Source organism: Uranotaenia lowii, chromosome 2 (assembly GCF_029784155.1).
Source record: "Uranotaenia lowii strain MFRU-FL chromosome 2, ASM2978415v1, whole genome shotgun sequence".
Taxonomy (NCBI): domain Eukaryota; kingdom Metazoa; phylum Arthropoda; class Insecta; order Diptera; family Culicidae; genus Uranotaenia; species Uranotaenia lowii.
Genome location: NC_073692.1, coordinates 330378494 through 330666851, shown reverse-complemented (window position 1 = coordinate 330666851; position 288358 = coordinate 330378494). Strand labels below are relative to the sequence as shown.

The 288358-nt window shown below is 35.5% G+C and overlaps 4 protein-coding genes across 14 annotated transcripts; 1 reads left to right on the top strand and 3 right to left on the bottom strand.

Moving 5' to 3' along the window:
* Positions 1 to 38361: 38361 nt before the first annotated feature.
* Positions 38362 to 59674, bottom strand: LOC129747473 (calpain-B-like). Its single transcript, XM_055741715.1, has 5 exons — positions 59410 to 59674; positions 40969 to 41158; positions 40199 to 40885; positions 38729 to 40139; positions 38362 to 38665 (listed from the first exon to the last, which is right to left on the bottom strand). The coding sequence occupies exons 2-5, from the start codon at positions 41080 to 41082 to the stop codon at positions 38595 to 38597; spliced, it is 2283 nt and encodes a 760-aa protein (XP_055597690.1). The 5' UTR covers positions 41083 to 41158; positions 59410 to 59674; the 3' UTR covers positions 38362 to 38594.
* Positions 59675 to 68471: 8797 nt separating this feature from the next.
* On the bottom strand, positions 68472 to 99971 carry LOC129744925 (calpain-B-like). Of its 2 annotated transcripts, XM_055737686.1 has the most exons (6): positions 99549 to 99971; positions 80582 to 82093; positions 69948 to 69992; positions 69423 to 69816; positions 68829 to 69155; positions 68472 to 68760 (listed from the first exon to the last, which is right to left on the bottom strand). In XM_055737686.1, the coding sequence occupies exons 1-6, from the start codon at positions 99678 to 99680 to the stop codon at positions 68675 to 68677; spliced, it is 2496 nt and encodes an 831-aa protein (XP_055593661.1). In that variant the 5' UTR covers positions 99681 to 99971; the 3' UTR covers positions 68472 to 68674. The 2 variants fall into 2 exon arrangements, with proteins under 2 accessions (XP_055593661.1, XP_055593662.1); XM_055737687.1 differs by lacking the exon at positions 69948 to 69992.
* A 30498-nt stretch (positions 99972 to 130469) lies between these two features.
* Positions 130470 to 251425, bottom strand: LOC129741971 (calpain-A-like). 10 transcript variants are annotated; one of them, XM_055733810.1, is made up of 10 exons: positions 239526 to 239674; positions 216987 to 217122; positions 216756 to 216914; positions 171356 to 172027; positions 170430 to 171287; positions 158742 to 158780; positions 158298 to 158439; positions 156512 to 156754; positions 131199 to 131525; positions 130470 to 131135 (listed from the first exon to the last, which is right to left on the bottom strand). In XM_055733810.1, exons 2-10 carry the CDS (start codon positions 216999 to 217001, stop codon positions 131050 to 131052), a joined length of 2541 nt encoding a protein of 846 aa, XP_055589785.1. In that variant the 5' UTR covers positions 217002 to 217122; positions 239526 to 239674; the 3' UTR covers positions 130470 to 131049. The 10 variants fall into 10 exon arrangements, with proteins under 10 accessions (XP_055589785.1, XP_055589788.1, XP_055589786.1 ...); XM_055733813.1 differs by lacking the exon at positions 158742 to 158780 and having other exon boundaries at positions 239526 to 239673; XM_055733811.1 differs by lacking the exon at positions 239526 to 239674 and having other exon boundaries at positions 216987 to 217232.
* Positions 251426 to 263823: 12398 nt separating this feature from the next.
* On the top strand, positions 263824 to 266058 carry LOC129742966 (uncharacterized). The gene has a single exon (XM_055734910.1). It carries the CDS (start codon positions 263824 to 263826, stop codon positions 266056 to 266058), a length of 2235 nt encoding a protein of 744 aa, XP_055590885.1.
* Positions 266059 to 288358: the final 22300 nt, after the last annotated feature.

Here is a 288358-nt window from a genome sequence, read left to right as displayed (position 1 = left end):
GTCATTTGAACTAAAGATCCGTGAAAATATAGAAAATCGTGAATAAGACAGGACTGAACCTTATGGTTTGAATGCAGATATTATTTTGTATCAACATAAAGACCTTAAATTTCGATAGGAGCTTGTTAGGTTCCTTTATCCCCCATGGTTGTCAGCATCTCAAAGCATTGGTGAGCTCTTTCCATTTATTGAATTTGTTTATTTGTGAACATTATATTTCTTTATTCAACAATCCTATCTGTCAAGTAGGATTTTCCATCAAATCGATTAACCCTTCCCTTCCCTGTCTGAAACAGCATCTTTACATCAAGGTTGCCGCAAAAAATTCTGTGATTCGACGAAAAAAAATTCTGACTTTCTGTGATTTTACCCAAAAGTTCTGTGACGGAATTCTGTGATGCTTTTTCCATTAATTTCATTCAAAAGTCATGTCAAATTGCGTCTATGGTACATTTTCCATAAGAAAAATCAATCAACATTACCAATTTTATCATATTTTCCAATTCGAAGATAATTATCCAAAAGTAATATTGACTTAAAAAAATAAATTTCGAAAAAAACGTCAAAATTTTCAAAATTCTGTGAAATCTGTGAATATTCCTAAAATTCTGTGTTCTGTGACACAGATTCTGTGATGAAAATTTGCTCTAAGTTCTGTGAAATTAAAGATTTTTCTGTGATTTCGGCAACCTTGCTTTACATGTAGGGTCGTATGAGTTTTCTGAACCTGAAAAGTTCATCTAGCTGTTCAGACTATCCCTATATGATTACATTGACTTGCCAAGGTGTGCATTGTGGTATACACTGATTCTCAATAACAACACTTGAAATAAGTATTGAATCCAGGTACTTATTTTGGCATCTTGTGTTAGGTTTGATTATTAGTTGTACCTCGTGTGTCAGCCAATGCAAGATGTGTGTAGTCCCTATGCTATGCTATGCTATGCTACATAAAGACCTTACATTTCGATAGGAGCTTGTTTTTGCCAAAATTTTTACATAAGAATTTAGACATATATTGAAAAACAAAACATAACATATAAGGCTTCGTTCCTCAGGCCAATTCAAATGATATAAATACCCAACAAGAACAATGAAAAACAATATCTTTTCTGGTGAAAAAGAGATTCCTTTGGTCAGAAAAATGTAACTTTGCATAAATATTTGCTTTTTGCATAAAATAATGTTATAAAACATGTAAATTGAACACTGAATCATTTGACGTCGAAAGCTAAAACTGGTATGTAGTCGGAAACTAGATAACATAATTAGAAACATTAAGGCCCTAAGAAATTTACTTCAGAATCACTGGTGAAAATTGTACAAACTTGGTATCATTGAGTTACCAAACATTTTGTATTTAATTTTGTTGATTAAAGTTTCGCTTTTAAATGTATAACATTTGAGTTCTGCTTGTAAATGGAGCACGCTTGCGGAGAGGGAGAAATTAGATATCTCTTATTCGCTTCGCAAAATTAGTAAAAGCGATTGTAACTTCGTTTGTCAACTAATGAACGGAAATAAGCGTTGATGATGTCAATCTATATCGAGACTGTCGAAACTAGTCTTACAATTAAATATAAATTTAAAAATATTTTGCTAATTCAGTGAAAAATTTTCAAACATGACAATTTTCCCGGTGAGGTGCCGAAATTCCCGGTTTTTCCCGGTTTCCCGGTGACGCGATGAAATTCCAAAGTTTTACCCGGTATTCCCGGTTTTCCCGGTTCGCTAGCAACCCTGTTCTTTTATTTATCAAGCTTCAAAAAGTTAAAAAAAATAGCTAATTGCGTCGGTGGGGAACCTTCATAACAATAAATGCTCATGCGTTTATGATCTTAGTTTAGTCATGTTCTTTCACGTGGAAAAGGAATTTTTGATGAACCATTAATAAACGCAACCAATTTGCAAATCATAGCTTGTGGGGAATCGTGGGCAAGGTTGCCGAAAAAAAATCTGTGTTTTCGAGAAAAAAATTCTGACTTTCTGTGATTTTACCAAAAAATTTTGTGATAGTTTTCTGTGATGCTATTCTTTAATTTCATTGAAAATTCGTGACAAATTGGGTTTTTTTACATTTTAGTTGAGAATAATCAATTAACATTACCAATCTTATCATACTTTTCAAATTCAAAGTAACAAATCTTAATTTCATATTTTCATATATTTTTCATATTTCATCATATTTTGGAAATTCATTCAAAATTCAAAAAATCTATGAAATCTGTGAATATTTCAAAATTCTGTGTTCTGTGACACAGATTCTGTGAGGAAAATTGGCTCAAAATTCTGTGAAATTACAGATTTTTCTGTGATTTCGGCAACCTTGATCGTGGACCACCTATTTTTTATATTTTTATACACATTCAGAACTTAAAATACGTTTTCCCTATCTGTTAAGTTATCTCATGCAAAATGAAGAGTTATGAAAAATATTTTGTCCATCCAAGGAACTTGGCTAAAAAGTTCGTGAGCCAGGAATTAGGGACTATTCGTTCATACACATCTCTCTTTGTTATTTCATCATTTGAAATAACTTTAAAATAACGAAATGAATTATGAAATTATAGTTTTGGGTCAACTAATAAACTTTGCATGTTATTTGGTCAATTTGGATTTAGTGGCCCACGATTTCCAATCATTTTTCAAAATCCAAAAAATATTGCTTTTTTTAAAACAGTCAGAACTTGAGGAAAATATCTCACTAAAAATAAAAAAAATGTGTTAACAATGTAGAAAACTATACCATTTATTTTTTTCATTTTAGGTTTTATAATAAAGAAATTATTGAACAAAGAAAAAAGAGGACCCATGATTCCCCGCTCTCCAATATAGTTAACGACAATATTCTTGTTTTTTTTATTTCTATCTAAGCTAAAAAAACACTGCATGGCAAAGGCAATGCATTTTATGCTGTAAACGAACTTTTTTTTAAAAGTATTTCAGTCTTATATCAGTTTTTTCCTATTTCATCATCTTATAACAATTTTAAATAAAATGAAAAATTTAGACGTTCAGAAGTTCAATAAAATACTAAATTCGCAACCATTTTCTCTTGATAAATTTAGGCATAAATAAGTGGTCAAAGGAATGACAATTTTTCAAAAAAAAAATAATAATAAGAAATATACTTCTACATTCAATTACGTAGCTCGAAATTATGAAATATATTGGAAACTATGAAATGTAATGATCAACTCATTCAACCTCAACACTTAAAGTAATTCAACAAAAGTTATTTGGTGAATTTTGAAACCGGAAGTTGAAAGTTAAAGCTGTTTGAAATTGAAGGACCGACTTTTTTTCGACCATGGGTTTTCAGTTCATGGGTTCACGGGTTGAGAAAGTTGGGAATATTTCGGGTCATCAAATTGAGCTACTGCTTTATTTGTCAACCGGTGGTGTTCACGAAGGAAACTGGACAACAGTTGGTATGGTAAAAGTTGAATCTTTGAAATTAAAATAAAAAAATCAGTTTGAAATATCACAAAAAATGTATATTTCAACAGGATGCATTAGTTATACTTATAAGAGTGTTCGTGAATATTAAAAACAAAATAAAATTTGTACAATTTTGCGCAACTTTGATTGTGACCTTAAGAGCCATTTTGTACTAAATTGACTCGAGATTTCCTTTTTTTTTTCTTTTTTATTATTCTAGCTCGATTAACCGTTTTTAATTTTTTTTTTTGCTGTTTTGTGATGACTATGAGTATTTTATGGTAATTTCATCGAAAGAAACTCGTTTTTCTAGAATTTAGGAAGCGAGCAGCAGCTTCCATTGTATTCCGATTTCCTGGTGTCATTCTCTATCCAGATTTCGGTAGATCTACAAGAAAATAATTTTCTCAAAAAACCTTAATTATTTCAAACACCAATTTATGGACTTTTTCGCACATCATTTAACTCCGCCTGCCATCCAGCTTCAATATAACTTTTATAACATTTTTTAAACAAACAATCAAACATAGTTTTCACTTCACATACTTACTTTATCCCCCATTTTCTTTCGTGCGCAGTACTCATGAGAATTTGAGTATCATAAAATCATTTACAAATAATAAAATGTTCTTTAAGATTGCACAGCGACCAAGAAATGAATGATTTATTAACACTCTGCAGTTAAAAAATATGAGTTGTACCGTTGTATCATCAAAAAATCTCTGAAATCGCCTGAACCCCTTTAAAGTTCCCTGCTAAATCTGTTTTGCTACGTCTTCATAAAACAAGCCCTATCCACCGTAGCCTTTTGATCTCGTTTTAAATGTCCTTTCCACAAGAAAAGAACGAAAAAAGAAACTACGAATAACATCTCCTAGAGCTTAACAAACCTTAAATAAAATGCAACAGCAGTAAGAAAGTAACTGAAAATGGGTCCATCAATCGACCTAGAGCTAGAGTTGTGGTGACTGACTGTGTGCAACGAAAGAACCGTCGTCGGAAAGGGAAGAAGGTAAAAACAAATGACCTAAAGGTAAAACTACCTGATGCCATTTTTCTTTCCGTGACGTACCGAATGACAAACATACCTACCTTATGTATAAGAAGAGATGGATGGTTTCCATAGTTCTTGTGATCTCTGCTAGTTTGAGTTCCACTAGAAAAGCTCTTCGCCATCGTTCGGTCTAGTACGGCTAAAATGACAAACGGGGCACCGGGAGAAAGGTTACCGGGTGTTATTTTTTCCTTCTTTTGCTCTCTTTCCTTTGCCACTTCCATTGTTGATTGGTCGTTCGAGGAAACCGGTGATGACGCAAATGGGATTTAGTGAGAAGTGCGTGTGAAAATTTGAAATAGTATTAGTTGGTTTTGCTGTGGGGAATAAATTTAGATTTAAAACGCCGGTAGCATCAGCTTGTGCAATTTGAAACATAAACAATCTGATATCGAATTAACAGCTGAATAACAGTAAAGTTGATTCGATGAATTGCATTGAGAGATAAGACAAAAATTTTCAACGAAGAAACGCCTTTTTGATGCGCAAATATGGTTTTAAAAAAAACTTCTCAGGTGATACGTGAATATTTTTGAGCACAAGATGAAAAGATTCTACAATCGCAACTGATGATAGGAATATGATTTTTTCAGTATATTCATCTTAGAAGACCTGTTTGAAATTTAACTATCTGGTGATATGGGGCATTTCAAGAGACGTTAAATCGGGCACTTTCTGCAATATAAATCACCATTGCTTTCTTATTGGATTTACCGGTAAAAATTTATGTCTCCGTCTCGTCAATACTTTGGCCATCCCGAACAGTGTAATACTGGTCACCCGGAATCGTTTTGTAATCAAACTTGCAATAGGTTTCGTTGTCGATGATAACGCACGCCGCTTTTCCACACAGCGGTTGATCATATAATTTTCGAGCTCTTAGTTTGATGAAGGAACTTGCTTTTGACTCCGCTTCGGCTTTTCTGCTTCTTATATGTCTTTAAACCCAAACTAACCTTGGTACGATGGACAGTTCCGAGAGGGGGTCCACGTTTTTGGCCATATCTCGAACTGAGGTAGTTTTCTTGCTAATGTGAGCACGCACGACTTTCCGGTCCAAAGTTTTGTCCACCGGATCCGGTTTCCGCCCAGATTTTTTTTGTGCACGAAGCTACTTTCCGCTCCATACTTCCGAATCGAATTTAGGACCGCTGAAATGCGTACTTTTTCCATTTTTGCCAACTGAGTCAGCGAAATGTTGGGGTCACCATTTGTGCACGATATTTTAGCGCTTTTCCGGGGAAATGCTTCTCATTTTCTCGAAAATTATGAGAAATGGAGTTCACGGTGCACACAGTTTTAAGTTCAACTGTAAAAAACAACACCCAGCAGAAATCAGCTGTTTAAACATCATCCGGAATGAGCAAGGTTGTTTCAAAATCGTGCTTAGACATAATGGGACACCCTATAATGTCATGTCTCATATCTCAGATTTAATATCTCATGACTCCGGACGAATGTCCCAGGTCTCATGTCTCCAGTTTCATGCCTTAGGTCTGAAGTCTCATGTTTCAGGTTCCATGTGTCATGCTTCATGATTCAGGACTCATACCTCGTGTCTAAGGAATCATTTCTCATTTCTCAGATTTAATATCTCAGATCAAATCATTACTCAGATTTTATATCTGATATCTAATGTCTCAGGTCTTAGATCTGATATCTCAAATCTCATTTTTCACAAATTTTCCGCATGTTTAAAAAAAACCCTATTCGTTTTTTAAATATCTTAGATCTCATGTCTCATGATTCAGTCTTCACGTCTCTTGGCTCATGTCTAAGGTCTCAAATTCCACGCATCATGTCACAAGGTCTGATGTATTATATCTCAAGACACATAACTCATGCTTCAGATCTCATGATTCATGACTTAGATCTCATGTCTCAGGTCTCAGGACTCCGGTATCTTGTCTCAGATGTCTCTTATGTCTCATGTTCCTTTTCTTTTTTTATTAGTTGTTAATAATCACATTTACGGATCGCATTACAAGGCACGGCGATCCACCACTTCCCCCCAGTTTGCTACTTTGGGTCCATGGGTGCAATAGGACGACTTATGATACAATGCTACAAGTTAAATTGTATCTCCTGCGCCATAAAGTCCACCTGGGACCATAGACCTTGATTCCCACGTCGGACGGTTCAGCAATATTATTTAATAGTGGGAGGTCTATTAGTGCTAGTGTGCTCTAAGAAAATACTCATTAACGAGAACACTTTCAGCAATACCTCTCCTCATTACGAATTGACGCCTGGACTCTCTTCTAACGACTCAAGAACTGACATCTCCTCGATATGACTCGAGGTTCCCTCAAAAGCCTCTCCTCTAACGACTCAGCTCCTCGCAATGATTCAAGGTTTACACTCTTACCCCTTCTCTGGGCCACTCGAGGTCTGATCTCTCCTCTTGCGACTCGAGATCCGACCTCTAATCATAAAGACTCGGGGTTTAACACACCGGACTCTCCTCCTGTAGACTCGGAGCATGACCTCTCCTCTTCTGACCTGAAGCCTGACTTCTTGTCACCATGATTCGAGGCACGCCAGCTGCGGTCGAGGGCAGCTTATCCTGGACACGCGCCTATCACAGCATACGCGCAGGACTTAACGCAACTACTCGGATGATTCTCAAATGACGTTTGATACACCGACTCAAACGGCTCACCCAGCGTCGAGCGCCATTCTACCTGTGGGAATTTCCAGACCGTGGAATAATCCTTTTTCAACAACCTTCACTACGGAGAAGGTCAAGTCTTATCCCCGCAGCTTTGATCATTGGAAAAATCGCTACTCAGATACTTCCGGAAGGTTCAGCATCCCACGCGCGAACGCGGCGTACTCACGGCCTTGTCCTGGACTCGCGCCTGTCACAGCACACGTTAGGACTTTAAACGCAACGATTCGGTGACGACAACCTACACCGACTTAAGAGGCTCGACCGGCATCGAGAGCCTTTCAATCCTTGGGTATCCCCTGACAGTGATTTTCCTCCGTCCTACAAGATCCGCTGTCTTATCCCCGTAGGAAGTGACACTACTCGGATACTCCCTGACGGTGAGGTATCCTACCCCAGCGAACCCATGACATCCACTACGCAGATGATGATGTCTTATATTTGTAGCTTCAATCATGGGATCGGACACACACTGCCAAAATGCTCCCCCGACGGTGGAGTCATCCTCCACCGCTCGCAGACTGCTGTTGACTTCAGCTTCTTTGCAGGGCAATCATGATCCGGGTGAACCCATCGCTGACCACATGCCAATTAATCCATACACATCTTCTGTATCACGTTATCAACCGTTTTGGCCTGACCCAGAGGCAGCAAGTATGTTTGTACGTGCCGCTTCGAATCTTGGACAAACGAACACTACGTGTTCACCACAGACCGGACAGAGCGGCGAGGCCACGTGTCCGAACCGGTAGTCGTACTTCCTGAAGCATCCGTGTGTCATGTTGGACAACTTATCCCCTTGGCAAGTTCTCGCTCGTTGGGCGTGTCCTTGGTTGTCGTAGCAATAGACATCCTTCTTTATCAAAGCCGAGATAGGCATGACGCCCACCACAACTCAGGCCGCATCGGAAGAAGTGGTCCGGTATCCACTGATACCCAGCAGGTGCAGAAGTGGTTGTACGCTAGTGAGTGTCTACAGGTTACAATGGTCTCCCAGGACTGGCCTTCTGGCCGCCATCCGTACCGCAAGATTAACGTGGTCACGCTCGCCAGTGTCCTCCTCCTGCTACTACGGATTGCCGAGGAATTCAACATGATGTCCCATGTCGTCGCGTGTGTGTGTGAGTTATTTTTGATTACCCAGGTGTTAAATTCGAAGCAGGTATTTTACGAATTGGTACCCAAGGCACGTCGAGTTACCGTGTCTCCCCAGAACTAATCTGGGTCCATGGAACAACCAATGGGTCAGCTCGTATACACTCGTCCGTATATACATAAGCCCTAAACTCCAGCTGGGCCCTTAGACCATAACCCAAACCGGTAACTGCCCTAAGGCAATACTTCGGAAGGGAGGTCTTATTCGCACATATGCGTTACTAGTGCATATTTAAATTAAATATAACCCTGACGGCCGAGGTCATCTTCACGTCGTGGTCCGATCAACTACGCTGATAGTCTAGCGTAGTTCATTTCATAGCTTCGGACTCATTCAGCTTAGTAAAGTTAGGTTATCCAACGTCGATCGCATTTTGCGTCAGTCTCCAACTCCTTTGCAGAGCCGTGATTATCCGGGCGAACCCAGCGTATATTGTATGCCAAGTGTTGATGACATCACACATCTTCTGCAACATGTTGTCGGTTGTCGTGTCTGGTCCGCAGGAGGCGAATATGTTGGTAGGTTCCTCTGGACAATAAAACACCACGTGTTCGAGTGTCTCCTCCGCGTCGCCGCATGTCAGGCAGACCGATACTTCATGAAGCATCCATGACCAGTCAGGAATTGCGCCATGTAGAAAACCACTTCGCCATGCTTTCTCTCCATTCACTCCTTGATGTTTGGAATGGGTCTATGGGTCTACCTTCTTCTTTCTGAACTGTTTCCAGGTGGCCATGGAGATATCCTTGGCTCGTGTTCTTACGTTTTCCGTGCCTCTATTTTCGTAACAATAGGATTCCTCCACCAACAAAACCGAGATGGGCATGACTCCCGCTACAACGCATGGTTCAGCTTCTGCTGGTTACACTGGATGTTAAGGCCAGATTTCCAGGCCGCCCCTTTATATCGAAGGATTGACGACCTACACTACTTCGGATCCCCGAGTTGTTCATCACACCTAAATATTTAAGCTAGCGCTTTGATTCGATAGTGTATGTGTCCCGCCTCGATTTCCTTCGGTAGTCGAAGCTCAAAAACCAACAGCCACTGATTTCAATCAGGACTGAATCCCACTTTGTGCTAAAGGAAAGTGAAAATTTTATTACCAAAATTGCGTAGCTCAACTTAACAGCACATAAGCGCCAACAACTAAAAAGTTGATGTGTTGAAGTCTCTTAAAACACGGACTTTCTTCCCAGGGGTGGGCTTCCAAAGAAGACTAAACAAAATGGTGTTGGCGAAATGAGGGAAGTTTGTGTAGTTTCACGAACTTAGTCGCCGTACAATAGCCGTAGTTCTCCGCAGCATAAAATGACCAAATACAATGCTTCAAAAGAGGTTCACAAAGGTAACTAAAATGCAAACTTACCGATAAAATCGTCCTTGCACCTGCACACAAGCTACCGCCAGAGAACTTCTCGGGCTGGGGTTGGATGCCAAAACGTATAGCTAGGCCGTTAACTCCCGAGATCGTCGTAGACTCGAATCGCAACTTGCGCGGCACGTACTTATTAAGGCAGATTTATTGGGGAAAATACTTGAAGGCAGTAGGATAATAACCGCCTTACTCACATTTACTTGAAACGCAGCTTATTTTACAAACCGACCGAACAACTCCAAGATCAAAATGCTAAGACCTCCAGGTTTTCTTTTTGGTCTCCAAGAAAACTCCATTTTCCATTCTCCCATAGAAAAGCCACCTTTGGTAGCTCATGATGACTGTCAGAATAACGATAAGTTATTCTGTTGTCCTTATGGGTGGAATTTCCATTTTACCGAAATTTCACTTTTCAGCACACAAAGATCCACTCCCAATAAGACTGACATGATACATGTTCAAATTATGCATTGGAGATACTACGGATATTACCACTTTGCCTACTACGGGCCGTTACATATGATCCAACTGTATTTCTGCCTGTTTTCGGTGCTATAGCCTCTGAAGATCTTACTTACTTTACTTACTTAATGATCCCGCGCCGATCCTCCGGTGCATAGGGCCGTGGTAAAAGACCTCCACTGTTGACGATCCGGAGCCAGCGTCTTCACCTGGTCCCAGTCAAGATTCTCGTCGACAGTTCGGATTTCAGCGGCTAGACTTCGCCGCCACGAATTTCTGGGTCTGCCTCTTTTTCGATGACCTTCTGGATTCCAATCTAGCGCCTCTCTGCAAATCTCGTTTTCATCTCTTCGCAGCGTGTGCCCAATCCATCTCCACTTACGTTCCCGAATCTCGATTTCTAGCGCCTTTTGATGACACCGGCGATGTAGTTCCTCATTCGAGATCCAGTTGCCAGGCCACCAAGCGCGGATGATATTCCGCAGGCAGCGGTTTACAAATACTTGCAGTTTTCGCGTCGTTACCGCATATGTGCACCAAGTTTCGCACCCGTACAGCAATACGGATTTGACGTTTGAGTTGAAGATTCGGATTTTTGTTCGTAGAGAGATCTGGCGTGACCGCCAGATGTTTCGGAGACTCGCAAACGCAAATCGGGCCTTTCTGATCCGTGTTTCGATGTCTTTTCTGGTACCACCATCAGGCGTAATCTGGCTACCAAGATACTGGAAGCACTCCACTTTCTCAACTTGTTGCCCAGCTACCAGGAAACAGGAGGGATCTCCTGTGTTGATCTCCATCGACTTGGTCTTTCCGACATTGACTTTGAGACCTGCTGCCTTGGAACTTTCGGTGAGGTCGTCGAGTTTGCTCTGCATATCTGGTTGTGTTTGGGCGAGCAAAACAATATCGTCAGCCAGGTCTAGGTCGTTCAGTTGCTCCATTGTTGAAGGATTCCACGGCAATCCTCGGTTCGGTGCACAGTCAATCGATCCAATCAGAATCTCATCCATTACGATTAGAAAAAGTAGCGGTGATAGAATACATCCTTGTCTCACTCCAGCAGTTACCGGGATTGGTTCGGACAAGACACCGTCGTGCAAGACCTTGCACGAAAATGCCTCATACTGTGCTTCGATGAGATGGACTAGTTTCTCTGGGACCCCTCGTCGCCTTAGAGCCGCCCAGATGTTTTCATGGTTAAGTCGGTCAAATGCTTTTTCGAAATCAACGAACACCAGCAGAAGAGAGTCCTGGAATTCGTTGATTTGTTCCAGTATGATTCGGAGCGTTGTGATGTGGTCCACACATGATCGTCGAGATCGGAATCCAGCTTGTTGCCGTCGGAGTGTGGCGTCTATTTTCTCCTGGATCCTGTTCAGAATCACTTTGCAGAGTACTTTGAGGGTTGTACAGATCAACGTTATGCCTCGCCAGTTACCGCACTCTGTCAGGTCTCCTTTCTTCGGGACCTTTACGAGGATACCCTGCATCCAGTCGGCCGGGAATGTTGCAGTATCCCAGATGTCAGCGAAAAGACGGTGCAACATTTGTGCTGATAGGGCAGGGTCGGCTTTCAGCATTTCAGCAGGGATGCAATCGATCCCAGGTGCTTTGTTGGATTTCATGTTTTTGATTGCCGCTTCTATTTCAGCCAGCGAAGGCGCTTCCGAGTTGACGCCATTTATGCGACTTACTGTTGGCGCTTCGAGCTGCAGATTCTGTTGGCCATCGCTATTCGTGACTCGGAAGAGTTGTTCGAAGTGCTCAGTCCATCGTTTGAGCTGATCTGTTCGATCGGTCAATAACTGACCTGCTCGGTCTTTTAGCGGCATTCTTGCATTAGTCCTTGCACCACTGAGGCGGCGAGAAATGTCATAAAGTAATCGGATATCTCCATTGGCGGCGGCTCTTTCTCCCTCTTCGGCTAGGGAGTTTGTCCAGGCTCTCTTGTCTCGTCTACAAGCTCGTTTAACTGCCTTTTCCAGCTCCGCATATCGTAAGCGGGCGGCTGCTTTGGCTGACCCGGTACATGCCTGCTCAATTCCGACTTTCGCCTTTCTCCGATCATCGACCATCCTCCAAGTTTCATCCGACATCCATTCACTCCTTCTTCCACAAACTTTACCGAGAGTACCATGGCTCGTCGTGATAAAGGCATTCTTGATTCCACACCACTGTTCTTCGACTGTTCCGTCTGTCGGCAGCTCCGAGGCTCGGGATTCTAGCTGTTCAACGTATGCCCTTTTCACCTCTGGATTCTCCAACCGGCGGACGTCGTAACGACACCCGACTTTCTCCTCGCGCCGTTGGATACGTGCAACTCTCAGTCGTATCTCGCCAAGGACGAGGTGATGGTCAGATGCAATGTCTGCGCTTCGCTTGTTGCGGACATCAAGAAGGCTCCTTCTCCATTTTCGGCTGATGCAGATGTGGTCAATTTGATTTTCTGTTCGGCCATCTCGGGATACCCAAGTGACCTTATGTGCTGGTCGATGGGGGAAGAGCGATCCACCGATCACCATGTTGTTGTTGCCACAAAATTCTACAAACAGCTCTCCGTTTTCGCTCATCTGTCCTAGGCCATGGCGCCCCATGATGCGCTCAAGGTCCTGATTGTCGGAGCCAATCTTTGCGTTGAAGTCGCCCAAATGGATTTGAATGTCACCCTTCGGAATTCTCTCAACCACGCTGTTCAGTTGACTGTAAAACTGCTCTTTCTCCTGCAAGTCGGCAACGTCAGTTGGCGCATAACACTGGACCATTGTAAGGTTTCTAACCCGTGTTCTAAATCTGGCTACGATTATTCTTTCGTTTATCGGTTCCCATCTAATGAGGGCCGCGTAGGCCTGCGGGCTTAACAGGAAACCAACTCCTCGTTCCCGAGTAGCATGTTCTCCTCGTATGCCAGAGTAAAGCAGGACTTGCCCGGATTGTGTCTTGTGTTCTCCAGTATTAGGCCAACGGACTTCGCTCAGTCCCAGAATTTCAAGCTTGAGGCGGCTAGCCTCTCTAGCAAGTTGTTCCAGTTTGCCTTGTTGGGCAAGGGTTAAAACATTCCAAGTTCCAATTCGTGTCCGTGTTTTCATGCTAAAAGTCGTCGCCAAAGTTCCAGGTCGGTCATTTCTTTCGGATTCCGTGACAATTTCAAATCGGGAGCAGTAGGTTGTTAGCCTAAAGTCCCTATCCCGCGATGGGGCTGCCATCTTGGACATAGCTGGCGGGAGCCGCATTTCATAAATTCAGCCGCTTGCTACAAGACAGACGCTGTTTGAGCCGCCCCTGACCTGGAGAACAGACGCTCGGTTGTTGTTGCACGCCGCCCCTGACCTGGGGAACAGACGCGTGCGGCCACCTTCTCAGTCTGCATGCGACCAAAGCATCCACCGGGGTTGGGTACCCGATCTCCGCTTAGGTTACTCGCACCCCAGCCGGCACCGCGGGGAGGTAGAGATAGGAGTTGTGAATAAGAGGTGATATGACCACTATGGGGTCTCGTGTTGCACATTATCCACCGTTTACCAGCCAAGATCTTAGCTGGACGATTTCTGTTAAGTAACCCATCGCTAGTAGCACGACGTCTGCGGGCTCAATGTTAGCACCACATCGTACGTAATATTACAAAGAACCGGGCCCAGTATAGACCCTTGTGGTACTCCAGCTGTAACATCCATTTCCTGAAATCCTTCGTTTGTCATGTATTGTAGCTTATGGTTCTGGAAATAGATTTTCACTTATTTGCACAAATTTTTCGGTATCCTCATACTACAACACAAAAATGATCCCCTCTTCTCTTCTTGAGTCTGGCTTTATCAGCCTTTTCGATGACAGTTCGAATGGCGTCGACTGTAGATCGTCCTTTTCGAAAGCCGAATTGAGCGATGTACAGTCGACGCCATTCGAACTGTCACCGAAACGGCTGATAAAGCCAGAGCACAAGATGATAAGAGGTGACTGCTGGAAACCACCTAGACGTTGTTTGCGACAAACCATTTCACAATAAGCCTCTTTAGTTTTTTTTCGTGTAACAATTATGACCAAAAAGCTAGTTTTTTCTAATATAATTTTTCTTTTAAATATCCTTACAAATAATCTGGTATACAAATAAAATAATCGTTGGGCTGCTTGTTTTATTTGCTATTCTCATTAACATAATTTCCACTACAACAGCCAACGCGTCACGCTGGTATTGCTCAACGAAATTCTTTCGCTTCAACTGTTTTGTTTTTATTCTAATCGACCGATTGTCTGCAGCGGAATCGCCCTTAGTATGAAAAAAATATTACTATCACGATTTGCCATCACACTACACCAGCAATACGAGATCACGATGCTATCACCATCATCATTTCGCCCCATTTTACGCCTGCGTTCGACCGAGAGAAAATCTAGTGTATTGAGAAGAAAAAAAATAACAGAAATACAAAAATCACACATACCCAGCTATGTATTGCCCAACGAATGAGACCATCCGATCCGGGGCAAAAAAGGAAATAAAAAAAAACCGCTCCAAATTCATTCCGGGTGACCCATCTGTTTTGGTTCCTTTCGTTATCAATAAACTAATAACAATAAAGATAGAAAAAAAAACCAAAACAAATCTGACAGCGACACAACAGTCAGTTTTCCCTCGTCGAACGAAATTCGATGCTGCTGCTGCCATCTTCCAATGCATTGGGGGTTTTGTGTCAACATATTCGATACCTAGTTGATATTCTAATTTGCGCTTGTTTTCTCTCTACTACTCCGGCTGCTGTCACCTTGCATTTGAAATGCAAAGTTCTGTCGAACAAGAGCTCCCCGGTTGACGTTTTATGTTTATGTGTGCAGTTCTCTGTATTTTTGGGACAAATTTGTTCAACTTGCACCGCGCAAGGGAAAACGCCCTTAAAACGAGAACGAGCAAACCGGTTTTGGGTAGCTTTTTTTGTTTGATGGCACACGTGTGGGTATGCGTGTGTGTTTATATAGCTGCTGTTACGAATGAGCGTGTATGATTCTTTTTTTTTTTTTGTTTACAAATGTAAATGTGAATTATGCAAACTACAAACAGAGTTCAAGAATAATTTTCGTTTCAGTTTGAAGCTGTCAGCTTTCGGTACAGAAACCAGAACTCAAAAATCCGTGTTAGGAATGATTTCGGCAATAAACAGTCGAAAAAAACCAAACGCCCTTTTTATAATTTAGGGGAGCTCAACTTTTAACTGGAGCACATAAGTTTCGAGCTCGATTGAAACCGTTCCATTTCTCCAACTAGTCGACACGACTGACAGCGAATGTCTCAAACAGTTCGATTAGACATTTGTTTTTGTTTTGTTTTGTTATTTTTATTTTCCGAAAGTGCCACCGTTCTCGGTACCTAGACAGCTGGGAAGGCGACCTTTGAAATAGTTTTGCCTTATTTGTCTCTCTCTATTCCCTCTCTCTATGCACGTATGTATAAGTTTGTTTCTTTCCCGAAACCGTTGTTCGTGCCATTTGTTTCTGCAATGAGGAGGGAACCTTTTCGAGGCAGACGAACGAAACGATCGCGTTTATGGTCTCGCAAACGGCGTTATGTAGTCACGCTCTTATCAGAAGTCAATAGCAAGCAGCAACGTGATGGCCAGGCGAAACTTATTGGCTACATACTAGCAGAAATTGCCCCGGTAGTTTGTTCCAATTCTGGTGCTGAAATATTATCAACATTTTTGCCGTTCGGTTACCTTTGTTTTGTAGGTCAGTGGTACGATATAGCGAAAATTTCCAAGACTTCCAATTGATATCGGATTTATTTTGCTATGTTGATTCGAAGGGTTCTGAACATTGAACAAAGCTATTCTTTACAATGCACTTAACAAAGAATTTATTTGAAACAACAGTAGGTATCTACTTACGATGATCTAACAACCGAAGTACACAATATTATAATTATGACAACAGCAATACAATTTTGCACAAAATAATGTTTATATTTGTAGTGTTTAGGGTATTCAAAACAGTGAGAACTTATGAACACTTGTAACAGAGAAACACAGAGTTCAAATGAAGAGTCCCGATTTCATGTAAACCCACAAAACAGACTCTACACCAATAATGAACTTACTTGGAGGTTGAATTATCGGTATAAGATTCTATGCCGGACCGGCATTAACAAGCTTTCTAATAACTGGCATTCTCCTCCCAGCGCAACCGCATTGCATATGTCTGAAAGAAACCAAATTACTCATATACCATATCTGATCACGAGACAAAGCAGGACAAAGCAATCAGCTAGCAAGGATAATGTCGAATGATGTAGCGAGCGTTGTGTGTGTAAGTAAACCGGCAATAGAAAAAAACATTTTTTGTTTCCAACCGACGGCATAAAACCAGCAGCCATGATGAGCTTGGCGTGTGTATGTAAATCGGCCGGCATTAGAAAACAGTTTCTAGTTTCCCATTCCCGCCCCATTCTCCTCTTATTCTCATCCCTTTCAAATCAAATATAAAGAAGGATGAAATAAAATACACCAGTCAATCGACAGACGACCAATGCAGTGCATTTTTTGGTAATCGGCGGTGACAGAAGGACTATTACAATAAACTTTCGTTTACCAATCGACTCAGATGGTTCACTGAGCAAGATATCGGACTGGCAAGCCGAGATGAGATGTTGCAGTGAGTTCGATTCTCTCTCTCTGTATTTTTTAGGGATGAATTATCCAATATATTCGCTCGAAGGTAGTCGGAAGCTCGAGTATTTATGCCAGTAGTGCTTTTTCAACCATATCATCTTTGGTACAGTACACTTTTCAGCGCATTTTCGGCAAAAAGATTTGCTTAATAGGCATTCGATTTTTGCAACCTCTTCTATGGGTGTACACTTATGTCTTTTTGACACGGGTTGGTTTTGTTCCATACCTCAAACATGGCTTTATTTTACACGGTTTTTGTCATTAGAACGATTCTTTTACACGGTTCACACGAATCAACACGGTTTCTGAAAGAAAACATTTTAATTCCCATGTATGAAGAACGGATTTTGTATCATGTAAAAAAAACTTTGATGTACATTATTAAGCCCAAATTTAAAGAGATTCACGGTCTGTTGTAAATCATTAATGAAATCTTTAGTTGTATGCATATGTGTATCGGGTGAAAGGGCTCAGCGAATAGAGATCTAAATGCGTGTAGTACGAATCCACGAGAGACGACAGACATGAGAATTAAGTCGTGAGACAGAAGTAAAATCCTGAGACATGAAAAAATGGGACGTGAAATATGAGATGGTGCGATGTGAGAAGTTTATAGTCAAACATGACGAGATACGTTAAATTTGTGATTTGAGACTTGAGACTCGAGACGTAAGTTGCGAAACGTATGATTTGAGACGTGACGAGATGAGATAAGAAATGTAAATGATAAGACAAAATAGGTTAAATAAGAAACGTGGAAGTTTCTTGTGTGAAAATAATTATAAAACGTAAAGTTTGAAAATAAGAAAGTGATATTTTGAACGGAAGTAGTGGGATTTGATATTGAAACGTAAGATGTAACACACGAAACTACTGACATTATATGTGAGAGTTGACACGTGAAGCATGAATTTCTGAGAGACTTCACAAATCAATAATCATTTGAAATTGTTGTTTTTTTTTCCCGATACAGACCCCGTTCGATTTTGACAACACGCCCGTACATTTTATGTATGTATGTATGTATGTATGTTTGACCCACCAGTGGCTGATAGGTCTTTCGACCCGAGTCGGTACGGGAAGTCTCGATCGCACATTCAAATATTGTTCATGCTTAACTCATCAACAATAAGTGCAGCACAACCAAGGGGTCCGTTACCACTGGCTTGGGACAGGTTTGACTCATCTCACTCCCTTCCAACTGTTCGAAACAAATAAAGAATCCTGAAAAGGTACCTTAGCAGCCTACTCAAGATTTCAAATTTGCCGAGATACTCCGGCTGGCTTGAACCCACAATCCATTGTATATCAGTCTTCCGATTGTTTGATGTCCTGTCCTACCCCCCTCTTATCCCCAATAATAGAGTTAAGCTATTTATAATCAAAAAATTATAACATATTTTTAATCATGATTTACATCTTACCTTATCAGCATCCACATCTCTTTTATACTTACCTCAGCATCTCAATAATGAAAAGAATACCATTATATCATTATACCACTAGAGATTTCAATTTTTTTAGCGGCCCACGCAATGATGTGCGTGAAACTTTCTCATGCCGAGGACCAAGAATCCATCCAACATAATACACTCAAATGCTACTTTCATGTGCATTTGCAATCTACATTTTAAAAAAATAACAAAGCAAGCATAGAAAATAGTTTCCACAAGCAGCAATTTTCAAATAAAACCAGAATATTTCTGTCAGACCAACTTCACCCCACGAAAACAACAATGATCTTCAAAATCTTCCTCCAGGAATCATTCAATAAAATTTGAGCACACATTTCCCGGACCCCCTCGATCACTACTTTAACACTTTGGCCAGGGCGTCGTTTCTTGTCTCAGCCTTCATTGCAGCTTAGCCCAAAAAAACAAAAATCAATAAAAGTGGAGTGATTTTATACTTCTTGCCCTCAACACGTTTCAAAAATTCACTTAATTCTTCACTCATTTGAGAAATTTTGTTCTCTACTAGAAAAGAAGTTTTCTCTGTACGAATGATAATCAAAATATATCGAACATAATTATCGCACTTAACAACTGACTGATTTCCAAACATTATTATTTTTCTTCAAAACTTTCCTCTGTCAGCACCGAAAATAAATTTGTATTTGCAGTTCAGTACACACGTCAACTACCCGAGGACTACAAACACATCTTAAAACAAACACCAAATGCGCACCAGATCCCGTTATTAGCTGGTGATACTCTTTAATTTTTCCTACTAGTTTTCACCTGAATAAGATTTTTTTCTAGAAAATTTTGAAGAGCGCAAAAAAACGCGTTCGTTCCAAAACGATCAACGCCTACTCTCCACAACACGCCCGTACATTTTATGTTGCCAAAATCGAATGTTGCCAAAATCGAACGGTTTTTTTTCGCAACTTATTTTTTAATTATTTTTACAAAATAACTATTATTATTACCAAAAACGATCTTTTTAGTCCATTTCCGACCATTTGTATTATTTTTTTTTTATTTTTTTCATCCTGTTTTTGATGCATTTTGCACCTTTCTTGTTTTGTTTATAATGTTCGTTTTCATTTGACATATTTGCTGTTTTTGTCATTCTCCATCATTTTTTAGTTGTTTTTCATCATTTTCAGTCTTTTGTTTGAATTTGTTTTTAACTTTTTGAGTTTTTCATCTTTTTGTCATTTTTGAGTACTTTATAAATTTATTAAAAAACTTTTGTTTTTATTGTTGCATTTTATCACCATTTCAGAACGTAAATACGTATGTATGGTGTTTGTCTAAATTATATTGGTTCTGTTATTACGAAAACTAAAAGGTAAAGTTGTTTCTAAAAACCGTTCGATTTTGGCACATGTGCCAAATTCGGATGTTGCCAAAATCGAATGTTGCCAAAAACGAACGGGGTCTGTATTTATTTGTAAAAGAAGAAATACCAGATTTTTAACCTTAGAAAGGGAAAATGTTCCTATATGCGTAATTTAAAAAATTCAAAAACTATTGAACTCTGGCTTCTGAGCTCTGAAATACAATCATGCACAGTGAATTACGGATTGAGTAACCGATCCATGAAGTATGGATTCATAATTCGAATGTTAATTTTAATTTCTTAAGCTTGTCTCGAAATAATAAATCAAATTTGATGTTATTGCTGTGCTACTGATTGATGTTCTATTTTTAATTTTTAATTATGCATTTCTTAAAACACCCTTCTTAATTCATTCCGCTGAATCTTATTCAGTTTATTAAACAATCTGAAATTTTATTTCCGTTCTCATATTAAAAATAGCTAATGGAGGTTTTTGTTGTATATCCTTTAAAATTATTCTTTGAGAATGCGCTTCAGAAGCCTGAGTTCTAAATGCCGGATTCTGGATATATTTATTGATATTTTGAATTTTCAGTCTGAATTTTTAGTCCAACTTCAAAATGCATGTTTTTATTAGATTTTTTAATTTGAATAAGACAAGAATAACACAAAAACTTGGTATTTTCGTTTACCAATAAACTGAATAAAATGATGACAGCATAATTTTAATTTTGTGAAATTGTGCTGAATGATAAGAAAATAATTTCGAAACCAAATAAGATAAGTACCTCGAGGTTACGTCGTTTGTCAAAAATATGATGTTGTATATTTGAATTGATGTTTTGAATTTTTACAATTTGTAGTGTGCATTGTAAATATAAAAAACACAAAGAAACTTGAATTTGATAAGAGTTATAATATTTTTTTCAAATATTCATCAATCAAAGACTTGGATTATGATTTTTTTTTAAATTTTCAATAATGGTACCGATAACTCGATTGAAGACAGGTCAAAATAAATAAAGCCATGTTAAAAAATGTCATAGTTCAATTTAATTAAAAACAACGATTGTTCAAAACATCTTTTTCAAAATTTTCTTTTCAGAACTTAGTTGACCTAGAGGTGAATTAGGACTTCAAGAATGAATTGCTGAATTCATATAATCTTTTTTACGTTCTATTAAAATTTCATCTTTATTGTTCACCCCATTAATTCGATATTTTAGTCGGGATTTTCAAAATTACTCCACAATTTAAAATGTTTTTGTTGCATTTCTGCTCTTTTTAAAGTATCGATACAGCATAACGTGTTGTTTTGCAAAAAAGCTCCTGATGCAGATTCGAACATCATCAATTCTGGACTGAATGTTATTTAGTTTTCGAGATGTGGATTCAGCCAAAAATTATTTGATTTACAGGTTCATTTTTTACCAAGAATTTGTAAAAAAAAGTGTACAACGGTAGACAACATTAAATCCATTGATTCATTAACGCTATAAAAGTAACGCATTCAAACTTCCTAGTTATTGAAAGTTTATTTATTTAAAAACATTTATTTCAGTGCACAATACACGTGAGTTAAGAAATAGTTTATGGTCGAGACATTTTTCTACGACATGACATTTCTTTGCACAACGACATTTCCAAGTAAAATTTCGTTTCTGAGAAAAAGTTTCGTCATGATGAAATGAATGAACTTTAGGATTGCTAAAACATCGATAGGCGCATATAGCTCGCAAGGTTTGAATTCGACGATATAGATAACTTTCATAATAAAATCGTTTTCTCGAAAACTTTAAAGGTTTTAACATAAAAATTACTCAAATGTATAGAAATCAGATGTGTGTTTATAAGTATAAAGTTTTTATACACATATTTGTTAAAATATTCGATAACATCAGAATTCTGCATAGTAGGCGCGTATAATCTGTTTCTCTCCTAAACTTAGTAACTACTCAACCTATTTTCACAACCTTGATTGAATTAATAATAGTCCCAAAGTGTTCTGTTCTATTGTTTTTTTATTCAGCTAAAATATTTTGAGTTGGATTTCAATTTAAAAAAATAGAAAAAAAATTCTGGCAGAACGGTTAAAAAATATAACCCAAACCTCGCGTGAGCTTTCATTACGTCGTATGAAAAATCTTAAGAATTTACAGAAAACTGCTGGCAAAGTTATCAAAACAACTTTTAAATTTGTATCTCACATATTGAATGTTATGTACCGGGAAACGCCCTAACATAGAATATGTTGTCCAAACTACAAATATTCTAATTGAAAAAAGTTGAGGCTAGTTCATGCCAGTTTTTGATTTTTTTTTGTTTGTTTACATTTTGTTTCATACGACGTAATGAAAGCTCATGCGAGAAATGTAGGCCAAGTATTGAAAATACCTTTCAAAATATAAACCATTGGATTTATTGAAATCTGTAGACAACAGCAGTACACTTTTTGAACTAATACTTAGCTGAAAAAATTATAAGAAAAATCACAAATAATTTCACCGTGAAAAAGTTGAAATTGTGATCTTTTCAACCAAATGTTAGTTCAAAACATAGGGTTAAAAATTTTGTAACTTTTTAAATAATGCGTCGAAATTCAATATCTGGCTTTTATTTTGAAATACCGGCGTTTTCCCCTGTTGAGATTTCATGTTTTTTTTCGGTTTTATAGCACATGATCAACTTGTTTATTTACTGAAAAAGTATATATTTTATAATATTTGAACGTATAAGTGGGAGAACACTTAAAATATCCGAGAAGCATGTTAAAATGAAAAAAGCTCTTTTTGGAAAAAACCATGATATAAGAATTGAACGTTTTTCTTGGTCTGCATATATCGTTTGGATAAATATACCTGAATCTACTCTAACTAAATTCAAAACAAAGATCTTAAAATCTCTTTGAATTGGTATAAGCCAAAGGGGTTGAAGTGTATGAAATCTAATTTCCAGGAAATACGCTTTTCAATAAAAAAAAAACCAAATATAATATGAAACATGGAGAATGGTTTTATTTTATTTACTCAAAATCGATCATTTTTACACTCATACTCCTTTGGTTCTGTGGGCCTCATTTAATTTTTTTTTAAAAAAGTTCCCGTCACTGAATACAAAAAACAATCACAATTACATTTTTTAAATTACAGACCCTTTCGATTCTGGCAACATCCTAGCAAAAACCGTTCAATTTTGGCAACATCCAAAAAAGACGGTTTTTTGTCAATTTTTAATTTTTTATTTTCATTTCAAATGAATCAAAATTAATGTAAAACGTAATATTAGGATAAAAATTTTCAATTCGGCTTATTTATGATAGTTTTAAACTGTAAAAATATGAATTATTCCATGTTTTACTGTCTAAACTAATATAATTGAGCCAAATCGAAAAATTTTATGCTAATATAAGGTTTTGCATCAATTTTGACTAATTTGAAATAAAAATTCAAAATAAAAAAGTGACAGAAAACTGTTTGATTTTGGCAACATAAAATTTACGGGCGTGTTGACAAAATGAACGGGGTCTGTATTGAAACTGTATCGTTTTTGACACATTACCTGAAAGTTCCATCACACATTTTCCAATGTTTTGCGATTGGGTTGTGGTGGCTACATATCATTTGTATGGAGAGTATTCAAGCAGACTGTAGTTTTAATATTAAGGAGTTTGGATAGGAAAATAGTAAGATCGTTTCGAAATCGTATAAAAATCGTAAAAAAAATCACCGAATCATTCAACGGATTAAAATTATACTTTTACAACAACTTCAACCATTCCTAAATTAGTAGAGTAGAATTCAACTATAACCGATTTATTATTGAAAAATCTCTCAGAAGAACGACTATTTTGAAGCAAAAGTTTTAATTTAAAAAGGTGCAATGATTATAAAATAATCAATTTCGTATTCATTCTATTTCTAGATGGCTTTTCCTATACACTTGTCAAATCGAAATACTGGAAAAAATGACAAAAAATTGGATTGAGTTAAGGTTGAGGTCCGTAAAATGTCAAAAGCTTGTAAACATTACTTTCTGAGAAGAATGAACCGAGGAGGATTTAAATCCCTTGAAAAGATAGACATTAGTTGGGATTGATTATTCATTTCCTATTGCGTATTTTTCTACTATTTTCCAAATAGAGCAAAATTTGTAAAAACATCCAAGTAACAAAAATGACTTATTTAGATGAATCTATACTAGATGTGACCTAGGCGTAATATTTTTTGTCTAACCTGTTTATACATCCTTTGCTACTTTCTTATTTTTAGCTTTAGTTATTAGCTGGCATTCATTTGCAACTGTTTTTATGTCAAATGAAGAGTCAAATTGATTATTTTGAGTTTGTTTGCGGAGTAGTAGCGAAAAATTGTTCCGGAGTAAAGGGTGTATATCCATGTGATGGCAGTTCTGCTTTCAGAATGTTGATAGATCCTTTACTCAAATTGAGCTTTTTATGTAACGGAATATTATTTTCTCAAAAGGTTTTAACCTTTAATTAGTGCAAATGTTGGCCTATCATGAGGTACTGAAAATGGTTTTTGTTTACTTTTGGAGATAGACGTGTTGTTTACTTTTCACGTGTTGGTACAGATATGACTTTTTAAAAATCTGTTGTTTTTTTTTCTTTCAAAACTCCAGAACAATTTGTTTTGGCCCGCCAGCCAATCACATCTCTGAAATTTGGCCCGTCTGTTGAAAATGTTGGCCACCCATGCATTAAAGGGTTATTTCATTCAATCATTTGATATTGCACAATATGGTTTTATTAAGAAGTGTATCAAAAAAAGCAACACTTCGTTTAGTGAATAACTTTTTAATGTATGGATGGAAATTTATGAAATTTTCAGTTAAGCTACTTAGTAATGTAATGAGTACATGTGTAAATTTGTGTGATGTTCTGTCAAGTGATTTTCGAGACAGCGTCCAATGAAGAAGTTTTTCGATTTTAATTTTTGGTCACCACGTGCGCTATCTATAAAGTATACTATGAACCACTCTTTTTTTTTTTTTTTAATCAAGTCTATTTTTGATAACGTTATATGTTTCTTGCAGCTTAACCCTCAAAATTACTTAAAAATTTTAATTTGGTCGAATTTTTGACAAATTTTCCAAATTGTCCTTCTTCGCAGGGCTGGTAGCGGTTTGACAATGAAATAGTAGGGACTTTAGTGACCAAAATTTGAAAAAAAGTGACCAAATAGTGACTTTAAGGACCGAAAAAAGTGACCAAATAGTGACTATGTAGAACGAAAAAATAACTTTGAAGTACAAAAAATGTGACCAGTCAGGCTCGTGCGATGAACCCTTCCGGGGGTGTTTTCAAAATTCAAATTTAGATAAAATTAATAACAATACCAAAAATAAACAATTGAAAAGGAAAGGGTTTTCTTACACCATTTGTCACTCATGTTCAACACAAAAACTAAAAAAAATGACTGATAAACAAAATTTTGGAAACATATTACAATGAATGTTTCAAATTTTCGATAAGTCAAGATAGTAGGAAATAAATTAGTTTCAAAAGAATTTCTTAGCAAATTTAAAATAAAAAAATATCTGAATTCTAAAATAAATGTCAAATCTTGTACAAAACTTAGCATGAATAGATGTTAGGAAAATGATAATAATTGTTAATTTTTATTCATCTAAATTTGGAATTCTTTTCCTCATTTTTAACTGGAAGTTTAGTGAGAAATTCCGCTGTAATTTTTTAATTTGAACAAAAAATATTTAATCACGATTTAAAATGTAAATTACCGATTACTGAATAAGAAATGAATTTTGAACAGAATTTATTCAATGTTTGATGTTTTAATTTAATTTTATAAAAAGAAGAATATATTTATAATTATTTTAAAAGTGCCAGTTATAGAAGCCAGACATAAAACCTTTAATAAAGTAAAATCCTCCATGTTCAACTACACTGACAAAGAAATGTTAGAAAATGAGTAATTATGTGAATGATAAAAACTGATAAACAATTAAAAATAATGAGTTCAAAACTTTTGTTATTAACACTGCGTATTAAAATTTATTTTGAAGTTGCTACTTAGAACAATTTTTCAAACTTTTTAGATTAATTTCAAAATCATGATCGATCCAAAAATATGATTTCATATAAAAAATATTAATAAAAAGTTTTTAAAGTTTCAATCGCAGGTTTTTAAGCTTTGAATTACAAGCTCTGAGTATTTAGTCTCTTTTGATTAAAATATTGGGTCCTGAAAGAACAGAAGGTTGAAATTATGTTTTTTTTTATTTAAAATTTGGAGTTAAAGGCTTATGGTTGAAGAACACGAAAATTTAGAATTTAAAAACAAGGAAACAATTGTTTAAAATATGTCTTAAAAATTTAAAAAGTTTGATTAAAAAAAATCCGGCAAGTTGATTATAAAATTGAAAAAAAACCTGTACAATAAAATTCGGTAGATTTATTTAAAAAATTGAAAAAACAGTATGGAAATAAAAAAGATTAGTTTTTAAAAACATTTCAGGAAGAGTTTTTTCAATAAACATGTTTCATCGTAACCATTTTGGTGCTTATTTTTTCAATTATTGATTTGGTAAATAGTGTCCTCAACTAGAAATTTTGTCAAATTCGGCCATTTAGTTTTGGTAATAAAGAGTTTATTACTAGTAAAATTGATAGATAACTGATTATGGAAAAATGTCATTACAAGTATTTTTGACATCACAGCAGAAAGTGTAAAAAAAAACTTGATTCTATTTAAAGCTCATTAATTCATATAAAACTTTTATTTCTAAATAATATGTTTTTGATTTGAGTTTTTGTAAAAAGAAAGTGCAGAAACTTCTCTAAAGATTTTAAATTATTTTCATTTCAATAACAAACCCACCGTACGAGGAAAGGTGTGCTCTGATATGTCTAACCTCACTCGAAAAGCGGCGCGTCGAACTGCAGCAAGGTTTTATATTCGACACATTGACCAACCGTATTGACTGTGCTTACATTCTACAACGTGTTAACATTTATGTACCAACGAGAACACTTCGACAACGTCAGTTTCTTTCAATTCCTCACCACCGTACTGCCTTTGGCCAAAACCACCCTATTGACAAGTGTTGTGAACTTTTTAATTTAGTGTATAATTTGTTTAATTTTAATATGTGCAAACGTCGTTTTAAAATAGACTTAAGCAGAATTTCCTAGTTTTTAAGTCATCAGTCTGTACGGTAATTAAACCAAAGACGAAATAAATAATAATAAATATAAAAGCTGATAGAAATATTGCATTCATATTCAGATTAGGGGAACCCAAATTAGTTGAAACTACCGTTTAAATTCATTGCACCTAAAAAAATGTAATTTTTGTGGCCTTGTGTAAATTTTTACAACTCTTTTTTTAAGTATTTAGAAGAACAAAAAACACGAAATAAAATTGAGTCTGAAATTGTTTTTTAAAGAATATTTCATATCATCATAACATTTGTTATGACATAAAAGATTTTTTTCATAAAAAAAAATGTTCGTTTCAATCTCAATCTTAGTTACACTTCTTAATAAAAACCCATTCTAACTAAAGACGAGATAGGGTTTTCGTATATCAAGTTTTGAATTCCAATACAAAAGGTTGATTGAACTAAAAACTAGAATCTACAATCAAAGTTAATTTCAATTCACGAACGTCAAATAATGTCGTAGATCGAAATGTCTCAAGCCAAGGGTGATTCATGTCGAAATTCCGCCGGAGGCGAAAAAAATTTCTGACTGACTGATCAAGTAATTTACCGTTACTACCGTCAATATTAACACGCGCAATTCAAATCACTCTTTCATTGGTTTATTATCGGTGAAAAAAGTGACTTTTGGTAATAAAAGTGACCATTTTTCGGAAAATAGTGACTTTAGTGACCAAATGATGAAAAAAGTGACTTTTTAGTGACTGACCCAAAAAAAGTGACCAAGTCACTAAAAAGTGACTCGCTACCAGCCCTGTTCTTCGGCACAAAATCAGCATATTTGACGCATATTTTACTACACCACAGTTTTCGGAAAATGGCATTAAAATTTTCCCCCTTTATTATCTCCGAAACATTCAGGCAATACTTGTCAACGAAAAGATTCTGGCTGTAAACCCGCCAGGCGTTTTGCTGCCTATTGCTAAATTTTTCCATAATATTTTTCCGCTAGTGGTCAAAATATTTTGCGCAAGATTCGATTACCGTATTTTGTTAATTTTAGAAGTGAGTAGCTTTTTTAACTTGTAGAAATGAAGTCAGGTTTGTTTATTAGACAGTTTGACAAATTTGTTAAAATCGGTTCATTGAACGGCTGCTTCTAGTCGTTTAAATTCAGGCGACCCACTGTTTCCGACATTGTGTCTAATTTAAAATGTCCAAGATTTTAGTTGAATTTTTCAATGGTTTTTCAGCATATGTATCGTTCTTCGACAAGGACCAAAGTTCGTCATTTGTTATCTTAATCTCTCATTAAACAAACCATCAACCTGTTCAGCTTGACGTGCGATGCCTTATAAAATAATGAATGTTTTTTATATGAGATCTAACGATTTGATTAAATTGGGTTTTTTGCTGTTATTGGCTAAGTAAGACTATAAAATACCCATTATGTAGATCCCGATTCCAGTTTCAGATTTTAAATTTAGATTCAGATTTTGGAGTTTCAGGTTTAGAAGTCAGATTCCAGACTTTATCAAAAAACGGGATCCATTTCCGGTTTTGGTTCAAATTTCAGTTACCAGATTCAGCTTGAGATTTAATAATCAGATATCAGGTTCCTGATACAGAAACAAATATAGATCATAGCTTCAGAATCCGATTTAGATTAATTTAGGATTCCAGATTTAAGTTTAAGGTATTTACTAGTTTTTATAACAAACTATGATATTGAAGTTTTTTTTAAATTTAGATCCAAATAAAATGTCAGATCGCACACAGCAAAAAAAAAAACAAAGTAAGGAAAGAAACAAGACGATGTTCAATTGAACTATCAAACGTCATCAGACATTAGTCGAAACAACATAAAAACAAACGAAAAATCCTCAGAAAACGGTGACCTTTTTCTTTACCTCGAAACGTGATGACGCCTTTTCCCATCTTTTGCTTGTTCCGCCAGAAAAGTACAGAGAGAGCTCATTAACACCTTGCTTGAAGTACATCGTCAGTAAGTACATTCGGTTTTGACCGAACTAGCAAGCGAAAGGAAATAAAAGCAAACAACAGCAATTTTACCGGACCGATTGCTAGCTGAGCTGAGCTGCGGGGCCAACCAATCGCAAATAGTGAGTGTGGACAAGATTTTGCACTTCATGTGGTTTGCCTGGCCTGAAAATGGTATGGTCCAAACAGAAGAAAAATCTGCTGAAAAAATAATACGGAAGCAACTATACAGCTAAAAGATCAAACAGGGCGTAAAAAATGCGGCTGGCGGCTCACGATATGTGTCACTTCTCGAGAAAACGAGCCCGGTGTGACATTTGACGGACACAGCATGAGAGATGGTGACAAAATAAGCAAAACTAAATTTGAAGCTGCGGGGCAAAACTTAGGAAGGAATAGTATTTTATGTTTTGTCTTAATTTAACATAATTGTAAAACCAATTATGTAAATTAATAAAAAAAATCGCCTGTCTGGAAGCAAACATATAGCATTTGATTGGCCGTTCATCAGAACATTGGAAACTGATTCTATAGCCGTTCAGTATTACCAGTATAATAATTGGTGAATTATTAATCACTTTAATGGAGGTAGTCAAATGAAGTTTGAATCGAATTAAGCTGTGGCTGGATCATTCCTAAAAGTTCCCAAACAGCTTGTGGCATTGCTAGTAGAAGCTGTGTAAATAGAGCTACAATAATGCTCTTACATTTATCAGGATGTTCGGTAGTTTAACATCAATAGAATACCTTTTCAAAAATTTAAGAGAATCAATGGAGTTATTGTTTCCTAGAGCTAAATGCATTTGTGTTATCAGCAGTTGTCAATATTCAGATGCAGCTTTTTTTTGTGTTCGCCTGTTATAATGGTGCTTTGCATGGAGACGAACGGGGAAAATTGAAACGCCTTTTAGTTGTGAGTCCGTAACAGTACAGAACCTAGATCTTCTTCTGGCAGAAATGTTTCACTTGCAGTGAAATCAGCAGGTGTTAATCAATCGCAATAAATTTACCAATTCTAGGGGAATAACGGAGTACTCGAATGAGACTCCGTTCTTTCGCTACTCACCAGCCATGAGTCAGACAGAGCCCAGTGGCTGAACATCGAGGTGAGCTGAAACTTTAGCCTAAAACGTAATTTATTCGAATCCCAAAAAGCGCAACGTTGTTGCATTTCCTTCCGAACAGTGATGATGATGATTCTTCGGAAGCAGCCGGAGGTTTTTTTTCCTCTATACTTAAATGTTATTGTGGTTTCACTATAACAATCTTTCAGGTTCTTCCTCGCTATGGTTCGTTGCGTTGCTGGCGCACACACATTATTTTATTACATCGAGTTGAGGGTACCGTTGTCTTGTATTTTTTTAGGGAAGGGGTGTCCAAAGGTAGATTATTCTAGGTTTAAACTTGAGGAACTTCCTTCTGTTCCCATGTTATCCTTATAGGAATTTTTAAGATATTGATTTTCTCTGTAGCTGAATCAATCTATGTCCTACCTTTAATTTGATTCGTTGGGCTGTCACGGAATCTGTCCCTCAGCACCTCACGGGAAGTCGCTAGCTAGCTAAACGGACCAGAAAAAAAAATCGCCACCGAGGCGAGTTTCTGCTTTGGCTCTGCTGTCTCCTTCTAGCTGCTGGCCACTTTCTCTCCCTCGTTAGACTGTTGTCTGTTGAACTGGTTCCTTCCAATGGGGACCTCAGGCCGGGAGTAAGGAAGATAGCGATATCCCACTGACACACCACACCGAGATAGGCCGTTTCACTCGCTCCCACTTTTACACTCTTTTCTTGCTGCTGCTCTTCTTCGATTTGGGCGAGATGGCGAGAAAATTTTCACACAGCCAATTTTCAACAACCCAACAAAAATTTATTAATTTTTTTTTCGTGAGAGATTGCGTTTCTTGGTGGGTTATCTTCTGCTAATCAGATGGAGGACATCCGAAAACTTTCAACTGAATTAGCACTGCAATGTGAGACACCCACGGGACAAGAAAGCAGATTGTTGGTGGACAATTTTACGCAATACCACACAATTCCGGGGACACTTTCAAGCACTTTTTTATACGTGAGCCCTTTTAATCGCTCTTAGGTTTTCTTCTTGTTCCCAAAACTGGCCCTCCAACTTAAGTGCCGCTGCAAATTTGCCATTCACCTTTAATTTACGAAACGGAAATTCGGAATCGAGCTACAGCTGGATATTCCCCTGAATTTCTAGCGAATTCTTCACACGAGGATCCGTTTTTTCCACCTCCACACAATAAAAGAAAAAAAACACCCGACTCGCGTTACCAAATTCAGCAGCAAATCCCAAATTTCAACATTTTCCTTTACTGCTGCTGCTTCCACTTTTCTCACCTCCGGGGTAACTTCTTTTTTTTCGCTTTTCTTTCACCCAACCAAAGCACACACACGGACCAAACCCGGGGATCAGGAAAATTCACTTCTGCACCAATTTTGGTCCGACGAGAAAGCCAAAAAAGCGGACGAATCCTTACCGCGTTCCGTGTAGAGACCCCCGCGGAAGATTTTCCACCGAAAAACTTTCAAAACCTCACCTTCACTAAACTCGAACGACGACGACGGCGACCACCATCAGAGCAAAAAGAGGAAAATCACACTGCTGCTAGTGCTCTGTGGCTAGCTAGCTGATGGATGGTTTTGGTCGGATTTTCGAGTTGGATCGGTTAACTTGCTGCTGCTGCACTTACTTCTTCTTCACTACTGACTGAATGCTGATGAACACACACCGAGCGAGGACCGAGAGCTTTTCCTTTAACTGCGGCCGCACCACCATTCTTGCACAAACACCAACTAGGTGATGCCATTTGTTACGGGACTTTTTCTTGCAGTTTTCCGATCGGGGGTCTCGCTTTGGCACGCGGGAAGTTGTATATCGGAAATATGCTCGGTGCTGCTCACTCCCGTTAGCTTATAGTGGTGTTGGTGATGCGCTTTTCTTTTGCCAAAGCTGATGTGTTCATCCGCGGAACTTTATTGCACTCACACAGCGAAACGCGAGGTGCTTCGAATAAACAAGGCTGCCAAATTTGCTAAATGAATTAAAAACTTTGTTCAAGTTCAAATTCAAATTGAATTTTGTGATTGTGTGAATAAAACATTCAGTTAATTACACTAGTTTACAGCATTTTTGAACTCAGTAAACTGAAGGTCATTTCTTATGTGAAATCGGGCGCTGAATCCGAAACTGAAATTCAAAAAAATCTCAGTAGAACCGTTTTTGAGTTATGCTCCAATTTTGAAATTTCGGAAAAATTAAAAAAGTTATTGTACTTAAATTGAAATATCTCGGATGGCATAACAGTAATTTGAAATCCCTCTTTTGCATATTGAAGGTGAATAAATTTTCTATCGATCATCTGAACATTGTTTTTGCGTTTGACCAACAGTATTGTTGATATTAGTGACTTTATGAGAAAAAAAATTATAAAAAACGCATTTTTTTAGAGAAAATTTTGCTTCAACGAAAGTTTTAGACTCGATGGTAGCATTTAAAAAATCTCATTTTCTTTTGCGCTTGAATGTCAATTTAAAACAATGATTTCAAGTGGTTATTTATCAAAATCGGTTGAAAATTGAAGAAGTTATGGCTACTTTACCATGATAGTATTTTTTGTAGTTTTTCATAATTTAACGAACCGCAGTACACTTATAATAGTATAGGAAGAATGAAACATGATAAATCTCACTCGCTCCAATTCAAAATTATTTATTAGCTTACCAGAAAGTCACATGCCAAGTTTCAGGAAGATTTGATCATAGGGTGGGGTTGCTTGAGTCTCAAACGTGGATACAATTTTGAGGTATTTTGCCCGGAAGGAACGAAAAATACTGGTTTTTCATCAATAACTTCTTTCATCACTAGCTGATTGTATTTTATGGTTGATTTTCTTAAAGCCTAAGTTGAGACAAATATTTCACCCGAAGACTGTAACTCGATTGGGTTTGAAACAGAAAAGTTATTGCGGTTCAAAGATTGTGTTTTGGTCGAAAATTCTCGTATAAAACGCAATGAGTAAAAAGTACTCATTGCGTTTTGAACAAAATTTGCGGCCTTTGAACTGCAATAACTTTTTTACTTCAAGTCCAATCGTGTTGCAGTCTTGGGATGAAATATTTGTCTCAACTTAGGCTTTAAGAAAATCAACCATAAAAAACAATCGGCTGGTGATGAAAAAAGTTATTGATGAAAAACCAGTATTTTTTGTTCCTGCCGGGCAGAAAACCTTAAAATTGTATTCAAGTTTGAGACTCAAGCAACCCCTGCCTATGGTCAGATCTTCCTGAAACTTGGCATGTGACCTTCTGGTAAGCTAATAAATAATTTTGACTTGGAGCGAGTGAGATTTACCATGTGTTATTCTTCCTATACTATTATAAGTGTACTGCGGTTCGTTAAATTATTAAAAACTGCAAAAATTACAGTTATGGTAAAGTAGCCATAACTTCTTCAATTTTCAACCGATTTTGATAAACAACCACTTGAAATCTTTGTTTTAAATTGACATTTAAGGGCAAAAGAAAATCAGATTTTTTGAATGCTACTATTGAGTCTAAAACTTTTGTTAAAGCAAAATTTTCTCTAAAAAAATGCGTTTTTTATAATTTTTTTTCTCATAAAGTCACTAATATCAACAATACTGTTGGTCAAACGCAAAAACAATGTTCAGATGATCGATAGAAAATTTATTCACCTTCAATATGCAAAAGAGGGATTTCAAATTACTGTTATGCCATCCGAGATATTTCAATCTAAGTACAATAACTTTTTTAATTTTTCCGAAATTTCAAAATTGGAGCATAACTCAAAAACGGTTCTACTGAGATTTTTTTGAATTTCATTTTCGGATTCAGCGCCCGATTTTACATTAAAAATATTGGTCAGTTAATCAAGTTCACGATTTTTTTTAAATTTTGTAAACTAGTGTTATTAATCTGAAGTGAAATCAGTGAAATAAATAGTTACATTGTGAAATGTTGGATACTTTTTGCGGTGAGTTGACTGAAATTGAGAAATAGTGAAATTCTAATAGCCTTCAGAGATTTTTGGGGAAATTATCCATGTATTTTTTTTATAGTTACATTTGAAGTCGAATCAAAAATGTGTTAGGATTTCCAAACTTTGGGAATTGAAACCGAGTTTCCTTTTTTTGGAATTATTTTTAAATGGTTATTATAACAGAATTTTTTAAACACACAACATTGGGGTTAGTCCAACCAATTTCGTATAAAATTGTTATACATATTTACTGCCGCTATTCGCAAGACTGTCCCATTAGACCGCTGCAAGCTTTGTATGGAAATTTCAAATTCTTAAATTTTTACACCTCCCATAACTTTTTTTGATTGTTTTTGCTGCCAGAAATAGCAATAAAATTTTTGGAAGCGATCCATCTAGTCCTGAATTAGCGCAACGAGTTTTAATTTTGTATGGAAATTTGTATGGGAAAACAGAATTTTCCATTCAAAAATCGCCAGAGATGTTCTGAAAGTTCCAAAAAATAAAACTTTGGATGAAAAATGTTCCTTGATTCTTGCAGTACATTTCATGTGAACAAAGCACAAACCTAAATTGTACCCCAGGAAAGATATTCAATGTTTTATAAAATTTTTGTTTTCAGAATTCATTTTTTTAATTATACCGTTTTTGACTGCTTGTTTGAAAGCTGTATAACAATAGGATGGAAATAAAAAATCTCAAAAAACTGCTTTGCATTGCCAGAGATTTTATTGACATATAAAGCCTTTGCAAAAACATTTCATGCAATTATTAACAGCTCTAGCAAGTAAAGTCTGCCGTTTTTGAATACTTTTCAATGGATTCAGATTTTTTATTTTGAAATGGTTATAACTTTTTTCATGAAATTCTTAGCTGCTTGTCATGTAAGCAAAAAATGAAGCTTAAGAATAGTCAAAACTAAAAATTAAAGACCGACTTCATTTCAAGCTTATTTGAATTTTCTGGATGATTTAATGTGCAAAAATTTCTTCTTCCATACAAATTTCCATACAAAATTGAAACGCGTTGCGCTAACTCAGGAATCAACCAAATCATCTCAAATTTTGCACTGATGCTTGGTGACCCAAAAGGCATCGAAAAAACATATGGGAGCAAAAAGTCATTTTTTGCAGCGGTCTACTGTCCCATATGCATTTTCGTCATTTTTCAGTTTATCTCAAAAATCGTTCAAATACAGTTAGTTCTTCAATTTAGACTAAAAACTTTGTTCTCAACAAATATGAAAAAATATCAAGTCATGTCTGTCCCATATGAAATATACACGCAAAGCTGTTCTATATGTCTATTTGTACAGAATGCTTTAAAATTGCTCCTCTAATTTACGTTAGATTTACAATTATTCATACAATGTGTGCGACAAAATAAGCATTCATTAAAATTACGAAAGTTAGAATAGATAAAATGTACAGTAAAGTCAAAAATAACAATTTCCGTAATTTTAACAAGCTAAGTTTAGCCTTATGGGTAAATTCCATCAAACTGTTTTTTTTTATTTCGCATGAGGCTTATTGAAAAACATGTAAAACATAGAAAATAGTCTGCAATAAAGCCATATTTTTGCCATATGTATACACTCAGAGGAAATCTTATTATAATTTTCATAAGATACATCTTATGAACCACTTTTTTGCGTCCAAACTAATTTTTCATAAGAGCCTTATGAAATTCTTTCAATTTTCATACGATGTTCTTATGAAAAATAGAAGAAACGGCATTGTGAAAAAATGATGAACACATTCATTCATAGCATCATTTTTTTTTCATCATCTAACAGTACGAAGCAATCGCCAGTTCATAGTAATGATAGTTTTCCTTCAATGTTAAATGTTATTGTTATCGGAATGGTAAGTTCGATTTGATGTTTTTGGTGTGAACGTTGAATATATTCGTAAACTAAAATACATTATTTGTTTACTTTTCAGCAAGCTGATCGGCAAAAAACGAAAGGTCGAAGTTTAATATGCGGCAAAAAAAAACCTTGATGGAGCCGTCTGTTGATGCGCTGCTGATGGTGACAATGAAGGATTTAATTTTAAACGAATTTGGCAAACAATAAAGTGAATGTTTTCAGCATGAAATATCGAGAATTTTTCTTATTAGAAAGTGATTTACTGTTTCCATAAGAATCTCTTATGAAAAGCAACAACCTCTCATTGAAGTAGGCGTTCATCTTCAGAATTCATTCGCGTCATAAGACAATCTTATAAATTTCATTAATTTTTCTTATGGCGCCACTTCATAAGAGAATCTTATGGCATACATAATAGTATTTTTCTGAGTGTAGACTTTTCTCATTAAATGTTTGCAGCCAAGATGCTTGCTGTTTCTGATTCAGCATTAATTTAATTTTTAGGTATTTATAGTTTTTTCTAAAAAGATAATCGACCGAAAAACTTTCCAAAAATGAAGGTACAGGCTGTCTTATTCGTGGAACTTTGTTATTCATTTTATTTTAGAACTACTCCATTCTTACGATAAACTTACGTTATATAAATCTAAATATGTCATAAACATCATTTCAAACTTATTTTCATTAGTAAACAACCAGTTAAGTGAATAATACAGCGCAGATAGAGAGAGTGAAATGATCAACTGACAAAAGAAAAGCCAAATATGGGACAGCTTTGCGGGTACATTTAATACGCATGCGAAATATACTCGCAAGACTGTCCCATCATTATTATCTCCTCTGCATCAGCAACTTCCAAAGCAAAAAAATATTGGACGAAATTCTACAACAATTGTCTTAATATCTGTGCAAAAAGATATAGAATAGGTAAAGTTTCATCCGAGAAATCCACGAAAGTTTATAAAAATCTTTAAAGCCGATTTTCTCGGTTCGTTTTTTTTGCATATGGGACAGCCTTACTGGCAGCGGCAGTATAATCCTGATTCATTTTCATATTTCTCTTTTTATATCTTGCAAAGAAGTGCCAGACTAAGAAATCCATTACCTAAACGTATGAGCCGTTTCAAATAGAAAATTATTTTAAAAAAATATTACAAGAATAACAAAAATGACAGAAATTACTTACAAAAATACAAAAAATATATAATGTTACAAAAATAACAAAAAAGTCATAAAAGCCAAAAACGATAAAAATACAAAAAAATTAAAAAATGACAAAAACAAACAGAAAAGATAAAAAATACAAAAATGACAAAAATAGATAAATTAAAAAAAAATAAAAAAGACAAAAATGATATAAAAATTATAAAAATGATAAAAACATACAAAAACAATAAAAAGGACAAAAAATGTATAAAATAACTGACAATAATAACGGAAATGAAAAAAAAACTAAATGAGAAATGACAAATTACTTCAAAATTTATAAGACGAGAAAACAAATTAAAAAAAAATTCTAAAATATTACAGAAATCATGAAATTGACATTACTTTAATTATTCGAACCTTTGAATAGAAATAACTAATCAAAGACCGAAAATTTATAACACAATGTTATGCAGTTTTCCATTTTTTTTTAAACTCGATAAATCCCTTTTTTTAGCTGTCATAAAACCTTTTGAGATGTACAATTGGACTGAGAGTTCCTCATAACTTTGTCAATTAATAAAAATGTCTATAAATAATGCTTTTACTTAATATAAAATGTTTTTTGCCGAGCAATTTCTTTAACGTTCAAAATTGCTTGTTACTTGGTTGATTGTCTGGCAACCCGGCTCAGGTCCCGTTGAATAAAAGTTCACAACCACACATATATTTTTTTGTATTCATACACAACAGATGAACAGAGAATGCATGATGAATGCATGATGATGCAAAGAGGAGAACTGCTAGAAAATGATTGAATGAACACACAAAGACGTCATTTATACGGGTTCATTTCCCAATGTTTATTCTTTAAAGACTGAAACTGCTGGGTTATACTTGCCCGTTGGTTTCAAATAATGGATTTAAATTAAAAAAACACTAAAAAAGTTATGAATTTAAAATTTTCCAGAACAAAATTGTAATAACAGTAGGGGAGTTTAGGGCATGATGGCCACACGAGACCAAATTTGCACACCTTCAATTACAGTTACTCTGTACTTTTATTACGTATGAAATAGATGAATTTTCGTTTTGTGAACGCTAGGTTTTCAGAATATAAGATTTTTTTTTCCATGTCATGAAGAAAATTTATTTTTAGAGAGCTCCAAAGCGCTCCCCCAAGAATATAAGCGAACATTTTGAACAAGTGGAATCGCCTTAAGCCAGCTAACAGCCGGTAGAATACAAAGCTAAGTTTGCTTACTTACATACATATTTACTTACTCCTTTACTTACTTACTTACTCATTTTTTTACTTTCTTACCTACTTCTTACCTACTTCTTACCTACATTTTTTGAATTGTGTAGATTACATTTATTTGCAATGTATCGTTTTCGAACAATTTATTCTGTTTCTATACTTATTCTTTGATAAAATAAACCTCAATGTTGAAAATTATAGATGGTTTTCAACAGGAAAACTAAATGAACCTATTTTAAATGTTGTAGTTGTAAAATATCAAAAAGTGAGAATTGTAATTAGAAATAAAAATGTAACAACACATTCTTTTTAAAATGCCTTTATTGGTATAATAAATGATTATCTTGCTGACTTGAAATACGTATTGTATAATGCGAACAGATTTGGCGAAGGTTGTCTACAGTCGGTTACATACAATAATGTATTCATAACAGGTATTGGATATCAACAGTCAATGCCCAAGTGTGTAAAGGAAGCGTATCTTCTTACGGAATCACATTAAGGTTTAATCAAGTTGCGTAGAAATGTTGAAGCGAGCGATGAAATAGGTTTGTTTCAATTTCTCGTTTTCTCCTCGGATCCAAAAATACGTTTAGCGTCATCGGTTATGTTTTGCTGAAGTTTTTCTAGAATAAAAATCAAAATTAGAAAACTCCGAAACTGTTTTTTTTTTCAATTTTGAATCTTACCAATTGCATTGCGACTTTCAACGGCACAGAGAACGAAATCTACCAGGTCCATTTTGTCCCGTTGTTCATCGCGCGCCCTCCGTAGAAGTTCATGCAGCACTCGATTGCTGACGTTGAAGCCGGACGAGTTGAGTGCTCTTTTGAGCTCGGTCCGGTCTAGGTAGCCACTTCGATCGAGATCGTACAGATTGAATACGGCCTGCCACTGCTGCATGTCCCTTATTACGGTTCTAAACTGGTCATAGTTTAGCTGCTGGGCCGAGGAATGGTTCAGCGTTATTCGAGCTATTAAGAGCTTGGAGATTTGGTGAACTAGAGATCGGTTCGGTGTTTTAGGGTTTTTGTTCGGTTTAGTTCGGAAGAATGGCATCCACCAACAGAGGAAGATGTTACGTAGTTGAATGTTTATCGACTGCCACATGGTTGGGCGCTTTTTGGTTTTGTTTGGCGGTGGTGAAAAAAAGAATTTGTTGAGGATGGCACTGAGCGCGAGGTGGTCGATTTCTCCTTTGCGATCAGCCATGTCGAAGAAGTTGCGGACCATATGCTCCCAATCTCCGGTTTCTAGCAAGGGGCCGGAAATGCGATCATCCATCGTTCCGAAGCAAACGGTACAGTCATTTTCTTCAAGGCAGTTACGGAATTCGGAAAATATACGTACTAAGAATTCGCCCTCTTCATGAGGATTCAGAGTAGATGGGATGAGCAGATAGACCCCTGGGTTCAAACGCAATCTGCAGCTGACTTCTCTGGAGTTGATAAAGATTGATTTCTCAACTATGCGATAATCGTTCTTCTTGAAAAATTTCATTGGAATAGGTTTGTGGCGAAGGTCTTCCTCGGTAATCCGGTAGACCACAAAACCAATTGTGAGGCTTGCTAGATCCTCAGCTCTCCGAAACTTTTGCATCAAAGCAATTACAATGGTACACATTCCAGAGCTATCGTCTTGATCCGGCTGATCCAACCGAATAACGTACTGCGGGTTAGTCCAGAAAGTATCAAGGTAATCAATACAGCCCCCGGCCGTTGATTGATTCACCCATTCGCCGTCAATCGTCGATACCTTCCAACCCCGTTGACTGGCTTCCGGATCATCCAAGGGATCAGGCGAAAGGTTACAAATCTCTACCCGGTCAAAGAAGCGCAAAAAATCTTGGAAGCTCATCCAGAATTCGCCATCGTTATCTAGCGTAAGCCCAATACGCTTTCTCTCAGCTTTCGAAATGGCGTCCCATTCTTTCGAACGATCACTCCATGCTCCGTTCCATTCCACACCATCTCCCCAGGGATTCCTCAACCTTATCAACTGACATTTCAAAGGATCAAAAATGTGCGTTTTGGTTATCGAATACGAATGACCCTTCAGAAGGCCTTCCGGTGTATGAGCTTCAGGGATATTTGGATCAGGCTGTAACGAAATCATGAAATCACTGACCCTGATTCAATTGACGACAAGTTTTTACTCACCAGTATATTGCAAGCGAACATCGATCCCCTCTGAAACCCGGTGTGAATAATTTCGAACAGATTCTCTGGTGGAGATTCCTTAGCCCTCAAACGGTAAGACTCCGTAATACCTCCGGTGAAATCCTGCATAGCTTCTCTTGCAGTGCCCCCATTCAAGGCTCCATAAGATCCGTGAAGTTTGGCGTAAGCTTTCTCCAACAATGCGCTCCAAAACTCATTCTTCTGACTAGATCTCATGTACAGCAACTGCCCATCCCGTGTCGGAAGTCGATCGTCGATCACCACATCTACCCACTGACCAAACTGCCAAAAACGGAAGTGGAAAATGCCCGCGTAACTACCATCTTCAAAAGTGTTATCCAGTGGAACGGTTTTCCTAAACAGTCGCTCATTGGCCGTTAAATTCGCCGTAGCCGTAAGAAGCCAACAGTCGTTGAGGTTACCCTGACGAACGTCGAAGCGCGAGACACCATCGACGAAGAACTTTGGCTTCCGACAGATTTCTTTCGGCCGTAGCCACAGGATTGTTTGGTCCGTTGGTTGACCGGAGAGCTTGGAGAGAGAGCTGGGACCGGGTGGAAAATCCGTATCATCGAAAAGTATGCCATCATCGAGACAGCGTTGCCGAAGTCTGTAGAAGTCCTGAGCCGGTGCTGTTTGGTGCGCTGTAAAGGAACGATGAGCGATCTACGCGAAGAAGGTTTTTTTTAAAACATTTGTTAAACAGTACCTATTACTTGATACTTTTATGATTCTAATTGAGTGCTTACTTCATCTTTGGTGAAATCGACCACCATGAACTGGGATGACCGGCGGCTGGAGGTCGAAGATCTGCTACCATCTTCTGAGTCGGCCACACTGCGTCTCAGAGCTTTTTTCATCATCGTGGTTTATTCGGTTGTTTTACTATGCAATGACATCAGATTGATGCATTCCTCTTACGCTGCTTCATTTTTTGCCCTAAAAAGGGAAAGTGAACCATTAAAACAATCGTTGAATATTTATTGTCGTTGAACATGTGCCAATTAGAGCGCTGTGTAAAGAAGCATTGATATCGGTCAGTTTTGATCGGAATTCCAATTGAGTTCTAATCAAACAAAACGAGATGCTTATTAACAAAAAGTGATCATATTCAACATCCTAGTAGGAAGCACTCCTTATATTTCTGTAAATTATAGAATAATGTTTCTTTATTTTCACTAGAAGAGGGATCTATACTCTGAATTCAGATTTTTTTTCCTAATTGAAATCTGGATTTAAGAAATGAAATTTTTAATTGTTAGTTATGAATAGTGCACTTCACTCTGCTAAGTTTATCAACTGACGAAAGTGATTTTGTAATGTTTTTTATTTGTTCTTTTTCAGACACATCGTTTTCTGGATTGAATAACAAGACCTTTGTGAACCCTTTAATGCTAGGATATTTTCAATAATTTTACTAAGTTACTTTTAAATTTTGAGAATTTTTTATGAATTGTCGAACTTTTTTTCTACCGTCTTTTAACAGAAATAGGTTTATTTAGATCGTCATATTCAGTTTTTTTTATCTAATTGTTTGAAACGTTCAGTAAAACTTCAAATTTGTTTTTAACTTTCGAAAAAGATTTTAAATTATAATTTGGAATCTTTATTCTTTATTTAAAAATCCTTGAATTAACCAATTAACCATTAACCAACTCGTACTTTAAGAGTAAGGAGTTCTGAAAATTTATTTTGACAATGCGCACGATTCTTATTGAAAATGAAAAAAACCAAAAAATTATACAAAGTTTTTTTTTGATTCCATGAAATTTAATATTTTTAAGATAAGTATTATTGAACTTAAATACCTAATATACTTGAACATGTTTATATTTAAATTTTATTTTTTTAAACTTTTGATTCTATGATTCGATTAGCACTTTTAATGTTCCGAATTCAAATGCTCAAAAGATTAAGTTTAAAATTAGAATGCCAAATGCACAGTAGTTCTGAATATTGATTTTTATTTAGATTCGAACTCTGGCTTGAAGATTCCGAGTTTGAAATTGAGAGAGGCCGAATTATAAATCTTTATTTCAGAATTCAAGACCTGTTTCCTAACTCTGATCTCTATTTTCAAATGATTCTTAATTTCTGTCGTCAATCTTATTAGGGGAGAGTGGGGTATCATGGGTCACTTTTTTCTTTGTTTCATAACTTCTTTATTATAAAAGATAAAAAGAAAAAAAATAAATGGAAAGTTTTCCTATATTTTTAAGGTATTACTAGGCATTTTTATTTAAATTTTTTACTACAATCATTTTCCGAGTTCTGACTGTTTAAAAAAGGTAAGTTTTTTTTGGATTTTGAAAAACTGTGGGGAAACGTGGGCCACCGAATCCAAATTGACTAGATAACGTGCAAAGTTTATGAGATGTCCCAAAACTGAAATTTCATAATTCATTTTGTTATTTTAAAGCAATTTCAGATGATGAAATGAAAAAGAGAGTTGTATATGATCGAATAATTCCTAAAACCTGGTTCGCGAACGTTTCGGCAAATTCCTTGTATAGGATGGAAAAAATATTTTTCATAACTCTTCATTTGGCATAAGAAAACTCTACAGATAGGGAAAACGCGATGACAGTTGGATTGAGATTTTTACCTAAAAAAATATCTGAGATATACAAAGTGGCCCACTCTCCCCTATGCAGCAATATTTTCCATCTTTTGAGTATATTTGTTTTTGAAAAATTAAATTGAGTCAAACAAAAATTACTATTATTGATGTTTTAAGTCTTCTGTGCTAATTGCCATTCGAAAAATTATTTTGAAGATGTTAAAATATGTTAAAATCATATTGATCAAAGTTACCCCAAAACATAAAATCTGGTTTTGTAGCAAACATTTAGTTATATCCACTAATTATGTCGTTTGAATATTTTGCTATCAATGATCATGCTTTATACTTTTATAGTTATACTTCTTCCCTCAGTAAGTATTTTAAAACTTTTTAGTGCAACAAAAAAGCAGACCCTCTCAAAATATTCGAAAATGTGATGATTAAAAAAGTGATCAATGTTCCCCCAGTTTACGGTACTGATTTACTTCCGGAAGAACTTTTTAACAACTTGAAAGTGGGAATAAAATAGAAACAAGGAACTGCAAAGTCGTTATGAAAAAATCATCACATCAAGTAAAATCATTGCCTTCTCGTGATGTTCATATAGAGAAGCGAGCATGTAGCTCGATTTCCATGCGGTAAGCTCGGGTTCGAGGCTTGGTAAGAACATGTTATTTAAATGTGAGTTATCAAATATGCTTGATTAATTTTAAAGTGCCTTTAATTTATACGAACTTTTTGTCAACTTTAAAGTTCGTTTAGCTACTTAAAATTTGAGCTGAAAAGAAGTTGTATTACAATACTCGATTGAGCTGTACAACAAACCTGATAGAGGAATCAGAGGAATGTTATCCGAACTTTTGGTTGCTTGGGAGTTCCCCTAAATTTTTCTATTATTTCAGAGCAAAACATGTTCGGACCGGGGAACTGAAATGAAGGGAGAAAATTCGTCAATGATCACACAAATTGTGCAGCCAATGATTGAATTTGTGGTAATTTGTGACAGAACTATCTCCACCGGCTACAGCGTGATTTTAAGACCAACCCGAGATCTTTCTGGAAGTACGTCAAGAATCAGGGGAAAGAATCCGGGCTTCCGTTTCAAATGTTTTTGAACGGCCATGCAGGAACACCGATCTTGAAAGATGCAATCACTTTGCTGAGAAATTTTCTAGCGTTCTCACAACTGGGTCCATTTCCTCAGAGCAACTGGATACGGCTGTAGGAAATATCACACCTCTAGACTCTTCCTTAAACGGTATTGCCTTCGATGACGCAGCAATTTTAAAGGCGACAGCGAAGCTTAAAAATTCATCTATCTTCTTGAAACGTTTCATGCATCATTTGCTGACTTCCATAGTCCCATCAGACATATTTTTCGAGCTTCGCTAGACTTCGCAACCTTTCCCTCGCTCTGGAAAGAAGCTTACATGTTCCCTGTTCACAAAAAAGGAAATAAAGAGAGATGTGAACAACTACCGCGGAATATCAGCTCTTTGTTCGATAGCCAAACTGTTCGAATTGGTTGTTCTGGATCCGATTTTCGCGTCCTCAAAACAATACTTTTCCAACGATCAGCAAGGATTTCTGCCGAAACGATCCACGGCAGCAAATTTACTGACTTTTACATCGTCCGTGCAAGATAGCTTCACCATGAAGTCACAAACTGACGTCATCTATACTGATCTGTCTGGTGCTTTCCATAAAGTGAATCACGATATTGCTGTTGCTAAACTCGAACGCTTAGGATTATGTGGATCCCTACTGGACTGGTTTCGAAGCTATTTAACGGGACGAAAGTTATCAGTGCAAACTGGAAATTACTTTTCAAGACAATTCTCCGCTTGTTCAGGTGTGCCCCAGGGAAGCCATTTGGGACCGCTAATTTTTGTCATCTATTTCAAAGATGTTCTTACTCTCTTGGACGGCCCAAAACTTGCGTATACCGACGACCTCAAACTTTTCCGCACCATCAATGGCCAAGACGATATCGATCTAGGTAGTTCAATACCTTCTTTCAGTGGTGTGACACCAACTGTTTGCCTCTGAACCACAGCAAATGTGCGTTCATTTCTTTTTCTCGCGAGCGAAACCCTCTTAACGCAGAGTACACTCTTGGGAACGAAACCATCGCCCGGGTGGACCACATCAACGATCTGGGCGTTATCCTAGACCATCGGCTGGAGTTTAAGACTCATACGAATTACATCGTCGAGTCTTGGCTTCTTATTTTGCGTAACAAAGGAGCTTAAAAATTTGTATCTACTGCCTAAAAAGTCTGTATTGCAGCATAGTTCGCTCAACGCTTGAATATGCATCTGCATCTGAGCACCAAATTTTACCAAAACGGAGATGAACGAATAGAGGCTATCCAGCAGCGTTTCATACGGTATGCCCTGCGACACTTGAACTGGTTAGATCCGTTTCGTTTACCCAGTTACGAAAACCGTTGCCGCCTAATTGATTTAGACACGCTTCAAATTCGTCGTCACGCTGCGCGTGCTTTAGTCGTAGCGGATCTCCTTGCGTCGAGGATTGACTCTCTCATGCTGCTGAAGGCTATTCCTCTCAGTGTGCGACCCCGAGGATTAAGGAACCAAAATCTGCAGCTCTATGTTCCCATCCGGCTGAATAACTACGGAGCCAACAGCGCTCTAATTGGAATTTTGAGAACTTTCAACCGCTTCGCCGAGTATTTCGACTTCGACGTTTCAAGAGCTACTTTCCGAAGAAAAATTTTAATGCTTTCGAGAACTTTGTAGATTTAACTAGTTTTTAACTCATTATTTTATTAAGTTATCATTAGGATAAACATGTGATCCGTTGATGTTAGGAACTACAAAAATGTTCCTTATAATTCTTTTTTGAGGAAATTCGTACTTTCGTGGAAAAGATGAGTGCTTACTATGCCCCGGGTGCTCGTTATGCCCTTATCTCACCTACAAGTATTTTTGACATTACTGCAGAAAGTTAAAAAAAAAAATAGATTTCAATTAACAAATTTGTTAAAACCTGAAAAACGATCAGATTTATGCTTTAAAAATATTTAAAAATCAATTTGGCTTGTTCTTCAAAATTTCGTTAAATGAGGAAAAGTAAACAAATTGAAAATTTCTATAACCTATTTCTATTTGAAGTTGATTGCGCCAGCTGTTAGAAAAATCATCCCATACAAATATGGGCCAGGTTAATACACGCAAAATAATCTACATTTAGGGTCTATGTGAAAACCTACATAATATTTATCCAATTTATTTCCACGTAAATGCTTCCAAAGGAATATATAAGCGCGCTCCTATAAGAATTGGTGCAAAGAATTTGCAAATTAAATGAAATTCCATCGTAAATGATATTTATTTTCATTTTCTTTGAATGAACTCTGCCGCTACATCACTGTAAACTACCACTACACTTATATTGCTGTAAAAAAACTTCAATTTCAAAAGCTCTTGTCAGCGGGTTAATTCAGAATTGTTATTAAATAAAGAAATTTTTTAAAAAACCGTCAAAATAATAAATAAATTGAGGGACCAATAGAGAACTCATTTGTTTACAACGTTTTTAGAAATTTTAGAAGTCAGCTAACTGACAACAATTCTTATCTCATATATAAAAATGGAGGCATTTTCTTTGTTACACTATCACGTATAAACAGACGGAATGAAGTGAAATTTGGTATCCAAAAGTTTTTCGGATTAAAAATGGTTTGTATAATAGTTTCGAGTAGAGATGTACCGAATATTCGGTCGGCCGAATATGCCGAATATTTATTTTTTAAATTTTTACAATCACAGACTCGTCAAATTTTTCAAATCATTTTGGATAATTTATAAAATATCCAAAAGAAGTGTTGAACATCTTAAGTGTGTTCGTATATCTTTCACTGTAGATCGTAAAAGAGAATGCTGACAAGTATCGTTTTATACTTTGATTATCGTTTATTAAAGATTTCCTTGAAATATCCTGGCTTTCCATAAATCCAATAAATAATTCTAGATAAGTCGATTGTGACCGGGATGTCCGAATTTATTCAAATTATTCGCTAAATCAAATAAAAAACTCTTTTTTTTCTTTGACAATTTCAAGATTTTATGTTCAAGATCGAACTTTTTCAAAATGAACATAAATTTTTGTTTGATCCCTAGATGCGATTTTAATACTGCTGCTGTGATTTAATGAAAACTTTAAGATTCAAGTTATTTTCTTTTACTTTCCTATCGTATGTTTTTGGCCTAGATTTTGTTCAAATTTTCATTTTTTTTTAAATAATCGTACTGAATTGCCTGACTATTTGGTTAAAAGCAGGGGTGAGCAACCTTTTGAACTAACGGGCCAATTTAAATTTGAAATTTTGCCGGCGGGCCGCACATAATTTTTTTTGTGATAATTATCAGAGCTTCTCAACATAACATTCAAAAATCACATTCATAACTACAAATTTTTGCGGAAACCAATCTGAAAAAGGAAAGATGAAACGATTTCACGTGCTCATAAACAGTAATTCAACACGGCTTTTTAAATACCCGATATTGAAAACGTACCTCACTAAATCTTTGCCATTTTTAAATTCTCTCAATTTTTTAATAGAACTTCTTGGCAAACATTCGTTCTTACAATATTCTTCTTTAAACCGATGGTACTATTCGTCATCACTTCCATTAAAAAAATTTCTGGAGCTAACCACAGTGATAACTAAGAGTGTGATAAAAATATTTTTAAAGAAATCATTTTCTTCTTAGTGTTGTACTTTTGATCGCTATTTGACTTTCTTTTATGTTTTTCCACAATTAATTCTTGTCCTCAAAGCCTATAGATGTTTTTTCTACAAACGATAAAAAACCCGTTTTTTAAATTGAGTTCTGTATTGGATCATTGCATTCAGATGTTGAGCAAGGTTGAAAAATGTTCAATTTCGCATATTTTTAGGCAACTATTTTCAAAACTACATTCTTGATTTTAGAATTTTAATCCACATTTTTTAATCATTTTTAATCTTATTTAGATATCATTGCGATAGGATTTCTAGAGCAATATCTTGACACTGGTAATGTGGATTGCGAACTATAAGTGAAATAACTCAACTTATCGATGTTTGTGATAAATTTTCTATAAAATTTCTGAAAAAAAGCATCACAGATAATCGTCAAAGATATTTAGAGTGGAATCAGAGAATTTCAGATATCTATTGTTTTTTCAAGAACTAATAATTTTTGTGGGTAACTTTGATGCCGGCTGATTCATGATGATAAACAATCTAAAAATCGTTTACCCAGACTTTATTATTTAATTTTCGTCAATATTCAGAAATAAAAAATATATCTCAAGTTTTGGTTTAATTTTTTTTGCCAGTATTTGAATGCTAACCTTTTTGCCGAATTGGATAGAATAATTTAAAAAAAAAATCTGCGGAGCATATTTTTCATCTTTCAACTTTATTTTGCTTGAAATGGAAATAATGACTTCACTAGACGGGCTTCGAAACTCCTTTGATCATGTGTAGGTTCCTATTAATGGCTGTTCTTTCGACTCACTTTAATGGATTTTGCTCTCAAAGTGGTAGGAGTTAAATAATAAGGAAAAAGTATGCTGAATAGAAAAACATTCCAATATTACGTTATGCCAATAAACAATACTGCATTTAAGTCTAAAACAGAACATAATAAACGCTTAAAATGCCAGAAGTTTTCCTAACTATCCATTGCAGAATAAAGTTAAGGCATAAAAATTTGAAAAAAGCTTCGCGGGCCGCACAAAAGGGCCTCGCGGGCCACATACGGCCCGCGGGCCGCGTGTTGCTCACCCCTGGTTTAAAGTATAGTTTGCTCTAGATTAACACTATTTATACCGGAGGGGGTCAAATGACATTTTTTGAACTTCAAATGACTATAACTCCTATTGTTTTAATTTTTTCGGAAATTTTTCTTCATGACTATTTTTATTTTCAAAGTGCACGTATTTTTGCATCAAAATATTATTTTTTAAGTTTGTAGATTTCGAAATACGTATGTGGTATACCTATTTATACCGCCGAGGGTCAAATGACCCCTAACACATTTTCCGCTAAAACTCTGTTGTTTCTCAACCGATTTTTACAAATTTTATAGTTTTGGAAAGCTTGTAACGTGACTCAAATATTGTTCTCAGACAATATTCAGCTACAATCATGGATTTCGAAGTTATTCGTAGTATAAGAAAAAAAATCCGAAAAACATGCTTAGGGAAAATGGCTGTAAGTCAGTTTATAGGAGTTCGAAAAAAAATTCATTTGGTGCCTGAAAAACCTGAAGTTAGAAGCTATACTTTGCACATATGGAAAAAAAATTAAAAAATTTTTAAGATCATGACCACGAAAAATGTAAAAAAGTGGTGTAAAAAACGTACTTTTTAATAAACCAATCACCAAAGCTGTCCCAGTCACAGTAGAAATTTTTTGAAAAATGTATTGGAAAATTGACGTTATTTGTGACATTTTGGCATCTTTAGATTTATAAAACACGAAACACAGAATTTTTGACAGATATTCAAATGTAGCTGTTTTTAGACTTTTTTATCAATTTACTTTTTCTGAGACTATTCTTACACTTACGATCGGCTTTGCACTGGATTTTCAGTATGTTAACAAAAGATTTAAAGAATAAGTTTATATGCTCAAGAAAGGAAATTTCATACCAATTCTAGTGATGTAATTATATTGGCGGTGCAATGCGTGACAAAAATATGATAAATAAAATAGTGAAGTAGTTTCAGAATTTTGAAAAGTCAGCACCAATTCCTGCTTGGCAGACGGGCGCTGTGGGTGGTAATATTTCACAGCTATTTTGCACACGAAGACGGGCGAAAGGAAACGAAAAAACAAACGAGCATTCGCTCAAATTGTCTGGTTTTACTTTCAGAAATATATTTATCATATTTTTGTCACGAATTGCACCGCCAATATAATTACAACACTAGAATCGGTATGAAATTTCCTTTTTTGTGCATCTAAACTTATTCTTTAAATCTTTTGTTAACATACTGAAAATCCAGTGCAAAGTCGATCGTAAGTGTAAGAATAGTCTCGGAAAAAGTAAATTGATTAAAAAAATCTAAATACAGCTACATTTGAATATCTGTCAAAAATTCTGTGTTTCGTGTTTTATAAATTTAAAGATGCCAAAATGTCACAAATAACGTCAATTTTCCAATTCACTTTTCAAAAAATTTCTACTGTTACTGGGACAGCTTTGGTGATTGGTTCATTAAAAAGTACGTTTTTACACCACTTTTTTACATTTTTTGTGGTCATGATCTTAAAAAAATTTTAATTTTTTTTTCCATATGTGCAACGTATAGCTTCTAACTTCAGGTTTTTCAGGCACCGAATGAATTTTTTTTCGCGCTCCAATAAACTCACTTACAGCCATTTTCCCGAAGCATGTTTTTTTGGATTTTTTTTTTCTTATACTACGAATAACTTCGAAATCCATGATTGTAGCTGAATATTGTCTGAGAACAATATTTGAGTCACGTTACAAGCTTTCCAAAACTATAAAATTTGTAAAAATCGGTTGAGAAACAACAGAGTTTTAGCGGAAAATGTGTTAGAGGTCATTTGACCCCCGGCGGTATAAATAGGTATATAGTTACATACATCCCTCTCCCAGAACCCGAGACAGGATGTATAAACGTGGCGCTCCCAAGCCACGCGCAACCACGCGGTGATCATAATTGCATCGTAGGCAAATATGATCACTTAAATACCGATAGCGAAGGCATGCTCGTTCTCTTTGGTTCCCGACCCGGCAGCAGTAAGTGGTTCAGCAGCAGGAAGTGCAGTTAGCAGTTAGTTTAGTGATAGTGATTAGTGAATAAGCAAGAGGAATGTGAAAATAAAACTTTTTTAAAAACATCCTCGGAGACTCGGTCTCATAATTGGCGCAGCCGACGGAAGCAGCTTTAGTGAATTCTGATGTTAAAAAGTGGATAAAGTCGATTAATAACCGACTTCAAAAGTGATCTCGCGAAGAAAGCATCGGAACAACGCGGATGACCTGTCATCGTTTCGAGTTGAGGATCCCCCCGTCAGGACCACTACAGCAACCTACCGTCACGACAGCAAACCGAGGTAAGTGATTTTTTATTACTTTTCACCTCAAATCAAAAAGATTAGTGTTTATCTTAGTGAAATTTGGCACTACCAGATAGGCCTCTTTTCACTCGAGTACTACCAGATAGGCTCGAAAACTAAGACAATCGTTTATCTTTTTGCGTCCGGAAATTGCACTACCAGATAGACAGTTTTCGCGACAGGGAGTGAGGCGACACATTCTGTGTGCTCCCAGTTAAAACAAAGTGCTAGCGTTTTATTTTTTTTCCCAGAGTACTACCAGATAGGCTCTGAAATTAAGAAAATTGCTAAAATTTTGTTGGTATTGATCTGTACTACCAGATAGGCAGATCTCTACAAAAAGTTAAAATAAACCACATAGTCACCATTTGAAACGCGCATAAGGCGGACTAAGCAAAAAGCTCGCGCTGCTAGTTCACGCCAAGTGTTTATAAAAGGAGACTGAAATAAGATTCCCTCTGCTCGTTCATACTGACTGAGCAAACTAAAGGGGTTACATCAAATAAATTAATGCCAAAAGAAAAAAAGCTAAGCGCTTTGAAAAAGGCAAGACAATTATTCAGTTCGTAAATTATCTTTAGTGATATTTCGGATTCAGAAATTTCGGAAGAATCTGCTGAATTTTCACACGTTCCTATTGAAAATCCCCCCGATTTAGGAGCACTGAAATTAGAACAAACAAAAATGGAAGACCTCGTGGCGCAAATCACGCACCTAACCACTATGGTCAGCCAAATACATTCAACCCAAGACCAACAACAGTTGGCAATAAACGCACTAACAAACAATAATCCAAATTCAGTTAATGAACCAACAGGGAGATTAGAAAATTTATTTGCTATACCAGACCCTATCAAATCAATTCCTAAATACGACGGAAACAGGAAGCAACTTCCAGCTTGGCTGGATAACGCTGAGAGAACACTTAACGTTTTCAAACCGCTGGTCACAACATGCCAGTACGAAATTTATGTTACAGCCGTCATAAATAAAATCGAAGGGAAAGCACGGGACATCATTTGTCTGGCGGGCAACCCGCGAACCTTCGAAGAAACAAGCGAAGTCCTCAGGAACGCATTAGGCGACAAGCAGGAGCTGACCTTTTACAAAAGCCAACTATGGCAAACGAAAATGAAGGATAACATGTCCCTTCATAAATATTACCAAATAATAACTGAAATTGGGCAAAACATAAAAAGTTTGGCCAAACAAAAAACTAAATACAAACTTAATTGGGATGCAATAAGCTCATTTATTGACGAGGACATCCTTGCTGCATTTATTTCTGGCCTTAAAGAACCCTATTTTGGGTATGTGCAGGCCGCAAAACCGGAGAACATTGAGGAAGCTTATGCTTTCGTTTGCAAATTCAAAAGCAGAGAAAGTATTGCACAACAACCCCCATTCCAAAAGAAAAATTTCAAATATCCAGTGAATGACACCAATGATAAGAAACATTTTAATGAACAGAAAAAAACCTTTAATAATCCCCAACCGATGGAGATAGGCTCGGTTAAAAGCAGGTTAACACTCAACCGAACCATAAATAACAACGAAATTAAAAACGAAGAAATAGATGATGAAATAGACGATTTAGACCTAAATTTTTGCTTCGTCCAGACAACAAACATGATAACTTGAATTACCTCCCATATCTCGAAACAAAAGCAAATTTAAAGTTACTCATAGACACTGGGGCTAATAAAAACGTATTACGTCCTGGTTTCATTTCAGATATAGCACAAACAGACAATGTGCAAATAAAGAACATAACAGGCACTCATAATATCAACAAAAAAGGCAGAATAAATCTGCTCGGAAAGAATATCCCACCCCAAACATATTATGAACTAAAATTTCATAATTTTTTTGATGGAATTATTGGATCCGAATTTTTAGCCAAAAACAAAGCTATAATTAATTACAAAAATGAATGTGTTATAATTAATGACACAAAAATTCCTTACAAAAAATATTACCCAGCAAAAAAATTATATAGTCACACTATTGAACTAGAGACTAACGTAGATGGAGACTGGTTTGTCCCATGTTTTCAGAAATTTTACCAAAATTATGTTGTCCAACCCGGCGTGTACAACTCGAACAGGAATACAACTACAGTAAAGGTTCTTTCAACAAAACCTGAAAAACCAGTTATCAAAGACCGAATTAACCTCAAGGTAAACAACTTTGAAACAATCACACCAATCCCATTAAAACAAGGATCTGCAATTAATCAAACAATTCTAGAAAGCATAATTAGAACAGATCACCTCTCACATCTAGAAAAAGAAAAATTATTTGACACAATATTAAAAAATCAAGGTGTCTTACTCAAACCTAATGAGAAATTGACAGCTACATCTTCAGTTAAACATAAAATTGTGACAACCAATGAAGAACCCGTGTACACAAAATCGTATAGATATCCACACGCATTTAAAAAAGACGTTGAAGAACAAATAAAAGAGTTATTAGATAACGGAATTATTGAACATTCTCAGAGTCCATATTCAGCTCCGATCTGGGTTGTTCCTAAAAAACCAGACGCTTCTGGTAAAAGAAAAATAAGAGTCGTAATAGATTATCGTAAACTAAACGATAAAACTATTAGTGACAAGTTTCCAATTCCGCAAATTGAAGACATACTTGATAGTCTCGGAAAATCAGTTTACTTTACAACTCTGGATCTAAAATCCGGATTTCATCAAATCAAAATGGATCCGGAAGATAAAGCAAAAACCGCTTTTTCAACAAGCTTAGGACACTTTATGTTCGCACGTATGCCCTTTGGATTGCGTAATGCACCAGCAACCTTTCAGAAAACTATGAATAACATTCTAAGCAATCTGATCGGAACCGCATGTTTTGTATACATGGATGACATAATTATAACCGGCAAAGATCTGCAAGATCATGTCAAAAATATGTCCAACGTGTTGAAAAGACTGGCTGAATTTAATCTTAAAATCCAACTTGATAAGTGTGAATTCATGAAGAGAGAAACTGAATTTTTAGGGCACATAATTTCAAGTAATGGAATAAAACCTAACCCAGACAAAATAAATAAAATTCTTAACTGGCCATTGCCTAAAAATACAAAAGAAATTAAACAATTTCTAGGTCTCACCGGATATTATAGGCGTTTTATAAAAGACTATTCCAAAATAACTAAGGCAATGACAAAGTATTTGAAAAAAGATCAAAAGGTTAACTTGGAAGACAGTGAATATAAAGCAGCATTTTCTAAATTGAAAATGATAATTTCATCAGATCAAATAATAGCATATCCAGATTTTAAACTTCCCTTTATTCTTACCACAGACGCAAGTAATTATGCGTTAGGAGCGGTCCTATCCCAAATACAAAATAAAGTGGAAAGACCCATAGCATTTGCTAGCAGAACCCTCAATAAATGCGAAACAAATTATAGCACAATTGAAAAAGAGGCACTGGCTATCATTTGGGCGGTCAATAAGTTCAAACCATATCTTTTTGGTAACAAATTTACGTTACTAACAGATCACAAACCCCTTCAATTTATCAAAAATTGCAATAAAAATCAGAAAATCCTAAAATGGAGGATGGAACTAGAAAGCTATGACTACACCCCTATTTACAAACCGGGTAAAACCAACGTTGTCGCAGATGCGTTGAGTAGAAAAATAGAAAATGAAGTCGAGTTAAACTTTAATAACACAAATTCTCCAATTTCAGAAGTCTCCCAAGATACATTTTCAGAAAATTGGTCGAGTCAAGGAGAGGCATCAACCAGCAACCCACCAGAAGAGGAACACAATCAAACCGATGATGGCCAACCAGAAGAAAATCCATCACAATCTAACAATGTTCTTTCTGCAGCAACGGATAACATTTTAGACGACAATGACGAAGATGACGATGACACTGAAACGATTCATTCAGCGCAAACTTCCGACGATCACTTTATTCATTTCACAGAAAGACCAATAAACTTTTATAGAAACCAAATCATATTTAAAAAAGCAAGCTTTACGAGCGACTTAATTTTAAACCCCTTTCCAAAATTTCGAAGAGTGACTATAGCTAGAAAAGAATTTAATCACGACATAATACGTGACTCCATAAAGAAATTTCATGATTACAAGCAAACGGCTATATTAGCACCAGAAAATATTACCCAACTTATCCAAGATGTATACAAGGAACACTTTAATGAACACGGACACTTTGTAATGACTCAAAACTTGGTAGAAGACGTTAACTCGGACGCCCGTCAAGACGCCATTGTGAGCAAAGAACATGACAGAGCCCACAGAGGAGTCACAGAAGTAGAAAGTCAAATTAGAAGAAGTTATTTTTGGCCCAAAATGATTGAAAAAATTAAAATGGTTACAAAAATGTGTAAGATTTGCAATATGCATAAATATGAACGTAAACCTTACAACATAAAAATTTCATCAAGACCCACGACAGACAGACCTTTTGAAAGAGTTCACATGGATATTTTCCAAATTAACAAACAAAATTTTTTGTCTTTAGTTGACGCATTTTCAAAGCATGCGCAATTGATCCCTATGGATAGTAAAAATTTAACAGACGTCAAAAATGCTTTAGCACAATATTTTATGACTTTCGGAACCCCAAGACAAATCATAACTGATCACGAAACTACATTTTGTTCAATTCACTTGAAAAACTATCTCGACAATTTAAACGTTGACCTCAAATATGCATCGTGTTCAGAATCGAATGGACAAGTAGAAAAAACACATTCGACAATGATCGAGATCATAAACACTAATAAACACAAGCACCAACACTTGAACATAACATCAATGGTTCTATTAGCTACAGCACTTTACAACAATTCAATACATTCAGCGACACAATACTCGCCTAACGAGGTCATTTTTAGACAAAATAATATTCAAAACCCTCAACAAATTAACGAAGAATCTACTCAAATTTTCAATAAAATAAAAATTAATTTAGAAAAAATTAAAAACAAACAAGATAAACAGAATAAGAACAGAATTGAACCACCAATCATAGAGGAAGGCAAAAAAGTATTCGTCATTCCTTACATTAGAAAAAAATTAGATCCAAGGGCAAAACCGACAAACGCTCAAGAAATCACAGATAAAACGTTCAAAAATAATAGGCGCGTTAAAAGGCACAAGAAAAACATAAAAAGACTTACATGACATGAAAATCATGTTTTCTAGATTATAAAAGAATAGCCAACCTTTTCTAATATCTTTTATTTTTCAGATGAAATCACTTGCGATCCTACTATTTGTCTCTTCAATCACCGGGTCAACAAAATGTAACTACTTAGGAATTAGAAACCTATCAAACGACCCGATGCTTTTGTTAAAAACCGGAAATTGTAAAATCCAATCAGGGATTGTCAAAATTATACATCCGATTAACATAACCAATTTGGAATCAAACGTATACAATTTTGTAAAAATATCAAGGAAACTAGATACAAACCATCCGATAACAAATTTAGTTATTCAGAAAAGCAGACAGCTAGTAAATAACTTACACCTGTTGAAACCGCTGAAACCAAGAAGAAGCAAACGATGGGACCAGATTGGAACCGCCTGGAAATGGATAGCCGGAACCCCGGATGCACACGATTTGGACATCATCAACAGAACTATGAACGAACTCATAGGACAGAACAACCAGCAAGTCAGGATCAATTCTCTCATTGATTCCCGAATTTCGGAAATAACAGGGACGATCAACAAGCTATTGGAACATGAATCCATGGAAAACAAATTAATAATGGAAGAAATGGATGCTGTAACCCTCCTCCTATACATGGACACAACGAATCAGATTCTAGAGCAACTAGAAAACACAATCCTGAAGACAAAAATTGAACTGCCAAACAGTAAGCTACTATCTCTCCAAGAAATCCTCACAATCGAAGCTATTCTCAACGAACAAGGTATCGAAACGAAATTTCCCGAGGAAGCTCTAAATTATGCTAAGCCAAAAATAGCATCAAAACACGATTTAATGCTATACATACTCGAAGTCCCTAAAATCAAAGGAGACTGTGACATAATCCAACTCATCCCATTAACAGTCAACAATCATGTGATTACCAACATTCCGAATCACATAGTGAAATACAAAGAACAACTATTTCAAACCGAATACCCAGAAAAATTGATTCAACGCGATGTCTTTCTCAATCCCCTGAAAGATAGCTGTACTAATTCAATTATATTTGGAATAGAAGGACAATGCAAATCTGTTTTAGAAGATGCCACAAGAATCTCATTAGTCGACAATAACAAGATTCTGATCAATAACGCAAGAGGCTCCAGATTAGAAACAGATTGTGGGCCACATAATCGTGAGTTGCATGGCAATTTCATGCTTAAAATTTCTAACTGTAGCATTACCATAGATGGGCAGAAATTTTCTTCAGAAGAACGTGTTAGTAATACCGAAGAAATACAAGGAGCCTTTCCAAATCTTACGATGAAGTGGAATACTATTCAGGATCACAACATCTCATTAATCCACAACGAGACGATCCAGAATAGACTGAAGTTAGACTTGATCAAACTTGAACACTCTGGATTCCGAAAATTTTCGCTTACAGCTTTCGGTGGAATATCCACTAGCATAATCATTTTGATAACTCTAACCTTTCTTTGTATCTTTAAGAAAAGAGTAACTATCAAAATAAGGAATAAACCACGGGAAGCAGCAGAAACCAAGAAATCAACAGACGGCTAAGTGTCGAGGACGACACTTTTTCACCCCCCGGAGGAGTTACATACATCCCTCTCCCAGAACCCGAGACAGGATGTATAAACGTGGCGCTCCCAAGCCACGCGCAACCACGCGGTGATCATAATTGCATCGTAGGCAAATATGATCACTTAAATACCGATAGCGAAGGCATGCTCGTTCTCTTTGGTTCCCGACCCGGCAGCAGTAAGTGGTTCAGCAGCAGGAAGTGCAGTTAGCAGTTAGTTTAGTGATAGTGATTAGTGAATAAGCAAGAGGAATGTGAAAATAAAACTTTTTTAAAAACATCCTCGGAGACTCGGTCTCATAATTATATACAAAGTGTCGGTATGTTTAGTGTTAAAGATCATCGTCTTTTAACAACTTTTATGAAGATGTCTAGCTCATATTCGACTTTCATCTAATTCGATATCAAATAATAATTTCAAATTGCTCAGCACCTGTTTCGACGTGTTTTGCCCGGATTTCACAGGAACCTATTCTCTTTGGTGATAAAAGCCATCTTATGTCCCTACAGTTATTGGTGACATTTTTTTTAAGTTAGAGAGACCCCTACTTGAAAAAGATCTTGTAATATATCATCTGATTATAACATCTGGTTGAAAAAAATCAACTCAACAACATGATGGGCTTTAAGATGGAAGAAATTGAAAGAATTAATCGCTCATGTATTTTTATTAAAAACCCAACAGAATACTCGACCGAATACTCATTTGGCCGAATAGTTAAAATGGTCAATATTCGGTATTCGGCCGTTCGCAGAATACCACTGTTCGGTACATCTCTATAGTTTCGAGAATCTCACATTTTATGGGAGGGGGACACCCATACAAAATCAACTTGAAATGGGACACAACCTGAACGATATTAAGATGATTTTCATCAAAATTGATTCACGAGCTCCAAGAAATTTTTAAAAACGTATAAACTTTTTCTAATGATTTATTAAGTTAATGGTAAAATGAAGTTTACCGGTTCAGCTAGTTTCTAATAAAAATTTACAACTATACGCATACGAAAAATGCGCAAAATAAATTCGCTAAGACTTAATGAGATATTAATAATCTACTTTTGTAGAAATAAAAGAGTTACTCCAAGATCACGTAAAATCGATGTGATGCATCAAAAGTTTAGTTTACGTGAAAAATGCCGCAAAATTAATTTCAAAATTATTCTGCATGTAGGTACGCTCCACGATTCGTCTGGCTATCATATCTTAATTATTGCTTCCATACGTGCACTATTCGGTGGGAATACTACGAGTTAGGCAGAAAGATAATCAAAACAAACAGTAATTCTCGAGAGCCGTTATCACTTGTGATAGAATGTGTACCGATGCACTCAAATTGGGATTTGTCATGCATATATCATACGGTTTAACCAAGCTTTTGAATATTGAAATCCAAGTATGATTTTTATAGCGAATCAAATACTTGAGCACTTTTCTTTATCATTGAATGCACGTGTAATATTTACATATTATCTTTTAACCAAACCAAAACAGCTGTTACAACAAACCACATAGCCTAGCCACATTTTAAAACGATAGCACTTTTTCCTTGTTCCAATAACTAGTATCACGTCCCGCAGATTTTATTTTCTACACCACCATATGGAACCGAAAATATCATGCCCAAAATGAAGGTTCTTCCTTATTTAGCTTGCAATAACTGTACCGGGACCGAGGAGAGTTAATCGATTTTCTAGCACCTGAATGATCCTTCCGGCAGGACGCTGAACCTGTTTTTGCAACTTTACCTAAAGCACTTCACTCTGACTTTGACTTAGACGACGATAACAGCTCGCTCGGTTGATGACTCAAATCACACAGGCCGCACTTCGATTGCGCGCAATTATTCCGGACAACTTCTGCCAATAAAGCACTTTTGACTACTGAAGTGTGTCTCTAACCCTAAGGTGACAAGTGACAACAATATGTGGAATGGCAATAAAGCTGGCAAAAAAAAACACCACACGTTTGATTCAACCGAGAGCTGATAATGGACTGAGAGCGTGCTAACTACGCTACGACAAGCGATACTGTTATTGTTGATTCGGTCATGCGGGGCCATCTGCCGGTGTTGTGTTTCTATTATAATATCTCCTACTCCTAGGCTTACCTACTCGAGGACATAGTCGGAAAGCATGAATGAAATTCGTTCGTACCCATATCGATCCAAACTGAGAGGCTTGCATTTTTTAACCTTTTACTTTACTCTCACGCTCTTTTGCTTTTTCTGTCAACAGGTTAGCTAAAAAGTTTATAGGAAGCTTGTTCATAGAAACGAAATCGCAGATGTGGCGTAAGGAAACAGGTTTAAAGTAATACAGGTACCTGAAATAGAAAAAAGGATAATAAAAATTGTTGAGATAGCTTTGATTTTGCTTTGCTTGATTGACTACTCACATCCACCTTAAATCATTGAACTTAAAATGATACAAAAAAAAAATGGTTAAAAATATATAATGTATAATAAGTGTTGTAAATTTTTTCAAACAAATGCATTTAAAATTCCAAGATCGTGGGCGTGGCTCAGTAGAACTAATTTCAAATTGCCAATGGTTGCTTCTCCGTGATTGACCGAGGCCATCAATTTTGTCCAGAGGTCAAAAGAATGGTGCCTGGGATTGACAGCACATTCACAATGAACAAAACTGATGCTCTCTTTTCAAACATCAAAAATGGCGCCGGCCACGTCCGAGTAGTAAAATTATATAGAGGAAAATAAGAGAAAAAAAAATAATAGAAAATAAATTTCTGCTTTAGGGCCGAGGTTATCTCTGCATCTCAACGAAACATTTTTTTGTGGATGGGGGAAAGGATATGATTTGAAGACAATTTGACTAGTGTTATGCGATCCGGGTTAAAAATCCTATTTCTTATGCTCCTGTCATTTCCTACCGTTTTACATTATAGTGAAATTAAACATTACAGTGAAAAACTTATTTCTAAAACACACATATTTCTAGACAAACATATGATACAAATGAGTAGAAGATTTATTGTATTTAAAAAAACTCTTGAAGATTTGAAAGGAACTAACATAAAACAATTTTTCCTAACTTTAAATGCCGATGCAACTCGGCCGAATTTAGCAAATTTAAACATTGTAATCATTACTTTAATTTTAAGTGATACCTGGCACTTTATGGATCATGACCGAGTGTGCCTATTAGGAAATAGCGTGTAGTTATATAAAAATGCCGATGCTTCATTACTTCAAAAAGACTAAACGCAGATTAAACTTGACTGGCACATATAGAATAGCTGCAATCTATATATATAAAAATGAATTTCTGTCTGTCTGTCTGTCTGTCTGTCTGTCTGTCTGTTCCCTATAGACTCGGAAACTACTGAACCGATTTGCGTGAAACTTGCCAGGTGGGGGTGTTGGAGGCAGGGGAAGGTTCCTATTATGGTTTGGGACCCCTCCCTCTCACATTAAGGAAGGGAGGGCCCTCCCAAATAAAAGACATTTTTTTGCATAACTCGAGCACCCATCAAGCAAATGTTAACAAAATTGGCATGGGATGGTATTTGGGTACGAGGAATATTTCTATGAATATTGGGTACCCCTCCTCCTCTCAGTGGGGCGATAGGAAGGGGGGAGGGGGGCTACCTTACAATTTTTCAAATAACTCGAAAACTAATCAAGATATTGGAACCAAATTTGGCACGGGAAGGTATTTGAATACTAAAAATATTTCAATGATTATTTGAGACCCCTCCCTCTTTCCAGTAGAAAGGGGGAGGGGGCCTTTTTTCATATTTTTTACATAACTCAAGAACTAATAAAGCTAATTGAACCATATTTGGCATATGAGTGTATTTGGATACGGGAAATGTTTCTATCATAAATTGAAGCCCCATCTTTTTTAAGCGGAAAGATATAAAGAGGGAAAGGGGAGTTTCCATATAATTTTTTTTTGCATAACTCGAGAATTTATCGAGCAAATGAAACCAAAAAGTATTTGAGTACGAAAAATACTTTTTCTATGTGAAACAATTCCTTTCTTGCCGTAGGATGAAAGAATTGGGAATATAGGAAAGGAAGAGGAGGCTTACATTTAACTTTTTTTTTACAAAATCCGAGAAATGGACAAACCTTAACATGGAAAATCATTTTGGTATGATTCTATGATTATCCGACACACCATCCTCCTTTCAGTGAGTAGGTAGTTCTCAATTTATGCTAACGAAGCCAACAAATGGGAACAAATGTAGCATGGAAATGTACTTCGTTACGAGATATGTTTCTACGATTGTTATAGATCCTTACGCTTAACAGTGTAGAGAGGGAAAGAAAGGAGGAGGCTCCATATAAATTTTGTTATAAAGCTTAAAAACTTATCAACCAATGGAACTATATTTTATATAAGAGTATTTTTGGGAACGAAAAAATTAGGTATGATTATTAAAAATCACGACCTCCATTCAGCATGGGGTGAAGGTAAGGACAGGGGAGGGGCTCTCTTATCAGTTTTTCAGCATAAATCCAGAACATATCAAGGAAAAAAAACCGTATAGTATAAGTTAGATTGTTTGCGCACGATTAATTTGAGACCCTCCAGACAGATTCAAATTATCAGATCTTTAACACAAATATAGAGCAGGATTCAGAATATTTGTTAAAGTTATCTTTGTGTTGCAATTCGAAACTCCATCTGCAGCTCTCATTTTATAGCGGTTGCTTATAAATTATGTTATAATTTGATTAAAATAATGCCAATAAAACAATAAAAATTTGAATAATTTTTGAAAATATCACTTGATTTTGAAAGGTGTAGCAAAGCACACCGGGTCAGCTAGTTTATATATAAATAAAAGCAGTGATGTGATTATACGTAGAATATGCAAAAAACTGAGTAAGACTATTCCAATTCAGTTGGAATAGTTTACAAACGATTTAATACTGCTTCAATTCAGTTTGAGTTCATTTTTAAAAGAGATAATCATAAATTTTATGCAAAAATATGTTGATAGACAGTCCAAGCAATTGACAAGTTTTTCATATCTTAGAATATCTGGTATATAACTATGCTCATTAAAAATAATGAAATCATGATGAAATTTTACCAAAAGAAATTCGACAAAGACATGCACATAATATTAGATTAATTTAACATTTGAATTCCAGCATTAAAAGTTTTAGCAAAATTGCGATGTTTTAGTAAATAAAATCCTGTTATTAAAAATACAGAATATTTTAATAAAGTTTTATATGTGATATCGATAAAAACATGGAGAGAATACTTAGGTTTTATGCTTTGCTACAAGATTATAATTTCTGAATAATTGTTTTCAAAATTCACCGTTATGCTGAGTTTCAAAATTTCTAGAAAGAAGTTGAATGCAAATATTCCAATGATCGCAGCAGCGTAGTTTTGGAGTTTGAAGGTCTTTTTTATTCTTTTTTAGAACTGAGAATATAATCGCTCGAGTTTTTGCCTTCATTCGGTGGTTTTTTCAATTTTTATACTGAAATCTTACTGTGAATTAGATGTCGAATTTGAACCTAATTTATCGTTTTTTCCCTTCATATTGAATTGTGGATAATTTTGGATCTTCATATGAATTTTATTACTGCATTTCTTTTCTCAGTTCTGAATTCCTTTCAAAGCTCCTAATTTTATTTTCAATCTCATAGAATGGATAACTTATCCAGAATTCGGATTCTGAGTACCTACTTACAATTTTGTTCAACTCGGAAAATGAATCCTGACATTGATTTGGCTTTCAAATTCTTATTTATTTATATTAAAGTTTTTGAGCTTTAAAACACTGATCAAATATATTTCCAAGGTGTCTTGAGTTTAAGAGCCGATTAAGACTTACTTGGAGGCATTGAATCATAAGATGCAATCATTTTTTTCTATCAGCTTACGTTTTTGATATTCACGGGTTGACTTTTGGAATTAGGTAAAAATAAATTTAAGAAATATATACAGCAACGGACAATACAACTGCTATTTTTTTACAACCTTTTTAAATTGACGATATACACAATTCTAAACATCCATCCGCCTTAAAATAAAGGTAAGTTAGCTGGAAGATTGACATACAATTACTCCCAGAAATAAGTGTACTCTAAGGTGTTCCAAAATTGCATAATGTCTAGGAATTTTAGGGGCTGAACCTCCAAATTATAGATTAGGTTGTGGAGAACAAACTTTTGTATGGGGCCAACTTAAAAAAAGTTTATAAATAGTCCACTTTTTAAAGATTTGATTTTTAAAATTTTCACAAAATTGTTTAAAGACTACATGTAAAAAATAAAAAAAAATAAACCAAATTTGAATCACAATTTATAATCCGCAAGCTAATTTTTAAAACAAAATGTTTGTCTATACATTTTTTATTCGTCTGATCAAATTGCGTACCTAATTAAAAAAATAGTCATGCTTGTTACATCAAAAGATAAGGATATTTTACACTATTACTTTGCTGAATAAATTATGTTGTTTGTATCATCGTGTGAAGAGCTATTTATGATTTAATCCTTATCCAAACATCACAGTTTAGGATATTTTTTATTTCATCCAAGTTTTACTTAATGAATACATAATTTAAAATCAAAAGATTTGCAAAAACGATTTAGATAATTTAAGAAAATCATTAGAAGGTCATATGTCAAATTTGTGCCGAATCTGACAACGGCAAGGGGCTGCACAAAATTTCAAGTGTGAAAGTAAAAAAAAATAAAAAATATAAAATATTTAAAATTTTGTGAAAATTTTAAGACCCAGAATTTTTATTAAAACCAAATCTTTGACAAGTGTACTTTTTTCAAAAATCGCGTTTGCGGAGCCTCTAAACATGATTATTTAAGTTGGCCCCATACAAAAGTTTGTTCTTCACACACTAATCTATTACTTGGAGGTTGAACCCGCAGATTCCCAAAAATTATGAAATTTTGGGACACCCTCATGCACACCTTAATTTTACCTGTTTTTACCGAAATGTTGTCTTCTCTTTTTGATCAGTTTGTTAAATTAAACAGTTGAGATACTATAGGCAAGGCTGGTAATTTTCAGTCAATTTCGTTCGATCCTGACTAACATTTAGTAGTCAATGTCATCGAAAAAATGACGAGGTCCAACGAATTGAATGCCCAAACTTAAATGTCAGTCAGGAATGAAGATCAATTTTTCATGACATTGTTGTTCTCCACTTGCATCACTCGCAGTTGGTCATAACATTCATTGTATGCTTATGTCGCTGACCAAAAATCAGTATCGCATGACATAGACATGCAAAGCAGTGTCAAAGTTGTGTCTGATACTAATCATTTGCAGCTCTGACCAAGGTTATTAGATCACCAGGTTCTCTGACTTTGTCAGTAAGTTGGCGAGTAGAGCGCGGTGAGTTTCAGTGAGTTTGTTTGTAAACATAGGAAAATTTTTTCGAGATGAGGGCTTTCTTGGTAAACAAGCTCCACGAACTCCATAGTAGCCAAATCAAAATGGCTGAATCGGGAGTTTCTCTTATCGTTTCTCATATCTCTCCTACATATATACACCTTGGCTCTGACTAATAGGCATTATTTATTTAAGGAAAGTAGGCTGTGGGCGAAGAAAGCTGACGAGTTTTTTTTGACAGGAAAATCGGCTGAAATTTGTGATATTTGAAGATGCAAGCTATTATGGTGTTTAAGGTTCGAGAAATAGAACCGATCAGACTCTGGAATGGCACATTAAAAAGAAGACGTTCAAGTTAGCCTCGATTTCTTCGAACAAGCAAAGCCGGTAGATATCACCTGATCAGTCAAGTCCCGTTCATAGAAATTTTTACCGCAGATGAAGCTATCCTTGTGTTCTGAGTCATACGCAAACTTCGTTTCCCTTCGATTTTGTGAGCCCGTTCTGTGTTATATTGATATATTTTTTTTTCTTTATATTCTATGAAGAAACCCAAAATAACCAAAACCCTCTATAATCATATGAAGCGTTTGGCATGGAGCTCCACGCTTCATTTTTCCCTTGTTTCTATATCTTTTGAGTTTTCATCACATGGTTGGCCTGGGCGTAGTAGTATCTGCAATGCATATTCTATGTACCAGATACTATGTTGAAAAGAAAAAATGAGGAACGCAAGTTTTTCATTCTTCAAGATGCATACAAGTATTGGCCATGTTGGTGTTAGAAAAAGAAGACATACTATTGGCATTACTTGAATGTGTAACTCAGTAAATAAAAAAATAATGAAAAGTATTTTTTTCGAGGGTGCCATAATTGAGTGTACACTTATGATATTTATTTGATTCAATCGTACCTAGTAATTTTTTTAAATTTTTTTTCTTGTCGATCTCTATCCAAAAAGATCATCAGCAGCGAATACTGTTTTTACATTCTTTTAAAGATTATCCGTTGCTTTTTTGAGAAGAAATTTAAAAAAAAAATAAAAAGATATAGCATGTTTGCTGTAATTTCGCGAAAGTTACAATTGAAAATTCCGTAGAAATAGACATAGTATTTAAATCAGCCAATACTGTTTCAATAGCTTTGTTCTATATATCAAACGATACCTTTTAAACTTAACTAGCGGTTCAATAGTGAATTTAAAAAAAATTGCTTTTTTTTGCGGAATTTTTAATTCATTATTTTCGCGAAATTACAGCTAAAATGCTATATCTTATTCATATATGTATTTAGAGTTTCATCACAAAAAAATACAAAGGATCAACTTCAAAAGAATGTTAAAACAGTATACGCTGCTGATGTCCTTTTTGAACAGAGATATACAAGTAAAAAAAATTTAAAAAAATAATTTTTCTATGATCGAATCACACAAATACATATAAAGTACAATCAATTGTGGCACCCTCTAAAAATGAATTATTCCTTTTTTTTATTTACCGAGTCATCTGTGTGATTTAACAAACTGATCAAAAAATATTACAATGGTAAATTCTCCTGATCCTGCGAAAGCAATATTTCGGTAAAATTAGGTAAAAATTGGGTGTTCACTCATTTTTGGAAGCCACTATACCTCTTTTCTACCCTCAATGCTTTCTTGTCAAATTACCATCTAAACCGAATTCGTAGCACAATAAAAGTTTGAGTCAAAAAGTGGATTTTTCAATTTCGCCAGAACAAATTGTGTCAAATTTCCATATAAACTTGAGGGTCTTGGAGCGAAACCCTAGAGTCAATTAAAAAAAATTCTGAAATTAGACATTCGGGTCTTTTAGCGGGCCAAGAAACGATTTCAGGCCCTAAGGTTTTGTTTCCAGAACATAATGCTTTTTGGACCATCGTAATGTTTTTTTAACTCTTTAAAAACGATACATTACGATGATGATTAATCTAAAACTACAATTTTACTATGAAAAATTCAGAAAAAATATACACATTTCTAAAAGTTGCATTAGTTAAAATTTAAGATATGAAATTTATGTTCGTTGCGATAAATTTATCTATACTTATATATAAAAAGCAATTTCTGTATGTTTGTTTGTCCTCTGCTTAGCCGTTTTAAAACCTAGAGAGCTGAAATTTGGCATGGATGCTCAGGAATGATGAAAAATGTTTTCGGATTTTCGAATGACCGCTTTCAAAGTGGGTCGTCCATACAAGACAAATATTTTTTTAGCGATATTGGCGTCATTATATATCGGATTGTGATGCAAAATTGCATATGAGTGTTTTGAGAGAAGTCAGGGGTCTACCAAAGAGGTCGTCCTCATTAACTGTTGACTGTTTTTTGCGTTCTTCACGGTATTATGCATCGGAATGAGATGATAATTGGCACATGGGGTCAATGCATTACGATTATCAAAATTTGGCTCAGGGGCCAGCCAAACGGGTCGTCCATATTAGTTGTCCACTATTTTTGCAATATTCAGCAGATTGAGATGAAATTTTGTATTGGGAGTTTTGAGGGACGAGCAATTGATTTCAAGTAGGTATCTAATTTTAAATCAAGGTTCGGTAAAAGGGGTCGTCCATATTAATCGTCTACTTTCTTCGCAATATTGTCGTGATTATGTACCAGACTGAAATGAAAATTTGCAGGACGGGCAATTGATTTCAGGTGTAAAATTTTGGGCAAGGATCAGTTAAAGGGGTCGTCCATATTAATTTTTCAGTATTTTGGCTATAATAACGTTATGATGTAGCGGATCGAAACAAAAATTTAAACAAGAATATTTTACAGGACGAGAAATGCTGTATTAAAAACAGTTGAAGTTTTTATCTGTCCATAGTAATCAATGAATAATCACAACATTTTCAAGCGTATAATTTATGTGCTCTGATAGAGAATATATCGATTTACAACAAATTATTCAGATCATTCAGTCGATCAATTGTTGAGCCGTCCGAAATTATCTGAAATATTGTATTGATCCTATTTTTTTTTTTAAATTATGCTGTTGAAATTGTCTCACAAACATTTCATAAAGAAACCCGATACGAAATATGTCCGATATTTTAAGATATTTAGTATTGATCTGGATTATTTAGAAATGTTAATATGTTTTGTTTGGGCGTGGATCTTTATTAACAGTTGAAGAAATCAAAAGTTTCTGGTAAACGATTAATACAAAATCGATCGAAAAAATCGAGAAAAAACTAAACTTATTTAAGAGACATATTTTATAGCAGAAAATAGTATTGAAAGTTTTTATTCATCATGTGCAAATCCTTTTAAATTTGAGATTTTTTCCTCTATCATGCAATTCGTCTTTTTAAAGCTTTTACCAAAACTTAATATTTTTTTCAGGCTTTTGAACTCCGTTTTTCTTTATGTTTTAGTTATAATAAAAAAAAATCATTCAAGCAAAAACAATGTATTTTATTGTACATTCATAAAATTCCTAATCTACTTCACTGTACAAATCTATTTGAATTAATAAATATTAAAAGAGAGATTTCTGATGGCATGGAAGATTAACACTATAATAGAACACTAAAAGATATAGTGGTGGAGGTGTAAAACTGAAATCAGTTGGTGTGTCTTAGGGATGTACTTCAGGCACATCTTTTGGGTATAAGTAACTTGCGAACTTGTGCAGGCAAAAATTCAGGAATAGATGGTCTTTTGAATCCATTCGTCCAAATTGAACGTCGCGAGATTCGTCCGGTTAACATCCTTGGCACGGAAAATGTCTAAAACAGAGAGTAGGATTATTGAAAGGTTCCGTTTTATTTATGATCAAGATTGAGTTTAAACTCACCGATCATGGTCTTGATCTTAACGGCACAGGTGATGAAATCGTCGAACCATATCTCGCCCTCCTTGGTGCTGTAGCGGTGCATCAGACTGTTGATTATCTTGGCGTTCAGGGTGTAGCCGGCCGATTGGAGCGCTGCCTTCAGCTCGAACGGATTAAGATGTCCACTGTGGTCCTGATCGTACAACTTGAAGACGGCCTTCCACCGGGCTAATTCGGTAAGTAACTTTTGGAACTCTAGCAATCCTAGTTTTCCGGAGTGGTCTTCATCGAGCATGGCCACCATCGCCCGGCAGGTGTCCTTCGAGAAACCGGCACCGGTAGCATCCGCTGTAAGGGGTAAAATAGTGAGGATGTTAGAAATTGTTTATAGGGGTGTAAAGCTCAAATTCAGAATCTAACTACGAAGATCAGATTTAGAGTTTAGAACCAAGATTCAAAACAATTATGAAAACTTTTGATTCGAAATATCCGACGTTTCGACTTTTTTTGGTGGTCTTTTTCAAGGAAGATTGCCTTTGATAATTTTCTTATAAAAGACCGCAAATAAAAGTCGAATCAATTAAGTAACCTCAAATCAGAATTTTCTAAACCTACCCGACAAAAGGGCAGCATTTTCTTTGGAAATAACCGAATCATCGTTGGCCGGATTGTTTGGCGTGGCCGACGACGTTTGACCAATTCCACCGGCAATATTTAGGTACAAATCCTGGACGATTGACAGTAGTCCACAGCAGGCAAGTCCGCCTCCGGGCATCACGCCAATGCTCCCACCTTTTTTGGATGCCGATTCTAGGAGCGGTGCCGTTCGGTAGGTTTGCGTGATGCCTTTGTTGGCGATGGCAATTTCACTTCGGAAGCAATAATCCAGAACCAGCTTCAGCTGCATCCAGTCCACTTCGCCGTCCGGGCCGGCCACATCTAGGAACAGCTTTTCCATGGTGGATCTTTGTTTGTCCGAAAGGGCTGGGTCCGGTGTGTCTCTGGCGACCTAGGTGTGGAAAAAAGTACATAAAAACTGGTTAATCCCTTTTCTGAAACAGTGTGGAAACACGAGTCCAGTCTTGGCTGGTTGTTGTTTAGTATCATAAAACACAGATAAATCACATGTGCGAAACTTACTGTTATTGCTCGCGGCAATTCGTTGTGGTTTCTGTCGGGTGTTACCTTAAAATAAAGATTAGCACACAAACAGAAAAATATATACAGTGAAAATGGCATTAGCAACATTCTACTACGTGCACTACTTGGAGCGGTGCGGATATTAGATACTACAACAAACTTTGAAATACATTATTAAGTAATCTTTCTGCTAACTTTCACACTACCATAAAGCGCATAATTATTTCTAAAAAATTTCAAATCGTGTATAATTTATAATAATTTTAATATAGCCGATCGAGGTACCTGGAACATTCAGATTAATTCGTTTTGGCTCGTAAGACAATTGAGATGAACCGAAAGGAAACTTTGATTTCTAATTTTTTTTTAAAGTTTTTCCATCAAACCGTAATAATAAGTGTATTTGAAAAAAAAAAACAACACTTTGTTTTGTGAATAACTTTTGAATGCATGGATGGAAATTGTTGAAATTTTCAGTGAAGCTACCTAGTAACGTAGTGTGTACGTGTACAAAATTGACAATCTGTCAAGTGGTTTTTGAGATAGCGCCCTATACTAAAGATTATTGACAACATGTTTTGGGCAGGAACGAGAAAAATCCAGAAAAGCCCCTATGGGAGACTCAAAATAGCTGGAAATCAACAATTCGACCAAAGTTCACATGGTAAATCGTTTAGGTAGTCCTATAAGATCCAATAGTGAGCGAAAACTTTAATGAAAGGGAAGATGATTGATTCCATGAAGTGAGAGGTTTTTTCAAGCTGAATCTGAAAGTATGAATAGAGGAAATGGTTCGTCTAGCTGACTTAGGCCTAACTCCATTTCTACATGGTGGAAACTACGGTGGTCAAATCGTGCGCAAAATATTTGGACGGCTTGTGAGGAGATATTTGGAAAAATCTCGTAATGAACAGTAAAACGAACTCTTAAGCGATCATCTGGCAGGTTCCCAATCGTAAAATTTTCGTTGACAAGTCTCGCCTGTATTTCTTGGAGATAAACAAGGAGAAAAAATGGAAAAATTCAATTTATATCTGTGGAAACTGCAAATTACTGAGTGTTACGGATTGACACGATGAATGGCTAAAATTACAAAGAAGACTGCCTCCAAATGCGACCGTTCTCTCTGCATAGCATTTCAATAAGTTTCACAAAATTTATACTCTGTTTAAGTTGGATCTACAATCGTGAAATTACGCAAAAACGGTGGTGGTGTAATAAAAAGTTAAATGTTGTGTTTTTGTACCGAATGAGGACAATCGGCTATATTTTGATATAACCGACCAAATTCAAAACTTTGAGTTATTTTAAAGGTTAAACTTCAGGAAACAGAAAACGTGATGAAAAATAGCCTTGATTTGAAAAATGGAGGGTTCATAGTTCGTTAGTTCGCTGAAAGTTTCCTCAATTCACATCCATGCATACTAAAGTTATTCCCAAAACAAAGTGTTGCATTTTTTTTTCGAATACACTTCTTACGAAACTTTTTTTTTAAATGGGTGTAGCAATTACTGATGTGGCAAAAAATAATATTATTTCAGTTTTAATAAATCTACTGAACGGTATTGAATTCATTATTTTGAGTCATATAAAAGTTAACACTGATCAAAGTTAAAAAAAAAAGTGGGAAAAGTAAGGGAAAAAAGTAAGAATTTTTAATCAATTTCACAACAGTTTTGTTTTTTTTTAAATCTTTTTTTATGAGATGCAGGGATTTGAGTATGATTGATTTAGACGAAGACTTCAGTTAGAATTTCTAAAGCAGATTTTTTTGTTCCAAAAGCTCCTTTTTCCAAAAAAAAAAAAATTTTTTTTGGAATATTATGGCATATTTTCTCATATTTCTCTAACATAAATAAAAAATCAGTTAGTTATTAAGTTAAATGTCTTTTAAATTGACGTTAAAATAAATAGTTTAACGTTCTGATTCAAATCTGATTTAGGTTTTGTTCATAATATTTCACCAGATTTTAACTACCACATTACATCTTGTTTATTTGATTGTTGAAAAAAAAAAATTAGAGATATCAAAAACCTGAACTGGAGCGATTGTCGTTAATTCAAATTGGGTTTCAAGTTTTGCATAGATAGACTAGTTTCATAGATATGACCCTTCAAAGAAATGAAAATTCCATAAAGTAAAAGTATTGGTGGACTAATTTGAGATTTGAAATTCAAAAAAGATTTTAATTTAATAATTTTTTTAAAGAATGTAATGGGTTTTGACTTATGAGTCAAAAAGGAACTTTTTGTTTTGTTTTTATTTGAGCTGTAACCAGGGTCGTAAGAAGAACCGACTCAAGGGGGGGGGGGGGGGGGGGGGGTGGTTTGGAGACTGATTTTTACCTATGATGTTTTGCCCAACAACGTAAAAAAAAAACACTTATATTTGTTACTATTTATATGATTATTCATTTTTAAACTTTCATTAATAGTTTTTGTATTAAAACGTAACTTTAGAAACATGGTCCATAGTCTAAAGGGTGAGAAAACTTTTTTTAATGAAACTTTTAGAAACAAAATATGGAATTAGCTTTCATCGAAAGTTAACATTTAAGAATTTGTTTAAGAGTCTGGTAGGTCGAAGCATAAAATAAATTCTTTTTAAGCTAGCCATCAATTTAAAAAAAACGTATTCTATGCTCAAACCATACGAGCTCACTTCAAATCCCAAGAATTTAACCTTACAAGAAAATAAATAAAAATTTTCAAAAAAAAAAAAAACAGTAAGCGATAGCAAATTTTCGAATCAAATTTACTCGATGCAAACTTGAACTAAATTTATGATTTCTGTTTAAAATTCACCTTTTAAAAACTTCAATATCAATAATGTTAATCAATACACCGAGAAAATAAAGAATTTTGTGCAGATTTTTCAGGTGAAGATCAGATACTTGTTTTTTTTTAACAGGAAATATTTTTCATAAAGAATCAATTCCATAATAAAAATCCTGTGATATTGGGATATTTTGCATAAAACAAAACATAGAAAATTAACTGAAATTCTTCTTTATATCTGTAATTTTCAGCTAAATGTGAGTACAAACTTCTTCTGATTAAAAAAAAAATCTGGAAATTGACAAGCAAATTCTTATGTTCATGTTCTCTTGAATTCCTTTACAATTTAATGTTGATTGAAAAACTCGTTCACTCATTCCTGAGTTTTAAATCTGAATGCTGAACCTGAATTCATAAATTGAACTGTTTCCGAATTTCTATACCATTTCTGAAATGTACGAAAAATACGATTTCCAAATCTTAATTCCAGATCAAAATTATATGAGCCAAGTTTTAGAGCCATCATTCATGAATCTTTATTTAAATTCTGTATTGCTAGTTTAATCTTAATTCATTTGTTCAATTATTTATTTTTAATCTGTATTGTGAATAAGAATTTAAATGTGAATTTCAAATGATGAATCTGAATCTGAGTTTTCAATTTTGGATCGCTTAGAAGCTTTTAATGTTTAAATTTTGTTTAAGAATTAAGTTTGAGAACTTCGATTTAAAATGTAAAATAAAATTCTTCTTTTTTCATATTCGTAAAATAATAATCAAAATATTGAAAATGCAAATGATTTCCGAAAAACATGATTCAAATTTGTTGTGAAATGCAAAACCGAATCAGGAAAGCAGCTTTTCATTCTTAATTTCTTGTGATTATTTATATACTTGTGATTATACTGAAATTCGAATCGGATTCTATTGGAAAAGCCGGGTTTGTTCTCATTCTCATTTTAAATCAAACTTTAAAAAACAAATTGAGTTGTAAAATATTTTTTATTCGTGCGTCCAAAATTTTCGGAGCAAGTTTTAAAAAAAATATAATCAGGGAAGGTTTTTTAAAGTTTTTTTTTTTCATGATTTTTGATAAGCAAGTCCTAGTTTTGATCAAAATTGCCCGATATTGCCTGGATTTTGGTAGAAAATTTTGAAATAAAATACCCGGATTTTGCCTGGTTTTTACATAAAACAGCCAGGATTGGTTCGGCCCGGATACGTGCTGAAAAAATTCTGACAACCTTAGTCTACGAACAAGTGAGAAAAATTTGAAAAACTATAAAAAAAATTTGAACTTGGGATAGGTTTTTGAGGTTTTGGCATTAATTTTTAGTCTAGATTGTTTTTCTTGAATATATTTGCTCTATTATCATAATTTGATTATGGATTTAAAATTTTGAGTGTAGAGTAGAATACCTCGCTTGTTTTTTTGGACCCTCATGGGGGGGCGGTTTAACCCCCAAAACCCCCCCGTTCCTACGGCCACGGCTGTAACCGAGATTGGCTTCCCGTGTTGAAATTTATCTAATCAATCTAACAGGAAAAGAAACGAATTTTAAAAAAAAAAAACTTCTGTACCTATTTTACAAAATTAGTTTGTTGTTTGTAATCAATTTATTTTTAACTTCTGTGCAGTTTATTATAAATAACATTATACTCAGGTTAACGTGAAAAATTAGAGCAATATACTGAGTGAATGTTAATAATAAAATAATGTGAAAAATACTGACAAATATTTTTATTCAATTTTATCAATTTTCAATGTTAACTCCTAGATCTCTAAAATTAGAGATGTACAGGAGACTTTCGGATTCATTGACCCAACAAGTCCACCAACAGAAAGTCGAAACTACGTAAAATGATAAAAGTACTGTAATCGAACAAAAAACGTGCCCAACAGTTCTTAAAACAGTTACTAGAATACAAGTTTTTCAAACAGTGAAATGTTGGCATAAAGACTGTTCCGATTATTATAAATACACTATAAACTAACCGTCATTTCAAAAATTGTGTAGTGTTTAACCAAATTTTGACTGCGTACCTACTGTTGTTTACATCCAAGCGAAGTAAGCGTTATTATTTTTTGTCCTTTTTTGGAAGAAAAAAAGGCGTGGCCTTACTTCCAAGCAAAAAACGGATATGTTATATTATAAAGCATTTATGAGCAGTAAAATCGCATGAAACCCCCACAATATGGGTATTGGGTGAAAGAACTAAACTGAAATAAGTCGAATTTCGCTTTCTGACACCATCGTGAAAGCCAAGGTGGCGGCTTCCGCGGAACTTTAAAATGCTGTAAATGACTAAAAATCGTATGAAACCCTCAAAATATGGGTATTGGGTGAAAGTGCTAAAATAGAAGAAGTCGATTTTCGCTATCTGACGTCATCTTGAAACACTGTTTAAACTCTCTCATGGGTAATGGGTTAAAAGGGCTAAACAAGAAAAAGACGTATTTCGCTACCTGACGCCATCATGAAATCCAAGATGGCGGCTTCCTTTGAACTTTAAAATTGATGGAAATGACTTGAAATCACATGAAAGTCCTTACAATATTGGTATTGGGTGAAACGACTAAATGAGAATAAACCAAATTTTGCTTTCTGACGCCATCTTGAAATCCAAGATGGCAGATTTCGTATAACTCTAAAATGCTGTTAATCACTTAAAATTGCATGAAATCTCCACAATATTGGCATAGGGTAAAAGGGCTAAACTTAAAGCAGTCGAATTTCGCTTTCTGACGCCATCATGAAAGATGGCGGGAGGTTTTAATGCGAATTTTAATCATTTACAACATTTTAAGTTCAGCAGAATCCACCATCTTGAACTTCAAGATGGCGTCAGAAAGTAAAATTCGACTTCTTCTAGTTGAGCCCTTTCAACTTATACCCATGTTATGGGGGTTTCAAGCGATTATCAATAATATAGAGGTTTGAAAAGAAAAGCCGAAGCCGTTAGCTTGGATTTCAAGATAGCGGCAGAATACCAGATTCGACTTCTTCTTGAATAGCCTTCTCATCCAGTACCCATATTGTGAGCTTTCATTTGATTTTCAGTGATTTATAGCATTTTAAACTTAAGCGGATGCCGCCAATTTGACTTCTTCTTGTTTAGCCCTTTAACCCAATATCCATATTATGGGAATTTCAAGCTTTTATCAGTAATATAAAGGTTTGGAAAGAAAAGATTTTAAGATGGTGTCAGATAGCGAAATTCGACTTGAATTTGTTGAGCGTTTTTAACTAATGCCCATATTCCCGGGGTTCATGCGATTTTCAGCATTTTCAATTTGGACGGATGAAACAATCTTGGATGTTAAGATGGCGTTGGAAAACAAAATTCGACTTCTACTCGTCTAGCCCTTTCTCCCAATACCTATATGATGGATGTTTCATGAGATTGTCAGTCATTTAAAGCTTTGAAACAAAAGCGGAAGCCGCCATCTTAGATTAATGATGGCGTCAAGCAACAATTTTTTTTCTGCTACTACAAAACATTTTTCGTATCAGTTTTTTATACGAAACGTTTGTTGGACAATTTTAACACCATGATTTTGAAAAAAAATTATGATCAATACTTAACCAGAAAATATATTGGATCGTGCAACAATTGGTCCGCTCAATCTCCTCTTGCCCCATTGTTGTACATAATTTAGCTGCAAAATTTGTTTGGAAATTTCAAATTTATTAATTCGTTTACCGCCGATAACTTTGTTTGGTTATTTTTACAGCTAAAAATAGCAATAAAAATTTTGGAAGCGATTCATTAAGTCTGAACAACGTGTTTTGAATTAGTAAGGAGGCTCGTACGGAAAAATCGAAATTTTCATTCAAAAACCATCAGAGATGTACTGAAAGTTCAACAAAAAATTTTTTGTATTTTTAAAATATTTCTTGGTTCCGGCAATACATTGCATGTGAACAAAAACTAAACCTACCCCAGAAATGATATTCGTTGCCATACAAAAAATTTTAAATAGGTAAATATTTTTTAATTTTAGTGTTTTGACAGCTAATTTGAAAGTTGGTTAACCGGATGAAAATAAGAATCGCATTATACTGCTTTGCATAGCCAATAAGTGTGATGATTTAAAACTTTCGTAAAAACATGTCATGAAATAATTGAAAACTTAAGAAAGCAAATCCTGCAATTTTACAATACTTGTGAATGGATTACGATTTTTTAATTCGAAATGGTTATAACTTTTTTTCATGAAATACTTTGCTTCTTCTCTGAATAAGTCTGAATAAGTGGATATTTACGTTTAACTAGTTATTTTAGTAATTATTTTTCATTAATTCAAAGACACTTTATATATCCATAAGTTTATATTTTCTGCCGTCAAATCTTAAAAATGAAGTTTTGAAATTATTAAACTCGTTGAAAAAACTTATGTATGTATGAAAGTCGGGCTATTTGCATTGTCTGAAAAGTGTCAAAGTCAACTCAACTGCATTGGCTTTGAGAGACTATTTTTTTATCAGATTTATTTTGAAATCGTTTATCGCGACCATTTACTCAACATTTTATGCAAAGAATCTAAAAGCTGTTCTGAAAAAATTTGTTTCTCTAATTTCGTGACGACAAATCTAAAAGAATTTTATTCCATGTCAACAGCGATCCCCTTGATATTGTTATTAATATTGTCAGAAAATTGTACAGGAGGAAAACTACGACCCTTAATCCCAAAAACTAGAAGTCGATGGTTGGAAGACCCGAAATATTACTTATCTGACGTGCAATTTTCCCAGGAAATCGAATCTGCCGTCGAGTTGCCGTCACTGGAGACATCTATGTGAAGCTTTATTTGGCCCTTATCATCCAGAAAAATAAACAGTCATAGCTTTGTGAAACTTAATTTGATCCAAAACAGTTTTTCAGCCAGAAAACTCTTGGGAAGCATTTCTATGTTATGTGATTGATTCCAGAAGATTGATGAAATGCTATAGAGGTTACATTAATTACAAATAAACCCACTTATATGAAAAAGATATTTAAATCAATTAACTTTTCGAAAAAAAATCTTATACAAAATGTTATATCATGAGCATAAATCAGTTAAACGATCCGAAACTTTGGGCGTGGTTGTGTCCTTTTTCAAGTTTTAAATTGAGATTCATTATGTAAAAATCGATCGACTTACAAGTGAGTCCTAAAACATTTGTTTTATAAAATCGCATATTCTTCATAGGGGTAAAAGGGGGCAAAACAGATCACGTTCTCTAATCTTTTCACCTGTTAATAGCCACTAAAAAATTAAGCATTAAATACCTTTTAGTTCATTCTATGGGATTTTAAAAACATAGCATAACAGAAAAAGGCTCAACACTGGGCAAATTAGGGTAAATAACACGCCACTCAAATGGCTTCGGGTAAATTTAAAGGTGGATTTGAGTTTCTGAGAAAACTTCACGTGTGATAAATGCTATTCCAGACACTCAAACCGGCGGCTTTTTGTTTTTTTGAAGCCGCATTGGAATTGGAAAGTGCATTGGACGGTTTATATGGAAGATATAACCCCCCCCCCCCCTTCCCCTCTTAAGGGGTCGTCTAAAAATTACATTTGAACTAGAAGTTCTCATAATAAGCTTCCGTAACAATTATCAGCCTATTCGACCTCATGGTGTCTGATTTTTAAAATGTGCAACCATTGGAAAAAATCGGACAACATTATGCACGACACAAAATTTGCCTGTGCAACTATTGGGCACAGACAAGCTGTTTTAAATGATTTTTTAAATTTTTATGTCACTTTTTTCAAACACTTGAACTTTAGGATCTTGTTGGCCAATCCTGTATGAGTGCATCGACAAAAAAAATCGAGTGAATTTGGTTGAAATGACTAAAATACAGCACAAACACCCAAATCATGTGCTTAAGTGTGCAACGATTGGCAAATCACCCTAGTTGGCTCTTTCACTCAACAGTCATATTGTAGAGAAAATTTAAACCACTTCTGGTGGTTTGAATTATTTCATTTTATTTAAATTTAAATTAAAAATAACACATATGACTTGTAAAAAATGCGTAAAAATGGGTGTTCCTATTCTAATATATGCAATCTAGCCTGAGCCCAAGGCTGGAAAACAGAAAAAATAAAAAAGCGCACAAATGTCAAATTGGTCTGATTCAATCACCGTACAGTAAGCAGCTATTGAATTTTGTTTCATTAGAATGATCATTATTAAAACTTTTTTTTTTAAGTCTTTGAAAGAGTTTTGCATTGGACAGGTTAAAAAGTTTCACTCAACTGAGCATGCCTCACACGCTCTTTTTTTTAAACTCAAAATTAAGTAGTTTTGGTTCAAAACAGCACTTCGGTGGCTTCCCTCAACTTTGAGTTTGACTGGGCAATAGCAAAACTAAGTTCTGATAGGCATACTCAATACTAAGTTCGGCAGCCGAACTCGAATTTATCCTTTTTTTTCGGGGGTAGCTGATTTTCAGGGAATTAAAGGATGATTAAAATTTGTTGTACCCGGATGTTGCTGTTCCGGTACATATTGCATTGCAATTACAGAGCGGTGGAAAGTTTTGACATTCCCGGTCAAAGAAAACTTCCGGATGTTACTTCTCACGGGAAGTAAACAACATCCGGAAGTTTCCGGACATTCCAAGCCGCTCACCATATGATGACAATGACGGACACAATTTTACGCTGACACGGTGAACATGCATTTCATTATGAAGTTCCTTCATAGTCTTCCGGTAATTGTTCCGGAACGACAAAATTTTGAGACGTGTTCGTTGGTTGCTGTTCCGGTTCGGACTGAACTCGCTAAGTGTTTTCAGTTCAACAAAGAGAGTTCAATTTTTAGTTCATAAGGTCGAACTCAGCTTTGATCCCTCGCCGAAGGAAAAAAAGGGATCAGTTTTGAGTTCGCAGTTCGAACTCCGTTTTGATCCATCGCAAGGAGGAAAAATGGTACTTAACTTTAAGTTCATAGGATCGAACAAGGTTTTGTACCTCGGTCATACTTAATTTTGAGTTAAAAAAAAGAGCGTGCATCTATAAAACAATAGTTCTGTTTTTGTTTGGTTCCGGTACGAGTTTTTACCATAAACGAGTACAACTCTTTTCAAAAAGTGCTCAGTTTTCTGTCGAAAAGTAAAAAAAATGCTGCAAAAATGCTGCAAAAATGCTGCAGCGAATTTCTTTTTGCCTGACCTAGGTCTGAGCATGTCCTGTTTTGACATCTCAATTGAGAACTGTCACCATATTTTAATACGGTTTTAAAATTAACCACTGCGTGCCTTTATAAAACATGAAAAAAAAGCTTGAAAAAAACTTCTTAGTTTATGTTTCATTGGAGTTTTTATAGAGCATTCAGAACTCCTTCTAAACAACTTAATCAGTGTATTTAGTGAAAGCTAAATTACCGTTGAAAACAAATGGTTGAATTAAGAATCAGAGCATTTTTCATGACCATAATTAAACAGTTATAAAACTAGCTGCATATAAAATGCCATAGTAAAACTATAATAAAACTTTCTGTGCAGAAGCTGATGAGTAGTGTTAAAAGAAAAGTAAGAAAACACGCCTACTCTACAAAAACTAATTCTTTGAGAATAAAATATTTAAAAACAATCATTTTATCTTTTATTTAAGAAAGAAAGTGTATTTATCTATTGTTATCGGAATAGTCTATACTTTTCCTTTTCATTATGCATTCAAAAAAGATCTCAACTATTAAAAATTTCGCATGCTTTGGATTCAACTAGTTGGCTTGTCTTTAAATTAATTGTATATCAATTACTACTACAAATACTACTTCAACCTAGCTTAAGCTGTTAACTGCTTGTTGATTACACATTAGCCAGCACATTAATCAAGCACCAAAAATACTTACCCTCGGATCAACTCCACACGTTCCGATGCATTCCTCGTTTTCCTTGAGACAATCCGCACATTCGGAGAATACTCGAATCAAGAATTCACCTTCAACATTCGGATCGAAGGTCGAAGGAACTATCACATACGTTCCTGGATCTAGCCGAATACGACAGGTCACTTCTCTGAGGTTGATGTAGGTCGATCTCGCTACCGATGAGTTCCACATGAAGAAATCTTTCGGGAGAGGTTTCTTGACTAGATCTTTCTCCGTTACCCGGTAGACGATGAACCCAATCGTGAGACAATCGATGCCCTTGTTTCGTTTGGATCGCCGATTCTTTTGCATCAAAGCAACGATGGCCGTCGCTTTGCCTTCCGGATCATCCTTGTCGGCATTCGGGATGTTGACAACGTACTGTGGATTGTGCCAGAAGGTGTTGGGAAAATTCCGACATCCGCCGGCTGTACTTCCTATCACCCATTCACCCTCGAAGGAAGATTGTTTCCAAGGATACTCACCCGTTTGTCGGACGATCGGACAGTCCGGACTCAAGTTGCACATCTCCACTCGGTCGAAGTACTTCTCGAAGTCTTTGTACGATATCCAGAACTCACCGTCGACTTCGAACGTTAGCCCTACTTCTTTTTTGGTTGCTTCCGGTATAAACTTCCACTCCGGAGATTTATCGCTCCAAGCTCCGTTCCACTCGTTGGCATTACCCCAGGGATTGCGCAATCGTAGGAGTGGGATTTTTCCCTTAACATTTGGGGTCTGAATATCCATGAGCTTTGCCATGGTTATTGAATAGGCGTGCCCTCTGATCAACCCTTGAGGCGTCTCCGCCTCCGGTCTATTCGGATCAGGTTCCAGGCTACACGAAAACATTGCGTGATTTCTGAAACCCTTTTCAATGATATCAAACAAATCTTTGGGAGCTTCTTTCATCTCAAACGTCTCGGTTACGCCCCCGGTAAAATCTACCATGGCTTCGCTAGCCGATCCCCCTCGCAGCACCTCATAAGATCCAAACAGCTTAGCATAAGCCTTTTCCAAAAGCGCGCTCCAAAACTCGTCCTGCTCAGTTGATCTCATATAAACCAATCGTCCCTGGAACGTTGGCAATCGATCATCGATCACCACATCGTACCACTGACCAAATCTCCAGAACCGGAAGTGGAAAATCCCGGCATACTGATCCGTAAAGCTATTGTCCATCGGAACCACCCTAGTGAAAAGTGAATCATCCTGGGTCAAGGAAGCGGCCGCTGCCAGCAGCCAACAGTCTCCCAAATCGCCCTGGTTGATATCGAAGCGGGAGAAGCCCTCCTCGAAAAAGACAGGATTTTTGGAGATCTCTCCGGGACGGAGCCATTTCAGGTTACCCCGAACCTTTCCGCTGAAGGTTAGGGAACTGTTGTCGGCGGGGAATTCGGGATCCTCGAACAGCTTCCCAGCTCGCACACAACGGCTGCGTAGTTCGTAGAAGTCTTGGGCCCCAGCTGCCGCGGGATCTGGTTTGTTTTTTGCCTGCAAATGATTGACATAAATTAGGTATCAGTGTTTTTTTTTCTTTTCAGCGTTTGAATATCGTATATACTTCGCAAAGGTAACGCATGATCGGTAGATAATTTGTCCATCAAAACAGTCACGATTGTCAAATTCACGATATGCAGTCATTTTTATTATTGTAGCGTTTGATTGCTTTGTTCGATTTATTTTGAAAGTTAGTCGAAGTTTTGTGATGGATATTTCTTATTCATAGGAATGATGGATGATCAAATGACCTCTCAATAAATCCACTCAACTGTACATTAAATAAGTTAGCCCTTGACTAAATATCAATTCCTCCCCCGTAACTGAAACTTCGAATTTCTTGAAGATTGTAGATATGTAAATTTATCTGCCAAAAGAATTATTCCACTTTAAAATATATACTGTTCCAAAAATTATAAGCACACCTAATGTTAACGATCATTTTGAATCGAATATTTTTTTTCGAATTTTACTGGCTGTGTCCTTTTGTTTACACATTTCTGTACGTGATACAACCAAAAAAACCTTTAAGTTTGTGATTACATTTCAAAATGCGTGGTCTTATTCCGGAGAAGAGAAAAAGTATCGTGAACAAGTGGTGTACTGGGTGTGGAATCTCATAGCGAAAATTGGCCGAAGAAGAGGATGTGAGCGTCGGAGCGAAACGGACAGCTATTAAAAAATATGGTGAACATTGTACATTTGAAGATGAACCGAGGAGTGGTCAAAAATCCTGTAAGTCTTGCTGAAACGTGATGCGTGCTAAAGAGCGAGTTGGGCTCAAGACGTACCGAAAGCAGAAAAAACCTAAAAGGAACCCTAATCAAGCTGCTTCTGTCAAACCAAAAGTCCGGAAACGGTATGATTCATATTTTGCAAAAGTTCTGGGTTCATTATCATGGACGATGAAACGTATATGAAATTTGACTATAAATCTCTTCCTGGGTCACAATACTTTACTGTACGCAAGGACAAGGATATTCTCGAAACGAAGAAGGACATTTTCACCGAAAAAATTGGCAAGAAGGTGATGGTGTGGCAGACAATTTGCGAGTGCGGCAAAATTTCTAGCCCGAACGTCACATCGGAAACAAAGGAACACCCAAAACTAAATCAAGGAATGCCTCCAGAAGCGTTTATTGCCGATGATCAAGCAACTAGATAGACCCACCATATTTTGGCCCGAGGGTAGCGGCTCAAGAATACTACCACTGGGTCACTGGCCCATGTCGTAAGAGGCGACTAAATCCAGCAACCCTCCTCTCGATGATGAGAATAACGGAACTGGATTACCCTACCGGACCTATTGGAAAGAAACAACCAAAGTTGCCCAAGGTGTGCTGCTCATGGGAGCGCTTAAACGACCCCATGCATAAGACCATGCTTATGAGGTGGAAGGCTGGCGGGTTGTAAATGTGTCAGTTGATAACGGTAGCCTGTGGGGCACCGGGACAAACCCTACAGTATTGCAGTCCTTGCTGCACTAAAGCAGGACACTGGCGCAGTCGACCGTATATTTCCCTAGCTACTCGTGGGATTCATAAATGATTCAAAATACTAAAACTAATAATGATAAAGGAAAGAAGGAGGAGTGAACGGCGAAGGGTGCAAGCCCTGATCCGTTCGGTGGCAGGAGTCTACGGCGATGTTCAGCTCGGCAGCTTGCTGTCCAACTGGTAGAAACTGCAGAAGGCTCCATAGCGGAAGAAGGAAGAGATCCTGTCAGCTCTCCAGAGAAAAAGGAATTTCTTATGCCGAAGGCAATGAAGAAAGCGATGACAGAAATGCAGGCTTAGACTAGCTTGGTTTTGAGCAAGCAAAACATTCATAAGGAGGTCAAGGACAAGCTTGTAAAGGCTATGGCTCTTTTTACAGAGGCAAACAAAGCAGTCCTAGATATGGTAAGAGCGCTAAATGGCAGCGTTACTAGCAGAGGAACAGAATCGGAGAAACCCTTTAAGGCGAATGTCAGTCGCCCGAAACGGATTGATGCCTTCGTTCAAACGGTGAGGAATGAGCTCATTACTCCGAGAAGCTCTAAGAGTGTAAAGAGGAAACGAGGGTCGCCAGGTGATCCAAGACCTGGTACCCTAGAGAGAGGGCCCGAGGCCCGATGGTTCGACAGGTCCCTGGCCAACTGAAAGGCAAGAACGACAGACCCAACCAAAGAGCGCCCTCCGAATGGCAAACAGTGACGCGTAAACACCGTAAGGAGAAAGCTACGAAAACAAACCCCAAGCCCAAAAAGCAGCGAAGCCGCGTAAGGGCAAAAGGCGAAGCTATCATAGTCGAGGCGCCAAAGGGTACGTAGGGCGTACGCAGACGTGCTTCGTCAGATGCGGACCGACGACAAGCTTGCTGGACCAGGTGAAAACGTGAGGAAGATCCGTCGTACTCGTTCCTGTGAGATGATCCTCGAGTTGAAACGAAGCTCAGCATCAAAGAGTGCATCCTTAAAGGTGCTAGCGGAGGAAGTTCTAGGCGAGAAGGCGGAGGTACGTGCGCTATGTCACGAAGTAACCATCCGTATCAAAAACCTCGATGAAGGCGAAGATCAGATCTCGTTCCGATTGAGTCCGGGTCCTCCCGAATCCGGAACACAGGTTGCAATTGTGAGGCTTCCAGTGGTAGCAGCCAACGCAGCATTCGAGTGCAGGCGGCTAAAGGTGGGATGGTCAGTTTGTCAGATAACCATCTCCCAGCAACCAGAGGTATGCTTTCGATGCATGGGACTGCAAGGGAGTTGACAGACGAGGATTATGCTGGGGGTGCGGAGAATCCGGTCACATAACGGCTAGCTGCAGTAAGCCGGTGAAGTGTCTTATTTGCACTGGTGACCATGTAACTGGCACCAAAAGGCGCTCTGCTTTGCCTACCAAAAGGCGCTAGCAGCGATACCAAGGGCTTGGAAGTAATCCAAATCAACCTCAACCACTGTCACGAAGCACAACAGCTTCTGCGGCAGATGGCGGTGGAAGAGAAGCTAGACATAGCGTTAGTAGCAGACCCCTATTATAGAGCCCTGAATGGCACAAATTGGGTGACTAATAGTGCCAATCTGGCCGCAATAGGGGTGACAGGAAAGTTCCCATGCAAGAAGTGGTCACATCGGAAGAAGAAAGCTTCGTGATAGCCAAAGTCAATGGGATCTTCTTCTGTAGCTGCTACGCTCCACCGAGGTGGACCTTAGAGAAGTTTAGCACTACGATGGATAGGATAGTCGAGTTGCTCACAGGCCGAAGCCCCGTTATTATCGCGAAGGATTTCAATGCGTGGGCCCAGGAATGGGGAAGCCAGAGGACAGAGTCTACTTGAAGCACTTGCAAGGCTCAATGTGGACCTGGCGAACGTAGGTAATACTAGAACCTACCATAGAGAGGGACGTGAATCCATTATAGATGTCACATTTGCTAGTCCCAGATGGATAAGTAATTGGAGGGTGAGCGACGACTACACTCATAGCGACCACTTTGCGATCCGTTATCGTGTGGGTAAAAGTGCACAGTCAGTCAGAGGAGAGGTAATGACAGATGAACGACGCTGGAGGACAAAACAATTTGACCGGAATGTCTTTGTCGAGGTTTTGTAGTGGGAGCAAAACCTGTCTAATTTGTCGGCGGAAAACCTGACGAAAGTACTCGCATGTGCTTGTGACGTAACAATGACGAGGAGAGCTAATTGTAGAAACCCACATCCACCAGTTTATTGGTGGACTGGAGAAATCGCGATTTTGCGTACCAGCTGCCTTCGCGCTAGACGAAACATGCAGAGAGCACGAACTCAAATGGAGAGAGACGAGCGTAGGCTTCAAAATTGCGAAAAGAAACCTATGCAAGGCAATTTATAAGAGTAAAAAGGCATGTTTAAAAAAACTTTGCCTGGATGCCAATGATCGACCATGGGGCGATGCCTACAGGATAGTCATGGCAAAAAACAAAAGCGGTAGCACACCACCTAAAATGTGCCCCAACAAACTGAGGGAAGTAACGAGAAAGCTGTTCCCTCATCATAATATCAATGGCTGGCCGCAAGTCCCGAACGACTGGGATACGAGCGACGAGGAGTTAATATCGTTGGAAGAACTGCGCGACATCGCCAAATCCCTTCGGCTGGAAAATGCTCCGGGTCCAGATGGTATCCCGAACATTGCAGTTAAGGCCGCGATTATGGAATTTCCCGAAATGTTACGATCGTCACTGCAAATTTGTATAGAGGAAAGTATGTTTCCAGAAATTTGGAAACGGCAGAAGCTGGTTCTGCTGCCCAACCCAGGAAAGCCATTGGGAAACCTATCGGCATACAGGCCAATATGCCTACTGGATTCGGTTGGAAAGGTTCTGGAAAATGTGATCTTGAATCGTATCCAGCAGTACACCGAGGGCGAAGGTGGATTGTCCAACAATCAATCCGGCTTTCGAAAAGGGCGATGCACAGTCGACGCCATTCGAACTGTCATCGAAACGGCTGATGAAGCCAGACTGTTACAGTTGATTTTTAGAACTTTTATCATGGTGTGATTTAAGCAAAAATACAAATAAAAAACCCAACCCTAATCAAAAATAAATCAACTTGTTCGATCAGATTTGGCCCACTGCATCGAACTTATTTTTGAAAAAAACCCGACAGCCCATAGTTCCCGAAAAACGAAAAAAAACTGGTACTGTCATCAATATTTCCGGACGTCAGTTTTGGCAAGGGCAGAAAAAGTGTGGTGCTCGGTCGAGTGCGGAGGCTTTTGGGCCTGCGGGTCTGGAAAAGGTCCGGGGTTTCGGCTCCGCATCCCCACGGAGGACGGAAGCGGCGATCGTGGCACAGATGGCCACTCCATCATCGCCGACTTCGGAGCCAGCACGTCAACAGTTCCCTCAAAAAAGTGCACAACAACAACATGGAACGTCCACACCTCCGGCAGTCAGAGAAATGCTGCACCAGCAGCAAGAAAGCGACTTCAGCAACAAGATCCGACACGGCAAGGTCGTGCGCGGAATCGGTGCGATACCAGCCACACCTCCGGCTGTGTGGAAAGCGCTGCACCAGCAGCAGAACAACATCCGGTACGGCAATTCGGTGCATTGCAACCGATGCCAGCAGCAGATCAACAACACCAGCAGCAGCATGGCCAGGCGGTCGAGCGTCTCGGAGGCAACTACGAGGCAGACAGTGGGACCATGCATGGTTCCCAGAAAGGTGCCAGTCGGACAAGAACCGTGAACCGTGAAGACGAGTGAAGGATTTCAGGAAATGGATGTTAGTTCTGTGGAATATTACGTATGATGGGGTGCTGACATTGAGCCTGCCAGAGGGATTAAAGTTGGTTGGTTTCGCGGACGACGTCGTGCTACTAGCGGCTAGAAGCGGTAGAGAGCTGGATGCACTCCAAAAGTTTGCAGTTGGCTCACCACAAAACCGAGATGGTCCTGATATCAAACCTAATTTCACCGCAGACAGGCAGGATTACAGTTGGATCATGCACTATCGAATCAAAGCGTGAGCTTAAATATTTGGGTGTGATGATTGACGACTGGCACAATAGGGTGGTACAAAACCAAAAACGTCTGTTTTGTGCTAAAAAAATGAATCCGCCAAATTGCCCCAAGGTTTGGCCAATTGGACTTTTTGGGCTTTAACCAAAGCAAAGCTACGAAAATACATAAAACCAGCTGATGACATCGGAAAATTTCCAAAAGATTGACCAAAAGTGATGAAAATGGTGAGTAGTACAATTGTGCAGAAGCTTATGAGTCATGTTTGTGGAAAAGTGCGGAGTCTGGCTTATGATTAAAGATTTTCACCGAACTTGAAAGATTTGACGAGGCTAAGGGATCATACCTAGCTTTCATGCCGACCTAGGAAGCCCCGGCAGACCTAGACCAATGTATTAGGCGGCCACCTCGGTTTTGAGAGCTTCGACAGCTTTGTGCCACCTCGGCCTCTTCATTCTTGTTGTAGTATTATGCGAACCCAATTTTTGTGGAAGAAAATCTTTTTTTTTAAATTTCAGTTTGGATTCATATGTTAAATTTTCTGGGAAATGGCAATTCTGGCGAAAAATGTTCAGAGAAATGGTCCATCCTGGTGAACTTTTTTCTGGGAAATATTTCATTCTGGTAAAAAAAATCTTGGAAATGGTTCATTCTGGGGAAAAATTTTCTGGTAATGTGTGCATTTTGGGAAAAGAAATCTGGGAAAGTGGATTTCTGGTGATTGAAATTCTGGTGATTTTTCATTCTGGGCAATGGTTTTCAGGAAAATGAAGTATAACCGCCCGAAACGTTTGTAATGACGTTTTTTTTGTTAGCTTAGTTATTTCTTCGTTTTTAAGTTTTTAATTTAGGATTTTTTTTTTGTGCACTCAGAAGTAAAGTGAGTAATGGGAAGTAAATTATAAACGCCTGAATACCACAACCCGAGAGGCTATAATCTGCATGGTTAACCAATTATTTTCACCCAAGTGGTTTTCGACTATCCGAATTTGCGGTGGCTGATAAGCAAGCGACCCCCTCTAGAACGCAACACGGTAATCGAATATTTAAGTGCTTGAAAAGTCATTCGCGTTCTTATCACCAAATTTGCGAACGCTCCTTCAAGTAAATGTGTGAATGACGAGGTTTCGCTTATGGTATTCTAAGTAATTCCGTTTGCAAATAAGATTATTTTTTGGTATTTTTTTTTTTAATTTGACGAACTTTAAAATTTCAAGCAAATGTATTTTAGATTTTAATTATTGAAGATAACGCTGTTATTTACAATTGCTTATCACTTTCTATTAATGAAAATCACATACTTATCATAAAAAATTATCACGAATCACCGAATTTGAAACCCACTTCTAGACCACTTCTGTTTTTCGATCATAATTTTCAAGTGGATCCATCAATCACTGTACTATAACATAGTAGCGATTCTGAAATCTTATGATACAGGCGCTGCCTACTCCAGATTCGAGTATGACAAGCACATAAAAAGATGGACACTAACAAAGCCGTACCACTAGCTAGCTGGTTTGGTTTCTGCAGAATCCATTCGTGGCCCTGACAGTGAGGCGCCATGCTTGCTGCTGTCTTGCTCCGTTTTCTGATTTCATATTGCGAAATTATGTTGTGGTGATAAAACGTTTAAATATTCACGTCTAGCCGTATGGCTTCTGTCGATGTCGTCGTTCGCATAAGTAAAGTAGTATTGGCGAGCTGATGTCTACTTGGGACGATACCAAGAAATGATGCATTATTCAGTTCAGTTAAGAAATAAATAAAAAATCCAGTTTATGTTTTCTTTAATTTTTTTAAATGATAACGAGTTTGCCAAATTGAACAGCACCATCAATGGAAAGCATTATCATTGGCCGAAACAGAAAGTATCGTTGCAGAAAAGAGGATACGAAATGGTTCAGCCTTCTAAAAAAAAAAATAAAATCGAAAAACCCCGATAACACTACCGATGTATGTCTCCGATAAAGATTTCTTTATTGCACGTCTATCGAGGTTTCTTTTTTTTTTAATTTTATTAGTGACATTTTACCATCAATATGGCATTCATTTCGTATTGAAGTTTCGATAACGGAACAGTTTGCGTTGGAAATTCGTAGATATTAATTGATTGTTAAAATAAGCTTGAATTCGATTCATCATTTAGCACCTGGGTAAACCCAAACGGCAGTAGAAAGTACATGCATACATCATATTCTTGGAATCGAAATAGTTACTCGAATAGCAGTCCCATATTGTAAAAAGTGCTTTCGGGAAAACGAGGATTTTTCGATTCTAAATATAAATGTTGTGCCAGTTAATCTTGTTAACCCTTTACTGGATAGGAGCCTATATACTGTTCTCGAAGTTTTTTTGTTACATTTTTTTAGCTTTATTCATTACTGTAAAAGATTTCAAACAATTTTAATACACAAAAATAATCAATCAGCAATTATAAAACCTAAAGAAAATTGAAAAAAACTATCTCACTTGAGGGGTGATTTTATGAAATTTCAAAAATGGACTCATAAAAAGAACTTTAATATCTACTGAAACGAAAGAGTGATTTGATCTCATTAAACATAATCAGAGGTACCTATTTTAAAAATTTCATGATTAGAGAAGAGTTGCCGATCTGCAGGAGAATGAGCAGTTTTTCAGTCAATTGAAAGTTGAGAAAATTCACTTAGGCCACTTCAACGCAAAGATTGGCTCTGATAATCAGGACTTTCTTCCTCCATCGACCAGCACATAGGGTTACTTGGGTGTCCCGAAATGGCCGAACAGAAAATCAAATGGACCACATCTGCATCAGTACGCGTCTGTTCTCCATGTCAGAGGCGGCGTGCGGAGCGCAACAACGCCCTGGTGGTGTTCGGAATACATAACAGCAACATCACGACGGTCCTCCTGCGAGATAGTGGGATCAGCTGCGGACCTTGCGGGCCCGTGACCTCAAAAAAAAAAAAAACACAAGCAACGGACAACGAATAACAAATTTCGGATGGAAATCGACAAAGACTCACGCGACGAAAAGGACTAGCGATTGGAAACTTGGAACATGGAACAGCCAATCTCTAAATTTTGTGGGCAGTACCCCCGTGCTCTCCAACTAATTGAAGAGCCGCAAATTCGACATCGTAGCACTGCAGGAGGTATGCTGGAAGAGCTCCACGGCCCGAACGTACCCAGATGGTCGTGCGATCTACCAGAGCTGCGGCAACACACACGAGCTTGAAACAGCTTTTATAGTGATGGGAAAGGTGCAAAAGCGCGTGATCGGGTGAACCAAGGGCCGGTTCTCCAACAGTCAGCATCATCAACGTGAACAGCCCTCATCTCGGAAGTACCGGTGACGACAAAGACGAATTTTACGCGCAGCTGGAGCGTGAATACGACCGTCGTTGCCCAAAACATGATATCAAGATCGTCATCGGGGATTTTAACGCTCAGGTCGGCCAGGAGGAGGAATTCAAACCGACAATTGGATGGTTCAGTGCGCACCAGCTGACCAACGAAAACGGCCTCAGACTAATAGATTTCGCCGCCTCCAAAAAATGGCCGTACGTAGTACCCTTTTCCAGCACCGTCTCTAGCACAAGTACACCTGGAGATCACCGTACCAAACGCAATCACAGATCGACCACGTTTTGATAGACAGCTGGCACTCCTCGGACATCATCGACGTCGGATCCTGTCGAGGCACCAACATCGAGTCAGACCACTATCTGGAGATGGTGAAGATGCGCTCAAAACTCTCCGTAGTGAACAACATACGAAACCGACGCACAGTGCGGTGACCAGTGGACAAAAGTCAAAAATTTTAGTTTATCAAACATTAAATTCAACTTTACCAATCGATTGGAAAGAGGTTGGAGTTTCATGAACGGACATGTTTTTGACATAATTTTACTTCCTACACGCGCAGCATTGGTTAAAAGTCGATACATTAAGAAGGTAAGAAACAATTTTTTTTTCGAAAACCTACACTTTTTTTGAAACTTTTGTTTACCGTTGACAAGTTTCGCAACAAATTCAAACTCTTCGTTCTACAAGTTAAAGATTTAAATTCAAGGCATGTCGTATTGTGTTTTTTGAGTGAGAAAAATTCGTTTTTGGTCTTTACAGCTACCTCTGAATCTACCATTATTTTTGTAAATTTCATCAACAAAAATTGCTCAACTTCAGATAGACAGAAAAAATTCGCGTCACAAGACGTCACTACCATTTTACACTCAAATGCTAGGGAATTTCATCATGAACACCCACTATGCTTGCTAAATTGCGTTTTTTTGCGCTAACAGAGATATGAGCAGTTTACGGAGGGTCATTTTTACGGCACAGGAATGCTTTTTTTTTTCGAAAAAGAACCGCTGTGGTAAAACGAAAACCGAAATCAAGTGAATTTTTCTTCTTCAACTTATCAGTATTATATTTAAAAAAAATATTTTGAATAAGAATGGATTTTGATATGGTTGTGGCTTTAAAATCTCATTGAAAAACTATAAGAAGCTTTGTGGTTTGAATTTTGAAATATTATAGATAAAGCATACATCGGCCAAGTTCCCGTGAATACCATATTCGCTCGAATAGGAAATTGTTCTATTCAGTTATTTTCTATGTGTAACATTATCAGTACTAAACTTAGTCGTTCATGAAAGCAAATATTTGACAGATCCAAAGGATCTTCTATAAAAAAAAGATTGAAAATCTCCAAAATATGGGTTTTTTGAGTCATGGATTTTAAGGCCTAAAAATCAAAATTAAGACAAAACCTTCAAAACACAGTTTTTCTGACGTATTTTCAATAATGGAACATTTAAACAAATCTATATATATAAAACAGGGAGAGAGACAGCCCATACAGAAATGTGCGAACACGCAAAACTCTTCACTGGATCAACCGATTTGCATGCGATTTTTTTGTTGAGTTCGTCTTCACGCGAAGAATAACACAACGGAGAGATAATTTAGAAAATGTTTTTGTGGAATATGAAAATTAATTTTTAGTTTTTATTCGTATTAAATAAAAGTCATGGCACCCAATTTCATTTTTTTTCCATTCGAACCACCCAGAGTAGGAAGGCGCCAAAAGCAATCAAGGCTTACTGATGTGCATCCATCTCTCTATAGGAAGTTTTGGCGCCCATTTTCGTTGTAAGTGTTACTTTTCACGTGGCACCAGTAAAATGGATACTTGGATATGATTTTCCCTATGGGGTTCCGCAACTACAAAGCAAAGCAAAGCCTGTACGAAGAATATTGACCAAATTTGTAATTTTTTGCATCAGAATCAAGACAATTCTAAGATTTTTTTAGATGTTTGTTCGTTCACCATTATTTTTTTTTGGAATGTCATATACTTTTAGCAACTCAAGCAATATGGCTGTAAAATTTCCAATAGACTCAAAACAACTTAATGAGATTGAATTGAAACATTTCATTATCAAATCATTTTTGATGAGTTTTGGTAACACCAATAGAAAGTCATATAACTGGAAAAAGATCACCTTAATTTATTTTTTATTGATTTTATCCAGTTAGTTTGAGAATTGAAGGTTATTAATTTTGTGATCCCAAGTAAATTGAATCATTATCATAAAAACGGATTGGAGGATCAGGAAACATTGGAAAATCCACACTACCTTTCATGCTTAGTGGTTAAACTGAACTTTTGAAAATTTTAGCTATATAGGACTTTATCCTGATATTAGATCCAACTCCCAGTTTCAAAAGTCAGTAAAAAGGATCGTAATCAATAATATCATCAAGTACTAAAAACTTGAAAGATTATAAAAATTAAATTTTAAGTGAAAAGCATGCCACCTAAAATTTCGAACATTTAAGTATGGAGAAAAATCTAAACCAATACACAAAAATACAAAACAAGTTTCGTATCAGATATAAGATCTAAATAAACAATCTTTCAAGCATAAGTAAATTAAAGAATATAAACACTTAAATTTGATCAAAAAAATAAAATCAAGATCAACGAAAATCAAGCTTTTAAATTAACGTTTTAATATAACTGATAATCTAGATTCATAAAGGCAAATTTAGTATATTGATTCAAATTAATAATAAAATTCAGAATTAAATTTAACTGTCTGGATTACAGTTTCTTATCTTACGATCATAAACTATAAATTTAAGTAATTTGTGAATATTTTGAATTTCTATTCCAAATACTCATAATAGATTTGCTTTCATTCAGGGTTTGCCTGTTAAGAGAAAAATAATCTAAATACAAGAAAGTTTAAATTCTTTTTTTTCTAAATTCTTTGATTCTTAGTGCAATTTGCCAATCCCTAACAGAAAATTGAAAAAAAAGATAATGTTGACACAAATTTCGAAGACATTTTCAAACATTGATTTGAAAAGTGTTGCTGTAAAATGAAATAAACAGTAACTTTTTCTGGATTGTTAAATATTTGTCAAACCCAGCTCTGTAAATTCACAATAAGATTCACTTAGTGCATTTAGTACAAAGTCCAAAAAAACAAGACATTTGAAATAATAAATAAAAAAAATAAATTTCATATTCATTGTTCTTTAAATGTTCCGGGTTCATTTTTGAATTTGTCTATTCTGACGACCATGTTTAAAGAAAACTGTAATGTATTTAAATACAGAGGTTAACACAAATCCAAAATACAACTCTGACGACTCCAGCAAAATAGACCCATTTTCTATTGACATCAATCTTCAACATTTTTAAAATACTTTATCAGATAGAAGTATTTGAAAAGGAATGATGACTAAACTAAATTGAAACTTGATAGATTAAGCGTTCTTAAGTTACCGGAACTGATCATTAGCAGAACTTCATTATACGCTACCTCAACAAGAAAATAAGTTCGCTAAACAAAAGTTAGCGAACTTATCAAAGCAAATCGTACGAGAGTTTTTGTGTCACGAACTGCCGGTTTTAAATGTAAATTTATGTATGATATTTCCATTCGATTAGCAGTTTTTTTTAATGAACTTAAAATAATGAAATTCGAATAACGAACCATAGTTCTGGATTTTTTTTTCTGATACAAAGGTATCCACTAGCTTTTATTCACTTAAAAGGAAGGCTGACTAAGGAACAGTGCTAAAATATAAAAAAATACTCAAAAATTACAGGCTTAACAAAGTTTGCCGGGTCAGCTAGTATTTTATAGAATTAAAACTGTTTACGACTTTTGTCCATCGGCTCTATGGGATCACCGCACTGTGCGACGCCCGCCTCGGATAAATATCGTACGAGTGAATCAACCTGAGGTCGCAGCAGACTACGCGCAATCGCTCACAGCAGCGTTGCCGGTAGAGGGCGAACTTGACGAAGCCCCTCTCAAGGACTGTGGGATAGCATCAAGGCAGCCATCAACAGTGTTGCGGAGAACGTCATCGGTTATGTGGAGCGAACTCGACGGAACGACTGGTTCGACGAGGAGTGTACGAGAGTGATGGACGAAGAGAATGCCGCGAGGGCAGCAGTAGTGCAAAGAGGCACCCGTCGAAATGTGGAAAATCACCGACAGCGGAAGAGGCAGCTAGTCCGAATTTTCCAGGAGAAAAAGCGCCGCCTGGAGGAGGAGGAGCTCGAGGAGCTGGAGCAGCTGCATCATTCCCAAGAAACACGAAAGTTCTAGCAGAAACTCAACGCATCCCGCAAAGGCTTCGTGCCGCAAGCCGAAATGTGCCGGGATAAGGACGGGGGCATCCTGACGGACAATCGTGAGGTGATCAAAAGGTGGAAGCAGCACTTCGATGAACACCTGAACGGCGCACATGCAGAAGATCAAGACAGTGGGGGTGTACCAATGTACCTTGTTGGTGTAGCCAACGACGAAGAAGAGCCACTGAAGTTGAGGAAGCCATTCGCCAGCTGAATAGCAACAAGTCAGCTGGGAAGGATAGCATCGCAGAATAACTCATCAAAATGGGCCCGGGCAAGTCGACCGATTGCCTACACCGGTTGATGGTCCGGATCTGGGACACAGAACAGCTACCGGAGGAATGGAAGAAGGGGGTAATATGCCTCATCTACAAGAAGGCGACAAATTGGACTGTGAGAACTACCGAGCGATTACTGTCCTAAATGCCACCTACCAAAATGCTGTCCCGAATCCTATTCCGCCGCCTAACGCCACAAGCAAATAGATTCGTGGGAAGTCATCAGGCTGGCTTCATGAAGGGAAGATCCACGACGGACCAGATCTTCACACTACGGCGAATCCTCCAAAAATGTCGTGAACACCAAGTCCCTACGCACGATGTATTCATCGACTTCAAGGCCACATACGACACGATCGACCGTGACGAGCTATGGAAAATTATGGACGAGAACAGTTTTTCCGGGAAGCTGACCAGACTGATCAAGGCGACGATGGATGGAACGCAGTGCTGTGTGCGGATTTCGGATGAAATATCGAGTTCATTCGAGTCGCACGGGGGCTTCGACAAGACGACGTTCTATCCTGCATGATGTTCAACGTGGCGCTAGAAGATGTTATTTGACGAGCGAGTGGTGGGCGAAATGCGGGGCACGATTTTCAACAGATCCAGTCAACTTATCTGCTTTGCCGATGACATTGATATAGTCGGCAGATCATCTGCGGCGGTTGACGAGATCTATCGAAAACTTAAAACGCGAAGCAGGAAGGATTGGGTTGATGATTAATACGTCCAAGACGAAGTACATTCTGGCCTGTGGATCCGAAACCGAGCGAACCCACTTGTCCAGTAATAACAAGGTCACGATCGACGGCGACGAGCTGGAGATAGTCGAAGACTTTGTCTATCTCGGCTCACTGGTGACTGCAGACAATGACACCAGCCGTGAGATCCGGAGGCGAATGATCAGCGGAAGTCGTGCTTACTATGGACTCCACAAGCAACTGCGGTCGAGAAGACCCCTCGCACGAAGTGTTACCTGTATATGACGCTCATTAGACCGGTTGTTCTCTACGGGCACGAGACATGGATATTGTCTGAGGAGGACCTGCGTACACTCGGAGTATTCGAGCGACGAGTGTTAAGAACCATCTTTGGCGTCGTGCAGGAGCACGGAGCGACTCTACGGCGAACCCAGTATCCAGAAGGTGGTGAAGGCTGGTCGGATACGCTGGGCAGGACACTTTGCGAGAATACCGGACGACTGTCCTGCAAAACAGGTGTTGACTACGAATCCTGTAGGAACGAGACGAGGAGAGGTGCAACGAGCGAGGTGGTTAGATCAAGTGGAGCGTGATCTGGCGAATGTGGGATGCCCGAGAAATTGGAGTATGATTGCCATAGACTGAGTGAGTTTTAGGAATTATGTTCTTCAAGCTATGTCGTAAGACGGAATACTAAGAAATTAATAAAAAAATAACATCTGCATCATCCGAAAATGGAAAAGAAATCATCTGGATGTCCGCTACAAACTTTGCATCTGACCATCAACTCGACCTTGGTGAGATACGCCGCCTTAGTGGTGCAAGAGCTAATGCTAGAATATCGCTGAAAGATCGAGCAGGTTGGCAGATCGCACTTATCATATCAATTGGTGGACTGAGCATCTTGAACAACTCTTTAAGGCTACAAATAGCGCAGCTGGTAGCATAAATTTGATCTGTACAACTTTCAAAGTACTCTGCAAAGTGATCCTGAACAGGATCCAGGAGAAAATCGACGCTACACTCCAACGGCAACAAGCTGGATTCCGATCCAGACGATCATGTGTGGAACACATCACAACGCTACGAATCATGTTGGAACAAATCAACGAATTCCAGGACTCTCTTCTGCTGGTGTTCGTTGATTTTGAAAAAGCATTTGACCGACTGAACCACGAAAACATCTGGGCAGCTCTTAGACGACGAGGAGTCCCAGAGAAACTAGTCCATCTTTTGCGTCGTGTCATTTGCGTGCAAGGTCTTGCACGACGGTGTTTTGTCCGATCCAATCCCGGTAACTGTTGGAGTGAGACAAGGATGTATCTTATCACCATTACTCTTTCTTATCTTAATGGATAGGATCTTGGCTGGATCGATTGACTTTAGACCAAACCGAGGATTGCCGTGGAATACTTCGACAATGGAGCAAGTAAACAACCTTGACCTGACTGACGATATTGTTTTGCTCGCTCCTAGCCGGCGGGTCTCAAATTCAATTTCGGAGAAACCAAATTCATGGAAATCAACACAGAAAATCGTTCCAATATCGTGGTAGCTGGACAACAGGTTGAGAAAGTGGAGTGCTTCCAGTATCTTGGCAGCCAGATTACGCCTGATGGTGGTACCAAGAAAGACATTGAAACCCGGATCAGAAAAGATCGATTTGTGTTTGCGAGCCTCCAAAACATCTGACGTTCACACCAGAACTCTCTAAGAACGAAAATCCGAATCTTCAACTCAAACGTCAAATCTGTATTGTTGTACGGATGCGAAACTTGGTGCACATATGCGGTGACGACGCAAAACTCAAGTTTTTGCGAATCGCTGCCTGTTGTTTATTATCAGCGATTGGTGGCCTAGCAACTGGATCTCAAACGTGGAACTACATCGTCGGTGATATCAAAAGGCGCCAGAAATCGGGATTCGGGAACGTACGTGGAGTAGAATTAGACACACGCTGCGAAGAAATGAAAACGAGATTTGCAGAGAGGCGCTTGAATGGAATTCAGATGGGTATCGAAGAAGAGGCAGGCCCAGAAGCACGTGGCGGCAGAGTCCCGCCGCTGAAATTTGCAAAGTTGACGAAAACCTTAAATACATTAATGAATTTATGGTTCATCAATCCAAAAAAACATACACCTGTTAAACAGCTAATAACTTTTTTGTCTAAAAAGATACGAAGTTATGATATGATATTCGTCAAAGTTATTCAGCGGGAAATTTCTTTGAAGGAATTTATAAATTGGCACAAAAACCATTAGCAGGCTCGGTTCCACAGAAGAAACAAAAATTATGTTGATTTTTCAGTACAAAATGTTCAATTTTCCCTTACAATCCTAAAAGTTCAAATTTACTCATGTAAACTTTACTTAAAAATTCTGCAAAAAACATGGATGAGTTTTGGACCAAAACGAAGCTTTTAAGACTCCAAGGTTTGAGAAATTCAAAAATGACCCCAAATCGACTCAGTCTAATGATACAGTTCAGTCTGGTTTTTCACTCTGATTTTGACTTTGTCATTCAATTAGTTTTGATTTTGCCTCTTTTTTTAAATTCACTTAAAGCTTTGAATAATTTATTGTGTTTTTATATATAACTTTCGCAGATCTTCTTCACATGAACACTGATTTTTTTTTTTACGTTTTCTATCTTTCTATCAGCTCATCTGATTGATTAACACTATACATATGAAATGATTTGTAATCAATATTGATATTGATACCGCTTCTTGTTTAGTATACATTTTTCCATCTGCTCCTAAAGCTAAAATTGAATGAGTGGCAAACACGTTTCTATGGTTGATTTGAACGTAGTTTTTCCCCAATTGCATCAGCAACGCATTAACCAATTTACCCAATCAACCTTTTCGATAACCACTCCGCTGCAGTCGAATTCGCAAAATACTTGTTGCTGCCAATCTATTCAATACCATGATAGATATCCCATTCAACCAATCTTTGTGTCAAATTTCACCCGCACATTCTTCGATTCGCTTAAGCGACTTTTGTCAGAGACAATTAGCGCACGCCATAAAGCACTCGTCCTAGGTTACCCGAAAAATCATTTTTTCGTGATTCACGTACATTCGTCTATAATTAGGAAAGAATAACTTTTATGACACCGGAGGGAGGCCAATCCCCGAAAAACTGTCCACTTTCGACAAAGGCGCTTTGTAGTCTCGTGTATGTTTCTGTCCTGTGTTGCTGCCAAGATTCAGAGCGATGAACCATCACCATCATCATTCATGTTGCCGATCATGCAAGGTGCACAACAAGGAACACCGGAAGGACACAATGCGAAACAACAACACAAAGTAGGTATTTGACTCTCGATTCTTACCCCATCTCGACCGAAGACAATGGGCATAAACTTAGTGCGGGACTGGTGCAACTTCTTGGGGCTACCCGTTCCGGTTGTATCGTTGAAGTCCTTGATGAGGGACTCAATTTTGGTTCGCGTTGGGTCAGGCATTTTCCTTTTTATCTGTTGTTGTTTGTCTCTCTATTCACTCTTGATTTTTCTGAATGGGAGGATGCAATAAATCACTTTATTTCACTTATCACCACTGAAACTTGCGCTAACAGTCTCTATGTTTTGTAAAGAGCTAGCTAGACGGCCTAGCGCCACCTTAAGATGTCCGAACTTTTCTCTAACTAGCGAAGGATTAGCACTCAGCTACCGGAACTCTATCAGGTCTGCTGCTGCTGACCTCGCGAACTTCGACTGAAACCGTCGATGGTTAACTTGAAACTAAACCGGCGAACGAGAATCATCGTTGAGAATTCAGCGAAGATGGTTTTCGGTTTAGGTTGTTCTCTTGTTATACAAAGCTCCACCATGCAGCGAGCGAGATCGCGAGCTCCCCTTTTAAGTTTGTTAACATGGTCTCTTCGTTTGACGAGCATACTCACAGTACTAAAGAATCATTGGACTTTAGGTCCCTGTTTGACAAACGGTTTGAACAGCTATGGAGCCAGCGACCATATGGGGGAATCAAATGTTGTTGCTATATTGATGATGATAAAGGCAATGGGGAAGCCGCACAACCAAAGATTAACCGGCTACTGCGGGAACAAAACAAACAAAGCGTGAAGCGATATAAAAATGGTAAGCGGACTTTGAGCAGGTCTGTAAAATGATGAAATACAGCAAAACAGCTCGGATGGACCGAGATTTTCCTGAGGTGCGAAGATATAATAGTCATCCGAATCTCGTAACTCTTCATTTTTCCTGTAATTCGGAGGAACTCTATTTCAATGGTAATTGAGCAAATTCAGGATTACAACCACGAACGCAACTCGCAAACACTTGGATGTTGGTGTATCTAAACTTATGTAGCATATCCGCTGTCAATTTCAGCGTTCAAATGACAGCTTCTAGTTTTAGTTCTGCTGAAATCAGCATAAACTCGGTGATAAAGCAGGTTAAATTTTTGAATCGATTTACTGAAATATAAATAATAAAAAAAAATTTAATCTGAAGAAAAAAAATTGTGAAATGATTTCCTTGCAAAAGGCCTTTAAAAAAGTTGGGATTGGCTTAAAGCTTCGATTTTAATTTATTGAATTGAATCTCAAACCTGTATGACTTAATGATTTTGAATTACATAAATGATATTGCCGGTATTGGGAAACTACTCTGTAGATATGAGTTTGTAACTTTGTGCAAAGGCCTTCAAAAAGTAAAATTTGTTGGGTTCTTTGAGGAAGAGAAGAAGAAATCTACCCTGCAGTTCTTTTAACGCGCTCTCTCAAAGCCTCGGCGAAAACAAAAATATTCCTGAAAAATACAAAAAAAATTTTAAACACCAAGAACTGGTATTAATTTTTAAGGGATGTAGCTTGGTATAGAAAAATATAAATGACCCATTCCAGCGTAGCGACACAACGTTTGCAAAACATTTTTTTGGTAAATTGTAAGTTAATTTTACGGTGACTGCTCACATTAAAGCAAAGATACCTCTAAGTTCAGTATTTAAAGCGCTACAATTTGAAATAAAAAGTATTTTTATTGATCAAATCGTTTTCAAAATATAAACGAAAGAAGGCGTGACGTCACAACTTGCCACTTTTTTCACTTTTCTTTTTTTTCACTTTTCTGATTTTTTTTCAACTAACCGTACTTTTCTACTCTTCAATACGACCAAATTTTATGAAAATTTCAGAAAAGTATCAGTTTGTTACCTTACAATACAACCAACAAATTGCTGTTTTTGATTTTATGAAATTTTGATTTACAGCGATTTAGTTTCGTGACGTGACAACGTGCCATTTATATTCAATCACGGTTCCGCAAACCGTTGTGACGTCACCAAATTTTATTTTCAGCTATATTAAATGAATGAAACTATTATCTTAAAATGAATAATTTATTAACTTAAGAAAGCTCTGAAACTATACAAATAATGTAATTTGGTGAAGGAATAGAACCATTAATTCCGAAAAATTTAAGTGCATTGAATCCAAAAAGACTCATAAAAACAGAACAGGTTTGCAACACTGTGAACATTAATTTTATTAAAAATTTATTTGTATGAACACATGAATATTATTTTACAAAGTAAAGGAAAAATAATTGATAATTTAAAAAGCCTTCGATCTATTGATGGTTTGTTAATGGACACTAGAGTGACCAAATCAGCCGAATTATGAAAATCTTACAAGTTGCAAGCTTAAATTGATCCAAGACTTAGAACAAAGTCCCATGGTAAATTTGGAGGAATCGGACCACGGAAAGAGATTGCTCATTGACCTTGTAATTTGTCTGGAATTAATAGAAGTTTTGTTCGGAAGGAACATAAAAACCAAGTTTTGCACCATTTTCTTAAGTCTCTATCGGCCGATTTCCTTTCATTATAGTTTTCCACAAATATTTCATCTCAAGACTCCATTTCGATTAGAGCAGGGTGGCCACAACTTTTTCATTTTGAAATTCCCGGTTTTTCCCGGTTTTCCCAGACAAAAATTCCAAGTTTTCCAGATATTGTTTGTCCATTTTCGTTGACATTTAGCAAAATTTTCAAGTTATTTCATTGATTTGGTTGTTTCATAACACTCAAATAATTGAACACTTAGAGGAATTCGATTCTATTTCAAGGTTTTCTTCACATTTATATAAATAATAGAAAAAAGCACCCTATACAAAATCGTTAAGGGGTTTTTAATCCTGTTTACAAATTTTTTGATGTGTTACAGATATAAATTGTGTTACTTAAGCTCACAAAATCCACGTCTCGAGAAATCAAAATTGTTCTGAGGGCGTTCAATTATGTAACTCCCTTGTGAATTCAGTAACAATGCTGTTTTCAGACGTTTTACAGTCAGTAATAAATGCATCTTCAAGTGTAATATAAATTTTTGCCAAACATTTATCATACTGATTCACAAAGGATTGTTTATAATTTCCCATGTTTTTCAAAACACGGGGCAGTTATGAACACTTGTTTTTAGGCATTGTTTGATTATCTAGATTTATCTTTAGTTTTTAAAATATCAATAACCGTCAAGATCTTGGAAATAAACCGTTATACATAACTTTATCAGTTTCTAAAATCTGTGAATATGAGATTGTATGAACAAGACTTCTTGTTCGTTTGTGAATACAAAAATTCCCCGTGACCAATAAAGGGAAAAATTTTAAAGACCACTAATCGTATCTAGACGCAGTGTTAAGATTCCTCTAGAAATATCGCCAACACTAAAAATTTTTACGTAACAAGAATCTTAACAGTGTTTATTATTACTCCATATAAACCTGGGTAATTATGAATAGGTATAAGAAAAAGAATTATTTTTATTCATGATAACTTTAGTTGATCCTACCATTATCCGACGAACTTGTCTTCTGTTTAAGCTAAGTTCTAATAATATATTCTTTAGAATTCATTACTGATTTTTTTATACATTGAAAAGTAAATATTTGCAAAAAAAAAAACAAATTCTATTTTTGAATAGTTATTATAATTGTATTTTATGTAATTCAGTGCTAAAAAGTTAACTTTGGAACACTGAAAAAGTTATCGAAAAGCGATAATTTTCAATCCAAACTATTTTTTGTCTGCAAAAGTACAGTCCAAGATCTACTTCATCACAAATTTTCAGTCATTGGTTATTTACAAGACGCACTTTTTGTAGGTCAATTAATTGATTTTCTAAGGATTTTCAAAAATTTTTTAAAATTGTGTATGCCACTCGTTGCAAAACTCGATTTTTGTCAGCACTCGACGTAATTATCCAACTTGGCAAGCCCGTTGATTCAATTTACGACTCGTGCTAAAAAATAAACATTTTGCAACTCATTGCAATGAATAACTAATAAGAGACCATTCACCAAACATTGTTTTTGCATCTTGAATTCTGACTTAAAAAGTTAAAAATAAAATATGGGAAACAAGTTACAGAGTCTTTATTAAACAGTTTTGGGGATTATTCAACAGCATATCAAAATTTGAGATAAAGACAAAATTCAAAACATTTATTCAATTCAGATTCACCCATTGTTTTTTTTCTATTTTAAACTAAGAAATTTCAGTTTCAAAATTAATGTAGAAAAAAATTGCAAAAGGAATTTTTAAGTATCATATCTAAATTTATTATGATAAAAAAATAAAAATAAAAAAAAAACATTTATTTTTGATTTTCAAAGCGTAGTAAAATTAAATTTTGCAATTTAAATTTATTGATACTCGATTTAAACTACCTAAACTATTAAAAAAAATCTGAACTTCAGCACTCATGGGTTTTCAGTTTAAAATAACATTTTAATACATTGAAATTGCAAATTTTTATAGAAATTTTAAAAAGAACAATGTAATTTTTTGTAGTAGCCGTAAAAATTAAAAAAAAAAAAACATTTCTAAATCCGCTGTTGCATACGACTCCACATTTGGTTTCAATTTTTTTTAAATATTTTTAGCATGATTCAGTACTGTCAAACATTGCAAACTATATTTATAATTTGAATTTCGTACATTTTTTTTAACAGTTAAAATTATTGAAAAAAAGATCTATTTTCTGGCAATAAAAGTATTTCCTTTTAAAAAAAATCTCAACGTTTTCATTTTTTATTCAGTAGTTGATAAACTTTGTTATGCAGAAAAATGTGGATTTGATTTCAGTTAAAAAAGTAACAGTCAACTAGTCAATATATATTTTTATGTTGAGTCAACTTCTAGGGGTAAAACTATGAAAATAACATAACTGTTCCGGTTAATAATAGAGTTATAATGTTTTTTGGAATGTCGGCTTGAAAACAACCCTTGTATGAGGAAAATAAATCTTATAAATTTCTTCAGAATATGCTTAGCTAAAACTGACTTTGAGGATTTATGATAAAACAAGTTGAAAAATGGACAAATAAAATTTCTACAATCAAAAAGACTCAACAGTGTACATAAAATTTCAGAAACTATGAGCTAAGTTATAAAATACAGACCGACAATCCTATATAAAAATAACAGATTTCGAATCTATTTATTATCCCCCATTTTATAAAGGATTAAGATATAACCTAGATATTCTAGATTCAAAGGAACAATGCTTGAATTCTTAAGTTAAAAAAGGAAACTATTTGTGACATCATTGAAGAGCATTAATGAGCTTTCGATATCAAAGATTTAAATTCTATTTACAATTTTTTTTGAAGATTTCAAATTTGTTTTGACTTATGCTTTTAAAAATATATTTGATTCATTTTGATAAAAAAAAAACTATTTCAAAATATCCTTAAATTCACCAGATTGTGAAAAATAAACTTAAAGTTTTCACAAAAATTTCCACAATTCGCGGTTTTCGTGAAAGTTTATCATCGATTCGAAACCTAGGATTTGAGAATCTTTGAAAAGTACTAAAATGTGGCTAAAACATTTCTCAAGTTAACCCTTGAATCTGCATATTTGGATATGTCGCCTTCAAATTAGTCAAATCAGTTCTAAACCCCCCAGGCAACCGGAATAACGTAAATTTGGTTGACATGTGCTATATAAAAGAAATAAACAAAAAAAAAAAATTAATCAATATTATTGCAAAAAAATTGTTATTTTGACATGGAGCTTTTTTAATATTAAAATTCAAGGTTTTTTTTTTCTTTAATGCGTCACTCAAAACACAAATATGTATTTTTTGAGGAAACTACTTTTTAAAACATTTTTAAATTTTTGAAGAATTTATAAAGATAGAGGCTTCTATCGACATAAACACACCCTTATGAAAAAAGGAAATATTTTCACTTTTTTTTTTCTAATTTTTTTTCCAATTTTCGCCACGGATCAGGTTAGAAATCAGTTCATTTGAAATTTTCGCAAATATTCAACGGAATCTTTACATATTCAAGCTTTAAAAAGTGTAATTTATTTTTTTCTGAATAAATTATGACCAGTGATCGAAAAAAGTTAATTTTCCAATTAGTGCGTTTGATAGGAGATGGTTTCCTTTTCAACTAAGCAAAGTTTCGGCGATGTCAAATTATTACTAGGCTGCGAAAAAACACCTTGTCGTGTATAAAGATGATTGTCTTGTGTTTAGCTCTTAAATTAAAAACTATCACTGGGAAATTATAATATTAGCTTCTTTTAACATTTTCAACCAACATTTAACTTTTTCTGGGAATTAACTTTAATTTGTTTGCTTTTATATGATTGATGGTTTTTTTTTAAATAATTGCAATGCGATACAAATTTTAAGAGACTTTTTGAATTTCTGATCTCATTCTTTGAGGCAGTTTCGAACTCTAGCTTCCGGTAAAATAAGTTAGTTTTTTCAATTTAGAGGTAGTTGAAGAGAAATCAGAGAGAAGTTTAAAGATTTCCGAACTTATGATATCCTTCTTACACATTTTTGAACTGTTAAAATCTAAGCAGGAAATTGAATTTTGAATTTTGGGTTGAATCCCTGATTTAGATCCAAAACTGAATTTCGGTTTCCTCTTGTTTATTTTCCCGGTTTTGGCTCTGAATTCCCGGTTTTTTCCCGGTTTTCCCGGTTCGATTTTCAATTCCCGGTTTTCCAGGTTTTCCCGGTTCTGTGGCCACCCTGTTAGAGTTATGGATATTGAGTTTTAAAAATTAGATTCTGAAGGCTCAATTAATCCTAATCCGCTCTTGAGTGCCAATATGACACTATTGGAAGTTTTTCGGCTTGAAACTTCATTCGGGTGCATCAAAATAAAAAATAATCTAAATCTTATTTAAATCTTTAATTTGGCATCATTACTTTTTTATGGACGCATCCTGAAAGCCCAGGAAAAAAAAACTCCCTAATAAGATCTTGAGTGTCAATTTGGTACTCCTCGCCTAAAACCGCGAAATTTCTCTTGTTTATCAACCGATCGCGTCATGTAACTCAAATATGTTTTTCGGACATTATTCACCTACAACACTTCAGTTTTCATGCTTTGGAAAAAAGACTGTAGATCAGCTACGGAATGCTAAAAAAATCCACTTAGTGTCCAAGAAAGCTGAAGTTTGAAGCTATACGTTGTACATAAATACATATATACATTTTTTTTTATCATGTCCACAAAAAAAATGTAAAAAGCGGTGTAAAAACCGTACTTATCAATCAATGAATCGTCTAAATTGTTAAAAAATATCAGATAAATTTTGAATACAGAATAGAAAGTTGACATAATTGGGCACATTTTTGCATTATTTGATTTTCAAAATACAAATAACAGAATTTTCGACGAGCTTTTAAAGATAAATGATTTTCGAACCTTTTGTCAATTTGCAATTTCTCAGATTTTCTAACAGTTAAATTCAACTTTGCACTAGATTCAGGATAGTCAGGAGTGTCAAATTGGCACTCCAAGACCTGTAACGGGAAAATTTTTAGGGACGGACGAGGGTTAGTAAAAAACATGCATTGTCGTTAATCGACGCTCACAACCCCGTTTTTAAAGCTTAAATAACAGTTTTATCAAAACTTTAATCGAAGCGCGATCTTCAGATGAAATATCGTCATAATAAGAGCTTAAATAAAACACCAAAAATAAAATAAAAATCGGTTAATAAAGTCCAAAATAATTGGTGAAAAACTGGTTTCTAATGTTCATCCTGAACAAAATCCACATAGTTCCAAACAAATTTCAGGTTTTTTTCAAGACCCCTTTCCGTAGTCTGATCTGGGCCAAATTTTTCATGTGTTAGTAGATATTTTAATTTGTTTAGTTTTATAATAAATAAGCTTACCCGGTTTGCTTTGCTATCCCTTTCATGGAAAATTTAAGTTATTTAATTTTTTTTTAATTAAAATAAACTTCTTTTTTGATTAAATTATTCAAAAGCGAACTATTTTGCATGGCATCTGAGCTTCTAGATTGTCTTGAACCTCAAGGTAACTTGAAGGTTTAAAGAAGGATCTACCCTTTAAAATAACAAAAAGGAGGGTATTCAATACAAACAATAAACTCTTTAAATTTAAAAAAAATCGCCCCCTTTTGAAGCGGAAGGAGTATTTAGATACTGTTAAATTTTGTACAAAACCAAAAAGTGCCAACCTTTATGAAAACACTAAGACATTCGTTTTGTTGATAAAACGTATGTTACATTTATTGAATATGAAAGTCATTCATTAAAATAAGAAGCGCCAATCAATACAATATATCATTTAACTTTGTAAAACCTTATTTGCGAATTCCATAAATCATCTGATTTTGTTAAAACGCTGATGTTTATCAATTTAAAACCAAATCCCTTGTAAGATTGTTAAAATTTTGTTTTATTTTGTTAAGTTTGAATTATATTTTTATTATATTTATGTTTGAAAGTATTTATATGAATCATTTCCGGTCTTAGAAACGGCTACACACCAAATTTTTCGTTGATCGGTTCAATAGTTTTCGAAAATAGTTCGAAATGTGTCAAAATTTTGTTTATTTTGTATGGGAGCCCCCTTTTTTGAAATTGGAGAGGTTAGAAATTATTATAGAAGACATTCCCAGTCATGAAGACAGCTTCTCACAAACTTTTACGTCAATCGGTTCAGTAGTTTTCGAAATTTGTTTGAACCGTTTTAAATTTTTGGTTATTTTGTATGGGGGCCCCCTTTTTTGAATTAGGAGAGTATTGAAAGTATAATAGAAGCCATTCCCCGTCTTGGAAATGGCTCCACACCAAATTTCACGTGGAGTAGTATCCAAATATTGTTCGAATTGTGTCATATTTTTAGTAAGTTTGTATGAGAGCCCCTCCTCTTCTACGTCGGAGCAGTTTGAATTTATTTTAGAAATCATCTCCGACCCCAAAAACTCTTCCAAACCAAATTGATTAGTTCAGTAATTTTCGTGTCTTTAGGGAACAGACAGACAGACAAACCTTCATTTTTATATATGGTCGGCATTCGACCAGACCGAACTGGACGCCATCAGCATTTTTTCGAGACATATGAACTTTACGGGCAAATATTTTTTATCAAGAGACGAAATCTTTTATGTTTAGGTATGAGCTAGAATCGATAGATTATAATTAAAGGAATTCGTTACAGTCAATCATATTCACGCTTTCAACCTATCTATGAATTTCACAAGATCAAATTTCTGTTAATTCAAAATTTTCTCATGGCGCTCAGTTCGGTCTGGTCGAAGCTTTCATATATAAATTAGAAAGTCTCTTTTACGGGGTTGGATTTGGATTTTCTAGTAAAATTCTTTGAGGTGGAAATTTCTATTAGAGACTCTTTATAATATACCATAAGCAAAGATTTTTTGAATCTTATTGCATTTTAAGGATACTCATTTATTTTTGTTTAACGACAACAAGTTATAGAAGCAATAAGCGGGGGTTTTCATATTTAAATTGATGTATGAGAGCTTGATGTTTTTTCAAGTTCTTTATTTAAATCACAGATAACTACCTATTTATATAATTCATAAACATTCTTTTAAAAAATCTATCAAAATGTCATTTGCATGATAGTTTGTTTATTCTCGAATCAAGTGTTCAATTTTTTAATGATTTTATAAGAGACATTTAAAAAAAAAACGTTTATGCAAAAAAAGGTTTCTTTGTTTCATAAAAAAATTAATACTTCACTTCATTTATTGAAGCGCATTGTAATGCATTGCAATGCATTGTCATGTTAAACTTGTATTAAAAAAATACTATAATAACGTTGAAATTAAAAGTCTCGATCGTTTTCGCAAAAAGCAAATATATTTTCTTGGCGTCACAACGCATTCTTTACCCGGGTTCAACTCACAACGTTCTGCACCGATTTTTATTCTGAAAATTGCATTAAATTTTTCTCAAAACCTTCGAAGAGATCTCCATTTTTTTTTAAATATTTGACGTTTGAATGAATCATGAATTGAAAAACTGTAAAATTTCGTGAAGTCACAACGCTCAAAAATAGATACCTATATCACCGATTCTATAGTGTAAACTAGCAGTGTTAATTCTATGTCTCATGAATTGTTTGAAAAGATGGCTTTTTTAAAATCATTTCACAATATTTTTTTGACATAACTGTTTTTTTTGGCACTGTCAGATCTTCTTAACTGTTATTTCATTGCTCTAGATCCTGAAGCAAGGAGTTTCTCAATTTATTATTATCCAAATGGATTGTTCGACCATTTTATTACATAACCTGCTACTTTTCGTGAAAAATAGCTTGCCACGGTATAACTCTTTTCTTTACCTTATTGAAGCTGGGAACATCGATCATTTTGTACGAAAGTAAATACTGTATAATATCCCTAAACGCCATTTTATACTTCCAAATCAAATTTCTATTCTATGAACCATTTTTGTGAGGCAGGTCAAGAATCCTATTAAAACAAAAACAAAACAAATCAAGCAAATGGAACCAAATTTGGCATGGAAGGGAATTTGAAAACGAGAAATATTCCTATAATTTTTTGGGGCCCCTCCTTTCTTACAGTGGAAGAATATGCATTTTTTTTACGTAACTTGAGAAAAAATCGAGCAAATGAAACCTAATTTGGCTTAGGAAGGCGTTTTGGTACGAGTAATGGTAATAGCACATAGGCTTAGTTGCGACACCTCTCTTTTCCCATAGAGAACATAGAAAGAGAGGAGGGGGTCTCGCATACAATTTTTTGCATATCTTATTTTGATTTTGGATTACTCTTCAGTTGTCAAAATGCCGTCCAAGGTAGAAGAGCAGTGTATTAAAATTTTGCTCGCGCATCGCGAAAATCCGAGCTACTCGCACGCAAACCTGACAAAATCGCTAAAAGTTGCTAAATCAACCGTTACAAATGTAATTAAAGTGTTTGGGAAACGTTTGTCGACAGCCAGGAAGTCTGGATCGGGGGAAATCGAAAACCGGAAGCCGCTGAGACGACAAAGTGAGTTGCCGGTAGTTTCAAGCGAAACCCTTACCTCTCTCTCCGAGATGCCGCAAATAAGCTGGGTGTATCGTCTACAACCGTGCATCGAGCCAAAAAATGAGCCGGACTATCGACTTACAAGAAGGTAATGACTCCAAATCGCGATGATAAACAAAATACGACGGCCAAAGCGCGATCCCGGAGGCTGTACACGACGATGCTGACGAAGTTTGACTGCGTGGTAACGGATGACGAAACCTACGTCAAAGCCGACTACAAGCAGCTTCCGGGACAGGAGTTTTGTACGGCAAAGGAAGGGGAAAGGTAGCAGATATTTTCAAGCACATGAAACTGTTAAAGTTTGCGAAGAAATATCTGGTTTGGCAAGCCATCTGTACCTGTGGCTTGAAAAGCAGCAATTTCATAGCTTCCGGGACTGTCAACCAAGAAATTTACGTGAAAGAGTGTTTGAATAAACGTCTGCTGCCTTTCCTGAAGAAACACGATTGTTTCGTACTGTTTTGGACGGATTTGGCACCTTGCCATTACGGTAAAAAGGCCATGGAGTGGTACGCCACCAACAACGTGCAGGTGGTTCCCAAGGACAAAAACCCTCCCAACACGCCAGAGCTCCGCCTAATTGAGAAATACTGGGCTATTAACTTAAAGAAGACCAAAAAAACTGCAAAGGACGAGCAGCAGTTCATGGCAAACCGGCTTTCTGCGGCGAAGAAGGTGTTCAAGGTGGCTGTACAAAATCTGATGGCAGGGATTAAGCGTAAGGCCCGGCAATTCGGATTTGGAAAAGCGGAAGCCTTACTGAATATTTTTCCTGAATTTTACACTAATTAAACTTGAAAAGAAATTTAATTTGATTTTTTAAATAAACGATTTCACCGATTTATACGCGTTTTCCCTTGACCAAATTTTGGCCGTATCACCCTTTAACAACTACGAGCAACTCCCATTAATAGAACTTTAAAAAAACTACAGACATACTAGCTTTGTATTTCAACAATCACTCTGCGAAATTGCAATGATAAGCGTGGCGTAGTTTCTGAGATAATGCAGTTTGAATGATAAAAGTCCATGAAGTTCGATTTCCATAGAATTACCCTATCTCAGACCACACAATTTTTAGAAAACTCAAACTTTGTTAAATAAAAGTGTGATAATTGATGTATATTGAACAAAACATTTTATCAAAATATATCATCAGAAATCATCGTCAGGATTTTATGTATAAATTTTGCAAAAGTTTTCAATTTTGAGCTTTTTAACTAAAAAAAAGTTCGGAGTAAATTCTAAGCAGAAAAATATTTTTTATGATGTTTAATTTTTTTTTGTACTATTTAAGTCGTTTTGTGCCTTTATATTTTTATTTGTTTCCCAAAAGCTGCATTTTATAGCGTTGAAAAATGAAGTTTATGAAAACATCTAGACTCTAGACAGACAATAATTTAAACCATGGGTGGCCAACATTTTCAACAGGCGGGCCAAATTTTAGATATGAGATTTGCTCGCGGGCCAAACAAGAAATTTTTCTCTAATATTCAAGGAAAAAATCGAACACGCTATTGCAATTAAAAAATTGCTGCATATGGCTGTTTCAAGTAAAGGTTCAACTTAGTAAGAAATTTTCGTTCCATGCATTTTTTTTACGAATTTTTTCAAGTGGTTTAATACTTTTATTATTCATTCCCTAACTGTCAAATTGCCACCCACTTCCAAAGTTTTTAAGTTTAACGGTCTTCCTGAAAAATTTCGTTAGGATTTCGAATTTAAATAAAAAAAATATTGCATGGAATGGAATTATTGAAAAATTGTACCGTTCATAAGCTTTCGGCATTTAAAAGATTATTTACTAAAAGTACTTATAAGCACAGACATCCTGAATTCTTTCGATTTGAATTTAAAAATTTACCCTTTTTTGCACACAGAAATGAATTCAGTGGAATTTGTCATAATATTTAAATTTTTAAGATCACGTTACCAATACTAAGCTTTTTTAATTTGGTTTAATTTTTATTATTATTAAATGTTGTAATAATTTGATGGATATTCGATGTTTTTAAAACAAAATTTTTGAAATTTTATTTTGATTATGATGTTAAAGTGGTTCGAGAATTTTGAAAGTTTAATATGGCTTGTTTTCCTGAAGCCCTCAAAACTCCCCTAAATTAAAGATAGAATCCGTTCGAAAGCTCAACATTTTTCAAAGGTGCAAAAACTTTAAGAGCTAAATTTCACTACTTGGATTCCAATGCAATTAGATTTTTTCTATCAGCTCTTGTTTTCGAGATAACTCCTAAAAATTGGGAAAAATTCAATTTTTGTCATTTTTTCCCATTCCTGCAAAAATACGGTAAATTTGACGGAATTTTAAAAAAAGATTTAAGCTTTTTAAGATTTCGAATCTTTGATATTTTTAAGCATGAATCGAATCGCGTCACAGTCTGCAACAAATTTGTTAAATGAGTTAAAATCTCCAATATAAAATACTTAAATACTTTCTTGAATTATGTTAGAAATAGTTGTAATCTTATCTATTGCAATTTCTAAAAATTGTAAGACTTAACTTTTTAAGCGTATTTCTGAATCGAATATCCAATATTTATAAATTAGTTATCAAATGTCGATTGTACTTAAAACTGATATTTTTTTAATTTTTCACACGATTCATATCACTAAATTGAGAAGTGATAAAAAAAATCTGACAAATGATTTATATTTAAGACGCCACCATCTTTGAAAATCAGTAATTAAAAAATAGGCAGCATAAATGCTGTTCCCCTGTGAATGTATCAAATAATGTGCAATTTTGAAAATTTCAATTTTTTGATTGGAATTGTTATTGATCCTTTATTCAGAGACGGTAACCTTTTTGTAAAATTACATCGTATCAAATAAAGAAGATTCCACCGACTTTCATTTCGAATGAAGTCGATGAAGATTTATGTAATTTTTTTTCAAATGATATGAACCAAGTAAAACATTCGATTCTGAGAACATGGAAATTTCAAACAGAGCCTCGCGGGCCACAAAAAGACAGCCGCGGGCCAAATGTGGCCCGCGGGCCATGGTTTGGCCACCCATGATTTAAACCTTTGTTACTGGATTTGAGCTAATACAAAAAAAAAAAAAAAAACGAGTCGCAGAATACATGTTAGGATTAAAAAAAAACCGAAATATCGTATAGAGTTATAGAAAATGACAATGAATAAGAAATAATAAAAAGTGAACATAAAAATGATTGGAACCGATACCCTGCAGTCGATGCTTGTCTGTTTTTATTCATGACAAAGCATGGCTCGCGGGAGAGTAGGTACATATAGGTAGTAAAAACGCGGTTATTCTCTGAAACCCTGAGAATCGGTGACGTCCGTTGATCTTCCTCGGTCAACAATGTGGCCAGTGTTTTTGTTTTGAATCTGTATCTGGTGGGCACGTCACAGATTCAAGTGAAAACGGCCAGGTCGGGAGGACCGGTTATTCTCTTCCGCTCCATATTTTGACTGACAGTAGACAGTGTAGTGTATTCTGTAAGTCGCTCGCGTGAAATTCGAATCTCGCGGGATTTCCCGCGAGAGTTGTTTGACGCGGCACAGGTTTTTAGCAGTTCTTTTGATGAACCCAGGTCTGTGGGTATCTCGCTGATATAGGTAGAGCGCGCGTCTTCTTTTGTTTCGGCAGTGTGTTTCTGTTAATTTTATTCTAAAATTAATTTATGGTAAAAAACCCAGTTCCTTTGGCTTTGGCTGTGGCATTTTGCCACATTTCGTTTACGGTGGAGGAAAGTAAAACGGATCCATGACTAACGTGTTGGCTAGTGTTAAGTCAAGTTAACTTACCCAAGAAAATATAAACAAAACACTTGCGACATGTTTGGTAAACATTGTTTGCATGGATTGATGAATAGCTTCTAGGAGATAAAATATCTACGTTTTACGAGTAACTAAACTGGTTATGGAGTGATTATTTGCAATTCCTTCTGAGTTGATTGAAGTTACATAAATCCAATTGAACAACTTTTTATATGGAAACATAGACTTGAGGAATACGATAGTATACATGAGCTGAATCCTGATTTTTTAAATTATACATGTGGAACGCAAAATTCGAAACCTGTTTTAACTTAGAATATTGTTTTCGGAATCTCTGATACCTTGTTTTTTATTCCACCAATTTTCCCGAAACCCATTTTGGATTTCGATTCAACAATCTAGGTTTTTCAATTTTAAAATACCATCTCGTAGAAACCAACAGAGTGTAGCCGTCAATGTCATTGAACCAAGTCAAATATGAGTAATGAGTAATCATCTTTAAAGCGTCTAGTAAATGGTCATTAACACAACTATCCGACAAAATTACCATTCTCATAATAATCATCTGTCAATTGTTGACACGATGTCAAGTAAATTGAAAAAAAAAAAACGAAAGCTTGTTTCTTGTAATGTTCACTACGCTTGTTGGCTTCGGGAAGCTAGTGCAATTTGTGAATATTATTTCAGTATGTTTCTATCCATTTCAGCATCTTTGGTAAGATTTAACGTTATTGGAATGCTTAAAAGTTTAATAATTTTCATTTCAATAAACATTGAATTGTTGTTTCAAGTACGATAAAAATCGTCAAAATGCCTAGAAAAATAGTCACGGTCTTCGGTAAAGTTGTTTTTCGAATCTTCAGCTATAATATGGAAAATTTTCAGAGAAGCCGATTTTTTTCTTCTTGAAATATTGAAAAAAAAACGACACTGTGAGCAGAAATTTATATTTTCATGAAACTTCCGAATCATCGCTTTAAAATTCATGACTGAGAAAAATGCTTGAAAGTTATTTAAGTCTGTTTTAATTGGTTAATATACATTCTGAATTCCCTTAGATGTTATTAGTTGTCAAGATTTATTTCAAATTTTGGTTGGGATAAGTTTTCCAAAAAATAGTAGCGGGATAATCCAGATGGATAACGAAACAAGAATCCACAATCTCAAATTTTTCTTTAAAAGCAACAAACTATTTTGCGTACCAAACAAGTTTGAAAGAAATATAAAACCACCGCCAAGAATTCAAACCAAACCATATGCGTAGCATCGGAATTAATTTTCGGCCTACACACGAGCCATGTGTTTCGTATTGTATACAGACGGGGTGACAAGTGTTCGTCCTGCAATTTCAACGATTTAGTTTTATAATTAGACAACGCGCGCCAAATTTCACACGAGTTGTCAATTTGACCAGCCCCGCCATGCCCATGTCAGTGGGCAGGAAAAACCGAACCAAAGGTTTTTCCATTTCCCTGTTTTTCCCCACCGACTCATCCCGTCCCAGATGGGCAAAGGAAATTTCTTTCTGCTTTTCTTAGAAAACTTTTAATGGATATGTGCCGGTAGTAGGTTTGTTGTTTTTTTTTGTTCGATATGCTCTGTTTAAATATATTCGAGATTCACACGGGCCGATAGTTTGTTTGTTGTGTTTTATTGCTGGCAGCATACGGAACATATGTTTATCGGTGATCTGTTACTAGGAGCGGGTAGCATGAATCATTTTTTCTTTATTCGAACGAAACAAATCTTAAATAAAGCTTAAACATTTAAATTAACTAGAGTAAATCAATAATTGCTGGTAGCGAGCAAGTTCTCAGGTTATTTTAATTCATAAACAAGAACACTAACACTTATGCCCCGTTGAGTTCAGTGATAAGCGCGAAGTCTTTGAAGCGTGCAAAACTGGAAGCATTCATTCGCAGTAGAAGTTTCTCAGGTGCTTCCGAAATTAACTGAATTAATGGAATTTGTTTTATGATGTATTTTAATATATTCGTATTTTTAACAAACCATTTTTTTTCAGAAAACAGGCTCTCAGTACTCTTAGAGATATATCTTCCATGATTAGTTATGGGGAATATGGCATTTCAAATATTGAAAATGTATTATTCAACCAAAAAAAAATTGCAGTCTTAGAATTTGATTCTTGATTTACAGTGTGGCAACATGCAAGTGATAAACTTTGTTTATTTCATGAAAAAAATCACAAACCTTTTAAGGGCTTGTAATATATTAACGCGCCAACACCAAATTTTACTTTGGAAGACCGGACTTCCGACTTCCGACACAGAAAAGTGAAGTACTAGATTGTATGGAGTCTGTGTTTTGTTGCCAGTTCACCAGCGACGTTTCTAAAATTTTTTTAAAAAAAATTCACAATAACTTAGTTGGAAAGTCAGTTGCCTCCTGAACCGATGAACACAGTTGTACCGGATAAGTTTTTCAATAACGTTCTGCCAATTGCAACGTTGATATAAAAGTCGCGAATATCATAAAGATGGTAAAACGACTATAATCGAAACAATTAAAAAAAAAATCAAACTAGTTTTTCTTTTTCTTGATTTCAATATTATCTATAAATAACTAAGCATTTGAGTGCAAATGTTTCACCTTGGTATTTGATAACGGCCTGTAGACGCTTTTCGAAGTGTTTGCAAACTGCATGCACGACTTAATTTGGCATTTCATCCCTAATCTTTACCATAAGTTTTAGATGTGTTTAAACTCAAATGCCTAACGTCATCCAACTTCCCTTGCATTAATCCTCTGATATTGAAGTCTAGTGGGCTCAAATCCGGTGACGAGTCCGGCTATTGAGAAGAACTGATGAAACAAAGCCAATTCTGTTTCCACTATTTCTGAACGATCAATGCTTTGTGCACTGATTCCGAATGCTGTTGAAATCAAAAACTGTTTTTTACAAGAAGGATTTTAGCGCAAATTTGCAATGGCTTTTGAAAGAAGTACTTACTTTTTGTTTATTTTAAAGCCGTTTTAAATTAATAGTGATAGTAATTTCCCTTGCGTTGATATTCTTCCCCAAACTATCACAGCTAAGGTATTTTGATATCGGTTGATTGCTTTTTAACGGCTGGTTCATTACGAAAACCTGCTCCATAAACACGGGCATTTTGGTTGTTCGATGTTGTTTCCAGAGTCTTTTCGTCCGAAATCAAATGTTGAGACCTACGTGCGTCTCACGCAGAAATCGTTATCAAACATCAAGGGGAAAATTTGAACTCAAATACTTAGTTTGTTATTTTACTACTTATGATGATAATGAAATCGATTCCGAAGAAAAATAAAACTTGTGTGAGTTTTATAAAAAAATGCAGAGTGCATAAAGCATAAAAATTGGTTTCAAGACACCACGCTTCCAAGTTTCAGTTTCGACAGTTTTCGTTTCGGAAGATAAAATTAGAAAAATCAAATATTTACTTCAGATAAAGTTTAAGACAGGCCCGTGCGAATGACCGGTTCATGGAGGGGCCCGGGGGGATGGGGGCGGTTTTAAACTTCAAATTTAGCTTAAAACAATAAAAATACCACAAATAAACAATAATCAATGGAATGAATGTCTAACATCATTTTCTTACTCATGATTTTCACACAATCTCAAAAAATAATAAATTTTACTGAAATACTAAATCAAAATTTCCAATACAAATCATAATGAAAGTTTCAAATCAATGATATTTTCGGTAAGTCAGTGATAAATTTTTCAAAAAGTTGTTCCTTATGCTGAACTAGCAATTTGCTTCAAAATAATTTTAAAGCAGTCTTGTTTTCAAATTTGAAATAAATATTTCCTAAACACAAATTTAAAAAAAACTGAATTCTAAAATAAATGTCCAGGCTATCAGGTGAAAAATTAACCATGATAAATTTTCAAGAAAGTGTTAAAAATTGCTATTTTTTATGTTTTACATTTCTTTTCTTCACTTTCAACTGAAGGGTTCATTGTAAAATTCGGTTGTAGGGTTTAGAATTTGAAAAAAATATTATGATTTTTTTATTTGGAAAAAAAAAATTAGAAGTTTATGCTTTTAAAACACAAAAATTTAGAACTGAAAAACATACACAAATAAACAAAAAAAAAATCCAAAAATTTAAAAAGCTTGACTATAAAATTTGGTCAATTAGGCTGGAACAAATATCAATTTCTTCTTTTGTCTCCCCCCCCTTCGAAAATTCCAAAAAACCCGAAGGGGGAAATAAATAAAGTTTGTAGTATTCCGTGGAAATTTTGATAAAAAATTCAAGTATCCGATAGATTACAAGACCAAAAAAGAAATTTTGGAAGATGGAAGTTATTTCACCATGTGTATTCTTGATTTTATTGAATTTTTCAATAAAAAATTTCATTATTTTATAGGTTTTGTGCAATGATATAGCATGCAACTTTTTGCATGCAAGATTTTGTGCAATTTATTCCAATTTATTTGTTTTTCGCATTATTTTTTATTGTCCCCCCCCTCGCGATGTTCCAACTCTGAGTGACAAAAGAAGGATTTGAAATTTGTTCCGGCCTTACTGAAAAATTAAAAAAAAGTAGTTACTATAAAATGCGGTAAATTCTTTTGAAAATTAAAACAAAATATGAAGATGAAATAGATTTGTTTTTTTTTTTATATTTCAGAAGGATTTGAGTTTTTCAGTAAACATGTCTCACCATAATAAAAACTTATTTATAGAATTTAATTGATAGCTCAAATCAACAGCATTTTGGTGTTTATGTTTTAATGATTGATTTGGTACATTTTATCGTGCTGAACATTTCGCATTTAGTTTATATGGAGTTTAAAAGTGTGTTAATATTAAGTGAAACCAGTCATTAACTGACTTTATTAACTGATTAATTATCAGGATTTTCGCAGCACTCAAAATTCCTTGAAGCCTAGAAGAAAGTTGATAATTGATTCGAAGCTTTTATTTTAAAATTTTATATTTGTGTTTTCAAGTTTTTTTTTTAAAGCGCAGAATTTTAAATAATTTTAACTTATCCTGAGTTAGTTATTTTAATAACAAAACCTGATACAAAAATTGCATATTTAGATTCAGGTCTTTCAAATTAGCCAACATTACGTTTCAAATTCAATGCACCTCGGAAAATGTAAATTATGTGGCCTTGTGTAATTTATCAAAACCATTTTAAATGTGATGTTGAACATTCAGAACAACAAGAAACACAAAATTAAACTGAGACTGAAGTTGGTTTCTGGTTTCATATCAGCATAAAATTTTTAATGGCAAAAATGATTTTTTTAAATCATTTTTTTTTTGTAATTAGGTAGAGGTAATTAGATTTTAGATTTTTTGCTAATTCGGTTGATCATAGTGGGTCATAAACGCTTGTTACATGGTGTCCAACTTGTCGATATTAAAAATAGGTATTTAATTAATTGATTTTTCAAGTTAAAACGTTTCGTTTCATACTGTTTTAATAAAAATCAATTTTAAAGACGAGGTTACTCAAATTTAAAGTTTCAATACAAAAGGTTAATTGAATTTCAAATCAAAATTTACAATTAAAAATAAGTCGGTAGTGAATTTTGAATAGGGCGAATGCGCCAAATGTTAACAAATGGAGTTATCACCATGGTGATAAAGTGCGTTCGGAAATATACATTTTGATTGTACAACGTCAACTGAAGGATAATAAGTTTTCGAGAAATAAAGAAAACACAATAAAATTTTTGCTGGCAGCTTATGGTGCTGTCAAACTTTGAACGCGTTTTTCTCGAAACATTGATGTTGGCGCATTCGCCGTATGTAAAATTTGAAACCAACATTTCAACTCGTGAACGTCATATAGTGTCGTAAAATGTAATGTCTCAAACTTACACAGTAAATTTTTTTGCCTCGATTTCCAGCAAAAAAAAAATGCTGGAAACGTTCAGCAATCCAAATTTTTGTTGGAAACCAGCAATCGGTTTTATAATTGCTAGATTTTTCAGCATACGGTAGTGTTCTTGTCATTTTTGCTGTAAAATCAGCACTCGGTTTTCAAATTGTTGGTTTTTCCAGTAATTGATCTGATTTTGCAAAACTGTATTTCAGGAGGCGGATGATTTATACTTTGCCACTAAGCTACCACCCGAGAACTGGTATTGATATATTGAAACACAAAACATATGATTCTGGAAATAAATACATATATGTGATAATCGTTTTCTTTATTGAAAGTAGATTACATAACTAATTGAGATTTCGGCGAGTATAAAAACCACGTCGCGGCACAAAAACTCGACTGTTCCACGCGAGGGTAGAAGGAACTCTCCTTGCTAGATATGGTTCACTGTTTCTCTATGTTGAATTGTTCTCTCTCGCTCTAATCGGTATCGCTATCTCCTACACTCGGTCATCCTGCAACGGTTCTGGACTCCAGACCCGATACTGCTTCATGTTGGAGGCCGCCGTCGTCGTCTTCCGAGGGCCTTCACCGCTAACCTTCTCGACATCATATCGATCGATTCCCTTCACTTTCGTCACCTTATACGGCCCTAGGTACTCGGCCGCATACTTTTTGCCAGGTCCAAACTGCGTTCGCTTGATCACCACAATATCGCCTACCTTGTAGCTTGGTGCAGGCTTCGCCCGCAGGTTGTACGAGCGTCGTTGACCTTCTTGCGCCTTCTCGATCGATTCTCTTGCTCGGGCTCTGATGTCGCGTCGCTGATCATCAAACTGTGCCAGCTTGATCTCTTCGAGCAGTTCACCCAATCGGATATCAACTTCTAGCCGCATTTGAACTCCGAACATCGATTCGAATGGGGAAAAGCTGGTACTCTGGTGGAAACTGCTGTTGATCCATCGTTGTATGTTTCCAATATGGCTAATGTCACTTGGTTCACTCGTTCAACTTGGCCGTTTCCTCTTGGTACTCCGGTAGTAACTTCGACTTGATCGATGTTCTGCGATGCGCAATACTCCTTGAAGTCACTTGATGTGAACGCCGCACCTCGGTCACTAATGATTCGTCGAGGATTTCCAAACAGCTCACTCTGCAAACGCAACTTTTGGATCACTTCTTGCGCATTCGTCGTTTTCGTCGGATAGATCCACACAAACTTCGTGAAGGCATCAACAACCACGAAAAGGTACTTGTACTGCTTCTCTGTCACATCCATTGGTCCAAGATGATCGACGTGATAGGTATCGAACGGTACCTCACCTTTCGAAATCGGACTCAGCAATCCTTCGGTTTTGCCTCTTTTTCTCTCCGCAAGAATACACTTCACACAACACTCAATCTGCCTTTCAATCTTCGCACTCAGTTGAGGAATGTGGTAGTCACGCTTGATCACCTCTTCGAGCTTTCGTACACCAAAATGCCCATTCTCGTGTGCTCGTCGAATAGCTTCGGATTGTAGTTCGGCCGGTACCACAGTAACTTCTCGGCCGTCTACCACTTTCATCAGAACATCTCCACTTACGAAGTAATCATCGAACTCTTGAGATTTCAGCAGCTCAAAGATTGCTTGCAATCTTTCGTCCTTCCTCTGCGCACTTTTAATCATTTCCACGAGTGGGTCACTTGCAGCTAGCATCACAGGCGCTCGGCTCAGCGCATCGACATGCTTCATTCGGTCACCAGCACGATGGTCCACTCGGTAGTTGTACTCGTCCAATGCGATCACCCACTTGGCCACTGTCGCGTTCAGCTTCTTCGCGCTCACTGTGTGTTTGAACGCCACGCAATCCGTCACAATTTTGAACGGGATTCCCAGCAGGTACACACGAAACCTCTCAACTGCGCGTATCACTGCCAGTACTTCCAGGTGATAAGCACTGTAGTTCTTTTCACCACTCGTTGTCTGCTTGCTCATGTAGTAGATGGGGTGGAATCTACCGTCGTCGCCTTTCTGGAGGAGCACGGCTCCGTAGCCTTCTTTGGACGCATCTGTGTGAACCTCTGTTTCGGCCTCAGGATCGTAGATTTTCAACACAGGGTCAGACACAAGGCACTCCTTTAGTTGTTCTAAACTTCTGCGTTGGGTGTCGCCAAAAACAAAACGGGCATCTTTCTTCAGCAGTGACGTCAGCGGTCTAGCAATCAGCGCATAACCAGGTATGAATTTCCGGAAATAACTTGTTAGACCCAGAAATCGCTGTAGCTCTTTCACGTTGCACGGCTCTTTGTAGTTTTTCACTGCCTTGATCTTTGCTGGAGACACTTTATAACCACCATCATATAACCACCATCACTTATCACGTAGCCCAAGTACTCGACTTCACTTTTCAGGAACTGCGACTTCTCCCAGTTGAACTGGACTCCGTTGTCAGCTGCTACTGCCAGTATCTCCTTCAGGCGCTCCAGGTTTTCTTCGAAGGTCACAGACGGAATGATGACGTCGTCCACGTAAATCATCATGATGCCTTTCTTGATCTGCTCACGGAAAACATCAGCAACAAATCGGCTGAAACTCGCTGGGCTGATGCTCAAGCCAAACGGGGTTCTTCGGAACTCAAATTGCCCCGTATGTGTTACGAAACTGGTGTACTTCTGGCTCGACTCTTCGACTGGCACGTGGAAAAACGAATTCTTCAAATCCAGGACGGTGAACACTTTAGCACTTTTTAGTCTATCAATTTGATCTTCTATATTTCTCATCGGGAAACAGTCTTTCAAGATCTTTTTATTCAACTGTCTGTAGTCCACACACACTCTCATGGATCCATTTTTCTTCGGAGCCAATGTCACTGGACTCGCATATTCACTAACACTCTCCTTGATGATTCCAGCCTTCAGCCACTCCTCGATGGTTTTCTCCAAGATCTGCTTCTCTTTCGGTGCAAAACACCGAGGGGTGATGTTCACCGGAACATCATCAGACAAAATAATTCGGGTTTGCACTCTGCTTTTCACGTCACTTTTCGGCTTGTAGCTATCGATGATAGCTTTCACTTTTGCAGCATACTTTGGCACCACATCAATGGCAACCTCATTTTTATCACTCTCCAGGGTCATCAGTAACACACACTCGTCGTTTTCTTCTTTCTTCTTTTTAATCACCACTCCACTTTTATTCACTTCCACATTCAGATGATCCAATGCCTCCATGCCCAAGATTGCATCATACGACATGCAACCAGTCGGTACAACGTAGAAGGTCATATTGGCAAACTCGTCACTTCCAATGTTTACATCCACAACAATGGTACCACGCGCTCTTGTTTTTGCCGCACCAAATCCACTGAACGTCATTGGCGAAGCAAACAGCTGTGGCTCTCCAATTTTGCGGTACACACTTTCACACATAACGTTATAGCGGCTTCCAGTATCGAACAGCGCGCGCAACTTTACATGGGCCACACAGATTTCGACAATCGGTACTCGTTCTTCCGTGATCGTGTTCACAGGCTCGGATTGTTTCCCTTTTTTACAGTCTTTCGCTCTATGACCGAACTCACTACACACAAAACATTTCGGCCCACTAGACTTTTTCTCGCAATCGTTCGCATAATGCCCACGACCACCGCAATTATAGCATCGAACGTTGTCATCTGTGTTTGTGGATGTCTCACTTTTTGGTTTCGCACTCCTCTTCTCACTTTTTGCTCCCGCACTCACACTGTTGCCTCTAATGGCATCACGTTGCTGGTTCTTCATTTTCTCGTATTGCTTCACACGCTCTTTCAGCTCGGCAAGTGTGCGTGCCCCGTACAAACACATTTTGTTCACGGGATCGTCGCTCACTCCGCGAACCACGTACTCACACACAGCCTCTTCTTCGATGTGGCCACGTTTAGCGATATTCTTCATGTGGTAGATGTACTGCACTAATGTTTCGTCATTCTTCTTTTTGCGGTTTCGCAAAAGCTCATGAATCTCGGCACTAGTAACTTTGTCCTCAAATTCGTCACTGAGGGCGTCTTTCAATGAAATCCAATCATTGAGTCCGCACGAGCTTTGCACAAACAACTTTGCCGTCCCTTTAAGCAATCGGCGTCCATACACAAACTTTTGTACATCATTCCACCCGAAATTATCGCAGGTTTTTTCGAAATCTTCGAGCCACTCAGCCACATTACGGTCGGTGCTTTCGCCGGAGAACTTTTCGAGGGAGTCACCGATATCATTGAACGTAAATCGGTACGTCGACCTCGGGGTTTCTTCTTCGTCGTTAGACCCCATTTCTACGCGATTTGCAGGCGTATTTTCCCGCTTTGGGGTTGATTGCACCAAATCTTCTTCGTCGGCTATAACACTCCGGTACAATACGTCTTTTTCTTCACACTCAAGCAGCCGTTCGATCAGCTCAACTTTTCTGCCGCTGCTGGCTAGGCTGTTATTTTCACACAATTCGCGTAGAGCCTTCACTGTAAGATTTTGCAAGCTGTCTCTCACAGACATCATGCACTCTCCTCGTCTCACAAACACATAGATCTCACTGTGTGGAGACTTTCTCACGTCTCACAGCACAATCTCGCAAATCTCACAGCTCTCGCAATTCTCGATGCCACACTTTAATTTCTTCAAAAGCGATTGGCAGCCATCTTGGCGTTAATCTAAATCGCTTTTCACAATCGAAAATATGCTATTTCTCGATTAAAGTCACTTCCACTTGGCTCACAAACTCGCGGAAAATCTCGGTTGAGCCCCCATGTGATAATCGTTTTCTTTATTCAAAGTAGATTACATAACTAATTGAGATTTCGGCGAGTATAAAAACCACGTCGCGGCACAAAAACTCGACTGTTCCACGCGAGGGTAGAAGGAACTCTCCTTGCTAGATATGGTTCACTGTTTCTCTATGTTGAATTGTTCTCTCTCGCTCTAATCGGTATCGCTATCTCCTACATATATAATAGAAAAATGGTTGAAAATAATGCTTATCATATGCACAGCCAGTGTTAAATGTTTAATTTTGAATTGAAATACAAATTTGATACCAAATTCAGGCGAATGTTTTGAAAGATGGTTTCCAGCAATCTGAATTGCTGATTTTTTCAATTTGAATTGCTGGTTTCAAGCATTTATGTTTGCTGATTTTTCCAGCAATTCATATGGCTGGAAATTTTGCTGGAAAGTCAGCGGGACAAAAAAAAACAAGCAAATGAAAAATTGCTGTGTAGATTTTGTTTTATGTAAATTCCGCCGGAGGCGAGTTAAATTTCTGACTTGCTTGTTAACACTTATTTTAAACACCTTTTAAGGTCAAATAATTTTCCGATACAACGGTGAAAATTTTACTTGGAAAAAAAGGAAATTGGAAGATATAAAGTTGAATTCGAGTTTATTTTTAACTTTAACACTAGAAGGACCGGCAAATTGAATATACCTATTCGGACCGTGACCAGTCAAAATGACTGGTAAAGAGAAAAATTTTTATATCATAATATTTTTAACTTTTTATTTTGAAATTATTTTGTTATTTATTCGATAACATTTTTGTTATAAAATGGAAATATTTTTTCACCATGGGTGCACGGAATCACCTCATTTCGGCATAGTTGACGAATGCGTGTATGTCATAAAATGAATATTTCAAATATTTATCAAAAAATTAAAACACATTATCAAACTAATTATAAAATCATGTTCGATGGCTATGGGTATTGACCATGGGTGCACGGTTTCACTTCAATTTTGTTTTAGTAGATATTTTATAGCATCCATCGCTCTGAAATTTTTCAACACGTTGCCTTCAAATTATACCTGATATTGTAAGTTTTGAAGCATAGTTTTTGTAGAGCAATTTACCATGGGGCACGGATTCACCGCCATTCATTTAAAATCAATTTTTTTGCATGCTAAAGGTAAAGAATAAAGACTTTTATAGATTCAAATGAAAATTTTTGTTATGTTCATGGTTTTTCACTATGGGTGCACGGATTCACTGAGTTTTAATCAAATATTGGACTTTTTGCAAATTTGCACCCATGTTGAAGTATCTTAGCGCCGATGTGGTCTATCAGATAGGCTGGTGCGAGTCTGGTCTAGGTATGCCAGTTCTATTCCCGGGATTGGCAAGAAAGTTCTTGGGTTCAAACCCCATAAGTTGCCGACAGGTAAGATGTATTTCCTCTTATAATAAGAATGTTCAATAAGAATGGTCAATCAGTTGCCAGCTGGCCAGGTATATACGAGGGTGCCGGAATACCTGTAAGTGAACTTGCATTGGAAATTTGTCGAACCTAATAATCTAAGAATGCATGTGAATACATACTTGGGCAGAAACTGCGGGGAATCCGTACACCCATGGTGGATAACCAACATATAAAAAATATTCAGTGCACTCATGTTGAAATATCATTTAAATTAGTCAGTTTCATAGCTGATGTCTTCAAATTTGAATAAATGAGTACACAATTCATAATTATTTTACTCATTCTAGTTTAGTATAAAACATATTTATCACCTGAAACTACTCGATTACTCGAATGGACATTAGACCGCTGCAAAAAATGACTTTTTGCTCCCTTATGTTTTTTCGATGCCTTCCGGGTCACCAAGCATCAGTGTAAAATTTGAGATGATTTGGTTGATTCCTGAGTTAGCGCAACGCGTTTCAATTTCGTATGAAAATTTGTATGGAAGAAGAAATTTTTGCACATTAAATCATCCAGAAAATTGAAATAAGCTTGAAATGAAATCGGTCTTTAGTTTTTGGTTTTGACTATTCTTAAGCTTCATTTTTTGCTCACATAACAAGCAGCTAAGAATTTCATGAAAAAAAATATAACTATTTCATAATAAACAATCTGAATCCATTGAAAAGTATTCAAAAATGGAAGACTTCACTTGCTAGAGCTGTTCATAATTGCATGAAATGTTTTTGCAAAGGCTTTATAAATAAATAAATTCTCTGGTAATGCAAAACAGTTTTTTGAGATTTTATATTTCCATCCTACTGTTACAAAGCTTTCAAACAAACAGTCAAAAACGATATAATTAAATAAATGAATTTTGAAAACAAAAATTTTATATAACATTGAATATCTTTTCTGGGGTACAATTTAGGTTGGTGCTTTGTTCACATAAAATGTAATGCAAAAATCAAGGAAAATTTTGCATCCAAAGTTATATTTTTTGGTACTTTCAGAACATCTTTGGCGATTTTCGAATGAAAAATTTTGTTTCCCCACACAAATTTCCATACAAAATCAAAACTCGTTGCGCTAATTCAGGACTGGATGGATCGCTTCCAAAATTTTTATTGCTATTTCTAGCAGCAAAACCAACCAAAAAAAGTTATGGGAGGTATAAAAATTTAAGAATTTGAAATTTTCATACAAAGCTTGCAGCGGTCTAATGGACATGTATTAAATCTAACATAACTTTAACAAATCTTGATGAAATTTCGCCAAATTTTGACAGAAAATTCGATTATAGATGAGCAACAAAACAGACCAAAAAATTGAGAGTCAAGTGCTTGAAGCGCCACATAGCGGCCAATCCGAGAACTTTTTTTTTACAAATCTTCATGACTTCGCATCGAAAATCAATAATTTCATAACGAATGCTACACTTCTGCCCACCATAAATTAACTAGGGATCATTTTCTTGAATGTAGATTGCAAATGAAACCTTAAGCAATCGAAAAAAAATTATCTTGTTTGAGTTATAGGGTTGTGAATTTTACCAGTCATTTTGACTGGTCACGGTCCGAGTGTCCATGGCGAAATTTTTCTCGCTTATTAAAAGAGCTAGTGAAATAAAAAATACACAGTTTTGTAGAGATTCAAAATTCATGAAAAGTCGTATTTTTTGCGAATTTTTAAAGTAAAGTATTTGAAAGATATTCAACAAACAAAGTGTTCAACCAGTCATTTTGACTGGTGCGGTCTTTCTAGTGTTAAAGTTCTGTTTCATGAAAAAAATCTAATTTTTATTTTAAAAAATGTTTTGGACAAAATTCCTTTTTATTTTCGACGTATTTTAAACATTATTAGAGTGGAGTACTCAGAACAGTTTTTGTCTGGGCTTACGCAATTATAATGTATAAAACATTTAAGAATTTTATTTTTTTAAACCAAACAGATATCATATGATGAAATTAACATTTTTCTACGTTTGGAACACTTTCTGTTGGCCAAAAGTGTGTAAATTCAGTTAAAAAAAAAAACCTTTGCAAATATATAGTGTTTGACAGTCTGTTTCAGTTTTCGACAAAATAGGTTTAGTTCACAACAGGCAAACAACAATTGAATTTGGACGAACGGACATTAGAATTCTTAAAATCCATCGAACACACTGCACAATAATCTTGTAAGTTGCTTGATCCAGATGGAACAACCAGGCAACTTGTCTTGCAAAGAAACACATTGTAGGGAAAATAAACGGATTCTGATGAACCATCTCACGGTGTCTCTGGGAGAAAACTTTATTTTTCGAAAATTAGCATCGTTAATTTTTGCACCAAAGCTGGGTCTTTCCCCTTTCATTTGAGCCCAAATTTTAAATAATCCATCGGGGGGTCTAGAAGATTTTTTAACCTTTTTAATGTTTTTTTAAAGACCTAATCATACTAATCACTGTGAAAACGCTCGTCTAGCGTTAATCCAACTCTGTCAATAACATGATTTAATAGGAAATTACTCTGGCTACAATTTTGTAGAAGACATCAAAGTGATACAAATTGAGAAAAAAAGAGTTGGAATGTCACAATCAGAGTGATTATTATTATTTCATTTGAAAAATCTAATAAAACTCATCATCACTGATTGTACTAGGACCAGAAATAGTACTCTACGAGCTTAGTTATTGATTGTAAAGTGTTTAAATGTTCAAAACGGTTTATTTATATTGAAAAATCAATCAATTACATAAATTTGGTCAGAATTATATAAAGTGATGAGCATTTTGAACATGTTACATGTGTTGTGTATTTTAAAAACAATTCATTTGATCGAAAAAACTTTTTATGGAGGAAATGAAGGTGTTCAAATGATATGTTATGTAAAAATATTAAAAAAATAATTTATCGTTGATTACAAAAAATACTCTTACATTATCTTAAAATCTCCTTTTTATTTTTGCACACTTTTTTCAGTCATGTATTGAACTATTATTTTTTACTACAGAAGCAAAACCTTTCACAAATTCACCTGGAAAAACCAATTGGAACCTGGTTGGAACCTTTTCATAAGTAGGCATCTCGAAGAATTTGACTTTTTAAATTCGGTTTTAACATAAATTTCTTTGTCCATCAGGACACATATGTCACATTACGTTAAAACCGGTCGCACAGATTGCGTTCTATGGAACTGCTTACTATTAGTTATTTACTTTAAGCGATCTGCATTCAGTAATTCCCAATAACCGTAGAATTTTAACCATAGCTAAGATCAAGGGTTCTACTCCAATACTTGGTTTGAGCTTCGTGAGGATTCTAGAGTGGCTCTTTATACTTCTTAACCATTTGGGCCAACAAAAATCAGGAAAAACTAACAGTCATGAGTTTTAAAGTTGACAATGAGAAATTTCCGAGGCGGTTGTGTAAAATTATTTTTACCATGTCTTTTTGTATTGTAAAAATCTCAAACACTTGTTACCTTGAAAATCTGAAAAAATGCCAAGATAGTCCTTTTCATAACCAACACAACGCTGCTAAAGTTTTGCATATCCGAACTCTAGTTACGTAGCTATCACCAAAATGCGCCCGGATACTAAATGATCATAGCCTTATTTGCTCAATAATGTAGCAATTTGCGTTAAAACAGTAGCAAGTTATTTATTTACCTCAAGCGTTATAAAACATTGGGAACCATGGCAATATAAACATGGCAACGCTGTCGAAAATAAAATTTCACGTGATTCTTCAGCGCTAAACAGCTGAATAACAGTTGAAATTTCATTTATTTTGTAAAAATAGCTCCTGTCGAAATCTAGAGTATATACACTAATATTGATTTTTTTTTAAACCAAATTTCAAGCTCAAATCATAATCTGGTTCTTGCAAACTTGATCCAGTTTGCAAGAGCCAGCTTTGAACCGAAAATTTTCAATCTCTTATTTTTATTTTCAAAAATTTGATTTATTTTAATCAAAAGTTTAGAACGGTTGATTTTTTTATATTTTTTTTTCTTTTTTAAATGACATTCAATTTCGCGAGTACCTTTTGATACTTTTTAAACAACCTTCAACGGTGCGTTCAAAAGCTCAGGACCATGGCTGTGATATATCTCAAAGTAAAGAAAGACGTTGTTAGGCACAAATACATGGTGTGTTTATGTTCTTTCGATAATTTTTGTTTAGATTTGAAGTAAAATTGTATGCTTCCCAGGCGAGTATACATGTAGTATTCGGTAATTCGGCAATTGGCGATTCCCCGTCTGGGAACACTTTAAACACCTAGAGGAAGCTTTCATAAGAGAAAAACTTGTTTGTTTTTAAATACGATTTATAATTTGATCATTTGTTTTCGATGCCAAAGCACAGCTGCAACGACAATAAATATTTGTTCCTGGCAAATGGTAAAACGTTTGCCTTATTTACAGTTGTAGGTATTAGATAAATAACAATAACATAAAAATATTCGTTAAAATCCGATAACAGAACCAGAGGAGAAAACATAAGTCAGATTAAAAGCCGTCGATGTTGTTTCTGTTTTTTTTTTTCAATATAAGTTTGTTTGAACTATTGAAGGGGGGAAAAAGAAAATGCTTGTAACAAACTATCTACGGGATGCTATTTCGAGCACAGACAGAACGGATTGATTTTTGTCATCGATTAGTACATCTAGAGCAGGGAGATTGATTTGTGGCGTTTTTTGCAGACCTTTCTAAGAGTAGAGAGTTTTTTCGACCCATTCATCCATGCTGAACGTGGCCATGTTGGTGCCCTCGGTGTCCCGTTCCCGGAAGATGTCTTAAAATTGAGAAATAAATAATTTAGAAATATAGAAGTCAAACTAATCTACAACTAACTCACCAATCATGGTTTTGATTTTAACGGCACACATGATGAAATCATCGAAGGCTATCGATCCATCTCGGGATCCGTATCGATGGACCAGTCCGTTGAGGATCCGGTTGTTCAAATGGTAGCCAGCCGAATTGAGGGCCTGGCGCAGCTCAAAGGCACTTAGCCGTCCAGTTTGGTCCTGATCGTATAGCTTGAAGACGGCCTTCCACTTGGCGATATCGGTCAGCAGCGTCTGGAACTCATCGAAGCCCAGCTTTCCGGACTGATCGGTGTCCAGCATGGCCACCATGGAGCGGCACACGTCCTTCGAGAATCCGGTGCTACCTTGGTCAACTGTGGAGGTGGAGAAGGAAAAAAAGGGCGAAGATTAGGGTTTATGGTCCTCATAAACAGTTATCTTGTAAGCCATGTTCAGCACTTTTTAAAGAGTAGACCATCTTACCGTTCGATGAAATACTAGTGGATTCTTCAGCTGTAAATATAACCCTTTATACAATTATTGAAAGACCTTCATGAACACTTTTTGTCTGTGCTTAGAATATTACACTTAAAACAGCCAAGTGCTACCTCACAACCATTGAAATATTTTGATGAGAGAAGAAAACTGATTCGGTTTAACAACAACTAAAGACAGTAATTTTGAATTAAACAGGTTTAGGATGTTTCAGAATGTTTCAGAGATACGAAACTTATATTCTCTAACTGTGATAAGATAGACGCCAACCTTAAAGACTGTATTCGAAAAAAAAATGCAACACTTTCGTTTGTGAATATCTTATGAACGAATGTATAAAAATTTAAGAAATTCTTCGTGACACTACCTTGAAATGTAATGTTTACATGTGCAAAATATTGTGGCGATCTATTTAGTGATTTTTGAGAAAGCATCTATTGAATAAATAAATTGACTGAAATTAATGGGTAGGGTCGTGAAAAATCTTGGAAAGTTCCATTGAGAGAGCCCAAAACAGCTGTAAATCAACTATGCGTTCAAAATTCATGTATGTCTTAATGATAACAAAGCTGACCACCGATAAAATAAATAAAATATAGTGGTAAAACCGTGCGAAAAATGGTAGAGCGGGGTGAAATTTTTGAAAAATTTCGTAAAGGAAATCTACACGAACTTTGCACCTAGGGGATCTCCAGTCAGAAATTTTTCATTGAAAAGCCTAGTCTGAATATTCCGGAGGAGAACGAGAACAAAAATTAAAAAAAAAGTCTAGTAGGTACTAAATTTTTCTGACGATCTAGGAAGATACAAATCGATAAGTGGTACTTAACAATTGGCACAATTAACGGCCAAATATACCAAAAACTTCCTACAAAAGCGACCGTTTTTCTCCCATACGACTTTAAAAGGTTTCTGAAAGTTAATACTCTGTTTTGGTTGGATCTGGAAATGTGCCATCAAGCGAAAACTGTGATGGAGTGATAAAAAGAAAATAATTTTGTTTTCTTGCAGAAGATGGACAATCTGCTAAATTCGTCATAACTTCGATAAAATAGAAAATTTTGAGTTATTAAGCTACAGTAAATGAAGAACGTCAACAAAAATAGCTTTGATTTAGAAAACGGCTGTTCATGGTGTGCAAAATAGATGGCGCATACGTTGCCCAAACATTTTAGTCAATATACTTATTCATTAGACGCTATATCTAAAACTATCTGACAGATCATCACAAAATTTCGCACATGTAAACATCACGAAACTAGATAGTATCACTGAAAATTTCATCAATTTTCATCAATCAACTCAAAAGTTAACCACAAATTAAAAAAGTTGCATTTTTTTTTTCGAATACAGTCCTTATTCTATAATACTGTAGAACAGGGGTGAGCAACCTTTTGAAGCAACGGGCCAATTTGAATTTGATATCTTTTCGGCGCGCCGCACTAAAAATAGCATTAGCAATGCAGTAGTTTTTCGATTTTATCACGGTCAAAAAAAGTTTGTACCGTGAATATGGGGAAGCTTGAAATTAAAGTGGAAAAAAGTATTTTTATTGTCTTCAATCTCAGTTTTTATGGAAATTTAACAGTCGTTATCTCTTATGACACATTCCACGCGCTTGTACCGCACAAAAGTGATTTTTATCTATTCGCGTTTCAAAAAATCTCAAACTTGTCTATAATTTTGATAATTCAAATCACACAAAACCAACGGAAAAAAGAGAAAAAAAAATTTACACATTTTTTATATGATTTTGAAAATCTATTTTTTCGTTGAAAAAAGTGGTTATTTTGACAACTTTTACAAAATAATTTATCAAAATATATGGATGAATTTGTTTTGAAATTTTTTTTAATACGTTTTGAAGCCAAAAAACACTGCCTCATTTTGTAGAAAAAAGAATTTGTTTTTATCCAATGTAGTTGTTTTAACAAGCGAACAAAAACACCGCAAATGAGTGAATTCACGTCACAAAAAAGGGAAATTTTTACTTTTACGAGAAAACTTTGACATTCTCTGACATAAAAATGAGACTTTCTTTGAAAATGATTAGACGATTTTGAAACTCTAAATTTTGAAGAAATCGGTTGAAATCTAGCTGAGTTACAACAGCGCGAATGAGTGAATTACTGAATACACGTCATTTGATTTTTTGTAAAATTTTATATGAAAAATATGCTCTGAAAGCCGGTTTTGTTCCTCCAGATGGTCCGATTTTCACAAATCGAGCATAATTTAGTTAGTTTTTTATAAGTTCGTTATTTTCAAATGAAAATACAAAAAGATTGAAGGACAATACTAAAGGCTGTCCAATTAGAATCGAGCACACCACCCTTTCAAATAAACAAATTAAACAAAGAAATCAGCCAAATCTTTATAGGATTTGCAAATCCAAAAAAGTTCACGTTTTTAGAGCGGCTAACCAAGCACAAATAACAACACTAGTATTAACGTGACGTTAAAATACTTAGATATGTCGATTATTACAAGTGTTTTAAAAATCCAAATGACGATTTTAAACACTAAACTGCCAAAGTAAGCAGTTCAATGGCATGTTCATATTATTGAATACCTATATACTATAACATATAAACCATAAAAAAATATCATGAACAAAGACGCTCTATGCTTTTGAACGAAAATTAAGGGCCTGCAAATGGCTTCTGAATGATTTCTAAAAAGCGTGATAAAATCAAAACAATAACCGTGATAAAATCGAGCGTGAATTTGACGAGTATTGATAAAATCGAACCGTGATAAAATCGAAAAACTACTGTAGTTAGTGGAGCTTTACGTCATTTTTAATAACGACGATTTTTTGACGAAAACATAACTGAAAGAAAAAAAATAAAACAAATTCATACGTTTAAAGACATAGGAAAATCCAACCTTTAAAAAAAAAACAAGGTGCATAATATCAGCCGAAATCACGAATATTTATTCTTCTAACAGAAACATAATTTTCTTTCTTTTTTTATACGAAAGGAAAAATTTTGATGGTTTTTCTGTAGTTTGTAAAAGGATTTGAACCATTTTCTAGGAAAAACCCTTTTCAGTACAAACTGTTGTTACAATTCGTCATCACTTCAATTTAAGTTTTAAGAAGCTTAAAGTGAGAAAATATATCTTGGACGTTGAATCTTTATTGAAATTCAAAGACTTGAAATCCTTTTTTCTGTGCACACTTTTAAAAAGTTTTTTCTCAATTCAAATTTTGTCCTTGAAGACCCGGTCTACAAATGGTAAAAAAGTACTTTATAATTTGATGTTCCCTATAAGATCATTGAATAATACAGAAAGCAATTATGTAGAAGGTTGTCAAAATCACAGAAAAATCCTAATTTCTCAGGTTTTTAAGCTAACTTTATCAAAATTACAGTTAACATTCTTTATTCTATAATTTTGTTTTCACTGATTTTATGGATTTTCTTAATTCAATTTAGATAGGGGAGATGAGGGCATAATGGCCACCTTAAGGAAAATGCTTATTTAATCATAGAGAACAGCTGTAATATGTGAATTACATCATTGTTTCGTGTTCAGACACTCAAATAGTCTATTGCCTAATTGGATGAAACTTGAAAAAGTAGATAAAAATGTTTAAAATGCATTTTAAAAATTTTTGCCGAAAGCTGAAAACCAGTCACTGTAGAGGCATAATGAGAAACCCCCCGAGGCAGTATGAGCACCATCAATGAAGGCATAATGAGCGTTTTCTGCCGGGGAATCTAGCAGCGAATTCAACTCGATGAAGTCAACTGAGTGATAGAGCTACAGCTTAACTTGTATCGTCTGACGATTTGGCCTATTGGTTAGATGTTGGAGAGGTAATCAGTAGGCTCGAGTTCGATTCCTGGTGGAGGTGATTTTATTTTTCATTTATCATTCATGATCATGATTGCACTAAACGGGAGGCGTAGATTCATCAAACAAAGCAATAACAAAATAATCTAGGTCTGTTTGTAGAATTCAAAGAATTAACACATGCTCATACATTATGTTTCTGGTGTTTTGTTTGACGGATGTAAATTGTTACTTCCGGATCGCGGTAACAATGAAAGTTCGTTTTCAAATTCGTAACGTTCCCTTTTATTTGTCCGTTCGAAGCTCTACCGGGACACGTTTTAAATTCCTACGATTTCAATATTGATTAAATATAGGAATAATCTTTACAATTCTCAATCTTACGTTTAGTGAACTCTCTATACGTTTCCTTCTGCCTCGATTTCAGCCTTTCGCTTCCTTCTGCCTTGATTTCAGCCTTTCGCTTTCCACTAGTCCTACACCTTAAAGACCTAGGTTAGAGATAAATCAACTTTCTCTATCGATTTCTCACCTTAGTTGGAGTTTAATTGGTCTGGCGATTCCGAACTTAAAACGCTTCGCTGCGTGGTATTGTGACCTAAATCGAACGGTCGCACATTAGGAATAATCATTTTTCATATCTAAGCAAAGCCTACCTGGGTTCAACTTTCCTGCGCAGTTTCACTTCGCACCCTTCCGTACTAATAAGTACTTGCAATTGCCTAGACAGAGATAGATTTTATGTTAGAACTTATGTTGCACAATTCCAATCTAATTCCAGGCCTACCTTAGCACTTTAATTTAGGGTAAGTATTTGAATTTCACAATAACCACTGTGCACTAATTAGCTTCGGATCACCAAACTACAATACTTGAATTCAACAATCTTTGTTTTGTTTACTAATCTATCTCGCTTTTATTTTCCCGCCTATACTCCTGAACTCACTTCTCACCTACACATTCGAACGCATCTTCGAATTCTCCTGCTGTCATTGCGCGAGTGCGTTCAATGGCACTTTCGGTATCGAAAGTCAGTTCAGTGACACTCCCCCCTAGTTTGCTGACTCCGCCTCTGAGTCAGCAAACTCCTTCTTAGCTCTTACGTCTATCACTGCAACCTTTACAGCCGGTCTCTCGTAGACACCTTTCGCCGTCTTTATTGTTACCGTACGCACCTGCCCGTCTCGATTTACCGTTCCGATAACTCGTCCCTTGGGCCAGCAATTCCTTGGCAGCTCCGAGTCGACGATGACCACGATGTCGCCTTCTTTGATCGGTGGTACGTTCTCATGCCACTTAGAACGCCTGGTGATCTCCGGCAGGTACTCCCGCAGCCATCTTTTCCAGAAGTGGTTCGCGATCTGCTGCGATAGATGCCAACCTCGACTCAAAGCGATGGAGTTGACTTCCAGTTCGGTCCATGGTTTGAATCCGTCGGAACTGCCCAGCAGCCAATGGTTCGGTGTGAGCGCTGGTGCGGCATCGTCTTCGATGGGTACGTGGGTAAGCGGCCGTGCGTTGATGATGCCTTCGATCTCGACCAGAGCACTCCTCAGTTCTTCCTCCTTCGGGCGATGGGGTAGCTGCAGTTCCACTAAGGTGCGCTTGACGGACTGCACGAGTCGTTCCCAGCTCCCCCCCATATGGGGAGCTGCCGGTGGATTAAAACACCAAGTGGTGGTCGCCGAAACAAACTCCTGAGCCATCTTGTGCTGGTCGACGTCTTGCAGGGCTTGCTTCAACTCCCGATCGGCTCCGATGAAGTTAGTTCCTCTGTCGCTGTAGAAAACGGAAGGTGTTCCTCGTCGCACAATGAAGTTGCGGATCACCATTATGCACGAGCTTGTTGTTAAAGAGCTAGCTAAATCAAGGTAGACCCCGCGAATAGTGAGACAAGTTAACAGAACCCCCCACCTTTTTTCAACCCTTCTCCCTATAGCCACTTCCATCGGTCCAAAATAGTCGATGCCGGTATGTGTGAACGGTCGAACGAAAGCTGCTAGTCGACACTTTGGTAGGTCAGCCATTGCTGGAGAACGGGGACGGGCTTCCCGCAGCTTGCAGCGTTGACAGTTGGACCTGACCTTCGCGTATACTCTGCGTAGACAACTGATGCAGTATTTCTGGCGAACTTCGTTGATGACTGACTCGTGGTTTTGATGATGAAACTTCTGGTGGTAGCTTTCAACGATGAGATTCGTTATCGGATGATCACGCGGAAGGATTATAGGGTTGGCGATTTCCACTGCTAGAAACTTGCACGCTCCAGTCCTGCCGTGCATGCGCAGCAATCCTTTTTCATCGATGAACGGGTTGAGCTTGTACAGCTGACTTTGCTTGGGAATCGTTGCGTTGCGGTCGTCGCGTCGGAGAATGTTTAGCTCGGTTCGGAAGACGTCTTGCTGTGCTGTGCGGAGAAGGTAGTCCTCAGCTTGGTGTATCTCCTCGCTCGAAAGGATTTCGATGGTGCGGGTGAATTTCTTTGGTCGAAGCTGGCGTAGATACCGAAAAACGTAGGCGGTTGTGTTTACCAATCGTCTCCAGGTTGAGAAATCTTTAACGGGGATGATCTCGCTTTCCGCTTGGAAGTGCGCGTTGACGCACGCTCGCAGCTCTTCCACCGGTTCTGTCAGTTTTTCCGGGGTATCTGGCCATTCTTTTTCTGCTTGCCACAGGAATTCTGGTGCTTTGAACCATCTGCTGTCGTTCGTAAGGGAGGGTTGACACTGCCACTTCGTGCCTTCGTCCGCCACGTTCCACTTCGTTGGGACCCACTTCCAGCTCGATACGCTCGTGAGATCTAGGATTTCGCTGACTCTCGCGGCGACGAATGCGTTGTATTTGCGGTGGTCGGCACGTATCCAGGCGATAACGTTGCGGGAGTCTGACCAAAAAACTCGACGGGCAACCTTGATCGATAGTCCCTGCATGACAAACGCAGCTAATCTGGCTCCAATTACTGCCGCTTGAAGTTCGAGCCTCGGAATCGAGAGATACTTGAGTGGTGCTACACGACTCTTAGCGGTGACGAGACTGCATTCGATGTTGTCGCCTTCCACGAATCGGAGATAGACAGCTGCCGCCGTGCCATTTTCATTAGCGTCGACAAAGGTGTGCAACTGGATCTCGGTGTGATGACCGATCGATGAAGACATCCTGTAGCACCGCGGAATACTGACGTTCTCAACGTCCGGAAGAAGATGCAGCCATTTTCGCCACTTTTCGAAGCACTTATCGTCGATGTTTTCGTCCCAGCCTACTCGGGTCCGCCAGATCTCCTGTAACAGTACCTTGAGAAACATTAGGAAGTGCGCGATGAGACCTAGAGGATCGTAGATGGTCATCAGGGTGCGGAGTACCTCACGTTTCGTAGGGCAACGATTGCCTTCCAGCAGCTCACGTCCTAGCCGATCCCAGTTGATTTTGTAAGTGAAACAGTCGGTCTTAGTGCACGGAGGAAGTAGGCTATGCCTCGTGCCAACAACACGCGTTTTTTCTCCGTCCGCGAAAATTTTGTTTAAATTGAATTTTAAACAAATTAATTAAAGTACCTACATCGAATAGCTACCACTGGATAGTAGGAAGCCAGTGTACTTAATGAAAGTGACTACCGAAGGGCCGTGGACGGTCGTGAAGTAAAATTGTGATGGAATTTTATTTGGAGTCCCAGATTGATGGCTGCTGATGGTCAAATCATATATTATTGTGGTTTTGTGCTGATGAAGAGACAAATAAATGCTCATGAAATTTGTAGTTTTCAGTGATTTTTTCCTCATGTACTAAAGCTAGAATTGTAAAAGTAATACTAACAATCGCTGAACTGGAAGAAAGTAACTAAATGTACAGCTACTGTGAAAAAGTGTTGATAAAAAGTATACGTTAGTTTGATAATCCAAATCGTGTGGGAAATAATTTGATCATTAATTTGGCTTACATTCTTCCGAGTAAGCAGAATGGCATTCCGAGGGCCGAGCCTCTTATTGGAAAGAAATTTCCATGGAAATAAGTTTCTAAGATTTGTTTGTTCTAGTTCTGAGTTTAGAATGAAAAAGGTGGTTTTGGTTGAAGTGATGACGTGACGATTTTGAAATAAATATGTCCGGAAGATATCATCATCCAATGTAAGCAGAAAGCTTATGAGTTCTCCGTGATGTTAAAAAGGTTTGAGGAAGAGGGGGCGGCCTTAGAGCTGCCTGACAGAAGAATGGAACTGTTGTTGGAATGGATCGGTTGCTGCGATTGACAGCAATTTTATGGAAAACAACGGAAGTGCGGTGGTTAGGATGAAAATGTATTACTGAAAATATTCTGTTGCAACCCAATTCAAGATTACCAGAATCAAAACAAACTGGGAGATAACAACGGCGGAAACCTAGCATCTTTTGATAAACTTTGGTGAGATCGTTTCTTTGTGAAAATTTTATGTTTTTACATGATAACGTTTTACTTTTACTTGTTGTTTGCTTGGCCGAAGATTGTTTTTCTAGCACTTCAATTGTTAGATTTGATGATTTTTTTATTTTATAACTAGCTGACCCGTTGTGCTTTGCTACACCTTCCGGAAATAAATGTAATTTGTAAAAATTTATTCAAATTTAGATTTTAGAGAGCATATTTTTAAATCAAACCTCATCATACTTCAGAACCAACAACTTTGAAATGAGAGCTGCAGCTGCAGTTCTGAATTGCAATTCAACGGTGGTATATATTATTTACTGAAACTTGAACTCTAAACTCGTTTTTCAAGATCTGAAATTTGTACTCTGTACCCAAAAAAAACTTTTGGGAGCTCTCCCATCTTTTTCAATTTTGTCCCCCACTGCTTGAAGAAGGTAGGCAAATTTAACAGGCTCGATACCCAAACAGCACTTATCATGGTAATGAAAAATATATTAAATTAGTTATGTATTAAATACAGTGCAAACTTCTTTTTTTTTTAAATTAATTTATTACGGTAAACATATAAATATTTGAAAAAACTATCAGTTGCATCACTAAATAAGTTCTCAGCGTTTTTTTTTATTTTCTCTTTGAAAGTCAAATATTCAAAAATGTAGGCAAAAACAAATTTCTAGGTTTACATTTGTCCCGTATATTGGGGCAAGTGTCAATGCAAAGCTTATTTACAGATGCGTCAGAGTAATGGCTTTAAAATGGATTTAATACGAATTCCTGTTTTTTGTTCTATCAAGTTTCACTGATATATCTGCAGTATTCCTGCAATATAAATTTATGTTTGTTACTCCACTTTTAACGAATGCTGTTCAAAGGGAATGACCTTCATTTACAAAGACATTTAAGAATTTTCAATATCCGCTGCAGTTTCAACATTCGGAATACCCCTTCTGGTCTTTCCATTGAATCTTATTGAATCATTTTGAAGATGAATTTGTTAAAAGTTCGACGTTTGCCCTTGCCCCACCGTGTGTTCTCTTAAAATTTTTGCGTCCAGTTGAATATCAGTTCTAAAGTCTCGCTTTTCAAAAACGAAGCGGATCAAAAGTCTCTTTTATGCAGCCATGTAACACAAAAACACTTTTCATGTTAAGTACGTACTTGAATTGGTATGTAAGCAAAAAGTACGATGGTTTTTTTCAGAATTAATTAAAAAAAAAAGCTCCCATTTTCATTTCTAAATTCGTTTCAGTTGTTTATTCGGGCCGAAGTAACAATTTCTAGAAGAAAACATAATTTTTAATTTTTTTTAACGGAAAAAGTTGAACGTTTAAACATGTTCTAATGTTCCTTGAATGAAAAGTCGAATGATACCTACATTAACACGAACTAAATATGGAAGTATTTTTGCAAATCTTTCAATTGGTTTTGATTCGATTGATAAAATACCAATCCGTGTCACATCTAGGCGTCATTTATTACCACGTGCTGTGTACAAATCAAATAAGCAAGAAAAAACACATCTAGGTTGCATATCGCCCCACGTGTTTGAGAAACAGGCCCCTTATTGTTAAATTTTCCAGCAATCAATGAACAGTGTGCTTCGGTTACTATCCTCTTGCGACGACGTTTGCTCGCCCATGGAGACGAAAAACAAACACCTCAAAGAAAATATGCTTGGTTGAGAAATACGCGCCAAAATATTCCTACTGATCAGTATGCTATGCCTGGGTTACTTTCCTTTGGCGACGTTGGCTCTCGACGCCTCTACCATAGAGACGAAAAACAAACCGCCCAAAGGAAAAAAAAATCTCAAGAAAATGGATGTCATGACTTTAATTTGTTTCGAAAAACTACAAATTTTGTATGGAAGCCTCTCCTTCCTTAAGTCGGATGGAGTTTTGACTATTACAGAAACCATCCCCGGCCTCAAAAACCCTCAGATGCCAATTTTGACGATGATCGGTTCAGTAGTTTCCGAGTCTATAGGGAACAGACAGACAGACAAACATTCATTTTTATATATATAGATTTTAAAATTCTTAAAAAAAAAACTTTTCGAGTTCTAAACCGGACTCGAAAGGTTTTATGTTCTTTTAATATTTTCCGTTTCTCTTTATATTTTCAAGAGCGAGTAAAGGCGCTTTATCCTTGGTCGATGACCAGAAATGATTGTACATTGAAATTCAAAACAATTGAACGAAGAATAATAATTCTTAGAATTTTTAAATCATTATATTTATTACATCCCATTCTATAAAATGTCTCTGTTCTTAATTTTTTTGTGATTTCCATGTACAAAATAAATCATTTCCAACCACTGATGAATGGTCCTTGCAATTAGTGGAGCTACTTTACAAAACGCATGGTTCTTCCATAAAGGAGCATTTTTCTTAGCATGCTTCCAACGATTTGCCCATTCGAAACGTATGGTACTGGTGGTCCACGTTTCTTCCAGTTCCTGTGTTCCAGATGTCTCTGCGTTCTCTGCTCCATGGTAGGCCCAACCACTTTATGTTTTTGATCATTTTAATGTTTTTATGTTAAAATGGTTAATAGCATGAACAAAGACAAGAAGAACAATAATTAACTTTTATTGTTCTTTGGGACTCAGACATAAGTTCTGGCTGTGGAAGTACGATTAGTGATTAGTGATTAGTGATTAGTGAAACAGTCGGTCTTAGTGCACCACCACATTCCCAATACCTTCTCGGTCGCTAGGCTGGATGACAGGTCGAGGCTTTTCTCTGCACAGGAATCTCCACGAAGCGCTGATAGTATGCCAACGGAGTTGGACATCCAATTGCGGATTTCAAACCCGCCTCGATTGTTGATGTCCCAAACGGTCTTCGCCAACTCAATCGCCTCCTCTTCGGTCTCTGTGCTACATAACATGTCGTCGACATACGTACACTGCACTATGGCCGCAGAGGCCGCTGGGAACTGCTCGCTGAAACGTTCCGCGTTCATGTTCTTCACGTACTGTGCACTTGATGGAGAACAGCACGCCCCGAACGTCATCACCTGCATAACGTAAACACTGGGTTCACCTAGCTTTCTCTCCTCTCGCCACAGAAATCGCTGGCTATGCTGGTCTTCGCCTCTAATTCCAACCTGGTGGAACATCTCCCTGATGTCGCCACAAATACCAAATCGATGTTCGCGAAATTTGAAGAGCACGGAAACCAGCGGAGTGGTAAGATCCGGTCCCGTGAGTAGTAAAGAGTTCAGCGAAACTTCATGCGTTGTTGCTGCGGCGTCCCAGACGAGTCGAACTTTTCCTGGCTTATTGGGGTTGATGACCGGAAAAACTGGTAAGTACCAGACACGCTCGTGGTTTTCCTCCAGTTCCTCCTTCGTAAGCTTCCGAACATAGCCCTTGGTGACGTAATCAGCCAGTTTTTGCTGCAGTACTCCCCTCAGCTCCGGGTCTTTCGCCATGCGTCGCTCGAGATTCAAAAAACGCTTCAGCGCCATCGGTTTGCTGTCTGGCAGATGCGTGATATTGTATCTCCAGAGCAGGCCGGTTGTATATCTCTCGCCTTCGAATTTGGTTAGCTCACGTAACAGCTTGAGGGCCCTCTCATCGTCGGCGGAGCGCATCGTCTTAGTGGGTGCTGTTATTCCTAGACTCTCAAGAGAGAAGAAGTCCTTCACCGCGCGATCCAGCTTCCCGTCAGCATCGTCTTGCATCTGGTAGTCACAGGCGTAAACGTGGTAGGTATAGTGCACCATACTATGCGACTCTCCCGTCGGCACTCCTCCGTAGATCGTCCACCCCAGGTTGGTCTTAACTGCAATTGGTTGACCGGATTCGCCCTCTCGACTCTTCCTGACCAACGTCGCGTTAGCGTGTTGCACTCCGATTAGCAGGCGAGGTCGGACATCGGTGTACGAATCTACGGGAATTCCTCGTAGGTAGGGGTTATCTTGTTGAAGCTGCTTCACGTCGAGCGTTTGAGATGGCAGTTGCAGCTCCTCCACTGTCCTTACATCTTTCAGGTGATACCGCTTTCCTTTAAGCCCGGACACATCTAAACTGACGATTTGGCTGTTGTCCTCTGTTCTATATGTTCCTCCAGTCCACTTGAGATCCAAGGGACGAAGTTCTCCTCTTAGGTTCAGCTCATCCGCTAGGTCTTGGTCCGTAAGCGTCAGCGAGGATCCGTCATCCAAGAAGGCGTAGCATTGAATCACTATCCCGTTTCCATGCACCACGACTGGAACATAGCGAAACAGGACAGCGCTGGACCCTGACAGGTGAGTGTTACAGGACCGCTCTTCCCGTTGCGCGTTGTCTCCAGTCTGGATGGGCGTAGACTCTGAGTTTGGTTGCATAGGTGCGGACTCTGGGTTTAGCTGCTTGTGCAGCAATGGGTGATGTTTGCATGAACATCCGTTGACTCCGCAGTTCCTGGACACACATCCTCCTCTGTGGCGCTTCAGGCATTTCCGGCACATCTTGGCTTCGCGTGTGATTGCCCACCGCCCATCGTATGACAACTCCCGAAAGCCTTGGCAGTTCGCAAGAGATGCACAAGATCCCCTACAGACAATGCACGCTGTGGGGTAGGCTCTTCTGGCACCGGCTGATGATGTACTACCTCCTGGCAAATGAGCGTGGTACTCCCCTTGGTGCTCAACGTGAGCATTCACGTATGCCTTAGTTCTCCTGCGTGGCTCCTGATTGTGGGACGATGCTTTGGTCTGGCGCGGCTTCGAAACCAGACAGGCGTCTTCGCCTATTTCGTAGATCCACTTGCCGAAAGTCTTCAGGTTGACCTTCCGAATACTTCTGGAGTGTTTCGCCCACTGTAGTTGCATTGGTCCCGGAAGCTTGGAAACCAGTGAGTTCAGCAACGAAGCATCCTGCTTGAGCTCCTTCCGACCACAGGCGTCGATCGTCACCGTCAGGTTCTGGACGTCTAGCGCGAAATCGACCATCGCGTTCATCGACTCAGGGTCGACCGGTGGAATGGCAAGAACTTTGTCTTTCAGGGATTCGATGATAAACCTCGGCTGTCCAAACTTCAACTTGAGCGCATCCATCGCCCTGTTCACTGTCTTCGGATGGAGAAGAAAACTTCGAACGGCAGCGAACGCATCTCCCTTCAGGCAGTTCCTCAGTCGAATCATGTTTTCGTCGTCTGTGTAGCCACACATCCGGGTCGTGCTCTCAAAAGTGGAGAAAAACATCGGCCATTCCTCGGGATTCCCTGAGAACAATGGCAAGTCCTTAGCGACAACATGGCGAGCGGCGAGCTGATTGCGCGTCAGGTTACAGGTTAATCGGCTACTGGTTGCGTCTTTTCGCTTGCTTTCGCCTTTCTTTGCTGGCGTAGAACGACCCTTCGGATTGAAGCTAGATTCGTTAGTTCCTCCCTTTTCGTCCTCACTAGAGTCATCGCTGCTGTCTGTCACCGATTCCTCCTCGGAATCATCGCTGGAAACCATTTCTCCACCTTCTTCCTCTTCTTCGTCGTCGGAGCACTCTTCTTCTTCATCCGCACTAGGAGATTCCTCTTCTTCTTCTTGGCGCCTTCCACCAGTGGCGCCTAACCAGTTCTGCACCTTGGTATCAGCGTCCACTTCTTCTTCATCAGCGTCTTCTTCGTCCTCCAGGTCGACCAACTCCTCCAGAATGCTGAAGTGTTTCTCCATCAGCTTCCTTTTCTCTTCTAACAGCTTCTGTTCTGCTTCGAGTTTCTGCAATTGCAGCTCCAGATGCGCCTTCGCTGACCTTCTCGATCCCGCTGACTTAACAGATGCTGCTTTGGTTGGTTTCGTGGTTCCCATGGGTTTCCTCGGCAAAGAATCTTCCATCTCTTTCATCGCAGATGGAGTCTTGTTCTTCTTCCCGTCGCTGGTTTTCTCCGGCTTCGACTTTTCGACCTTCTTCGCTGCAGCGGTGTTCCTGGCAACCTTCGTAGCACCCGTCTTCTTCTTTTTCTTCGCCTGGCACTGTGCACAATTCCACTTTTTATTCTCCACACTTTGGTTCACTCCCACACAACTAAAATGGTTCCATCCATCACAATCATCGCACTGAACCATCCGGCTGTTATCGACCGACTTACAGGTTCCACAACTGTGACCGACATTAACGACCGTGTTCGCGGAGGAAGTATTGGCTATAGGGTAGTGTTTTTCGGAAGAGGTTTTCTTTTTGGTTTTTGTCATGCCTGGTTTCGATTTGCCGTTCTCAGTGTTAGGGCCAAGAGCAACGGACTTGAGTTGAGGGGGGGTATCACTTTTCGCCTTAGGGGAACTACTCGCTAAGCTCTTACCTTTTGGGGCAGCAGTGGCTGCGGTGCTGGCTGAATCGGACATTTTCGTAAACGAATTTAAAATGTAAATTGTTACTTCCGGATCGCGGTAACAATGAAAGTTCGTTTTCAAATTCGTAACGTTCCCTTTTATTTGTCCGTTCGAAGCTCTACCGGGACACGTTTTAAATTCCTACGATTTCAATATTGATTAAATATAGGAATAATCTTTACAATTCTCAATCTTACGTTTAGTGAACTCTCTATACGTTTCCTTCTGCCTCGATTTCAGCCTTTCGCTTTCCACTAGTCCTTAAAGACCTAGGTTAGAGATAAATCAACTTTCTCTATCGATTTCTCACCTTAGTTGGAGTTTAATTGGTCTGGCGATTCCGAACTTAAAACGCTTCGCTGCGTGGTATTGTGACCTAAATCGAACGGTCGCACATTAGGAATAATCATTTTTCATATCTAAGCAAAGCCTACCTGGGTTCAACTCAAGGATGGTCTGAATCCACTCGTTCACTCAATCGCGATACACTCTTCAACGATTCACTCAAGCGCTCTTTCGGATCTCGCGAATCTTCGTCTGAACCGAACGCTGGGGGAAAAAGAATAACGTTGATCGAATCTGATTGTGAGTGCTGCTGGTTTTGAACGCTGGGCGCTTGCATACGGGCAGGTTTGAATCATGCAATGATGCAATCATCGACTTTCCTGGCTCCAGATATTCGTTCGCTGATCCGATTCAACTGGTTCAACTGAAAGAAGGAACCGAATCGGCAAATGATTGGCCCGCCGTTCGTTCAGATATCTTTGAATCGCCGCACACAGTATTTAACAAAAAAATCATTGCGGCCAAACGGTACACGGTAGACATTTGAATTCTTCGCAACATGTTCATATTTTTTTATGATCTTTCTTATTTTCAAAGAAAAAACTGATTTTATTGCCAAGGGATATGAAAAATAAGTTAAAACTTTGATGTACCGTAAACTGGGGAAACTTTGATCAGCGGGGTAACTTTGATTAACATGAAATTTTTGCAGATTATCATCATTAACTTAGTATAAAGATAAAATATCTGCAAACTGTTCACTACGTTTGAAAGCCTATGAATTGAGCTACAAATAAGCTAAATTTTGTTTTTATTGGAAGATTTTTTATATAACAAACTGGGGGAGGAAGACTGAAATTTGCTGTATCGTTTTTTTACTTTTCGGCAAAAAGCCAGCAATTGTTGAATATATTTGTAATCGTTCAAGTTTTAACTTTACATAGATGATGAGTTTCGTGTAGCGAGTCATGTAACTCAGTTGTTTTGGTACTAAATTCAAGTCTTCTGAGTTAATTGCTATTCAAAAGTATAAACATCGAAATTGAAAACACCAGCTAGATTATCCAATACCAGTCTGTCAACTCTGTCGTAAATATTAACTTTGAACTATATAAAAATGTTGTTCGATTCATGGGATCTTCCCAAAATCTAAATCTATTATTAGCTATTGTTAAGCTATTTTAGAACAACCATTAATCAAACAATTTTATTTATCAGCTTCAAAAACTTCAACGAAATTTGAGCGACTCAATACTCCTGATCATGCAAGAATGTGCCAGAGCAAAACAAAACCTAATTAAATCATTGTTTTATGCAAAATAAGTGCTTTTCAGCATAAAAAAAATGTTATTGAAAATCACTAATAAGAAAGTAAAAATTTGAAACTTCGCACTGGTCGGTAGAATGATGAGAGAAATTTGACGTTTGAAAGATGTTTTCCTTTTTTTATTCAGTCTTCCTCCCCCAGATTACAAACTATATAGTTATATAATTTCAAAATCTCAAAATATCTCGTTTTTTGAAGGCTCACAAACAAACATCTCTTCTAATAAAATTTAAGCATTTAGGAGCAAATGGGTTAGTTAATGCGAAAGTTCAACTTTTTTCTTGTTGTAAGTTTAGTTTAAGTGTTATTTTTATGGTCATTTGATGATAGTTTTTGAATATTAAAAAAAAAATCGGTCATTTTCCATGAAAAAGCCCGAGAAGAAAAAATGGCTAAAATCCTATCAAATGGTTAAGTTTGAAGAAAAAAATGAACATGGGAACAGAGCGAGGATTTAGGGAATAGCATGAAGATAAAATTTCATTTGTTTTTAAGGTAAAAAAATATTGAGAATTGTTTATATTTTTGCCCCTAAATGTATGCAGCAACATTGTCCATCTTTTGAGTATACAGACCCCGTTCGTTTTTGGCAACATTCGATTTTGGCAACATTCGATTTTGGCAACATCCGATTTTGGCACATGTGCCAAAATCGAACGGTTTTTAGAAGCGACATTACCTTTTAGTTTTCTCTATAACAGGACCAATGTAACTTGGACGAACACCAAAAATACGTTTTTACGTTCAGAAATGGTGATAGAATACAACAACATAAACAAAAGTTTTTAAAACAATTATAAAGTACTCAAAAATTTCAAAAAGATGAAAAATTTAAAAAAAACCAAAAACAAATACAAACAATATATTAAAAACGACAATATCAACTTAAAAATGATAAAAAATGACAAAAACAGCAAATATCACAAAAAAAAAAACAAAGATTATAAACAAAACAAAAATAGTGCAAAATGCATCAAAAACATAAGAAAAAAAACTGTAAAAATTCTAAAAATGGCCGGAAATTGACTTCAAATAACGTTATTGATAATAAAAAGAGTAATTTTGTAAAAATAGGAGAAAAAATTTCAGAAAAAAACCGTTCGATTTTGGCAACATTCGATTTTGGCAACACAAAATTTTCGGGCATGTTCCCAAAAACGAACGGGGTCTGTATTTGTTTCGAGATAAAATTTGAAATCATGTTAAAATACATTTATCAAATTTGGGAACTTTTGTGGTAGTAATAGAGAACACTATCAATTTTTTTTTTAAATTAAGGTTTTAAGTCAATAATCAACTTTCGCAAAGACCGCTAGAAATTTTGACTTTTGAGAGAAAAGTTATTGATGTTTTCTTTTTGAAAATTTTGTCCAAATTTGCAAAAACGGGTGTTTAAAGTTGTTGAATGAGCTGAAATATTCATCGTCAAATATTTAATGACTTCCTTGAGTGATGTGAGGAATAGTTGTAAACAAATCTTTTGGGTCTTTTGCATAATTCAGTTTTTATTTCAAGTGTTGTATCTCTGAAACAAGAACATTCAATGAGATATAATTAATTGATAAAAAAAAATCTTTCCATGTGTTACAATTATACCCAAAACTGACCAATTTTAAAATTTACACACGCCATTTCACCAAAACTAGAGGTGAAAGACTAAATTTGACAAATGTTTTGAATTTTAAGACGCAAATTTTTTCCAAAATCCGTTTTTGAAACAAAGGTACCAAAAATGCTGTTTCCCTGTGTTATTTATTGATATAAAAATGAAGATTAGTTTGGATTAAAATTTGTTCAAATTTGAAACTAATCATGAGTTTTTTTTTCATCACAAAAGGCTAAATTTTGATGAAAAAATAACAACACTATGAAAAAAAATTGGCAAATGTGGTAAATATATGAAAAATGAATGTATGATGAAAACATAACAAACTTGTGATTAAACCATCGCAAAGTTTAGACAAAAAATTTACAAAAAAAAAAATAACAAAAATACTGAAAATTCTATTTAAACTGCGCCACAGAAAACCATCACAGAAGTTTTGGTTCAAATCACAGAATTCGAGAATTTTTATTAGGAAAAACATAGTTATTTTTTTGGAAACCTTGGGCTTGAATAATCAATTGTTTCTTGTCTTAAATCATTCTAGATGGAGCTTTGAACTTTCTTAAAGAATTGAAACATTTTTTTATAATTTTTCATGGATTTTTCAATACATGTTAACAAAAACAGTCGAAAAACGGAAGCATACATAAAAAAGTAATGATAAATACTTAATAATTGGAGATATTATTTTAATAATAAGATGAACAAGATTTATAATCTCTTTTCACCGATAATGAAAATGGATACATTTCTTTTTTCATTACATTTATACCCATCATTTCTTAAGCTGATGTATACACATTTCTTAAAATCGAAAATGGGTAATATTTTGCTTTAAAAACGGTTTTTGATAAAAGTAGTTTCTGAATCATCAATTTCATAATTTAAACAACAAATCAAATGTATTAATGATACTACTCATCATAAAAAAGGATCCACCTAACGCTGACGCTCGAGCTACTTTCAGAAGCGCCCGAACGCAGGCAACCAAACTGTAGCCAAACCAACTTTACGAGCAGAACGAATGATCGGATGCGGTCGAAAGAATTGCAATCATCAATCGCTCGCTGATGATATTCGTCTGCGATTCTTCTGTGCAGAATCATCTTCCAAAGCAATCGCTTGATGATTGGATCATAGGATGGCAGACAGGCAACCCAATCGCCTCCTGAATGAACTAAAGAGGTGTGCCGGAAAGTCCGATTGGTTCGCTCACTGAGTGCCATCGTGTGTATTTTTTTTCGAATGCGTTCGGGGAATGGGTTACCTCAGAGGGTGAGTGAATCATTTTATGTTCGTCGATTTATTCGCCAATCACCATCCTTGGTTCAACTTTCCTGCGCAGTTTCACTTCGCACCCTTCCGTACTAATAAGTACTTGCAATTGCCTAGACAGAGATAGATTTTATGTTAGAACTTATGTTGCACAATTCCAATCTAATTCCAGGCCTACCTTAGCACTGTAATTTAGGGTAAGTATTTGAATTTCACAATAACCACTGTGCACTAATTAGCTTCGGATCACCAAACTACAATACTTGAATTCAACAATCTTTGTTTTGTTTACTAATCTATCTCGCTTTTATTTTCCCGCCTATACTCCTGAACTCACTTCTCACCTACACATTCGAACGCATCTTCGAATTCTCCTGCTGTCATTGCGCGAGTGCGTTCAATGGCACTTTCGGTATCGAAAGTCAGTTCAGTGACAACGGATGATGCTTTGATGCTATTAGCCGTATAATGTAACAATAAAAAAAAATCAATCATGAATGGTATGTACAAAAAAAAATCCCCTCGAACAGGAATCGAACTCGAGTCTACTGATAACCTCTCCGACACCTTACTAATAGGCCAAATCGACAGACGAAACAAGTCAAGCTGTAGCTCTATTATTCAGTTGACTTCATCGAGTTGAATTCGCTGCTAGATTATACGGCAGAAAACGCTCATTATGCCTTCATTGATAGTGCTCTGTTCGCCTCCAGTGAACAAATAAAAGTAAAAACGCGCTTTCAAATTGATTAAAGTGAAAAATCAAAAATTTTATGATGCTGAAAATTGAGAAACTATTTGTAGATCACGTTGTAGTGCGTACATTTCCGATCAAGATGATTTAAAGGTCATAAAAGCTTATTTGGTGGTGCTCAAAAATTATAATATTTTCGTCACTTGAGAACCTAGCTGGTTATTATTTAATATTTCTGTAAAGATGAAAAGGATATTTCTTTTTTGGTGAAAAATTAATACTATAGGTAGTACGAAACAAGTCCTTATGAAAATTTGTTTAAGAAAATACGTAGGGGAGAGTGGGGTATCGTGGGCCATGGGGAAACGTGGGCCACTTTTAATATCTCAGATGTGTGTTGAAATAAAAATCTCGAACCAACTGTCATCGTCGTCACTATGCGTGAGCATATATTTCTATATGTTGTCGACTTAAATACGCATCTTATGCTTCTTTTATTTATCAAGCTAAAAAAAATTAGAAAAAATTACTTTCATAATTAAAAATATAACCGCTAATTGCATCGATGGAGAACCTAATGTTCATAACAAAAATAACCTCATACGCTTATGATCTTGGTTTTGTCTTGATCTTTCACGTGAAAAACGAATTTTTGATGAAACATCAATAAGTCACACAAACGCAACCAATTTGCAAATCATAGCTTGTGGGGAATCGTGGACCACACATCTTTAACCACCTATATTTTTATGTTTTTATACACATTCTGAGCTTAAAATACGTTTTCCCTATCTGTAAAGTTTTCTTATGCCAAATGAAGAGTTATGAAAAATATTTTGTCAATCTATAAAGAAATTTTGCAAAAACTTTCGCGAGCCAGCTTTTGGAATCTATTCGATCATACACAGCTCTCTTTTTTATTTCATCATCTGAAATTTCTTTGAAATAACGAATTGAATTATGAAATCACAGTTTTGGGTCAACTCATAAACTTTGCATGTTAGTTCGTCAATTTGGATTTAGTGGCCCACGATTCCCCACCATTTTTCAAAATCCAAAAATATTGCTTTTTTTAAAACATTCAGAATTTGGGGAAAATAACTTATTAAAAATTAAAAAAAAAATACCTTGTGATACCTTGAAAATGTAGAAAACCATACCATTTTTTATTTTCATTTTATCTTCTATCATAAAGAAGTTATGGAACAACGAAAAAAAGTGGCCAATGATTCCCCACTCTCCCATACCTATGTAGAGAAAAGGAGTGCTTATTATGCCCTGGGTGCTCGTTATGCCCTCATGTCCCCTACCACTAAAAAAGATTTTCTAAAACTAACTTCTGAAAACCTTATGACTTTGGTAATGTTGATTGGTTTTTTTAAAGTAAAAATAATTCAATTTATCGATGTTTGGCACGATTTTCCTACGAAATTTCTGAAAATATCATCACGATTATCGTCACAAACTTTTCGGGTCGAATCACAGAGTGACACACTTTGTCGTGAGAAGGCTTAAACAGTTCAACCAATTTTTTTTTATTCAACTTTCCGTCAATATTCAAGAACAAAAGTTATTAACTTGTTAATGGTCTTCATTTTTGTTCAGAACTAACCCTTTCCAAATTTGATGGACTTATTCATTAAAAAAAATTGCTGAATATTCATCACACAACTTTGTTTTTGCTTGAAACAAAAAAAATCTCACTATCGGACTAACTCACCCGAACCGCTTTCATGGATTGGAACAAAAAAAATTCAAACATAACGTTTTACCAATAAACAAAAAACAAAATGCATTCAAAAGAACACAATAAATGCTTCACCTTCTAGACAAAGTTATCAATCTTTATGTTTGCTGGGCAAATGCAACTACGAACAAGTAAGGTCCAGGGTGGCTAGCAATTTTTCTTTTTGAAATTCCAAAGTTTTTCTCGGTTATTTCCCGGTTAAAATGATGATTTTCCCGGTATATTCGTTTTTATATAAAACCATGGCGAATAAAAAAAATCAATGTAAAGCCCTCGAATTTCTAACAATTGTTTTCCAAAACTTGTTGATTTTTTAATCATGACACATATCTCGACGTCTTTTAACATGTAGTCTTTTCATTATTCATTGTTATGATTCACAATTTCAACAATCTTGTAAAAACAAGTCCAGCTAACACAGTCTTGGAATTATAAATAAAGTGGTAGTTTTGAGCCCCTCTGAAAATTTCAGTTTTTCTAGAGTCTTTATAGAGTTGTTGAAAAAAAATGTGGAGTTGGCATAGAAATATGCAGAAAATACATCGAAACATAAAATCAAATCAGTTTGTCAACTTGAATGGAGATTTGTCTTACAAAACTTTAAATCATCAGATCGCATGAAAATTATTTAGTTATTTTATTAGTGCGGTTGTATTTTTTTGTATAAATCCAAAGACATGTTTGAAAAAAAAAATTATTCAAAACAATGAATCACTTTAGTAGTGCCCTAGTCATTTGAACTAATAATTTGTGAAAATATGAAAATCGTGAATTAGACAAGGCTGAAATTTAATCATTCGAATGTAAGATAGTATTTGGTAACAGGGTAAAGACCTTAGATTTCGGCAAAAGCTTGTATTTGACCCAATTTTTACGTAAGACATATATTCTAGCGTGGGAAACTTTAAGCAAAAGTTTAACTTAGGAAAAGTAAAAAACAAAAAAAGTACGGTATAAGGGTTCGCTCCTCAGGCCAATTCAAACGAAATACACAACAACATTGAGAAACGTCTCGCTTTTTTTTTGCTTTTTGCATAGATTAATTTTATGAAACAAGTATATCGAACATAATTTGACATCGAAAACAAAATCTGGTAGAAGATAACTCGATAACATAAAATATTATTAGGAAACACATTAGGGACCGCGAAGAAATCTATAAGAAACTACTGGACCAAATTGTAAGAAATTGGTATCATTTAGTGACCAAACATTTTGTGTTTGGTTTTGTCGATTAAAATTTCATTTTTAAATTTACAAACATGTCATTTCATTCATTTCTATATTATTGCAATCCAATGTTTTTGCAATAGTTACGTTATTATGCATCGGATTGAGACAAAAATTCATACAGGAAAAATCGATTCCTGATTTCAAACTTTGTAACGGGCGACATAAAAGGGGTCGTCCATTTGAATGGTTTAATATTTTAGAAATAATTGCTTTATTGATGGTGGGATAGACTGAAAACACAAAGTAATTGTGTTACTTTGCATCGGATCGAGACGAAAATTCATGCACGGGAGTTTTACAGGACGAACGATCCATACCTGATTTGAAATTTGGTATCAGACGACAGAAAAGAGAGGTCTTTCATATTGACTGTTGATTGTTTTTGCAATCTTTCCGTTATTGTGCATCCGAACAAAACGAAAATTCGTACACGGGTGTTCTTTTCGATGGTCAATCCATTTCAACCAATCAATCAATTTGAATTTCAGTTTTTGATATTTCATCACATATTAAAAGGTAATTGATTAACTGGTTAATCGCCACGATGTATTGTTTGTTGTTTTCATCGACTTTTTTCGGCGAAAATTAAAACGAAAATACTTGCAAGTTAAGTCGATGAAAACAACAAACATTAAAAGTTAATGCGGGATCAGCTAGTCTCATATGATAAAAAACACTCAACTTTATAATCGCATCATTTATGACTATATATGACGTTTTAAAAAATTCTTGGTTAGTATTTTCTGATTGATTTTAATTTTAAAAAAAACATAGTCACAGAACAGACTTATTGTCGGGAATAGTTTTGTTTAGTTTTTCCTTGAAATTCTAACATTTTCATCCCCTCTCCAGCTCTAGGCTCCTAAAGGCTGTATAAGTCTTTTAGGTAAGAACAATAGTTGATTTTTAAGTCTCAACTTAATTTCAAACTGCGATAGTTGAGTGCAATTGACTCGACAAAATTCTGTTAATTTGCCCTATAGTAGTTTTTCTTTTTGGATCCTGAAAAACATTCATCCGACATAAATGAAAAATGTTTCTGTTTATTCTATTGAATTTAGGAGATATTCAAAACTTCCAAGCGTTGGGCTAAAGGGCCGTACTGCCGCTCATGGCAAGTCCGTCCCATATGCGTTTTTATCAATTTGCAGTTTATCGCTGAAATCACTTTAATTTTATATGTAGTTTCAAGAGCAAACTTTGTTTTCAGTACTTTTCCCGTTTCGCCCGCTTATGCCTTTAAGTCAGTTTGTTTATCACACTACACTAAGTCGATTTAGGATCATTTTTGATTTTCTCAAACCCTGGGATCTTAAAAGCTTCGTTTTGGTTCAAAACTCATCTATAATTTTTTTTGCAAAATTTTTAAGTAACGTTTACATGAGTTGATTTGAACTTTTATGTTTGTATGGGAAAATTGAATATTTTGTACTGAAAAATCAATATTTTTTTTTTTGTGGAACCGTGCTTGTTAACAGTTTTTATGCTAATTTTTAAATTTTCCAAAGGAAATTTGTCGCTGAACAACTTTGTCGAAGACATCAAGTTACGATCTTCGACAAAGTTGTTCAGTGGAAAATTTCCTCATGTAAACGTTATTTAAAAATTTTGCAAAAGATTATGGATGAGTTTTGAACCAAAACGAAGCTTTTTAGACCCCAGGGTTATAGGAATTCAAAAATTACCCCAAATCAACTAAGTCTATTATCACACACCACTTGAAAGCGAACCAAACAAAAATCACGCCTCAAATTCACTTCGGATATTGTGAAGTTTTCGAATATCTCCACACTTACTAAACCTATGGTGTTCCATGAACAACCACCGTCGTTCATTAGGCATTACTATTTTGTTACTTATTGGTTAAACTCAAATATTTTGTACAAGTAAACGCACAAAAACCAGTTGTTAGTATCGAATAGGCGAATAGCAAAATTTGGCGCACAATAAGCAAAAATGAAGCAGTTTTCGACAAAAATACATCATGGAAAATAATATAACAAATTTTGCAACAAATCCCTTCACACATCCCCTATTCAATCGAATCCATTAATCTAGTTGAAAAAAAATGTTGGCACAAACAGCTGAAAAGAAAGATAAACCTACAAAGTTCCTACAAAATAGAAGAAAATAAAAAACAAAATTCTACTAAAACTCTAAAATATAGGAAACGTCTCTCACCGTTCTGGATGGGTACGATTTGACTCTGGAGATTTCCGTTGGTATCTCCCTGGGGTCCGCCACCGTTTGGGGCTGCCGGTCCAAAGACCTCGGCCAGCGGCGTATCCTTGCAGAAGAGCCCACACAGCTGAGCTAGTAGACCTCCACCCGCATCGCCTCCACCCTCGCCGTCGTAATTCGTCGCATTCTGCTGGCTGGCATAGGTCTTATTGAGCCCATTGACCGACGACGATTTGGGCAGATCTACTCACCGGATTTCCGTTGGATTTTTTTGGGTGTTTTTTTTTGTATGATGTTGATTGCACCAAAAATTTTGTGCACATGTTTTCAGGCAAGTTTGGAGATATTATGAGATGATTTTTTCATTGTTTATGATTAAATTTAGGGGGAAAATGATTCAATTCCGGATATTTTGATAATGAAATTTTGTTTAACAATTGATTGTATGATTGTTTTGTTTTTGCGTCGGGAAAGAGAAAAATAGTGAAAAATTTCGATGAGATTCTAGCTTCGCTAACATGTGGTACGGGTTCAGATAATTATAGAAAAGAATATGGTAGAGTAAAAACACAATTTTAGGAATAAATTTCACAAGGTGAGCAGTATTTTTTTCAACTTGGGTCTCATATTAGTTGGGTAGATTCGACAAAAGAGCAACGTAAATAAAACAATAATGACGTTATCAGAACGTCTGTTGTTTTTGTTGCTGGTGATTGTTGAAATATATTTACATACATACGAAACATTTCTTTGAATTTCACAGATTTCCTTTACGAAAATATCTCGAGGAGTATTGCATTGTCTGGACATTTGAAAAGACTCGATCAACGAAGTTATCTTTTAAGCTTTTTTTCTGTGATGCAATTTAAGTCAGGACAGGCTTTATGCAAAATGAAGTAAAATAGATTTGTTTTTCCTTTGTTTTCAGTCGTTCTGAAAAAGACACCTTTAGCTGAACCCCATAAATACTCAAGTGGAACAATTGTGTGTTTACTCTGGTGAAAATTAAGTAATTAAATTAAAACATTGACCACAAAATAACATTGGACGTGTAATTGACATCTTACAACAAGGAAGGAGCGCAGTGTTTCATAAGTACAACTTTTCATTTTCTATTTCAAGAGTTTTTTAAAGTCTGAACTAGTACTGTTCTTTTCTGTTGTGATTCAGTTCATTGAAAAATGTTTTTGCAAAATTTAAGTTTTTAAATTTTGTTTCCATTTGTGATAAAATCAACTTCAATTCTAGATTTCCATTAAAGTTTTCAATAAGAATTTTGGTTGTCGGTTAATTCTATAATATTCGAAAAATCAATTTATGTAAGTTATAATCATGAAACACCATGCAAATTCGATCCGATTAGTACAAATACAAACAAAAGTATTACAAGAATGTCAGTGTAGATCAACAAATTTTAGGGTTAATGTGACTACTCTATTTGGGAATGTTTAGAGTATCTATTTATTAAGTACCTATGCGTTTAGAATGAGGTGAACAATTTTCATATCGGTGCTCTAATATCAAAGGCATTCTGGAAACCGGATCTATACCTATATTTTAACCATTGAGTATTAACGGCTAGATACGGAACTAGATATAAACTCTAGAATTCGAATATTAAAATCAAATGTGCAATAACCCAACGGAAAACAAAAGTAACATAGGAATTGTTCGATTTTTTGTTTAAATAGAAATATTTAGACAAATTCAAAAGTGCTAAGAGTAATCCTAAGTTCCTTAGAAATTATTTCCCGATCCTTCAATTAAACCGATCATCGGTACTCACCGTCACGGAAGGAGTGGTCCAGGATCCGTTTCAGTTCCACCCAATCGACCTCACCGTCAGCGCCGGCAACGTCCAGGAACAGTCGTTCCATGGCCTGGCGCTGGGGCGAAGGTTGCGATGGGCTCGGAACATCCGGAGCGATCTGTATCAAAGAAATTAAAAAATGACAGGGATTAGTTTTGATGTTCCAATAATTTCTTTCGAGCTGATGAAACACAAAACAAAAACACGAAAAAGGTTAGTAGAAATATAATTAGGAATATTGATGAAAAAAATCGAATGGAGAAGGACCAAACCGGTAAAAACCATCATCCAAGACAAGAGAAGGGATCGAAAAGGGGTAAACTATCTAAGAATATTTATGAACAAGGGAACGAGCAAACAACCGCATTCTGTATCGTTTTTAATCCAAAACATTTGCCAAACCTCGTTGAGTAAACTTACGTAATGACCACCGCCTTGATTTATGTCATTAGGATCAACCTGCGTTTTCGATAAGGGAAATAATTTTCCGGAATCAATAATTTTGATTTTGATATGGATTGATGTTTATTTTTTCAGAAGTAATTTGGAATATGATTCGAAATGTTGTATTTCTATGTCTTAATGGTTTCGTGTTGTTGTATCTTTGGACTATGGAATTAATATTATAAAGATAGGCCACCCAGGTTGGTGTCTTTTTTTTAACATAAATTTTCATTTTTTCTTAAATGTATGTACCTGTGTGACTTTAAAACATGTTTGTGTTTAAAGCGTAGCTCTGAACATTTAAAAAATATTAAATTAACCTACTGATGAGGTTATTGTTAATTTTTGGACGTGGCTATTGCTTTTTAATCGAATTGTGTAACGCTTGACGTTTGATTCACTGACATAAATATTCCAAACATTCAAACACCCCATAGGTTATTACGCTAGACGATTCCGTGGGTTGACATGAACATTATTTTCACTTATTTTCGTTAAATTTAATTGAATCTGAAATATCTATTAATTTCTGTAAAAAATATAATCCCCCTTGAAACCGTGTCCAATTTTTTAAAATTTTGATTTGTTTTGTCTCAGACAACTTAGACGCTTCTCAAAAAATGCCTGACTGAAAACAACTCAGAATGTGCGAAAACCTCAACTATTCATTTCTGAATTGTGCCGTCCTAATAAAAATTTAAATTGCCCCAGTTTTGACGTTTTCTGAATTGTATTACTTCGAATCTGAGTCAGGGAGAAATAGAGTGAAGGTTGATCCCATAGATGGCATTCCAATTGCAATGTAACGAATCATACATTTGTATTATGGAATCAAATCTTAGGACTGATAAATTATAGAACTAAGATAAAAAAACACTACTTTTGAAACTAGACACGAATGCCATAATGCTGGTAAAGTGTCAAAAATAAACCTAAAAAAACTACATTTGAATTAAAGTTTTTCAGCATATCGGTGAAATTTATTCTTTGAGAAAGAAAACAATTACAGAATTGAGAATTAAAATGGAAAAATATTTTCAGTAGGTATATTTTTTATTAATTACACTGAAAAATCCTGACCTCGACTCAGCAGCAAGGTTGCCGAAAAAAATTCTGCGTTTTGACGAAAACAAATTCTGATTTTCTGTGATTCTACGCAAAAATTCTGTGACGGTTTTTTGTGATGTATTTTCACTTATTTCATTCAAAAGTCATGTCAAATTGCGTCTTTTTACATTTTACTAAAGAAAAATCAATTAACATTACAAATTTTATCAAATTTTTATCATATATTTCGAATTGAAAGATAATTATCCAAAATTTATATTGACATAAAAACTGAGTTTTGGAAAAACGTCCAAAATCTTAAAATTCTGTGAAATCTGTGAATGTTTCTAAAATTCTGTGTTCTGTGACACAGATTATGTGATGAAAATTGGCTCGAAATTCTGTGGAATTATAGACTTTTCTGTGATTTCGGCAACCTTGCTCAGGAGGCAACTGACTTGCACAAGCCCTTGAAGCCAAAATATGAATGAATGAAATGAACATTGAAATAGAATCAAAATATAGGTGAAGCAATCAAATTTCAATTTTTGAACTTAGATTGGACTTAACTATTCATTTAAAGATTTTTCATTTTTTTTTTCTTAAAAATAGTTTTGAACAGTTGGAAATGTAAACATTATCGAGAAAAAAATTGAAAATTATTTTATACAAAAACTATTGCGGACTTAAATAAACGAAGTATTAAAAATTAAACAAAAGATTTGAGGATTCTATTTTCATAATACTTTCAAAGTTTGAAACAAGAAGAAAAGTTTAAAGTTCAGAGCAGTAAATAAAATTCAATATATTTAATTTTCCTTTACAGAGTACAGTAAACAAGGTTCGAAAACGTATCTGGAATCTAGCTTGATAACTCACGATTTGCCATGTTCCATTGAAGATTTTACTTCACTATTGTGCATACAAACAAAATTTTCTGAAACGTCGCTGGTGAACTGACAGCTGGGCGCAGAATTCCGACAGTCTAGTACTTAATTTTCCTTCGTCGGAAGTCAGTCGGAAGCTGGAAGTCCGAACTTTCGAAGTATAATTTTTGTGCAATAATACTTTAAAGCAACTAAAAGGTGTACCACATCAAATTGCAGTAAAAATGTTGTCAAAAATTACCTAGTTGACCGATGCTTTAAAAACTTGCAGACAATAAATTTCAAACCATTTGTAATCTTTTGGTAATTTTACTTCCAAACCATATTCGTACAATCGTACATTTGGCCGAACTAAACCCAACAAAATTTGGGAAACTTCTGAAAGCAGCTTTTTTATACCGACGCCTAATTTTTCGCTATTTCTTCCTCAAAAATAACTTCTTTAAGACGCTCACTGAGTGTCTGATTCAAAACAGCACAGTATTTTTAATGGGTCTAAGTTCCGGTTCTTTGGAAGAATTTATGTTCTTGAATACAAAAGTGACTTTTTTTTTGGCTTCATACCCGAGCAGACTTTGATGCCCAAATCATTAGCAAAATGAGACCAAAATTAGGTGTCAACAGCAAACTGATAGCATTATTTTGCTGTTGACTATTCTATGATAGCAAAATTAGGCATCATTAAGGTTTCAATCATTTTAATTGAAAGCAAGTCGAGACCAAAATGAGGTAGCAACAACAATCTTCTAGCATAATTTGGTGTACAAATGGATCCAACAGCAAACTAAAGGTTGAGGTATCATATATCGTTTTTAATCAAATCAAATTCCAAAAATCGGAATTGATAATTCACTCTTATCACAAATTGTCATTAATAATTTAAAACACTTCTGCAAGTAGGCTAAAGAATAAATCGAACGGATAGGATAAAAACTCAAAAAAAAATCTCTCCAGACTATGCTTTAAGAAATTTGATTGTACACAAAATTGGTGGTAAATTTTGAAAAGGGCGAATTCGTCAAATTTTAACAAATGGATTTAATAGCTGGATGATTAGGTACGTTTAAAGATCTGCGGTTTGCGAGAAATTAATTAATTTGGTTTTTTTTTACTTTCAGAGTCTAACACGCTACCTACACAAAGGCGCTTATCATACCACTCGGTTTTGAATGTGAAAACTTGTAAGGTTTCGCGAGCACTATTCCTAGAGAAAATTTTAATGAAATTTTGCTATCACGCCTTGAAATTCAAAATTCCCTCAGTTTTAATTTTTCATTATTTACAAAAATAAAAACATCTTTTCGAAGTTTTTTCTGCCATCACTTTAAGGGTAATAATATATTTTGTTAACTTGTTTATATAAAACGTCAGCTTTCAAATTGTTACGTTGGAAAAATCACAAGCCTTTACTGTTTTATGCTCATACTTCTCTATTTTTAGGAGTACAAATTTCCGAAAAGTGAGTGAAATATGACTCGACATGTTGGAGGCGCTTTTTCTTGCACGAAGCCGCAGTTTAAACGCCTTTGTGTAGGCAGCGAATAGAACAAAATTTAATTTGGTTTTTTTTTACTTTCAGAGTCTAACACACTGCCTACACAAAGGCGCTTATCATACCACTCGGTTTTGAATGTGAAAACTTGTAAGGTTTCGCGAGCACTATTCCTAGAGAAAATTTTAATGAAATTTTGCTATCACGCCTTGAAATTCAAAATTGCTCTCATTTTGATTGATTTAAGGTGATACACAGCAAAAATGAGAGCATTAATTTTCTTACGTGGCTAGCAAAGCGATGCCAAATTTTTCTTTCTTGGAGATCCAAATGATGCCTCGTTTTAAGATCGTTTTGAAAGCTTAATGATGCTAAATTTTGCTTTCATTGCACCCATAGAAGAGGTTGCAAAAATCCAATGCCTTTTTAGCAAATCTCTGTGCCGATAATGCTCTGAAATGTGCACTGTGCCGAAGACGGTATGTTTGAAAAACCGTAACTGGCATAAGGACTCGGCTCCCAACCAAAATGATGACCACTACATTCAAGCGAAACAAGAAAAACATTTTATGGGATTTCCTTCCTATTGGATAATTCATCCCAGAAACAAGAAAATAAAAATTAAAACCACAGCGCTGTAGTGAGAATCGAACTCACATCACTACATGTATCGTCTTGCCAGTCCGACATTCTAACCAGTGTACTATTCGGGCTTCATGCAGGATGAGGTATATTTGTCATAGGCTTTCTGTTACCGATCAATCACAAAAAACGTACAACAGCAGCTTTCCGGCGTTTGGCCTCCTTTCAATGCATTGCTTTGCCTTAAGATGGAAACGGGAAAGGGAACGGGAGTGAAGGAACGGGAAACCCATTGAATGAGAACTGTGCTTTGCTTACTGCCTGCTATTACACAGTGTTCTGAATATCACTCATTTTCAATGAATGTTTCTGATTGCCCTTCGCACCTGAACGTACAGCGGTCGGGTTTCGTTATTGATTGCTACTCGACCTACCCGATCATCGATCGTTCAATTCATCGCTAAAATACAGATCACCTCGCTAGATGCTTGCTGTCAAAACAGTGCAGCACCATCATCAAATTGGAATCTCACCAATGCGCAATGCATATGGCGAATCTTGTTGGTCTTCGATCAGGAGTGAATGGATCAGGCAGTGAGTGAGTGATACATGAAGCCGATCATTAGCGTATTTTGTTTGATTTGATATACAGCAAATTAATAAATTTATCTGTTGTTATAACGTTTTTTAACATCAGTATGATTAAAATCAAATTGTAGTTGTGTTTGTGAGGGAAAGATGTTCAATTTCGCCGTGTTTTTCAATTTTTACAAGTTCTTTTATTAAACTGTCGTCCGTCACGTTAAAATTACTGAGAATTTATGGTGTTCCTCACAATTGTTTGATTTTTCTCGTCCTGCAAAAAATAATTTTGATTTTCATATAATTCAGGCAGATACTGAGTGAGCTACATTCAGAATGGATCAGTTTGTATCTCAATCATCTCCGATATGCGATGTTTGCTAAACCGATTATTCTGAATGATGCGACTCGGTTTGCATAGCTGATAGGGGCGCTGATCGAGATTGCATACCAGCCAGGCGAAGCAGTTGCGAGAGGCGCTTTCCCATTATACAATCAGAATGTTTCCAACAGGAAACGCATCCTGAGTGTTTGTTTTGATTGATATTCAGAACACTGCTATTACATACACACGCTACATATACACAGCTGCCAGAGCCGGGCAGCTTGGCCGGTGTTGTTTGCCTGTGAATTGAAGGAATGTTTTTGTTGTTGCTTTTGCTACATACACACGCACAGCTTAGCCGTGTTTGCCGGTTGATTGAATTAGAAGGATGTTTTTGTTGTTGCTTTTGCTACATTCACACGCACAGTGCTCGGTTTGCTGGCTGCCTGGTGTTGGCCGGTATTTATTTCCATCCTTCTTCGGCTTGTGATGCGATGGGGAGGGACGCGAAAACGTTTTTATTTTGTTTCATTCAGACATACGCAATTCGGTTGCGCTGGGAGGTTAATGCCGGTGGGCGCAAATCGAATCAGTGCCGGTCGCGTTATCTTCTTGTACCAATGATGCTATGAAATTGACTACACGCCATTGGCACAGAGGCTGAATTTTGGGTGTGGAAATTATGTGATGCCTTATATTAGCATCATTGTGCTCTCCAAGCTTTCAGAAAACGAGCTGTAGTTAGGGTCTCAGTTTTAGCAAAATTTGGTATCACTTTGCTAACCAAGTATGAAAATTTGTGCTCTCATTTTTGCTGTGTACCACCTTATGTCAAGCAAAATGAAAGCAAATTTGGCTCTCAGGGCGTGATAGCAAAATTTGCTATAATTTTGCCATAAAAGTCTGCTCGGGTATCACTTTAGGGCATCCTCTGAATAGTGAAACAAATAAAAATAAGTCAAAATGGCGCAGAAGACTTCTTTACAGCTTAGTTTGAACTTGCAACTGACCAAAGAATGCAAATCCAGCTGCAGATTGCTTTAGAAGTAACTTTTACAGTAAATCGGGTTTTTGTTAAAAATCCTTATCGGACTATTTCAAATATATCTTAAATTTTACGATGCCTCCAAACATGATAACAATGTAGCTATAAAGACTATTCGAAAATGGTATTTGGGAGAAAAATCGGTCCTGTAGTTTTGCAGATAGACTGTAAATCATTTGTGTTTTTGATCCAGAAGTTAGCAAAATGCTAGTTATACGTATTGAAGACTGTAAAAATTACATTTATGTAAAATTTAATCAGTAGTCTAAAAAATATATCATCTAAAATACAAAAAACGTTGGAAAAAAGTTTTGGTCTAAACTTCGTATGGAGTCGCTCCCTAGTTTCGTGAGCGAAGTATAATGTTTTCGCCTAAAACTGTACTCACACGCTTGTAGGTTCTTACTACTGATTGAAAATCATTCGGACCCCTAAATTTCTTCTTTTGATTCTTAGAACAGTGTGGTAACGTTCAATCACAAAACTCACAGTTGAAGCACGACAACAACTAGTTTTCGAACGTCGCTGTTAAAGAAAAGAATATTTCTATAAGGATTTGCGAAAAATAAATTTGTCTCATTGCTCTTTGATTCGTTCTATTTTTTTTTTCAATTTTCAAAAAACAGAAAAAAAAATTCACTACACACTAGGCTGTCCCAAAATTGCATAATTTCTGGGAATCTGGGAGCTCGACTCCAAATGATAGATTAGGATGTGGAGAACAAACTTTTGTATGGGGCCGACTAAAAAAAATCATGTTTAGAGGTTCCGCAAACGCGATCTTTGAAAAAGTCCACTTTCAAAATATTTGATTTCAAATAAATTCTGGATCTAAAAAATTTCACAATTTTTTTTAATTTTGTTGGTTTAAATACTACACGTAAAAAATGAGAAATGAATAAAATTTGTTTCAAAATTGAAAATAAGCAAACTATTTAAAAAAAAAATTTTTTTTGGTCCTTAAATTTTGTATTCAATTGAGCAACGTATGTACCCAGCGTAAAATATTTTTGATACCAATGCCATCAAAAGATGCAGATTTTTGTGCACTTAAACTTTGCTGAACAAAGCATGTTGTTTGTATTATCGTGTAATGAACTATTCAGGTTTAATCCGTAATAGAAATCACAATTTCGGATATTTTTTATTCAATTTATCAAATTCGTTTTAATAAATACCTACTTTAAAATTAAAACACTTGCAAAAAAGACTTGGATGGTTTGAAAGAATCATCAGAAGGCTCTATGCCAAATTTGAGCTGAATCTTACAACGAGAAGGGGTTACACTGAATCTCAAGTGTGAGAGTATTCAGAGACATTGTGTTCTGAAGAAGATTAAAAAACAATGAGTAAAATGTACTCATTGTGTGTTAAACAACAATTTGCCACCAAAATACAATCTTTGAACAGCCATAACTTTTTTGTTTTAAGTCTAATCGAGTTGCAGTCTTCAAGTGAAATGTGAATCTTAATTTAATTTTTTTATAAAATCAACATAATTAAGCAATCGATTGGTAAAGAACAAAATATTTGATGAAAAACCAGTTTTTTAATCTTCTTCAGAACACAATGTCTCAGAATACTCTCACACTTGAGATTCAGTGTAACCCCTTCTCGTTGTAAGATTCAGCTCAAATTTGGCATATAGCCTCCTGATGATTTCCTTTAACCATCCAAGTTTTGTTTTGCAAGGTTTTTGATTTTCAAGTTGGTATTTGATAAGACAAATTTGATAAATTAAATAAAAAATATCCTAAGTTGTGATTTTTATTACGGATTAAACCGTGAATAGCTCTTTACACGATGATACAAACATGCTTTGTTCAGCAAAGTTTAAGTGCACAAAAATCCGCATCTTTTGATGGCATTGATATCAAAAATATTTCACGCTAGGTACACATTTTGGTCAATTGAATACAAAATTTTGGGACGAAAAAATTTTTTCCTTGAAAATAGCTTGCTTATTTTCAATTTTGATACAAATTTGGTTCATTTAACATTATTTACGTGTAGTATTTAACCCAAACAAAATTAAAAAGATATAAAATATATTAATTTTGTGAAAAATTTTAGGAAGAATTGGTTTAAATTCAAATATTTTGAAAGTGAACTATTTTCAAAGATCGCGTTCGAGGAACCTCTAAACATGTTTTTTTAGTCGGCCCAATACAAAAGTTTGTTCTCCACATCCTAATCTGCCATTTGGAGGGTGAGCCCCCAGATTTCTAGAAACTATGCAATTTTGGGACACCCTAATACACACTCTCAGCTATCTTTGTTCAATTTTTCAAGCAAAAATACTCAATGAGTGATTTTCTACATCGTTGGAAAAGTACTGCAATTTGATGTGGGACCCTTAAAACTCAGTTTATGAATTGTGTTTGAAACCTAATTACACATTCTTGATTCAAGATTCTTGATTTTGTAATTAAAAGTAAAAATATATAATTCATGTGAGAATACCTTAAGCCAGGGTTACATAATTTGGTTCTTTCAGATTGAAAAATATGAAAAAATAGAAATTTTGAATCTGACCCATTTTTGGTTAAGCAGTTATTACTACAGATAGATTCAATTAAACCAAAGAAGAACTTCAAAATTTACCCAAATCAAACTTCCACATCTTTTAGAATATATTCTGTAGCTTGCAATATATCAAAATATCTCAAGATTTGCGGCGGTATGAAGGTAAAACAAACGGGTTAAAAATTATCGTAAAATGGAATGATAAGTTTTTCATCACATATATGTTTTTTAATGGATGCAAAGACCGCTATCGACAGGGTGTTCAATAAGTTCCAATACACTTTTATTGTTGCGATAAACCCGTAGCACAAACATCAAATATTTTTTAAGAGTAAATTTGTACTTTCATTAGACAAACTATTCGTGGCGTCCAATCGCTCATTTTCATTAAGTGTTCATTTTTAATCGGCTTTTTTACATCACAAGTACTGGAACCGACCTTAATCCGTTTTTATAGCTAGATGGTGAATAATAATAAAATTGTGTTTCTGAACTTTTTTCATTCGAAGCTGGCTACAGATATCTTGCTAAAACATATCGACTTGATTTTAAAATATTGAGAAACTGAAATTACTTTCCTAACTATACAATGAAACGAATAAAATCAAAATCGATTAATATTTGCGACCTGAGGAATGCCAACAAACTACAAGTTAAATTTTACCGAACGAATATTTTGCGAACAGCTTTAGAAGGTTAAATATAACATCCTTAACTCTCGAAATCTGACGCTAATTGATGAATTTGTTATATCGAACATGTTATTAGAGTGTCCATTTCCCGGCCATTTTAGCGTTCCCGAGAATCAGGAAGTTTGACGATGCTTTTTCCGGGAATTCCCGGGATCGCGGAAAAAATTGAAAATGAAGCTTGCAACATTTACTGCGTACGAACTCTTATCGATATTGTATTTTAAAATTCTAGGTAGTGGTATTGCAAAACATTTCAAACTATTTAAATGCCTCAAAATTCAATAAGCAAACCCAAGACCCAAAAACTAAGTACTTCAACCGAAAAACTGGTATTATTCTAGTTGCAAAAATTTGAAATAATTAAGAAAGATGTTAGCTAGACTTCAGATTATTCATCAAATATCGTAAATCTCTGATAAGTATCCATATGTTTCACAATTTTTTTTCTTTGCTGATGATTATGCTACTGTCAACAGTATCAGAAACGAAAGTTGCAAAATAGAACATTCAGATTCTTTCTGTATTGTTTCATCATTAAAATTGTATGGTTTTATAGATTCTTCACTTCCTACTTACACTAAGTTTTCGATCGGAAAAACATTTTGTATCCAATTCATTGTATTAACCAGATTTAAGAAAAAATAATTTTTAAGACTAAGTCATCAAGGTACACCCATAGAAGAGGTTGCAAAAATCCAATGCCTTTTTAGCAAATCTCTGTGCCGATAATGCTCTGAAATGTGCACTGTGCCGAAGACGGTATGTTTGAAAAACCGTAACTGGCATAAGGACTCGGCTTCCAACCAAAATGATGACCACTACATTCAAGCGAAACAAGAAAAACATTTTATGGGATTTCCTTCCTATTGGATAATTCATCCCAGAAACTAGAAAATAAAAATTAAAACCACAGCGCTGTAGTGAGAATCGAACTCACATCACCAATTGTATTGTCTTGCAAGTCCGACATTCTAACCAGTGTACTATTCGAGCTTCATGCAGGACGAGGTATATTTGTCATAGGCTTTCTGTTACCGATCAATCACAAAAAACGTACAACGTCGGCTTCCCGGCGTTTGGCCTCCTTTCAATGCATTCCTTTGTCTTAAGATGGAAACGGGAAAGGGAACGGGAGTGAAGGAACGGGAAATCCATTGAATGAGAACTGTGCTTTGCTTACTGCCTGCTATTACATACACACGCTACATATACACAGCTGCTAAAGCCGGGCAGTTTGGCCGGTGTTGTTTGCCGGTAAATTGAAGGAATGTTTTTGTTGTTGCTTTTGCTACATACACACGCACAGCTTAGCCGTGTTTGCCGGTTGATTGAATTAGAAGGATGTTTTTGTTGTTGCTTTTGCTACATTCACACGCACAGTGCTCGGTTCGCTGGCTGCCTGGTGTTGGCCGGTATTTATTTCCATCCTTCTTCGGCTTGTGTTGCGATGGGGAGGGACGCGAAAACGTTTTTATTTTGTTTCATTCAGACATACGCAATTCGGTTGCGCTGGGAGGTTAATGCCGGTGGGCGCAAATCGAATCAGTGCCGGTCGCGTTATCTTCTTGTACCAATGATGCTATGAAATTGACTACACGCCATTGGCACAGAGGCTGAATTTTGGGTGTAGAACTATCATTTTCCTTGCTCAATCTGATTCATTTTTCCAATTTAGATCGTGCAAATTTTTAGTAATTTAGCACTTTTTATTGGTTTCGGGAATTCTCGGGATTTTTTAAGCATTTCCCGGGATAATTCCCGAATTTTTATAATTCCCGGAAATTCCCGACCGGGAAACCCGGGTAGGACACTCTACATGTTATCAAAAGTATTTAAACAAATACAAGAAACCTTTTTTTTGACTCCACATAAAATTGTTATCCTTCGTATATGGCAAAAAATGTCCACAACAAAGAAGTGTGGCGCGAACGAAAAACTTGAGTAAAAAAATGTTTACTTATTGAACACGCTGTGAATGAAAACCTTTTTTTAGAAATTAATAGAATTCATTGGAAAAATAATTTAGTAATATTTTGGGATGATCTGTTTGCCGCAAAAAGGTAATTAACTTTTAAAATTGAAAACCTCATTTAGTGAATTAAAAGCTCTTTTGAAATAATTTTTTGCAGTGCATACAATTAGGAAGCGTGTACCTTTTTGAAAATGCTAAAAGGAAGCAATTACGTCATAGACGCATTAGTGTAAATGAGTTTATATATGAATGTGTAAGTGAACTGGTGGTTTATGTTGATGCTTATAAAACCAATAGAAATGTGAGAATAATTCAAATTTAAGGGACCAACGCATTGTGTTGAATTTTTTTTTTTTCTATGATTGGGATTTAAATTTTTACATAAGGAATTGTATAAGAGAATACAATGCATCTAAGGTTGTAACATCCTGATACAATCTCGTTTTTCAATAATCAATGCGTTCATCCCTTATTTTGGTCAAACTCAGACTTATTTTAGAAAATATCAACTCACCCTATCATCGATGTCACCGACGCCGACCTCTTCATCGTTTTCCTCCATGGTGTTTTTGCTTTCAGAGAACACTCGGATCAAGAACTCTCCCTCCTCGTTGGGCTCGAACGTCGAAGGGACGATCAAATAATCACCCGGTGGCAACTTGAACCGACAGCTAACTTCCCGGAGGTTAATGAAAGCGGGCGAACGAGCTACCGAGGCATTATACTTGAAGAAGTTCATCTTCAGCGGTTTCTGAGCCAGATCCCGCTCCGTTACGCGGTAAACAGCGAAACCGATCGTCAAACAATCAACGCCCATGTTCCTCCGGGAACGTCTGTTTTTCTGCATAAGAGCAATAATGACGGTACATTTGCCCTCATCGTCATCCTCATCGGGATCTTCCAGATGGACCACATACTGTGGGTTGTGCCAGAAAGTTTGTAAATAGTTACGGCAACCTCCGGCGGTGCTTCCCACGGCCCATTCACCCTCAAAGGTGGACATTTCCCAGCGCAGCTTGCCTCGATTGGCTTGTTCCTCGCTGAGCGAGTCCGGGCTCAAGTTACAGATCTCGATACGATCGAAGTAACGGGTGAAGTCCCGATAAGACATCCAGAATTCTCCGTCACTGTCGAAATTAAGGCCAAGTTCTTCCTTTTGATCATCGGGAATGAAGCGCCATTCTGCTGACTGATCACTCCAAGCCCCGTTCCACTCAGCCTCGTTACCCCAAGGATTACGGAGTCGAATCAAGGGAATCTTTCCCGATGTGGTCGGCGTCACAATATCTACCATCTGGATTTTGGTGATGGAATAGGCGTGACCACGAATAAGACCTTCCCTGGTTTCCGCTTCCGTTACATGTGGATCGGGCTAAAAAATAAAATAAAAAGAAATTAGTATTTCGAAGGGTTCAGTGTATAAATAAGAAAAAGTTATACCTCAATACTGCAAGCAAACATGGAGTTCCGCTGGAATCCCTTTTCGCAAATTTGGAACAGATTCGGAGGAGTCTGATCCTTCAGATCGTACATTTCCGTAACACCACCGGTGAAATCTTCCATAGCTTCACAGGTGGTACCACCCTTTAGAGCCTCATAAGATCCATGCAACTTGGCGTAGGCCTTTTCCAGTAAGGCGCTCCAGAATTCATTCTTCTCTGACGATCGCATGTAGATCAGCTCCCCTCGATACGTCGGAAGACGATCGTCGATGACCACATCGACCCAGCGACCGTACTGCCAGAACCGGAAGTGGAAGATACCGGCGTACTCATCCTCAAAGCTGTTATCCTCCGGAACAACCCGCAAGAACATCTTTTGGTCCTGGGTCAAGTTGGCACAAGCCGCCAATAGCCAGCAATCGCCGAGTTCGCCTTGCTGAACATCGAACCGAGAGAATCCTTCGACGAAGAATTCCGGACTATCGCTGATCTCGTGAGGACGGAGCCACTCGTAGTGGCGATCGGGACGGCGAGAAAACATAAGCGACGACGAAACGGCCTGAAACTCGGGATCCTCGAATAGCGTCCCATTCTCGAGGCACTGGTTACGCAGCACGTAGAAGTCCTGGACGTCGGTACGGGTTCGGAATCCGCTACCCTTTTCGCCAAGCTGTTAGGGTGAAAAATCGAAACTGTAAGTGGGGCGTTTGAAAGAAGGTTTTTCATATGTTGAAGCCCAAGTGTTTATAACAATTTTCGGATGACTATTTATTCCAGAATATTTAAATGATTCAACTAGAAAAAAATATCTTATCGTTTTATTTTTACTTTGTCAAAATGAATAACATTTGCCGTTAAAATCCATCCATACACACCGACTGTTTTACCATTTTTGGTAAATTTTATATGACAGAAGCTAACATAGACTTTCCTTCAATATGGTTTTTCGTTACGTCGAATTTAATTTGAATATTGGTTTATCTTGAAGCACAAGTTTAGACAAACAGTACACAGCATCTCAACCAGAGATATTTTTATTTTATCATTTCATTATTTCAAATTATGACAAGACATCAGGTTTCAATAAGGAATGTAATATAATGCCTCCTTAAACCATTCAGAGAAGTTAACTATCTTTAATCTGAAATATTTTTTTGTCAGCTCCATATGCATGTACGTGAGTGGAAACACAGAAAAATCTCATATTTCCGATGCAATATGTGAATACTGGTTCTATTACTTACAATATCATTATTTGTAAAATATAAACATGTGTTACAATAAAAAACCTAGTTGATTAACAAGAAAACAGCATCTAGCATAAATTTGCCTTTTTCCTGTTAATCAACTGTGTTTTTTATTGTGACACATGTTAATATTTTACTGATGATGATATTGTAAGAAATAAAACCAGTTTTCACATATTACGTCGTCATTGATTTTTTTTCCAAATGATCTTAAAACATCATTATTAATTCCATAAATGTCAAATCACCGCCCATTTCTGTGCATTCGCAAGTTATCGGCTGAAAGGGAGACGTGCGTCCTGCCTCAAAAGAGATCGTTTGCTATTTAACTGAGAACACATTCCAGCTGTGTGCGTACAGTGAGGTAGAATGTGAGAGGGATACGATATACTACTGTTAAGATCTAATGGTCGAGAGACTTGATGAACACTCCGGGAGAACGACACAGTAATCCCTGGCTACACATCTCCCCCCTGCAAAAAGGAGACGAAAAAAAAGCATATGCAAAACTCAATGCTTTTGATAATTTATACCCTCTTAATACTAGAATTAATTAAATTAACAAAAAAAAAAAAAAAATACTTGCAACCTTTATCTACATTAACTTCTCTCTAATACATGATGTCCTGAAAGTAAACTCCATTGATTCTATTTTTCAAATAACTTTGAAAAGTTCGACATTTGATTATACGTCCCACAAAAAAAAACAGCTTTATACCTTGATTGCAAAGTTTCCGATATTCAATGGAACGTTTCGTTATGTCTACAAATTCGAAGCTTCAAACCAGATCACATCGCAATTATGTCTATCAACAACTTAAACTTTCATTTCTTAATTTATGTTCAGCAGACATGCCTTCACATCTGGGACCTTTAAATTTGTCAAACAGTGTCAGTATTTCTCTTGGAATTTACAATAACATGTCGAGCTCAAGCCATTGTTCTGATATACATTCCCAGTCGAACCTCTGAATTTTACTCTATTCATCTAGAAAAATTGTTGTTGTAGTGGAACTCAAAGCATTCAATTAGAATTAAAATCTTCTTTTGTTGGACCTACCATCGCATCAATCCGTTTGTTGAAAAATTTACAAATATTATCAAATTGTATACGCAAATTCCTGCTATCCTGATTTAACATATTAATGAACATACGAATTTGCTAAATGTTCCGTATTCAAAGGTCATAATAGTTAACAAGCTGACATTTTGTTTTCGCATAACTAGTAAGCTTTTAAGGATACTTGTATTTTATTTTCTTTTTTTTAATTTTAAATAAATCCTATCAGAAACTGAGCTCCTTTTCATGAAACAGAACTCTCAAGTTTATTTATCCGAGCTTCCATAAAAGGTTATTCACAAGCTTTAATGAACTCTCATCCGTACTCAAAATTTCACTCTTGGACGAGATGTGCTGGAACGACTTAGAACCCCCATTGTGATCATACTTTTCTTATGGAAAATTTATTATCTTTAAGAAAGCTCTAGAATAGGACCTTTAGATCCCATTGTTTAGTTACAATAAACTCATAAAACATTTTTCATGTTGGTCCTCCCTATCCAACATAAGCTCGTAAAGTTAACCTTCAGAACACTTTTCATACGAACACACAATTTCCAAAGTTTTCAAGTTTTCCGGTCTCCCTGAAAAAAATTGTAGATATTTCGAATTAAAATAAAAAACATTATATGGAGTGGCAGGGATGAGAATGTCATCCAAAAGACAGTCGCGATCGTGACAGTCGCATAACATTTTCCAATGACATTCGAAAATGTCGCAATGACATTGACGGTCATTCAAAAAAATGTTAAACGACTAGAGAAAATGTCATTCAGTTTTGCAATGACAGTCGTTCAGAAAAATGTCATCGAATTTTTCTCTCGATAACATTTTTGACTTGTGACAGTCAAAGATTCTGTTGGTCCTCTGACTGTCGGAATGATATTTTTGAATTTTGGATTCCGTGACTGTCATGGAAAAATTTTAAAAATGTCATGGTTTTGACAGTCATGACATTCATTGGCCACGGCCAATCTTTCCGGTACGGAAATCCGGAAATCAAAATGATCAGATTTTAACTTGCGACACATCATTAGAAAGCTCTTGGCCAGTACATGATGGGAATTAATAAGAAAGTGGTTCGGGGCCAAGTATTAAAATTATACTGTAATCTTCATAAACCGACGAATTTATATAATGGTATATAATGTGTATTTCTTATATTTGGTAACATGTATTGTTTATTAGCTAGGAAAAATGTGAAAACGCGCAAGCAGAAACTGCAGCACCCACCCAGCCGACAACTAAGTGAAATTATCATTCTACAGAGTCAGTGTGGCTGTGAGCCCGTGAGTTTTTTGAAAACTTGAACAAGGTGTTACAAATTTTCAAAAACTAATATCAATCATCGTATTTCTTAAAATGAGTAGTACACGAAGGTGTACTTTTGTAGGGGTTTTCTGGGGATCCGTATGATTCCTGACCGTGGAATGAAAAATCGAAGTCAGCAGTCAGTATTTCGAAAATTTGCAAATAATTTATGCTTCTTAACATGATTTTCAATATGATCATACCTAAATATTGTTTTTTGAAAATTGAAACTGAAGAATAAACAGTTGCTGTGCTATTTTAACCGTTTTTGTACGCCATGTTGGAACGGTAAAAAGTTTAACATACAGTACAACAAATAACATTGTAGTCAAAAATATCATTTAACAAAAAAAAAAATTACCACTCAATTTTGATAACTAGTTTAAAATGCTGAAACCTTATACCTAGCCTAACTTAATAATCGAGGTACTTGTGCCGTTAATCATCACTAATTTGTTTTAATTTAGCGTTTAATCTTCCCTAAGACACGGCAACTAATCAATATATGTACACGTTTTGAATATCAATGAACTTCATAACAGTCGAAAAAGGGACATTTTGACATTTTTTTTATTGACATTCACACCATGCATTTCATCGCGACATTCGTAGAACAAACCGAACCAATGACATTAGCTAGGCGGAAATGTTATTGAAGAGAAAAATGACATGACGTTTTGGTTGGCGAATGTCATGACAAAACTCAATGACATTTTTTTCATTTGCGTAACAATTTTTGGATGACTGTCAATGTCATTGAAGTCTCTGAGAAATGTTATGAGAAATGTCATGCGACTGTTACGAGTTTGAATTTTATTTCAATGACATTCTCAAGCCTGTATGCGAAGGATTCAATAGAAAACTCTAGACCTGTACATGATGCAAATGGATAGGAAAATTTTTCGGATTCCGGAACCGGCCAGATTGGCCGTGGCCAGGACCAGATGGCCCCGAACCACTTTTCCTATCAATTCCCATCATGTACAGGAGCTTTCTAATGTCGCAAGTTAAAATCTGATCATTTTGATTTTCCGAATTTCGGAACCGGCCAGATTGTCCAGCCCACAGGCTAAGTCAGCAAGGAATCATTTTGACTGTCTCGACATTCATTTTAATGACATTTCATCAAGATTCCTATGAATGTCACGATTATATTCTGTGACATTCAAAATGTTAAATGTCGCCATAACATTTGCCAATATGAATGTCATCGAAGCAACGACCGACTGTCATCAGCTTAGCGTAACATTTTTTTTCCATGACTATCACAATCTCGATGCAAGTTGTGACATTCATCCCAAATGTTATTTGACATTTTTTCGAAGGAATTTCTTAGCGATGACATTCACAAAATCCAAAAAGGACATGACTGCGACAGTCGTTTTCGTACTGATGAATGTCGCTCTAGGCTTCAGAAAAATGTCAAATGACATTTGGACAGTTATCACCCCTGTGAAGTGGTATTGTTGAAAAATTGTATGGATCTCCTGAACTCTTTTCGAGTAGAATATCAAAATTCACCCTTGTTTGCACACAGAAAAAAAGTGGATTGTTTCATAATATCAAATTTTGATTTGAAATGTGTAAGTGATCCATAAACATTAGATAAATTCTTTAAATTTTCCTCAAAGTACGTTGCCAATACCAAGCTATTTAAGTTTGATTTAATTTTCATAATTATTGAAGTGACTTAAGCAAAACAACAAATTTTAAATAATAACGTACCAGAGTTTCAAGTTTTTGAATAATAAGCAAATGTTGTGAAATTTTGGAGTTTTTTTGATTTTTTTAAATCTACAAGTGCAGTTTTGAATTAGTGTTGAGTGTTTTCTTTGAGGATTACAGGTTTCTTTTACTTGTTGGCTTCCTGATTCGGATTCGGCGAAGATTTCTTGGAATACTCTTTGCTGGAACTGTGCCTGAAAGGGACTGGTTCTACGCCCTCCGGACTGTCCCTGGATCCTATTTTTTGCGACCGGCGGGATGTTTAAGATAAGTGGTATTTCTATATTTCCGGATAATTACTCTGTTAATGATACTAGTTACAGTTAAATTGAAGGTAAACTTGCTCAGTAACAATTTGATTTTCCGACAAAAATTTCATTGTGATACCGATAATGCCAAACAAATTATTTATTTGATCATTTAATTTCTTTTTACTTTGAGTTGTTCTTTGTTTAAAGGTAACAAATTTTATGTTACTTAACCCTTTAACGCATAGTGTTGTTTTAAAACAACACTAACTAAATTCAATTTATCTCTAAAATGCATTAATATTCACGGAACATTCCTTCACTAAAGTTGTGCTAAAGATTACAGGAAATCAGCACAGAATGTTGTAAATATTGATTTGCCAATCACGTGTGAGTTATTTGAGAAGGTTTGCATAAAAGTTGACTTTTTTCACTATTGTTTTAAAACAACATTATGCATTAAAAGGTTAATCAAGATTACCTTAACCTTATTGAGCGTTAACAATCAGATGCAAGATGAACGACCTCATTTCTCTAGCAATCGTACATCAGAGTTCCTTACAATTAAACTTTTTCATATTGCTAAAAGAGTTCATTTTGTTTTATAAGTTATCAGATGTTGTGGAGTAAGTTAATTTTTTTTTAATTTGACTGTTATAAATTGAAACTTTAATCGACCCAAATGTTCAATACTGTAATGGTGCAAGATTTTTTGTTGCTTATACGGATTTCAATAAATCCAAGTAAAGAAAATGGCTTACAAAATTGATTTATGTATGAAGTACTTTGAAGGATTATTTGTTCGAAACATTTCGATGTTGATAATCAATTGTTTGAAAACTCATAACACTGAAATAAAAATAATGGCAATACTTAAAAATTAATTTTCAGAACGTTATGTGAAATTTATAATGAATTACCAACATGAAAACTTAGTAATTGATTCCGGAGTTTGAGTTATATTAACAGTTTTTAATAGGAGAAATCCAGTATTTAAAAATAATAAAATGTTCTGATTGATTAGTAGTTCCTCGAATTGGTAAATCGAAAAAAATATCAGATCTTTTCAAAAGTAGCAAAAATTTGAACATTACTTTGTACATGCAATGAAGCTCAAAAAGAGGCAAGGAGAAGAAAGAATTGAAGAATTTTCAAAATGGTATTAATCACGAAAAATAGTTTGAGAAGTTTTTGTCGGCATATTATGAAAATACATTCAATTAAAAAAAAAAAGGATTTTTTTTCAACCATAAAAGCCTTTTGATAATTCTTTGATTAAACAGGGACCACTGTTAGGGAAAAAAGCTAGTTTGGTAGGGATGAATTGTGGATGGTAATAATTTTCTTTCAATACTTAACTCAAAATATATTTATTCAACGTTTATCGAATGCCTCGTAGAAGTAGGAGTTTCCTTATGAAATGTCTAGGAGCATAGAAGGTGTAGGAAAATACGATCGCACCATTGACCAAAATGGATCCTGATCTTTACCTTTTTCTATCACACACACCCCTTCCTTTGATACTTGAATATAGATTCGCAGACGTACAGACGGTTTCCATAGTTGGTGATACTTACTTATTTCTGGTTCTGACTGTTTCAAAATTATTTTTGGAGTATGCAGGAGCATGAAGTTGCTAGTTGAACCTAAAGAGTATCAAACTTACATTCCTTCCTTTTCCCCATTGACTACTAGGACGTGGCCGGCGCCGTTATTAATCATTTCAAAAAACGGAGAGCATGAGTTTTGTACATTGAGAATGAACTGCTAATCCCAAGCACCATTCTTTTGGACTTTGTGCAAAATTGATGGCCTCGATTAATCACGGAGTAGCAACCATTGGCGACGTGGAACTTGTTCTGCTTAGCCACGCCAGCGATCATGGAATTTGAAATGCGCACGAATTGATAAAAAATAACAAAAATCATCATTTCTTTTGAAGTACGTTATTAAATAGCATTATCATCCCCTGAAACAAATAGCATTTCGAGTTCAATGATTTAAGGTGGATATGAGTAGTCAAACAAGCTAAGCTAAGCTAAGCTAATAAGCAAATGTTGTGAAATTTTGTTGAATATTCGATATTTTTGAATTTTAATTTAATTTATTTTATTAGAGAGGCTTGCTTGGTAGATTCGCCTCTCTACTTTTGAAACAGAATTTTAAAATTTAATTTTGATTATGATGTGAATGTGGTTCGAAGATTTTAAAAGTATGATATGAGGCTGTTTTCCTGAGGCTCTCAAAACTCCCTAAAATAAAAAGTAAAGTCCGTTCCAAAGCTCACAACTTTGGAGACCACTTAAAAAACCAATAGAATGAAATTACCAAAAATAATACGAAAAACGGCCGATTATTTGAAGGAAAGTACGGAGAACACAAAGCAACCAAATTTACATTTTTCCGAGGTGCAAAGACTTAAAGAGAAATTTTTTACTAATTTTAATCCAATGCAATTAGTTTTTTATCTGGTAGCTCTTGTTTTCCAGATAACTCTTGAAGATAGGTTAAAATTCATTAAATAAATTTGTGCACTTTCTTGGCAAACTGTAGACCATTTAAAAGGTTTTGAAAACAGATTTTTTATTCAATGAACAACTTTTAAAAGGACCGCTTATAATTTTGTCTTCTAATAAAAAAGTTACAGTAGTTTCCCAATTCTGCAAAAATACGGTAAACTTAACGGAATTATGAAAAGGATTTAAGTCTTGTTAGGCGAAATTTAAATTCCCTGGCAATATTCTAGTGTAATTATATTGAAAATGTTTGAAACTGATAACTCTCAAACGGAAAAACGGTAGTTAAATAAAAATCTATGTCTTTTAAAATTTTATGGATCAAAACAAAAATTAAGATTGCCATATTATGGTATCAGTCCATTCGTAAGAAAAACTTTATCAAATCTGATTTGAAATCTACCCTCTTATGGTGTTGATGAGGGCTTAGATTCGTGGTTTTAGTTAAAAAATAATTTTTTTTCCTGTATTACGGGTTATTTTAGGATATAGGCGTTTTACAAACATAAATTTCGGCAATCCTGTCATCAACATTCTGCATTTCTTGAGTGCTGATCAACTTCGTTATGGAAATTAAGAATCAAATGATATGGTGGCTTACAGTATTACACTTTCCAAGCTGTGAATTCGCGCCACACCTTTAATTTTTGAAAAAATTTAATCGAGATATATGTATGTATGATCTTAATGCTGTTTTGACTCTTCAGAAGGTGGGGTATTTAAAAAGCAAGCATTACTTTACTTTTAGTTTTTCAAAAAAATAAATAAATAACGCATTTCAAATTATGTGTAATTCTTTGATTTTCAATCTCGTTTCTTCAATTAGAACAAAAAATTTATGTTCAGATGTCATAAATTATCAATATTATCGTGAATTCATATTGAACAAGTAGACGTTGTTGTTAATATATTTACACCAAGGTTTATTTTACGCGGTTTTTTACACAGTTCTTTAATACGGCTTTTTTAGACGGTTTTCTGGAATTAACACGGTGTTTTTTTTACACAGATTTAGATAATGAACACGTTTTTTTTTAGAAAATAAGTCCTTTTTAAAGGAAAACACAATCTTTTTGAAGTTAGGAAAATCTTAGCTCTGAGACTAAGAACGTAATAAATGAGACCTAAGAACTGAGACCTGACACTTGAGACCTGAGACTAGAGATATGAGACTTGAGACCTGATTATGAGCCATGAAACATAAGACATGAGACCTGAGGCATGAGACAAGAACCATAAAACATGAGACCTGAGATATGAGACTTTAGACCTGAGACCTTAGACAAGAGCCATGAGATTCGAGACCTAAGGCATGAAACCTGAGACCCGAGACCAGAGATCATAAGACAAAAGGCATGAGACTTGAGATCTGAGACAAAAGACATGCGACCTGAGACCTGAGACAAGAAACCTGAGACCTGACACTTGAGACCTGTCTCATGTCTCATGTCTCAGGTCTCAGGTCTCAGGTCTCAGGTATCAGGTATCAGGTCTCAGGTCTCAGGTATCAGGTCTCAGGTCTCATGTTTCATGTCTCAGGTCTAATGTCTCATGTTTCATGTCTCATGTGTCATGTGTCATGTCTCAGGTCTCATGTCTCATGTCTCATGTCTCATGTCTCATGTCTCAGGTCTCAGGCCCAATTTCTCATGTCTCATGTTTTACGTTTCAGGTCTCAGGTCTTATGTCCCATGTCTCATGTCTCAGGTCTCATGTATCAGGTCGCAGGTCTCAGGTCTCAGGTCTCAGGTCTCAGGTGTCAAGTCTCAAGTCTCGATTGTCAGGTCTCAGGTATCATGTCGAAAGTCTCAGGTCTCAGGTATCTGTTCTCACATCTCATCTCTCAATTGTCAGATCTCAAGTCGCACCAGTACCAGTTCGCAGGTTTCAGATCTCTGGTCTCATGTCTCAAGTCGAAAGTCTCAAGTCTCAGGTCTCAAGTCTAAGGTCTCAAGTCTCAGGTCTCAAGTCTCAGGTCTCAAGTCTAAGGTCTCAAGTCTTAGGTCTCAGGTCTTAATTGTCATGTAACATGTCTTATTGTTTCAAGTTTCAGAGCTGCAGAAATTTAAAAGTTTTTTTACACGGATTTCCGCAATTAGCACGGTTTTTACACGTTTTTTTTGCACGGTTTTTTACATGGTACGTATATCAGTGTAAAAAAACCTTGGTGTATTTTGAAGAGAATTCAATTTGCAACCTTATTCTTCAATTTGTTTTACTACTCTACTTTATTCTTCTTTACTACTAGTATATTCAGTAATGTCTCTCGAATTATTTTACTTGAGATCTGAAGCAGTTAAGCCTAAATGCACATTAGACTGACCAAAATTGTATAAAAAAAGTATCAATAGGTTTTGGGTTCCTTTTGGGCCCAATTTCAACTGTGCAAAATCTGTAGGCTCAAGGATTTGACATTTGCTGTAGCAAAAAATTCAAAGTTTGAATGGCAATTAGTATTGAAACTGTGGTTATTTTTGTTAAAAAAATCGTGCAAACTCACCATTTTCTTAAACCAATATCTTCAAGCTTTATTGTGGAGTTGAAGATTTACAGGAAAAAAAAATTGTCAAAACTTTAAAATAAATATCGACAAAAAAAACTCAACGATCATCAATTTAAACGGCACCTCTGAATTGTTCTGTAAATCTTCAGCTACACGATGCAGCTTTGAGCTATCGAATTTTATCCGATGAAAAAACTGCGCGATTTTTTGAACAAAAAAAATCACTTTTTCTATACTTATTCCCATACAAACTCTGAAGTTTCTGCTCCAGCCCATGTCAAATCCTAGAGCCACCTTACTTTGTACAATTGTTATTGGATCCAAAGCCGTTTGAATTTTTTTTGGTACAAATTTGACCAGTCTTATTTCCATGTACATATATGAGGGTGTGTCATTTTGCAACATTTTTTGAATTCCAAAAACCGGTTTAAAAAGTATTCTTTTTTTAATCAAAAGGAACGACATGATTTTTGCAGATTTTTGTAATGAAATTAAGAAACTCGGGTTTGATTTGAAATTTTGTATGGAAAAATACGAAATTTGCTCAAATTTAATTCAAATCCAATAATTTTTATGTTTCAATATTGAGTTTATCCAGATAATTGATAAAATAAAATAAAACCTAAAATAGATAAAAATAGATTTAGAGAGCAACTCCAAATATGGTAACCAGAGCAGGTTTCAGATTTTTCCAGTAGCACAGAGTTTAATGAATTTGTTACAGAACTCGATAGATGTATTCTCCCTCGTTGGTGTAGTATTTCTTCAGCGGAATCTGCGGCAGATACCGGGCATGCACCGGACACTGATAGTTATAATTCCGGTAATACTGCTGCTCATCGTACTCCTCCAAGGGATTCTCCACACAATATCTCCCGTAACTTCGATCGTACATGCCATGCTGATAAAAACCGCGATTAACACTGTAACTACGCGGATCCTTAACAACCTCCAACTCTTGGCCAAAGATCTGCGGATCAACGAACACCAAATTCCTATGGATAACCCGCTGAACTAGAGATTCCACTACCGAATTGCTACCGCTGCAACTAGTCATACCCGAATCAATCGCTACCCAAGACTGACTAACTAACTCAGCCATCGACGAACGCACCGGGCTTCCGGATAGAAAGGACTAGGACAAGCACCAGTTGGTTGAACCTTGTAATGACCACCGACTATACCGAGTGTGTGGTTAAGAAGAAATCTGGAATGGGGCTAAAAGCTCCGACTGGCCCCGTACATGGACACTCCATTAGGGAGCACCGCGGGAAGTCTCGTTGTTTCAGTGCTGTTTTCTCTTCTTGTCGGGAACTTGTAGAAAATGCGGTATATAATAAGCACCCCTAATTTTCCGGAACAATCTTTAAGGCTAAGGATTGTTCCTTGAACTTGAACTATGTTGCATTTGAGCAACATAGTCAATAAAATTTGATACAAAAACGCCGTGGATCAAAGTGACGGTGAATAACCCACACCAGGTCAGTTCGAAGTATTGGAAATTCGGCTCGGGTCGAGAACATTTTTAAACATCAAAATAATGCGATGAAAGATGGGTATATTCCCCTCTCTTTCCTGTTGCATACATTATCCCATGATATTAATTTATAATTAAGTTAAAAAGTCATTTTTTGGATTTTTTAATCTGAATTCAAAATGAAATATCGATCTATATAGAAACTAAGCCATCTATACAAATTTAAAAAATAAACTTTGAGTTCAATTATTTTTGTTCATGTAAAATATTAAATCTAATAGAATTTCTTATCGATGATTGTAGTAAGACCAGAAAAAGTATCCTGACAACTTAGTTATCGATTTAAGAGTGTTCAAATATTCAGGATGGTTTATTTACTTAAAAAAATCAATTTTTTTTATAAGTTTTGTCAGGTTTACCTGAAGTTACAGTACTCATGGGGTTCTATAATGAAAAAAGATGGGTTCTACTTTACTTGAAAAATTAGTATTTTATGTTTTGAGCTAAGTTAGTGTGAGGACTTTCATGAACAATTCGTTGGGACTAGGAAACAAATAGAAAATTACCTCTTACAAATAAGCCCATATTCACCTGGATATAAAATGAAAACAAAATGTGGTCAAATTTTAGTTTGCATACAATTTTTAAACGAAAATTTAAGATTGTTTATTTTTGTCAACAGTACACAAACTGAACCTAATGTCTTGTATTGATTTTTTCGATGAACAAGAAAATGAAGTCATCAATTTTGTTTTCAACATTTTTATAGTGTTTCATTTGATTTGATCCTGGGCCTAATTTCATCATTAGTGCAATTTTTTTATTTTATTTAAAAAAAAAATCTTTCATTATTATTTTAATTTTTCTTTTTGGGTCGAATAATTTCGTTTTGGGACATAAATTAAAAAAATTTACAACACAATTTGTTTTTTTATTTGATTTGCCAAATAAAGTGAATAAATTCGGGCAAAATCCGGGTATTTTATTATTTGAGCCAAACGAAAAAAAAATCCTCAATCGAGATTTGAATTCCAGTCCTCCAAGTTTGCTATCCGATATCTTACCACTAGAGATGTACCGAATAGGCGAACGGCCGAATACCGAATATTGACCTTTCCAACTATTCGGCCAAACGAATATTCGGTCGAATATCCTGTTGAGTTTTCAATAGAAATACTTCTATTTCTTCTTCTATTTCTAGTAGAAATCTTCTAATTCTACCTCCTTTATGCCCCTCATGTTTTTAAGTCAATTATTTCCAACCAGAAATTTCAGATCTTTTTTAAGTAGAGGTCTCTTTGATTTTCAAAATGTCACCATTAGCGGAAGGACATTAAATGACTTGTCGGTTCTAGGACGTTTATCAAAAGAGTGATTGGATTCCAGTTAAATCTAGGATAAAACATGTCAAAATTGGTGCCAAGCTTTTTGGAATTGCTTTTTTTTATATCGTATTAGATGAATGTCTAATTTTTGCTAAATGTCATCAAATTAGTTGTCAAAAAGTACGATGATCTTTACCATAAAGCATACAATACTTTCTACGACATGTATCCACACGGTCGAATCTGAACGATTTTTTGAAAAACTTGTAAAAAAAGACAAAATTTGAACAAAAACTAGTTCTTATTCTCAAACATACAAGAGCAAAAAAAAAAATATTACTTGAAATTTTTTATAGAATTACAACAGTAGTGTTCAAATCGTATCCAACGAAAAAAATTACTTTAAAAAATCGGTTTTGTAACACAAAATTTAAAAAATTTCAAAAAGACATTTGAAATATTTCTATTTGATTTAGCAAAAAATCTGAATAAACCCGGGTAAAATCGGGAAAGTTTTAAAAATATGTGGCCATCCCAGTCAGACTTAATTTTTTTCGAATTCCTTATTTTGTTTATGGGCATGCCTGGATAAATCTAGAAAATTAGTAATAGGGTAAGTGAGCCCTATTTTGGCATGGTCCTTTTCTTGGCATGCCAACATGTCTTTTCATGTTTTTCAGGTCCAAATTGAGCTTAAAAAAATTTGAATTTATTTTCATTGCGAAGAGAATAATTTGTTTCACATCTGTGCATACCGAATTTTTTTTATTGTTTGTACTTTAATAAAGAAGTTAATTTTTTTTCGATCTGCATCCGAGGAAATTATGTTGGAAATCACCGTATGAAAATCAGATGAACTCACCTTTCTAGTGCAACTGTTAAATTCACATGCGATTTCAAACACGGACATTCATTTGAAAAATTTGCAATAAATACTCATGCTTACAGTTAAACTCGGCAAAAAATAAAAAAATACTAGAAAGACTAAAGAGTGAATATTTATTTAGGTTTTGAATAAAAATTTAAAACTAATTTTGTTCCTTTTCTTGGCATGCAACTTCAATCGCAATACACTACCAGTGTTGGAAGCTGGAAAAAATACATGTTCATTAAAGAGGTATTTTTGGGCTGATGTTTTCCCTAAAACTTCATTTAAAACTACGCACAAATGTCTTCATACTTATTGGGTTGTATGATAAGACCGTTGCTATCAACTTTAGCTTCGAAATAAGTTGGAGAACATAAGTGATTCGACTAACTAAAAGTCATATCCGAGCATTGAAAATGCAAAAATCGCTATTTGGGAACCATGAATCGAAGGTACATTGGTATGCGTGCGAACAGCATTTGCATTGCAGTCTGCCGAGCAAAAGCCACGTGGTCTCCTACAGAACACAGTGGTTCGAAATATTAAAAAAAAACTAAATTAAATTAAGCATCTGACAAGACTTAAGATGTTTTTCTTATCTAAAAATTGTTAGATCGAAGGCAATTTATGACTTTAGTATATAAAATACATAATTAATTGAGTTTTGGAATCGTTTTCTATTGCTTGGGAACCATATACCTACTCAGATTTAATTTTTTGGATTTTTGTTCTATTTTTTTCATGGAAACAGAAGTTGGAAGTTCAGGAAAATATCGTTTGCTTTCCAATTACTCCTTAAAATATTTGATGTGAGTCGAATTAAAAAAAATGTTTTAGCAAGGTTAACATTCCAACATCTATTTGGCGTGTCAAACCACTGTGCAACGCCCCGGGCATTTGAGATGGCTTTTGCTAGAAGCTCATAATCTCAGCTAACAAATTCAAAAGGGCAAAATTTTAAAATACCATTCAAGCAATTTTTAAATTTCTTACTTTATGGAGCCAAACTCCACAATATGAAGACAGTTGTTTGGAAGTGAAAATAACCCTATGTGTCGCCATCGCATTGCGAAATTTCTGAACTTCTGACTTTTTGAAATGAAAGCTTATTTTGTGCTTCCCTTTCAACCAAATTTCATCAATGTTTTCAAAAGCCTTTTTGTTGTATGAGTGGCGCCCGGTGTTCCATCGTCGCATAGAACTTTACGCTCAGCTGACGTCATTCTGCCAGTCGCCTTATATTCAGAATAGCCAACGATTCTGTTAACTGTCAATTGAGCATTGTTGGTAAAGATCTATTGCACATTGCTGGTGGCCAAGAATCGGATTATAGAAACGGCAAACAATTGGTAGGGCGGCCAAGTAATTGGAGCACCGCAGTGAAAGTACTCATGCATTTTACTCACATTAATGAAAGTTCCATAGAGAAAACATATTTTCGTTGAACTCTAAGCAAGTTAGCAAGTAAATTCTTCAAAGGATGTTATATGGTGCACTCAACAGGAAGGTAGGAATGTCGAAAAAAAGGGTAAACCATGCCTTAGGTGCCAAGGTCGGGTACATTAAACGATAATCGAAGTATAAAGCTATCTACAGTGAAAAATATATGTATACATCCAAAATGTTTTACTGAAATCATAAGTTTTTGATGATTTTGAAGCTTTGCCAACATTTCTTTTGGATATTTTATAAATTATCCAACATCAGTTGAAAAAACTGACAAATCTCTTCTTGTTTAAATTAATAAAAAATAAATATTCGGCCTATTCGGCCTATTCGGCCGAGTACCTAGCTCAACTATTCGGTGAGCCGAATATTCGGCTTAACGGTTTTTTGGCGGTATTCGGCGCTGAATATTCGGCCGACCGAATATTCGGTACAGCTCTACTTACCACAATACCAACTCATAAGTTTATATGCTGTAGCTCTACAGGTGAGATTTTCTTTTTACGAACCGGTCAAAGTAAGAAAGGGATAGACCGATCTTTAATACGATTTCATGTTAGCTGGGTCTAGAACTTGATTTGACGAGCGACTTGAAAATGGTAATAAACGAAAATGAAAGAATAATTGGAAAATTTAATGATTAAAATCCTGAAACCATTATAGTCCAAAATTAAAAATTGAATAAGAAAATCTGAATGTAAAATTCAAAGATTAGTAGAAATCAATATACATACTTGATGATTAAAGTTACTAAAAAGTGGAACCTTAATTGAATGATATAATTATAATTTTTTTCTGAAAATTCAAATAAAGGACTGCAATACATTTACAAAATGCTCTATAATATTTTTTTACATTTGATAAAAACCAATATTTATCCAATCAGGAGGTTTTGCAAAGAATCAAGGACGAAGATTAAAAGAAATTGAGGAGAAATTCAAATCTAGAATACTATTTCAATATTGAGCAAGCAATAATTGATTGATTTAGCTTAAATATTATTTGTTCGATTTTTTCAATCGCCACCTAACCAAAACCTGAGGTGATAGACAAGATCTGACAAATGATTCGAGTTTAGGATTTTATCTTTCAAAATCAGTTAAAAAAGGCACCAAAATGCTGTTTCCCTATTGTATTTGAAACGCAAATATTGAATATCAATTTTATAGATTTGCTATATTATAAACTATTTTTTTCTAAGACTTCAATTAAAAGCTTTATAAAGCCTTGGTTATCTTCGGGAAATACAGGCGATACTTGTCAACGAAAAGTTTCTGGCTGGAAACCTTCCACGTGACCGCTACGATTTTTTTTTCTAAATATCTTCCCAATGTATTTTGTTTATTATACCGGTGGGCAGCTTTTCCAGCTTGTAGAAATGAAGTAAGGCCTGTTTATTAGTCAGCTGGAAAAAAACAGTTCGAAAAATTTATCTTTTTTATCACTTCATGTATTGATATTTTCGGATTGAGCATGAAAAATATTCTCACTTTCCTTAACTTCATGGAATCAATCATATTAACGATTATTAAAACTTTAGCTAACTATTGGATCCTTTAGGACTTCTTGAACGATTGTCTGTGTGAACTTTGGTCAAAAAGTTGATTTCCATTTGTTTTTTGGTATCCCAATGGGACTTTGCCCAAAAAATGAACTTCAGTTTACACGTACACATTACACTACTAGGTAGCTTAACTGAAAATTTAATCAATTTCCATCCATGCATTCAAATCTTATTCACAAAACAAAGTGTTGTTTATTTTTCGGATACTCTCTTTAGCCAATAGATAGAGAAGAAAATAAGAGAAAGCCCAGCAAACATGAAATCGTATCAGAAATAATAACTTAAGTCGTTTACAATAGTGTTGCGAATCGCAATTCCAACTGCATAGTGAAAAGATCATATGAAATGTCGTCTGAAGTTAGTTTAAATCGGATATGATAGAAGGTCCGCCATGTTTGTAAATTTTGAAATGATTTTGCTCCCGCGCGAGCTCCAAGTGAGAAAATCATAGTCATGTTCTCTCTGCAACCAGCAGTGCATCCAGATGGCTAAAAATCAGATGGGAATTGAGTAATATTGACCAATGAGAGAACTGGAAAATATTGCCGCTGGCAACGATTTGAAAGCTATGAGAGCAAAATTTTGCGCTCTTTGCATTCCTCCGATAGGTACGAATAACGTGTCGGATAAGGCCCAATTGGTGTAGCTTTCGTCGCTTAAGAAAGAAATGAAATTTGTGTATGTATATGGGAGAGTGGGGATACTTGATCCCCTTTTCTTATTTTCACCATATCTTTTTGGGAAAATTTAGCAACTCGCCGTCTTTGACATTTTCTGACAGCTTGTAACTTCAATTTTCTATGCTCCAAAAATTAAAACGATACTTTAACCCGTTGATGAACTAGACGCATTTTCGTGGGAGTAAAAAAATTGCTTTTTTTCTGAAGTTAGGGGAGACTTGATCCCCTATTGAAGGAGACTTGATCTTTTATTCAGGAAGCCCTAATCTTTGTATGAAAATCAAACAAAACCCCAAGATAGAACGTTAATTGACTATTTTGGTTATGTTTGTTCTCATTTCACAATTTATAGCAGACATAAGAAGAAAATTCTATAACTTTGTCTCAACGCTAATGACATTGCATACTTAAAGGCGCTATTTTTTATAATTTAGAGAAAATTAATTATTTTTGCTTTTTTCTTCAGACAATTGTTTGATAAATATTAGTTTTAGGATAAATATTAGTAATTTCGTAATCAGCAATCATAACGATCAATTCAGAAGAAGAATATGCCATTTGGAAGGGGGATCAATTGTACCCAACTCTAGGGGATCAATTGTACCCATAATCGACATTTTAGAAAACTTTTTCTGAAAAAAGTTGAGAGTTTTCCATTGCTTTGAAAATATGATATTAAGAAGTTCATTTTACGCTCAAACGATTGATACATTGGAACAAATATTTTTTTCATAATTTTCCCATGTAAGGAACATTTTAAAGTGATGAAAAAAGATCTTCAAGTTACATTTTGTGAAATTTTTCAAACAAAGTTCAATTACTCAAACAATTATTTTGTTAAAATTTTTTAAAGTACAAGCATTATTATTTTGCTCATTTTGGCACATTTTCCTAGAACATTTGATCTTTGTAAGACATTCCAGTTTCGAGATATAGCTAAGGAATCAAGTATCCCCAGGGATCAAGTATCCTCATTCTCCCCTATTGCCTCCACTTTGGTAGGTAAATGCTGTTTTTTCAACTTTCATGCCATCATATCAAAACAGCATAAGAATATAGCTACAAAAATGTTTGCTTGGAGGGATGATAGAAAATAAATTCATGCTTTAGGACCGAGGTTAGCTCTGCATCCTAGCAAAACATTTTTTTGTGGATGTGGGAAAGGACTAATTTGGCTTCCATCTTATTTCTATTTCCTAAAACGCATTTAAAAGAAAACTTATCTATCATTGAAAATTTTGAAATATTGAACATATACAATGTTACTGGAAGCCTTGGTTATAAATCGAATATTTGTAATTAGTTCCGAGGGGAAGTTTCTTTTTGAAAACTTTTCATAACTTTATCAGAAGCCATGAAAGTTATTGTTGCAAACCGTGACATACTTATATTCAACACGTTGCTCAAATTCATTTTTTGGTATTAAACATTGCAGTGAAAGCCTTTTTTTTATAAAAAGAAAGAGTTGAATTGGTGAGTATTATTATATCGATTATCAAGTGATTTTTATTAGTTTTATATATGAATGTCTCAATTTAAAATTCTTTTATTTAATCCTTGGCTTATGAGCTCTGAATTATGAAGAAAGTGAAAAAATATATGTAGAGAGCGTTTGAAGCCAAGTAAAAGATAAGCGGAATCCACCAAATAAAAGTGACACGTCACGGAAAACGAGTTCTGAGAACCAACTTTAGTACGTCAAATTTCAAAATGTTTAGCATCAAATGACAATTTAGGATCAACAGTGGAAAAATTATCGTAGCCTTATTTTCAGGTTCAGAGTACAACCCATGAAAGCTCTTTTATTTTATTTTTTTCAAACTTTCAAATCAAATTTGAAACATTATTTGATGGTTTTAGGATAGAAATCCTGATTTAAACCGATACTTAGATTCAGTTCATCTTTAAAAAACATTTGATTCTAAATAAAACATGAGTATGATAACTAAATTGGCCGGAGATTTTTATACTGCATCAAAGACACGCAACCAATTCATGGATGTTCTTATTTTGTTTTCTACGAAAATCAGAAGATCCAATTTAATCCGCCTAAATAATGCCTGTCTGGACAGTCTCGTGTTTGATAAGAAGGCAAACATTTATCATTCCTAATTCGATTAAAGCTATATGCAACGTTTATGATCCTACTTTATCGGGTTTATCGATAGAAACGTGTGATTCGGATAGATAATGCAAAAAAACTTGAACTTGTGGCTTCCAAACTGCGGAACTGTTTGTTCGGAGAAAGTTCAAAACCAATTATCGCATTTTACTTCCGTTCGGTATTAGTAAACCGATACAATCGACTAACTTCTTATCGTTTCGGAAGATTTCCTCTGTAAGACCCCGCAAGTATCGTACGATAAAATATAGCAGCAAAAGGAATAATTCCTACCGAAAGATGTTTGATGGAACTCACATGTTGAAACCTCCTTATCGATGGTAGCACGTTTCTCACGGTCGATGTAACGCTTTCCAACGTTTCGTGGAAAACATCCGAACTGCAGGATTCATCCTCGAAATTCATCCCCATCAGCGGATCACGGTCGCGTGATTGGTTTTTCCTTGCGAGAGAAACACTTTGATTGCGTATCATTCCACTAAAATGCCTACACCAAAGCTGCCGATTTCGATCATACTGCTAGGCTCCGGTGCCGAAACATTTTGACAACTTTTTTTGATTCCCGAAACTTCAATCCTAATGAGTGAGAAATGATTTCCAACCATATCGTGGCTCAGTTAGTAAGCCAATGTCAATTCAATTTGTAGCTTCCGTCCTCCTAAACAGCTATACAGAGCTTATCATCATATAATATATATGGGCGGGGTTGTTCGGGACAGAAACATTTCACTTGGTCGCATATCGGAGTGAGTAACTTTAGTTAGAGCCATTTGGGGAATGTGGGTTTATTTATACCGATTTAAATTTGCTGTGATTTCATTTAAATTGTTGTTTATTTTGTTGTAACATTGTTAACATTAAATGTGCTTGCTAAATGATTTTTCGAAAACGCATTATCCTAATATTGTTTTGACATCATAAAAAACTGTGTAAATAGCAGCCTGATGTGGTTTTTGAAATATGGTAATGCAATATGTAGTGGTAGGGTAGATAAGGGCATAATGAGCACCCGGGCCATAGTAAGCGATCCTCTTTTCCACGAAAGTACGAACTTTCTCAAATAAATTTTCATGAGAATCAGTTTTGTAGTTCCTATAGTATCAATTTTTCCGAAAAAAAGTAATCTCCTTATTATCATTACAGAAATATAAAGAAAAATTAACTAGGTTCTCAAGTGACGAAAATATTATAATTTTTGAGCACCGGAAAATAAGCTCTTATGATCGTTAAATCATCTTGATCCACATATAAGATACGCACTGCAACATGATGTACACGTTGTTCCTCAATTTTCACCATCATTACATCATTTATTTTACACTATTATCAATTTTTCCAAGGCGTTTTTACCTTAACTTCTTGACTTGGGGTGAAAAGAGCAACATTGATCGGGGCACGATGAGCATTTTCTGCCGTAGAATCTAGCAGCGAACTAAACTCGACGAAGTCAACAGACTTATAGAGCCACAGCTTGACTAGTTTACATCTGACGAGTTAGCCTATTGGTTAGGTGTCAGAGAAGCAATCAAAAGACTCGAGTTCGATTCCTGGTCGAAGTGATTTTTTTCATTTACAATTCATGGTCGATTATTATGATTGTTGCATTAAACAGCTAGTAGCAGATGAAACCAGTCAAGCTGTATCCATACTACTCAGTTGACTTCATCGAGTTGAATTCGCTGCTAGATTCTACGGCAGAAAATGCTCATCGTGCCCCCATTAATGGCACTTACACTGCCCCAGTGTGGGTTCTCATTATGCCCCTACAAAAACTGATTTTCATCTTTTACCAAAAAAAAAAAAAAATTAAAATACATTTTGAAACATTTTTATCGACTTTTTCAAGTCTTAGAGCGTTAGGAAATAGGCTTTTTAGTGTCTGGACACGAAACAATGAAGTAACTCACATATTATAGCTGTTTTCTATGGTTAAATTAACGTTTTTCTTAAGGTGGCCATTATTCCCTTATATCCCCTTCATCAATTACTATCAGTAAACCACAAGCTTAAATAGAATTCACACACGCTTCACTTTCTTCTTAAATTTAAAAATGATGCCGTCCTATTAGGTTAGTGCTTTGCAAAAGTGGAATACTTCTTGCTAAATCATTGCAACAGAATTGTTGCTTGATTTTATTTTTATTGTGTTTCTTGTTTTCCAGTCTTCAATGAATCAGCATCGAATGAATTTCAGGAACTTTCAGAACGTAGTTGTTCTTCGTAATCCTTGCCACCTTTACAGTAAATTACTCATATTAGTCGTTAATCATAATACTCGATAAGGCTTGTGATATAGCTCAGTTGGCAAATTGGTTGCTTCCTTAGCCGATGTCCGTTAGTTCGAGGCCAAGAGTAAACATCGAACACATTTGTACCGGATGAGTTTTTCAATGTCTGTCCGCCAACTACAATGTTGTTATTTATAATGTCACGAATGTCACCAAGATGTTAAAACTAATCGAAACAAAAATAACATGCGATAACCCTCAGTGGCTCTCTAACGCTTAAAAAATCATAAAATTAAACTTGGATTAGTTCTACAGTGACCCGGCCACACTAATTCAACCGAACTGCGATGGATTGTTCACAAATGCACGCATCTAGAAAAAAAAACACTCGCGTGTCCCGTGATCTTCGCGACACTATCAAAACATACTAAACCCGTATGAGGCAGCCAAGTTAGCACAAAATAATCGAACTACTAGTTAGTTTGCGCGCTCCGCCGAAAGCGCGAAATCAAGACTTCAATCGGTCAGAATCCTTCCTCCCAGTTGGAATAGGATGGTGTTCCCGACACAGTTCGAACTGAAGTGAGCGCTCTACTCATTCTTCTGGTTTCACAGGAATCGAGGAAAAGGGCACGGTTGATAGCGCTCCGTGTTATCATATTCGGTGGACGGACTGCTGTTTTCCCTACTCGGCATGGTGGGTGTGGTTCTCATATTATCGTAAGTGCAAATTCGGTCCCGGAGAGATTTATTAAAATGTATGATGGATATGCTTGTTTAGCGTTCTGAATCAACCGAATAATTGATTTTTTCTATCCGTAAAGAGCTTGGTATTTGTTTTTATAACAAAAAATGTGAAAAATGAACTCGTGTGTGTAAATAAAAATTAAACTTTGTTAGAAATATAGAGACGAATGAGTAGAGTAGAGTTCAACGTAATAATCTATTCAGGTTCACAAAAATGTTTGTTGATGTTCGATTTAGACATTGACATAAAGGGTGATACGGTCAAAATTGGGTGAATATCAACTTGACGTATTTCTTTCAAATTTGCATTTAAAAAACCTGAACACACCTCATTTTGAAGGTGTGTGTGTGTGTAGAATGTTGCTCCTATTTTGATTTTGGAATTCACTTTTCAGTTGTCAAAATGCCGTCCAAGGAAGAAGAGCAGCGTATCAAAATTTTGCTCGCGCATCGCAAAAATCCGAGCTACTTGCACGCAAAGCTGGCAAAATCGCTTAAAGTTGTCAAATCAACCTTAACAAATGTAATTAAAGTGTCGTTTGTCAACAGCCAGGAAGTCTGGATCGGGGGGAAATCGAAAACCGGAAGCCGCTGAGACGACAATGAGAGTTGCCGGTAGTTTCAAGTGAAACCCTAACCTCTCTCTCCGAGATGCCGCAAATAAGCTGGGTGTATCGTCTACAACCTTGCATTGAGCCAAAAAATGAGCCGGACTATCGACTTACAAGAAGGTAGTGACTCCAAATCACGATGATAAACAAAATACGACGGCCAAAGCGCGATCCCGGAGGCTCTACACGACGATGCTGACGAAGTTTGACTGCGTGGTAATGGACGACGAAACATACGTCAAAGCCGACTACAAGCAGCTTCTGGGACAGGAGTTTTATACGGCAAAAGGAAGGGTAAAGGTAGCAGATATTTTCAAGCACATGAAACTGTCAAAGTTCCCGAAGAAACATCTGGTTTGCCAAGCCATCTGTACCGGTGGCTTGAAAAGCAGCGTTTTCATAGCTTCCGGGACCGCCAACCAAGAAATTAACGTGAAAGAGTGTTTGAATAAACGTCTGCTGCCTTTCCTGAAGAAACACGGTCGTTCCGTACTGCTTTGGCCGGATTTGGCATCTTGCCATTACGGTATAAATCCATGGAGTGATACGCCGCCAACAACGTGCAGGTGGTTCCCAAGGACAAGAACCCTCCCAACACGCCAGAGCTCCGTCCAATTGATAAATACTGGGCTATTGTCAAGCGGAACCTAAAGAAGACCAAAAAAAAACTGCTAAGGACGAGCAGTTCAAGGCCAGCTGGCTTTCTAAGGCGAAGAAGGTGGACAAGGTGGCTGTACAAAATCTGATGGCAGGGGTTAAACGTAAGGCCCGGCAATTCGGATTTGGAAAAGCGGAAGCCTAACTGAATATTTTTCCTGAATTTTGTACTAATTAAACTTGAAAATGACCGTATCACCCTTTAGATAGAAAATTTTGAAACATTGCTGAAGACAGCAAACAACACTAAAATAACATTGTATGAAATTGGAGTGGTCTAAAACAGATTTATGTTCTGGATTCAAAACTGTTAGAACTTAAATTATTTCTTCACCTATCAAAAAGCCTCGTGCCAAGTTTCCGCTTATTTTTTTTAACTCTAATGGGTCGCTTAACGAGCCTTAAATTTGTATGGAAATTTGACATCATTTGTTCTAGTGAAACTTAAAAATGCACATGCGATGATTACTTCACGAATTCGTAGTTCTTAATCTAGACGTAATGTTAAACATTTCATGCAAAGACAATAAAATGATACGATATACATCACTCCTACCCTCACTTTTCTGTCGTAGCTCGTATCATCTTACAAACTTGAGGCATCCCCTTATAGTTAACTAAATGAGCGGAAATTTGACTTGGGGCCTTTTGGTAGCCCAAGAAAGGATTTTAGCCTGAAGGTTTTGATTCCGAAACAAAAACCTGTTTGTATAAATCTGAATATTCCGGTTTTTTTTTTAAATGTATCCGGGCCCTGCAATACCGGGCAGATTTTTTAGAAATTCGTGGCACGCCGAGCAATCAGATATGTCAGGTAGATTTTGAAAAAATGTCTGGAAAAGTTTGTATGGCGAACTTTATAAGTGACCTTTTTCTTTTGTTTGGTTGCCAGATCGTGATATTGCAGTGTAGGGAATAATACTCATTACTTGATATTAATCATACATTCTATACACTATCAATGCCTGAGGCTATTGTGATGGTGTCGGCGGTACTTCGTTCTATGCTTAACTTCCTGTTTTACAACCATCTTCATGACATTTCTCATTCTGTAATAACAAATTCGAATAATTTCTTTAACGAAAATTTTGAATTTAGGACTGTTTTGTCAAAAAAATAATTTTGATACTCAAATGTCAGGAAATGTCTGGACAAAATGACAAAAGTCTGGAAGTCTGGAAGCTTAAAAAAATGTCGGGAAAAACTCGAAAAAGTCTGGAAGATCCGGACAAAATCTGGAAGGTTGACATCACTGAAGCCAACGTACAGTTCTGCGAATTCAAAATTCAAATAGTTTTCGTTCGGCAGCTGAACACATCGGTATTCGGTATAAAAATTCCAAAAATCGGTATAAATACCGATTTTCTTTTTCGAAGCTTTTGAAACCATTTTTATTTAAAGAATATTGAAAAATTGCTATTACGCTGATATCGTGATTTTATAACATGATATTTTTTGTTTTAAAAACAGCCTACTGCGACTTTATTGTGATATTCACTCTAAACACTATAACATTTAGTATTTTTATGCTACTTAGTTCTTTGTACTGAATACTACACAGGGGTTATCCTACATTCATGGATCCAGATCTTGCCTGGATGTTCTTGTTTCAGAAAAACAACGTTGAGACAAAATTTATTTTTACAATTTTTAAAAACTTATCTTACATCATTCAAAAAAGTCATTAAGTATTTGATAATAGAGATCTTAACTCTTCTTCTTCTTCTTCTTCTTCTACATCAACATGGCCAAAACATGTAGGCATCCTGGAAAATGAGAGACTTGCGTCTATCATTTTTCTTTTCAGCGTATTACCTGTTACATATTACTATGCATTGCAGATATTACTACGGCCAGGCCAACCATGTGATGAAAACCGCGAAAGATACTGGATACAGGGGCGGAATGAAGCGTGGAGATCCCTACCAAACGCTCATATAATATTTTGAATATGGAAGGACCTAAATTTGAATTTATGTCATTTGGGAATATTGATACATTAAATGCTGTTAAGGAATTAGTAAATTACGATACTATTAATTAGAATATAGAATACTACATTTGGGTTTCTGTAACTATTTTGCTTTCGTATCTTTCCGTCTACTCTGTGAATAGTATGAAGGGTTAATGATCAGAAAAATTTTAGTAAACGGTTGAAACACAAAGCAATTAATTATGTATTTCCATTGGCTTTGTGATTGAGAAACTAAGGCAGTTCGTATGTAAAGGCCGAACAACAATTAAAACAAAAATTAAAATAATTTTAGATTAAAATGTTTAAGCTCGGCTAGATCTTTTTGTCGAACACTACTTTTGAATGATTCTATCATGTATTTGTTTAGAAGTAAACTAAAGAAAAGGGAAATAAACTTAGCTTTCATCCGGTATTGAGATTTCATTCGGCTTCTGTTCCATTCGTGCAGCATTCCGAATACCAAAACCGTAACTTCAAACAGCATTTTCGGATACTTTCTCCCTTTCCTTCAAGGGAGTGAGCAAGACGAACGCTGTCAATATTTACTGGTGTGATGAGTAAAAGCTCGCGAAGACAGCTGCTTTTTCGATATTCCACCATTTGATGCAGCGAGACAAAATGATGCACACTCAAGCTTGGACAAAATGGTTGAAAAAAAACACACCCGCGACGACTGATAATGTCATCCATTCTACAGTTTTTTAATATTACTAACTAATTTTTTTTGGGAAACCGCATAAGATACTTTGAATCACTAATTTCCATAGCACGTAAGCACGAAATAACCAGTGAGGCCACCGTTGTTATGATGCAGACTATACTACCAGACGCCATTAATTTGATGAATTTTTCGCATGTTCATTTTCACTTAAATTTCAAGCACCGAGTTGAACTTGGAATTAAGAAGCATTCGAAGTTTAACGAACTGTTCCGCCCGAGGTCTTTCGCGCAACTCTCATTTAGTTTCACTTTAATTAAAATCTAAAAAACTTCAATTTTGTTAAAATTTTCGCGGACGGAGAAAAACACGTGCGGTTCGCGAAAGTTGATAATAGAGATCTTAACTCATTTAAAAAGTTTGTTGACGGCTGCGGAACGATTTAACTTAATTTAGTTTCAAATTTTGTCAATATTCCCGTTTTTTGCAGATTAAGAAAAATAACGGAAAGAAAACTTCCATAACTTTTTTGTTAGAAATCAAAATTATTCTCGGTCTTCAGAAATGTAGATTATCGAGTGAACCCCTTAATTTTCAAAATATTTATAATGTTTTAAATCTTTGCTAGGAAAGGCACAAATTTATTTAAATGGAATTTGACCTGTTTTCAAAACTTATTTCGAAAACATCTGGCATTTTGTTGACTAGTGCTATTTATCAAGACCGTGCGCTTATCTTGGTTCCTCAGTTCTATGCGTACAACTTCAAGATATGATATATTTATGAACTAAATTGCTATAATCTCTAATCTACCATGTTATTTGGTGATCAAAATTCTATCTCAAGAAAGTTGGCATAGAAGGCAAAGATGCTTTCGAATACGCTGAGACTTGTTAGCTAAATAGGCAATAGAATTAAATATATACATTTTTTTTTAAAATTAAAGAAAAATTAAAAATTACAATTTTAGTTAAATTTTGAAAACAATTTTTCTGTCAGAACATTTTTTTTAAATCGGTATGTAATCGGTAAGTTTTGCCGAAAATCGGTATTCTGTATATACCGATTCTTGGTTAAAATTTTAGCCAAAAATCGGTATAAATACCGGAAAATCGCTATGTGTGGCATCGCTGGTACAAGGTAATGTTCACTCGGATTGTCGCGGGTCGGGCAACGAACGCTTTTGTGCATTCGTGTACGGTAAGCTTCGTTCTGTTGTTTCGTTGTTGTGATTTTATTCCTGCGAGCAGAGATGCCAATATGCCTGATTTTTCAGGATTTGCCTGATTCGAGGCTCAGCCTGATAACCTGATAAGCCATTGAATTTCCCTAATTTTTGAAAATATGCCTGATTTTGCCTGATTTTTGCGAATTTGATGAAAAATGAGTAGTAATACACTGGATTAGTTTACCATTGCTGAAGTTAAAAAGTGGAAACGTGGCTGAATGGAAGCAATCGAAAGATTCCTTTTAATATTTATTTAAAAAAGGGAATTAAAGGGAATTTTTAGAATGCTTTGTTTCAGTAAATTTATTCAACCAAATAAGCTCACAACACTTTTAAGAGTGAAAATGTGTAGTGATGACCAAAGAAAAAAAAGATCATCAATTCGAGTGAAATTTTCATTACTTTAACGTAGCCTGATTTTGCTTGATTTTTATTTCACCAGTCCCTGATTTAAAAAAAAAGTTGCATCCTGCCTGCGAAGCATGGAAAACATCAATGCCGAACTGTTCTCTTCGTTTTGTGCGCATTGACGTTATGATTGGGACGAAGATAAAATCAATCTACACATAACAAGTTAAACTCGGAAGAAATCAGCCGAATGATTCTTTCCGAAGCGAGTCTACGCACCTCTGCGAGCAATTGGTTTCACATTTTTTCAATGAAAAAAAAACCGAGATTTCACGTATTGCAAATTCGAAAAATAATTCAGTTTAATTTAATAAAAAAATTAATAAAATAGCATGAAAATACATTTTTATTTTCGTGATTTTTGTTCACAGTACTCGGATCGAAGAATAGAAATTATACTTAGAACTGTCACCACACGATTGTGTTCATGATCACTAACTAAACATCTATTTTGCGAGCTGTATTCACTCTTCATTTCTTTACTCAGAGTTACAAATAACGTCTCATAAAAAGCTCGCCGTTAACTGCACGATTTCAAACCCTTTTTCAACATCTGATATTAGCGCCCTTATTCTGCGCCACGCATGAGGTTACGATTGTCACGTCACCTCGAGTCACCGTGAGATTTGTCACCTTATTCCCGGAGTCGATGCGGGTAAAGTGACAGAGGTTCATTTCCTAGGTGAGTGACTGAGTGACCACGAACGTCAATCCGATCAGTTTGTTTTGATTTTGTTTGTGTTTCGGAATTCAATAATCAAATTCCAGAATAACGGAGGAAAATTCCAGCTCTAAAAAGGTCTCCGCAGTTTTCCACGGCATAAGCAAACAGTTTGAGCGTAAAATAAGTTATTTTCCTACACCGTAGTCACCACAAGGCCGCTGTGGAAAAGCAGTACTAAGCAACCGAGGAAGGAAAGCTTTCAACTTTTTGTACCAATTGTGCTTGCTTTCCATTTTGCAGTGAGGCGGTGCCCATTTCTGAGGCTACGTGTTGTCGGAAAATGTAATCGTAGAGACAATTTCGCACCAACATCCGGAAATGTCCAATCGCCACGGAAAACCGTAAGTACAGTGAAGGAACTTCAGAGCAACATAAACAACAATTCTAAAAGTGTTCGAATTTCCAGCTGGAAACTGCACCGAGCAGCTGCGGAAATCTGCCACAAGCGGAACATGATAGATGGTTTCCAATATGCCGCCCTGCGAAGTAACTGCCCATGATTAAATTTTTAATAATTTTTGTCGGCTACCTTATAGTCATATTATGCACCAAATAGGGTGATGTAAAATCTACAAATAAATTATTTTAAGGTACAAACTTATTGCATAATATATTTGACCGTTTAATTCGCAGTACTGACTCATTTAGGAATTATTTCGAATAACTCAGAATCAGTTTTCAAAATTCATATTTTTCCCTAAAATAATTTTAAAAGCTGAAAAAACGACAAAAATTTTAAATTCGCTTCAATTTTATGCAATTGTTCTTGCTTGCTTGGATGCAAATTTTTGGTTAAATTATTGCCGAGTCGATACCTGAATCGGTACCGACAGTTGTCACCTAAAATCGTCACCCGAATGCGACGATTCTCACCCACGGTGACTACGAGGATAGGGTAAGAACTCACAAAGTTCATCCGAAGTGACGTTCCTCACCTAAACCGACTACTGGAATAGAGTGACTTCGGTGATTCGACTATCATCACGTCACGCGCGGCACAGAATAAGGGCCTAGGTACCGAATTTTGTACAAAATAAATGAGCATCGTCGGTCTTCGAGTGACGCCATTTTTCCAACATTCAACAAATCACCAATTGAAAAAATACAGCGTCAACAATACATTTCAAACTAGTATATGCAAATTTTCATGAAAAAAATTATCAATGGGTTATTTTCTACAGAGTTTTTTCCGCTATGCAGTCGGTATAGGCCTCATGGTTTCGTATGCAGCAGAATGTTGAAGTCAAAAATAATTGAGGCTCTCAGAATCAGAGGAGAATAAGTGCTTAAATCTTCGATTTTTTTGATTAAGTTCACTAATAAATTCTTCTGGTCTTATTTACATCTGGTGCCAATTTCTGAGTTTTTAACATTTCGATTAAATTGAAACTGCTAGATTTAGAAAAATATATAAAAAATTGAGCGCTTGACAACTTAGAAGTGTGTTTTCTCGAAACTATCATTTAGGCATTTATCCCCCTCAGGTTCTGAAGGCCTTAATTATAAAAGGTGCTCATTTTTAGTGACTGTTTTCAGATGTTGAATAATTAACCCTTATTGTTAACTTTAAAGAAGTGAACTGTAATACTAAAATTGAATTTGTGGAAATATTTTCCAAATATTTGACCCTTTTCAGTGTTCCTTTTTGAATTATCCAACTTATAACATTCAAGTTTTACAATTTTATAGACAAATTATCTATCGCTCAGCTCTGAACAAGTTTATCTTTAGTTTGCAAACCGCTATGATATTTTCCAAACAACCGTTTTTGAGATGTTGACAGTATGCTTCAACATGGTCTATGCTCCAAAAATATAAAAAGGAGTAGGAAAAGGGAAGAAAGAAGGTCGATATGAAATTTATTAAACTTTAATAATATGCTTTACTTTATTGGGGTGCGTTTGGGAAATAATGGAGAAAAATTATAAACTTGAAAAATATCAATGTTTGACGGAATATAAAATTCGCTGAATTGAGTCATATTATTTTAGAATATGTAGTTTGAAATGTATAAAACGATCTTTGTTGAATGGTTTGATAAATTATTATCTTCAATATCAAAAATGTCCTTCAGTGATGCCAGAAATCAGCATGTGGTCATCCATTTTATTTTTGGTAAAATGTCGAGTTATAATTTTTTTTACAAAATCTAGGAAAACTCTAAAATCCGACTTCTCAGAAATACCCACAATTCCTTAAAAATCGGTTTTTATTACTTCATTACTTAGAACTTCAATGCCTTGAACACTAAAGCATGATAAATAATTCAACAGTGAATTTCAAACGATCTTTGTGTTTCATTTTGAAAATTTCAATTCTTGATCTCCATTTGAAGTTCAATATTATCATGGCTAAGTTTAAAAATGATTCTTAGCTGTGTTCTAATTTTTAATTTTTTAAATAGCACAGCGTATACGAAAATGAATTTTTTGTTAAAGCAGATATTTCTTTTTCCATATTTTGTGGGTTTAAAACATTTACAACTCTTGATATTTTTCGATAAATTCTTCGTTTTTTTTTTCAACCTGCGGAAGAGGCATTTTACTAAAAACAATTGGAATATATATTTACACGATATTGCAAATAAAACTAAGGACGAATAGCCTTTTCAAGATGGCCATCTCAGTTAAATAGACAGATCAACAGAGAATCTAAATCCAATTAATAATGCTTTAGAGTTGCTTTTTGAAACGGTATTTAATGGGGAACTCTTCATACCTTTTTGAACTTTCTTACGTAAGGCAGTAGTTTGACGATATCGGCCACACTTTTGAAGCACGCCTTTTCTTTCGAGGAAGGTTTTTTACTCGAAGCACCTTTATCCCCGAGTCTTCGTTTAGAGTGTTTGCTTTTCGGGTCACTTCCCTTGGAAACCGCAATTGCCAAGGCAGAAGGTGGCAACTCCAATGCCGTCAGAAAACCCGGAGGAACCCGTTCCTGGGTGCTCACAAGAGTTATAGTACATTTTTCCGGTTCATCGCCTTCCAAACTGACAATCTCCAAAATATCCTCCATTTATTTCCTTCCTTTTCTTATGTTTTAAGAATTATTCCAATTCCAAGGAACTTCACTGATAGAGCTTATCAATTGATAACCGAGCAGTGCATTTCCCAACCTATTCAAACCGTTTTATCTTTCCAACTAAGGAACTAGTATACAAATCAAGTTCCAGTTTAGAACAGCTAATATGAGGGGAAGAAGTTCGTTATTCCTAATAACTAAATTCGGCCCAACACCGTTCGCGTGTCGCTAGTGAGAGCTAATAAAAACTTTTGCTGCTATCCATTTTTGCAATTGTCTGTTGCAAAATAGTTGTGACCGTGAATGAATGTTATTTCTGGGCCAAAAATCCTAACTTGAATAGTATTGAGCTCTACTATGATTAAAGCTGCCTTCTTCGATGCTCACACTTTTAGGTGAGTAAATAATTCTTTATAACAGACATAAAATCAATTGCAAAACTTTGTTGATCTACTTAAAAGTTTACCTGTACACGTCATGATTGACCCCGCTCAATACCGGCCCAGTTTTTCATACTCCGATATAGCATGTGCCACGTCACTAGTTTTAAGGGAAAGGATGATGGTGGGAGTTTTTGTTTTGTTTTTGCAAATTGAGAATGGGGAAGGAGAGAATCAACAATCACAAACTTTTTGCAAGTGTTTCATAATTCAGGCGAGCCCTTTATTTCGTTAGGTTACTATCGGCTCTGGTAGAATATGGTGCTATATTTCTTGATTCAAAGAATATGGGTTTTAATTATAACAACACGTAAAGTTATAATTACTTCATATTACCATTATGGCAAGCTTCGTTGAGTTCCTGAAACGAACAATCTAAGCCTGCGATACTTTTTGTAGGTACTAAGAATAAATGATTTTTTTTTCTGTCACAAGCTTTAATCGACTGCATTGAACGGTTATTTTATCCTATTTGTTTAAATATCAGATATATGGCGTATCCACTCATGCAACTATCTATACATAGGTATATACATTAGGGTGGCAGCCAAATGGGCCATGTTGAATTTCGGAAACCGATCATATTTATTTTGAAGATTGGCTCAAAAAACTGACCTTTCCAAAATTACAGCCGAATCGGATTTCAATAAGGTGTGCCTCAAAGCGCTCAAAGTTTCAAATTTTCGACCCTCAAAAATCACTAAAGGGGGGGTAAGGTCTAACATTTTCAAAAAATCGATATTTTTATTTTTTTATTTTCTTATTGTAAAACATTTCAAGAATGTTGTGTCAAATTTTCAAGTCAATTGAAGCAAAATTGTAGAAGTTATAGGCCTTTATCTCCTCCTATCTAATACTGCAAGAAAGCAAGAGCAGAAACTTCAAACGCGTTTTTCTCGAAAGCACATTTTTAAAGTCCGTGGACATCGTCATTTGAAAACTACTTATCCGATTCTTTTCAAATTTGGAACATATTTTCTACATATAAAATACCAGACCCCAACGTTTTTCTTTTTTGATTTTTTTACTTTGAGGAGATTTTAGAGGTGAAAAATGGCGGATTTTTAAGTGAAAAATCGTAGTTTTTACTTCAAACAGCCACAAAAATTTCATAAAAATATTTCTAAGTTAAATAAAAACGTTGAGGTCCAGAAAAACATCTATTAAAAATATTTTGCTTTGATTTTTTGACTTCAGATGATTCTGTGCTGAGATACAGTGTCCACCGCAAATCCTGTTTTCTAAAAGGCATCCTCGAAAATGCTCCGTCACCGGCTCATTTTTCAATATTTTTCTACGAAAAAATTACTAAATGTTCTTTTAACAATGCTTTGAATAATGCAAAAAAATTGAATACATTTGTTTGAACGATAGCTCCAGAAAAAAATCGTGAAAATGGTGTTTTTTTATACCCGTTAGACCCTACCCCCCCCCTTAAGGGACAGCAAAGAAAATCGAAAAAATAGAATTTTAAGTTTGATGTCAAATGACTTGAAAAGTAATCGCCGAAATCTGGTGTTATCTTGAAAAAAAAATTTTTTTTGGTTAAAAATCGACTTTAGGATTTTAAAAATCACCTAAGCGGGGACCAATTTAAATCCGGAAAATTGAAATTTCAGTTTTGATGCCAAATGACTTAAAAATGCATAAAAAATCTAGATCTGATGTTATCTCGTAAAAGAATTTTGGGCAAAAATAGACAAAAATCGACAGCTGGTTTACCGGAAAACGGCTTAGTCCCAGGAAGTCGATTTTGGCCAAAATTTTGTTTTCGAGATAGCATCAGATTTTTACGTTTGTGTAGAATCATTCAAAGGACACTTTAATCAAATTTGTAGAACAATCGATCTCCAATTGTTTGGTGATTCGCAAGAACAAATCAATGTAAATTACCAAAAGAACTTGAGCATCGTTGAGCGACTCCTAAGAGTTGAACGATTGAGCACAAAATTGGCAAATTGGCATAGACCAAGAAACAATTTTGGCCCCCAAGGTTTGAAATCGAAAACATACTCTTTTTGGACTAGCTTAGTATAAATATTAAGAAAAAGAACAGACACTAAACTGAACTAGGTACATATAATTGCAACCTGAAAGTACACGGTTTGATCAAGCAAATTAATAGTCAAAATACCAATACAAATTTGTCTAAATATAGAAAAAATGAGGGAATTCAGTCGCTTTTTGGTCCCCTTAAAAGGAAAAGGAACAGTACTTTTGAAAGGATTTTTTAAAACGATTTGTATATTATTTGTACACACAAATAACTACTAATACTACTAACATTATGAGGCCTATAAATCCAAGGATGTATAAGTAATTGATCATTTTTGACCTAATAAAAACAAATTATTTGCCATGTCTCAATCTTCAAAAGGTACAAATATTAAATTTTAATATTTTAAACTTGATACTTTTTTGATAGGGTGATTTGCCAATCGTTGCACAGCTAAGCATATGATTTTGGTTTACATGCTGTATTTTATTTAGTCAGTTCAACCGAATTCACTAGATTTTTTTTGTCGATTGCACTTATACAGGATTGGTCAACAAGATCCAAAAGTTCAAGAGTTCGAAAAAAATGACGTAAAAATTGAAAAAATTATTTAAAACAGCTTGTCTGTGCCCAATAGTTGCACAGACAATTTTTTTTGTCGTGCTTAATGCTGTCCGATTTTGCCAATGGATGCACATTTCAAAAACCTTCTTATGGCTCAGCCACCAAATGGTCAAAGAGGCTGATATTTGTTAAGGAAGCTTATTATGATAACCTCTAGTTCAAATGAAATCCAATTTAAAGAATGCCTCTTTTGAAGGGAGTCTTCCATATAAACCAATGCACAACAAGAGAATTCGGACGCAAATTCGAAAGAAAACACGAAGCCGCTGGTTTGAGAGTCTGGAAAAGTGTTTATCACACGTGAAATTTTCTCATAAACTCAAATCTGCCGCTAAATTTAACCGAAGCCGTCTGAGTGAAGTGTTATTTGACCCTATTTGCCGAGTATTGAGGATATATGTCCTACCAAAATAAATTTATGTGTCCATAGAAGAAATTAAAAGGTATTTAAACTTGTTTAAAGTGCCTTTTTACAGGTGAAAGGATAAAAGGATGCGATCTGTTTGGCCCCCTTTACCCCTATGATGAAAATGTGATTTTATAAAAGAATTGCTTTAGAACTCACTTGGATATATACCGATTTTTACATAATTAGTGGTACGAATAAGGTAAGCAATTGTTTCGGTAGCTTTTGCTCAGCTCGAAATCAAGCAAAGTAAAAGCCCAAAGCATTTGCTTAGATTGGTATGAATAAACATTTGCATAGCGGATGTGTACTAAAACTTTAGAACATAACTTTTGCTTTGAAAAGTAGAGCTGTTCAACCAGCAGAATATGTAGATTTCTTAAGGAAATAAAAAGCAAACGACCAGAAAATTGAAAAGTAAATAAATTTGGATGCCTAATTAAGATATAGTATTCAAAATGTTGATTTTAAAAATGATATTAGAAAAAAAGTCACATAAAAAAGAGAGATCAGAAATATGTTCTGAAACCATTACTGAAGCTTTTTTATTTAAAAAAAGATTCCTACATAGAACAGGATGTGTTCCAATTATCGAACACGTAGACATTGCAGGTGATTGTATACATCAAGGGGTATTTCATGTGATAGTATACTTGAAGGGGCAATTCGAATTGAATTTACAAGCAAGGAACAGTTTGTTCGCATGAAAAAAAAAGTTTTACGAATTCAAATCGGATGCTTTCAAATTATATTTCAGATTTATAGGAAAAAAAGTGCTTATTTTGTTAAAACTTGATAAAATCATTCAAATTATTAAAATTTTCTTCCAAGTTCTAGCCGATTGGGACTTTTTCCAATATTCCCGGTTACTTTTTTTAAGTTATGCCCTGAATGAATCCGGGCAATCTGGAATATTCACTATTTGAGTGCTCAATTTCATGCAAGACAAATAATTCATACAAGACCAAAAATATGAAAAAAGTTGGGATTTCACTTCGATTTGGTTTATACATGTTGAAAATTCCTATTTGAATTGTATTGAAGTGTTATATTGCTGATTTGATAAATTTATGACATTATAAAACTATTTTTGATTCGAAAAGTCCGCTACCGAGCATGCTTAGAAAATAAAGCAATTGCTTGAAAATTTGTCGAGCAATTGCTTCAGATTATTGCTTTATTCATACCAAACTAGCTTGTTCTAAAAGTCAAAGCTTCAGACAGAAAAAATAGCTGTCAAAACAAACTTTATTCATAACAACAAAAGCAATTGCTTTAAGCGACTGCTCAATTTAGCTTAGCAAAAGCAATTGCTAGTTTTTTTTCATACCACCTAATGAATATCAACTTATAGTTTAAAAATGGACTCAATCACCCACAAAATTTCAGCTCGTTCGTCTGGTTTATGGAATTTATCTTTTCAAAAAGTTAATTTATTTTGAATATCTTTTCAATGAAAGTGGAATTATTTGTAATGAATGTAACCTCTGTAGCATTTCATCAATCTTCAAGAATCATTCATTTCTCATTGAAATCAAATTAAGTTTCACGAAGTAATGGCTGTATATTTTTCTGAATAAAAAGCGCCAAATAAAGCTTCATTCAAATCAAACGTCTCCGGTCTAGCTTGACGGCAGATTTGAATTTCTGATAAAATTGCACATGATAAGTAATTTTTCGGGTCTTCCAACCTTCGACTTGGAGTTTTTTGGGATATAAGTTTCATACTGTACAATATTTTGACAAGATGATTACCAAAAGTAAGGGGTTCGCTGTTAACATGAAATACAGTTCTTTCAGATTTGTCGTCTCGAAATTTCAGAAACAGGGTTTTAGAACAATCCTTAAATTATTTGCATAAAATGTTGAGTGAATGGTCGGGATAAAAGATTTCAAAATAAATCTGATAAAATAGAAGTCCCTCAAAGCCTAAGTAGTTTAAGTGACTTTGACACTTTTCAGACAAGTTGCAAGACTTTTTAGTACATAGATACATATGTTTTTCAACGGGTTTAATTCGCGATTTCAAAGCTAATTTTTGACAGATTGTGTGCGTGCAAAAATTGTAAACAAACAAGTGGAAATACTAGCTTGTAATAAATCATTATTTTCCCTGATTTGGTTAGGATTTTCCAAAAAATGATTTATACATATTTAAAGAAGAAGGTTCAGAGATTATTATGAGCTATAGGAAAAAATGTGTATATGCCGTGAAACATCGCAAATCAACAACAAAAAAGGTCAATTTTCTACTACTCCAGAAACCTTTCTGAGTATTTCACATATTTTCGAATGAAAACTTAAGCCAATTGCACATTTTCAATTGCAGTTTGTTAAAAGAGAAGTCAATTAATATTCCTTCAAAATTTGGGAAAGACCCAACAATTGAGAAGCTAGAATTTTTCATTCGAAAAAACATAAATTTTTGCTATTTTCTATTAGGTTTCCTTCTGCAGCTACATACAATCAGGCGTAATAATTTTAAAGCTGGAAGGCGGATTTGAATATTTGATGGTGGTTGAAATGAAAAAAAATTTTCCCATGAATTACTACACAATTTAAGTTTACTTTGATGCTATTCAATTTACATCGTTCAATGATTATATCATGTTTTGTACTTTTATCGGACCTTATGATCTGAATTTTTTTGAGAAATTTTATTGAAAATTTAATTTATACAACCACTAGCCGCACAAAATTGCAAATTAAAATTTATCATTTTATACTGTCCTAGGAAAACAAACTCAAATTTTGAAAGGAGTGTTTTTTTCATAATCATTTGGATTTCTGAAAACTTAATTCGAAGCATCTATAACTTATCGTTCACCCGAAATGTTGCTCACGCAACATCGTACTACCCCAGATGGTAGCAGCGCAGCTTCGAAGAAGCGGATAATCTCAAAAATTCAATTTTAATAATTGAAGATAGTAAAAATATATTTATGGAAATATGAAGTGTCTTTGAATAAAGGTTGAATTATTGAAGTGCATAATTAATTATTGAGTGAAAATTCTGAGTGGAAAAAAAATAATTAGAGCACAGAATAAACGTAAATTTCCACTTATTTAGCAGAAAACATGTCATATTAACAGACAATCCGAGTTTTTTTTTCAGTTGCATGTAATCTATGAACGTGTCCAATTTTGTATGGAAATGTATGGAAATTAGATTGATTAGATATTGATTTCACCTAATCTTAAACTTCATTATTTGCCAACATGAGACGAAGCAAAGTATTTCACGAAAACAGCTATAACCATTTCAAAATAAAAAATCGGAATCCATTGAAAAGTATTGCAAAGTTGCAGGATTTGAAAAAAAGGGTACTTCATATTATCTTCTAAATGTTTTAGCAATAATTTCGTTATCATGTATCTAAACAAAACGAAAATTCGTACACGGATGTTCTTTTCCAATTTCTAATTTTAATTTCAGTTTGGTAAAGTTTAAAGTTAAAAGTGAAACGAAGTTCGTACGGGATCAGCTGGTATAAATATCAGGAGAGCTGTGTAGAAGACATGAGTTTTTAATAAAATAAAATAGGTTTCAAAAGGAATTATAGATCTGAATTTGAATTCTGATATTGAAATATGAATGAATATAATTTCCTGAATTTTTTACTTTCAAAACAAAATTTACAAAAACTAAAACTTAGCTGTTAAACATTCAACATATACAACTTTCAATTATGAAAATGGTTTACATTAAATTTGCAATTTTCTAACGACCTTCCAAGCGGAAAGAAATTCAACTGAAGAAGCTTTCCAAAACTCATCTGCTAGAAATCTAAATTCAAATTGAAAAATGCACACTGAAATTTTTGCCAAATTTGTATGCAAAATGTTTTAGAATCTTGCCTATTTGGATTTATCCAGAATTGATTCTTTACAAAATTCAAATTAAAGTATTAAGAAATTGGCTCATCACCCCTTAGTTTGTAATTTATTTTCATATGAATGATAATAAATTTAAAAAATTAATTCTATTAATAATTTGTCGGAATCTTGTTACTCTATTAAAGCGTAATTCTCGAGAAAGATATAGTTACATACATCACTCTCCCAGAACCCGAGACAGGATGTATAAACGTGGCGCTCCCAAGCCACGCGCAACCACGCGGTGATCATAATTGCATCGTAAGCAAATATGATCACTTAAATACCGATAGCGAAGGCATGCTCGTTCTCTTTGGTTCCCGACCCGGCAGCAGTAAGTGGTTCAGCAGCAGGAAGTGCAGTTAGCAGTTAGTTTAGTGAATAAGTAAGAGGAATGTGAAAATAAAACTTTTTTAAAAACATCCTCGGAGACTCGGTCTCATAATTATATATTCATAATCTTTTTCAATAGGTATTTCAATTGCTAATATGACTCGTGAATAATAATTTCCTTTGATTTCGACTTGTTGTCAAATGTGTTTCAAAGAACGAAGAGTCTAGAACGATAAATTATTGTCAGAATTTCTCGTTCTAGACTCTTCGTTCTTCATTGATTGTCGATCTCTAAATAATAATATTGGGTCTTAATTCTTAATCTAAAATATGAACAACATTCTGAATCTGGATACTGATTCTGAATTATAAACGAAAATTATTTCAAATGAACGAACTTATATGAAATTTTAATTTTTCTTCGCTACTAATCTTCATTAATTGAACTGCAACTTGAGAAAAAAAAATCTGAATTCGATTTAAAACCTTAAAGCAACCCATATTGTTCAATTAGAACCCGAAGTAATGTAAGTTCAATTCCATGAATCTTCAAATGAAGTTTCAGAAATAGTCAGTCGAAGTACAGTAATTTGATCATTGGTAAAAATTAACTAATTAAAAATCTCTCTGCTCGTATTCTTAAAACCTAGGTACTATTTCAATTTAATCTTCTATTCGTCTATGATGTTCAATGTGTACATGAAATTATCTTACTGAAGCTTCAACTAATGTAGCAGTAAAAATATTTTTGGTGGATTTTTTTTTTACATTGGGGCATTCTACTACACATATAGCTGCATTTTGTTGAGTTCGTTATTTTCAACTTTATTCAAAAAAATTACATCAAAATGTTTCAAAACGTATAATTTTTACCTTTAAAATTGGTTGATTAGAAATGTTGATTTATCAGCCATTCTATCAATCCGCTATAAGCGCATTTAACCAGATGGCAGTATTTACATATGTAGAAACTTTTTTTCTAAAATGAAACGATGATTTTTTACCCTAACTAATTTCTGTAATCAAACGATTGAATTTCGATTTAATTTTTTTTTATCTAAATCTCAAGCTTTCCCGTTCTAGAGATTCTCACAGGGCTGGTAGCGGTTTGACAATGAAATAGTAGGGACTTTAGTGACCAAAATTTGAAAAAAAGTGACCAAATAGTGACTTTGAGGACCGAAAAAAGTGACTAAATAGTGACTATGTAGAACGAAAAAATAACTTTGAAGTACAAAAAATGTGACCAGTCAGGCCCGTGCGATGGACCCTTCCGGGGGGGTTTTCAAAATTCAAATTTAGATAAAATTAATAACAATACCAAAAATAAACAATTGAAAAGGAAAGGGTTTTCTTACACCATTTGTCACTCCTGTTCAACACAAAAACTAAAAAAATGACTGATAAACAAAATTTTGGAAACATATTACAATGAATGTTTCAAATTTTCGATAAGTCAAGAAAGTAAGAAATAAATTAGTTTCAAAAGAATTTCTTAGCAAATTTAAAATTAAAATAAAACTGAATTCTAAAATAAATGTCCAATCTTGTACAAAACTTACCATGAATAGATGATAGATGTTAGGAAAATGATAATAATTGTTTATTCATCTAAATTTGGAAATCTTTTCCTCATTTTTAACTGGAAGTTTAGTGAGAAATTCCGCTGTAATTTTTTAATTTGAACAAAAAATATTTAATCACGATTTAAAATGTAAATTACCGATTACTGAATAAGAAATGAATTTTGAACCGGATTTATTCAATGTTTGATGTTTTAATTTAATTTTATAAAAAGAAGAATATATTTATAACTATTTTAAAAGTACCAGTTATAGAAGCCAGACATAAAACCTTTAATAAAGTAAAATTCTACATGTTCAACTACACTGACAAAGAAATGTTAGAAAATGAGTAATTATGTGAATGATAAAAACTGATAAAAAATTAAAAATATTCTTTTAAACGAATAGTCACCGTTGATTATTATTTTTATGAAAGTTTAATGGCTTTGGGGGGTTTAAATAAGGGGTAAATATTTCGAAATACAGTTCAAAAAATTAAATAGTTGGCAAAAGTAGGGACGTTTACGGTACTTGCGTGAAAACAATAAGTAGCGCTGCCGATAAAAACGGAATCCGAAACAACCAATAACACATCGCTTGAACTGGTTCAGCAAAAGGGAAGCTTCACCAGAGCCATGCGGTCTAGACTTTTTGTCCGATTGGGAAGCACGTGCTTTACCAATCCATCGGGTTGGATGTATGGGTGAACGTAATTGCGCCTCTCGCTATTACTTCTCTCAGCCATTCAATTGATGTGGGACAAAGGGTCTAGAACGCACCTTTGAAGCTTTCCATAAAATATGCTCTTGGCTCATTTTCAACATCTTTCAATTTTCTTCTATTAAGCATCTGCTTTGTCTATCCGTCATTTAATTTCAATCTTTAATTCTTCTATCAAGAATTTTCGTAGTATCAAGTTCACCGCAATGCCATTAAACTTTCATAAAAATAATAATCAACGGTGACTATTCGTTAAAAAGAATAAAATCATTTGGCTTTGGGGGGTTTAAATAAGGGGTAAATATTTCGAAATACAGTTCAAAAAATTAAATAGTTGGCAAAAGTAGGGACGTTTACGGTACTTGCGTGAAAACAATAAGTAGCGCTGCCGATAAAAACGGGATCCGAAACAACCAATAACACATCGTTTGAACTGGTTCAGCAAAAGGGAAGCTTCACCAGAGCCATGCGGTCTAGACTTTTTGTCCGATTGGGAAGCACGTGCTTTACCAATCCATCGGGTTGGATGTATGGGTGAACGTAATTGCGCCTCTCGCTATTACTTCTCTCAGCCATTCAATTGATGTGGGACAAAGGGTCTAGAACGCACCTTTGAAGCTTTCCATAAAATATGCTCTTGGCTCATTTTCAACATCTTTCAATTTTCTTCTATTAAGCATCTGCTTTGTCTATCCGTCATTTAATTTCAATCTTTAATTCTTCTATCAAGAATTTTCGTAGTATCAAGTTCACCGCAATGCCATTAAACTTTCATAAAAAAAAAATTAAAAATAATGAGTTCAAAACTTTTGTCATTAACACTGCGTTTTAAAATTTATTTTGAAAGTTGCTACTTAGAACAATTTTTTAAACTTTTTAGATTTATTTAAAAATCATGATCGATCCAAAAATATGATTTCATATAAAAAATATTAATAAAAAGTATTTAGAGTTTCAATCGCAGGTTTTTAAGCTTTGAATTACAAGCTCTGAGTATTTTGTCTCTTTTGATTAAAATATTGGGTCCTGAAAGAACAGAAGGTTGAAATTAAGTTTTTTTATTATTTAAAATTTGGAGTTAAAGGCTTATGGTTGAAGAACACGAAAATTTAGAATTTAAAAACAAGGAAATAATTGTTAAAAATATGTCTTAAAAAATTAAAAAGTTTGATTAAAAAAAAAATCCGGCAAGTTGATTATAAAATTGAAAAAAAAACTGTACAATAAAATTCGGTAGATTTATTTAAAAAATTTAAAAAAACAGTATGGAAATAAAAAAGATTAGTTTTTAAAAACATTTCAGGAAGAGTTTTTTCAACAAACATGGTTCATCATAACCATTTTGGTGCTTATTTTTTCAATTATTGATTTGGTAAATAGTGTTCTCAACTAGAAATTTTGTTAAATTCGGCCATTTAGTTTTGGTAATAAAGAGTGTTTCGTCGCAGGATATTTTCGCACAAATAATTTACACGTTATTACTGCATTCATTTTATTCAAATGTCTACACTTCTCGAGGTTTAAAATAATAAGGATTGAGACAATGTAGGGTCATTCACCATTACAGTTTTTCCCGCGGAATTCAGCAACAATATAACAATAAAGGCAAACTAGCAACTTTGAACAATAGGAACGATGGAAACGGTACGAGGGGTTTATCTATAAACAACTTTGCGTTCGCTTTAGAGTGACCAACATTGTTGAGATTCATCAAAGAGTTTATGACTAGTAAAATTGATAGATAACTGATTATGGAAAAATGTCATTACAAGTATTTTTGACATCACAGCAGAAAGTGTAAAAAAAACTTGATTCTATTTAAAGCTCATTAATTCATATAAAACTTTTATTTCTAAATAATATGTTTTTGATTTGAGTTTTTGTAAAAAGAAAGTGCAGAAACTTCTCTAAAGATTTTAAATTATTTTCATTTCAATAACAAACCCACCGTACGAGGAAAGGTGTGCTCTGATATGTCTAACCTCACTCGAAAAGCGGCGCGTCGAACTGCAGCAAGGTTTTATATTCGACACATTGACCAACCGTATTGACTATGCTTACATTCTACAACGTGTTAACATTTATGTACCAACGAGAACACTTCGACAACGTCAGTTTCTTTCAATTCCTCACCACCGTGTTGCCTATGGCCAAAACCACCCTATTGACAAGTGTTGTGAACTTTTTAATTTAGTGTATAATTTGTTTAATTTTAATATGTGCAAACGTCGTTTTAAAATAGGCTTAAGAAGAATTTCCTAGTTTTTAAGTCATCAGTCTGTACGGTAATTAAACCAAAGACGAAATAAATAATAATAAATATAACTGCTAATAGAAATGTTGCATACATATTTAGATTCGGGGAACCCAAATTAGTTGAAATTACCGTTTAAATTCATGGCACCAAAAAAATGTAATTTTTGTGGCCTTGTGTAAATTTTTACAACCCTTTTTTTTAAGTATTTAGAAGAACAAAAAACACGAAATAAAATTGAGTCTGAAATTGTTTTTTAAAGAATATTTCATATCATTATAACATTTGTTATGACATAAAAGTTTTTTTTCATAAAAAAATGGTTCGTTTCAATCTCAATCTTAGTTACACTTCTTAATAAAAACCCATTCTAACTAAAGACGAGATAGGGTTTTTGTAAATCAAGTTTTGAGTTCCAATACAAAAGGTTGATTGAACTAAAAACTAGAATCTACAATCAAAGTTAGTTTCAATTCACGAACGTCAAATAATGTCGTAGATCGAAATGTCTCAAGCCAAGGGTGATTCATGCCGAAATTCCACCGGAGGCGAAAAAAATTTCTGACTGACTGATCAAGTAATTTACCGTTACTACCGTCAATATTAACACGCGCAATTCAAATTACTCTTTCATTGGTTTATTATCGGTGAAAAAAGTGACTTTTGGTGATAAAAGTGACCATTTTTCGGAAAATAGTGACTTTAGTGACCAAATGATGAAAAAAGTGACTTTTTAGTGACTGACCCAAAAAAAGTGACCTAGTCACTAAAAAGTGACTCGCTACCAGCCCTGTTTTCACATCCCCTGAGAATTCGTCTTCATAAATCTACTTACAACTTTCATGTTTTTGATCGACGGCAGCACCCGCTTGGTGTCCGTTTCCTTGCGCTCGAAGATCTCGCTGATGGCATTGCCGATGTACTCGGTGGCCGCCTGGGAGATCGCCTGGCCCGCCTTATCCATCAGCTGCTTGCCGGCCCCACTCAGGAGGCCCTAAAATGTAACGAAACCACCATTTGTATTCATAGACTTGAGTTATCATTCGAACTTTTCGATGTACAATACCTTCAGTTCATCCATGGTTTAACGCTTGACGAAGGGGTTCACGTGCTCTGGATGATCAAGTAGGGTGAGAGGTGGAGGATTCAAATCCTACTTAACGGAAAGGTGGGGGAGTGGGTGGACGAACGGTTGTAATGACCTAGAAATAATCGTTACACAATTGCTTCATTGCGAGATTCCATAATCCAAAGGTGGAGTAATATTGGAACAGCAATTTTTCACTAGCGCCAGGTACGATGTTCAACTGAATCAACGATCTTGCGTGTAGAACTAGCATAGATTTGTAGTGGGTATACGGTTACAAACATACAACGAGTATGTACAATATACATTATGTACCCGCTGATATTTTTATTTAGAATTGCTAATGGAATTATCGTCGCGTCGATCACGGTGCTAATAAATATGCGCGACTACTCTACAGTGAGAATCATCCGGATACAAACAAATCTATTTACCGACAATCGTTTTCTGCTGCTGCTGAATACATGCCGGCTAAACAGGTTCATTCGCCGCAAATTCTCTGGAACGGTGATGATATCAACCGGTTGTAACAACATTAATGTTAAATAAATTTGGATTTCAACGAATTTGTAAAAGTGTATTTTCTTCAAATGAAACAAATTTCTTAGTTCTGAAAAATACTCATATTCGAAGCATAATGTCTGTAAACAAGCTTGTTTTTCATTTGTTTATTCCTTTTTAGAATATTCATATTCAAACGAACCTTGCAGCTAACTTACATCGCTCAAACTTGATTGACTCGTAAGAGCAGATCATCAGAAACAAGAGGTTCTTTTTAAGAAAACAGGAGATTTATACTATAGAAGATATAAGTCTTTCAATACGATCTCAATCTCCCTATAAAACTTAAGGCTCGTAAGTTAAGAGTTAAGTATTTGTTGAAATAAAACGTATTTATTCCAGGTATATTAAAAAAAAAATAATTGAACGGCTTGAAGGCTCACTTCCATGAATCAGCTTTGGTGAATCATATAGATAAATATGAACGACACTCATAAGCACCTCAAGTGCATATTTCTTGCCAAATTTGTTGAAAAATACTATCCAATGAGAAATAAGAATGAAAGTCAGCAAAGGTTTGAAAAAAGGATAAAAAGAAGTTCTTATTACTTTGTAGCATAAATCTGTACAAAGAAATCGTTTTCAAAAAAAATTTACAACTTTTCATTACAGGATTGCATGTTTACAATGAATGAGGCACGATAGTAATTACCTCTTTACATACTGGCATTTATCTCGTATTCCACTCACTTCCGATGCCATTACCGCTATACAAACAAGAGCTCGTTGATGCTCTGTTTACATCGTTAGGTATTATAATGAAAGGCAAGAAAGTATTCAAGCTTCGGAAATTCTAGTCGGATATCTCGTCTAATGAATGAGTTCTTAGCAAGACAAGAATTACAGAAAATTTCCAAACATGTTTAGTTCAATGCTTATAAAATATTGTTTACAAAAAAGCATTGGCGTCTGATTTTCGAAGGTTATGGCAGTATTAGAGAAACATTAGATACATTTTGTTTTTTTTTCTCTAAAACATTTACCAAATATTCCTTATTTTTATTCCATACTCCACATCTTTATTCTTCATCCTATAAATTATATTTTATTTCTGCATATCCTTCATTTCATCTCTATATTCCTTCTCAACTCTATTCTCAGTAGAATCTTTTATTTGCAGAATTTGTTTTTCAAAAATACAAAATTTTATATTCCAAATATCCCTCACCTCAATTCTACATTCCATTCATAGCAAAAACTTTTCAAATCTTAAAATTTTATTTATTTTCTGCAAATTTTTCATCCAATCCGAAAATTTGCTTCACAAAAGCTTTCCCGATCTGTGTTTTCCTGTCGCTCTGTTTTTGTTTACCAGAGCCGGATTAATCCCAAAACATTCTTAGCAACAGCTTTCTCAAACTGTGCTTTTCTTGTCACTCTGCCTCTGTTTACGAGCCCTTCCAACCAGAAGGCCAATTCAAAACAAACAATCAGCGGCAGTAGCCATAAAAATCCAAATCAAAAAACAAAGTCAGCAGCACCCTTAAAAATATTCTTTTCCTAAGCCAATTCTGTCTTTTTCCACCGGAAGGCCAAATCGAAACAATTAATCAGCAGCAGAAGCCTTAAAAATCTGCGCTTCAAAAGTCAATCCTGTCTTTTTTCCACCGGAAGGCCAAATCAAAGTAAACAATCAGCAAAAGCTAACTGAAAATCTGCGCTTTCAAATCCATTCCGTATTTTTCCACCGGATGACCATACCAAAACAAACAATCAGCAACAGTTTTAAAAATCTGTGCTTCCTAAACCATTCCTTTTTTCCTTTGGAAATCAAAACCATAACAAACAATCAGCAACATTAGCCTTCAAAATTTGCACTTCCTAAGCCAATTCCATCTTCTTCCACCGGGAGACCAAATCGAAGCAAACAATCAGTAGAAGCAGTCTTAAAATCTGCGCTTCCAAAGTCAATTCAGTCTTTTTCCACAGGAATACCAAATCAAAGCAAACAATCAGCAAAAGCAGCCTTTAAAATCTGCTCCTTCTAAGCCAATTCCGTCTTTTTCATCCAGAAGGCCTAATCAAAGTAAACAATCAGAAGAAGCTGCCCGAAAATCTGCGCTTCCAAATCCATTCCGTATTTTCCACTTGATGACCAAACCAAAACAAACAATTAGCAGCAATAGTCTTTAAAATCTTTACTTCCCAAGCCAATTCTGTCTTTTTTCAGTGGTCGAATCAGAAACAATTTTGTTCATATCAGCAGCCTTAAAAATCTGTGCTCCCTGTGCCAATCCGTATTTCTACCGGAGGCCAAATCAAAAGCAGCAGCCTTGACAATCTGCGCTCTCTGTCCTCATTCTACCAATCACGCCATTGCACAGTTTTTTTAAACTTGAAAAATGTGATAATGGGCTTTTTGAAGGCTTAAATGTCAAAATAGCTTTATGATATGTTCTACAAAATTCATCATTTTAAAATGTGCATATTTTATTGTATTTTTTTTTGTTATCAGTTCACCTATAAGTGAGATAATTTTTCTATTTTATCACTATCATGTCTTCGAAAAAGTTGTACAGATCATCACATTTAAAAAAACTTTGATGAGGACGTCAAAGCTCTATCTTTTGAAATAACGTGTTTTAATGACATTTTTTTTTAAAACTTTCCTTAAAAATCGAAATATTCGTTCAACTTTGTTCCAAGCCAGTTTTGAGACCAACTTTGTATGAGAGAGTTGTGAGAATTGTAAAACTACACACCTTCATTGAAGGTGTCAAGTCGCTCAGTCAAGTTTTTTTTTTTCAAATATGTCGTTAATTTGTACCAATTCATCATTATATTACATTATTACATTAAATGAGGCTCAATAATGAACTGTTCAGAGCCCTATAGTTAACTAGAAAATAAAAATTTTATATAAGACTTAAATCTAAAGAGCGCAATCAAGTATTTAATGTAGGAGAACATCCTGTAATGGCAAAAATATTTAAAACTTAAAACTAAAAGCTATCCTAAAATTAAACTAATTACTTTTCTGAAGTTTATGGGTAGTTTCTGGGTGATTTATTTTAAGAATTGCATGGTTTTATTGTTCAATATCTCTGAAAGTTGCAAACATACCAACACCAAAATTTTTACATAAGAAAAGGCAAACTTTCAACTTTTATGGACATATAGTTTGTATGCATGAGGTTTTAAAAAAATCGAACAAAACTAAAATTTACTGCAATTGGTGCTTTATGCGAAATGACATCACAAGTAAATCCAAAACTATAAATTTTCAAACGTTTTCATTTCATTTATCATTAAAAAAAAAGTTTGTTGAATCAAAGCAATCGAAAGATTTCTTTTGATTCAACCACGGTGAATGAAAAGTTCATATACCGGTATTTCGATAGCAACTTACTACCTTCTTAAGTGAGCGTTTTCGATTGTTAAGTTTTTAGAAGCGAATGAAGTTGAAAAGTGTTGCATGATATCCCAGTTGACGGTATCAAAGCAAGAAAGAACATGAGCCGTTATTATTATGATTTTTTTTTAAAGATACAACGGCTCACAGACAGGACTTGAACCCCCAATTTCCGCTTGAATACAATGGCGAGCTCCATCGGTCGACTGCAGGATCTTCTATAGGCGATGCCAGGTCAATGTTGACACGTTTTGTAGTTAAGACAAATGTATGGCCGTTTTCAAAAGCTCTCCGAAAGCTTCCTAACTAATCAGAACTTTTAAATGGAGGTCATGGTGTCGCTAGTGTTTGCTTAATAACTCCCGACTCCATGTATATTTCGCATGTGTTCTTTGCCCTGTATTGATCTGTCTGTTGTTTCTCTATCACCACCAGAGATAACAACTGTTTTTCAGAAAAGTCTGGAAGAATTAAAAAAAAAATGTCTGAAAAAGTTTGAATGTTGAAATTTAAATGTGACGATTGAATTTTTTGGTAGACAGGTCACAATATTGCAGTGTAGGAAATAATGCATATGACTTGATAATAATCAAAAATTCTATACCCTATCAATACCTGAGACCATTGTTCTATGCTAAACTCCCTGTTTTACATCCATCTTCGCAGCATTCCTCACTTTACAATTACTAATTCGAATCATTTCCTGCAATTTTATCACGGAAATCTTGCATTTTGACTGTCCCACCTGTCGAAAGACCAAAAAGTCTGAAAGATGTATGTATGTATGTATGTATGTATGGTTCCCCCATCGGTAGCAAGGTCCTGCCTATGTCTGTGTGGCTCGGCCTTCGAATTAATTCTAGGGCTTCCACGGCCGATGGTTCGTCGAAAAAAGGCATCCAACCCTCAGAAACCTACAATGGTTGGCAACCCACTCCGCTTGTAATGGTTTCTTCAGGTTATCCCCAGATGCATTCCTTCTAAAAAATTATAATTATTGGATCTGTAACATAAGGAATAATGTTATACAGTAAAGGATGAAATATAATAATAAGAGCATATAATGGTGTAATCAAATAGTAAAAAAAACAATTGCATATAAAATAATAATTAAATAATGAAAATGTTTATGGAAGAAGATAATATAAACTATATTACGAAATTTTTTACGGTATTTTTTTTTTAAAAGGATACAGTCCTGCGAAGATACAATGATGTATCATTTCGATAACGCCGTTCGAGTTCACATTAACAGTCGTGCCACGAACGATCATCATTCAACACTACTTCTCATAGGGTTGGAGTACCTAAATGTGTGTCTGTGTGTTTCTATGTGTGAAGCGTGTTTTCTTTTCTTGTGTAGTATTATTATGTGTTTTGTGTTTAAATGATGGATTCTTTTTTCTTCTTTGTGTTTTTATTATAATCATTGAACAAGAATTTGATACAAGCAGAGTGACGAAAGGGTAAGTGGCAATTTTTCCCGATGTATTCCCATTTTAGAGCGTCTTGAGAGAATCGATCAACTACCTAATCTTTTTGTACTTTTCTCACTCACTATCTGATTGGGTACTTTCAGAGATTTCACTATCGCTAAACTTATATATCTGGTCCACTTTCTGCACGAATTTATCCCTGTCTTTTGCCAACTCTAACCAAACATCTTGACTTATATCATACCTTCGCATGTCCTGTTCTATTCCTGTATTGTACGTGAAACTCGGCCTACCTTTCTTCTTATTTTCGAACTTCAAATCTTTAGCTAATTTAAGCGGATGATCACTTTCTCTCCGTAAAATGTGACCAAAGTACTTTAACCTACCTGATCTAACCCTTCTGTTAATGGTTTTGCCCCTCAAAATTTTCCTGATATTAAACTTGTCTCCTTGTTTAATCCTGCAATTACTCAAAATCTCCAACAAAATTTGCTTCTCGAACCTTGCCAATTGCAACCTGTTTCTTTTCGTAAGCGTTGCCACCTTGGTTCCATAAAGCATTGAAGGAGCTATAACTGAATTATACATCAATTTTCCTAACTCTCCTGAAGGTTTGTAGGTTTTACAAAAATCTACTATCACTTTGGCTGCTTTCAGTGCATTCTGGCATCTTGGTCTAACGGTCTCAGGCCTATCTAGCTTTGATGTTAAATTAACTCCTAGATAACGAATTGAATTACAAACCTTATATGTACTTCCGTTTATCTCTATTTCCCTACAATGAGTTATACTAGCATCTGGCTCTCTTATAAGAACTTGACTTTTGTCCACATTGATTGCTAAGCCCACTACCTCCAGCTGCTCTTCTAGTGCCTTCATGATTTTAGCTATCTGATCTTTATTGTTTGCTAGAACAAGCAAATCATCTGCAAAAGCAAGTATGAACGGTAATTCGAAATTCCCTCGCCTGATTGTTTTTAACTCGGTAACCCTATTCTCGACCATGCGTAGCACTTTTTGCATAATTAGAATAAACAGGAACGGTGATAGAGGACAACCTTGCTTGATACCCTTTCTCCTAAATGTTTCTTCTGACCATTGATTCTGCCATAATATTCTCGTTTTTTCGTCTTTAATGCATGTCAAAACTCTGTGTGTTAAATGGGAAGGTACTTGAAGTTCTTTTAGTACTCTCTGTAACTCGTTCAACCTAACATTGTCAAAGGCCTTACTAATGTCCAATGCAGTCATCCATAATGGTCTACCACTATTCCAGTACTCCTCCATTGTTCTACGAGCTAGAAATATATTGTCTTCTGTTGATCTTCCTTCTAAAAACGCTGCTTGTCCTAGGTCTATCTCCTGTATAAACTGAGCCAACCGTTTTTTGAGCCATTTTGCGTACGGCTTATAAATTACATTACATAAGCTTATTCTGCGGTAATCATTGGCTGTTTTTGGCTGTCTAATCTTTGGTATGGGTATCTGAATTGATTTCATCATTTCTGACGGCAGTCTGTTTTCCCTCCATATCCTATCCCATATACACATTAGGTCATCTAAAGTTTCCTGATCTACATACTTGATTAATTCCATTCTCATTCCATCACTGCCTGCTGACTTTCCGTTACACTGACTCTTCAATATTACCTCCATTTCCTCTCTGCTTGGTGGCTCGGTTAGCGGACAGGTATCCTCTTCTTCTAAAATCTGTATCGCTGCCCCATTTTCTCCAGTTTTTAAAATATCATTCCAAGTTTTTAAGGGAATATCAATTTTCTTCTGACTTTTCTTCTTTTTGAACCTTTTCAGAAAAGCATAAGTTTTCCTCACCCTAACACCTACATCAAAGTCATTAATTTCCTTGAAAAATTTGGTGATTGATTTTTCTTCATGAGCCCTAACTGCTAACAAAAATTCAGTTTTCCTTTCTCTAGCTCTTAATTTATAAAAAGGTACATCTGAGAACTTATTTGCTAATCTTGTTGCCTGGTTAAGCTTTGCTAGAGCCCTCTTTCTTTTTGGTGTTAAAGGAGGTTTTGCTGATTTTAGCGTCTCCTTTGCTGCTTCCTTAATTCTTCCGGTCACTTCCTCAAAAACTTTATCTAAATCTTTTGAATTAATATCTACTATCCTCTCTCGCCGCTTTAACTCTCTATGGTATATTTCCCTGACTGAGTCGTACTTCAGCGCAGATGGTTCTAAAATTCTTTTCTTAGTATCTTCTTTCTTTTTGAGTGCTTTTCCATTACTATTTCTTACAATTGTCACTAAAAGTTTGTGGTCCGTCTCTAATCTAGTCCAATATCCTTTGATGCATCTAATTCTTAAGTCACTTTCAACCGGTTTCAAGACGTGGTCTATTTGACTGCATTTGTTTTTATTTCTCCAAGTTTCTGTTACATCTATACCTATCGTCGAAGAAATGTTCTTTAACCTGTGTAACTGCAAAAATATTTTGAATGCCTCTCCATTGTCGTTGTTTGATTTGAATCCTAATCTGTCCCCTATGTAGTGCTTTTCTTCTTTTTCTATCTCATCCGATCCTATTTGTGCGTTCCAGTCCCCCACCAATATCATCCTGCCCCTGAATCTTATCATATCTGCTATTGTTCCTATTTTAGCTAAAAACCTCTGTGGTTTATTGTTAGGCCCATGTACGTTAACTATCATTATCACCCTGCCATCGATCTCGAACTCACCACAGATTGCTCCATAGTCAATAACTTTTATTTCTCTTGGCTTAACCTCTGAGCCCTTTCTAACCAAAAACGCTAACCCTCTCGACTTATTCTGAGTTTGTTTTGCAATTCTCCAAGTGTAATTATTGGTTTCTATTTTTTCTCCTGCTGTATTCACTTCCTGTAGTGCGGCTATATCTATCTTGTGTGCCCTCAAAACCTGATCAATCTCTTCCCTTTTGTTTTGCTTACTACAACCACGTACATTCAGAGCCCCTATACGAATAACATTCTGGTTCTCCTGATTACCACTAAACTCTATCTCAATTTCCTTACTTTCTTCAATACAGATTTTACTACCTACCTGTACTACTTGTTGTTGCAATAGCTTTTCTGACTTTTCGACTGCGCAATCTTCGTTAATGTTAACACTGTTTTCTACTATTTCCCCTGACACTCTTATTATACTATCGTAATGGTTGTTGACTAAGTTTCCTGTATATAGCAAACGAATAACCTCCTGGGTCCTACTGTAATCGCCCACATAAATTACTTCCTCATTATCTTGATACACTGCTATCGTCTTATTAAAAATTTCTGAAATTACCACCATTGTTTCGTGACCTAACCATGTCCCATCCCTACGCACGTACTGTAAAAATGCCTCAAAACCTTCTTCTAAGCTCTCTACTAAAAATGGCTCGAATCTTTCTCTATTGCAATGTAAATATTCCGCAACAAGATTTCTGCAAATTTGAATTAACTTTCCATCAACGCGGTGATACTCGCCCTTCAATAGCTGATCCAGTATCGCTCGCAATAAACAATTACCATCGCCTTCTATTTCTTTCACTTCAAGATTATGACCTGAAATGGTTTTGTTATAAATCGTTCTAGCATATGCATTGCCCCTCACGTTTTCTTTCCAGTTCAAAATCATTCTAACCTTACCCTCAAAGCCATGTACCTTTTTTCTTTCTTCTTCTATTTCAACTTCATAACTGTCCTCCTTATCTTGCTCTATATTATAACTGTAAAAACTGAACCCATTATAAAACAACGACACTTCTACTGGATACTTATTGCAACCAAACACCCATACCATCTCATTCACAAAATGTACCGTTATTCTCGTTTCCAATCTTGCCGTCAACCACTCCAATTTAGCACTAATCGACCAGTCTATCTGCTTCTCTATTTCATTCCTCCCTTCTGCTGTGGATTTCCAACGTGCGATCTCCTGCTCCCTCCAAAGAAATGATATGGACGGTTCTAAAACTTTTTGTAAATTTTGCAGCTGATGAGCTACACAATTTACTAAGTTTAGCAAACCATTTTCTATTGGAGCAATTTTCGAATGCCAAAAATCCTCAACTCCATCATCCGCCGCATTAAAATCCACCCATTCATCCATCTTAATCACACTCGCAAACATTCCATCCTTATCATACCACAGCACTATTTTACTTTCCGCTTTCGCGTTATTCTTGCTTTCAAAAATTTCGTCTGGAAAATTCTGCTGCATAACCACTACATTTACGCTCATCAAGTTTGCTAGTTCATTCCATTCATACCCCGTCGGCTCTCCCTGATTGAACACCTGTCGTATGAAAAAACCTTCCAACAGCATTAATCTCTCTTTCAATCTATCCAGCTGGTTCTCGTGCGCTAAACGACAGAGCTGATGTTCCACAGCCTCTCGCAAGTCATTTTCTCTCCCAGTGGACTCTCTTACAATCAATCTCCTATTTCTATAATTGCTCTCTTTCACTGAAAACTCTACACTCATTTTATCCTCCTCTAACCTTCCTATTACCTCACGTCTGACTGGCTCACTGCGTGTAGACATCCGATCCATTCTCTCAATTCCTCTTATTTAGACTCAGCTAATAAATCTATGATTGCCACTTACCTCTTTCCTCCCTCGCACCGGCGCGCGGCGTATGAAAATTTTAATGCTAGAATTAATGCTATTCCCGGAAAAGCCAGCCAAGAACACTTCACAGCACTTTTCTTTGAAATCTATTTCCACTGTATCACCTTCTTTTCGGAAATAGAAAACACTTCGAAGGACTTTTCGAGCCTGATTCAAGAATCGTTGCCCTCCCTCTTAACTCTCTCGCTCTAGCACAATTTTTGGCTCCCCACAATGGCCGACCCACAGCCTGAAAATTGCACCTTGAGCCACACTTCAACTGCGTTTTACAGCCCACCAAATTAACCAACTAAAAAAACTCCAACTTAAGGAACTTTTAATAACTCCCGTCAACTAAACCACTACACTTCTGGAACACCGTTTAATCGCCAATCCAACGAAAACAACCAAAATGAAACGCCTCAAAACTCGGAAGCAACCGCACTCGCACGCCAACCGAAAGAGAGGCCAAGACCAAAAAGTCTGAAAGATCCAGACAAAATCCGGAAAGTTGACATCCCTGATCACCACCCATCAACTCGGGATTTCAACCGAGCACGCACATCGTCGATTGCTTCGGGCTTGCTTGGTCATCTGGGTTATAATTTTGTCACAGTAAATCAAATATTTTTACTTCAAATAACATAGATTACTTTTAATAAATTTTACAGCACTAGTTAAAATCATGTTTTTGGTATTGAAATAAATCAATACAACTGACATCACTGCTTGTGCCTAGCGAAGTATTGCTTGCAAACTAATTGTTGCACCAAAAAATAACTCCCTTACTTTTTTTCAGATTTTGAAAGATGTTTTTATAAGCTCTAAAAAAAATAAATGTGTTTTGACAAGGTGTTATCAACATATTACTTTTTTGATACATTGATTTATGGAACATTTTTTGAACTGTCATAAATCACAGGGGTTATCATAACAAGTGCCCAAATTTTTTTCCTAATTTTAGTTTGGTCGATATATTTACGTAGGGTATTTTTGCAGATATTTTGTATTCTATGTTTTAAATTGCGAAAAATCGTTTATATCCAATTTCCACAGTTGGAATAGTTATGAAAGAAAGAAAAACCTTTTCAAGAAAAGATACATTAAGGACAAGATTTTGCTTGCTGATTTGTTATATGTATGTCCAACAATCTATAGTTGCATAATGTATGGTGACTGGGTGAAATGTTATATTTTGGTGGCTGAAGGCACAATTTCCCCGATAACTTTTGAAGGAGTGAATGGCCAATTTGAATATCTGCATTTTGTAAATTTTTTTAACAGTAAAAACTGACAAAGTAATAAGAGATTGGAATGCTAAACTAAGGTACAATGTTTGGGTAGATCTGAAATCCTGGCGCAAATCGCGCCGAGAAGAATTTTTCAATGGTTTAGGTTGGTAATCGAAAGAAAAGTTTCAAAACAACGATACCGGAAGAGAATTAAAAATGGATTTGGTTGAGGAGTTCTGAGACAAGAATTTAGATTAAAATTTTTGTCATAAAATTTAAAATTCTTATCCAATTTAATTTTTAACGGTGGAAGATTAAAATGGGATTCAGGCGACATCGTATGATAAACGATTTGTAACGCTTTTTTTTCTTTACCGTTCGATTATCCAGTGGTATTCATTCCATACTCTTGCAATCCACCAGTTTTTTTTTTCATTTCTAGCGAAAATTGGCAAAGAATTTTGGAACCGTGGAATGAGTCACACAAACAAATCGCTATATTTTTTGACTCCCGAACTGGTCAAAACTAGGTCAACGCTAATTTGCGTCTTACAGTGCCATACAATCAGAATATTTATTTTTTAAATTTGTGTCAAAGATTCCATTATCTGTTATTATTTTATCCTCATAGTAAGAATAAGCACATAGTAAGAATCCACATCCTCATAGTAAGAATAGGTACAAAATACGTAATAGACATAATACAAATACAAAATTTTACTCTTTGCTCAAAGGGTTCAAATTTTACGCTTTATGGATTGTGCGAAAAAAACGAAAAGGAATGCCAATCCGGGTTTACTTTCGTGTAACGAACGAGTAAAATCGAGACAAAGTGTCTGGGGGTCAGCAATAAAACTCATCACACCAATTGCGCTATAGTACAAAAATTGGAATAAAGCCGGAGTCAACCCACGCTCTGCCTGCAACCAAAATGCTGCAATTGCGCTTCCGATCGAGTGAAAACAACTTCGAACTTGTTCATCCGGTAGCTGAGCTCGATTGCACTTTGAGAATTTATTGTAACGCTTCAAGCTGTTCCACATTAATTCATAACGATCAAATTAATGGGTACTACTTTCTTTGTTGTCCGAAACAGAAAAAGTAGCAGGCGATAACACATTTTTTTGACCACGACATATGCACAATGCACATTAGCGCATTAGCAATTTAATATTATCTTGAAAAGCTCAGAGAACTTTTAAACTGTATTTCATTTTAAATGTTTATGTATAAAAATCAGTTTGTAGAAATCTGTAGTACACAGTAACTTATCGACAGTGAAGACGGGTCCGTTAGAATTTTTGACAAAAATTTAGTAAAACGATTATTCGCAATTTAATTTTTTTAATTTTTAAAGCTTATATTTTGAACGGATAAAACTAAAAACATAACTGTAACGAGAGGATGTACATAAATCCAGTGAATTGGTATTATATTACTTCCAATCAATCAACGGTTGTTAAATTGCACTCAAGTCACGTGCTCGTTCATTGACACTTTAAACGTCGGAACGATAAACAGTCATACTTTGAGCGGTAAATAGTGAGTAGTTTTGACCGTTTTACATTTGGGAACATGGACACTAGGTACTAAAAATCTAGTTGATGAAGCAAGAATTCCAGCGAACATGTCATCTACGTATGTTTATTTTAGTCGAGAATGGCCTTCAGAAGTAGTAGGTATGCTTTTCAGACAGACTCGAATTAGTTTCATTTTAAATAACGCTGGTCCACACAATTCATAGCTCAGAAAGCTCAGCATATATCAGAAAATCAGCTCAGTTGGTTTATACCAATTTTTCTTTCAGATTGTGATCTAAAAAAATCTATGAATATGAACTTAAAAAAAACTGCAATTTTTTGTTATTCGTTACTAAAAAATAGTGAACATTGATCGAGTACTAAGATTACTTGTATGTTAAGTCTCTCAATAAGAAATTTGTAGATAAAATATTGTAATTGTAATCTTTAAGATTCGTTTTTCGGAATGAAGGGCTTGAAATTTTCCTTTTATTTAATTCGTTTTATCAATTTTTTTCAGTTTTTGATCAAACATAACCATCTCACTGCTTGTTCCTGAATACAATGTTGTACGAAAATTTAAGCATACACTGCAGGCCATGACTTTGGGATGACCCCCTTAAAAACATGCGAATTTTGTTCGGCCATCTTATGACGTATTGCATATCTTTTGATCTCATTCGCAAGGTAGCGAGCTGAACCTTCCTCGGATGTGTTTGAAAAAATATATGTTTACATTATATGACTTAAACTTAGTTTAATGTTGGAAAATTTTAAAAAAAATACTGCTCTTGACATTCAAACCCAATCATCTCAGGGTGGAGTTGCATTCGAACATTTATTCCATACTTATTAATTTGTGCAAAAATTTTTTTAATGTATTTTAAAAATCAAACATCTACTTTACTTATCGTCCAAAAGTTTGGGATCACTCCGCAGTATGGTGTATCAGCCAAAAGTTTGGGATCAGTCTTATAAAACATACAAATTTGTTTCTTACGTAAGAAGCCGTAAGCCGTAAGAAGATCTGGCTCATGGGGGGGTTGGGGTTTTTGTGACAAATTTTTCTCATATCAGTTTTACTCGAACAAGTCATACTTAAAGATTATATAAAATGTGTTGGTTCTGTATAATTATTCAACTTTGAGTTATTTTACTGTAATAGTTAGTTTATTTTAAATCCTAACTTTCGAAAGATTCAAATGTAAATAATGAATTTTAAAGGTTTGATTTTAGAGAAGAACTTTTTGTATCTACTGAATGAGCAAACAATCACAACATAATTAAAATTTAAAGTAAGAGATATTTTTTTCGGTTCGAATCAGATTCATTTTCTATTCTTGTTAACTCGATAAAAATGGCTCGAGTGCGGTCGAGTTTTTCCCGTGGTCGCGTTTTGCTCCGTGAATCCTTCAAATACATTTTTAAATTTCATAATTATTACGTTTTAATAAATTGAACATGTAATGACGTTGATCTGTATGGAAAATGCAAATTCCGGTTTTGTGAAAAATGAAGGAATACCAATCAGTGATTCAGAAGGGAAATAAGTGATTTAGAAGGGAAAACAGTGATTCAGAAGGGAAATCATTTATTTGTGGAGCTTATGACCATTATTTTGTGTTTAGCGACTGGGCAAAACTTGACGAGGAAAAAAATGCAAAACCCAGCGCCGAGGTGTTTTTTTTTCTGGCGGCTTGCTTAGGTTTCATGAAAGCAATGCGTGGAAGTTTTTCTGCAACGGAATCATTACGGAGAACCTGATGTTCACCTACTAATTGATTATTGACTCAATTATGCTCGGCATATGTTATTGATTTTTTTTGTAATATGAGTGAACACGAAGATTATTAATGGTTCAATTTGTTGATAAAAAGTGTAGTGCGGTAAAGGTACAGTCTCATTAGAAAGAACCGAAACATTGAATATTCAATGTCTTAAATAAGATCGCAGGCAATATGCAGTTATCTAAGATGGACACGATGAAGTTGTGTCAGAATGTATGATACATTGTCGAAATATTTAAATTGTGTCAGACTATAATCGGTAGTCTATAGTAGAAAGCGGAAGGTGATTGGAATATTGCCAAAAAATACGATGAGAAATAGTAATTGAAATGAGGATCAATACATGAACTAATCTTGAAGGACCATAAGTGATAATGTATAACGGGTTTAATTCACCCGTGTACTCAGCTGATACTACAAAACTTGGTGGCTCCATTTTATTAGTTTATTTAAAAAAACTTTTTATCATGAGAATATTTTTGAGATTTTTATTGTTTTGTTTGCTCAGGTTATTATTATTTAAATAATTTCATTATTACATTTTGATTTTTCTTTCCAATGTACAACAATTAAAAAAACAGCAGTTGGTTTCAAGGTAAGATGGTGAAAAATGGGAAAAAATCTGTAAATTTTTATTGATTATATATATTCAAAATAGCTTAACTCTATTGAAGGGGATCAGCGGGGGGTAGGACAGGGCATCAAACAAACGGAAAACTGATATACAATGGATTGTGGGTTCAAGCCAGCCGGAGTATCTCGGCAAATTTGGAATCATGAGTAGGTTACTCAGGTACTTTTTCAGGATTCCTAGTTTGTTTCGAACAGTTGGAAGGGAGTAAGATGAGTCAAACCTGTCCCAAGCCAGTGGTAACGGACCCTTTGGTTGTGTTGCAAATATTGTTGATGAGTTAAGCATTACCAATATTTGAATGTGCGATCGAGACTTCCCGTACCGACTCGGGTCGAAAGACCTATCAGCCACTGGTGGGTTCAACTACATACATACATACATACATAACTCGATAAAAATACAAAATTTTAGTTAGAAACTATCTTTTTGAATAACTAAGTAGTTTTGAATAATTTATTCAGTCTGTAAAATATAAATCGGCTAAGACGGTGTATGTCTTTTATTTCTATCTTTCTTTTGCAATCTGCATCTTGCGTTCTTCTGAAATTTGAATGCTTAATGAAATTCTCACATTGATATGTTTATCTTGATTACAGAACCCAACTCCGAGCTGAACCTGATTCTGATTTTTTTTATTTGATTTCCGGATCTGAATCCTGCTTTTTGAACCTGAGTTCAAAATCAGAATTCCTAAGTTCCATATAAAATCAGAAGTTTCATAAAACAATTTTTTTTAAATTATGAACCAACAACCGAAATTTGTAACAAAACCTTCACCAGAAATCTCTTAGTTGAATTTTGAATGTTTGCCTTTTAATATGAATCCTTTCTTCAGTTATTTATTTGAAATGTTTTATTAATAAAAATTGCGAATGATGAAACTGTGTCGGATTTTTCAATTCTGGATCACCATTATGAAACTTTCTTAAGCTACAATTCTGCAAAAGAATGAAAAGTTTAAAGTTAAAAGTAATAATAGTTGTAATTTTATTTTTTTTTTCATATGCCGAAATGATGAGTTTCGAATATGGAAAATACCTCAAATGTAAACCCAAGATTCGAATCAGATTTTTTTTCCCAATGATGATACAAACTGAATTTCAATAACAAAAAAACTGAATTACGAATCAGAAATCGGATCAAAGACATTCAATTTTAATATTAATAAGCCAATTTGGCTTCATCTTTATGTAGGAAGTTTTGGTACCCATTTTTATTAGCACTGTACTCTTCACGTGGCACCAGTAAAATGGATACTTAAATGTGATGGGTCGAAAAAAAAAACCTGATTAGCAGGAAAGGACCATATTGCCGAAAATAGTCATTTTTGCTTCAGAATCAAGGCAACTTTAACATTTTTAAGTTGATCTACCCAAAGCTTGCCAGATTTCTCAGATTTGCCCGGATATTGCCAAGAAAAAGCCCGAATTTGCAATATTGAACAAAAAACACTAATTTAACAAAATAATCATGATCGGTTTCTGGAAGCTTAAAATACGATATTTAAGAATCAAACGCCCGGATATTGCTAGGATTTTGATTGAAAAAACCTGAAATTTGCCCGGCCCGGATTATTTTTACGGTCAGATTAGAGAATGTCATATTACCGAAGGAAAATTATAATCAACGATAGACTGTACAAAATTTGACAAACTCCAACATAAGATGCTTGGGAAAAAAAATTAGTTCCAAGAAAAATATGAACCAAGATAAAAAAGAAACAATAAAGGAAAATAAATTTAAAAAAATTTCAGAGCGAAGAATGAAAATTGATAACTTGTACTAATAAACATTGGTTTACACTCAAATGTTGAAAATAAAGAAAAAAAAATCATTAAATTTGCAAAGAAAACTTTTGAGTTTGATTCTGATTTTTCAATTCAGCATCAACGTTAAGAAAAATTAAATTACATATTCCTAAAACAAGATTGATAAGACAAAGCAAGAAAATTCAGAAAAAAATTTGAAAAAAACCATTGCGCAAAATTTCTATTTACAATGTTTAAACATATTCGTTTTACTTTAGAAATTCAAAAGCTAAGAGAGAAAATCATACAAGAAACATAAAAAAATTGAGAAAAAAGTTTGTTTTAATTTCAAAAAGTGATTTAAAGGAATAAATAAAAAATATTATAATTTTCTACATAAATTGAGGGTTTTTAAAAACTCAAGCATTCGCATTTTGACAAATATGAAAAAATGTAAATTGAAATGATGATCAAATAAACTAAAGAAGATAATCAAATGCATTTTATGTAACAGATAACAAGAAATAGAATGTAATATGGAAATTTGCTAAAAAAGTAAAAAAAATATTTGAAGCTATGATCATTTAGTATCCGGACACTCAATTTCGGTGATAGCTACATTACTAGAGATCGTATTTGTAAAACTTTAGCAGCGTTGTGTTGGTTATAAAAAGGATTAGCGCTTGTCTATTTTTGCCAGAGTTAACGTGTGTTTGAGATATTTACGACGCAAAAAGACATGGTAAAAATAATTTTGCACAAATTTGCGCCTTTTGCGCCTCGAAAATTCTTCATTGTCGACTTAAAAACTCATGAATTATTGATTTTTTCTGATTTTTTTTTGGACGAAATGGTTAAGAAGTATAAAGAGCCACTCTAGGATCCATTCGAAGTTCAAACCAAGCATCAGAGTAGAACCCTTGATCTCAAATATGGTAAAAAGTCTATGGTTATTGAGAATAACTGAACGCAGACTCCTTAAGGGGGGGGGGGGGGGGGGGGGGTAGGGTATAACGGGTATAAAAAAACACCATTTTCACGATTTTTTTCTAGAGCTATCGTTCAAACAAATGTATTCAAATTTTTTGCATTATACAAAGCATTATTAAAAGAACATTTAGTATTTTTTTCGTAGAAAAATATTGCAAATGAGCCGGTGACGGAGCATTTTCGAAGATGCCTTTTAGAAAACAGGATTTGCGGTGGACACTGTATCTCAGCACAGAATCATCTGAAGTCAAAAAATCAGAGCAAAATATTTTTAATAGATGTTTTTCTGGACCCCAACGTTTTTATTTAACTTAATAATATTTTTATGAAATTTTTGTGGCTGTTTGAAGTAAAAACTACTTTTTTTCACTTAAAAATCCGCCATTTTTCACCTCTAAAATCTCCCCAAAGTAGAAAAAATCAAAAAAGAAAAACGTTGGGGTCTGGTATTTTATATGTAGAAAATATGTTCCAAATTTGAAAAGAATCGGATAAGTAGTTTTCAAATGGCGATGTCCACGGACTTTAAAAATGTGCTTTCGAGAAAAACGCGTTTGAAGTTTCTGCTCTTGCTTTCTTGCAGTATTAGATAGGATGAGATAAAGGCCTATAACTTCTACAGTTTTGCATCAATTGACTTGAAAATTTGACACAACATTCTTGAAATGTTTACAATAAGAAAATAAAAAAATAAAAAAATCGATTTTTTGAAAGTGTTAGACCCTACCTCCCCCTTAAATAATGCAAAAAATCAATTTCCGGCAGGCAAAAAGTGTTGCCTGACTAGTAGACACCATGTAAATAACTAATAGTGAGCAGTTCAATAGATCGCAATCTGTGCAATCGATTCTTACGCAATGTGATCAAATTCTTCGAGATGCCTACTCAGTTTGTGAAAATGTCATGATTTTGCAAAGGTTTTGCTTCTGTGGTAAAAATAATAGATCGATACATGACTGAAAAAGTGTGCAAAGAGATTTTATGAAAAAGTAAGAGTATTTCTTGAAATTATTGATAATTTTTTTAAAATATTTTTACATTAAATGTCATATCAACACCTTCATTTCCTCCATAGAAAGTTTTTTCGATCAAATGAATAGTTTTTAAAATACACACGTTTGTAACTGCCCGGATTCTTAATGACCCTAGCCTTACTTTTAAAATGATTTTGGAGAAAAAGAGAAAAGCAATTGACCAAAACTGTTTAAAGTGGCAACACATTTCAGCAAAACATTCTTGAGGTTTATCGAAAATGGACATAACAGTGTCTGGGATTCCCTGTAAACAAAGAAAATGATGTGAAACTAAAAAATGATTGTAAGTTCAACCCAGAAAATATTCGCTAGGAATCAAAAAATACAAACTAATTAATTATTACGATAATTTTTGCCCCTGGAGGTAGGCACTACAATAAACATTTCTTCGAATATAAGTAAAGGTAATTACAAAGAAAAGGAATAAGGTACACCGGGGTAAGTGTGGACGGTTTTTCGTATAGCTCAACTTTAAAAGCTCATAAAAAAAATCAGCAGTGGATAAATTTTGATAAGATTACGTTCAATGTGATGCAGAACATATTGTTTACAAACGCTAAAGAGATGAGCTTGATAGAAGCAAAGCGAGAAAAGTTATCACATAAATTGTTATGAACTGCTGGTGTCTTCATTTACCCCACTTTATGGGATAAGAGTGGACGGTAGATTTTCCCTTTGACTTTTCAGGAAATTTTCAACAAATTTGTGTTTTCTTGGTTGAAAACGTTACTTTATGGCTCGAACCGTCCGAAATTTTGGAAAAAGTTAATTATACTATTAGTAAGGCATCTTTCAATGATTATTGTGTGTAATTTATGTTGCAACACAAGAGATCCGATTTTATCGGAAATATTTACTTATTCCAGAACAAACCCAACTTTTCATGATCCGAATGCTAAATATGGCTAAATTGTATTGGATGAAGGAAAGAAAATTGAAAAAATGTGTAAACATCAAGTTTGATTAAAGCCGTCCACACTAACCCCAGGAAGGGTTTGGAGACAAAATTTTAGTTTTTTGTAAATAAACTCTTTTTTCTTAATTTTTAACCGCCGTTTCTTTCCCTAACTGGTTGTTTCGAATGTAAGGATTGTTTCAATGTAGAGTTTTTCGTCAAGAGCCAGCTAGTTTACGAGAAATTTGCAATTGAAAAAGATGCCTATCAACTCGACATCGTAGTTGAAAATAGAAAATCCCCAAAAAGTCGCTGTAATCATCCGCTATTGTCGAAATCGTATCTTTTTCGCAGTTATTGGATAGATTACAAGTAAATTGAACATTCTACATTAAAAGTTTGAAAAAAATAGTTCACAGTATTGTTTTAAAAGCCATCGTCTACATTTACCCCGGTGTACCTTAAACAAAAAATAAAAAAAATCAACTGATCCACGTTCAATATGATGGAAGCAGAAATGAACGTGTTCCTCGATTAATAAGTCTCTGTACATATTCATCCAATTTTGGGAGTATACAGAAATCCAAACTACTTATTTTCATTGATTGATTTTTGTTATGGTCCACTAAGCACAATTTGACAAATATATTACGAAAACAATTCGTAAAATGTTTCATTTCGATTATAATTTTAATGGCATGTTCGGCGGAATGAAAAACTAGAGAGAATTTTATTTTATAGAAATTTGAAAGAAAGGTGGATAGACAGGCATTAGTGCGCCAATAGGAGAAAGTATGGGAATTCTCTTTCTGAGTTTCTCATGTATAGTTAGCTAGTGTAGAGCAAAGGCGGGACAATTTATGGGAGCTTTTCATCAACATGCCTTCTAGCCTAAAATTTCCACACCTATCAAGCTTTCTTCTATTGGCGCACTAATGCCTGTCTATCCACCTTCCTTTCAAATATCTATAAAATAAACTTCTCTCTAGTTTTCCATTCCGCCGAACATGCCTTTAAAATTATAATCATAAAAATTACAGCGATTAAAATCATATAACAATGTTTCACTTCACCCCATTTTACGGTACCAATCCAGCACCATGAACATAAATAATGAATTACCGTCTACTTACATGAACATTATTTTTGTGAAAATTCAAAGGCTCAACAAAGTTTGCCGGGTCAGCTAATTTTTTAATAAAAATATGAAAACTCATGAAGACACTAAAAACGCTGATTTTTATTAATCAAAATTAATAAAAAATTTAATTTATAGTTTAAGTTTCCAAAAAATCGTTTATATAAATTTTGATGAATTTTGCTCAACAATTTGGACGCAAAATACGTAATTATAATTCTAATGAATCAATTCAAATTTTCGTTCAATTTTGCTAATAAAATGAACAAAATCGGGCAACATACGGGAAATCTTGTAAGCTAAGTCTTATCTTATTGAAATTTCATATGCGAGACTCAATTTTTATCAACAAGTGAGAATTTTTTTGAAAAACTGAAGTAGATTTGTGAACTTGGTATAAGATTTCGAGGTTTTGGTTTTAGTTCTTAATCGTATTTCGGAATGTATGAGGCCGCAAGAATTGCTTTTGAAGACTCTAACTTAGCTGTTATTTTATTATATTCCCGCAGCCGCTGAATCGTTTAAATCACAAATACGAATAGCGTTTCTTGTTTTGCTTGGAACAAATTCGCTCGCTATACACATTGCGAATTTCACGATTGGGGTACAACGTGTCGAAAGGGCGTATCAATATTTTATTCGCGATTACCATCAGAATTGAATTATGTTCTAAAATCGATGTTTTCGCATTCGGTGTAATTTAGTGTAATCATTTTTTTTTAATTTTCAAGGAAAATAATGAATATTTCCCTTCGTGAAGTTATCAAAAAAAAAAAAGGAATTACTCGTAGCGAACAAGAACGAAACTGGTCCCATTAGATCATCCGTCGGCACAGCAATAAAAATAACATTCGGCAAGAACCTTCTCAATATCAGTGAGTAATACCTACGAATGTGACCCAGAGAGACGCGTTTATCGTATTTCATAAAGTTAGTACGTCTCGGCTTTATCATCAAATGATATGAAAACGATTTGCTTCTACGGTGGTTGTCAAACAACAGCTGTTAACAACAATCGGACAGGGTCAAATTTGTTTACAAACAATCCCTTATCGGTGTGATTTAAAACGAGTGTTTAAAGCCCAAACACTTTCATACGCATCAATTGAACTAATAACCGGGTATTATGGGGCAGGTTGATGGTCATAAATTCACTTGACCGGCAATCAATAGTGTGGAAGTTACTACGAGAAATAACGATTCTCCCTCATCCGCTTCTGAGCAACTCATTCATTAGCGATTGAGGTGACATCATCTTCAGCTCCAGCACAGATAGGAAAAGGTTCGTCATAGCGTCGAAAAGATCTCTTGGGGGAAAAATATCTATCCGTGGTCCCTCCATGGGAACGCTTTGCACTGCAATGCTACGTCACTACTTTAAAATATACACACCAGTCACTTCACTAGTGCCCTCATAAGAACCGCATCTGCTAAAATTATTCATCATCGAACATCGACACTCCCTCGGATCGATCTCACACTGTAGGAATTTGCTTAAATCCCTTAGGTATTTGGAAGTTGAACATCGTACCTTTTGCTGTTTTTCTTAAACAATCACTGTTCCAATTTTTCAAGAATTCGTATCCAAATTTTACCTTTTTCAAACCAAATTTCACCGAACTAGGGGGTCGAGCACCCGAAAAGGGGTCGAATTTGGACCAATAAAAATTTCGTCTCGGGAAACACGCAGCTCTCACAAACACCACTCACTCGTCACTGACTGGTCGGATGACAGAAAAGTTGCCACTTGGTTCGCTTTCAGGTTCAAACATTATTTTACCCCCCGGGTGATGAGATTGTTGTGAGTGCACAGGAATAAAACAACAATCTCCGCCGGTTTGGTACACGTTCACAGAAAAACCCTCGATGGGTTCCTCTGTTGCTGCTTCTAGCCTAACAAGTTTGCGTGCCATGTGCTTCGTTGCCTTTCGATGTCATATACGCCACCAATACGCGTGGACAAGCATGGTTGAGGCGCTGATGCGCATGACCGTCTGCTGCGTCGTATCGACGCTTGTTGTGAATGAGTGTCGTGGATCAAAATAAAAACATTCGGAGCACACAAAATTATACGAAGTTTGTGTGATGGAATGCACTTTCAAGTGCACTGAAACATAGAATGCCTGCTCGGAGTTTTAACTAGTCGCTACAAGAGACCGCTAGTGGAGAAACTGATGGAATAGAGAAATTTAATTCAAATCGTTTTATTCTGATTTTTACTTTGGACTTCTCTTCAACGTATCTTTCAATTCAATCTAATCAGCGATAAGCACTTGTGATCCAGGAAGACTCAAAATAAAAAAAAAATACAAACGTGATCATAACACCTAGAGAGCTTCCCACGCAGAGATTTCCCTTGCTCGCCAAAGATAAACACAAATCATTCAGCGTTGGACATCTTTAACAGATGCTCCATAGGATTTGCGAGTCAGCAGTTGTGGAGACAACAAAAGCTTGGGCGCGCAAAATTAAAAGTAGGTCGGAAATACCGCACGAAATGGGCAGTTTAAAGTGTGGAAATCTTGGATTGGATTTTCCATTGCACCCACTTTGGGGAGGTATATGTTTGTATTTTCCAAAGAACGGGAAAACGAGAATACACCTACGTAGGGTTTCTTTCAATTTATACTACTTTCAATGACACACAGAGGCCCATACTTACTTTTAAAGGAAATATAAATGACTAAATCTAGTAGATATTGTACAACACTTTTTTTTTTGTTTCGATTATAGTCGTTTTACCATCTTTATGGCATTCGCGACTTCATCAACGTTGGCGGATCGTTATTGAAAAAGTTATCCGGTACAACTGTGTTCGATGTTTACTCTTGAGCTCGAACTCGCGGACATCGGCTCAGGAGACAACAGACTTGCCAACTGAGCTATATCACAAGCCCTCAACAACACTAAAAAATCCATCGATTGGAAGAATGTGCGTAGGCTATAAACCTACAGTCTTCCAAAATTTTCAAGCGATTTCTTCACTAAGACTTAATTTCCCCTAAGTTTTTAAAATATTTAAAAAAAAAACCTTGTGTATTACACGAGAATGGTTTGAAAGTTACTGTTGAATCGACGAGAAGTGTCTCAATCATGTTTAAACAAATATCAATTATCAATTCAACGAAATATCGTTTAAATTTAAGGGAAAGGGGGCGATCTAGGCTTTTATCGTCAATCGAACGTTTAGCTGTGTACATAAACAAATAGTTTTTCAAATGGTTCAATTTTTTCTGTGCATTTTATGATGCCTTCTCTGCATTTATCAACAGAAAATCAGTGGTATCCTTCAACATTAAGTTTTACACATGTTTTAATGTTTTTGTACCTTTTCTGTTGCTCTTCATTTGGTACTGCGATATTTTGGTACATACTGTATGAGTTTATGAATAAACTTAGCGAAAATTGGGGAAATAGAGACTTCCATCGTCAACTGAGTCCTGAGCGGTGTTCTCCATTCGATTCAGCAATGAGCTTTCCACATGATTCAAGGTTTTTTTTGCATCTATTCAATTGCATTTTCGTTTGTTACAATGTTCTTTTCGAAGAAACTGCTTGAGCTTAGAGAAAATCAGGGTGAGTGAGACTCTTCTCGTCAACTTAACGCTAAGCGGTATACATATTTTTGTGCATTTTCTTATGCATTGTTATTTGTTATATTGTTTTTTAATGTTTAAAAAAAATTGCTCAATTTTAGAGGAAATCAGCGTGATTGCGACTATTTTCGTAAGCTGAGCGTTACACCACTCGATTCAACTTCAATTTCCTCATTAAATCACTTGGTTTTTGCATTTTGTATGTAAATTGCTGGATTGTTACTGTAAAATTTACGCACAAATTTATAAAAAGCTAGGGGAAGTCGGGAATACTTAGCCGCTTCTATTCATTTCAGTGCAGAAAAGCGACACGATGATCATTCATGAGGCAAAATGAGCAACTTTTTTTTGTAATTTCTTTATTTGAAACGGAAAGAAATGAGCCACTTGTATGTATGTATGTATGTATGGTTCCCCCATCGGTAGCAAGGTCCTGCCTATGTCTGTGTGGCTCGGCCTTCGAATTAATTCTAGGGCTTCCACGGCCGATGGTTCGTCGAAAAAAGGCATCCAACCCTCAGAAACCTACAATGGTTGGCAACCCACTCCGCTTGTAATGGTTTCTTCAGGTTATCCCCAGATGCATTCCTTCTAAAAAATTATAATTATTGGATCTGTAACATAAGGAATAATGTTATACAGTAAAGGATGAAATATAATAATAAGAGCATATAATGGTGTAATCAAATAGTAAAAAAAACAATTGCATATAAAATAATAATTAAATAATGAAAATGTTTATGGAAGAAGATAATATAAACTATATTACGAAATTTTTTACGGTATTTTTTTTTTTTTTTTTTTTTTAAAAGGATACAGTCCTGCGAAGATACAATGATGTATCATTTCGATAACGCCGTTCGAGTTCACATTAACAGTCGTGCCACGAACGATCATCATTCAACACTACTTCTCATAGGGTTGGAGTACCTAAATGTGTGTCTGTGTGTTTCTATGTGTGAAGCGTGTTTTCTTTTCTTGTGTAGTATTATTATGTGTTTTGTGTTTAAATGATGGATTCTTTTTTCTTCTTTGTGTTTTTATTATAATCATTGAACAAGAATTTGATACAAGCAGAGTGACGAAAGGGTAAGTGGCAATTTTTCCCGATGTATTCCCATTTTAGAGCGTCTTGAGAGAATCGATCAACTACCTAATCTTTTTGTACTTTTCTCACTCACTATCTGATTGGGTACTTTCAGAGATTTCACTATCGCTAAACTTATATATCTGGTCCACTTTCTGCACGAATTTATCCCTGTCTTTTGCCAACTCTAACCAAACATCTTGACTTATATCATACCTTCGCATGTCCTGTTCTATTCCTGTATTGTACGTGAAACTCGGCCTACCTTTCTTCTTATTTTCGAACTTCAAATCTTTAGCTAATTTAAGCGGATGATCACTTTCTCTCCGTAAAATGTGACCAAAGTACTTTAACCTACCTGATCTAACCCTTCTGTTAATGGTTTTGCCCCTCAAAATTTTCCTGATATTAAACTTGTCTCCTTGTTTAATCCTGCAATTACTCAAAATCTCCAACAAAATTTGCTTCTCGAACCTTGCCAATTGCAACCTGTTTCTTTTCGTAAGCGTTGCCACCTTGGTTCCATAAAGCATTGAAGGAGCTATAACTGAATTATACATCAATTTTCCTAACTCTCCTGAAGGTTTGTAGGTTTTACAAAAATCTACTATCACTTTGGCTGCTTTCAGTGCATTCTGGCATCTTGGTCTAACGGTCTCAGGCCTATCTAGCTTTGATGTTAAATTAACTCCTAGATAACGAATTGAATTACAAACCTTATATGTACTTCCGTTTATCTCTATTTCCCTACAATGAGTTATACTAGCATCTGGCTCTCTTATAAGAACTTGACTTTTGTCCACATTGATTGCTAAGCCCACTACCTCCAGCTGCTCTTCTAGTGCCTTCATGATTTTAGCTATCTGATCTTTATTGTTTGCTAGAACAAGCAAATCATCTGCAAAAGCAAGTATGAACGGTATATCGAAATTCCCTCGCCTGATTGTTTTTAACTCGGTAACCCTATTCTCGACCATGCGTAGCACTTTTTGCATAATTAGAATAAACAGGAACGGTGATAGAGGACAACCTTGCTTGATACCCTTTCTCCTAAATGTTTCTTCTGACCATTGATTCTGCCATAATATTCTCGTTTTTTCGTCTTTAATGCATGTCAAAACTCTGTGTGTTAAATGGGAAGGTACTTGAAGTTCTTTTAGTACTCTCTGTAACTCGTTCAACCTAACATTGTCAAAGGCCTTACTAATGTCCAATGCAGTCATCCATAATGGTCTACCACTATTCCAGTACTCCTCCATTGTTCTACGAGCTAGAAATATATTGTCTTCTGTTGATCTTCCTTCTAAAAACGCTGCTTGTCCTAGGTCTATCTCCTGTATAAACTGAGCCAACCGTTTTTTGAGCCATTTTGCGTACGGCTTATAAATTACATTACATAAGCTTATTCTGCGGTAATCATTGGCTGTTTTTGGCTGTCTAATCTTTGGTATGGGTATCTGAATTGATTTCATCATTTCTGACGGCAGTCTGTTTTCCCTCCATATCCTATCCCATATACACATTAGGTCATCTAAAGTTTCCTGATCTACATACTTGATTAATTCCATTCTCATTCCATCACTGCCTGCTGACTTTCCGTTACACTGACTCTTCAATATTACCTCCATTTCCTCTCTGCTTGGTGGCTCGGTTAGCGGACAGGTATCCTCTTCTTCTAAAATCTGTATCGCTGCCCCATTTTCTCCAGTTTTTAAAATATCATTCCAAGTTTTTAAGGGAATATCAATTTTCTTCTGACTTTTCTTCTTTTTGAACCTTTTCAGAAAAGCATAAGTTTTCCTCACCCTAACACCTACATCAAAGTCATTAATTTCCTTGAAAAATTTGGTGATTGATTTTTCTTCATGAGCCCTAACTGCTAACAAAAATTCAGTTTTCCTTTCTCTAGCTCTTAATTTATAAAAAGGTACATCTGAGAACTTATTTGCTAATCTTGTTGCCTGGTTAAGCTTTGCTAGAGCCCTCTTTCTTTTTGGTGTTAAAGGAGGTTTTGCTGATTTTAGCGTCTCCTTTGCTGCTTCCTTAATTCTTCCGGTCACTTCCTCAAAAACTTTATCTAAATCTTTTGAATTAATATCTACTATCCTCTCTCGCCGCTTTAACTCTCTATGGTATATTTCCCTGACTGAGTCGTACTTCAGCGCAGATGGTTCTAAAATTCTTTTCTTAGTATCTTCTTTCTTTTTGAGTGCTTTTCCATTACTATTTCTTACAATTGTCACTAAAAGTTTGTGGTCCGTCTCTAATCTAGTCCAATATCCTTTGATGCATCTAATTCTTAAGTCACTTTCAACCGGTTTCAAGACGTGGTCTATTTGACTGCATTTGTTTTTATTTCTCCAAGTTTCTGTTACATCTATACCTATCGTCGAAGAAATGTTCTTTAACCTGTGTAACTGCAAAAATATTTTGAATGCCTCTCCATTGTCGTTGTTTGATTTGAATCCTAATCTGTCCCCTATGTAGTGCTTTTCTTCTTTTTCTATCTCATCCGATCCTATTTGTGCGTTCCAGTCCCCCACCAATATCATCCTGCCCCTGAATCTTATCATATCTGCTATTGTTCCTATTTTAGCTAAAAACCTCTGTGGTTTATTGTTAGGCCCATGTACGTTAACTATCATTATCACCCTGCCATCGATCTCGAACTCACCACAGATTGCTCCATAGTCAATAACTTTTATTTCTCTTGGCTTAACCTCTGAGCCCTTTCTAACCAAAAACGCTAACCCTCTCGACTTATTCTGAGTTTGTTTTGCAATTCTCCAAGTGTAATTATTGGTTTCTATTTTTTCTCCTGCTGTATTCACTTCCTGTAGTGCGGCTATATCTATCTTGTGTGCCCTCAAAACCTGATCAATCTCTTCCCTTTTGTTTTGCTTACTACAACCACGTACATTCAGAGCCCCTATACGAATAACATTCTGGTTCTCCTGATTACCACTAAACTCTATCTCAATTTCCTTACTTTCTTCAATACAGATTTTACTACCTACCTGTACTACTTGTTGTTGCAATAGCTTTTCTGACTTTTCGACTGCGCAATCTTCGTTAATGTTAACACTGTTTTCTACTATTTCCCCTGACACTCTTATTATACTATCGTAATGGTTGTTGACTAAGTTTCCTGTATATAGCAAACGAATAACCTCCTGGGTCCTACTGTAATCGCCCACATAAATTACTTCCTCATTATCTTGATACACTGCTATCGTCTTATTAAAAATTTCTGAAATTACCACCATTGTTTCGTGACCTAACCATGTCCCATCCCTACGCACGTACTGTAAAAATGCCTCAAAACCTTCTTCTAAGCTCTCTACTAAAAATGGCTCGAATCTTTCTCTATTGCAATGTAAATATTCCGCAACAAGATTTCTGCAAATTTGAATTAACTTTCCATCAACGCGGTGATACTCGCCCTTCAATAGCTGATCCAGTATCGCTCGCAATAAACAATTACCATCGCCTTCTATTTCTTTCACTTCAAGATTATGACCTGAAATGGTTTTGTTATAAATCGTTCTAGCATATGCATTGCCCCTCACGTTTTCTCGGAAAGAAATGAGCCACTTGTCGTAGTAAAAACAAAAATTGGAGTACACCAATATATTCAGCCGACATTTTTACAAAAAAGTATGGTTTATATGACTTTTAAGTAGCCAGGCAGATTCCTACAATCGGAATTATACCTTTACACCTAAAAAAATAGGGAAAATCGGACAAAATGGGACGTTTAGAGTCATTTGATCAGAAATCGGTGTAAACCATTCGATGCCTCGTGTTTTTTTTTTACATAGAGATTAAGGCATTTCCCCACACGTCAAACGAACAGCTGATTTCTCATGTTTACATTTTCTCTGCATATCGTGGTAGGTTAAACATAACAACAACATTACGCATGTTAAATGACCAGATTGTAACGAAATAAAATTTCCAATGCTATTGTAGTGGTTTTGCAAGCGCACCTTGGTTAGGAGAATATAAATTCTTTATTTAATAAATTGTAAATTCATAACAAATTAAGACATGAAGTTATGTTAATGAGTTTAATTAAAGCAGATTTCAAACGAAAGCATTGAACAGCACTTATCATCAAAGATCAAAACGGCGACCGGTTGGTGTTTACATTTTTCAAAACCAAAACAAAAAGGTACCCTACCACAATCTGTCTCAGGAAATACTCTACGGTTGTTTTTGGGTAACTACCTTTTTTAGCTCGGGCTTTGGGAAAAATCATGGAGGAAAACAAACTGTTGAATCAAAAATGCTTATTTAGAAGAGGAGTATTTTTGAAGTGCTTGTCGCGATTAAGGATCGAATAGTTGAATTAGTCTGCCGCCGAAGCTCTCTTTTGATTTTGAACGTGCTTTCGACAGGGTCAATAAATGTTATTTGTTGAATGTTGTGCGTGAAATGCCACCCGGGTTTGGTTTCCCTTCTTGATAAAATAATGTCTATATCAACCTCCATGCTCCTCATCAATGAAAATCTCTCCCCAGAAATCTCTATCCAACGTTGCGTGCGACAAGGCGATCGTTTAAGCACAGACAAACAGAAAGAACACTCTTTTTTCACTCTCCGCAAAACGGCTTCTGAGCTAGGCAATGACACCACCAGGTAGAGCTGCTACAATATACTCTTCTGAACATGATAAAAAAGTTGTTTACACTTCAAAACAAAACGCCAAATTGTCAAAGGTAACCATGATCATTTCTCTTATCGAAATCGGTTGTTCGGCAAGTTCGGCAACAGATGGCTGTTTAATAATTGCTATGCGAAAAATTGACACGATTTTCTTCAGAGTGTCCTGTCTTTTAGGCTGTGGTTTAAGCATGCACATTTTCGTTTTTTACCTTCACTCACTCTTAGAAAAACTTCTCACTATGTATATGCAACCACCAATTGGACCTTGCAGTAGCTTATGCATCTTATGCATTCCTTTTATCAAGAATAAACATTTCAAAGAGAATTACGAGAGTACGAGAAATGTTTCTGAAATGGTTCGGTGCCCCTCCCTCCTTCCAATGGGAAAATAGGAAGTTAGGAGGGGGGCTTCCATAAAATATTTCGCGCAATTCGAGAACTAATCAAGCAAACGGAACCAAATTTGGCATGCGAGGGTATATGGGTAGGCGGCATATTTTAAAGATGGTTTTAAACTCCTCCCTCTTTCCAGTGTGGAAATAGAAAAGGGGGAGGGGCTTCCCATACATTTTTTTTGCAAAAATTCTAGAACTAATCAAGCAAATGGAATCAAATTTGACATGGGGGGTTATTTGGGTACGAGAAAGGTTTCTCTCTTTGTATCTCCCCTCTCTTCGATTTGGGATATACAAAGTGGGGGTCTTCCATACGATTTAATGCATTATTTGATAACTAATTATCCAAATGAATCCAAATTTCACATAGAAAGGTATAAGGCTACGAGTCAAGTTCCTACTATGTTTGAGACCCTTCTGTTCTTCCACCGGAGGATAAGAAGGGGGAGGGGATCTCTTTTTTATGCATTACTCGAGAACTAATCGAACAATAAAATCAAATTTATCATGGAAGTATATTCGAGTACGAGAATTTTTTTTTGTGTGTTTCGAGACCCCCCCCTCTCATGTGTAGTGTACAATTGAGTTAATAAGAAGAATGTTTTGAAATCAAATATTTATCGTGAATAAACAAACGGTTCACGATAAGAATAAATAGCCGCTGAACGGTAAGAGCGGGTCTCTTACCTTCTGACTACTTAAACTAAAACCATCGTGTTTTTCTTATTGGAAAAACTTTATTTATTTTCTAATTCGTTAGTCGGTTGGTTAAGTTTCGGTTGTACACCTCATCATGAACTTGAAGAGGGGAAAGAGGAGGGAGGTTTCCATACAATATTTTTGGATCACTCGAGAACTTATTATTCAAATAAAATAGCAGCTGGTATTTGGATAGATTTTTTTTCCTACGATTTTTAAGGCTTCCTCCACCTTTCACTGATTCGATAGGAAGGGGGAAGGGGAGCTCCCATACATTTTTTTTTAGTAACTCGAGTGCTAATCTAGCAGATGGAAATAAATTTGGAAGAGTATTTAAATACAAAAAATATTTCTAAGATGATTTGGTTTCCCTAACTGAATAGCAAAGTGAAGAAAGGTGTCATACGTTTGTTTTGATAAATTCAAGAGCTATTCAAATATATTTAACAAATTTTTACAGAAGAAAATATAAGAAATCAAAAATACCGTTTCACCTTTCAGTGAACTTTTCCAACGTTATCGAGTACGAGAAATGTTTCTTTTTTTTAAGGAAAGAATCCATACAGTACAGGGACAGGAAAGGGGTAGGTTTTATGGCATAGTTTTTTTTAACTTTTCAGGCCAAAGAACCCATATTTTACCTCAAAGGATTTTGTTTAAGGTTCAAGACCGTTACTTCTGTTAGATGATAAACAGGAAGAAGGAAAGTATGTATAGTTTGAAAACTCAAAAAGCAAATGAAGCCATATGGGAAAAGTGATGATATTTGGTTACGAAAAATATTGTTTTGGCAGTTTGAGGACCCTCCCCATACTGCAGGGGAGAAAGGAAAATATAAACGAGCTCTTAATATCAAATTTAAAACCATTATTGAAAAACAACTTCAGATCAAGTTCTACAAAATTATTTTAGAGAATCTAATCTTCTTTGTATTCCGATAATAATTCGATGTGAAAGTTCTCATTGTAAAGATATCGAACATTTATTCATAGTGAAATTCTGTTTACACAATTTATCGATTTTTAGAAGGGGTAGCAAAGCACACCAAATGAAAATTACCCATTTCTAAATGAACTAAACTTTAGTAGCCTGACACTATACTGACGGTATTCAAACAGTTGGTATTGTATTTTTATATTCTTAAAATTATTTGCGACTTAGTAGAGAATCGTTACATTTTTTAATTTTTAGAAAGCAAGTTAAATTTAATGGTTTTTATGGGAGAAATAATATCGTTGAATAATATATTTTAATTTTTATTTTCTTTATTCAAAAACTCCATACTGTCTTCGGTTTTATCGGTGAAAAGTGATGCCCTTTCTAGAAGGCACATCTTAAGATAATGACATTTTATAGATGGGTAGAAAGTTAGAAGAAATGAAAGATGGTGAAAATGAGCGGGTTGAATTTATTCGTGTTCTGCGAGAACCAAGAGATATTTAAAATTCAATGTTTAATTTTTTTTACCTTCAGTTCATCTCTAGTGGTTTTAATAATGAAAAAATTTGTATTCCCTTACAAATTTGAAATTTTAAATTTTCATACAAAGCTTGCAGCACTCTCAAGTACAATTATTTATCAAAAGGTAAATCAAAAAGTTTCATCCCGTTTCCCAGACCGGCCTATAAATTGATAATCTGTATGCAAACCTAACGGTCCATTAGTCATCCGAAAATGTATATCACAAATTATCAACACAGTATTGTCCGCTTGAGCTTGGTATTTAAAAGCGGTTGTCACCAGGCAGAGTGTTAAAACCGGTTAACAACATTCATTAGGAAGTGTTTGGGTACTCACACTGCTAAACATCCCCTCCGCAATCGGTATCGACACCGATTGGAAGGGTATTTCCTGGGTCTGGGCAGCATCTTCTCCATCGCCACCGCCTCCGTAGGAAGATCCTCCCGGCATGGGCATCATGGCAAGCGGAGGCATTCCAGTGTCACCTCCGGGAACGGGCATTCCCCCGGTAAAACCCATTGTCGGGTAGGGGAGACTTGGTGCGTTTGTCTGTGGTCCCCAGGGAGATGAAGGTGGCTGAATCACTCCCGGGGCAAATCCGTAGGATAGGGATTGCCCGGAGATGGTGGGATTCCAGCTGGAGTAGCCGGAAGATTCCGGCGTTGGCATCTGTACTGAGGCAGGATAAGCCGGTTGGCTCAAGGCTGCCGGATTGACCCATCCGAAGCCGTTGGCATGCCAGTTGCGAGGATAGTTGTAGTTTTCGTTAAAATAGGACATGTTGGCTACTCGGGTGGATAAGTGTTTTCACAAATAAGTCCGTAAATGGAAACGTGAAGGCCTTCGACTATTTTGCGTACCGACGACGGCGACTGACGAACGACGACGACGACAAAACACGCGACGAGACACGCGGTGCGAAATGACCTTCCTCAACCGATCTTGCGTTACAACTGCACTCTGTCAATATCTTCGTCTTGTAAGTCAACAAGAACGAAACCAGTATGCTCAAATCAAATCAGATTTACACTTGAGAGGTACTCGAGTTGACGACATTTGATAAATTACACTTACTACCTAGTTGTCGCCCTTATCAGTAACTCGTGGATACCAGATGTTCGACGTCGCGATGCGTCACCAGCCCGTGTGTTCGAAACCGCACTTTACTTTGATCTCGACCGATTCGAATCGATAACCGGAACGTCCGCCAAGCGATACCGACGAAGACCGACTGTTCTTTAATTTAAGCTTTCCACGAAAATTAGCGAATTTCACGAATGGTTTTCCCCAATATGCTATTTATAAACAGGTTCACGTCTCCTGCTCGTCGTGAGTCGAAATCAAAAATGATTTGTTTACTCTGTGGGTTTGTTTTGCTTTGGAAGACACTGCTGTTTTATGGACTTGTCAACCGTCAAACTGGACACGTTTCACCCTTAAACTGATAACTTTTGACCCTAGATGAGCTCACTAATTTGGCACAATTTGTTTTATCACACTCCAGACAATTTCTTTCAAGGTTACGGCGAACTGCGAACGAGTTTCCGAATTTAAATTGTTTACTAGGCGTCGCGTATCACGAGACTGAACGTCGAATCGCAAAAAACATCGAAAGGGAACCGCCGATGCTGGTGGAATGTCGTTCTCGGATTAACCGAACCGAACCCGAGAACACTCATCGGAGTGCGTTCAGACGCTTTGTTCGGGTTTTCTTCTCAGTTTACTACTAGTAGTTTAAGGAAGACCTCTACATTGAAAGGTATAGGACACATGTGATTACTACTAACTCTAACGACTAGCGAACTGCACTATGGATTTGAAAAGAGTAGGTACCAAATCGGCCAAATAAAAATTCATAAGCTTTTTTGCCGAATTTCTCTTAAAGGGTTTAGTAGGTATATATGGCAAAACCAGAATGTAAACTAACATGTTTTCAAGTCTTTCCGTTTTTTCAAACAATAATATAAATAACAGTTACCCATTATGCAATGTGAAAAAAAGTTGTTTGATGGGAAATCGTTCCCAATATAACATTGATTGGCGATGAGTAACCAGCGTCTTCTACAGGCGTCCATCCATTAGCAAATCAAACTGCGTTTGGTCATTGACGTTGTTTGACGGTTCCAGTTTGGTTTTTTTTTTCTGGTCGCGTGGTGTTCGCTGCCGTTTGAATCGACACACCCACCCACGCGACGTTTTTTTACCTACGAACAGGGATAGTACCCTATCGGTTATGATTTGGCGAGACAAAAAAGTATGCTAAAATACTGGTTTCAGTATCATGTGGTTTCCCCAAAGTATTTTCTTGATATGTGCGGTTCGAAGCATGTATTGCGTAGGACATTAAAGAACTGCGAATAGTTCTGTATTCGAAGTTCTAGAAAACATTTCTGTCTTATAATAAGCATATGGCTGAATGATTAATCCATTTTTTTATCCATAGATCATTGTGCGATATTTTGTAGAATAAATTTTAATTTGTCTTGAAACAGTAGGTATTCGGTTTATCAATTTTATTGGATTAAGTAACTTGATGTTGAATAATAGCGCTGTAATATTTGGATCAATCGAATATGTTCGTGAAAAAATTTATTATAATACGTTAAATTTTGTTTTCATTTCCTTGATATTTTTTTTAAACAGTTAATTCAAATTACACTAGTGAAGGAAGATGCATACATATTATAGTCTTGAAAAATATAGGGACAATTTTCTATGGCTGGACACCGCCTATGGCCGAACAAAATTACATTTTCGAAAACGTATTATCTTAATAATGTTTTAAAACTAGAGAAATAGAGTAAATATTTAGCAGCCTGATAAGGTGTTTAAAATATGGTAATTCAGTCTATAAAGATAAACCAATGACAGGCATCGAAAGCTTTTGTCTAGTACATAAGTCGGCAACCTGCGGCTCGCGAGCCGCATGCGGCTCTTTTCATGTAAAGCTGTGGCTCTTTAGCTCACTATCATATGTTAAATATTTTTTGAATACATATTTTTCATAAGTCCTGAAGGAAAGGTTTTAAGATTGCATCCGTTGTAGGAACAAGTGGAAATGTTACAATTTTTTGCTATTCACTGTTTGCTAAGCATCAGCATAGAGATCAAGATTCAATTTGCAAATGCAAAGAATGAATGTTGTTTTAAATCAAAAAAATTTAAAATCAAATGATTTATTACCAAAACGCTTGAATATTTTTTGATCAATCGAACATAATAGTTGAGCTGTTGCTTACAGGAAAATTAAATTTTATTTTTTACGAAAAAGTAGTTCTTAACAGCCTCTGCTTTGTTTTCAAACAACGTTACCTCATCAAGCATTATATTTGAAGCACTTGCAGCTATTTTTTTGCCCTCTTTGAAAAATGTTCAGTTAAAATGTTCAAAACCGTATTTGAAAAAATCAACCATTTCGAAAAATATTTACAACTTTGGCGCGTAACGACATAAAAATATGGGAAGAGCCACCTCAATCCTATCCTATTCGTTTTAATAAAAAACAATAATAATAATTATAATATATACCTCATAATAGCTCATACACCATGAAAATATGGAACTCCATTCAAATTTAAAACACTATTTTTCTTTGAAAGCAAATCTTTTTTTGAATCACTTCCGTAATTCACATCTTTCGATACTCTTCTTTTAAAATATTTTTTTCTATTGAAAAAACACTTGCAAATTAACTTCAAATTCTACTTTAAATGTGTAATTTTCAGCTGAATTGTGTGAATTATCTAACTCCAATTAAACATTTGAAATTTTGTTACTGAGTTAACAAGAAAATTATATGTCTCCGATCTTTTGCTTTTTGAATTCCACAAAGGAATAGACATTATGATATTTAATCTTGGTTGTCAAACTTATTTACGAGCTGAATCTGAATCTGAATTTTAAATATTAATTCTAAATCTTAAATTTTTCATCTGCCTTCGAAATTTGAATTTTGAAAATATTTCCGAAATTCAAAACGATTTCTGATTCCAAATTCTAGATCAGAATTTTCAATATGAGCCATGCATTGAAATTTATTTCAGAGCCCTCAATCATGAATCTAGAATTTAAATTCTGATTTTTTTGGGTTTGAATCTGGATTCATCAATTCAATGATTTATTTTAAACCCAACTTGTGAAACTGAATTGAAATATGAACATTAAAAGATCTTATTCTGATTGTTCATCTATAGTTCGCTGTTTTGAAGCTTAAATTCTGCATAAAAATTAAGTTTAAGATTTTGTAATCTGAACTTTAGATATAAACTCATGATGAATTCTATTTTCATTTTTTCATATTCGAAATTTGTTATCTGAATAATGAACATGCCTATGATTTAATAAAACCATGATTCGAATTTTTAAAAAAGCAAAATCAAGTTTTAAGCTTTTGAGCTTTTCATGTCCAATTTCTAACGCTGATTCAAACCGAAAATGTAGAAACCTATACTTGATACAGGATCCTTAATATGACAACAGAAATATATACCTATATGATTTTGGAAATATCTAATCAGAACCTCCGAAATGAGTTGATTCTTACTCAAAACTTGATAATCAGAACTGGATTTGTATCACTGAAATAGAAAGTTTTTTGAAAAACTTTGGCAGAATTCTGAACTGAGATTAGTTTTCGAGGGAGCAAAGTTTAGAAGATTAAAATTCGGCTACATAAATTGCAGTTGAATTTAGTCTCATACTTATTTTTTTAAAGGATTAGATAAAACTGGGGAAATGTCATTAAAACGCATGATAATTTTAATAAAATTTATTTCCTTTTATTTTGTTTTTTTAATAAGCTTTTCTTTGCCGAAGACGGTATACATATTTTGCTTGAGTTAATATATTCAATTTTTTTTTGTTTCGATTACAGTCTTTTAACCATTATTCGCGACTTAATCAAATAATTTACTCTAACATTATCCAAACGTTATTTTTGTAAAACTTATGTTAATTGATCATTTATTTATTTTTTTTTTTCAAATTAAAAACAAAAACAATAAATCTTTAATGAGGCTCTTTCAAACTCTAAAAATTTGAAAATTTGATGGTTTTGGCTCTTTCGACTTATAAGGTTGCCGACCACTGGTCTTGTAGTACGGAGAAAATTACCGAGCTCGGTAATTTTTATACCGAAATCCTAACATGTGTAAATCGTTAAACTGTTAGGTAATTTTTTTCGGTAAAAAATAAACGAACATCGGTAAATGAAGAATCGATTTACCGATTTTCGTTCATTTTTTACCGAAGAAATTACCGAACTTTGCATTTGTATTGTGGTCAGTTTTTTTCGGCTTGTAAAATGTGGATTTCACATAAACGTCATCGTTGGTTGGTAATCTTTCGTCTTAAGGAGATATAAAATAACACAACGGAAGTTCAAACGAAGTATAAGGAAAATTAAAAAAAAAAATGCGATTTGTCTATGATCAGAACCATATTGTTGTCCATGACCAGATAAGAAAATATTCCATATAAAACATGATTTCATAATTAAACATGTTTTTGTTGAAAATTTCAATTTTTCATCTCTGTACACCCTCGAATGGTAAGCAGGAAATAAGGATTCAAAAACGAAACTATTTTGGTCCTCTAGGAAACTTTAAATTTATCTGTTCGGTCAAAAACACAAATTTTCTTTCTCATCTATAAATTCCGTTATTCTTTACCTTTATCATGCAGAAAAGTTGATTTTCGATGAATGGCAGTGAAATCGTGCACCCATGGTCAGTGTTCCGAAAATCAATCAAAACAAACACTCAGGATGCGTTTCTTGTTGGAAACATTCTGATTGTATAATGGGATATCGCCTCTCGCAACTGCTTCGCCTGGCTGGTATGCAATCTCGATCAGCGCTCCTATCAGCTATGCAAACCGAGTCGCATCATTCAGAATCATCGGTTTTGCAACCTTCGTCTATCGGAGATGAGTCAGATACAAACTGATCCATTCTGAATGTCGCTCACTCAGTATCTGCCTTACTCATTTGTAATTCAAAATTTTTTTTTCGCAGGACGAGAAAAATCAAACAGTTGTGCGGGACACCATAGATTCTCAGTCATTTTAACGTAACGGATCACAATTTGGAACAATTTAATAAGAGAACTTGATAAAATTTAAAACACGGCGGAAGTGAACATTTTTCCCTCACAAACACCACTGAAATTTAATTTTGTTCATACTGATATTAAAAAACGTTATAAAAAAAAATATTTTGCTATGCTTAAAATCAAACAACATTCGCTACTGATCGGATTCGTGTATCATTCACTCACTGCCTGAACCATTCACTCCTGATCGAAGACCAACATGATTCGCCGTATGCATTGCGCATTGGTGAGATATTTGATGATGGTGCTGCACAGTCTTGACAGCAAGCATCGTGCGAGGTGATCTGTATTTTAGCGATGAATAGAACGATCGAAGATCGGATAGGTCCAGTAGCAATCAATAACAAAACCCGACCGCTTTTCGTTCAGTTGCGAAGTGCAATCAGAAACATTCATTGAAAATGAATGATTTTCGGAACACTGCTCATGGTAAATTTATCTTCTTATAGAAAAAAAGAAGAGAAATTGGAGAACGGTTGAATTCGTGAGTCGGATTACTAAAAACTATACCAAACTCTAAAAAATGTCTCAACATGAATTTTAAATCAACAATATTTATTTATAGTTCCGTTTTATCCATTTTTGAAAAAAAAGTTTCAATCATATCTTGAAATTATATATCGACTTATTTCTTAATATAATACAGTTATTTCCAATCGTATATTTATCTGATAAGATAGTAATTAAAGCAACATCAAAGAAATTGGAGAACGGTTGGCATTGACCGAGTGAATTTTAGGAATTATGTGCATCAAGTTATGTCGTGCGACGAAAAACTGTGAAAACAAAAAAAAATAGACAACATTGTTAAATTCATATATTGATTTGTTTTTCCTAAAAAGTTTTTCAATTGATTAATATTGCATTTCAAATACCTATCATCTGTATTCTGGGCAAGTTGAGAACTATTTCACTTTATTTAATTTACTGCGGCGAATTTGTAGCCATTCCGTGCACCCATGTTGAAATATCATTTAAATTCTTCAGTTTCAAAACGTATGTCTTCAAATATGAATAAACGAATACAAAGTTCATAACTATTTTACTCATACTAGTTTAGAATAAAAGATATTTATAACCTAAAATTACTCAAATTTCTCGAAGGGCGTGAATTAAATCTAACATAACTTTCAAAAAATTCGAAAATTTTTTGCCAAATTTTGACAGAAAGCTTTGATATAGTTGGGCAACAAAATAGACTAATAAATTGGAAGTCAAAGGCCTGAAACGCCACACAGCGGTCAATCCGAGAACTTTTTCTACAAATCTTCATGGCTTCGCTTCGAAAATCAATAATTTTATAACAAATGACACACTTTTGCCCACCATAAATCAACTGGGGATCATTGTTCTGAATGAAGATTGCGAATATAACTAAAAGAAAGCGAAAGAATTATAGCTTATTTGAGTTATAGGGTTGTGAATTTTACCAGTCATTTTGACTGGCCACGGTCCCAGTGTACATGGTGAAATTTATTTCGCTTATTAAAAGAGCTAGTGAAATCAAAAATACGCAGCTTTATAGAGATTCAAAATTCATGGAAAGTCGAATTTTTGCGAATTTTTAGACCGAAGTATTTAAAAGATATTCAACAAACAAAGTTTCAAACCAGTCATTTTGACTGGTGCGGTCTTTCTAGTGTTCAGATGATTCCAAAATGGTATGATGAAAATGGGTCCAGTAGTTTTGCAGATGGAAAGAAAAATGTAAATCGTGTTATTTGCAAATTGTGTTTGTCATCTAGAACATTGCTAAAATCACTCTTAAACACAAGTTACACGTACTGAATGCTGTAAAAATGATAATTTTGTATTATTTTTTCATTAGCTTAATGAAATATCAGCCACAATGCCCTCAATGCAAAAAACATTGGAAAAGGTTTTGGTCACAAATGTGTATGATGTTGATCCAAAATTTCCTGATCGTAATATAGAGATTCCGAAAACTGTATTCACACGCTTGTGGGTCCTAACCTGAAACAGAAAAATTAACCGGACCTCAAACCTTCTTCATTTGCTTCTCAGAACTGCTTAGTAATGTAAAATCAAAAAAAAATATATTTTCTTCAATGGTTGCAGCTCAACTGCAAACTGTTTTCCAACATCCCGTTGAAAGAATTGAGATTTTCCTGAAATTTACGCAAAATATATTTTCATCGTTTGTCTTTGATGGACTCTATTTTTCCAACTTTTAAAACTAACGAAAAATAAAGAAAAACATTGTAAAAAATACACTTTCAGAAAATTTTAAAGCAAAATACGCAATAGGATATTTTCAACAGCGTTTGCAAAGTGATGCAATTTAATGAGGGACACTAGACTGAGCCGATTTGGGGTCATTTTTTGAATTTTTTAAACACAGGGGTCTCAAACACTTTTTTTTTTCGTTTAATACTCATCCATGATTTTTTTGCAGAAATTTTAAGTAATATTTACATTAGTAAATTTTTAAAATTTTGAGGATTGTATGGGAAAATTGAATATTTTATTCTGAAAAATCAACCTAGATTTTATATCTTTTGTGCAACTGGGTCTGCTAATGGTTTGGTGCCAATTTATAAATTTTTTAAAGGAATTTTATTGCTGAACAACGAGGGGGGTTTTGGGGGTTGAACCCCCCCCATGAAAGCCCAAAAATGCCAAGAGAAATTTTTTTGGCTGAACATAAAATTTTAAATTTCCAATCAAATTTTTATGAACAACTTAAATGATTCATGAGTAACAATAGTGTAATTATCTCGACTCCAAAACCTCAAAATCTCATTCCAGGACCACAATTCTAAATCAGTTTTTCAAAAAATTTCTCACTTGTTGAATCCCAATAAAGTTAGACTAAGCTTACTAGATTGTCTGGATTTTGACCAAAATTTCTCTCTCTATTTGCAAAATCAAACGAAAATTTCAATTGAGTCATAAGAATTATGTATCTTGAGTCCAAATATTTTTTTTTAACAAATTTTGCCAAAATAAACATAAACAATTTTTTGGAAACCTCAAATATAATTCTGAATCGGCTGATGTATTTCAATTAAATAAAAACAGTTTTTCCACGTAGGTTTTCCCTGCCCGGATACTTGCGGAAAAAAATCTAGTAAGTATCCAGTTTATTGTTATTGATTTTCAGTTTGCATCATCTTTGGTATAGAATCCTGCTTCGAACCTTGGTGATGCATTTCAATTTAAAATATGATTAATTTTCAAGATTCGAAACTCATAATTCCTGAATATGAAAAGAAAATATAAAAATTTCAAACCATTTTTAAAATTTGGATCTGAAATTTTTATCCTTAATTTTTATGCAAAGTTGAAATATGTGAAATGATTTCATCATTCAAAATGTTGTTTAAATTTACAAGTTCAATTACGAATACATAATTGAAAAAAATCATATTGAAAACCAAAAATTCAGAATCAAATAAAATATTTCTGGTTGAGGGTTCTGATACAAATTTCGCTTTTTGGTTTCAAGTTCATAGGATTTGTTATCTGGAATTTAGATTAAGGTTTTGATTTTGGGTTTAAAATGCAGAATTCAGGCTAGAAAATAAAATCCCAGGTTTGTTTCAAAATACAGCTCAAATTTAAGTTTTATGATAAATTTTAAAATATCAATGTTTAAATTTCATTAAGTATTCGAATTGGAGAAAATGTCACATTGTCACATTGATTATGTTGCATGATCTGATTATGTTGCACGGTTGGATTTTGTCACACGGTCGATTTTGTTGCATGATCGAATTATGTCACATGGTCGATTAAGTTGCATGGTCGGATTATGAAACATGGTCAATTTATGTTGCAAGGTAGATTATGTCACATGGTCCGATTATGTTGCATGGGTGTATTTCGTCACATGGTTTGATTATGTTGCATGATCGAATTATGTCACATGGTCAATTTATGTATGTCACATGGTCCGATTATGTTGCAGGATCGGATTATGTTGCATGATCCGATGATGTCACATGGTCGATTTTGTTGCATGATTATTTTTTTTAAAGACATACACCGTCTTAGCCGATTTAGGCTTTACAGACTGAATAAATGACGTGGACATTTTGTTGCGTGATCGAATTATGTCACACGGTCGATTATGTTGCATGGTCGGATTATGTTGCAGGATCTGATTATGTCACATGGTCCCATTATGTTGCATGATTCGATTATGTTGAATGGTTGTCACATGGTCTGATTATGTTGCATGATCGAATTATGTTGCATGGTCGGATTTTGTCGCATGGTCAGAATATGTTGCATGGTCGAAAATGTTGCATGATCAGATTATGTCACATCTTCGATTAAACTGCATGATCGGATATTGTCACATGGTTGATTATATTGCATAATAAGATTGTGTCACATGGTCTCAGTCTAGTGAGACACTGTTTCAATTTCAAATTTAATTTTTATGTTTCCAAATTTCAAGCTTATTTGTATCACAAAGTTCAATGTTTTTATTGCTCATTGTTTATTGATTTCTGAATTGGTGGCTAACCAATCCCTCCCCTTTTTGGTGTCATACAAATAAGTTCGTTTATTTATATATGAGGTCGAAGGGGTGAAAGTGTATAAAACCTGTTATTGGCGTATATTTTTAGAATAAGTTTTTTTTAAACTTAAATGAATTTATATACAGTTCTGAAAATTTGAGAAAATCATTGAATTTAGTTTGAAATATGAAGAATTTTTTGGCACTATTATCTCAAAATTGATTATTTCCGCACTTATACCTTTGTAGCTTTAAGGGCCTCATATGCAATCAATTAAAAACGGGTAAGAGAATGTTTACTATTAGCTTAAGCTACTGATAGTAAAATCTATTAAAAAAATATTAAAAACAGACACAGATAATAAACAAGATTTTATTTCAAAACCTTGAAGAAATACTTTTAAAACTAAAGATAAAATCTTGAAAGTGTATGGTTCAAATGTTAATTGCACTCCTACAATTTCAACTCCATTCATAAGAAATCATTTGAATAAACACACAATCGATGTAATGTATTACAATTGTAATTGATTTACATAATGTGGTTTACGAAATTTAAACTCTGTTCCTGAAAATTGTTTTTTTACTTCTCAATTGTGATACAAATTCTAGTCTGAGTTTAAGTTTTAGACTTAAAATTCAGATGTTGATTATATTTTTTCTTATTATATCGGAACACATTTTATCTTATTTTTCAATCGAGATGTTCAAAATACAACAAGTTTTGTTAAAGTTAAAGTGTTCCGCTAATCGAAATATTGATACATCACTTACCAAAAATATTGTTTTGGAGGGATCATGAAAATCACCCCAACCGGTGAATCCACCCCTCAAGCCACGGGTACTGCAGCGGTATTTTCCAAACGGAGCTTTTGCCACGATCACGCCGGCAGCAATTGGCCTGAGATAGAAAAACGAAAACAAATCTCAGAATTTGTTGAAATCAAACGCGAAAAAGATGAGTGGGTCATTTAAAGCAACAACGCATGTGATTGTGATAGGACGCCAAACAGTTATTTAAATATTTGACAGGTTGTGAGTACGGCTTTTCGAGAAAAAATGACACTTACATCCGTTGGAAGGAAATCATCTGCTCAACTCCATTGAAATCCCGCACCAATTTCGTAAACGAATATCCATAGTGTATCGGAATCTCACAACTTTCACTGCCGGTCTCACTCAAAGAACTTAACTGCCGCCGAATGGGGGGTGGCCGCAGATGATTGCGATCCAATTCACTGTGATTCATTCTTAAGCCGCCGGAGTATCGAATCACTTAACTTCATCAGCACTGTATCACTACGTTACCACGCATCACATAATTCACCACAGCTACTGGATTTCATAGCACTAAGTAAAATTGAATGATATCGACTATAATAACCTGAAAATGACCAAAAACACCACAAAACCGAACAATGTTGAACGGCTAGACAACCTTACGAATAAATGCTCTCAATCCACCCGCCAACAACCGATGAGATGTACATATTGTATTCGATTGGTAGATCTGACAGAATGAGGAAAAAATTGCGCATATCTGCTCGATTCAGAATAAGTTTGGATGAAGTGACAATGAAATATTAGGCAAAACAAAAATAGGTTTTTTCGCGGGCCCAATAATAAATATGTGTATGCTCTTACGTAGAGCGTCATGCTTGGGTAAGTGGGAAAATTGAAAGGAAAAAAAAAAACAACAAATGCTGTATAAATTGCACATGAGTGATTGAACTAAATGAATCACGAGACAGAAGGTGTTCATAATTGAGTACACTACCGGTTGAACGTTTCGAAAACCCTTCTGATTTACGCATTTTTAACATCCTTTTATATTTCAAATTAATGCTGAAATTTTCAGTCTTTCTTTTCAGATGTTAGAATGGTTTAAGATATTTTTATGATTTCATCAGCTCTGAACAGATTGATTTTCATAAGCGTATTTAAGAATTCTTAAAACTTTATTCATTAATTAATTAATTTATTTATTATTAATTCAACAAACAAATCGAACAAAAAATGTGGTATAACAATTACTACCCTAAACGATTTCATCACTTGCATCTTTTTAATCAAGCAAAGTCTTAAATTTTTCTAAATTTGTTCAAATTCACATAGATTTTACATATTCTACATAAAACTCTCTGGAGCCACCATTGTATTTACTCGACAAAATGATTTGAAGTTTCTGCAAGTCATATCGCCTCAATCAGTAACAGTTTGATAGTTAAAATAAAATAAAATAAGAACGTTATCGGTGAAAGTGATGTCCTTTTGAGTAAGAACGTTTCAATATTTGGAAATCTTATAGACCAGGGATAAGCAAAACGCCTCGAGACATGTTTGTGCGGCCCGCGAAGCTTATCTGAAATTAAATTTATTTCACGATTGTTAATTATCATGAAAAAGTATTCCCTGCTAAATCAAAAATACACGTTACTTGTTTGCAGTTGCATTTGCCCCACTAATCATCCAGACTAAGTGCAAATACCCTAAGTCAGAAGCACATAAGGTGCATGTCAGAGCACATTAAGGTGCAAGTCAGAAGCACAGAAGGTGCAAGTCAGATTTTTTGGTCAGAACTATTCGATACTGGACGGATTGGGTCCAAAGTGTTGGAATTAGTCGGAAAATCACATGTTTGTTTAAGAATTTAAGATTGTGTCAGAATTTGAACCTGAATTGAAGATTGAGTTTGAAACTTGTCAGAATTAAGTCTGAATGGTCAGAAATTAAGTTTGAGTCGGAAATCTTGTCAGAATTAAGTCTGAATCAGTTTGTGTCCGAATTCTTAAGTGAATATTTTCGGAAATCTTTTCTGAAACTTGTCAGAGTGGAGTCTGAGTCTCACAATAAGCTTTGTCAGAAATCTTGTCTGAATATTGTCGGAAATCTCGTCTGAAATATTGTCAGAAATTAAGTCATAGAAATTTGGTCTGAAACTTGTCAGAAATTGAGTCAGTTTACATATCGCTGGAAGAACTATCAGAAATTAGGCCTGAGTAAGAAACAACGTGTCAGTTTAAGAACTTGTCTAAAGGTACAAGTTTGATTTCGTCAGAAATTGGAAGCCTGAGTCAGTTATTAGTAATTCTGTATTGGACGAATCAGGTCCAAGGGTGTCTGATTTGTCAGAAATTGAAGATCGTTCGATATTTCGTCTGAATTTGAAAATAAACTCCTGAACTTCAACAATAAATTCGCCTACGTCAGTATTTGAGTCAGAAATTCGTCAGTTTTGGACAAATTTGGTCCAAATTTGTCAGATATTTTGGAAATTGGAAATAGTTTTCTACATTTGCCCCAATTTGGGTTCAATCGCTGCTTTTTCAGCTCTGAAAGGTCAGAGTGTTTGAATTTAAGTTAGAAGTGGACAAAATTTCCAGTCAGAATGGCGAAAAATGTTCAGTTAAAGTTGCTACAGAAAAGAGAACGGCAAATAGTGCTTCTCATGGACAGTGTCGACCGATTCATACAGAATTACGAACCAGAACGTGATGAGTGTCAGATTAGTTCTAGGCTTGAGGCCTTAGAACCTGTGTTTGATGAGTTTCATGAAGTGCGCAGTAAAATCGAGCTGATCTTTTATGAAAGTGAAGAGAAGAAGGCCAAGGAGCTCTACGGTGACGCCAAAGATGAAGCTGAAGCACAACGAGAGGAAGAAAACGACAGGCTGCTGCTGAGTTTTGAAGACCGTTTCTTCCAGTTGAAGGGTGCACTGTCAAAACTTCAAAACAAACCCGAACGAGCTCCAAACGTAGACGATTCTTCACACAGCCAAGGCCATGCCTCCATGGGATCGAGAGTTAAGCTGCCAGAAATCCGATTGCCTAGCTTCAGTGGAAAACTTCGCGAATGGGTTTCATTCCGCGACAGTTTTCAAAGTTTAATCCACAACAACGGACAACTTGCACCCATGGAGAAGTTCTCCTATCTCAGGTCATCGTTAAGCGGCGAAGCACTTCAAGAAGTCCTCTCTATCGAGCTGTCAGACGTTAACTACAGTGTCGCCTGGGAGATTCTGACAGAACGATACGAGAATAAGAAGCTGATAGTGAAGGCGTACCTGGACGCACTGTTTTCTCTAGAGCCGATCCGGAAAGAAAGTTTCGAGAGCATTAACAATCTCATTAGTGAGTTCGAGAAGAACTTGTTGATGCTGCAGAAGGTTGGCGAGGACACCGATGGTTGGAGCACCATACTAGCCCACATGCTTTGCTCGCGACTGGACTCTGTCACTCTGAGGAATTGGGAAACACAACACAAAAGCAAAGAAGTACCGAAATACGAGGACATGAGGAAGTTTTTGCGCAGCTACTGTTCCGTTCTGCAGTCAGTTGCTCCAGCCAAAGAACCCCGCTACAACGTCACCGATCATCATCAGCCGAGAAGCCAGTCAGTGAGCTACACAACAGTTAAGTCCTCAAACCAGTGTCCATTCTGCAATGAAACATGGCACTCACCATTTCACTGCCAGAGATTCCTTCGGTTGAAGATATCAGAACGTGTTGAAGCCGCCAATCGAAGTCGAGTCTGCAGAAATTGCCTACAGTCTGGTCATTTTGCGACGAACTGCACTCGTAGCAGTTGTCGATTATGTCAACAAAAGCATCACACTATGTTGCATGCTACGCGATCCTCCGTTCCAAATCCGTCGAATCCGAGACTCAGTCAACTGTCAAATGCACAACCTACTAATCAAGAAAGCACCCATATTTATCCACAGCAAGCCTATCAACAGCAAAGACAACCAACCATACCAATAGTTACGGAAACACACACTCACCCACTAAATGCAACACACAATTCACCAAACACAACCACACAAATCAATTCACCTATGCCAAGCACAAGCCAAAGCTACGTAGCACTAACTGTTAAGCCTGCATCGAATACTCTGCTTCCTACCGCTCTTATCAAGATTAAAGACCGCTACGGCAACGCTTTGATAGCTAGAGCCCTGTTAGACTCTTGTTCGCAGCATTGTCTGATGACAGAAGAGTTCTCGAGAAAGCTGAAGATCGAAGAATCACCAACGTTTATGTCAGTCCAGGGTATTGGGTCGTCTGAGTCACTGTCAACGAAGACCATACATGCTGAAGTCTGCCCACGTGCACCAAAAATCTCCAAATTCCAAGAAACCATACAGTTCTTCGTGTTGCCTAAACTTACCCCACATTTACCATCGACATCGTTTGATCCTCCGTCCTTGTCACTCCCAGATTCCGCTTTGCTAGCCGATCCTTACTTCTACGAGTCAAAGCGGATCGATGTTGTCATTGGCGCCGAGTACTACTTGGAATTGTTGAAGAACAAAGGAAGAAAAGTCACGAAGAATGGTCCCACGATTCATAATTCTGTTTTTGGTTGGATTGTGTCAGGTCGAGTAGTCGAATCTCCGCAAAAAGTTTCTCCTTCCTTACCCTGTTCTACAAGCACTAGCAGAAGTAGCTCACGTGGTTCTAGATGCCAAAAACATGTCGGGTTACGGCCATCTACTCCAATGAAGAATTGCTATACGAAAAGTTTTTCCATGAACACACAGTTAGAAATGAAGCGGAACGTTTTGTCGTTGCCCTACCCAAGAATGAGTCGGTTTGCGTCAGATATGCTATGTCAGAATTAATTAGTTTGAGTTGAGAATTCATTGAGAAAAATGTTGAAGAAAGAGAACACAACACGAATATTTGGATTAAACAGAATGCTAGGTAGACGTCGTTGATCCTTCAACAAATCGTGTTCCCTTTAAGTCAAATCGTAGTTAAGAAATCAAACAAAAGTTGAAGCTATTCTCGTATCGTGTTAAGATTCACTGTGCGATACAGTTCGCATGAGAGCATGAAGGCTCCGATGGAATACGTTTTTGATTGAAGTCCGCTTAAGTAATTTTCATCCCAAATCATGTTCTTTGAAGAATCTAAGCCATATAGTGTCAAGTTTTTTCAAATCGCTTGAAGTAGCATATCGATTGAAGAATATTACTATTTTCTATCGTATTAAGATGTGTCCTTCGCATCGCTCGAACTACCCTAGCATATCAGTTAAGTTCGCACTCTAATCCAACTCAAACCATAGAAAGAGTCCGTAACCTTTGAGGGATCAAATATTGAAAGTTTTGAAAGGTCCTATCGATTCAACTACTTTAGTGCCTGAACGACATTCCGTTATCGTTAAGAACGAATCATCCCAACCACCTACTCATAGCCAAAGGGATTTTGCCAATCACATCACCCACTAACCTGTACCGTGTGTAAGGGTGTCATCATTCGAACAGAGGGTTCAGAGGTCATTGGAGCGCGTGCGGAGGCCCAGCGCCTCCGCATCCAGGGAAGTCCCATATTTATTAAACATTCGTTCAAATGTTAAGCACTTCCCTCACACTCAGGTAATTCCATTGGTCGTCACACTGGTCGAACAGTGGCAATCATCGAAGTATATCATCGAACATTTTTGAGGCCAAGTCGAGGTTCATGTGCTGGTCCGATCCGCCGTAAGCATTACTGCAGCTACATGCCGTCAGCTGCAAACCACACACGACACAGGAACCTGCAGTCAGCGTAGCTCCTAGTGCTGCTAATCTAGCTTCTTTCGTCAGCGAACATCGCCCAGGTCTTGAGCAACTCTACACCGCCAGTCCCTGGTTGGGCAGATTTAGTCCTACATGGTTACTCATCACGCCGGTCAGGAGCCCTGCGACCATTAAGAAGTGTGAAGTCAATTCTGCAACGTAGGGACTGCGTCTCACACTTCTCGAATCACCCGACGCAACAGAGAGGGAACTGGATCCATCGACGATAGTCAACTGCGTTCATCACAGCCATCTGGAGGCCATTTACATTCCGGGAACGGCACACCAGCGGGAGGATTCGCCATATCAGCATTGCCATACGACCGACAGATTCGAAGCAACCGAAATCAGCTATCAACTCATCGATCCACTCAGCACCGGGTCTACAAAGATGATGAAAATTGCAATTGCGGCTCGTCGAAAGTACACAAATGATATTTGTCGTACTCACCTGGCAATGCGCACACATTTCGTCTCCATCTAGCAAGTTCCTCCTGGTCACTCCTGGGCAAATCGTGTCATTTCACCACGTCCCGAAGTAATCTGAAAATAGCGACCAGCCAAGCTAGCATCGGGGAACCGACACCCAGTTGGTTTCATTGGTTTACATAACGGGACGAGAAGAGGTGCTAAAAAGAAATCGGAATAACAATCGTCATCACTCATCATGGTCGTTATCGGAAAGAACAAGCCAACAAAAACATGCTCTACAGGGCCGTTTTCGCGAAACTTCGTAGAAGACGATCCATTTGATACTCACCTTGGTAATTTCTGGTTCTTAGAAGTAGCCAATCAGCGGTCAACAGCAGCGAATTTTCAGCGAATTGTTCGAGCATCTTCAGCCCAGCAGAAACAGTTCAGTTTTACCAGCAACAACAAGTCATACGACACTACACTACACAATAATTTAGCCGTCTTCGTACGGTATGTACACACACAAACTCGATAGTATTTAAGAACGAAACAGTTATCGAAACAGAACTACAAAATGAACTAGAAAAGTAATCGCAACAAACTGTAGGTACATGTAAATAAGTACCGTTAGGAGTTTTGTTTTGAAATGATATTTCAAGGCGGGCGGCATGTTTGAGTGTAAACTCACCGTGCGCTCAATAGTAGTGGTACACGCTCGTTTTTAAGTAACCATTTTTGGTTAAAAAAGAACCATTTTTTGGTTTTGGTTGCAGAACTGCCAATATGGTTAATTTTCAACGATTTTTTGCAGCCCGATTTTAACCATTGTCGTAGTTCTCGCTAAAATACCTTGAATTGTTTAAAAAGTAACCATAAAAAAAACTAGTGTTCCTTTTTTCATCGCCATTTTGTTTATTTAAATGTTTGATGTAGAAGCTGTGTACATGTTTGAAAAACATTTCTTTTTCCACAATGTTTGCACTATATCGTAAATTTCTGATTGTAAATCTGGTGAATAGGAAGGAGACTTGGCCGGCGGCTGGATGTGCACCCGCAAGGTCCTACTTAAAGGTAACGATTGTATTTTTAATAATTTTCTTAAAAAAAAAATCCCTTGAAGGTAATTACGAAATTTAAATTTCAGCGGACTGAACCAAGAGCTTCGATACCAGCCTTGTTCCGGTTTCAAATGACCAGAACTATTGACTCCCCGGTTCATTTTTTTAAGCTGAGATAACGGAAGAAAAAATATCGGATCCACCTCTCCGGAAAAACGTCATTGGAATGCTGGTCCACAGCAAGCTTTGAAAACACGGATACATTTTGACTTCTACTTCGTCCTGTGTTGCAGCTGTGTCAGCAAAACTTAAGAAATTTGTTCTCAGGTATGTCGGCCCTCCTTGTAAGAAAACTTTTTGTCGAACCTAACACAAACATTCCCCAACAGCCTTGGAAGAATCGGTAGAAATTAAAGCTGTTTTCCATTGAATGCCAAGGGAACGTTCCAAATCAGTTTAGTTTGAAAAACTTCAGGAAAAAATCACGTGAGCCGAAGGCAAGAAAAGTAAATACTGGAATGAGAAAATTATCATCCCGTGTTATCAACTTCGAATTGCCGGAGGACTTGTGATATTGATAGTCGCCATTCTGCTATGACTCAAGAGGATATCACCAAATGTTTTAGAATATTCTTAAACAATGAAATACTTTCACTCAGTCGCTTCCGGAATAGTCAGGAACATGAAACACGTACTCGTATGACCATAATACTTCAACATGTTTTAAAGAGCTGTGGCGACGGACATCGCGACTAACAGTAAACGGAGGATAGCATTCATTAAAGTAAATTGACGTTATATTTTCATAAATATTATTTTTAATTAAATTTTTGCTTTTCAGCACCAAATCTCGGAGAAGATACAATATCTTCAGGTGAGAACACAATGGAAACCCCAAATTGCCATAACCGATAATTCAATCATACCTAGATGCTACTGCAATCCATTTCCCTAGTTCTGCCAGAATGAATAAAAATTAGAGTTCGAAAGAAGCAAAAAAGTTTCATCATCGGTACCAGGCCCAATTTAGCTGTATCACGTGGCGTCAGTAATTGTCTGATCGAAGAGTGTTTCCTTTTGCTGCCAAAAACAGTGCCCCTTAGGAAAACAGGACTCGAGGAATACCAAGGGGGAAAATCGTCGCTCTAAGAACCCGATTCCAAAACATTTTCTGCAAGCTTATAGCCAGCATGTCGCTTGAAACAACAAAGGCAGCCTTTCTTGCATCACCAGATCTACTTATTGATTGGACCTGATTGGCTTCACCCTGCTGATCTTTCTGGTCAAAAATGTCTACAGCAATATCTATCGAATCTCGTTGACCATCACCCACCATCGCCTCACCAACGCCAACAATTTGTTTGAGCCTGTTGAAATTTCCGTGTTTTAAACATCGCTTTGGAATAGGATCCGAGTGTATGGAACATTTTCACCTGTTGCAGCGATGCCTAACGTGCAGACGAAAATCGGAAATCTATCTGTTAATGGTGGACAAAACCAAAAGCCAACCGAGGACGTGGAAGCAATCTTTGCAGTTTAAGGCAAGTTATAAAATATAATGGCACATAGAGCAACTAAAAAAGATTTAATATTGATGATACTTTTCTAGGCAAGTTAATCGGTTACTGTGTACAAGCTGTTGAAAAAACTGAGAATCTCTACTACTAGTTTGGCGAGGTGGAGAAGCAGCAAGGGCCTTGGTGGATAGCTTCAGCTAGAAATTATTGAACTCGAAGACATCGGTGGAATAACGCCTTTGGATTATAAATTTTTGGAAGAATCAATTGCTTCGATTAAACCAGATTTTTCTAACTAACATTATGATCCTCTTTGTAGGCCCAGTTCAGAACAGGCAACGAATCAAGAGCAAAGTTCACCGATTGCGTTCTCGAGAGTATATACATACAATTTCTTGCATCAGCACATCCACAAGATAGCATGCCGCAGCATAAAGTGTTGCGATCGAATGTTTCAGCTGATTCCACGGAAATACAGGACCAGTGATCCTGGACCACTTGGCCTAAAATTGTCAAACGAAAACATAAATAATCGACTTATGCAAGATGTGCGATGGCTCTAAATTGCTCAAAATATATAAAAGAAAAATATTTTCTCTGCAAACAATTTTTTTTTGGCTTCCTTTTATTTTCTCTTCGAAAATGTCCAAATTGTTAAATTTTTTACGTTATTAACAAATTCGAAACAACCCTCCATCCACTTTTGCCTTTTGGTTCAAAATTAACCGTATTTCAACTTCATCGCAATAATTTTTTGCGGTTAAAAAGTAACCATATTTCCACTTCTCAAGAGAAGTCAAAAAATGACTTCTATGGAAGAAACCAAAAAATCACTTAACGCGGAAAGGTGTGAAAATGGTTACTTTTTAACGATAATTGGTTAATTAATTTCGAGCGTGTAGGGAAAGATATTGACATCTTTTGACGGGAATTTAGACCAACCCGAAAGCAATCTAAAAGAGCTTATGCTCTGTTCAGTACAGGGAGAAATATGCACACAGAGTAAAAATTATGCTCTTTTCTCATTTCATATTCACAAAATGTAGATGTGTGAAATTTTATTGATTTGTATTCTGTTCCACCATTCGCCACTTTTGGTACAACACAAGTGTAGACACAGTCCAAACCAAACCGCCGAGCTATTAAGATCGCCCCCAATAAACACCCAATCAATCGAACCGAAAATAAAGAGTTGTCGTTTTTAAGTTAAAACTAAATCGTCGCGAGCTTTTCTAAATACGGTCCGAAAAGTGTTCTGGTCCCAAAACACAGACCATTTTCTAAGTCAATCGTCGTGCCAGGTATGTCAGGGTCAGGTACTCCCTACAGGCGGCAATCCATAGCCGCTGACCGATGGTGCAGCAGCTGCCTAGGCCTGTTGTTGCCATCAAAAACAAAACCGCTGGAAGTGTAACTATTTGTTTCATCATCATCATCATGTTGTTAAAGTTTCCCGAAATCTTGTAAACTGATAGTTTAAAAAAAAAATAATTTCATATTTTTTTGATTTATCTACCTTTTTTTGAAGGTTCTAATAAACGTGTCTGAAATCATCTACCATGAAGACTACCCTCTTTATGTCATTCGCCACTTATATCAACGATGTAGTTGGAGGACAGTCATTGAAAAACGTATCCGATACAACTGTGATCGATACTCTTGGGGCTCACGGACTCACGGACATCGGCTCAGGAAGCAACTGACTTGCCAACTAAACTACAATATCACAAGCCCCAATTCAGCACCACGAATAAAAGTATATAGTTCAATGCGTGAAATCCATTATAGAAATATAATTTAATCTATTATATTTACGGTTAAATCAACTACACCAGTATAGTTGAATTTACTATATTTATTGAATGCACAATTCAGCATACGATTACAGTTGAATCTATTATATTTATTGTTGAACGCATAAAACCAATCATATAACTATAGCTGAATCTTTTATATGTATTGTAAAACGTAAAATATCAATCAGATAATCTATTATCTGAATAACAAATATGGCAAATCCATAAAATTTTCGAAGAACACAATTTTTGTTTAAATGTTGTTATCTCGAAGATGTCAAAGGTAAAGGCGTTTATTTTTCACCAATGATACGGAATTTTGAATCAAATACAGTGAGCGAAATAAGAATAGCACCACTATGTGTTTTGCTTGTTAAAATATGAATGATTGAAAATTACGAAAATTTTCTTCCACAGTTTGTTCTGAATTGCTTAACGGATAAATCAAGCTAAAGTTTACTTTTTTTGGTCGTAGCAATTGGCGTTGAGGACCAAAAATGTGAAAAAGGGGTGCGAAATAAGAATAGCACCACTTGAGGTTTTCAACAAAAACAAGTTTATTTTTAAATATTTACTGTGTAAAAGTGAATAATAATGCTTCTACGAACTATTTGAATGGATAACTGCATTCCAGAATTCCAAAGGTTTTCACAGGTTTTAAAAGGGGGTTTTAAGAGATGCTCCTCTAGCGTTAAGAAATTTGATATTTGAGCTGTAGTTCTTTACCAAACTACTTACTTTCTTCATTAAATGACGTAAAAAGATGAAACAAACATTCGGGATTAATTTTAAATCATAAAAAATAGATTGGGAATCAAAAACTTTGATTTTGTTCAATAAACCACACTTTTTCCAGTTTCAACTCGTAGATGGCAGCACCATCTTGCAGTTAAAACCAAATTTAGTCTCAATAAAGATTTTCCAGGTTTATTTAGGCCCATATTCATCATTTCGAGGTATTTTCCCATCACAGTTTTGTGGAAGTTCACGCTGCAGAAAGCTTTTCCGGATTTGCAAAAGAATTACCAGCACAAAAATGTACAACTGCCAAAATTCCTGCTCATCTCAACTTCCCATTCAATTGCAAATCATACTAATAATACTGCTAGCCGTCTGGTCCATCAAGCTCCATCGCAAAGTTTAACTTTATTCTGATAATTGGTCCAAAAAAATCACTTTTAGTGACCTTGATGCAATTTTAATTTTTTTTTTCGGATTTAGTGATTTTAGAATTTCCAAAGGGTTCACACTGTACATGTATTTATTTCTTGACCAAAATCAACCAGCACTTCCTAATTAATCCCGGATATTCGAAAATGGGCATGAATTTGGTTAAATAGCAAGAAAATGCTGCCATCTATGACTTAAAACTAGAGAAAAAGTGTTTGACTGTTAAAAAACGTAAGTATTTTTGAATTTGAAGCCTGTTTTTGGTTAAAACTTAGCCTCAAATCTATGTTTCATCATTTTGCATCATACTTAAGATTCATAACTGAAGAAATCAAGCAGTTTGATAAAGTTTTATAGCTCAAATATCAAATTCCTTAACGCTAGAGGAGCATCTCTTAAAACCCCCTTTGAATACCTTTGAAAACCTTTGGAATTCTGGAAAACTACTTAAAATGCAGTTATCTATTCAAATAATTCGTAGAATCATTATTATTCACTTTTACACAGTAAATATTTAAAAATAAACTTGTTTTTGTTGAAAACCTCAAGTGGTGCTATTCTTATTTCGCCCCCCTTTTTCACATTTTTGGTCCTCAACGCCAATTCCTACGACCAAAAAAAGTAAACTTATTTATTTATCCGTTAAGCAATTCAGAACAAACTGTGGAAGAAAATTTTCGTAATTTTCAATCATTCATATTTTAACAAGCAAAACACATAGTGGTGCTATTCTTATTTCGCTCACTGTATTAATGTGGAATGTTCATCCCTTGTCAATTGTACGAAGCGGAAAAGGCAAATGATGTAAAACTTTGCGACTAGTTTTATGTTTTGAACACCATCGTAAAGGTTTCCAAACTAAGGTATTTTTATGCAATGAGCAGGGTTCGGCATTAAAGCGCAAATCCACTAATTGCTAGTTAGTCCGCTAAATTTTGGTTTTCGATTTAGTTTTGCCGCTTAGTTTTGATTGATCTAGCGAATTAAAAAGTTCCGCTTAATTCCGGTTCCGCTAATTGAAGACCACTAACTCCCATATATTTGTATCAACCTCTCAAAATTTTAGTGAAAAGATAGGCTGTTTGTCATTAATTAAGTTAAAGTTAAGGATTCGTTGGAGGAATGCGTACTTGAGTTAAACGTTCACGTTTGATAATGCTCCTGCCAGTTTGTAAAAGGGGGAAACAGGTTAAAGATTTTAAATAAAGATAATGTAAAATAATGCAAAAAACAACAAATTGGAATGATATGCCCCAAAGATAAATTGATGAATTGAGTAATTTTTTAACTAAAATTTAAATGAAAAAAATAAATAGCTTCAATCATCCACATTCTGTTCTTTTGCTTTGAAGTTATTTTAAAATTCTATTTTTTTTTTATTAGTGAACACACAGAGGTGATAAAACTCCCACCTTAATCATTTTGCTCGTAAAACTGTATGAAAATTTGATAAATTTATCGAATATATTGAATGAAATACTCGAAAATTTATTTATTCCACCTTGAAGAGGTGGTAAAATCTAAGAGGGGAAGGTCATGACAAAAGAAGGATTTGATATTTGTTCCGGTCTTAATGTTGGTCAACAGTTAGCGATTTGCCATTTCCGCTTAAAGCGATAACTTTTTTCGCACATTTAGCGTATTAAATTAGCGATTGCTAACTTTGAATGAGTTAGCGATTTAATTAGCGGCGCTATTTTTTTAGTTAGCGATGCCGAAACTGGCAATGAGTTTTGCAATCATATTTTCCTGATCATGTTAGAAGAGAAAAAAAGTGGATCAATTTTTATGAGTTCAGTTGTCATCAACAATAACGAGATAAAAATGATACAATCCAGTGTTCAAGCTGCTCTCTGGAGCCACCATTGAACTACACACTACGAAAAAAATCTGTAAAATCACATCACATGTGAAGTAAATAAAAAGAAGCATCATATATGACGGAATTTTCAGTGCTAGTTGGAAATTACACGCCAGTAAAGTTTTGCAACGTGTAAAATAAAAATTGATGTAAAATTTTGCGACGTGTAAAATAAAAATGATGTAAATTATAAAATCACTGAATATTGGAAGTAAAACTTTCCAATTGGAATTTGTTTTGTTTTATTTATTGCTAATATGATTCAGCAAGGGAATTTTTCTATCTTAGTAAAAATAAAATCCTTCTATATTTAATATAATTCATTTTATTTCACCAATTTTATTAGGAGTCACATTCATTTACTTTTATTTTCTTCCCCGTAGTACCGGATCTAAAGTTGAGTAAAGTGGAGCCGCTTCAAGAACCGCATCCGCGCTTCTCAAAGATCTCCGGGAACCAACAAAAAAGAAAACTCACTCGCGGGGAAACTGCTCAAACGAAATACATTGGTGCACGATTTGACTAACACTTTGTTTACATTTGTCTGTTCCTGGTTCTTGGCAGTCTATAATTTTACATGACATTATCACGTTCAGTGTAGTGTAATATTGATTAAATTCAAATTCAATGTCCTTATAACATTCCATGTCGTGTAATTTTCAGAAACTTCTATTTCAGTGTTGTTTAGAGTTTTGCGCGACCAAAATAAATTGTAAAATTACATCACATATACATAATGTAACGAAAAATAAGCATCACATATGATGGAACTTTCAGTGCGAGTTGATTATTCCACGTCTGTAAACTTCGAAAGACGTGTAAAATTGAAAGACATGTAAAATATTAAAGACGTGTAATTTTCCATTCGCACTGAAAATTCCGTCATATGTGATGCTTCTTTTTATTTACATCATATGTGATGTAAATTTACATCAAATAATCGCGTTCCGTGTCAAGTAATATTTGTGTCATACGAATTCAGTGCTGTTAAGGATTCAACTTTTTTGAATTTGTAAATTTACATTTATAAATCGCGTTACACGTCATGTAATGATAAAGGTTTTCAATTTCAGTGTTGTTAAGGATTCCGATTTTTTTCTGTGTATCTCTATGATAGAACAAAATAACAGTAAAATTGTAGAGGCAATTGTGGGAATTTATGGAAAAACAGTATCTAACTTATCCGAATAATTTCAAAACTCATAATATTCAGATAAAATAGTGACTTGATTTAGTTATGTCACACAGTGGGGCAGGCCCTTACGAATGCTTGGACAAAACCCGTTATAAATTTATATTTTCCAGAAACTAGACATTAAACTAGGCTTGCCAGATACTTTCAGAAAAATGCGGGACATTTAACGAAAAAAAGCGGGACACAGCCGAAAAAAGCAGGACATGTGAGAAACTCTTAAAAAAGCTTAATTGTCTAGCTAAACTTATACGTATATACGTTTTTTTATAAAGCGAGTTTTTGCTCAGTTGTTCTTACACGACTTCTATTTACATGGTTTTTTTGTCATTCGCACCGCGATTTAACACGTAATTTTAGAGGAAATATTTTAAGTCGTAAATGTTAATGGTTATCGAGTAAAAAACCTTTGTGTAATTTGTATGAAAATAAGTTTGTTTGGTAATTTGTGTAAAATTTTGAAAACTCAGGAAAACTTCCATTTGTATATATTTCAGACAAATGAGTAGGTAAACGTTGTGTTAAACATAAGGCAATTTAATTAAGATTCCGGCGAAGAAAATTATCTTTATGATTCTATAATAATTATTTGGAAGCAACTTAAACAATATTCTCTTCATACATTGGTTTAACCTGCTTCAAGAACACTTAACTGAATCAAAATTTTGCTGTAATGCTAAGAGCTTTAGAATTATTCAGTACTGTCTTATATAAATTATGAAAATTGCTGCTTATTTTGAGAAAAAAAAGTATTTGAAAGATTTTCTGCTCATCACAGTATCCAAATGTTGACTAAATTTAATTTTTTTCCAGTGCTAGTCAGTTAACTTTGTACAAGTTTTCCAAGAAAAAAAGTGGGACATTTTTAGAAAAAAGCGGGACAGCGGGACATTCAACAAAAAAGCGGGACATGTCCCGGTTTTGCGGGACGGATGGCAACCCTACATTAAACCAATAACGAAAATTGAAAAATCGTTTGTTATTACAATTCTATAGGTAGAGGAAGTTGGAGTTGAATGATATTGCGATTTATCAGAAAAACTTTTTTTTTCAACACACTCAAAAAAAAATAATCTAAGGAAAACAATATAACTTTGGTATGGAATGGAATTCTTCGTAAAAATATGAAATTTTATTATATTAGGTTGAGGAATTGAAATTTTCAGTAGATTTTGGATTTCTAGTGCAGACGCAAAGTGATAAAAGATCAAGATTTTTCACTATGTTCAGACATCTGGAAATAAGTGGATGATAGTGGTAATATAATCTTATTCGAAAAGGGACTTCTTGTCAGTCAGCTTACTTGTTTTTTTTTTTTGCTGTCGTCGGAAGTCGACCAATAGACCACACTTATCATCCTGCGGGGCCTTAGCACAAGCAATGTGAATCCGAGCGTCGCCAGCGTGGAGGTAAGTGTATATTGATTTCCCCGTCGAAAATTACATTATTCATCAATTAGGTAGTTTCATTCTTATTTAAAAAAAGGACACAGTATTCCACATAGAGGTCCCGGAATTGAGTTTTCTAATGACAATTTAATGAAAGGGCAGTGTACGTGTATGAACAGTGACGGTAATTTAAATAAATTATGTTTGCGATCAAATTAAATTAATTTTTATTTTTTTTTACCGAAAGTAGAGACGAAAAAATATTAATAGAAAAGACTCAAACATAATTTCAATACTGAACACATTCTACGTTGCTTCCATCATCACATCGCGTTGAACTCACTTGAATTTCACGTAAGTTTTACGCGATATTCACCAAGCCAAAATTCCTATTAGGGGAGCGTTTACTAATTTTTTTCGTACAATTTACGTGAAAATCAATTGGATAAAAATTATGTAGTTTTTCACGTAGCCACGACGTGTGGATTATTTTGGGTGTACCCTTAAATTTATTTTCAAAATAGCATTCCTTCGGATTCAGAAATGCGAATTGGATCTATTTGGTGGCTAAAGAGAGATGAAGAATAGACAAGCACGATGCTGTATGTATATTTGACTACCCACACCTCACTTCTGCCGTGAGCGAGATTGTCAAAACGGTGAATATAGTTTTGGCCATTGATAAGTTGATCATAGCACAGAGAACAGACGTACAAGCTAGCCCATGACACTAGAGTAAAATTTCCAACAATCGTTTTGAATCAATTTTTGTTTTTTGGCTGCACCACCAGATGTCTCCAAACGCACCAAAGAGAACTGTCGAAACCAAACTAAGAAAAAAAAAACAAAATTTTGGTCACCTTTGAACAGGTCGCATGAACTATTTGACATGTTTCAAGAAAATTGCAGGTAAAGTTTCGTAACAATATCTTGAAAATTAATCGCGTTTTCCTTCAAGCTAGAAGTGCCAAATTTTGGACAATGGGATGCAAAAGTGATACTTGAAAGTAACCCACTTCAAGATGTCTAGAATCAGTTCTAACGGGTAAGACTGATCGCCAAGAATGTTCCTAATTAACTGGATATAGTCGTTCGTCTTCTGATGATAACCGTTCAAGAAGTGCAAAAATTTATTGTCAAACTGTTAGTTATTTCGACTGCCTCAGTAGTACAAAAATATAGGAATAAATAAAAGTTTATCACCGGTTCTTTTTATACGTTATTACTTATTGACTTTTTTCGGTGAGTGAAACAACTTTTTTTAAATTTTTAAATTAACGTAACGTTTCGGGTTACTCTGGGAGACATCTGATGATGGGTGAAGAAAATTAACCAGAAGCGTTATGTAAATTTAAAAAAAAAGTTGTTTCACTCACCGGAAAAATCAATAAGTAAAAACCGTATTGAAATTTTGTTCAGTCAAGAGTAACTCTTATTGCATTTGTCTAGCAATAAATTGAACCCGTCTATTTTGAAAATCTGATTTGTAAGTTTTGAACGGCGCAATAGATGGCACTGTTTCAAGTCAATTTTCAACGTATTTTTTTGGATGTCAATATTTGAAATTTTACACACTTTTTTGAAGATTTTTGTTCGAGCTTGTACGTCTGTTTTCTGTGATCATAGTTATCTAGATCATTTTTTCGAATATTCATATTCACAAAAAATACACCAAATTAAGATATAGAACAGAAGAACAACTTTTCTGAAGTCATCAAACCTGAAGGATCTCAAATAAAAAAGATATGAGGTTTTGACCATCGATTGGTCTGGTCTGACCCACTGTGTTCTGAGGGGTTTGTTTACAATCCCAACCATCTAGGCGAGTGTTTCAAAACTGAAAATTAAAGGAAATTCTTTTCTTTCCAACAAATCAAACACGTCCGAGTTTTCATCATTATTTATTTATTTATTCAGTTATGATACGGTTTCCCTCTCCTCATCGGTTTTTCTGTGTGTATGTTCGTCGTCTCTCACTTCTTTGCGCACTCAACTGACTCTCTATCCCGATCACTCCCTATTGTGTGTGTAACAACTGTTAAACCTCGATCGCCCTCTTATGCGACTTTTCTTTAGCCTTCCTTTGGGTTTTAAGTTCAGTTTTGTTTGTATTCTATTAGCTTCGTATGTGTGTGTTCTTCAGTTGAGTGTGCTTGTCTTGTATTTGTCTGTTCTCTGCGGGTATTTCTTTTGACACATGCATCTAGCGCTCTTTCACTGTCACTGTCTGCATTCCGCAACCCGTTGTTGGTTGGTTTTTACTTCTTGTTTTTGTATCAGAATGCATTTTGCCATGCTTTGGTTTTTTTCTTTATCTTTTTTTTATACATAAATATCAATAAATAAATAACATTAATATTCTTTTTTGTTTTATACCGTACACTGGTTTGTTTTCTTTTGTTGTGTATTTTTTTATTAGTTGTGATTCATTTTATGACATCTTTTGTATATACATATATCAATTAAAGCATTCACATTGTTTTTCTTCTTCTCATCTCTTTCGACGATCTTTTGGGGGATGGGGTGCCTGTATATGTTGTTTTACTCTTATATCGATCAATGACACATTCGATAATTTTTTGTTCTGCTTTGCCGTTTGACACGGTTTGAATTTAGATCCCCATAATAAGGTTTTGGTTTTCTTGGTTTAACGTTTACGCCTGGATGTTTGTTTTCATTATGAAACAACTGAAAGAGGTGTCTTTTACGTTGTGTGGTAACAGTTTTTTCGCTGTAGCAGCAGTTATCTCTATTGGTTTTCAATAGAAAAAGGTTTTGTGACTGTGTGTGAGTGAATTTTTTTTGCTAAAATCATCAAAACGGCTTCTTATTGGTTGCTGGCGTTTGTTTTTATTTTTCTAAAATTAGCTTCTCTGCTTCCATTTGACAGAACGAGTTGTTCCTTGGTAGGAATTATTCTTTCTTTGTTTATTCGACTCTGATGTGTGTGTGTATAATCTTTTTTTTCAGAAAATGTGGCTCCTCACAGCGGATACTTTTGAAGCACCCCTGATGCTTTGCTCGGCCTGATTTGTTGTTGGTTTGTTTTTTTTATCTCTTTTACTAGTACTACTTTAATAAGGTTAAATTTGTATTACTTGGTAAAAATTCTTTTATGACTTCCATTTTTCTTTTCGGTAACATATGGATTTTACACAAATATGTTTCGCACTGTATGCTTATTATATATAAAAAATACCGCGTCAAAGCTGACCAATATTTGAATTCCCGATGTCAGTGATTTTGTTTTATTTTTTTCTTCGTTTTCTTTAGCTCGAGACTAATTTTAAATCATTTCTGGCAAAATGGAGCCACCTTCAGTTTTCCACTCTAAGAGTTTTACTCGTTCGTTTTTTTGACTCACCTCGACCCCTTTTCGGGTGCTCCATTTGCTACTGGCTTAAAGAACTGATTATCCTGTACAATTCTATCAAAATTAATCTGCAGTTGATTTGTGTTTTGTTTACTTTATTTTGATGTGTATAAATATTTCTTTTAATAATACTTACACATGAAAGATTCCTTTACCTATAGATTTTTTGTAGTGTTTATTTCTTCTATGTGTATAAGCTTGCGTTTCATTTTGCATTGAGTGTGTGTGTGTGTGGGTATGTTGTTGATTTTGGGGTGAGAGTAATGAATAACAAAAAAAAATGTTTTAAAAATGCCTATCGATGATTTCAGTTTGAGAAAAAGATTTACACTTCCTGTAGGCATCGACTACATGAGAAAATTACCTCATGAAAGAACGACGATGATCTTTTCGCTGGTTATTTAGAGTCAGATTTTTACAGCGTACACTGATTGATTAGTTTCTATCAGATTTTCTTTCCTTCTTTTACTTTCTCTGTCATCTGTTGATACAAAAATATTTCTAGAGCGGTTTGTAATACTTGTGTTTTTTAAATGTTCAATTAATCTGTAGGTTTTTCTTCTCCTTTTTTTTTTCGTTTTTAATGGCTTTTATCCATACACCACGAAGACACATTGACTATTTAAGGTTTGTTTTACTTTCAGTTTTCCTGTTTTTCATTATTTTTCATCATTTGTTTTTGTTTGCTTATCTTAAACACTTAGTAGAGTTCGAAAGATTTATATTTGGTTTAGTTTTGTTTAATCTTCTTAGTGCTTTTTGTTTTTTTTTTGTATTGTTTACGTAGAGTTGACAGATGTGTGCTCACGATGTTCAATGTATTTGTTGTTTGTTTACTATTAAACTGCCAACGACTTGCATTGGTTGTTGTGACAGATTTCCACACACCACTTTCAGAGAACAATTACATTTACTTCGTTGCCTATGGATTACTTTGTATTGGTAAGTGTGGGTTAAGTTTTTTCTCTCTGAATTTTTCCTCTCTCCACGTAACGTTTTTGCAAATACCAGTTTCGACAGTGTCGGTGAATCATTCCCTTTCTCTCTTTTTCGCTGGCATTGCTGGTGCATTTGACTTGTTTGTTTGTTTTACTTGGTTTAATATTTCCATAGAAGATATTTTCTGTCTTATTTAGCAACTAATTTTTTTTTGTTTCTGTTCACTAACCTGAATATATGTGTTTCTTTTTTTTTTTAATTAATGACCTAAGATTTTGTATGTGAGTTGTGTTTCGTGAATGAGTGTTTTCGGGTGACCGTCTTTATTACTCATAGAAAAGAGGATCAATCAACAGTCAGAAAAAAATTCTTTACAGCTTGATTTGTTTGAAACTCGAAAGCTAAAAAGTTGTTTGCTGTTAATACTGGAACAGGAAAACAAACCAGAAAACTCAAAAAAGGCTTCGAGCCTATAAAAAACATCAAGAATACAGTTTAATAATCTGATTCAGAATTCAAGTCTTCAGAATTCATATTCTCGGAATTCAAATTCACAAAATTCAGATTCTCAAAGTTTTGATTTGTGGAACTCAGACTTTCAGCATTCAGATTCTCAGAATTCAGATTCTGAGAAACATAATTCTGGGAATAAAGTTTCTCGGATTTCAGATTCTCAGAATTTGAATTTTAAGATTCAGCTTCTCAAATAAAGACTTATAATATTGATTCTCAAAGATGAGTTTCTCAGCCATTGAATTCTCAGAATTATATCTTAAAAAAAATAGATTCGCAGACATCAGGTTTTCGGAATGCAAATTCTCAGAACTCTGATTCTAAGATCTGATTCCAAAACTAAAAAACTCAGATTTTCGAAGTTCACATTCCCATAACTCATACTAACAGTTTCAAATTCTTATTGATTACCAGAATTAATAATGGAACAGAAAAACAAACCAGAAAACTCAAAAAAGGCTTGGAGCTCACAAAGAAAATCAGGATTATAGTTTAATAACCTGATTCAGAATTCAGGTCTACAGAATTCAAATTCGCAAAATTCAGATTCTCAAAATTCCGATCGGTGGAACTCAGACTCTTAGCATTAAGGTTCTCAGAATTTAATTCTGGAGATTTAGTTACTCAGAATTCAGATTCTTAGAATTCAGATTTTTAAAATTCAGCTTCTCAAATAAAGACTCCTTCAATATAGATTTTCAAAGTTCAGTTTATCAGCATTCAGATTCTCAGACATCGAATTCTCAGAATCAGAATTATATCAGAAAAGAATAATATCTTTTAAAAAATTAAGTTCGCAGACTTCAGGTTCTCGGAATGCAAATTCTCAGAACTTTGATTCAGATAATTCTAAGATCTGTTTCCAAAACTAAAAAACTCAGATTTCGAATTTTCATAATTCATATTCCTATAACCAATACTGACAGTTACAAATTCTCAGAATGCAGAATTCATAATCTCAAGAAACAGATTCTCAGAATTAAGATACTCGGAATTTCCAGAACTCAAATTCTCATAATTGCTTGAAGTTAGGATTTTCCAAATTTATATTCTCAGATCTGATTCACAGAATTCAGAATCTTATAATAGGGATTCTTAAAATTCAAATTCCTTTAATTCATACTGGAAGAATTCAGATACTCAGAAATCAGATAAAGAGAATTCAGAATCTCAGAACTTACCTTCCAAGAATTCACATTATTAGAGTCCCCAAATTCAGAATCTCAAATTAATAATTCTCTAAAATCAGATTTCCATAATTCAGCTTTTCAGAACGCGGATTCTCAAAATTTGAATTCTCAGGAAACACATTTTCAAAATTCATGTTTTTAGAACCAAGAATCTCAAAATTTCAATTTCAACTTTCAGATTTTTTAATTTCAATTTGAAGATTTCTGTTTCAAAGAATTCAGATTTTTAGAATTTTGATTCTCAGAATTCAGAAATTTTGGAATTTAGATTCTTAAACTTCTAAATTCATGTTAAAAGAATTCAGATTTTAAGGTTATTCTGATTTGCATACACCAGAAACTCGAAATTCAGATTAACGTAATGCAGTTTCTCAGATCTGATTCACAGAATTCAGAATCTTGGGATTCTCAAAATTCAAATTCCTTGAATTCATACTAGCAGAGATTCTCAGAATTCAGATTCGGAGAATTAAGGATTTCAGAACTAACCTTCTCAAAACTAACATTCTTAGAGTCTCAAAATTCCGAATCGCAGATTGCGCATTCCAAAAACTTGAATTCCCATAATTCAGCTTTTCAGAAGTCCGATTCTTAAAATTTGATTTCTCAAAAAATACATTTTAAAAAATCAGGTTCTCAGAAGATTTTCAGAATTTCGATTTTCAGAGTTCATATTTTAAGACTTTTAAATTTCAATTTGAAGAATTCCCTTACAGAGAATTTAGATAAATAGTAGAATTTAGATTCTCAAAATTCAGAATCTCAGAATTCTGATTCTTTTATTTCCAGGATTCAGAAACATAGTGAAGTGATTCTCAGAAAAGAGTTTCTCTTAATTTCAAGTCTTTGAAACCAGATGTGTAGAATTCAGCATCACAGAATTCGTATTCTAACATTTTATTTTTTAAATTTAAGTTACTAATTTTAGATTCTCAAAATCTCAAACATCCGATTTTCCATTTGTAGGGTTCAAATTCTCATTACTTAAATTTTCAGAATTCAAATTACCAGAATTTATCTTCTAAAATTGGGATTCTCCGAATTCATATGCTCAAAATTCAAATTGAAATCCTCAGAATTTTTTGCTCCGAATTCAGAATCTCAGCTTGCGCATTCTCAAAAATTAGATTCCCGTTATTCAGCTATTCAGAACTTGAATTCTCAAAATTTGAATTTTGAAGAAACACAGTTTTAAAATTCAGAATTTAAATTCTCTTTCGATTCCCAGGGTTCCAATTTTCAGACTTTTGAATTTCAGTTCGAAGAATTTCTTTCAAAGAATTTAGATACTTAGAATTTAGATTCTCAGAATTCAGAATCTCTGAATTCATATTGTTAAACTTGTAAGTTCATTTTAAAAGAATCCAGATTTTCTAAATTAAGATTCTCAGGATTCAGAAACATTGTGAAGTGGTTCTGAAAATATATTTTTTCTTCATTTCGAGTCTCTGAAATCAGATATCAGAATTTAAATTTCCAGAGTTTATCTTCTAAAATCAGGATTCTCAGGAGACACGTGCTCAAAATTCAAATTTTAATCCTCGGATTTTTTCTCTGAAATCAGAATCTGAGATTGCGCATTCTCAAAATTTAGATTTCCATAATTCATCACATTTTCAAAATTCAGGTTCTCTGAATTTAAATTCTCAGAATTTCGATTCCCAGGGTTCCAATTTTCAGACTTTAGAATTTCAATTCGAAAAAAATTCCTTTCACAGAATTTAGATGCTTAGAATTTAGATTCTCAGAATTCAGAATCTCTGAATTCAGATTGTTAAATTTGTAAGTTCATCAGAATTCAAATTACCAGAATTTATCTTCCAAAATTGGGATTCTCAGAATTCACATGCTCAAAATTCAAATTGACATCCTCAGATTTTTTTCTACGAATTCAGAATCTCAGATTGGGCATCCTCGAAACTTAGACTCCCATAATTCAGCTTTTAAGAATTTGGATTCTCAAAATTTGAGTTTTCAGGAAACACATTTTAAAAATTCTGGCTCTCAGAGCTCAGATTCTTAGAATTTCGCTTCACAGGGTGCCAATTTCAGACTATTGAATTTCAATTCGAAAAATTCCCTTTCAAAGAATTTAGATTATCAGATTTTAGAATCGCAGAATTCAGATTCCTAGACTTCTAATTCATATTAAAAAATCCAGATTTTCTTAATTAGGATCATCAGAATTCAGAAACAAAGTGAAGTGATTCTTATGATAGGGTTCTCTTAATTTCGACTGTTTGAAATCAGATCAAATTACCAGAATTTTTCTTCTAAAATTGCGATTCTCAGAATTCACATTCTCAAAATCCAAATTGAAATCCTCAGAATTTTTTTCTCAGTATTTAAAATCTCAGATTGTGCATTCTCAAAATTAGATTTCCTTAGTTCAACTTTTCAGAACTCGGATCCTCAAAATTTTAGTTTTCTGGAAACACTTTTCAAAATTCAGGTTCTCAAAACTCAGATTCTCAGAATTTCGATTCCCAGGGTTCCAATTTTCAGACTTTTCAATTTCAATTCGAAGAATTCGCTTTCAGAGAATTCAGATGTTTAGAATTTAGATTCTCAGAATTCAGAATCTTATAATTCAGATTTCTAAACTTTTATATTAACGTCAAAAGAATCCATATTTTCAAAATTAAGATTCTCAGGATTCATCACAGAAATCATATTCGTAAATTTTATAATTTAAATATCAGATACAAATTTCAGATTCCTTAAATCTCAAAACATTTGTTTATACATTTTCAGATTTTAAATTGTTAGCATTCAAATTACTAGAATTTTTCTATTAAAATTGGGATTCTCAAAATTCACATGCTTTAAATTCAAATTGGAATCTCCAGATTATTTTCTTAGAATTCAGAATTTCAGATTGCGCATTCTCAAAATTAAATTCCCATAATTCAGCTTTTCAGACCTCGGATGCTCAAAATTTGATTTATCAGGAAACACATTTTCAAAACTCAGGTTCTCATTATTTAGATTCTCAGAATTTCGATTCCCAGGGTTTCAATTTTCAGACTTTTGAATTTCAATTCGAAGAATTTCCTTTCAAAGAATTTAGATGCTTAGAATTTAGATTCTCAGAATTCAGAATCTCAGAATTCAGAATCTCAGAATTCAGAATCTCAGAATTCAGATTCCTAAATTTCTAAATTCATGTCAAAAAAATCCATATTTTCAAAATAAAGATTCTTAGGATGTCAAAATTCAAATTACCAGAATTTTTCTTCTAAAATTAGGATTCTCAAAATTCAAATTGAAATCCTCATATTATTTTCTCATAATTCAGAATTTCAGATTGCGCATTCTTAAAATAAGATTCCCATAATTCTGCAGATTTTCAAATTTTGAATTTTTAGAGAACATATTTTCAAAATTCAGGTTGTCAGAATTTCGATTCACAATTTCAATATTTAGATACTTCTAATATTAAATCGAAAAATTCCCTTTCAAAAAATTAAGTCTCTCAGACCTCAGATTCTAAGACTTCTAAATCCATGTTAAAAGAATCCAGCTTTTCAGAATTATGATTTTCAAAATTCGAAAACATAGAATTCGGAGTCACAGGATTCCAATTTCTAACGTTGTGAATCTCAGAATAGAGTTTCTCTTAATTTAGAGTCAGAAACGTAGAATTTAGAATCACAGAAAACATATTCTCACATTTTATTATTGAAATGTCAGATACAAATTTCAGATTTTCAAAATCCTAGAATATCTGGTTTTACATTTTCAGGATTCAAATTGTCATAATTTGAATTTAGAATTTAAATTTCTCAGAATTTCTCTTCTAAAATTAGGATTCTCAGAATTCACATCCTAAAAATTAAAATTTAAATCCTCTGAAATTTTTTTCCAGTTGTTCAAAGTTCCTTTTTTTATATTTTTGTATTTGGATTCAGAACTGAGTTAAAATTCTTAAATTTTTGAGTTTTAGAATTTGGATTTTAGAAATTAATATTCTCAGAGTTAAAAAACCGAAAAGAATTTAAAAAAAAAACAGAATTCAAAATTTAAAATCGACTTCCAGGTTTCAGTTTCACGAAATTAGATTGTGGAAATTAGGATTTTACTTTATAATTTTACTTTGAATGAATGTTATGATGCTTGTTTTATCTTGTTGTTGAAAAAATGCAAATTTTTTGAATGCATTTGTAATAATTGTATGAAAATTGGGGTGCTTTGTTTAAAAAAATCAGACAATGAATGCACTTGAAAAGCTTTGAGCAATTTTCTCATAATAATAAGCTTGGCAATTGGCTCATTCTGAATGAAGAAGAAAACAGGTGCTACAAAACAGCTAAGCCACAATTAAAGCTATCGATTGTTTACTTAAACAATGTTTCTAATCAAGGATTCGTCCTTACGATAAGTTATAATTAATCTAAAATTCATAGATGAGCGTAATAAAATTTCAAAAAACGACATATCTAAACAACGTATTCAGTCCAGGTGGTTTGATGATCAAACTCTTTTTGTTTTTATTGTTCATTCAAACAGCTGGACGACTGTTTTGTACACTGTGATAAGATAACTGTAAAGTTTTTTTTTAACTTTTCTTTTTCACTAAAATTGAGCGCCTTCCTAAACAAAATGCTTAACAATGATCGTACACTAGGTGTATGTTGTATGTGTATGAGTGTGTGTATTTTAAAAACGAAACCAACACTATTCAATAGCACCTCAATTGTAACCTCAAATGTTTCATCTTTTTTTTTGCTCTCTCTTCTCACTTCATCTAATAATATATGTGATTTGTTCACTTCTTTTTATCTAGGTCCTTAAATCAGGGAAACAAAAATTGAAATTAAAAATTTTCTTTCAACATCTCACTTCTCAGCTACCTAGCTCCCTGCTCAGAATTGTTCATGCTCATGCTCAAAAAATATTCGCTCTCTCTATCTCTCTCTCGTCATCTAACACATTTCCCGTCCGCTC

Bases quoted from the DNA above. Each gene is read 5' to 3' on its own strand.
- LOC129747473 (XM_055741715.1), bottom strand. From the start codon at position 41,082: ATGATGAAAAAAGCTCTGAGACGCAGTGTGGCCGACTCAGAAGATGGT. The intron at 40,140-40,198 runs GTGAGTAAAAAC...ATTTCGTTACAG, and splicing joins TGTTCGCTTGCAATATACTG to CCTGATCCAAATATCCCTGA. The intron at 38,666-38,728 runs GTAAGATTCAAA...TTTTTATTCTAG, and splicing joins TGAAAGTCGCAATGCAATTG to AAAAACTTCAGCAAAACATA.
- LOC129744925 (XM_055737686.1), bottom strand. From the start codon at position 99,680: ATGCCTGACCCAACGCGAACCAAAATTGAGTCCCTCATCAAGGACTTC. The intron at 82,094-99,548 runs GTAAGAATCGAG...AATCATTTGCAG, and splicing joins TTGTCTTCGGTCGAGATGGG to GCAAAAAACAAACCAGATCC. The intron at 69,817-69,947 runs GTAAGTTTCGCA...TTCCACACCTAG, and splicing joins AATTGCCGCGAGCAATAACA to GTCGCCAGAGACACACCGGA.
- LOC129741971 (XM_055733804.1), bottom strand. From the start codon at position 250,616: ATGTCCTATTTTAACGAAAACTACAACTATCCTCGCAACTGGCATGCC. The intron at 171,288-171,355 runs GTATAACTTTTT...TTTATTTTTTAG, and splicing joins TGTTTGCTTGCAGTATTGAG to CCCGATCCACATGTAACGGA. The intron at 156,755-158,297 runs GTGAGTACCGAT...TCCGGTGAGTAG, and splicing joins GGACCACTCCTTCCGTGACG to ATCTGCCCAAATCGTCGTCG.
- LOC129742966 (XM_055734910.1), top strand. From the start codon at position 263,824: ATGGCGAAAAATGTTCAGTTAAAGTTGCTACAGAAAAGAGAACGGCAA.